Source organism: Trichosurus vulpecula, chromosome 2 (assembly GCF_011100635.1).
Source record: "Trichosurus vulpecula isolate mTriVul1 chromosome 2, mTriVul1.pri, whole genome shotgun sequence".
In the NCBI taxonomy this organism is placed as follows: Eukaryota; Metazoa; Chordata; class Mammalia; order Diprotodontia; family Phalangeridae; genus Trichosurus; species Trichosurus vulpecula.
In genome coordinates, this window is record NC_050574.1 from 442576585 (window position 1) to 442846840 (window position 270256).

At 39.6% G+C, this 270256-nt stretch overlaps 3 protein-coding genes across 3 annotated transcripts; 1 reads left to right on the forward strand and 2 right to left on the reverse strand.

Moving 5' to 3' along the window:
- Nucleotides 1-76424: 76424 nt before the first annotated feature.
- On the reverse strand, nucleotides 76425-89695 carry MIS18A (MIS18 kinetochore protein A). Its single transcript, XM_036746671.1, has 5 exons — nucleotides 89385-89695; nucleotides 85235-85301; nucleotides 84049-84171; nucleotides 80481-80577; nucleotides 76425-76988 (listed from the first exon to the last, which is right to left on the reverse strand). The coding sequence occupies exons 1-5, from the start codon at nucleotides 89650-89652 to the stop codon at nucleotides 76908-76910; spliced, it is 636 nt and encodes a 211-aa protein (XP_036602566.1). The 5' UTR covers nucleotides 89653-89695; the 3' UTR covers nucleotides 76425-76907.
- A 12339-nt stretch (nucleotides 89696-102034) lies between these two features.
- Nucleotides 102035-124016, forward strand: LOC118835796 (melanocortin 2 receptor accessory protein). Its single transcript, XM_036743064.1, has 3 exons — nucleotides 102035-102146; nucleotides 122755-122854; nucleotides 123767-124016. The coding sequence occupies exons 1-3, from the start codon at nucleotides 102035-102037 to the stop codon at nucleotides 124014-124016; spliced, it is 462 nt and encodes a 153-aa protein (XP_036598959.1).
- Nucleotides 124017-124835: 819 nt separating this feature from the next.
- On the reverse strand, nucleotides 124836-234786 carry URB1 (URB1 ribosome biogenesis homolog). The gene is made up of 39 exons (XM_036745302.1): nucleotides 234559-234786; nucleotides 229603-229742; nucleotides 228049-228200; nucleotides 226318-226450; nucleotides 216489-216585; nucleotides 215181-215266; nucleotides 213912-214037; nucleotides 212505-212626; nucleotides 205359-205554; nucleotides 204312-204449; nucleotides 202319-202492; nucleotides 196675-196813; nucleotides 195034-195150; nucleotides 193370-193482; nucleotides 188188-188295; nucleotides 186033-186149; nucleotides 185321-185459; nucleotides 183323-183493; nucleotides 182167-182360; nucleotides 180452-180673; nucleotides 178679-178858; nucleotides 175364-176216; nucleotides 174057-174255; nucleotides 168984-169167; nucleotides 159231-159289; nucleotides 157712-157902; nucleotides 156237-156347; nucleotides 156068-156131; nucleotides 151577-151748; nucleotides 149350-149449; nucleotides 142368-142528; nucleotides 141571-141682; nucleotides 139455-139561; nucleotides 137618-137761; nucleotides 136124-136233; nucleotides 132029-132226; nucleotides 130587-130828; nucleotides 128756-129364; nucleotides 124836-125088 (listed from the first exon to the last, which is right to left on the reverse strand). Exons 1-39 carry the CDS (start codon nucleotides 234695-234697, stop codon nucleotides 124898-124900), a joined length of 6810 nt encoding a protein of 2269 aa, XP_036601197.1. The 5' UTR covers nucleotides 234698-234786; the 3' UTR covers nucleotides 124836-124897.
- Between the last annotated feature and the right edge of the window lie 35470 nt (nucleotides 234787-270256).

Below are 270256 nucleotides of genomic sequence, written 5' to 3' on the forward strand. Positions count from 1 at the left end.
AAGAAAGTCAAATAAAAAAAAGTAAAAAAAAAAAAAGAATTGGCTGACAGCTCTTAGCTGTCTAAGATTAAGTCTCCACATTGCAAACCCTTTATCAGAGTAGGAAATCAAAGCTTTCCATTACATTTAACAATCTAATTTAGAGTTCTGACAATCTTATATATTCACAAAATCCTCTCAGGCTTTGTGGTAAAGAAATTTAAGCCAGAACAAAAGGTAAGCTAAGGAGACCCATTTAGTTCAAATTCCTGCCTTTATTATGCAAATCTTTCAGCAGAAAAGCCTAAGTGCTTTGAAGCTCTAAAACCTCTGTCTTCCTACTTATATTAGTATATCCTAAATCACATTAACTTTTGTTGGTTGCCATAACAAACTGTTGGTTTATATTGGAATTGTAGTCTAAGAAAAGCCCTATGTCTTTTTCCTCAAGAATTGTTCTCTAGTCACATTTCTTTTATCTTGTACTAGTGCACTATTTCTATTGAAACTCTTGAACTTTTGTTCCTCCAGATGAATTTTTTACATCGTTTTTTTTCTGGCTCTATAAAGTAATCTTTTAGTAGTTTACTTTTTGGCCTAAAAAAGAAAACTAATTTGGGTTGTATTGTTGTCTTTACTATATGTGCATGGCTCAAATAATGAATTATTAGTATCTTCCATTTATTTAGGAATAGTTTGTTCAGTTTGGCCATATCCAACTCATCATGACCCCATTTGGGGTTTTCTTGGCAGAGATAACTGTTGAGACCAGAGCTGGGAGAGCAGGTTCAGATGTGAAAGAATTCACTTAGACCTTCACTTTTAGCCAATGGGAAATTTTTATTTTATGTGAAAAAGTACCATGGGCCTCCTTACCAAGAAAGCTAAATGAGGCCCTGATATTTGGGGGAGTTATGCTTCTATAGAGGTGCTCAAGATGATGATGTACTTTTTAGGGTTTCTTATGGGGGTTGGAGATTTAGGGACAGGATAAAAGTATAAACAAGGTGAGGTAGGTGGTTGCTTGCAACATAAGGAAAAGTTGTCATGACACAAGATGAGGAAGATAAATGACAGGATAGGGAACATAGGATAAGGGGGACAAAAGCAATTCTTTTGGTACAAGTTGTATGGTATTTCAAGATAAGGGGGAAAGGGCATTAAGACACCTTCAAGTTACAGGACAGGCTACAGAATGAGCCTCAAACCATCTCAGGGGGCCTGAGAAAGTAACCTGTACTATTAATACCCTTAGGGCATGGTTTGTATCCACATAAATACCGCTTATTTTACAGATGAGGAAACTGATACAAACAGATTAGGTGACTTGGCCAGAGTCACACAGCTAGAGTCTGAGGTCAGATTTGAACGCAGGATGTTGAGTCTTCCTGACTCCAGGCCCTATCCACGGTACCACCTAGCTGCCCTGGAAGAGTTTATAGTTGCATTTACATTCCTTTGTATGTCATGGATTTCCAAATGTTTTAGACGTTCTGTAGTTCTTTTGAATGGAATTTCTCTCTTTGAATGTTTCTGTAATAGTTAGAATAACTTTGCTAACATAGCCTAAATAACTCTATTTTGTTTTTAAACTTACATTTTGTGATTGAGTGAGTTACACAAGGTTTTTTTTTCATTGCTAAAATACTTGTGTGGTATAACTTGGTAAATAACATGGACCCATAATCATCAGTGTATGGAATTTCTGGATGAGGAAGCTGCCTCCACCAGTGCAGGTCGGCACCTCTTTATAATTTATAGTCTTACATGGTAGCCTTAGCTTAATCTCCGCACTATAAGGTTCTGCACAGTAGACCCTGTTCCCAGTGTCCAGAGACCTAGTCTATCTCATTAAGCCAATGTGGACTGAAAAAAAATGATCCACTGTGATTTTTGGGCGGGCCGCCGATTTCTTTATCAGGTTTCAGTCTAACGCATTTTATAGGTCTTTTTGGAGTAATTGTATATGTGAATGTGAGGAAAGGGAGAAACAGCAGCTGTACTGCTCTCTCCTACTCCACCATCTTGGCTGAAAATGTAGACTTTTTGATGACAATGTCTCTATCCCTAGCACCCAGCACAGAGCAATGTACATAGTAGATTTTTAATAAATTCTTCTTAATTTGAGTTGAATGAATTCTTTGTAGGATTTTACAAATAAGTTTATATTCTAAGCTGATGCTGCCTTTGGCTTCTGTATTTCTCCATTTGGCAAAGAGATTGTGCATTGGTCATCCAAGGTGGTTTCCAGATTTATTTACAGGAATTGAACTGTCATGGGAAGTGTTGGTCATCTATGACGTGTCAATATCTTTAGCCACTTCCTGTTTTTCATTATCAACATTTTATTCACATAGGACAGGTTGGAATCACTAATTTTATACTTGTTTATTTCTCATGTGAATTTCCTATGCTATAATAAATTCACGATCAGATTGTACACAGACATCTAATTTAGAAGTGACTCCCAGTCTTTTCCTATTTATTCATACATGACCCATTGTTTGTGTGTGTGTGTGTGTGTGTGTGTGTGTGTGCACATGTGTGGTGGGGGCTGGGAGGAAAGACAGAGACAGAGATTCTATTTGATGCTTGGGGCTTGTGTCAAGGATCTTCCTTCTTGAAAACAGTATTCATGATTCATAGATGTGATGATGTGTTATTTTTCTTTTAGTCTTTGACATCTTTTATTTATAATTCCTGAACCATATTTTTTGAAATGTTTTTCATAGTCCTTCTCTCTGCCCACTTTTGCATCAAAGTCATTGAGTATTAGTTAATTTAATTTGAGATATATAATTGAATTCTTTGGAGAATTTCTCTACCATCTCATGCAGTAGAGGGTCGTGTATAAACTATAATTACTTTCATGGCAGTCTTTTTATAAATGCTTATCATGAGTATTTCAATATAAAGTGACTAAATATCCAATTAAGTGGTCTCTTCGTAACTTAGAAAGGTGACTTGTTTCTCCAAGGAGAGCCTATGAATCATCTTTCCATTAATTGCAACTTTTTATCATCTAGTTTCATTTATAGCAAAAATGTAAATAATTATAAATCTCAATTCCTCCAACAGCACCCTCTGTCTCTTCTCCCTCCATTCTGCCACTACCACTGAAGAAGCCAAAAATAGGACTGAGGCACATTTTGTATTTTTCCTTGTTTTGTGTGTTGCAAGGACCAAAGAATTCATCATTTAGTGCTCAGCCTGCTGGGGACTTCAACAAATGTTTTCAAACTGAAGCCTTAGTTTATATTCTGGGCTCCACGCAAACATTGTAATAAGTATTCTCTTACCTTTTGCTAATTGTAAAATAAATACATCTCTAACAGAAGGTGATTTGTTTCTTTCCTGAGAGCCCTACATTGCTACGACTGCTTAGGTCCTCTTTACATCCGTATGTTTTATGAAATAGAATGAATAATTTCAAATTAAAAGTAAGTGAAAAAAATTCTTTGGAAACAAATCCCACATTTTGCAGAAATAATGCAATGTGTTTGTAATATATTAAGTTTTAATTTTTAAAAGCAAAGTAGTAACCATATCTCTTTTTAAATTTTTTTTTGTTCTCTTTCAGAAGAAGCTCAATTACGGAAATTTGGAATTCTCTCACATCTTTGGAGAATATCTTAGGGTCTTTGATTGCAGGGTATCTTTTGCAGTATGTGGTATTGATGAGGGTTTGGGGTGAGAGGTGCTCGACACCCCAAACTACCGACACACCGGGTCCTGCCGAAAGAATTCGACTCAAGCTTTCTCAGCCAAGGGAAAAGATAAAGTTTATTAAGTTAGCCACATTGGCCTGCCCCAAGAGATCCCACCCCTTGCAATGCCTGTAAGGAAAGCGGGCCAGACCAATCTGAGCTACATTGGAACTCACCAACTTCATGGAGGCAAAATGGAGATTATATACACAAAGATTGTGGGAGGGATTGAGGGGTGGTCTGGGGTGGCCAGAGGAGGGGTCTAGGGAAGGACTTAAGGAGGAGTCTAAGGAGGAGCTTGAAGGGACTGGGATGAGGTCAGACTCCAGGGTGGGGGAAATAGCTGAAGGATATATGGAAATGACAGACCATAAAGGGCTGGGGTAACAGAGCTAGGGTATAGATATTTTGATCAGGATTAAGGATGGGAAACAGGATTAAGGGTGGGAAACGGCTGGACAATAGAGGACTGGGCAAGGTAGGCATTTGGACTTAATGGTTATAGCCTCAGGCCAAGGCCAGATCAAGTGGGAAGATTCAAGGAGAGTTCAAGGGTTCAAGGGGTTCCCAGAGACTGTGCCATCATCAGTATCATCATTACTTCATTTGAGATAGTATTGTTGTACCAGAAGCGAGCGAGACACACCACAGAGTATAAGTTTTAAGTGGAGAATTTATTAGCCGGCGGCCATCGGGGTACGGCACCACAAATCAATGGCAAATGTGTTGGGGTGATGGCTTGGTTTATATAGGATATGGGGGTACAGAGTAGGGGGAAGAGGAACAAAGGTCCTGGCTGATCAAAAGATTCAGTCAGGTTATCGTACTAGTGGGATAATCTCATTTACATTCCTTGGTGGAGTCACAGAGTCCCAGGGATATCTCCCAGGAAGGGTCTATCAAGTTATCTCTCAGTGGGATGGTCCTATCTATTGACATTCCAGGAAGGAACCAAGGAGTCTCAGGGATATCTGCTAGACAGGATCTGCCAGGTTATCTCTCAGTGGGATGGTCCTATCTATTGACATTCCAGGAAGGAGTCACCGGATCCTAGGGGGCTCATCAGTAGCTAGGGGTTACTCAGGGGTTCCTAATTTTCCTTGTATTACATTCCCCACTTTTTTTTTTCTTCATGGGGGGTTTCAAATCCTTGAAAAAGGAACAACCTGATGGAGCATAGCAATAAAATTAGGAGGGCAACCAAAACGCTAAGCAGGGGTGACAATAAAAGGAACGCTAGGTCGTTGGCCCCAGGGGAAGCCAGACCTAGTTGGAAGACTCAAGGAGAGTCCAAGGAGCCTCCCCAGGTACTGCACTCCAGAAATTTTTTTTTTTTTTAAAAATGGTATAAAACATCCCACATTTCCCAAAACATCCCACATTTCCCCCTTTTTGGTCAAAGGCAAACTGAAAGTTTCGCCTAAAGACCAATTAAAAGTATGGAAAAAAACTCTATTTTCCACAAAGTGAAGTTTTAAAATCCCTATCTAGGTGGAGTCAGGTTTTCCCTTTTCTGTATTTGGACATCCCCAGGGACGGGCAGAAATTGTAAACTAATTGTAAGTAAGCAGAGGGAACATAATAAAAGTTCAGGAAAAACAGTCTTGGGAACACAAGGACGCAGAAGGGAAAAAAAGCAGGTTTTTTTGCTCAGGTTCTGGTTCCGGATCCCGTGAGAAAGCTGTCCGCGTCTGGTGCTGTCCCTCTCAGGCTCTTGGAACCACAGGGCGAGGTCTTCTATAGGCCCAGATGTCCACTCCTCACAATGTTCATTTAAAGCAGTATTTTAAAATCCCAGATGCCTAATTGTAGTTATCTGGTCCCTTGATAGTAAAAGAGAGTTCTGCTTCTCTGGTTCAGATCTAGAAATTCTCAGACAATTTTAACTTACTATAACTTACAGATACTTTACAAAGGGAATATATTTTCACCTGTACCACTATCTTATACAGTTTTCTTGTATTAGCATCCAAATTTAAGATCTTATTACCAAAACACACTTAACAGCTCGAATTTCCAGAATTGATAAATTTTTAGAGCCAATCATACACATCTGTACATAATTCTTAGGGGAATCAATCAATTGCCTTTTTTCAAAATTCGCTATCCCTTCCTTTTATTAGACATCTATCACATTACATCTTTGCCTTATTTGCTTTGCCTAATCATTTTCCCCTTTTGGAGGATGTTATCCCTATATTATTTCAATGTCTTATTGGTCATGAACCTAAGTTAAAATTGTAAGCTATTCATACCTGTATCCTATTATAATAACTCAGAGATATTTCAATGTTCATCTATTACCTAACAGATTTAGCATAGTGCTTACAAAACTTCTTGATAATTTAAATTTGCTATGAAAGAAACGAGGGACTATGTCATATATCTTAACAGAAGGAAAGAACTTACTTCCTTAGCTCTGTTTGATTCCAGGCACGAGTCATATCTGATAGCCAATCTTATAGTCACCAGGTACTGAAAGCAGGGCTTAGGTGTAACCAGGTGGGGACTTTCCTTTTCAGAAAGGAAATAGCAGAGTTGGGAAATAAAGTCAGGAAGATCCTACCTAGGCTATGTCCAAGGTCGTCTTCACGACTGCTCCCAGGCAGACCCACCTAAAAAATTCTCAGCTTGTAATGCCTGGTGTGCCATTACCGGCTTCATGTGACCTAGTCCTGTAATCAGAGCTTAAGACAATATTAAATTGTAGTCCCATAAAATCTTAAATAGCAAATAAATATCCTTCAGATAAGACTGCCCAAATTTTATTGAGCTAACAATTATCAAATCAAGCTACATAACTTTTCCATCTTCTAAATACTTCCTCACACTCATCTCCAACTTACTTTGACCTTCTGAAACTATCATTCTCGGGACAGGAGAGGCTTAGCTAACTCCCATTTGTCCCCAAACCTTCTTATCTGCCTTTCCTATTTTCCTTCAACCTTAATTCACCTTTCCAAATCTTTCAAACCTAGTACTAAGTCTTCTTTACATTTCAACCATAAGACAAAACAACTCATAAGTTAGTACTTTCATTGTCATAACTGTGTATACTGGAATCCCATTCCAGCTTCTTAAACACACAAAGACACAAAAAAAGGGGATTTGTTTTTCGTGATAACTCATTCTAAAAGAAGGAACACTTATTAAAAAGATCTGCCATCTCACCTCCCCCCTGAGGGTGGGTTCTTCTCCATCAGATGGCAGACTTCACTAATTAACTACTAGGCCAAACCCATCTCAAGTCTTAGTCTAATCTTATCAGTTTTTTTTAAGAAGCCAGGTTGGAGGCTTCTTGACCCCTACTGTCCTCTTATTGCTGCCCCTCTCCTTTCCTTCCCTTCAGACAGGTGGGCTAAGGTGAAATTCTTTTCTCCTTATCTAAACTAAGGGCAGGGAGGAGTAAGGAATTCAGACGTCGTTTGGAACCTCCTTACTCAAAAAAAAACTTGAATAAGACATCAAATGGGCCTTCAACATCCCTCTCAAGGCTTCTATAGATAAGCATTAATTCTAATAATTCTAATAAGGTTCTCACCCAGAAACTCTGAGAACTCACAATAGGTTTGAACTGCAACCAATTGGCTTACAGGTGGAAATTCAGCAGGCCTTCTAAAATTATACAAAAAGATTTTACAGAACATTTTTTTTCAAAAGTATTTTCCCTTCTTAAAGCAAAATAACCTTTAAATGCTGGAATTCATTAACTAAGTTGGTGCCAAATGTCCTCATTCTCAATATTGCACAGAATTCCTAGACATTACAAAGTTCCTTAATCAAAAAGTGTTATAATGGGAGGACACTTAATTTCTATAAATTACATACTCAATTAATTAGCCTTATCACAATAATAAGGTTTACCAGGACTTAAAAAAAAGCTTTTTCCATAAGAATTCCTCTACACAGAAAACTCACACAAGATTGATAAGAATTCATGACTAGATGGTTTCAAAAGTTCTTGTTTCAGTTAATAACCTCAATTTCTTAATTAACTACGATTCTTAATCTAACAACATCCAGATTATAAGAGAAATTATTCTCTAACAGCACAGGTAATGTGATATTAACCAATTTGTATATAATAACTAACTTAGAAATAAGTACACCACAAGCAATTATCATGTATCTAAGACTTGAAACAGATTCCAATTAATTACCAATCTAGTGATCATAACTGAGTTGGATAAGCAAATCAAATGATTCATAACCACTAGTGGTAACATTTTAATTTCTAAGGCCCAATACTCTCTGCATTATAAAAGATTACCACATTTTTCAATATTGCTGATACATCTGTTTGTCAAATTACACAATTTAGAAATGTACCAGTGCCCTAAACATAACTATGCATTTTAAAACTTGAAACAACCCTTTTATCAATTTAGGTGAACACATTTCTAGATCTCCTTGCACAGAGAATCTTTCATATCATTATTTGAAACTATAACTTTAAATCACCAGATATATTCTCATAATAGAAAACTTTTTCACACAGAAAGTCTGTTCTCACAGTTAAATATTAGTATTATTAATTATTTACTTGTTATAACCACCTATAACAGTTCCAAATTTTATCACATCCCTTTAAAAACCCAATTCACATATATCAAAATCAGATTAAAATTGCTATAATATCATTTCTTACCACACAATGGTCTTCTCAAATTTCACAATCTAAGAGAATTTTGGGAACACAATGCAAGTTTAGAGATACAGAAACAATAATTTTCAGATGACGTCTATTGCATTTCCAGATACACATATAAAAATTATTCAGCTTATTACTTTTGGCATTATATATTAATGTATTAATATAAATACATGTATCACATATATTAATACATTAACATCTCAAATACACTTTATTTAGCTGTATATTCTTCAGCACCACTACCTCTGGCCCAGGTATAGGAACTTTTGCCTGGCCATGAATGAACTTATGAAAGAAAGAGAAACTTAATTTTGCACCCACTTTTCCAAGCTTCATCTTATACAAAAATGCCTAAAAGGATTTTTTTGAACTCCCAAGGAAGATAAGAGCAGGAAAAAATCCCTTTAGTTTTCTAAAGGGGCTCCTCCCTATGTGGGGCCTGGCAGCCCCTTGAGGGCAAGGAGCCTACCCTTCCAAGCACTAACTAACCAGCCCTATTTCTTTACAAGTTTCCTTTAGCTTCAGCTCTGATAACCTTTCAATGTGGAGGGTGGGGGAAGGGTGAGACCAGCAGCAGCACATGGCAGCCAAGAGGAGCACATGGACTCCTGACTAGACAGGTAATCTCAAGCTGCTATTCTATAACCCCCTAAATTCCTTATACAGGTTTTCTATCTCTCTCTTTCACAAATTCACCTTTTAAACTTTACCACAAGGACGGGCTACAAAGGTACTCAGGAGCACAGGACTGACTGTCAGTCTGTGAATTTCTATCCCTCTCCTCATTGCCCGGTGGGGAGGGCGATTTAAGTTTTTCCTACAGTTCTCCTGCATTCTCTTCTAATCTGATCCAGGACTAGAGGAGTTTGATTTAACTGCTCTAACTTTTACTGCAGCCCTACTGAAAAGATCTCAATGATTGTAATTCAAGTAAAACTTCACTCCTTGCTCACCCCCAAAAACCTCTTTTGTACTAGAATCTAAGGGAATCTGGGACTGAGACAAATGCGAGAGTCCCACTGAAGACTTTAACTGAGGTTTTAGCCAGAAGGCATTCATTGGGAGGAGATGTTTTTTAGCAAGAGTGAGCTCCTGGAATGACTTTACAATTTCAGGAGTTCTTTCTTCCCAAATTCAACTAACCAATTTCCAAACTTTTTAACAATTTAAAAACCAGAATTTGCCAGATTTTAACCTATTCCCCGTAGTTCCACGCTGGCCAAACGGGAGCCACAAGGAAGGGAGTCTGTTTCCCTATTGACAGCCTGATCTCTCTGGCTGCCTATGTTTCAGATTTTTTTTCTTTTTTTTTTTTCAACAAAACATAGACATTTCACAATTAACACAGACACGCGAACAGAGACGAACTCAAAACACAACAAAGTTCACGGTGTGGATCGAATTGAAGGCTAAGCAGGTCCCCTCAGAGGAAAGATTTCCTCCTCAAAGATACGACCCCCAATCTTTCTCACACCTCAACACAAAACAGAGAACCACACAGTGTGGGTGAAATCGAAGGCTAAACAAGTCCTCTCAGAGGAAAGATTTCCTCCTCAAGGATACGACCCCCAATCTCTCTCACACTCCAACACAAAACAGAGAACCACACAGTGTGGGTGAAATCGAAGGCTAAACAAGTCCTCTCAGAGGAAAGATTTCCTCCTCAAGGATACGACCCCCAATCTCTCTCACACTCCAACACAAAACAGAGAACCACACAGTGTGGGTGAAATCGAAGGCTAAACAAGTCCTCTCAGAGGAAAGATTTCCTTCTCAAGGATACGACCCCCAATCTCTCTCACACTCCAACACAAAACAGAGAACCACACAGTGTGGGTGAAATCGAAGGCTAAACAAGTCCTCTCAGAGGAAAGATTTCCTTCTCAAGGATACGACCCCCAATCTCTCTCACACTCCAACACAAAACAGAGAACCACACAGTGTGGGTGAAATCGAAGGCTAAACAAGTCCTCTCAGAGGAAAGATTTCCTCCTCAAGGATACGACCCCCAATCTCCCCACACCCAAAACACAAAACAGAAAACCAAATGGCATGAGCTGATTGAAGGCTAAACAAGTCCTCTCAGGGGAAAGATTTCCTCCTCAAGGATACGACCCCCAATCTTCCCACACCCCAGTAGGAAGGGTGGCGTCCCAGCTTCCTAGCTCTGTACCACAGCCTCGTCAGGGTTTAGCATGGTATCAGAGATCCAAATGGCTAGCCCCAAACCAGAAAAACCTTACCAGAAAACCTTACCTCTAGAGGTCTACAAAACCAGAATTCTCCGTAGGCCGAAAAGGGACAGGTCAGCAAAGAGCCCATTCTCCGAGACCATCACTCCACATCAGAGTCCTAGGAAAAGAAATCCCCAGGAGCCGGCCCTCTGAAGTGAGAGAAGGTGGATCGGGGGCAGAGACTCTCTGTTGAGGTCCGGAATTCTGTGTGTGTCTCCAGGGCGGTAACACGAAATACCGCCTCATCTCGCTGGGGCCTCCAAAATGTTGTACCAGAAGCGAGCGAGACACACCACAGAGTATAAGTTTTAAGTGGAGAATTTATTAGCCGGCGGCCATCGGGGTACGGCACCACAAATCAATGGCAAATGTGTTGGGGTGATGGCTTGGTTTATATAGGATATGGGGGTACAGAGTAGGGGGAAGAGGAACAAAGGTCCTGGCTGATCAAAAGATTCAGTCAGGTTATCGTACTAGTGGGATAATCTCATTTACATTCCTTGGTGGAGTCACAGAGTCCCAGGGATATCTCCCAGGAAGGGTCTATCAAGTTATCTCTCAGTGGGATGGTCCTATCTATTGACATTCCAGGAAGGAGTCACCGGATCCTAGGGGGCTCATCAGTAGCTAGGGGTTACTCAGGGGTTCCTAATTTTCCTTGTATTACAGTATGTTTTCTCTTTCCTGTTGGACATAAATACAGAGTTCCATGAAATATAAATGGCCAGGGTAACACTTTGTAAGCCTTGTTATTGTTTATTTAATTTCACCATTAAGATTCCCTTTTATGATTCTTGATTCAGTTCATACCTATTAACCACCAGTTGCCCTTAAGTCTCTGTCCTGAGTCTTTTTCTCTTTTCCTTCCATGATGTGATATTCTCTCCTTGATGATATCTTAGCTCCCAAGCATTCAATTATTACCTCTATGCATATAATTCTGTTTGCCCCCATGCTTTTTTTTATATTTAATTTAATTTATTTAATATATTTAGTTTTCAGTATTGATTTTCACAAGAGTTTGAATTACAAATTTTCTCCCCATTTCTACCCTCCCCCCTACTCCAAGATGGTGTATATTCTGGTTGCCCCATTCCCCAGTCAGCCCTCCCTTCTGTCATCCCACTCCCCTCCCATCCCCTTTTCCCTTCCTTTCTTGTAGGGCAAGATAAATTTCTATGCCCCACTGCCTGTGTATCTTATTTTCTAGTTGCATGCAAAAACTTTTGTTTTTGTTTTTTGAACATCTGTTTTCAAAACTTTGAGTTCCAAATTCTCTTCCCTTTTCCCTCCCCACCCACCCTCCCTAAGAAGTCAAGCAATTCAACATAGGCCACATGCATATCATTACGTATAACCCTTCCACAATATTCATGTTGTGAAAGACTAACTATATTTTGCTCCTTTCTAACCTATCCCCCTTTATCCAATTTTCTCCCTTCACCCTGTCCCTTTTTGAAAGTGTTTGTTTTTGATTACCTCCTCCCCCATCGGCCTCCCTTCTATCATCCTCCCTTTTTTGTCTTCTTCCTCTTTCTTTCCTGTGGGGTAAGATACTCAATTGAGCGTGTATGGTATTCCCTCCTCAGGTCAAATCTGATGAGAGTAAGATTCACTCATTCCCCCTCACCTGCCTTCTCTTCTCTTCCGTGTTGGTAAGCAAAATGGGCCCTTAGCCCTTAGTTCAACCAAGTGCCCTTTAAGAGTTTGGCTTTTCCATTCCCCAATTGAGAAATGGTCAAAGGATATGAACAGGCAGTTTTCAGAGGGAGAAATTAAAGCTATCTACAGGCATATGAAAAAATGCTCTGGATCGCTGCTGATTAGAGAAATGCAAATCAAAACAACTCTTAGATACCACATCTCTCCTGTCAGATTGGCTAAAATAACAAATCAGGAGAATGATAAATGCTGGAAAGGATGTGGGGAAATTGGAACATTGTTGCATTGCTGGTGGAGTTGCAAGCTGATCCAGCCATTCTGGAGGGCGGTGTGGTACTATGCCCAAAGGGCTATAGAAATGTTCATACCCTTTGACCCAGTAACACCACTTCTAGGGTTGTATCCCAAAGAAATCACGCAAGCGGGAAAAGGACCCATATGTACAAGAATATTTATACCAGCTCTCTTTGTGGTAGCCAAGAATTGGAAAGCAAAGGGATGCCCATCAATTGGGGAATGGCTGAACAAGCTGTGGTATATGAAGGTGATGGAATACTATTGTGCCATAAGAAATGGGGATGATGCAGACTTCATAACAACCTGGAAAAACCTACACGACATAATGCTGAGTGAGCGGAGCAGAGCCAGGAGAACGTTGTGCACAGCCACAGATATATGGATTCCGTGAGAACCAACCCTGACATACTGCGCTTCTGTCAGCAACCTAAAGGGGCAAGGACAACTCCAGGGGACTCAGAATGGAGAATGCTATCTTCATTCAGAGAAAGAACTGCAAAGTTTGAATACAGACTGAGGTACACTACATGCTCGCTTTTTCTGCTTCTCTTTTGTTTTTGTTTTTGGGGTTTTTTTTTTTTTTTTGGTTCTGTTTCTTCTTTCTCATGATTCATTCCATTGGTCAAAATTCTTCTCCACGACTTGACTAGAGCATAAATTAATTCAATGCGAAGTTATACATGACAGTTATATGAGACTTCATGCCGTCTTGGGGAGGGAGGGGGGAGGGAGGGGAGAAAAACTGGAACTCAAAACTATGTAGAACCGTGTGTGGTAAACTAAAAATAAATAAAAATAAATAAATAAAATAAAAAAAAAAAAGAGTTTGGCTTTTGTTCCCTTTGAGTAATTCAGTGTATTTCATTGAGCCTTACTAGGTGCTAAGCCCCAGGCCCAAACTCCTATTAGGTGTAAAACCTATGTGGGTGTGGATTGGCAACTAAGGTGGGGCCTAAGGTGGGGCTAACGCCAGGGAGGGCCTAGTTTACATGTCTGGGACAGCAGAGGCTTTTAGACCACTGGGTTTAAGTCGCCTCTTTGTGAAGATTCTAGGTCATGTGGGTGAATCGCATCTGTGACTCACCCCTGACCCTGAAAAAGATATAAAACCAGGGGTTGGCTTTCTCTTTATCTGGTCTGTCTGTCGATGTTTGTAGTTTGTTTAGGGCTGTCACTCGTGGTGGTGCTGAGGCGGAGACTCGGACAGATGTAGCTAGGAGCCCTCCAGCTTATAACCCGGATGCTGAGACTTTGTTAAACTCTGGTAACTATGTATTGGGATTTGAATCAGACAAGGTCTGTCTGTCGATTTTTGTAATTTGTTTGTATTTTCTTCTGAAGTTCAGGGTGCTGGTTTTTCCCCCTGAACTAAGTGAATGATATTTGTATGCTGAATTAAAGTAAGCTTGTCAGTCGCTTCATGTAGCTTTCCTTAGTTAAGCAGAACAAAAGAACCTGTGCTTTTGCAGCGTGCTGGTAGCATTCTTGTTGTTGGGGTTGTGTTGGTCTTTCACCCCCACAGCAGCTGCTAGCCAGATTGTTGAAACATCTTCCTACAGAACTACTTTTTCTTGCCACTTTTATGCGAGATAATTTACCCCATTCTATCTCTCCCTTTCTCTCTCTCTCAATATATTCCTCTCTCATCTCTTAATTCAATTTTATTTCTTTTAGATATCATCCCTTCATCTTCAACTCACCCTATGCCCTCTCTCTCTCTCTATATATATATATGTATACATACATACATGTATACATACACACACATATACATATATATACATACTCATATATATATGCATATTCCCTTCAGCTACCCTAATACTGAGGTCTCATGAATCATACACATCATCTTTCCATGTAAGAATGTAAACAAAACAGTTCAACTTTAGTAAGTCCCTTGCAATTTCTTTTCCTTGACTACTTTTTCATGCTTCTCTTGATTCTTGTGTTTGCAAGTCAAATTTTCTATTCAGCTCTGGTCTTTTCACTGAGAAAGCTTGAAAGTCCTCTATTTTATTGAAAATCCATATTTTGCCTTGGAGCATGATACTCAGTTTTGCTGCATAGGTGATTCTTGGTTTTAATTCTAGCTCCATTGACCTCCAGAATATCATATTCTAAGCCCTTCAATCTCTTAATGTAGAAGCTGCTAGATCTTGCATTATTCTGATTGTGTTTCCACAGTACTCAAATTGTTTCTTTCTGGCTGCTTGTAGTATTTTCTCCTTTATCTGGGAGCTCTGGAATTTGGTGACAATATTCCTAGGAGATTTCTTTTTGGGATCTATTTGAGGAGGCGATCGGTGGATTCTTTCAATTTCCATTTTACCCTCTGGCTCTAGAATATCAGGGCAGTTCTCCTTGATAATTTCTTGAAAGATGATGTCTAGGCCCCTATTTTGATCATGGCTTTCAGGTAGTCCAGGAATTTTTAAATTATCTCTCCTGGATCTATTTTCCAGGTCAGTGGTTTTTCCAATGAGATATTTTACATTGTCTTCCACTTTTTCATTCCTTTGGTTCTGTTTTATAATATCTTGATTTCTTGTAAAGTCACTAGCTTCCACCTGCTCCAATCTAATTTTTAAGGTAGTGTTTTCTTCAGTGGTCTTTTGGACCTTCTTTTCCATTTGGCTAATTCTGCCTTTCAAGGCATTCTTCTCCTCATTGGCTTCTCGGAGCTCTTTTACCATTTGAGTTAGTCTATTTTTTAAGGTGTTGTTTTCTTCAGTATATTTTTCAGTATGTTTTTGGGTCTCCTTTAGCAAGTCATTGACTTGTTTTTCATGGTTTTCTCGCATCCTTCTCATTTCTCTTCCCAATTTTTCCTCTACTTCTCTAACTTGCTTTTCCAAATCCTTTTTGAGCTCTTCCATGGCCTAAGACCAGTTCATGTTTTTCTTGGAGGCTTTTGTTGTGGTCTCTTTGACTTTGTTGACTTCTTCTGGCTGTACATTTTGGTCTTCTTTGTCACCAAAGAAAGATTCCAAAGTCTGAGACTGAACCTGGGTGAGTTTTCACTGCCTAGCCATGTTCCCAGCCAACTTACTTGACCCTTGAGTTTTTCAGTGGGGTATGACTCCTTGTAGAGTAAAGAGTACTATGTTCGAAGCTTGGGGGATATGCTGCTGATTTCAGAGCTATTACAGCCAGCTCTGCCACACCAGCACTCCTCCTTCCCCAAGAACCCCCAACCTGGACTGGACTTAGATCTTCAGCAGGCTCTGCCCTCCTGCTCTGATCCACCACTTAATTCTTCCCACCAGGTGGGCCTGGGGCCAGAAGCAACTGCAGCTGTAGTTCTGTAGCTGCCCCACCTCCACTACCACTGCCCCTCCCCCACCCCTGGGCTGTGGCTGAACTACGAACTCTATCACCCTATCCCCAGCAGCTTTTCCCTCTAACCTTCTCTGTTGTCTTTGGTGTTTGTGGGTTGAGAAGTCTGGTAACTGCTGTAGCTCACTGATTCAGGGTGCTAGGGCCTGTGCCACCTGACTCCTGGTCTGGTTGGTCCACGCCACCCACGCTGGGCTCTGCTCTGCCCCGATCCCAGCTCCATGCACAAAAGACCTCTCCCAGCAACCATCCAGGCTATCCTGGGCTGGAGACCTGCTTCCCTCTGCTATTTTGTGGGTTCTGCAGTTCTAGAATTGGTTGAGAGCCATTTTTTATAGGTTTTTGGAGGGACTTGGCGGGGAGCTCATGCTAGTCCCTGCTTTCCAGCCATCATCTTGGCTACGCCCTGCCCCCATGCTTTTTAGCATGATGTTTTCAATGATGTTGTCAGATGCCTTCAATGAAAACAAAAATGACAAGATAAGCTACCACACCGACAGTAAATTCAACTTGGAAAGGCTACAAGCCAAGACTAAAGTGGAGGGAGAGTTAGTTGGTGTGTGACTTTTTTTTCACAGATGATTGTGCACTCAATGCAGCCTCTGAAGCTGAGATGCAACAAAGTATGGATCAATTCTCTGCTGCTTGTGTTAATTTTAGCCTAACAATTAACACCAAGAAAACACAGGTGCTCTATCAGCCAACACCACATCACCCATACATGGAACCGTCAGTTGCAGCAAATTAAGGTTTTGAATGCTTTGGATAAGTTCACTTACTTTTCTAGGGATGTACACATTAATAATGAGGTTGAGGCATGCATGCCGGAACTAGCTCAGTGTTTGTGAGATTCCAAAGGAAAGTATGTGAGAGAGAGGAGATATTAGACTGACTACCAAACTGAAAGTCTATACAGCTGTTGTCCTGACCTCATTGTTGTATGACTATGAAACCTGGACACTATACCAGTGCCATGCCAGGAAACTGAATCTCTTCCATTTGAATTATCTTAGGAAGATTCTGAAGATCACCTGGCAGAATAAGGTACCAAACTCTGAGGTCCTTTCTTGAACTAAACTGCCAAGCATTCAAACTCTACTGCAGAGAGCACAACTCTAATGAGTTGGCCACATTGTTTGAATGCTAAACATAGGCTTACCAAAAAGACTATTTTATGGAGAACTCACACAGGGCAAGTGCTCACTTAGTGGTCAGAAGAGTAACACAAGGACACTCTCAAGGTCTCTCTTAAGAACTTTGAAATGGATTGTGTGACATAGCAGGCACTGACACAGGACGGCTCAGCATGGCATGCCCTCATCAGAAAAGGTGTAGTGCTGTATGAGCAAAGCAGAATGGAAGTAGCTCAAAAGAAACACAAGATGTGTAAATTTAGAGAATCTACCCCAAATGTTCACATGGACTATTTGTGCCCAACCTGCAGTAGAGCACTCCAAGCTCATACTGGTCTGATTAGCCTTCGTCAGACAGATTGTAACTTGACTCTAACAGAGTGATGTCATTTTCGTCCTCTTCCATAATGAAGCACAACAACCACCATCAACCTTCTTCCCTTTTCAGTCTTCTTATCCTTCCAAAGACTAGCTACACTGACCTGCTTACATTACTTAAATATAATACTCCGTCTCCTTACACCATGTCTTTTCCTTGGCTGGTCCCCCAGGCCTGTAATGCTCTCTTTCCTCACCTCCATTTCTGGGCTCCATTGGTTTCCTTCAGCTCAAATCCCACCTTCTGCAAGACATCTTTCCTGTTTTATTTTACATAATTATAACTTTGAATATTATGAATCTGATTATATTTGACTTCTTCAGGGGATTAATTATTTGCACTAAATGGGACCTAGCTGTACTTCCCATCTATACTATATATATCTCATATATACGTATTTGTTCACATGCTCATCCATTAAAATATGAGCTCCTTGAGAGCTGGAATCAAGTTTTTGCCTTTCTTTATCTAGCCAACACTTAGCACAGTACCTAGCACATAATAAGTGATTAATAAATATTGATTAATAGTGTTTTCCATAGCATTATACACACAGCACATATTGCTTTCCTTCATTCACTTGCAGACTTCTCAAGATGTCCTCCAAAAGCAAGTAGAAGTATTTTAAACAGGTGAGCGATAGAACTTCAGTAAGTGTCTTTATCACTGGAAATGAGGAAAACAACTAGAAACAAATCTGCTTCCTGTGTTATGACTGGCCTTCAACCCCTAGGTCTTTTGGTTTTTCTTTTCTTTAATCATCAACATTAGGTCATTATCTGGCAGGCAAATCTAGGAACATGTGGAGAGGGCATATATGTAAAGCATAACCAAATATTTATTGTGTTGATTACTATTGTGGTAAAGATGTTAAGGATGGCCAAACCTATATTCCTTGATTTACTAAAAAGTGATTTTCCAGTCTCCCCTCCTTGCCCATGGGCCCCAGGTGTATAGCATTTCTCACATCCAGTGAACCTCCCATTGTTCTAGTAGTCTTACTACTAAGTGAAAATTATATTATCCATCTGCTTCTGTCTAAGAAGATATACAGTGGCATGGACTTCAGGGCATAACAAATGCCATGATTACAAGTTCTTTGAGGTCAGGGATTGCCTAATTATTCTTTATGTTTCTCACAGAAATAGGAAGGAGTCAGGAGCAACTAGGTGGGGCAGTGGATAGAGTACTGGCCTGGAGTCAGGAGGTCCTGAGTTCAAAGCTTGCTTCAGACACTTATTAGCTACATGACCCTGGGCAAGTCAGTTTACCCCAATTGCCTTGCAAGAAGAAAAAAAAAAAGAAATAGGGAGGAGCTGAGAACTCTTAATCCGTCTCCTCATTAAAATGTCTACCAATCAGGATTGCTTTATGTTTGCCAGAGAAAGTCCAAATGGTACAGTGTCAAGCCAATCAGAAGGAAGACACACATAGGTTTAAAAAGCTCTGTTTGTTTAGAGTCTTGGTCATTGAGAGAGGCCACTGATCCAATTTATTAATTACTGCTAGGCTAACTAATCTGGTAGGGTGCTTTCTTTCTCAATTTTTGATAATAATTTGTATTCTATGGGTACTAATGGTTCTTTAAATATTTCAAAATTCTCTTGTGAAACCATAAGGAATAGTTTTTTTCTTTACTTTTAGAGCTAGTTGATGTAATGGTCCTTTTCAAAAATGAAGGACAAACACAATCTGTGAGTAGTCTGAGCTGCCTGAATGAGTACCCAGCCATTAGGGTAACTCAACCCGTCCTCTCCCTCTCCCTCTCCCTCTCCCTCTCCCTCTCCCTCTCCTTCTCCTTCTCCTCTCCAAAGGAAGGTAAATTTTGATGACTGGAAGCTCCCCAGTTAACTTGGGGTTTGCTGGCTATATTCCTGCCTTCCTGTCTTCTGTCCTTCCTGTCCTTCTTTCTTTCCTACTTCCTTCCTTTCCTCCTTCCCTCCTTTCTTTCCTTCTTTCTTCCTTTCTTCCTTTTTTTCTTCCTTCCTTTTTTCTTTCTTTCTTTCTTTCTTTCTTTCTTTCTTTCTTTCTTTCTTTCTTTCTTCCTTTTTTTCTTTCTTTTGCAGTCAAAGTGAAACAGCCACGGTCTCCCACTGCATCCTGGACCATCTCCAGTCATCTTGATGAATAAATATCTCCCCACTGGACCCAGCTGACCCTGGAGGAGAAAGTGAGGCTGGTGACCTTGCACAGCCCTCCCTCACTCAAATCAAAGTCAACTGAAAGTCACATCATCATTTCCCTGATGTCATGGTCCTCTTTGAAAACAAAGGACAAACACAACAAGAGTTAATTCTATTACCTTTTCTGAGAATGAATTATTTAATATCTCTTTTTGGTCTTCTGTCAGTATTGGCATTTTATATTTTTGAAGGTATTCCTCTATTTCTTTCATATTCTCAGTTTTGTTAGCATGTAATAGCATATAATAGATTCTGATTTTTTTGTATGTTCTATTTTTGCTGTGATTTCACCTTAATCATTTGTAATATTTGATTTCCTGATCTCTTCTCTTTAATCAGAGTGGCTAAGGGTTTATCAATTTTATTATTCTTTTCAAAGAACCAGATTTCAGTTTTTTTTATCATTTCTATAGTTTTTCTAGTTTATTTATTTCTTCTCTAATTTTTAATATCTCCTCATTTATGCTTATTTTAGCTTTACTTATTGATGTTCTAATTTTTAAAGTCACATCCATGTCATTAATACTCTCTTCTTCTATTTTGTTAATGGATGAATATAGAGACATGATTTTCCCCTGAGTTCGGCTTTAGCTGTAATCCCAGAAACTTGGATCAATTGTTTCACCATTATCACTTTCTGTCACATAATTATTCATTGTTTCTATGATTTGTTCTTTGACCTACTCATTATTTAAGATTTCATTGTGAAGTCTCCATTTGGCTCTGTGTCTTTTGACCATGGTTCCTGAACCAATTACTATTTTTACTGTATTATAGTATGTAAAGGGTGTATTTACTACTTTTGCCTTTTTACATTTGTTTGCAATTTTTCTGTGCTTTAATACATGGTCAGTTTTTTTTTTAAGTTCCATGCAGCTTGATACATAGTAAATTTATTTCTAGCCTCTAATTTTTACTATGTGTATGACTTCAGTTTTTATTTTTTATTTGTCTTTGTCATTCAATTTTGTTCTATTTTCAATTCCAAATTCTTTCCCTCCCTTCTCTCCTTACTCCACTCATTGACAAGACAAGAAAAATAAAAACCATTAAGAATACATTTACACATGCAAAACAAATGTACTCTTAGCCATATTCCAATGGACAAAAGCAAGAAATCGAAGAAAATATATTTCAGTCTGTACTCTGTGTCAATCTGTTCTCTTTCTAGATGTGGATAGAATGTTTCTTTATGAGTCCTTCTGTCCTGTGCTTCATCATTGTGTTTATGAAAGATACTAGGTCTTTCAGGGTTGACTATCTTTACAATATTGTTGTTACTGTATAAATTTTTTCCTGATTCTACTCCATTTTTCATCAGTTCACACAAGCCTTCCTATGACTTTAAAAATCATCTCCTTCATCATTTTTATAGCACCATAATATTGCATCATATTTTCACATTGTAACTTATTCTGCCATTCCTCAAAAGATGAACATCCTCTCAGTTTCCAATGCTTTGCTACCACAAAAAAAAAAAAGCTGTTATAAATATGTGTATATATGGGCATTTTCCCTCTTTCCTTGTTCTCTTTGGGGTATAGACCTATCACTGGCTCAAAGGGTATAAACAATTTAATAGTTTTTTGGTTATACTTTCAAATTGCTTTTCAGAGCAGTTTGACTAGTTTGCAGCTCCACCAACAGTGAATTAGTGTACCTGGGGCCATCATGAGTCATCCTGATTTATATCTTGCCACTGGACCTAGATAGCTCTGGAGGAGAAAGTGAGGCTGGTGACTTTGCATGGCCCTTCCTCACTTAAATCCAATTCACTTACAAATCATGCATCGTTTTCCTGATGCCATGGTCGTCTTCAAGAACAAAGGACAAAAAACAACAATGTACCTCTTTTCCCTCATCCTCTCCAGCATTTGTCATCTTCCTTTTTTGTCATCTTAGCCAAACTGGTGGATATGAGGAGGTTACTCAGAGTTGATTTATCGGCATTTCTCTAATTATTAATAATTTAGTGCACTTTTAAAGTGTGGATACCGATAGCTTTGATTTCTTCCTGAAAATTGCCAATTCATATCTTTTAACCATTTATCAATTGGAAAGTGGCTCTTATTTTTGTAAATTTGATTCAATACTTTAGAAATGAGACCTTTATGGAGGTTTGCTGCAAATATTTTCCTCTGTTTCCTACTTTTCTTTTATTTTTAGCTGCATTAGTTTTGTTTGTGCCCTGACAAAATTTATTTTTATCTAATCAAAATTATCCATTTTGCCTTCTATAAACCTCTTTGTCTCTTAAGAGGTTTTGTCACGAATTCTTCCTCTATCTACAGATATGACAATTAATTTCTTCACACACTCCCTTAATTTGCTTATAATATTTCCCTTTATATCTAAATCAGTGGTAGGGAATTTGCAGCCATGAGGCCACATATGGCCCTCAAGGTCCTCAAGTGTGGCCCTTTGACTGAATTCAAACTTCACAGAAAAAAAAATCCCCTTAATAAAAGGGGAAGTTTGGATTCAGTCAAAGGGCTGCACTTAAGAAAGCCACATGTGGCCTTGAGACCACAAGTTTCCCACCTCTGATCTAAAGCATCCACCCATTTTGATTTTCTCTTGGTTTACAGTGGTTTGTGCAAGACCAGACTGCTTTCCAGTTTTCCCAATACTTTTTGTCAAATAGTGTGTTCTTACCCCTATAGATGGGATCTTTGAGTATATCAAACACTAGGTTACTGTGCTTCTTTGCTTATGTATATTTTGTACCTAATATGCTCTACTAATCAACCTCTCTATTCTAACCTCATACCATGTTCTTTTACTCATTACAGCTTTGTAGTGTAGCTTGAGATCAGGTATGACTAGCCCCTTTCATTCCCTCTCTTTGTTTTTTAAATATATTTCTTATAAGCAATGGATTGTTGGGTTTTATTTTATTATCCCACCTCCCACTCTTTTTCATTTTATTGGATTATTTAATCCATTCATATTTAAAGGTATGTTGAGTTTATATTTTTTTGAAATTGAAAATTGACTTTTAATTCCACTTTGGTTAAGACTTAATCAAGCTAGATTTAATATTCCCCCTTGCTAATCCTTACCCTTTCAAGTTTACTCAGGTAACCTCAGATCACTTGGGTCATAATTCTATTCTTATGACTCAGGTAACCTCAGGTCATTTGGGCCATAGTTTTATTCTTGTGACTTGTATTTTCACTCTTATCTTTTGACTTGTACCTCCACACTTATGCCAAGTAATCTTGGTCTACATCTTGCTACTGGTCCCAGATAGCTTCAGACTAGAAAATGAGGCTGGTGAGTTTGCACAGCCCTCTCTCACTTAAATCCAATTCACTTACGTCTCATTGCATCCCTGACATCAAGGAGAATGAAGGACAAACAATAGCCTCTGTGAGTAGAAAATAAGAGCTGCCCCACTGGGGACCCAACTGGACCTGGCTAGCTAGCTGGGCAATGCAGCTACAGGGACAATGTCATATATCTTAACAGAAGGAAAGAACTTCTGTTTGATTCCAGGCATGAGTCATACCTGATAGCCAATCATATAGCCATTAGATGCTGAGAGCAGGGCTTAGGAGTAGTCAGGTAGGGATTTTTTCCTTTTCAGAAAGGAAATAGCAGAATTGGGAAATAGAGTCAGGAAGATCCTACCTAGGCTGTGTCCAAGGTCGTCTTCAAAACTTTTTCGCAGGCACAGACATCCACCTTTAAAAATTCTCAGCCTGTAATACCTGCCATTCTACTACTGGCTGCATGTGACCTATCCCTGTAATCAGGGCTTAAAACAATATTAAATTGTAGTCCCATAAAATCTTAAATTGCAAATAAATATCCTTAAGATAGGACTGTCCCAAATTTCATTGAGCTAATAATTGTCAAATCAAGCTACATAACTTTTCTGTCTTCTAAAATACTTTCTCACACTCTTTCTCAACTTACTTAAACCATCTGAAACTAGTATTCTCTCAGGACAGGAGAGGCTTAGCTAACTCCCATTTGTCCCCAAACCTTCTTATGTGCCTTTCATATTTCCAATCAAACCTTTATTTACCTTTCCAAATCTCTCAAACCCATTATTCAGTCTTCCTTTATGTTTCAACCATAAGACAAGACAACTCATAAGTTAATACTTTTTACTGACATGACTGTGTATATTGGAATCCATTCCAGCTTAAACAAAGCAAAGAGGTTAATGACCTACCTCACAGGTTGATGGATTTATGTCCCCTGTTTACTCATTCTAGAGGAAAGGGACACTTTAGGAATTAAATCTTATACACATTGATAAGCTCTAACTCTTGCTCAGAATCACAAAAACATTTTTCAAAACATTTCTAGAATTATTTCCCTTCCTTAAAAACAGTTTAAAATTTATCCTGATGTTAAAAGGAATACTCACTAAACTTTTCTGAAGACAATTATTTAGAAGGCTTTAAAATTATAGACATCTCCTTATTTTTCCTTACAGCAAATTAACCCTTAAACGCTGGAATTCACTAACTAAGTTGGTGCCAAATGTCCTCATTCTCAAATATTGCACAGAATTCCTAGATACTACAAAGTTCCTTAGTCAAAAAGGTGTTGTAATGGGGAGGACACTTAGTTTCTATAAATTACACACCCAATTAAATTAACCTTATCACAACAACAAAGTTTACCAGGACTTTAAAAACTTACTTCATAGGAATTCCTCTACACAGAAAACCACACAAGATTGATAAGAATTCATGACTAGATGGTTTCAAAAGTCCTTGTTTCAGTTACCAACCTCAATTTCTTAATTAAGTACAATTCTTAATCTAATAACATCTGGATTATAAGAGGAATTATTTTTCTAACAGCATAGGTAATGCAATGTTAACCAAGTTGCGTAACATAACAAATTTAGAAATATAAGTACACCACAAGCAATTATCATGTAATTAACTTGAAACAGACTATAACTTAGTTGGATGAGCAAATCAAATCTGGATTCATAATCACTAGTGGTAACATTTTAATTTCTAAGGCCCAATACTCTTAGCATTGTAAAAGATTATTATTTATAAAATCACATTGTTTTCTTCAATATTGCTGATACACCTGTTTGCCAAATTACACAATTTAGAAATGTAACAATGCCCTAAACATAATTATGCATTTTAATACTTGAAACAACCCATTTATCAATTTAGGTGAACGCATTTCTAAATCTCCATGCACAGAGAATCTTTCATCTCATCATTTGAAACTATAACTTTAGATCACCAGATATATTCTCGTAATAGAAAACTTTTTCACATGGAAAGTCTGTTCTCATGGTTAAATATCAGTATTATTAATTATTTCTTGTTATAACCAAATATAATAGCTCCAAATTGTCAAATTTTATCACATCCCTTTAAAAACCCAATTCACATATATCAAAATCTCATTAAAATTGCTATAACATCATTTCTTACCACACAATGGTCTTCTCAAATTTCACAATCTAAAAGAATTTTAGAAATACAGAAACAATTTTCAGATGACAGCAATTGCATTTCCAGATTACCACATATAGAAATTATTCAGCTTATTGCTTTTGGTATTTAAAAACCACTTCAAATTAACAATTACATTAATTTAAAGAGAGATAATAATAATGTTGTATCTAACATATACCAGACTTAATGTTAAGCATTTTACAATCATTATCATTTTGATCCCATAACAACCATCATTATTATTTTACCTTTACAAATGAGGAAACAGGTCAGAGATTAAAATACAGTTTTGCAATTGGAACAAAGAAGTGTGAAGTTATCTAGAGCAGAAGATGGTATCCCAGTGGTGACAATTCTGGGAGGCAGAAAGTCCAAATCCATCTACCTCGCCCTTCCCCCACAACTGCAGAAGTTACTGAGCCTAGGGCAGTTTGCAGCTGCTGGGGACAGAGTGGGCAGAATGCATAGGACCTGGGTGACATTTCCAAGCTTTGCCAAAAAGGATGGGCTACAAAGGTACCCAGGGGCACAGGACTGTCAGGATACTGTCAGTCTGTGAATTTCTGTCCTTCTCCTCCTTTTGCCAGATGGGGAAGGGTAATTTAAGTTTTCCCTACAGTTCTCCTGTATTCTCTTCTCCTAATCTGATCTGGGATGAGAGGAGTTTGTTTTAGCTGCTCTAACTTTTACTGCAGCCGTGGCTCAGTCAGAGAGAGGACAACAATGGTGAAAGATCTCAATGATTGTAACTCTAGTAAACTTCACCTTTTGCTCACCCCTTAAAAAATTTTTGCACTTAAATCTAAGGGAAAAGATTCCCTCTTAACTCTGGGGAGGGAGTGGGGAATGATAAGTGATCAGCATTGGGAGGAGGTGTTTCAGCAACAGTGAGTTCCTAGAGTGATTTTACAGTCTCAGGAGTTCTCTCTCCCAAAATCCAACTAATCAATTTCCAAATCTTTAATGAATAATCAATCCCAGAATCTGCTAAAATGTTTCAGCTCTATTTTTTTTCTGTAATTCCAGTTGGCCAGACCAGACATTACCAAAAAAAAAAGAGTCTCTGTTTCCCTAACTGCAGCCTTAGAATTCTCTGGCTACCTGCATTTCAGATTTTACACTGTATAGACATAGAGCACATGCTCTCACACAGACAATTAACGAACAAATACAGAACAAATACAGACTGAGCTCAGAGTTTAAACAACAGGGAATTAGAAGCTTTCATGAGTTGGCTATTAGCACCCCTATGGTCTTTGGGGAAGCCTTGGCGTTCCTGAGTTTTCTGACTCTCCATATCCTATCCCTTAGGAAGAGGGAAAGGGGAGATGGAGGAGGACCAGGGCAGGCAAGGGAAGGCTAGTAGTAAGGATAAAATGCAATTATCCTCCCCATAATCAGAGCCTTTAAGGGAAGGAAGCAGGAATAGGGCAGAAGGCAAAAACAGAGCCCTTAAGGGAAAGGGGGAAAGGGGGAGGGAAGGAAGAGAGAAGGCAATGGTAGCAGAAGAGAGTTACCTCTGTCAGGATCAAAGCCTTTACTGGGAGGCAGAGGGGGAGAGGGTAACAGCAAAGTGCAGTTTTTCTCCCCCGGATCCAGGCCTCCAAGGGAAGGAAGGGAGGGAGGGGGTGAGGAATAGGGTGGAGGGAGTGGAGAAACGGTTGGACTTCTAATTCTAGTTTTTGATTGATCCACAGCTAATTTTCTAGATCAATCAGTGTTTCCAGGGGATCTATGTGTGTTTGACCGCAGACCTGTGTTTTACCATAGATTTGATCCCTGCCCCCAGAACTAGCTTAAAGGGAATTTTCAGACTTCAATCAATTTTGTGGGAGTCCTTTTTGGAAGCTGGGAAGAGAGACAACTTACCCCCACCTTGTCAAGGCCAAAATTCCAGGAAAAATTAATCCTGCGGCACCCAAAGCGTTGGCAAGGTTGGGCTACTTTGTCCCGTTTCCATCATTTCCATCAGAAGTTCATGGCACCATAACTGTTAAACCTGAAAATTTGGTTGAAGGAGGCAAACCAGCTAGGTGATAGAAAAATCCATGTTGTTTATTATTTTCCCTTAAAGCATAGCTAAGCTAGCTTACTTGTACGTACAAGGAGTCAGAGCATAAGCTCTGGCTGTCTGAACAAAGGAATAAGAAAACTTATATACATTATTTTAGCAGACCCAGCAAGCCTGTGTTACCTCACTTTTATGACCCCCATGTATGTTTAACCATGATACAAGAAGAGGATTTTCCTTAATGGAATAGGTTTGTAAAGACAAGAGTGTAGACAAAGGTCAGTTAAAGTATATACCCATAGAATATTAAGTGAGGTTGTCCTCTTAATGGCTAACAGGGGAAAGAATTGTTCTTAGGTCAGTCTGATCTGGCCTTGTTGACAGAGGTAAGGGCATTTCCTGAGCAAACTCTAGAGAACAAAGAAGCCCAGGCCCTGGATCTTCTTCCAGTTACTCATTAATTCAGGCTCTGGGTCTGGTTGAAATTAAAAATGATATAAAATAGTATAAAATGTTCCACACTACTAACCCCCTTAATCTGAGTTTGTTTCTGACTGTGTCCAATCTGAATTTCAGGGGATTCACCATCAAACAATACTGTTATTACTGTGTACAATATTCTCCTAGTTTTGTTCACTTCACTATTCATAAGTTCATGTAAATCTTTACAGGTTTTTCTGAAATCATTCTGCTTGTCATTTCTTATAACTCAATGATATTCTGTTACAATCATATACTATAACATGTTTAGCTCTTCCCCAATTATTAATTGGGGCATGCCTTTGATTTCCAATTCTTATCCATCCCAAAAAGAGCTGCTATAAATATTTTTGTACAAATAGGTCCTTTTCTCTTTTTTTGGATGTCTTTGGGATATAGATCTAGCAGTGGTACTGCTGGATCAAAAGGTATGCACAGTTTTATAGGTCTTTGGGCATGGTTCCAAATTGGTTTCTAGAATGGTTGGGTCAGTTTACAATTCTACCAACAATATACTAGTATCCGAGCTCTCCCATATCCCCTCCAACATCTAACGTTTTCGTTTTTTGTCACCATATTGACATATATAAACCCGCATGAACAGCATGTATCTTCTCTCCTATCCCCAAATTTTTTAATCTAGGAGAAAAAAAGACACATTTCTTTTATTGTTCAGGGCTCTTGCTACAAAGTTTTCTTTAACCCCCTAGTCGTAAGTATTCTCTTTTTTTCCCCTTATATTATCATGTACATACTCATCTGATGATATGTTATATGTAAACTCTGTAAGGACAGGGATTGTTTTTCCACTTTGGTTTTGTATACCCAATGCCTAACACAATGCCTTGAAAATAGCAAGTAGTTGATAAATTGTGTTTAATGGATTGGATTGGATAAGAGGAGTATAAAAGTACCTTTCACAACTATGGTTAGGGGAAAATTAGTAGCCAAACAAAATAAAGATTATCATAGTAAGATGAAATAGACAATTCCATTTATATAAAATTAAAAATTTTTTGAATAAACAAAATTGATTTGACCAAAACAAGGAATGAAAACACTAGCTAGATTGTGTCAAATATATCTATGAAAAATCTGAAATCCAAAATGTCCTTTTTTAAATTTAATTGATTTAATATATTTAGTTTTCAGCATTGATTTTTACAAGAGCTTGAATTACAAATTTTCTCCCCATTTCTACCCTCCCCCTTACTCCAAGATGGTGTATATTCTGGTTGCCCCGTTCCCCAGTCAGCCCTCCCTTCTGTCATCCCACTCCCCTCCCATCCCCTTTTCCCTTCCTTTCTTGTAGGACAAGATAAATTTCTATGACCCATTGCCTGTGTATCTTATTTTCTAGTTACATGCAAAAACTTTTTTTTGAACATCTGTTTTTAAAACTTTGAGTTCCAAATTCCCTCCCCTCTTCTCTTCCCACCCATCCTCCCTAAGAAGTCAAGCAATTCAACATAGGCCACATGCGTATCATTATGTATAACCCTTCCACAATATTCATGTTGTGAAAGACTAACCATATTTTGCTCCTTCCTAACATATCCCCCTTTATTGAATTTTCTCCCTTGACCCTGTCCCTTTTCGAAAGTGTTTGTTTTTGATTACCTCCTCCCCCATCTGCCCTCCCTTGTATCATTCCCCCTTTTTATCTTCTTCCTCCTTCTTTCCTGTGGGGTAAGATACTCAATTGAGTGTGTATGGTATTCCCTCCTCAGGTCAAATCTGATGAGAGCAAGATTCACTCATTCTCCCTCACCTGCCTTCTCTTCTCTTCCTACAGAACTGCTTTTTCTTGCCACTTTTATGCAAGATAATTTACCCCATTCTATCTCTCCCTTTCTCCCTCTCTCAATATATTCCTCTCTCATCTCTTAATTCAATTTTATTTCTTTTAGATATCATCCCTTCATCTTCAACTCACCCTGTGCCCTCTCTCTCTATATACATATATACATACATACATATATACATACATACACACACATATACATATATATACATATATATATATATATGCATATTCCCTTCAGCTACCCTAATGCTGAGGTCTCATGAATCATACACATCATCTTTCCATGTAGGAATGTAAACAAAACAGTTCAACTTTAGTAAGTCCCTTGCGATTTCTTTTTCTTTTTCTTGATTACCTTTTCATGCTTCTCTTGATTCTTGTGTTTGAAAGTCAAATTTTCTATTCAGTTCTGGTCTTTTCACTGAGAAAGCTTGAAAGTCCTCTATTTTATTGAAAGTTTATATTTTGCCTTGGAGCATGATACTCAGTTTTGCTGGGTAGGTGATTCTTGGTTTTAATTCTAGCTCCATTGACCTCTGGAATATCGTATTCCAAGCCCTTCAATCTCTTAATGTAGAAGCTGCCAGATCTTGGGTTGTTCTGATTGTGTTTCCACAATACTCAAATTGTTTTTTTCTGGCTGCTTTCAATATTTTCTCCTTGATCTGGGAGCTCTGGAATTTGGTGACACTATTCCTAGGAGATTTCTTTTTGGGATCTATTTGAGGAGGCGATCGGTGGATTCTTTCAATTTCTATTTTGCCCTGTGGCTCTAGAATATCAGGGCAGTTCTCTTTGATAATTTCTCGAAAGATGATGTCTAGGCTCTTTTTTTGATCATGGCTTTCAGGTAGTCCAATAATTTTTAAATTATCTCTCCTGGATCTATTTTCCAGGTCGGTGGTTTTTCCAATGAGATACTTCACATTGTCTTCCACTTTTTCATTCCTTTGGTTCTGTTTTATAATATCTTGATTTCTCATCAAGTCACTAGCTTCCACTTGCTCCAATCTAATTTTTAAGGTAGTATTTTCTTCAGTGGTCTTTTGGACCTCCTTTTCCATTTGGCTAATTCTGCCTTTCAAGGCATCCTTCTCCTCATTGGCTTTTTGGAGCTCTTTTACCATTTGAGTTAGTCTATTTTTTAAGGTGTTGTTTTCTTCAGTATATTTTTCAGTATTTTTTTGGGTCTCCTTTAGCAAGTCATTGACTTGTTTTTCATGGTTTTCTCGCATCCTTCTCATTTCTCTTCCTAATTTTTCCTCTACTTCTCTAACTTGCTTTTCCAAATCCTTTTTGAACTCTTCCATGGCCTGAGACCAGTTCATGTTTTTCTTGGAGGCTTTTGTTGTGGTCTCTTTTACTTTGTTGACTTCTTCTGTCTGTATGTTTTGGTCTTTTTTGTCACCACAGAAAGATTCCAAAGTCTGAGACTGAATCTGGGTGCGTTTTTGCTGCCTGGCCATGTTCCCAGCCAACTTACTTGACCCTTGAGTTTTTCCTGAGCGTATGACTGCTTGTAGAGTAAAGAGCACTATCTTCCAATCTTGGCAGGATGCGCTGTTGATTTCAGAGCTATTACAAGCCAGTTCTGCCACACCAGCACTCCTCCTTCCCCAAGAACCCCCAACCTGGACTGGACTTAGGTCTTCAGCAGGCTCTGCATTCCTGCTCTGATCTGCCACTTAATTCCTCCCACCAGGTGGGCCTGGGGCCAGAAGCAACTGCAGCTGTAGTTCTGTAGATGCCCCACCTCTGCTGCCCGGGGGCGGTGGCTGAACTGCGAACTCTATCATCCTGTTCCCAGCAGCTTTTCCCACTAACCTTCTCTGTTGTCTTTGGTGTTTGTGGGTTGAGAAGTCTGGTAACTGCTGTAGCTCACTGATTCAGGGCACTAGGGCCTGTGCCACCTGGCTCCTGGTCTGGTTGGTCCTGCTGGCACCCATGCTGCTCCCCTCTGCTCCGTGTGCGATAGACCTCACCCAGCAACCATCCAGGCTGTCCTGGGCTGGACCCCTGCTTCCCTCTGCTATTTTGTGGGTTGTGCAATTCTAGAATTGGTTCAGAGCCATTTTTATAGGTTTTTGGAGGGATTTGGTGGCAAGCTCACGCTAGTCCCCGCTTTCCAGCCACCATCTTCCCAAAATGTCTTTCTAAGACTACAGGAGAGAAGGTGCCAACCTGCATCAGTAAAGGGATTTCCTCATCTGAGAGTTGTGAAATCACAGATCCAATCTATCCAAAACATATGGGGAATGAATACAAATATATAAAACCAAGAGACAGTCCCCAATAGATAAAAGGTCAAGAGATATGAACAGTTTCCAAAAGAATTTCAAACTATCAATAGCCGTAAAAGAATGCTCCAAATCACTAATGACAAAAGAAATACAAATGACAAAGATAGTTGAAGATGGAAATACTGAGTTATTATGAGAATTTTTTATTTCCTTTAATTATTTGAAAAATAGACTCAGGGCCGTTCCTCCTACAAATTTTGGTTAACTAAAAGTCTAACCTTACCTGACTAAAACCTGTCCCATGGGATAAGAAACTTTATTTAGGACCTCAAGCATTCCTTAGATAAACCTGAGGTTGAATCTCAACTGTCCCAGACTCCTTGATGACATGTGAAAATCCTCATAATTGTTCAAATTTTCTCTGAAGTGTGAGAAATAATTCATTTGGACCCCTACTCTATTCCAATCAGTATTAATCAATCTGATATTTTACATAAATCATACAGGGATAGGTTTTTTATAGTAGGCCTTAAACTTTGATGTAATGTTCACTATTTGTTTAAAAGTTATGAGGCTAACTTGCACAACCACAAGAATGCTGACAAAGATATCTCCATCCTGTTTTGCTCAAATTCCACATCCAAACCCAGCAAGAGTGGGATACCTTAATGCTTTGTAACATCCCCCAACTTATTTTTGTACCTCTGGACCATTCTCTCTTGCCCATCATGAGCAGATGACCATCTTATGACCACTAGGTCAATGAAGATGCCTCATGCTTTGCCCAACCGGAGACCCCCTGCTGACATACCATTTTGGGCAGATGCACCATTTTTTGGCCTGTGAAACAAGATCAATTAATCAATGAGATTCTGTACTTTGTATAGCCTCTTTAGAATGTTCAAGTATCAAATCTGGCATCAAGTTTATAAAAATAAAGCCCTGGAAGAAGGGGGCATCTCAGATTGTGAGGAAGAGCTGAGGTCCATTTCATTAGAGGGGACCATGAACCTTTTAATAAAGTGCTATTGGCTTGGAGCTCTGCCTTGGTGGTTTTTCTTGTAGGTTGGGCAATTTTAATACCCACAGAGCCCTGAACCTATGCTTGAGCATAGTAATAAAACCTGACATGTTTTCTTCCTCCATAATTTCTGCATTCTGGTAACTATATATTTGGCAATAATTACGTAGCACATGAACTCAGAGATGTTTCTCACATAACACAGTATTTGAAGGTTTGCACCCTTTGGTGGAATTATGACTTGGTCTTGCCATGATGGAAAGTAATTTGGAATTGTGCAAGAAAAATCAGTAAACTATTTTTACCTTTTGACCTGGAAACCTCCCTACTGAGCATATACCCTTAGGAACTCAGACAAAAAGTCCCCACCTTCTGCTATATATTCATAGTAACATTTTTTGTGGTAGAAAAAATCTGGAAACAAAGTGGTGGTGGCTGAACAAATCATGGTATACAAATGACTCAGAAAATTTCTGTGCTGTAAGAAATAATGAATATTGGGAATATAATATGGGAAGATTTTTGAAGTAAGCAGAATCAAGGAAATAATATTCACAATGACTAAAAATAATAATGTAAATGAAAATAACACTAAAATACAGCAAAATTCTGATTAATCATAATAACCAATTTTGGTCATGGGAAACAAGTGGTGAAATGTACATCCCTAATCTTGGAAAGGCAGCATAGGTGCAAATGTGGCACAGACTGTCAGAAGAGTCACTGTGTCCATTGGTTTTATTTAACCAGTTGTTGGCGTTACTGTTGTTGATTTTGTTGTCACAAGGGGATTGTAATGGGGGAGGGAGTCAGAAATTATTAGTGTTAGTAATGCTAACAATTATAGCTAGCAAAAAGTGGAAGAATGCCATTTCAATTTAGAACGTTGTTTCACAGATTTCTCAGTGAAAATCAGTCAGGGAAAGGGGCATTATTAGCCTGGAAGCCCAGAGACTTGGGTTCTATTGCCAGATCTCTTACTAAGGAGGAGCTTTATTACAAGACCAATAAGGCATCTTCCTGGTGTAAATTTCTATGGTTCCGTACCTTGAATTGTATAAAAATGGGGCATACTCATCGAGTTTAAATGTTGACTCCACCATTTATTTCATGCAAGCTCTCTGAGCCTTAGTTTTTAATCGAGCTTTAAGATCCTCATCTATAAAGTGAAAGCAACATCATGACCCAGTAGAGAGTGCTAGACTGAAAGTCAGGAGATCAGGGTTTGAATCCTACCTTTCCTGCTTCCTCAGTTGTGTGGCTTCATTTAACCTGGATAAGCTTTAGTTTCCTCATTGTCTACAAAAAGAGAAGAGTTGGGCTAATTGACCTATAAATCCCTTCTAGCACTAAATCTATTATCTGAAAATGGGGATAGCAATACTTAAACCATCTGCCTGGTAGAGGTGTCGTCAGGAAAATGCTATATAGAATGTGCCTACAGCAGGTCTGCACAACATTGTTAAATCACTACAAATACTAAATAGTAGCTGTCTCTCTTTTGGTCCTGGTAAATATCAGGCCATTGGATCCAGATGTCTCTGGAGGAGAAAGTGAGGCTGGTGACCTTGCACAGCCCTCCCTCGCTCAAATCAAAGTCAACTGCAAGTCATGTCATCATTTCCCAGACGTCATGGTCCTCTTTGAGAACAAAGGACAAACACAACAACAACATACAGCCTGCTTGTGGCCCGCCAAAGGATTTGGGGCAGCTTGAGAAGAATGTAAGAAATCAAAAGATGCAACCAGTGTTTTGGCTATGCCCCTCTTAACCCACCTTCCACTAGTCACTATTGTGTCCATCATGTAACTTGGTGCGTGGGTTGCCCCTGCGCTTGCTCGCTCGCTCTCTCTCTCTCTCTCTCTCTCTCTCTCTACCTCTCTCTTTCTCTCTCTCTCATTTGTCACATGACCCGAGGCAACCAGCCAGCGTCAGTCTGTCTCTAGTCTGAGAGGAGCAAGAGTCATATCTTTTCTCAGTGTTTTCAGTTGTTACTGGCGTTGAATGGGGACAAAGTGAGTGCAGCCATGTGCCAATGCAGCTGACGCCCTCTGTGCGATGATCATCAGCAACCCAAGGGCTTCTTCCCCTCCCTTACTGCATGGCCACCTTCCAAGTTACATGAGTGTCCAGTGCTCTCTCCAAGGCCAGACACTCAATTCAGTATTTCTTTGTATGTGAGCAGTTGCTGTGGAGATTTTTTGATTCTAACATTAAAGTTTTGGGGTTGACTTCGTAAAATAGGTGATAAAAAGAAACAGAAGACCGAATCGGAACATAGAATGTTTAATCCAGAGTGGACAAATAGAGGCTTGTTTACTTACATGAGAGACAAAATATTGTGCCTTGTTTGCCGAGAAGTAATAGCTGTTCCAAAGGAATATAATCTTCATTTCCATTTCAGATCAAAACATCCTGACTTAAGCAAATTGGACACCAATGAAAAACAAATTAAAGAATCCAAATTACTGAAAAATCTCAGTGGGGAACAACAGTTTTTCAGAAAATGAGGTGGCTACTAAAGTTAATTTTCAGATTTATAAATTGCTGCTGCTGGGAAGTCTTTTACTGGAGGTGACTTCACAAAGAAGTGTTTGCTGAATGCAGTTTCTGGATTATGTCCTGATTTTTTAAAAAAAGTGTTTTTCAGAATAGTTTAATCATTAATTATACTTTACTTAGAAAGTGAGCCATTAAAAACCTATCTGCAGCCCAAAGAAGTTTAGCCTGTTTTAATTTTGGCCCTTACCTACTGCCAAGTTGTGCAAGTCTGTCCTAAAGTCTCAATGTAGCTGTTAAGCTATTAAATAAGCTTAAAGCAATTATTTAAGCTATTAAAGTTAAAAATGTACTAAGACTTTTAGAACATTGTATAAATATGAGTTGTTAGCCCCAACAGTACTAATAAGATTTAAAGGAAACTATGACTTTGTATAATATAAAAAATATAGTGTGATTCCCCAGCTCTGTGTGTGGCTTTTAAAGTGTGTCTACCGTGTACAGGAGCATAGGCCTGCTAGCTCCCCCCAGTAATTCTGAATTTAAAACCTGGACTGTATTTTATTTTTTTTCTGAGTATAGAAATGAAAAAATAAAAGCATCTGGAACTCATTAGTATTCCTTATTTCCATTTTATGACTTTAAGAAGGCAAAATATAGTTACTTAAACTGTTCAGGAAAAGAGAGGAAGCAATGACTCTTAGACCGAGGTCTCATACCCTGAATCTTAATCCCAAGTGATGTAGTATAAACATGTGAAACAAGGGGTTCATGAGGGAAATGTTGACAGAAAGAACTTCCTGAATGGGGAGGGGCATAAACTCCAATTAGGCTTTCCGTCACTACAGGGTGATCACGTTGCATGCTTTATCGTCTAGTCATTTTGAGTATTTGACACGACCTTTGAATACAAGAAAATCAAACACCTGAAGTCAGATCTCTTAAAAACGTGTTTAGATTTTGTTGATCTTACTTGCTGGACTTAGGGAATTTCAGCTGAAGTCATGGAGAAACCCACTTGGAAATACAGTAAAAGTTAGTTTGACTAGACCTTAATAACCTATAAGAGAAGTAATGCCTGGAATAGGAGAACCTCCTGGGCTCTGAGTCGTGGACTAAGGTTGAGACTTTTAGGTGAATTTCTCACTAAGCAAATACAAGTAAGATCCTTTTATGGACAATCCCAAAGGACAGCCAAGGACCTTTGCCTTGTTGGTGTTTATAGCAGAATATGGTGCTAGACTTGTACCCATTGGAGAGAAACATCGGATACTCAGGCTCTGGGTAATTATAAACTCTGATGAAACACATACTGTGTGCTTCCATGCCAGGCATTCAAAGATGGAAAAAAAAGCCAAAGGAATACAATGAGGACCTTATCACAAAGTATTACAACAAAACCAAACAAAAATCCTAGAAAGAGGGAAACCAAAGATGGTCAGCATTTCACTGCTTCGTGTTGCTGTAGTTCAGTCATGTCTGACTCTTCATGACTCCTGTATGGGATTTTCTTAACAAAGATACTGGAGTGGTTTGCCATATCCCTCTCCAGATCATTTTACAGATGAGGAAACTGAGGCAAACAGGTGTTATGTTAATGCAATGGGAAGATCTCCCACCCAAGCCTATGTGGCCCACTTGAGTCACATGGAAGCCTGAGTCACATGAGCCTGTGGTGGGAGAAGCTTGCTGAAAGGGTGGAGAAGGAAGGGGTGGAACAGGAAGTTGGAGTAAGTTGGAGCTGGGACAGAGAGAGGGGACAGACAGAGCAGAGCAGCTAGCGTGAGTGAGAGAGGGAGTGATTTTGCTTACGGGAGTTTGTTTGTGGGAAGGACCGACGGAGGGAAGGCTTGGGGATGTTGGTGCTCCCTTCATTGCTAATATGTATAGACTTCTTTATTTCTATGATGGATTTGGTTTTCTGGTATTGGAATAATTATTTTGGTTTCATGTTCAATGAAGGGAGTCTGTTATATCTTGTGATTCAAACCTGGAAATATATGGGCATAGTCATAGCAACCACTGTGGGTACTGCATTGGCGATATAACAGGATTAAATGAGTTGCCCAGGATCACACAACTAGTAAATGTCTGAGGCTGGATTTGAACTCAAACAGATGACTCTTCCTGACTCCAGATCTGACACTCTATTTGCTGTGCCACCAAGCTGCCCTGTACTTAAACAAAGAAACAGTAAAAAGAGAAATGGTTAAAAGAGATAAATAGGAAAAGTCTCATTATGATTCTAATCATTGTAGACAATGAAATCATATCAAGATTTAATATCTATTCCCCAAATGGTATAACATCTAAGTATTCAAATGAAAATTTAATTGAATTACGGAGAAAAACCAATAATAAAACTATCATAGTTGGGGACCTAAAGGTACCCCTATCAAATTTATATAAACCTAACAAAGAGATTAACAATAAATAAGTTAAGGAACCAAAAAGAGTTTTAGAGTAGTTAGATATGAAAGCTCTAGTAACTAAAAAATGGAAATAGTAATGAATTTTTGTAATGAATAGTAATGAACATTTTTCAACTACACATGAGAGCTTTGCAAAAATTGACTACATATTACAGCATAAAAACATCATAAATGAATACAGAAAAACAGATATCAAAATAAAATTTAACATCCCATGAAACGCAACTTTTGTGGTAGCAAAGAATTGGAAATAAAGTAGATGTCCCTCAACCGAGAAATGGCTGAACAGATTGCAGCACACTACTATAGCGAAATATAAGCTTCTTGCTCTTGTCTTAGGGCTAGTGTTCAAGCGAGAAGTCATTGTACACCAGGTAGGGTCAACAGCAGCCCTGATACCTCAGTCACTTGTATCTTCAAGGTGGTAGTTTCAGTGCACTCAGAATTAAGTGGTGACTCAGACCCTTCCCTCATATACACTGCACGGGCCTCTCTTCAGCCAGTTTTCCTTTCAGTTCTTTCTCTATGTCTGATATCACCAGAATTCATATGCATTCTGAAAGGTTATAAAAGTGTCAGATTCATTGTCTCTCTTTGGCTATGACCCAGAAAACCCAGCTTTCACTGATGAGGAAAGATTCTACTCACCTTTTAAGGAATGAGTTTCCCCTTCCCACTCTCAGACTACATGCATTCAAAACCCAAGCAATTGCAAGTTAATAGCTGGCAAGTGTTTTTAGAATAACTTCACATAGAATAAAGAGCAAATATGAGCAATCAGGAAAACAATTCAACAGATTTCTGTTTAAATTGGCCTTTCTTCCCTCTCTTCTTTTTCCTGTCTCCCCTCACTGATGGGGTCGGGTGGTAGAGAAGGAAATTTATTTTAGACTAGTAAATAGAGGGTGAGTCACCCTTCTAAGAATAGAAATGTTGAAAAGAAAAGGTGTTAGTAAACAGATTTGTCCATTTTACCACCCCCTCTACAGTTTACTAGTTCCATTTATTGCTTGGTGTACATCTTTCCCTGCTTAATTCTTTCTGTATCTCTGCTCCATAACCTACCTTCAATAAGCTGGCCATGACTCAGCTTCTTGCTCAGACAATTCAGAATATAGTACAGGCCACAAATCCATCCAGACACTCTCCCTCACCTCACCTGTGCTCTCTAGCACATTAGATTTAAAGTTTGACACTTAGGGAAACCTGGGCTAATGTCTGTCCACCCATGAATAGTCATTTGTTGATGACTCAAATTTTCATGGTAATGCCTCTGGGAAAGGGAGAACCTAGGGATACAGGAATATTACCAAATTCAAAGAAGCATGGGAAGACATGTGAAATATATAATGAATTAAAATCATGAAAACAATACTCACACATATATAGATAGATAGATATATAGATAATAGTACAAATGTATGAAAAAACTGAAAAATACTGTCGTAATTGTGACCAAGACACTTAGCCGCAGAAGGAGAGTTGAGATAATGTATCTCCCTCCTTTCTCTTATGGGTGTGGAATATTGGATATACTGTGAAGCTCAGTTGTTTGGTTTGATGAGCTCCTTTCCCTCCCCCTCTTCTTAAATTTTTTGTTAACAAAGGATCTCTGGGTAGGGGAGGAGGGAGGAGGATATTTAGAAATGAACTGATAGGGGATTGGAATCGGACCTGTGATTTCATTGACATAGGAAATATCTGAATGAGAAAACATCCTGTACCAATGAATTTCAGCACCTTCTCTACAAATAGTCAAAAAAATTGCCTAGAGCAGAGGCATCATAGAAATAGCATCCCTATTGGCTTCATATCAACTCAGAAAACTGCAAACTGAATTTTTGTTTTGTTAAATATTTCCAAATTACATTTTAATGTGATCAGTTCTACTCAAGAGGGCATGCTAGCCTGATTGTGACATCTCTGGTCCAGAACACCAAGAAGTTAATGATTTGCCCAGGGCAAATGTAAGAAGCATAACTTGAACTCACATCTTCCAAGGCAAGTTCTCTCTCCATATCTCTTCAGAGGTATAAAAAATAAATTTAAGAATCATAAAAAATCATGTCATAAAAAAGTTTTCATCTTCTTATATCACCTCCACCATGGCACACCCAGGAAAATACAAATACATACAATCTTCTCCAGATCTAAATTAAATTAAATAATTAAATACAAAGTACTTACTCTTGGAGTAGATACAAAATTTATTTGAGATACAGATCTTGCCCTAAGAGATCTTACAATCTAGTAAGGGGACGCAACATATACCCAAAGAATACAGACAATAAGCATACATGATAAATGTATCAGAGAGATACAGGAAAACTACCATGTAAGGTTCTTGGGGGAGGATGGGAGAGGAGTTCATCTGTCTCTTTTCAGAACACACACATACCACAATCCTCCACTCTAGGGACTTCTGGTTAATTTTAAAAGATGTTGTTTGTGTTACAAAGATACATAGGCAATAATTTTATAAATGAAAGAGAGAAAAGCTAAAAATGAACTAAACCTTCCTACCGGAGTATGATTGTGGACTGCCTGCCTTTTTTCCCTTTCTTTATTTTTTTCTTTTATTTTAGACTTAAATACTAAAACTTAAATACACAATAGAGAAAAGGAAAAAAAGTTATAAACTTAAATATTGAAACTTAAATACGAAAGAAGATAAAAGCATATCATGTGCACAGCAGAACATATGAGAGGATTCAAAATATATAGCAATAAATTTCCATTTCAAGAAAGTCTATTTAATAAATACTATATGTTGTATTGAAAGCTGTCCATCTTTTCTATGCATCCTTGTAAGTTTTCTTTTGTTCTCTGCTGTGTACTTTTTACTTTGTTCTTTTTGACTCCTACCTCTCACCCCACCCCCCACAACTACAATTAAACTTGATATAGAGATATAGATATATACATACACACATATATATTCATATATACATACACATGTATATAGACATATTTTCCCTCACAAATTCTACTCCTGATCTTTATTTTTATGTTTGTGCGTATCTCTTATTTCCTATCCCTCCTGACTCCTCTGCTTTACTTCTACCCACTACTTTGCTTCCTATTAGTCAACCTACCCCCTACAAGATCCCTCCCTTATCCCCCCATTCCCATGAATCCAAACACCCTTCTATACTCCCCCTTTAACCTATTCCCTCACCCTCCCCTCTAGAGATCCCTCCTTTATCCTCTCTCCACTCTCTATCCCCTTAGCATTTTATTTCTTTCTGAATTTAGACTTTCATGCTCTTCTAGATTTATATGTATTGTTCCCTCTTGAACCCATTCCCAATGAAAGCAAGTTTACAGAACTACCAGCCCTACTCCCTCATCTAATTGCTCTGTGTCATTTCTTCATTTTGCACCTCATTTGTATAAGATACTTGCTCTTTTTAGCTATTCCTAAATGGCTTTACTTTTTAAAGTCATATCACACTCAGGTCAACCCCAATCTTTCTTACAAACTACCCAATAACTAATAACATTCTTAGACATACATTTTACATACATAAAAGGTAAACAATCTGTCCTTAGTGAATCCCTTGTAATTAGTCTTTGGTAGGTACCTTATGTTTCTCTTGGCTTGTGTATATAAAATCTTTTAAGTTCAGGTTTTTTTTTTTTGAGAAAGTCCTGAAAGTCTGACAGTTCACTAAATGTCCATTTTTTTCATTCAGGATTATGTTTAGCTTTGCTGGGTATGATATTTTCAGCTGGAACCCCAATTCTTTTGCTCTTTTATATATAGTGTTCTAAGACCTGCGGTCTATCAGTGTCACCGATGCTAGGTCTTGTGTGATCCTAATGGTGGCACTACCAAATTTAAATTGTTCTCATTACTCGTAATATTTTATCCTTGAGCTGGGGTTTTCAGAATTTGACTATGATATTCCTGTAGGTTTTTCTTGTAGGATCTCTTTCAGGTGGTAATCAACGGATTTTTTTCTATTTCTACTTTCCTCTCTTGTTCAAATGCTTCCGGACAATTTTTTAAAATTATATCAAGATTCTTTTTGATCATAGCTTTTAGGTAGTCTGATTATTCTTATGTTTTCTCTTCTGGATCTGTTCTCTAGGTCAGTTGTTTTTCTTATAAGATATTCTACTTTCTGTTCTAATTTTTCATTCTTTATATTTTGTTTTATTATTTCTTGATTTCTTATAACTTCGCTGGCTTCCCCTAGAAAATTAATTCTAATTTTCAAGGAGTCATTTTCTTCCTTGAAGTTCTGGATCTCCTTTTCTAATTGGTTGATTTTCTTTTCATAATCTTTTTGGTTTTTTTGGATTGTTCTTATTTTTTTTTTAGTTTTTCCTTAATCTCTCTCATTTGATTTTTAAAGTCTTTTTTAAGTTCTTCTATGAATTCTTTTGGGGCTGATGACCATTTGACATCACTCTCTGGAGAAGAGGGTTTCTTTGCCTCAGTATCCTCCTCCGAAGACAAATCCCAGTCTTGTGTATTCCCATAGTAGCTCTCAATGGTTGGTCTCTTTCTCCTTTGCCTGTGCATTTTTTTTGCAGTAGTAGTAACTTAATTTTGTAATCACAGTCCTGGGGTATGGGGAATGGTGCCTCTGACCTCAGATCTTCAGTTCTCCTCTCAGGCCTAGAACTGGAACTAAGACCTCCAGCCTCCTGTAAGTGCTCACTGCTTCTACACTTGCTGGGCATATGCTGGTTCTTTCTTGCTCCTTGGAGTCTCAACTGGGTCTGGCATTCTTTGTCAGCAGAGGTTCCTTCCATCTTCCCCAACTTAGACACCCAACTCCCCTCGCTATCCTAAGGGTAAAAGTTCCTGTGGCTGGGGCTGAGGCAGCTAACCCCTGGGGTTGCCACTTGTTTAAGCAGAGGAGCCTGGAGGTGTTTATTCTTCACAGGGACCAAACCACTTCCTGGGATTTTTCTTCAGATCTTCTACTGTCTCAGGAGGACCCCTGTTGTGCCCCTACTCTTATTTATTTTTACTGCTCTATGTGCAGCCTGAGGTGCTATTTTATGCCTTTTGTCGGGGAAAATCTTGAGAACTTGAAATATTCCTACTCTGCCATCTTCCCAGAATACTCTCGCCTGCCTTGTTTTATGAAGTAAGTATGTAAGACAGTCACAGGACAGTTAAGTCAAATCAAAAGGGGGGAGATGACGTCGCAGGGAAGTGGCAACTGGCTTAGTTAGCTCCCTGACTTCTATCAAGATGAGATTGCTATTTTGATTACTCAAGGAGGTCTGATAAGTGTCAGATGTCACATAACACGATGAGGGTTAGAATTCGATGCGCCCTGAAAGGGGAGTCATGCACTAACTACTCTACTTGTCAGTGTGGGAAAGTGGGAGTAGCCCCATTCATTCTGGTTGATTTGGCCGAGAGAGAAACTAAAGTTGACAGTTGGCCTATCTCTGTCTCATCTAGTTTCCCCACACCTTATCTGCTCCAGCTATGGAACCAGTCTCTTCCACTAGCACGATAACTGGTTTCTGCCTGTCAATTGATTCTCCAATTTGGTTTGGTGGTGATATAAATATATATATACACATACATACATACATATACATAGCATATGTGCATATGTATACATGTGTGTGTCATATATATGCATACATAAATACATATATAGTAAGAAAGAACAAAAAATAAGGAGACACAAAAGCCCAAAATTGGATTTTTGCTGTGCCAAATAACTCAAGTTGAACCGCAAAATGAAATCAATTGGTCCAGTTCAGAGATAATTGATCCCTAGTTCCTTCTCCTTACTTCACTCTATCTGGATGGATGCCAATCAAAGATATTCAAACTCCTAAGCAGATTTGGATACCTCCACCATTGGATGGGATAGAGGTCAACTTTTAAGGTTAGTGGGATCTGCAATCCTTCCACAAATCTATTTCTTTATTTTTACCCACACAGCCTACCCAGGCAATGATTCCTCTCACTTTTTTTTAAACCAAAGGACATACTATATGAATAATGGAAGATTGAGTGTGAGTGTTCAGTGTTGTAATCAAATAAAACTTACTTTGACACATAACAAGTCTAATGGGCTATTTGAGATGAGTTACATCTCCTATATTTGTTCTCAGATCTTGAATGTTTTGTGCAATTTCTACAATGGAAGAAATAAGTAGTTGTCCAGAACTTGATACCTATATCATGCGTAGTGTGTGTGTGTGTGTGTGTGTGTGTGTGTGTGTGTGTGTGTAAACCTGCTACCCATATTTTAGGGAAACTTTATATATGCGCTCTAAGTTTTGTTTTGGAGATTTCCCTGGAAATACTTCAGGGTAGGAGCAGAACCAGAGACACAGAAACCACTCCCATTAGGGGGTCGTATACTCCCACTCTAGGTAGAGCCAGCAAAATATGTCAATTCAGAGCTGCCTCTGAGAGGAGGCAGCCTGAGCCCTGGGATGCACAAGTCACAAGACATTAAGTGCCATGGAGTACTAAAATACTAGAACAAAACCTCCAGCCAAAGGGATGAGAAGTTCCTGCAGGGCATCGAGCACACTGTCTGTAGAGTTATGCCACCAATGATTCCATCAACCAAAAACCGGCAAAAAAGAAACAAACAAAAAAAACCCTCAGAGGAATGTTGTGTTTGTCCCTGATGCCATTTTGTCCACATTGATGAGCTGCACTCTGTCTGCCTATCATTATTGGGATATCGTTGTCCTGAGGGTCTGGCAAACTTCTCGGACAAAAAGGAGAAATTCTGACTTTGACCTCCTTCCTCTGAGTAACAAGTTTACAAACCCCCTCAAGATGAAGGCTATCCTTTGAACTCACCATGTAAGCCACTTACATCAACTCTAATTTCTCCCAGTAGTACCTGAGAATGGGAAAAGGAAAGATGTGTTTCCCAGTCCAAATCCATTTGTAGAAGCAAAATGGCCTTAGTGGGATGCTATTATTGAATGTAGAAACTGGAAATGACATCAACCTCTTTATCTGATGGAACGTGTTAAGGTGATGATAGTGGCCAACAGAGATGTGTCCTTTATCAACATAAAACTCTAAATGAGTAGGATTTAAGGCACTGGAATGGAGTGAACTGGCACCATAATCTGACCACTCAGCATGGTTGCCAGAAAGCCAAAGAGCAGCAACTGCTCTATTGGCTAGTTTATTGCTGGTCAGATCAAAGTATCTCAAACCTGGGGATGTGTCCCACCACATCTAAAATTCTGATCATCATGTCATCGGGGCATGTGGCAGTTCAGCCAAACCAAATAGAATGTGGAAAATACATAAGGCAAGAAGCTGAAGAAGGTTCTGCTTAAGGACCCCAATAAGCAAGTGGTCAAGGTCTATAGTTTGTCAGATGGCATCTTCATCTCTGATATAGATGAGGAGGAAAGAAATGAAGAAGAGTGAGGGGGGAGGCAGGAAGAAGAGAAGGAAAAGGGGAAGAGAAAAGGGAATATATAGAAGAAAAAGTAAAAATCCAAATTGGCTGTGCTACAAGACCTAACTGCACCTTGCCTGGAAGGGACCTGAGATTAACAGAGTATTTTCCTCATCCGTAAAAACTAAGGTTTAATAGGTGAAATAAAGGATAAACCTATTTAATCAGTTTTTTTGAAATAAAGCCAGTCATCAAATTGTGCCTTCCTTAGAAGACAGAGACCAGCAAATGTAAACTACACAATAATCAACTCAAAAAACTCACCTAGGCCAAAGAAACATACTTGTTTAGTTTTGCTTCCCATGAAATTCCCAGTAACTGGAGTAGCATGTTCTTAGAATGGAGTTTCAGTTTTTATTGCATGAACCATTCATACAAAAATGAGTTTTTAAGAATTTTACAGGAATTTCATGTTCTGTTCTGGCTGGATTTTCTCTCTGACACTTCCCACTACATTGAGCTTTTCCTAAAAACATCCAAGACAGGAAATTAAATACACTCCAGCATCTCATAACCTTTACTGTCAGGGAATCCTTCCAGTGGTCCACCTAATTTTTTCATGCTGCTATTCATAGCTACTTCCTCTAGTCTTAAGAGTGGAAATAGAGAAATGGTGTTTCGAACCACTCACACAATTCGCCTTCATAATCCTGAACACTGAAGAAGCTAATAGGGAATGCTCTACTCTGCTCTCCAGGCTCAGTTTTGCCTTCTTTGGGCAAATACCAGAAGCCATCTTTTACAAATCAATAATGATCCCTGGGATGTTCAGTTCTTTGGAACTCTGGGTTATTTGAGTTCAGTCAGACTCTGACTCTAATATGGTATAATGACTTGGTAACTGGACACTGGGATTCATATACCTGGGATTTACTAGCAGATTGACATTGGACAAATTAATTAAATTTCTCTAAGCCTAAGATTTCTCACCTGTAAAATGAGGATAAGAAACCCATGACATTTCAGTTGGAAGTGACTTCGGAGGACAACTAGTACAATCCAAATTCAAAAGGAATTTCCATTATAACGTGCCCAGCAAGTAGTCATCTGACCTCTTCTCAAAGACCCTCAAGGTGAGGAAACTCGCCATCTCCCAAGACATCCCATTCCAATTTTAGACCACTCTAAATGTCAGGAAGTTTTTTTTTTCTAGAAATCAAGCTGAAATTTGCTTCTTTGCAACTTCCATACTTTCTCCTTCTTCTGCCATCTGGGGTCAAACAGAACAAGTTGATCCTTTCTCCATATGATAGCCCTTAAAATACTCAGAAGACAGCCATCAAGCCCTGCCTCGAATTTTCTCTTCTCTAGGCTACACATGCTCAGTTCCTTCAAATAGTCTTCATGTGACATGGATTCAAGGTTCCTTACCATCCTCTTCTGTACACTCTCTAGCCTATCAACATCCTTCTTATATCTTGGTGCCCAGAAACTAATACTCCAGATGAGGCACGAGGAGGACAGAGTAGAGTGGAACCATCACGTCCTTATTCCTGGAAGCTCTGCCTCTCTTAAGGAGGCCCAAGTTTACATTAGCACTTTTAGCTGCTACATCACAGTGCTGAACCACATTGAGCTTCCGGTCCCCTAGATCTTTTGCAGAACAATTACTTTATAATCGTGCTTACACCATCTTATATTTGTGACCTTTACTTTTGTGCCCAAGCACAAACCTTTGACATTCAGCCCAATGCTCTGTCATCAGGCAAATCTTACTTTTCCTCCTAGTTGGAGTTGTTTCCCTCTGTGTCTTCAGAGTTTCATTCAGTGGTGGGATTCAGCTGGTTCGCATCGGTTTGGCAGAACCAGTACCTAATTTTAGGTTGAGTTCCTTGAACTTGTTAGCAGGGGTGGGGCTCGCATCAGCAGCATGGCGCCTTGGCTTGGTTCCGTGAAGAACCGGTTGTTAATTTATTTGAATCCCACCACTGATTTCATTCATATCTCCCACCCCTTCTAAGCTAATTCTCCTGAAGGATTTTACTCCATAAGATCGTACTTATCTTTTCTTCGAAACTTTTGAAATCTGCTTTCCTAAAATCTAGACTGCAGGTCCGACTATGTCTGGATTGTTTCTCCTTCTCTATGAGAAAATCTAGAATAAAGGAGTCACTTCCCCCAGAGTTCCCATCAATTCTCCCTCCAACCACCAGTTCTTCCGTTAGTGGTAATCATATCCTCAATAGAACTTTCCCTTGTTGGCTCCTTCACCTTTTGGAGGATGAAGTGATCCTTAGAACAAGTAAAGAAGTTATTGGTGCTCTACTTTTGGGGGAGAGAGACAAGAGAGAGAGAGAGAGAGAGAGAGAGAGAGAGAGAGAGAGAGAGAGAGAGAGAGAGTTCTAGGAGATGAATGGATGAATGAGTGAAAAATCACTCAAGCACTGTGCTAAGAACTGGGGATATAAGTACAAAAGTCAAGATTGTCTTTGCCCTCAAGGAGCTTATAGTCTAACAAGGGAAATGAGACACAAAGGGGAGTGATAGCTATAGAGGGGCACTTTGGTCCAGAAAGTTACAGGGATGGTACATGGAACAACAGGGAAATAGATGAACATACCCGATCCACGAATGGTGGAAGAGTGTTTCCATTATGATTCATGGTACCAGAATTGGGTGGGTGGGGTATATAAAGGGCGAACAGGAAATGGAGGGAGAGGAAAGAAAAAGTACAAGTGGAAGCTAGGCAGTTGGTGAGTAGGACTTAGCCAGAATGTAGGCTGTGAAGTGAAGTACAGTGGTTGGGGTTTTTCTGAAATAATGGTCTAGGACAGACAGCCATGAACCAGCACACCAGGTCCCAAGGCAGAAGTTTCTCCAAAGTGGCAAGATAGTTGTTGAGAAGATGGCCAAAGAGTAAAGATGATTGGATAATTGACTTCCTCCATCACTACTATGTCATGCTTCTGTGCCAGGCTTGTGATCTGTTTCTCAGATTCTTCTATTTCTCTTTTCTGCCCAAGGGGTGTGTACTTTGCTCCAATGACATCACTTCTATTTTTCTGTCCTTTTACTTTCATGGGCAGCTAGGTGGAGCAGTGGATAGAGTGCCAGGCCTGGGGTCAGGAAGACCTGAGTTCAGATCTGGCCTCAGACACTAGCTGCATGACCCTAGGCAACTCAGTCTCTTTGCCTCAGTTCTCTCATCTGTAAAACGAGCTCAAGAAGAAAACCATTCCAGTATCTTTTCCAAGAAAACCCCAAATGGGGTCACCAAGAATCAGACATGACTGAAATGACTGAACAATTTGACCTTCACCCAAATACTCTCTATTATGCTTCCTAGTCTTTGGTTCCTGGAAGCCTTCTTAATATACAATGCTATATACTTCCCCTTTTACCTACTCTGTTTCTTTTGGACAAGGTATACCAATCCAGAGCCATTGTCCAGTCATGAGTATTATGCAACCAAATCTCAGCATTAGGACTTCTGCTTCCTCCTACTTATTGCCTAAACTCTGGGCATTTGTGTATAGACCTATGAGGCCATGGGTTTTACTATTGTATCTTTTGGATTTTGTCTCCTGTGAATTTCTTCTTTTTTCTTCTTTCTTCTCTGCAGCTAACTTTGGAACTATGCATAAGAAACCTTTTCCCTCCCCTTTAAAGTCCTTCAGATTATATTTGCAATATGTGATAAATACATTCTTACCTACATTTGGCAACCATACTCCATCTCTGGCCAGAATTCTGGCATCCCTATGTTATAAGCCATCATCCAGACATGCAAATCCCACTGTCAAATAATATCTTCTTAACCAGTTATTCACTTTCCAAATTATTTTGTTTTCCTTCTTCATCTTTCCTTCAATGAGCAACAAGAAGGAAAACACGGGCTATACCCCGTGGTCTTCAGTCTATTGCCCAAGACTATATGTTATACCCTTTCATTGTCTATCAGTCTGATGAGGGTCAGGTCTTCCCTCTCCTACCTCAGATTCTCCCCCCCTCCTTTTTTTTCTCCTATTAAAGTCTATTTTCTGTTCCCTTTAGGAAACATTCTCCCTTACAACTGGAGTGTGGGAAGGGATTCTTCAAGTCCCTTCACTTTCTCCTCCAGGAAGAAGATCAGCCTACACTTGGAGCACAGATGACAGTTACTTGGCTATGGCAGAAATACAAATATCACACACTTGATGCAAGCCACTGCACAATTTCCCCTACTTTCCAAAATGGCTGAGACTTACAGCCTGGTTTTGTTGAACACGTAATAGGTGTTTAATCTCCGGTTAAAATTTCATAACCAATTATCACACTTGAATTCTTTTCTTTCATCTCAAAACTCAATAGCCACAACCATACCCACACTCCCTTTAACCTTGTACCATGTCCTCCATCTTTCACTAATTTGCTCCATCTATCTATCAGTTTGCTGATTCTCCTACCTGTTTGACCACTCCTCAGTCTCTTTTGCTGGATGTTTATCACTTCTGCTAACCTTGAATATTACACAAGGTTCTATCTTGGGCCCTCTTCTCTTTCTACAAAATTCCACTTTTTTATCTCATCAGTTCCCATGGATTCTATTATCATCTCTATACAGATGATTCTAAATCTATTTATCCAGGCCTAACCCCATTCCTGACTTCCAGTCTTGCATCTCCAGCTGCTTACTGGACATTTCAAACTACATATCTTGTAGACATCTTACATTCAACATGTCCAAAACTGAACTCATTATCTTCCCTTCAAACTCTCCCCTCTTCCCAGTTTTTATATTACTGTTAAGGATACCACTATCCTCCCAGTCACTCAGGCTTGCAACCTAGGTGCCATTCTTGACTCCTCACTCCCTCTCACCTTCCATATCCAATCTAATGTCAAGTCCTGTCAATTCTAATGATTCTACCTTTGCAAAACTGCTGTTATGCACTCCTCTCTGATACTACCACCAATCTGGTGTAGACCCCCATTTCCACACCTGAACTATTACAATAGCATTCTCATTGATTTCCCTATCTTAAGCCTCTCCCCATTCCAGTTCACTCAGCTATCAAGCTGATCTACCTAAAGCCTAGGTCTTCCCACACACCCCACTTTCCCCTCATTCAATAAACTCCACTGGCTCCCTATTACCTCTAGGATCAAATATATAGTCCTATGTTTGGATTTTAAAGCCCTTCAGAACTTTGCCTCTTCTTACATTTCCAGTCTTCTTATACATTCCTACCCTCCATACATTCTTCAATCCAGTGACATTGGCCTCCTAGCTGTCTGCCAGGCAAGACTGTCCAAATCCTGACTGTATTTTCACTAACTGTGCCTCCATGTCTGGAATGCTTTCCCTCCTCATCTCTGCCTCCTGGATTCTCTGGCTTCCTTCAAGTCTCAGCTAAAATCCTACCTTCTCCAAGAAGAGTTTTCTAATCTCCTTTAATTCTAGTGTTTTCCCTCTGGGATTATCTCCAGTTTATCCTGTTTATATCTTGTCTGCACATACCCCATTAGTTTATGAGCTCCTTGAGTTCAGGGAACATGTTTGCCTTTCTTTGTATCCCCAGGACTTTGCATACTGCCTGACACATAGGAGATGCATAATAAACGCTTACAGACTTAACTTGACTTAACTTCCCTGGTTGAAACCTCTCCAAATTGCCAACACAATTTCCTTTTCTTTATTTGGCTCAAGTCCCTTCTTTTCCTATTCCTCTTCCTGCAGGCTTCTTGCACAGAATCCAAAAACAGTAATACTCCCTAAAGAGAGTCAGAAAGATTGATGCCAGAAAGATCCAGGTTCAGGTCCTGTCTATGTGGGTGAACATAGACAGATCAATTTGCTTTTCAGTGCCCCAACTTGAATGACTTTAAGTTACAGAGTAAATACTGATCTGCACTGGTGAAAAGAAATGTCCACAAACTCCCTTGAGCTTCCCTTGCTGATGAAATAAATCACAGATTTGGACAAAAACAAAAACAAAAAAACCTCATAATGTTGGGTGGAAAGAATTTTCTAATCCTTTACAACAAGATTATGAAGTTATTATAAAGAGGGGGGTAGTCTTTTCTAGCCCTAAATACCATCCCCCAGCTAGCTGGGTTAGAGGGGACACCGGAAGGATTGCTTACCACCCCACCCTCAACACTCCCCCCATCCCCACCTCCACCTCCCTAAAGGGTCTGTCAGCTGTATTGGGAAGAGAGCTGGGAAGACTGAAGTGAATGGCTGACAGAAGGTAGCAGAAGTCTAAGGACTCAATTCAATGGGGGGTAGAGGAGAGGAAAGACGGCATTGCTTCAAGGGTACCAATGATTTGTCACAGGCTGCTGGGCACAACTGTCTAAACAGAAATGGCAGATATAACATAGCTAATCAAATCAGTGACAGCTGGAGCCTAATGTAATTTGAAGTCCTCAGAGTCATTGATTTCAAATGAGAGTGACAGAAAGTTTCATGCCATACATACCCTGATGGCTCAGATTTCCTCCATTGACCCATCCTTCATTCCCTTGCCTCTCCCCAGAATAGACATGGGATTGTCCTCAACATGTCTAAGGTTGAATTTCATTCAATCAGACTACCGAGAATGGAGAATGGAGGGAGGACAGAGAAGGGGGCTTTGGAGGCAACTCAAACTCCATCAACTTTCTTAGTTCAATTTCAGTGTTGGGTCCAAAGGAGACACTCAACCATCATTGATAAGTTACTTGAGGACAAAACATCAACCCTTCCCATGCCCCCTAGAATATAGTCAGCCTGATACTCAGTGAATGAATTCACATGCCTTACTGCTTAGTCATAATAATATAGTTCAGTTTTTTAAAAATAAATCTTTATTTTTATCTTTTGTTTTATATCATTTATGTTCCTCAATGTGTTCCTTTCCACTCCCCCTCCCTCCAGTAATCACTTATGACAGAAAATTTGAACGACAGGAAAAAGTTCAGCAAAACTTTACCAACATCTCAAAAAAAAGTCTTTTATATACTTATAGTCCCCCACCTCTGCAAAGAAGTGGGGGAGGTACATTCTTATATCTCTTCTTTGAGTCCAAGCTTGATCATTATAATTTTTCAACATTCCATTTAAATTGCTTTGTGTTGTGGATTTTTTTTAATTTACATTGTAGTAACCATTGTCTGTATTGTTTTCCTGGTTCTGCTTACTTTGCTTTTCAACTAAAGATGTGGAACATTGCATATGTTCTCAGATTTTGTTTTGATGAATTGAAAAGTTTTACTGATCGTTTTTTTTTTCTTCCTCACCCCCCAATTTTTGCCTTTAAAAAATATTCTTTGTCATATGGGATGGCTTTCTTTAGTGGTGAAATTTATGTGTCATAAAAACAAAATAAAGTTATTTTTAAATAATAATGATATGATTTGAAGTCTATAAATGCTATTTCTCCTTCATTCCTACCTTTTTTTTTCCTTGAAATGCTAAATCTTTTATCCCTCCAGATGAATTTTGTTGATGTTTTGTCTATAAAAATATCTCTTTAATAGTCTGACAATTCTAGTACTAAATCAGTAAACTAATTTTGGTAGAATTATCATTTTTATTATATTGGTATGGTCCAGCAATTACCACTGAATATTTATTCAGCTATTTAAGTTGTTCTTTCTGGAATATTTTAGAACTATATAGATAAAGATATAGATTTATACACATATATACATATAAACACACACACAAGTATTAAGTGTGCTTAATTGTCAACTCTTAAAAGCTTTTTCTCAATCCTAATCCTTTTTGACTTTTTCTCAATCCTAATCCTTCTTGACTTCCTGCAATCTTTGACACTAACAGTCACCCTCTTTTCCCTGATATTCTCTTCTTTCTAGGTTTTTATGACAATGTTCTCTCCTGGTTTTCCTCCTACATGTCTGACCAATCCTCCTCTATCTCCTGGTCATGCCCAGTAACCACGAGTGTCCCCTAAGGTTCTGTTCTGGGCCCCTTTTCTTCACCCTCTATACTATTTCACTTGGTGATCTCATCAGCTCCCAGGTCTAATGATCATTTCAATGCAAATTACTCTTAGGTCTACTTGTCCAGCCCTATCTATTTCCTGACTTCAGGTCTCTTATATCAACTGCCTTCATAATCTGGCCCCTACCTACCTTTCCAGTCTTTTTATACCTTACTCCCCTCCATGTACTATGCTAGGGTGGAGAACCTGCGACCTCAAGGCCACAGGTTGGCTCTCTTGGTCCTCAAGTGAGGCCCTTTAAAAAAGGATTTGTTCTGTAAAACTTGGACTCAGTCAAAAGGCTGAACCCAAGGACCTAGAAGGCCACATGTGACCTCAACACTGCTAGTTCCTCACCCCTGTACTATGCTTCCTTAAAGTTTCTTTCACACCACACTCCGTCTCCTAACTCTAGGCATTTTCACTGGGTATCCCTCATATCTGGAACTCTCTTTATCTTTTCCACCTCTGTTCCCTAACTTCCTTCAGAAGCCTTCTCAGTCTTCCTTAATCTTAGTAGCTTCCCTCTGTAGCTACTCCCTAATTTACCTTGCATATATCTTTTTTGGTATATTGTTATTTGCATGTTGTCTTTGCCCATTAGACTGCAAACTTCTTGAGAGCAGGGACTGGTTTTTCCCTTTCTTTGTATCCATGGCAGTTAGCACAGTGCCTGACACATAATAGACATTTCATAAATGCTAGTAGACTGACTGACTGCTTTGATATGTTGACTACCAGATATTTTATCCATTTTATAGTTAATTTGAATGGGACTTCCCTTTCTATTATTCCTTCCTGGATTTTCCTATTAATCATCTATAAATGCTGTTGATTGTTGCGTGCTAGTTTTGTAGCTAGCAATTTTAGTAAAGTTATTGTCTCAATTAGTTCTGGGTCTTAGGAGGAATGTTTTGCACATTCTCTAATATTTTCATTTTTGGTTTGGGGGGATTTTTTTGAGGGGGGAAGGCAGGGCAATTGGGGTTAGGTGACTTGCCCAAGGTCACACAGCTAGTAAGTGTGTCAAATGTCTGACACTAGATTTGAACTCAGATCCTTCTGACTCCAGGGCTGGTGCTCTACTCACTGTGACACCTAGCTGCCCCTCTAATATTTTCTAAGTAAACCATCATGCTATTCAGTAAAAGGGGATACTTTTGTCTCTGCTTTGCCTATCTTTATTCCTTTCTTTTGTTTTATTGATTTTGCTAGCATTTCTGGAATTAGATTAAACAGTAATGGGAAAGGGAGCATCTTTATTTTGCCCCTGTATTTATTGGGAAAGCTTATAGAGTTTCTTTATCACATTAGCTTTTTGTTTTAGGTATTTATTTAAAAAAAGTGTCACTCTATACCTATCCCTTGAAGGGTTTTTAATATAAATGAGTATTATACTTTTCAAAAGCTTCTTCTACCTCTGTTAAGACAATCATGTGATGGAGAATGTTTTTGATATGATTAATTATATCAGTAATTCCTAATTTTGAACCATCTTTCCATCTTTGGTACAAACACAACTTGATCATATTAAAAGATTTTTTTGGATAAATTGCTGCAGTGTTTTTGTCAAGATTCTACTTAAAATTCTTAAACCCCTATTTATCAACAATATTGGTATAAAGTTCTCTTTTGTTGCTTCATCCATATGTGGTTTAGGCATTGATTAGATATGTCTCATTTTTGTTGGAAGGGATGTGGGAAAATTGGGACTCTGATGTACTGTTATGAAGTTTTGAACTAACTATTGAACTAACTAACTATTCTGGAGAGCAATTTGGAATTATACCCAAAGAGCCATAAACCTGTGCTTACCCTTTGACCCAGTGACATCACTACTTGGTCTGTATCCCAAACAGATTTTTAAAAAAGGACCTATATGTATAAAATGTTTATAGCAGCTCTTTTTGTAGTGGCAAAGAATTGGAAATTGATGAGATGCTCCTCAATTGGAGAATGGCTGAACAAGTTGTGGTATATGATAGTGATAGAATACTATTGTGTTATAAGAAATGGTGAACAGAATACTTTCAGAAAAACCTGGAAAGATTTACATGAACTGATGTAAAGTGAAGTGAGCAGAACCGGGAGGACACTGTATACAGTAATAGCAATATTGTAAAATGATCAACTATGAATCACTTAGCTATTCTCAGCAATGCAATGAACCAAGACAATTACAAAGGATTTATGATGCAAAATATTATCCCCCTACAAAGAAAGAACTGTTGGAGTCTGAATGCAGATCAAAGAATAGGGTTTTTTTTACTTCTTTATTTTTTTCTTTTTTTTGGTCCATGTTTTCTATCACAACATGACAAACATGGGAATACATTCTGCGTGACTACCTATGCATATAACCAATATCAAATTGCTTGCTTTGTCAATGAGGGGGAAAAGGATAGAAGGGAGAGAATTTGGAACCCACAGTTTTAAAAAATGAATATCAAAAAGTGTTTTTACATGTAGTTGAAAAAAATTTTTTTTAAGTTATGTCTCATTTAAAAAAATTTGAGAATAATTTTTAGCGGCATTGTTTTATTTAATAGAATTATCTTATAAATCCATTTGGATAAGGAGGTATTCCCCACCCCTATCTATTTCCTTTACAGCTAGTTCACTTTCCTTTTTTGAGAATATTATTGTAGTATTTTGAAGTATTGAAGATCTCTGTTTGGTTGCATCATATTTTTATAGCTCATTCTCTTTCTTTAGAGTTCTAAGTTTTATTGGCATATAACTATGTGTAATGGGTTCTGATAATTCTTTTTATTTCTTCTGAATTTCTTATTATTTTGCCTTTTTTGTTGCTAATTTGATTTTCCACTCTTTAACCAGTGAGGCTAAAGATTTATCAATTTTATGAGGTTTTTCAAAGAACCAGCTTTTAGTTTGGTTTATCAGTTTCATAATCTTTTTGGTTTCCAATATAAGTAACTTTCCTTTGATTTTCAAAATTTCTTGTCTTGCAATTATCTTGAGTTTGTTTATTTTCCAATCTTCATTTACATATTTAGTTAATAAATTCTTTTTTTAAAATTTTACTCTTGTATTTTTAAAGGTATAAGGTTTTCTCTGAAAATAGTTTTAGCTATTTTCTCCAGCTGTTTTGTTGTTTTCTCATCATTTTTACTGTATTTCACACAATTATTAATCCTATCTGTTCTTTGGCAGCCATTATGTAGAATTTCATTATTGTCTTTATTTAATTCTGTGGCTTTTGCTTGTTATACATTAATTGTTTACTAGTTTTATTATATTGTGATCTGTAAATGATGTGTTTAGTATTTTTGCTTTTTTATACTTACTTGAAATTTTTCTGTGCTCTAACACATGGACTAATTTTCGTAAAAGTGTCTTGTGCTGATAAATATTTATATTCCTTATAGTGTCCATTCAGAAGGTACTAAAAATCTTTCTGTTCTAAATTGTCCAAGTTTGTTCAGTACCATATTTTCCCATTTGTTTATCTTTCTCTTAGATTTGTCCAACTCTGGCAGTGATAGTAAGAGGAATATGCAATAATGGAGGCTGGAGCCAACAACATCAGAAGAATCACTCCATACATAAATTTTAAAAAATGAAAGGTTAGACATAGTATCTCTAAGGCACCTTACATATCTAAAAGTCTGTGTTCTAGCTGTGTTAAATCTCTTAATCTCTCTGGCCTCAGTTTCCTCATTGATGCATTGTTGAATTATGGGAAGAGAATAACAAGTAACAAAATAATTCTGCCTGAAAGCAAGTTACCTTGCTTTACAATAACATACAATGGTGATTTCTGGATATGGATGAGAAGAACTGCAGATAAGAGGATATTCAAATACATGCAAAGCAGAGATTGGATTTTTGGAAGGACACTGGAGTGAAGAACCCAGTAGGTGATTCTAGATTATCAGATTGTAGAAAAATGTAATTCATCAGGTAATATATTTGTCACCTAGAAAAGGCTTGAATGAAACTGTTGCTTTACCTGCTAGAAACGGTTCCATCTTTCAAGTGAGGTGGGGTTGGCTACATTTAGTAGGAGAATCCTCTTTTCTGGGTAGATAATGATTTCAGAATTCTAGATTGGCACCAGCAGAGAAGGTAGTCTGATATAGAGAGCCCCTCACAACTTAGGAACTGAGAGGAAAACAACAGCATCACAATCATCTTAGTAGTAGGGTAGGACTTGACATTCTAAAAAGAAGGCAAATATTAGAGGAGGTGAACCTGAGGGAAAAGAATTCTACCGTAAAGGGGTCTGGTAAGTTTTAGAAATGGGAAACACTATCCTGAAAGATCTTGAAGGCCAGATAGCTTTCTCTTATGTTTGCTCAGAAAACAAGTCCCCCTATTCCTATACAGGAAGCTTCCTCTTCCTATTTATTTATTAAGTTGTTCCTTACACATGTTCATCTGATTTGACTTTTGTTTATACATTTTAATCATGATTTACTTGCTCCAGTTGATACCTAGTTTTCAGACTTCTATTTTTGTTTTCTTAAATGAACCACAAGAGGCAGCATCTGACCATCTGAATAATTCATCTTCTAAATATCTCCTTTGGCAACTAAAACTTTCACATTAAAATAGATGCCCTATGTCTCCTCTATCTTCTGGTAGTTAATCTGACCCCAACTATAGATATTAGATTATCCCTATACCCTAACAAAGTCCCTAAATTAAAATACATAAATGGCCTTTTTTTTTTCCTCCCTTTCCTCCCAACCTAGTCATATAAAATTGTTTATCCCTGTTTCATAAGGGCAGTCAGTTTGCACAGCGGACAGAGTACTGGACCTGGAGTCAGGAAAACTCATCTTCCTGAGTTCAAATCTGGCCTCAGACAGATGTGACTCTGGCAAGTTACTTAACCCTGTTTGCCTCAGTTTCCTCATCTGTAAAATGAACTGGACAAGGAAATGGCAAACCACTCTAGTATCTTTGCCAAGAAAACCCCAAATGGGGTCACCAAGAGTTGGACACGAATGAATAACAATAACAACAATGTTCCATAAAGGGTTTTCCACAAATCTTTTTCATTTCTGCATAAGAAAGTAAATTATAATATCCCTTTTAGTCATCTCTTTTGTGTTTCATGACTCAGGTTCATTTATGAATAGTGGAATTTTTTTTTTTGGTTCTCAATGATATTTTTTCCAGCTCTCTATGGTTACGTACCCTCCTTTGTATTGTAGTTAACGTACATTATTTGGGAACATGCATTTGTCTATTACAATGCTAATTATAAAAGGAAGACTCAAAAAAAATCTCATTTGACATTTGCTGATTGGCCCTTGGGCTAGTGACAATATGATCTCTTTTTGAGTTTAGGTGCCAAAGAGCGTTGCAGTTTGGATGAAACATTTTCAGATCTCTGAGGCAGTGTTAGATAATTATATTTCAAATCAGACTTCCATAAGTCATAGCAGTTGAGGTGGGGTTTTGGGTTTTTTTTTCAGGGGGGAAGGCCAGGCAATTGGGGTTAAGTGACTTGCCCAAGGTCACACAGCTAGTACTCATGTCAAGTGTCTGAGGCCAGATTTGAACTCAGGGCTGGTGCTCTACTCACTGCCCCAATGTTTTGTTTTTTAATAGCTATCATGTAAATGTAATCAATTAGTACATTTGAAGGATGGAACTAGAGACAAAGAGATGAGACAATGTAGTACAGTGGCAAGTGGCCTAGCCTTGGAATCAAGAAACCTGGGCTTTCAGTCTCTAACCATTTGTGTGAAAAGTGAAGTCAATTCACCTCACTAGGTCTCATTTTCTTCCTGTGTAAATAAAGGGGTAGGGCTAGGGCAGGAGTGGGGAACCTGTGGCCTTGAGACCACATGTGGCCTTCTAGGTCCTCAGGTGCAGCCCTTTGAATCCAAACTTCATAGAACAAATCCCCTTAATAAAAAGATTTGTTCAGTAAAACTTGGACTTAGCCAGAGGTTCCCCAACGCTGGTCTGGGGGGTCTCTAAAGTCCTACACTCTCTTTGACTTGACCACTCTAAGACCACAGGGCCATTGTTATTTAAATGGTGTAGGAGTTTAAGGTAGAAAACTTCATCAGTTATTTATTAAGGATCATGCAAATCATCTATAATCATATTCATTAACAATATTCTGCCATTTAGAAAACTGACAAAATGTAGACTGCCAGTCATTTCTTACAGCCAAGTTGTAGAGTTATTATGACAGATTTTGACAATATCATTGAATAGCTTTTTTGAATTATGTTAAAACACAAGGTATATTAACATTTTATTTTAAAATATCCAGGGACATTGAATTTTTATTAAGACATTTATTCAGGTTTTTCTAACAAATGAATGCTTTTTACTTTGTCAAAGACTTTTTCTGCAGTTATTAATATAATCAGTGGTTTGGGGTGTTTTTTTTTACTATGATTAATTATATTAGGGTAGCTAGGTGGCAGAGTGGATAGAGTACTTGGCCTAGAGTCAACAAGACCAACATTCCTGAGTTCAAATTTGGCCTCTGACACTTAATAGCTATGTGACCTTGGGCAAGTCACTTAACCCTATTTGCCTCAGTTTCCTCTTCTGTAAAATGAGCTGGAGAAGGAAATGGCAAAACACTACAGTAGCTTTGCTAAGAAAATCCCAAATAGAGCCATGAAGAGTCAGACACAACTGAAATGACTGAATGACAATTATATTGTTTTCTTGTTGCCAATCCATTCTTACATCCCTGTTGAAGTAGGCCAGACCTGACTCCGGCCAGTCTGATAGTTTAGACTCAAGTTTGGAACAAAATGAGACGTTTGGTTTATTTAGCCATAGCAAGAAAGAAAGATTCAGTGAGGATATAGCATTGATTTAGTGAAGAACATCTTTCCTGTGTTGGTGTTGATAATCCTCCTGGTCTTCAGGTCAGAAACCTGAGGAAGGAGCCAAGTGACTATCCAGGATCTGGCCTTTGACCATAGGGAACACAAGAATGGCTGGGCCAATTAGGGCTCCAGGACAATTTCTTTTTTTTTTTTTTTTTTAAAGGTGTTTTATTTATTTTTAGTTTACCACACACGGTTCTACATAGTTTTGAGTTCCAGTTTTTCTCCCCTCCCTCCCCCCTCCCTCCCCAAGACGGCATGAAGTCTCATATAACTGTCATGTATAACTTCGCATTGAATTAATTTATGCTCTAGTCAAGTCGTGGAGAAGAATTTTGACCAATGGAATGAATCACGAGAAAGAAGAAACAGAACCAAAAAAAAAAACAAAACAAAACAAACAAGAAAAAAAAAAAACCCAAAAACAAAAACAAAAGAGAAGCAGAAAAGGCGAGCATGTAGTGTGCCTCAGTCTGTATTCAAACTTCGCAGTTCTTTCTCTGAATGAAGATAGCATTCTCCATCGTGAGTCCCCTGGAATTGTCCTTGCCCCTTTAGGTTGCTGAAAGAAGCGCAGTATGTCAGGGTTGGTCCTCACGGAATCCACATATCTGTGGCTGTGCACAACGTTCTCCTGGCTCTGTTCCGCTCACTCAGCATTATGTCGTGTAGGTTTTTCCAGGTTGTTATGAAGTCTGCATCATCCCCATTTCTTATGGCACAATAGTATTCCATCACCTTCATATACCACAGCTTGTTCAGCCATTCCCCAATTGATGGGCATCCCTTTGCTTTCCAATTCTTGGCTACCACAAAGAGAGCTGCTATAAATATTCTTGTACATATGGGTCCTTTTCCCGCTTGCATGATTTCTTTGGGATACAACCCTAGAAGTGGTATTGCTGGATCAAAGGGTATGAACATTTCTATAGCCCTTTGGGCATAGTTCCACACCGCCCTCCAAAATGGCTGGATCAGCTCACAACTCCACCAGCAATGCAACAATGTTCCAATTTCCCCACATCCTTTCCAGCATTTATCATTCTCCTGATTTGTTATTTTAGCCAATCTGACAGGAGAGATGTGGTATCTAAGAGTTGTTTTGATTTGCATTTCTCTAATCAGCAGCGATCCAGAGCATTTTTTCATATGCCTGTAGATAGCTTTAATTTCTTCCTCTGAAAACTGCCTGTTCATATCCTTTGACCATTTCTCAACTGGGGAATCCAGGACAATTTCAATACCAAAAACTAGCCTCGTCCGTGTGAAGCAGGATCCTTGGATATTTCTTCCACTACGTATTGTAGAGAGATAACTTGATTCTATAAGCAATAGTTTTTTGGACATACTGCTGTAGTCTTTTTGCTAGAATTACTTTTGCAATCTTTATATTAACGTAACTCTAGGTGGCTCTACATTAAGCTTTTGTCTGATGAGATAGATTTTAAAAGGCCCAAAGTTCATATTAATTCTGCCCTTAGAAGTTAGAAAAAGAAGAAGTAAATATGAAACATACGAATGATTTGCAATTATGCCCTAGTTAGTGTGAAAATTCTCTAACAATGGGCTGGGAGGCTGGGATCCCAGTCCTGAGAAAGAAAACTCAAAAGCTTATGGAAGTGAATGTTGAAAACTAAAATTAAATAAATTAATTTAAATGGGAAAAAAAGGTCATTCTCCTGTGTGGCTCTCACACCCTCATGTCTCAAACAATAGAACGTGTTAGGACAGGGTCAACCTCAGATGGTCATGAAAAATGTAACCTGAACTTCAAAGTCAATTTACATGGGACTTTCCCTTTTTGTTGGAGATTGAGTACTCAATGCTTCACACCTGCATGAAGGGTGGAGTTGGTAAGAGCTTTTGAGAGGAGAGATTCTGGTCTTCTGTCTCTCAGCTTTAGAAGTCATGCCATTCCAGACTCTCTTTAGGTCCCTGAGACTCTCTCTAGTCTGAGCTGAGTTATCTCATTCCGTGTAGGAAAGCTCCTATCCTTATCTGGGATATTTTCTGCTAATATGTTCCCTCTGATTTCTGTTTGCTGTTTGGATAAATGGGTTTATCTGCTATATATTATTTGTATTCATTATGGAAATGGCGCCTGGTAGGAAAGGAGTCAAGCCGAGATTTATAGACTGGGATAGGACTTCCCCATTAAGGGGTAACTATCAGAAGGAAATAAATAATGAGTAGACATAGTTTGCCTAGATTTTGGCAACGCTTTGCATAAAACATCCCAATATTGTCTTGGAGAAGACAGAGAGATACCTACTAGATGATAACACAATAAATGGATTTGGAACTAACTAGATGACTGGACTCAAAGAGTAATTGTTAATGATCAATACCACACAGGGTCTTCAATGAAGGGGCATAGGGATCTGTGCTTACCCCTGTGATGTTTAATATTTTTATCAATGACTGGGATAAAGGCACAGTGGCATACTCATCAGATTTGCAGACGGCACCTCGCTTGGAGCTTGGGCACCTAACTGAATGACAGAGTATTAGGCTGAATCTAATAAGATGAAAAAACTATGAGGATAAAATGCAATTGCTTGGATACCCACCCCCCCCAAATCAACTTCACAAATATAAAATGTGTAGGTTATAAAGCGGTTGTTCTGAAAAAGATGTGAGAGTTTTAGTATACTGAAAGCTCAATATAAGTCAGTGTGGTGTGACAGTAAAAAAAAAATGTAATCTTGGGTTCCATGAAGAGGGGTGTAACCTCCTGTAATAGAGAAGTGATAGTCCCATTGTACTCTGCCCTCATCAGACCTCATCTGGAGTATAGTGTTCAATTCTGAATGCCATGGGCACTGACAAGTTGGAGATGGTTAAGGGGAGGGTAACTAGGATGGTGAAGAGCCCTCTTCATATGAGGATTCGCTGTAGGAGCTGAATGTGTTTATTTTGGGGAAGATAAGACTCTGGAGAGACATAACTGTTTTCAGGTATTTGGAGGGCTATCATATGTGGAAGGGATTATATTTGTTCTTTTTGGCCCCAGAGGGCAGACCCAGGAGAAAAAAAGTAAAAGTTGCAGAGATGAATTTAAGCATGTTATCAGAACTTCTTAACAATTGAAGCAGTCTAAAAGTGGGATGAACTGCTTCAAGCATAATGGCTTCTCTCTCTTTGGAGGTCTTCAAGCAGAGGCTGGATTGCCATCTGTCAGGCATGTTGTAATGGGAACTCCTTTCCAGGATGAGTTAGACTAGATGGCCACTGGGGTCTCTTTCAAATATCAAATTCTGTTATTTTGTTATTTTATTTAAAATGTTTATACTCATATTAATTAATGATATTGACCTATAATTCTTTGTTTTGTCTTCCCTGACTTAGGTATTTGGACTCTAGCTCAAACTATAGTCTCATAAAATTAATTTGATAGGGCATTTCCTTTCTCAATTTTTGAGAGGAATTTGTGTCTTCTAGGTAGGAGTTAAATAGTTCTTCAGAAATTTGATAGAATTCAGTTGTAAATCCAATTGGGCTAGGTTTATTTCCCCCCACCCCCACTTTAGTAATTCATTTACAACTAGCTAGTCCAGTTTCTTTTTTCTGCAATTGGATAGGGCTCTGTCCTGGGCTCTCTTGCCTTCTCCCTATATACCATTTCACTTGGTGATCACATCATTTCCCATAAATTTAATTATCACCTCTATGCCGATGGTTTTCAACTCTACTTATCCAGTCCTGACCTCTCTGCTGACCTTCAGTTTCACATCTCCAACTGCCAACTAGACATTCCTAAACCAAATGTCTTAAACTTAACATGTCCAAAACTGAACTTGTTATCTTTCCTCCCAAACACTGTCCATCCCCTTCCCTGCTTCCCTATTGAGGGTACCACCATCCTCCCAGTTCCCCAGACTTGCTTCCTCAGTATCAGCTTCCACTCCTCACCATCTCTCACCTACCATATCCAATCTGTTGCCAAAGCCTGTTAATTCTAGCTTTGCAACATCTCTAGAATATGTACCTTTCTCTCTTCTGATGCTGCCACCACCCTGGTGCAGGGCTTCATCTAGTCATGCCTATACTATTACAGTAGCCTTCTAATTGGTCTGCCTGCCACAATCTCTCCCTACTCCAGTCCACCCCCGCATTCAGTCACCAAAATGATTTACCTAAATTGCAGGTCTGATCGCTCCTTACTCGATAAACTCCAGTGGCTCCCTGTCACCTCCAAGATCAAATACAAAATCCTCTGTTTGGCATTCCTAGTTCCCACTCCACCCCTACCACCTTTCCAGTCTTCTTACATCTTAGTATCTCCATACTTACTACTTCAATCTAGTGACCCTGGGCTTCCTTGAAAATCCCCAAATGAGATACTCCATCTCTTGGCTCCAGGCATTTTTTTTTTACTGTCTCCCATGCGTGGAATGTTCTCTCTCCTCAGCTCTGCCTACTGACTTCCCCGGCTTCCTTTAAGTCCTAGCTAAAAGTCTAACATTTGCAGGAAGCCTTTCCCAAACCCTCTTAATGCTAGTGCCTTCTCTCTGTTGGTTATTTCCTATATATCCTGTATAGAGACTATTTGTACATAGTTGTTTGCATGTTGTATCCCCCATTAGATTGTGAGCTTCTCCCTGGCACAGACTTTCTTTTGTCTTTCTTTGTATCCTCAGTGTTTAGCCAGTGCCTGGCACCTAGCAGGTTACTTAACTTCTTCCTGCTTCATTTTTCTCGTCTGTAAAATGTGAATAAAAATAGCACCTACCTCCCAAGATTTTTTGTGAGGATAAAAGGAGATATTTTTAAAGTACTTAGCACAGAGCCTGGCACATAGTAGGTACTTAATATTTTTACTTTAGTTTATTTTTTTCTGCTCATTTATTTATTTCTCTCTTTTGGTTAGTTAGTTAGCTTGTTTGTTTGTTCTTTGATCCATGATTATTCAGAATGTAAAAAGTTTTTATTTAGGTCAGTATCTTTTATTTGTGTTCCTTATATTAATTGCTATTTTATAAAATCAAAGTCTATAGAGGCCACTAGGTGGTGCAGTGAATAGAGCACCAAGCCTGGAGTCAGAAAGACATGAGTTTATTTAAATCCATCCTCATTCTTTATGTATTTTCGATATGAGACTTTTGTCTGATAAACTCTATCAAAATTTTCCCCAATTTTATGCTTTCCTTCTGATCTTAGCTACATTTGTTTTAGTTGTACAAATTTTTTCTAATTTAATGTAGATGAAATTATCCATTTTACACCTAACTTTGCTCTCTATTTTGTTTATTCATAAATCGTTCATCTATCCATAAGTCTGACAAGTAATATGTTCCATGTTCTAATTTTTTTGTAAAATCTCTCTTTATATCTAGGTCATGTATCCATTTTTACCTTATCCTCATAAATGGTGTAAGATATTGGTCTATGACCAGTTTTCTGCCAAACCGCTTTCCAGTTTTTCCAACAATTTTTTCTAAATAATCAATTCCTATCCCAAAATCTTAAGTCGTTATATTTTTTCAATTACAAGGTTATTATGGTTATTTGCTGCTGTAAGTTGTATGTCTACTCTATTCCACTGATCTACCTTTCTATTTCTTAACCAGTACCAAATAGTTTTAATAATTACTGAAGTGCTTTTTTAATTTCATAAATTAAAAATAAAATATTTTTTTTCTAAAAAATCCATCCTTAGGCACTTGCTAGTTGTGTGACTCCATGCAAATCATTTAACCTCTCTGCCTTATTTCCTCATTGGCAATATGAAGATAACAATAGAACCTACCTCCCAAGGTTGCTGTGAAGGTCAAATGAGGTAATTATTATAAAGTACTTAGCATAGTGACTAGCACATGGTAAGTACTATATAAATAAAATATTAGTCATTAATATTATTATTATTTCTGTGCCCTAGCACATTGTCTTTTTGTAAAAGTATGCGTAGTACTGGACAATATGTACAGTTGTTAATGTTTCCATTTAAAAGCTAGCATAAGTCTTTCAGCTCTAAATTCTCCAATAGTTTGTTCAGTTCTATATTTTCCTTTGTATTTATCCTTTCGTTAGTTTTGTCTAGATTTGATAACGGAATATTAAAGTCACCTTCAATTATTGTCTATGTCTTTTTGCAATCCAATTAACTCTTTCTTTGTGAATTTAGATGGCAGGCCAGCTAATACATATGTATCTAGTATTAATAATGCTCTATTGTCTATAGTTCATATAAGCATACGTTCAAGGGACAGTGAAGAAATCAAATTAGTTGGGGTTAAGTTTTCCTATAAGCAGTACATACAAACAAAACTATACATAGGAATTTTTTCACCTCGGAAAAAAATAATTTGAAAAGAGAAGTGGGATAGGCAGTGAAGTAGGGCACAGAGAACAGTCTACCCACAAGTAGAATTGCTTTGGTAAAAGAGAAAGCCTGTTTGCCACAGAGTTCAGAAGGGCCTGTGGGCATGGTAGCCTGAGGGCAGTCTGAGAAGCAAGAGACGGAAACAAAAGGCATGTGAGGGAAATTCTCCATCCTCCTCCACTATGTGCCACATGTTCCACAGTGCCCTGTGGCAAAGCCCCTTGCTAGTTACAACTTTGTACACGGATAACTTTTTCTTGGTCCTGTTCTGTGCTTAGCTACAGATGTTGGCCTGGGGAATATTTCATGTTCTATTGCACCCTGAAGTGTTACCCACACTGTCTGAAAGCTAACAGAACATATTATTTCTCCTAGAATATTTTTGCAATTCTCCTCAATTAGATTGATGAAAAGGAGGGAAGTAGATTGGATTTCTTAGTGACAAAAACTGACTTTTCAGCTGTTATTCAATGCTAAAGAAAAGAATATAAGACAACTATAAGTTAGATGCTAAATTATGGCAAACAGGCAAAAAAAAGTTAAAGTTTAGGAGACTGATTAAAGCATTGTGTTCTTAGGGAAAGTTTTTTGCCTTTACTAAGGAGTCTAGCAAAAGCTTTTGTCTGGAAAAAAAAAAGTTTTTTTGGTTTGCTTTCAAATAACAGGATACTATATCCTGGATGATATGTTCATCTTCTCGATTGCTGTTAAATCATAAAAAGAGAGATGGTTTCATTTTCTGTTCTTATTACACCAGGACATGGAAACCTTAATTATTCAAAATGTATTTTGGAGTGGGAGAACAAAGGAATATGGGGGAAAATGGAGAAAAGGTAATCATTTGGGAGGGGAAGAGAAAATAGGCATTTATAGTACCTACTATGTGCTAAGAGCTTTTCACAAATATTATCTCATTTGATCCTCACAACATCCCTGTGAAGTAGGTTAATCCCTATTTTAGAGTTGAGGAGACTGAGGCAGAGACTAAGTGACTTGTCCAAGATTACACAGCTAGTAAGTGTCTAAGGCCGGATTTAAACTCGGGTCTTCCTCACTGCAAGCCCAGGGCTTCATCCTCTGTGCCACCGGCTGCCTCTAGGAGGGAACAAAAGGGTTAGATTTCTGAAGATTCTCCTGAGAAGTGACTAGATATCTGCTGGGGGGTGTTTAAGCCCTAGAGCAGCTTCCCAAGTAGAGGTGATAGATAGATAGATAGATAGATAGATAGATAGATAGATAGATAGATAGATAGATAAATAGATAGATAGATACATACATACATAAATACATAGATAAATAGATACATAGATACATAGATAGATGATAGATACATGATTATATATAGTGATATATATAGCTATACTATATGACTATATCTATCTATATATCACTATACATATATGTAGCGATATATACATATATATATATGTATATATATATAGTGACTAAAGGACTAAGTGTCTCTGTAAAGAAAGAGACAGGTTCCTCACATACGGACTTTTCTATTGTAGGAACAATTGAGATCACTATGAAATTAAAGGGCTTAATTCTAGGACTACTCAAGTAGCTGGGGCTAAGTGGTACGATAGAGAGGGCCTGGAATGAGGAAGATCTGTATTCAAATTTGGCAACAAATACTAACTTATAAGGTGTGTGGGCAAGTTATTTAACCTCAGTTTCCTCAACTGTGAAGGGGGGGGGGGATTAATAATAGCACCTACCTCCCAGCATTGTTGTGAGGACCAAATGATATGTTTGTAAAGCTGTGTGTCTGACACATAATAGGGGCTTTATAAATAAATGCTTCTTTCCTTCATACTCAAGTGGAGGAAATTTTGCCAAATTATCCTACATTTAAATGAGTGCCCCAAATGTGTAGCATGCCCTTCAGGATGGAGATGAAATGAAGTTGGAAGCATTTGAACCCCCTCGCATCTCCCCACTACTTCAATGTACCACAACCACTTAGTATCCAGGAGAGTTAGTTGGATTCTTATATGCACGTAGACACAAGTGATAGGCACATCTCAGAAGACTTTATATTAAAGAGATCACTCACCAGTAGTACAAAAGACCATCTGAACCAAAAAAGGGCTCAGAAAGTGAGGCTCCCAGTGAAGTGGATTTAGTTGTTCAGTCATGTCTGACTCTTTGTGACCCCATGTGGGGCTCTCTTTGCAAAAGATACTGGAGTGGTTTTCCATTTCCTTCTCCAGTTCCTTTTACAGATGAGGAAACTGTGGCAAACAGGGTTAAGTGACTTGGCCCAGAGTCACTTAGCTAGTAAGTGTCTGAAACCAGATTTGATTTCATAAGAAGGAGTCTGTCTGACTCTGGGTCTGGCACTCTATCCACTGCCCCCCTTAGCTGCCCTAGTGAAGAGGATCCCTCATACTGAAACCTAACAGATTTGGACAGGACCAGTTCCATCATAACCAGTAGACTGAACCTAGAGAATACACCTATCTGGCCATAATTTCCACCACAGAGGCTCTGAGGGTACATAAAAACCAACAGAAGCTAGAACCGCTGCGAACTAGCCTGGTACCTTCCACAAGTTCAGGTTTGATTATAGGCAAGCTGATGAGGACTGTAATGCCATCAACCAGTTGAAGTGAAGGAGCAGATAGACAAGCAAGTCACAAGAAAGCAGTCTATCTGACCTATGGTCAGTTTAATCTACAATATTGAAGCTGAGACTGGAGAAGCCAGATAAAAATAATCATCTACTCATGTGATGTGTGCTTTGCATGAAATTATACATGTGTATTAAGGCACATGTCAATTACTGCCTGTTCTGAATAAAGCCATTTTATGATGTTCATTGTGAAGAGGCTTGGCTAGGCATGGCCAGATGTCCTAATATGGAAGCTCCCTCTGCCCTTCCTGCTGTGACCGGAGGGTGAAGATCACAGTTCACTCATAGAGAAAGCCCCACGAACTGAACCAGTGAAGAGGGGAAGGATTTCTTTCCCTTGTTCTTTTACTCTGGCTCCCAGAAATGGACCTGGGCTTATTGTTTTTCAGGAGCTGAGCGGTGATTCTCATGAGGGTTCAAGCCATGACAAACCTGGGATGTTGCAACTTTCTGCCCAGGTAGAGAAGCCCTGAGAAGTCAGAGTGCCTGGGACTCAATCCCGATGGGGGTTTTGGACTTGGAAATGGGACTATGCTCCATAGGAACTGACCTAACCCAGGAGCCTGATCCCCTTTCCCTCCCCAGAGACTCAGGTAGTACACAGTGGGAAGGAAATTATACCTTTCACCTGTTGGGGAGAGTGAGTTTACATAATTGTGATCATACCTTTTGAAATAAATATCCCTTTGTAAAAACTAATCTTTTGGTGGCTAAATAGAATTGGAATGAAGGACTCCCTCCCCTGCAATTGGAGGAAACACCTTCTTTGGGGGCTGGAGCCATTGATAGAGAGCCTAGATACCCCACCCCTCCAAAACCCTTTTAGGGTACTGGCAAAACCCGGAGGAATGAGTGGCCTTCAGGCAATGGAAGGGGTTGGGGTGGAAAGTGGGGGAGATGGGCAGGACAGTCAATGTTACAAAACATATCTTTATTTATTTACCAGTGCTGTGCATATACTATGGTGCATATACAATGGCACAACATATTTCTATTTATTAATTTGCGTGCATACTAATGCTAACACGTTTTATTTAATGTAGCTCTGCAGGGAATGTGCAGATCCAGATTTGGATCTGGAAAGAACCTGAGAGGTGGGATCTAGCCCAGAAAGGTTAGGTCACTTGCCCAAGGTTACATGGGTAAAAGACAGAGACAGGATTAAAACTCAGGTCTTCTGACTCTAAATCTGAACTCTAAAATAGGCATTCTGACTGTACCAAACTGTACCTCTCTACCTCATGACCACCTATTACACTGGGATAATCCTCCTTGCTCTTTCACACATTGATGTTTCTGTTGATACTTGTGGGGCATATTTTTAGATTTCAAGTATCCCTCCGTTGATGTCGCAAAGGACTAACTACAAAAATTGTGTTCTGAGGACGAATGCAGCATACCTTCTGGGATAGAGATGGCACATCTGGAATTGAAGGAACGAGGAAACTAAGGGGGCATATGCTTCTAGATTCTTTTCTCCCCATTCTCAGTGTGAATTCTCAAAGGGAGAAGAGGAAAAAAAGATAAAGGAAGCGATAAGGGGCAGCATGATAACAATGGGGCTAGACTGCCACCTGGCTGGGGAAAAATAGCTGCTACAGAGAACTGAGTTTAAGACCGTTCTGGTGCAATGATGCCGGATATAGGATGCTAGTCCTGCTAGTTAAGGAAGAATCATAATTTGAACCATGTCAATCATTTTCTATAGTGGTAGACCTCAGCACCTTTCTAAGATAGGATAATTTAATGACAGCTTATTATTTAAATTATTTTCAAGAATTTTATTGTATGTTGAGCAAAGTTAGTAGAACCAGAACATTGTGCAATGACCAACTTTGATAGACTTAGCTCTTCTCAGCAAAACAAGGATCTAAGACAATTCCAATACTATCCACATTCAAAGAACTACGGAGTCTGAATGCAGATTGAAGCATACTGTTTTCTCTTTCTTTTTTTTTTTCTTTCTTGTGGTTTTTCCCTTTTGTATATGTCTAATATCATTGTACATGTATAGCCTATATCAGATTGCTTGCTGTCTTGGGGAGGGGGGAGGAAAGGGAAGGAGAAAAAAATTGGAACTCAAAATCTTATGAAAGTGAATGTTGAAAACTAAGTGATTTTTAGAATTTTATTATAAAGGGAATGTCATTTTATTATTCATCAATAGCAACTTTTCTCTCCTATTTCCAAACCTTAGAAATAAATCCCTCTAATAACCAGTTTTCTAGCTTCTTGTTCCCATACTTTCCTGATCCTAGTATAACACAATTTTGCTTTTTTAAAAAAATACAAAAGTGATTTCTATCTTCTCTGTGCAAGAGAATTGAGAGAGAGAAAAGAGAAAAGGATACACAAATTTCAGACCTTTCTATTTAGAAAATGAAAAGTTTCTTCTGGCTAAAGCAACTGCTTTCATTCATAAGGAAGTGTGTTTACTAACCATATACATTTGTATGCCTATCTTGCTCTTATTGGGCACTTTGCATTCTGAGAAGCATTTTTATGCACACATACATACTTATCTTCTTTTATTATAATAAATGCTTTACAAATGTAGTCAGTACCATAAAAATGTTTACTGCTCAACTTTAAGCATTTTCCATTCTTCTAGTACAGTATATCATCACTCTACATGAAACAAACTTATATTTTATTATCCTTGTGTACCCAGGTGTCTGTGAGGGTCAACCCTATGAGGGAAGGAGGCCAACTACTCCCTCCCTTGGCCTGGGTCTTTGGATTGCAGGCATAGTCCTGTCCAGCTACTCCCTCCTCTTCCCATGGGGCACAGTGGGGGGTAAGGAGAAGGGTAGAAAACCTTTTATTAATTTGCCTCATTTCTACACCTACAGAAAGAGTGTTCTAAGTATGTAAGAGTAGGAAAGCAATGGAGAAGGGAGCAACCATCTCTATCACATCAGACCACTATCAGCTATTTTTAGCTCCTAGGGAAGAAGACCCAGATTGAGATCTATTTTTGGAGGTTTATAAAAAAGGGAAGTCAATATAAATAAGAAACTCTCTCATTTAGTTCTTGAGTCTAATAGGTCTCAAGTAGAGAACCTCTATGCTATTTTGCTTGATGATCTCATCAGTTCCCATGGTTTCAATTATCATCTCTATGTAGGTGATTCTTAGATCCCTTTATCTAGCCCTGCTTTCCTGACCTCAGTGCATTTTGAACTAGATGTTCTATAAACATCCTACACTTGATGTGTCCAAAACATCTTTCTTGATGTCTCTGCATACTTTGACACAGTTGACCACCCTCTTCTTCTTGGTACTCTCTTCTCTCCAGGTTTTCATGGCACTGCTGATTTGGATAAGGGTTCTGGTATTAGAACAAATCTTCTGCCTCAATCCCTGCCTTCTGCTTCAGTCTCCTGCTGGTCCTCTTCTGATTATGGCCTCAGCTGGTCTCTTCTTTTTACATTCCTCAATCAGGGGTTCATTCTTTCTTCTGTGTCCCTAACAAGACCCAGGGAGATGTTGGAGATCACACTGATTTCAAGACTCCTACTCAAACATCTCAGCACTAGTCTCCAGATGCCATTTCCTTGTGCAGTGCCCTATAGGTGCTGGCTCTGGTTTTTTTTTTTTTGTTTGTTTGTTTGTTTTTTGGCAGGGCAATTGGGGTTCAGTGACTTGCCCAAGGTGACACAGCTAGCGTGTCAAGTGTCTGAGGCCGGATTTGAACTCAGGTCCTCCTGACTCCAGGGCCGGTGCTCTACTCACTGTGCCACCTAGCTGCCCCCTCATGGCATTATTTATGTGAATCCTCTCTACTCAAATGGCCAACTTTGTCAAGGTCCTAGTCATCTCTTGCCTAGACTGTGGCGACGGATGGCCTCCTAATTGGTCTCCTTGCCTCTTCTCTCCCACTCCAATATACCCTTTGCACAGTTGTCAAATTGAGATCAGACTATGACATTCCCCTACCCAATCAATTCCAACAGGTACCTATTTCCTCTAGGATAAATTCTTCTGTTTAACTCTTAAAATCCTACATAAATTGACCCCAATCTATTTTTCCAGACTTACATATGTAATTTCCCTTCCCAGTTTCTATGATCTAGCAGAGACCTCTGCCTCTGACACATGGCACTCCATATACTATTCTCTGTGCTTTTACATTGGCCTTCTTCACCTCTGCCTCACAGACTCCTTCTGTGCCTTAAGACAAGTGCTACCTTCTACATGAAGCTTTCCTAATTCTTACTTTCTATTTATTCTTTATTCTATATATAGTGACCTCATTTGATCACATCAACCCTGTGAGAAATGTGCTAGTATTATCACCATTTTATAGATGAGAACTGAAGCTGAGAAAGGCTAAGTGACTTGCCCAGGTTCACACACAGCTAATATTTGAGATAGGATTTGAATTCTTGACCCAGAGCTTACATATGTAAGATCTTTGAGAATAGGGATTGGTTCATTCTTTGTATTTGTATCCACATCATGTAGTAGAATGTGTATCTCTTGATATTTGATGCAAATATTTTCCCACTCTGTACTTTCCAATTCATTGACTTTGTCCATGCAAAAGGTTTTTAATGTCAAAAATGTCTTATTTCTCCCTTTTTTGCTTAATAATTCTATAGCATATATTCCATTAATCTGATGTTAGTTTTGCTGAAAAACTTTTTTCTTCTTTTTATACCATTATAAGGTAAGTCTCTCTGGGTAGAGGCGTGGGGAAGGTCACTTTTTAAAAGGAAGGCAATATAAAAAAAATTTTCCCCTATAGCAATAGTTCTGAAAGGTACCTCTTTTAAAAAAAATGACCTTTTCTATTCAGGTCATTATTCATTTTGAGTTTATTGTGTTATGTGGTGTAAGGTATAAGCCTAAACTTAATTCTTACCAAAACACTTCCCAGTTTTCCTAGCAGCTGTTAAAATTCATATTTCATGTCATTTTCTCACTATGCCCTTTGAGATTCTAAACCTTTTGTTCTTCCAGATAATTTTTTCCCAATTGTAGATCTGCTACATAATCTGATCAGTATGGTATCAAATCTATACATTCAGGTAGTGTTTTTGTTATAACGGAATTGATCGAGCCAGTCTATTTTTATAACTCTTAACTGTGGCCTGACAGCCTAATTCAGTTTATTCATTTTATAGTTACTTTGAATGGATTCTTATTCTTTCTGGGTTTCCGTTAATATTCTTTAGAAATAATTTTTTATGGATTTGGCTACTTTTATGAAGCTATTGAGTCTGTTTCCTCCGTGGTTACCTACAATTTTCTAAGTGTGTCATGTCATTTTCAAATAGAGATAATAGTTTCCCCTTTGATGTTCATAATTACCTTTAGAGGCACCAGATGTTGTCCTTTCTCTTAGCTTATTGAGAGGTAGACTGGTGTAGTGGGAAGAATACCAGACTTACCCTGGTCTTGCACCCCAGTCCTGAAATGTAATTGCTCTGTGACCTTATACATGCTACTTAGCTACTTACACATAGTAAAATGAAGTAATATGTGTGCTACTTATTTCACAGGATAGTTGTGAGGCTCAATGTGATAATAGATGTAAAGTGTGTAAAGTGGCTGGCAAAGTTTTAAACACCGTACATCTGTTACTACTCACCGCTCTGAAGGTTCTTACGGTGATCCAGTTTTGCTTCTGGATATTCTTGCTCTTTTCTTCTGGAGATGCTGATCTTTTTTTTTACCCCATATTTATTCATTATACTGGGACCTTTTTCCGAAATAACAGGCCCCTTCCTTAACAATTTCTTTCCTTCTTCCCTTTTATTCTGTGTATTTTATTTAGTGCATTTATTGCTATTTTGATGGAACAAGGAGGAACTGGACTTAGCCATGGCCACTCACTCAACCATCTTGTAAGAGCTCCCACCAACATTACGGCTTTTCGTAATCGTTTCCTTTGTTAGCATCCACCAGGGATGGGGAACCTGCAGCCTCGAGACCACACGTGGCCTTCTGGGTCCTTGGGCGCAGCATTGTGACCGAGTCCAAGTTTTACAGAACAAATCCTTTTATTAAGGAGATTGGTTCTGTGGAGTTTGGATTCAGTCAAAGGGCTGCCCCTGAGGACCTATGTGGCCTCAGAGGCCGCAGGTTCCCCACCCGATCTAGATGAATGAGGGTAGGGTGCGGTGAGTGGGACTTGGGTGTGAATGGGACATTAGGCCTCAAGTTATTTTATTTCTGTACAGTCTCTCTTGCATGTAGGTATTCACTTATTCACTCTCTAACATTTTCATTCTTTCCATGCTCCTGTAAAATCATTGTTCCAGCCTAGTTTTCAGCTCTTCATTTGACCCACTCCAGCTCTTAAACAAGATGTAGAATTGCAGATAACTATATCCCGAAAAGCTTCCTCCTTTTGCTCTTCCCCTCCCCACTGACACAAAGTAACCTAAGTAGAATGTAGCAGAACCAAGATGTGAAATTAGGTACTGACTCCAAATCCAGTGTTTCCTATCAAAATAGAAACAACCAAATCTGGTCACTTAATCCAGGGAGACATAGGGTTAATTGTCTGAATTTTTGAAGGGGGCAGGTTATGTGGGAAAAAAATAAGACTTGCTTTGGCTAGATCCGATGGGGATAGAACTAGGCACAATGGTTCAAAGCAACCTTTACTTGCATCACAGAATCATATATTTTTGAGAACCTTTACAGACCATCTAATCCAAAAACCTTCATTTTGCAGTTGAAGAAACTGAGGTCCAGGGCTTTCTTTGTGCCAGGGATGGTACCAAGTGGCAAAAAGAGGTAAAAGAACCTGCCCTGAAAGAGCTCATAATTTAATGGGGGAGACAACAAGCAAACAGTTATGTACAAACAAGCTACATACAAGATAAATAGGAAATAACTAAAAGAAGAAAGTCATTAAAATTAAGAGGTTGGAAAAAGCTTCCTGTACAAAGTCAGATTTTAGCTGTGACTTGCAGGAAGCCAGGGCAGTCAGTAGGTGGAGATGAGCATTCCAGGCATAGGGAACAGCCTGGAAAAATACCGACAGCCTAGATATGGAGTGTCATGTTCAGGAAACCTGATGGAAGCCAGCATCACTAGAGTGAAGAGTATGTGTAAGATGAAGGTAAAGTGTAAAGAGACTGAGAAGGTGTGTGGGGTGGAAGGGGTTAGGTTATGAGCAGCTTAGAAAGCCAGAGGATAGTATGTGATCCTGAAGGCAATAAGGAGCCACTGGAATTTATTAAGTAAGAAAAGAGAGTGATGTGGTCAGACCTTCACTTTAGGAAAATCACTTTGGTGGCTGAATGGAGGATGTCCTGGAGTAGAGAGACTTGTGGCAGGCAGACTAATTAACAGGCTATCACAATAGTCCGACTATGAAGTGAAAAGGGCATGGACCAGGGCAGTGGAGAGAATGACTCCAAGATCCATTCCAATTCTGAAATTCTGCAATTCTATGAAAAGCCATTCTCCTAGCAGGTAAGAACCAGAAAGAATACATAGTGTAGGCAGGGTTTCCCTCCTTTTGGACTTCCTTCAGGCAAAGAAGAATCTTTCATTAATCAGACACCTTAGGGGCCTTACTTTGGCAGCAACATCAGCTAGCACAGCACTCTGCACATGGAAAGTCATCATCAAATACTTTTTGACTAGGACTTCTGCTCGTACTCCTACACTTAAGTCTGCGAGCATAAGTTTCCAACTATTTTTAAATGGCAATGATACATAATCTTATCAATGTTTCTACATGAGACTAATGATTTTAAATTTTCATAATGTAAATTCCAGAGAACATTCTAACATATCGGAAGGAAAAAAAAAATCTAAGTTCCAACTAATCTTAAATTTTGACCAAAGTACTCAAAAGCTGTCATAAGGAATTTATTTGTTCATGATAATAGCCAGACTTGTTTTTTCTATCACATGCTTCCCCCCACCCCCAAACAAGCTAATAGGTAGCTGTTACGATGAATAGACAACAAAAAGTATAAGGAAGATGAGATCAATATAAAAATGATACAAGGGAGAAAAGAGGGTCAAGGTATCCATAATAAACTCTTAAATTCCACACTTTAGAGGTTTCTGGAAGCGACATTTTATAAACATAATTTTAGCATCGTACTTCAGAAAAGAGAAACTTTTATCCCATAATTAACAGTTATAACATCAATAGTTACAAAACGGATTAAGCTTTTTTCCAATCAAATATAACTTGGGGATAAAATTACCTTGAGCACTTTATAACTCCTGCTAAAATGGTACAACAAATTACAATACATACAAAGGGGAAAAAAGTGGTAGTAAAAAAAAAGTGAAATTTCTTTCATGTTGTGGAACAAAGACCTGACACAACTGATTCAACCAGGGACACTCTTAGCTCCAATCCATGCATGATAACTTGCAGCTGTTGGATAAATTACGAAAAAAAATTATTAAGAAAAATATGATAAAAGCATATCTGTAATTTCTGTGTCTATAATATCTGTAAGTCTAACTTTATTCTGTAATAGAGAAAAGATGCACTGAAGTAAAGCTATTTTCCCTAAATGTGAAGCTTCCATAAGACTCTGCTGAAGATATAGAAAAACTTTGTTTCTGGTTTTGTTTTTTTTTCCAGTTTATCTTCATGTACTTTTCTGTACAACCTTGTAATATTGCATAAGTTATACAGTAAAGCTTATTTATTCTTTTTTCGAGAACTTGAAACAAATGAAATATTGCTTTAGTTCAAAGTAGATATGGACATTTTGGTTCAATCATTTTTAAAAATGTGTGTTGGGTCCCAAAAAGAGAGGTCAGTGTTTGGTTTTTATAGTTTTTGCTGGTTTCTCATAGGATTATAGGACTTAGCATCAGACCTTAGATCCCAATGCTGATTTCACAGACGTGGAAACTGTGGCTCAGTTCAGCCAAGTGCCTTACCCAAGTTTGTCATTAAGAAGCATGCTGAGAATGTGAAACTAGGACTTTGAGCTCCAACGCTACTCCAGTAGTAAAAAGACAATTCTTTCTTTCTGCTCTCTCAAACTAAGCTATATACATTTGTAAATATAGATATTAATCTTCTTGTAAACTGTTTACTAAACTATATTGCCTAGTAGAAATCACAACCAAAACATAAGTCAGGAAAAGACTCATTTTTGCTAAGTGGTGGAAAAAGAATCTAACCAAGTTCAAGGTGTTGGTGTTACTGATCAGATAACCTAGAAACACAACCTGAAACTGAAGAATTTTGAATTACCTTCCTTTTTCCCTGTTCAACTTTCTAATGGAAATTTTATGACAGTGAAATAATGGAAAGCAGAGCAAATATGAGGAGAGGGAACAAGAGACAAGGAAGGGAGAGAGAGGAAAAATACAAAGAGAAAGAAAAAGAAGGAAGAAGAAGAGAGGGGAGAGGATAAAAAACAAGGGACTAGGCTATTTCACAAACAAGATCATACACTAAAACCTCAGGGATTATCTAGTCCATGGGTCTAAGACAAAACACATTACCTTTTCCCCTAAACCTACCCGTCCCCCAAATTTCTCTATTTCTGCCCGAATGAACTACCATCGCTTCAGTCTCCCAAGTTCTGAACTACAGTTACCTCTATTTCCTTCCTCTCATCACTCACACTGAATTTATTGTTAATTTGTTGATTCTCCCTCCAAAATCTCTCTTTTATCTCCTCTCTGGTCAAGTGGTCCTCATTACCTCTCACCAGAACTACCTGCTTCCAGTCTCTATCTTGTCTAATGTAGTCTTATTCACACCGCTGCCAAAAAAAAATCCTAGTAAGACACAGGTCTGACCATGTCATTTCCCTGCTGAAAAACTTTCGCTGGGATCCCTTCAATGCCTCTGCCTCTAGAATAAAATACTGACTTCAACTTAGCACTTGAGAGTAGCCAACTAAACTAATAAACTCTATGTTCTTGCCAAATTAGACTACCAGCTAGCTATTCCCCAAATCCGGCACACCTTCCTCCTCCATGCATTCAATATAGGTGCAGTTGACAGAACACTGAGCCTGGAGACAGGAAGACTTGAGTTCAAATCTGCCTCATTTACTAGCTGGGTGACCTCAAGCAAATCAGTTCATCTGTTTGCCTCAGTTTCCTCAACTGTAAATAATAATAAGAAATAATACCACTTGCCTCCCAGAGTTGTTGTAAGGATCAAATGAGATAAAATTTACAAAGTGCTTAGCACAACGTCTGACACATGTAGGTGCTATACAAGTGCTAGCTATTATTTACCCAGGCCATCCCCAAGGTCTGGAATTAATGCTCTCACTCTACACTTCAAAAGCCTCATCTTCCTCCACAGTTCAGCTCTGGCGTCACTTCTGTGAAGCCTTCCCTGACTACCCCCTCCTCTTCAAACTCCCTTGCATTTTCCTGTCTTTGTACAAGCAAGCTCAAGCCACCCCTAGAAGGTAAGCTCTTTGAAAGCAAGGACTACTTTGTTTGTAACTTTACAACCCCATGGACACAATGCTTCGTATACAATAGACCCTTCATGTCTATTGAAATAAATAGTCTCAGTTTCACAGATGAGGAAGCTAAGGCCAGGCAGGCTAAGTAATTTGTCCAAAACCACACAGTATGCGGTGGAGGCAGAATTAGAAGGCAGAGCCCAATTCAGACGTCCTCAGGACCCTCTCCCTGGGTCTCTCCTTTCCTCTGGCTGGAGACAATGAGGGGTCACCATCTAGGGGCTCCTTCCAGACCCTCTCTTTGAGGAGGCACTCAGGAAATCCACCTTATCCTTTCCTACCCCTGACCTCCTGGATTTCACAATCTCCAGAAACTCTATTTCCCACCCAGCTGTGCAGGGCTTCATCACGCCCCACCCCTTTTCAGCTTCTCTTATGTTCTGTTTTCTCCTATTAGCCTGAGAGCTCCTTGAGGGCAGAGGCTATCTTTTCCCTTTCTTTGGATCCCCAGTGATTTAGCACAGCACCCAGAACACAGTAGAAGCTTAATAAATGTTCATTGACTATTAGTGACTAATGACTCCAAATCCAGCATTCTTTCATTACATCACAATGCCTCTCATAATCTGACCCAAGTGACAGAGGTTTGGCTGTAGAACAAACCTACCTTCTGAAATAACAGCAGCAGTTCTAATGCTAAGACAAAAACTGCACAGACTCAATCCTATGTCTGTATGATTTTTAAAACAAAACTAAACTCCAAAGATTTATGAACTACAAAATCAATGAACCCCGAAATCTTCAAGTTACAGTGACAAAAAGGGCAGGAAATCTAGTACATAATTAATTTTTTTCCCCTGTCACATGGCAGTACATTGTAGGAGAATAAGTATCAACACTTTTACTCTTAACAGAGCTTCACAATAAACTGAAGTGAAACAATCCATACATCAGTTATGAAGGTGGGCTTATACTATATATTGCAACAGTGAAGGGAATAGCATCATTGTGAGACTTGAAGAAACCAGTTATTGCTGACAGAAGACCCCTGCCCCTGATAAAACCCCCAGAAAGAATGGACTCAGACCTTTTGGCATTTAGCAAATGTCCCTGGGGCTCCTCCAAGAAATGTCAATAGATAAGATTATCCCACGAAATGATAACCTGTCAGAATCTTTGATCTGTCAGGGCCTTTGTTCCTGTTTTCCCCGGAACCACCTTGTGACGTGGCCCGTAAATTTCAAGAGATAATTAACCACCACACCCTGTTTTTTCTGTATAAATATGGCTCTTTCAGCTCTACTCATGGCCATTATGATTTGGGTTGTGCCCCAAACAGTAACCGGCTAATAAATTCTCCAATTAAAACTTATACTCTGTGACGTGTCTTGCTCGCTCTTGGTATAACATCATGTTTTGGAGAATATGTGTTAGTTTAACATAAAGAGATAAAACTTGTCAATGAAAATGATTACCTTCTTTAAAACACTTTCCATTACTTCTTGCTTATCAAGGGTTACAGGCTCTTCAGGTTCAGGCACAGCTACATTTTCAGCAGACCCTATAATGTAACTGACATAGAGCATGGTTACAATGCACATAAAGTTAAAATGTAGACAAAATAGTGAATATTAATATTAAAGCTGAAAGCATAATGCTCTCTCTCTTGGCACTTTTCCACTGAAGGAAAACCAGGGACTAGTTTTGCTATCACAAGCATCCCAGACATTGAACCAGAAAATATTCTTCTTCTGGTTAATATAACTCTATTCAGGTTGGTTTATGTTTTAATTTTCTTAAGATATGAAAAACATATTACTGGAAATAAATAAAATCAATTAAAACAATTCAAAGTATCTAGGTCAAAGTAAAGGACTTTTCAAAGGCCATTTTTTAAAGTCTGAAGAAAGTCAACTTCAAGGGTACCTTGTGCTGCAGAAAACAGCTTCTTCTTAAAAAGGAATATAAAACTGAGCTTTAGTAGAGTATTAATTTTGTCTGAAAATTGTGGTCTCAAAGACATCTTAGGTCACATAGATATTCAAACCTTTGCACTGTAATGTAATCTCAATTTTTCAATTCTAAATTTTGTTTTCCAATCTATTTGATAACAGCAGCAGTTCTAATGCTGTTATCAAATAACATTTGATAAATGATGATCTATAAATAAAAACTTCCACACTGAGGGAGTGATAGTTGTCTTTTTCAGGAATGCAAACAAGAAAGCCTTAATTTCTGCTTTGTAAGGACACATGGACTATTTGTTAGGAGTCTGTCAGCTCAGGCAATACCTCAGGCAATAACCAAGTCAACAACTGATACCAAAGTATCTTCTAGCTCTTTGAATGGGGAAGGAGAGGAGACAGTGGTGGAAAATAGCATCCCTTCCCTCCTTCAATTCTAGCCAACATAATAGTTCTCAGGAAATGGTCTACAACAAGTCTAGGATTGAAGGAACAATTTTCCACTATGACTAGGGCAAGAAGAACTATGGGAAAGCACCTCATCTTATTTCTTTGCAGAGATGAGAGGCTATGGGTGGCTGAAATGTTTTTTTTCCTCTTTTTTATTATTTATTATGAGGGATTTTTCTCTGGCAGACGGAAGGGGAAGGAAAATATTGAGAAGGGTAGGTATTATAAAATAAGGATTAATACAATTTATTTTTAAAAAGTAAATCAGACAGAGTCCCTTGATTCAAAATGATGGTCTCCAGTAAGTCTTAACTGAGGAGTTTTCTATCCATTAACAGGGAAGAATTGCCTTGCTTCAAAACTGACCCTTTCCATAAAAAGGGGGGGTGGGGATAGGGCACCACGGCAACTGATCTTCAGAAGGGGTTAATTCATAAAAGGGGTACTGTACTACTTTTGAAGGAGAGATCAAGGGGTCAGACTGGATCCTAGCAAGAAAGATTATTATTAAGGTCATGTTCTGGTCTAAAGTATCAAGGCTTGTTGGAGACTTTTGACTTCATTCTTCCTCCTTGAATTGAGGAGAGAAGCTTTTTGGATATTCCTCCCCTTTCTCTTTTCTTTCTGCAGGCCAAGAAATATTCCTTGGCTCTTCTATGCTTCTCAAGTAACTCTGAGAGACCTTGCTGGGTCTAGGATAGTATCAGTGGTTAACCCACTGCCATACTCTTCTTCAAGAATAACTGTGTGTCTTATGCTAGTTAGGATCTTAGCTATAAATTCTATTTTGAATATATGGGAGTCATTTTTTATTATTGGTTAGGTTCTGGTGGAACTATCATAGCCTTGTATAGTCCTGGCCTGTCTTATCTGGTGGTCTGCAGTTACATTCTCTGGACATTTTGTGCTGGGTTCTTCAAGGATCAGAGGAGTTGCTAAAGCCATAAAACTGCAAACTTTCCGAGGACCATATAAGTGGTCTAGTCAAGGGCATGATCTGTGTCTTGTCCCCCTGGCTTTCCATTTTCCCAAACATGATTTGGCTCTAGGCAACACAATTGCAGATTTGCCCTTAAGTGGAGCTCCCGGAGGCAGTTGCTGGCCCCAATTCTTGTCAACTGGCAGGAAGGTTCTACTGGTTCAGAGTAACATATTTCTGTTTACTTATATTCTCCTTTCTCTGGAGTCAGAGTGATAGTGGTACAGCCTTGTTCTTCTCCTGAAGTCTAACTCTGAGAGATCCCCTCCGGATTAGTGACAGACAGTGCTGCAGTGCCAAGTTTCACCTAGGGTCTGAGTCCAAGGTCCCCCATATAGGGTTAGTGACAGGGCAGTATCTCCTGTACCCCAGTGCTGGAAGGAGATCTTAATCCCCTCTCTGGTGTCAAAGCTGTGGAACTGTTCCATTCCTGGGGTCAGGATCTGTTCCTCAGTTCCTACCCTCATCACTTGCTTATGGATCAAATCTTCGATCTTATACTAGAAAGATGACCCACTGTGGTTTCTCCTGAGCTCTCCAATCACAATGCCATCTGGTGTTTGTCTGAGATCTTTGCTGGAGTGGTTATCAGGGGAGCTGAGCTGTAGTGCTTCCTCCTACTCCACCATCTTGGCTGGTCTCCCATATTTTGTTCAGAAATATCTGGGTATCCTATACTGTTTAGGATCATTGTGACAAATTCCATTTTAATTATATTGGGAGTCTTTGTTTATATTGGTTCTCCATGTGCTTAACTGAGTTTGCATGGTCTAAAATGAATTAAAAATATCTCCCTTTTTGGTCACATGCCAGATCATTTCCATCAATTCTTCTCTCCTCTTCTCTCTCAACAAAAATTGGGTTTTTATTTTTTGAGGTTCAGCTTTCAATTGTCCTGTCAAAAAAAACCTAAAAAATTCTGAGTACCAGCTTAAGAGATTTGGGACACAAAACTTGAATTACCCAAACTTGAGAATTAATGGCCATATCAGTATTCACATGATTCTTTTGGTAGCAGGCTTACACTAATCATGTTTTGTTTATGCTAAGATTCCAATAAACTTGCCTCTCCAAGTATAGCTCATAGGGTTGTGGCCCTGAAAGTATTGTATTGCAAGTAGAAAGACAACAAAGGATTTAGATGTATGCCTCCAACAATGTACAAAGTTGAAAACCAAATTGACAACACATCTAAGTATATAAAAGTATGCAAATTACAATATTCCCCAAAGAAAAGAAAGCCTACATATCTCTAACTAAAGTCATTAACATTTGTTCAATTTAGTAACTGTCCCTTTTGACAAATCATGTATAGCTTCAACAGTCTAAAAGGAAAAAAGATTTGATTCAACTTAAATAATACATTACTTTTGGATTTGCAACAGGAATCAAATTACAACCAGTTCTCACTTACCTTTTCCCAGGTAGGCTTAATATGGTCCCACCCCATCCACACCTCTAAAGCCCCCACAACCAATGGGAAGCTGGAGGACCCTTGGTGAGGCTGCACCAGAAGCTACCCCTCCTACCAGTGGTGGGAGCACTCATAAGGCAAACTTTCATAAAGTAAGAACTGTGTGTAAATACTTACAAATTTATTTTACAGCCTTTCATCAATATTAAGTGTAACATGTAATAAAATAGACTTACCCATTAACTGACGAAACGTCGAAGCAAAACAAGTCTCGTTTATAATCAAGATGTCTGGGTGTACATCTGTATATTTGGCCAATATTCAGTGAACATCCATTACAACTCAAAGTCTCAATCATGCTAAGGAAAAATCATTGCTTTAGAAAAGACTCTACTTGTTTATGATCTTTAAGAAGATTTCAACTGTTATAAAACCATGAACTATTCTTCAAAACTAAAGTTCTTCAAACATGCTACGCTGATCACAACAGTGAATCAAACATCAACAAGCGTTCTTAAGCAACACATATACACATTAAGTAAATACAAATCAACACTTTTGGAACACCTTATGTGTATGTGTGTGTACATACATAATATATAATATGTATGTTATATGCAATATATTATATATATAAACATGTGGTAAATAAGAAGTTTCCAGGAGGAGGGGCACCAGCAACTAAGATGATCAGGAAAGGCCTCGTGTTGAAAATAGTACTTTAGTTAAGCTTGAAGGAATCTAGGCATTTTAATTATCTGCCCCACCTTATAGCCAAGGCACTCAAATGCTTGAATGAGCCTTCAGTCCCCCTTACTCTAACCAAATTTATGTTCACTTATTCCCTTCAAGCGTAGCATGTTTGAAGAACTTTAGTTACGTTGTAAGAAAAGAAGAAATAAGGGGAGGAGAGTTATGGGGGTTTGGAGTGATAGTATAGTAATGCCAAAAAAAGAAAGAAAATAACATACACAGAAAAGAGCAGAAGTTAAGAAGAGGACATACAAGGAGGCCAGCGGTGATATGACCACAGTAAAGTATTGTACTTTATTCATAGAAATTCAGTTTCATATACATTTCATATACATTTCCTTTTCTGTTCTTTGCATATGAAAACATGCACACATATCAAGTTACAATAAAGAAAAAAAGAAATTTTGTTTTTAAAATTAATTCAGGTATAACCTCTCCCATGAAACCTTTCCTCATCCTGGAAGTTGTCAATGCTCTCTCCCCTCCTCAGATTACCTTTTACGTGTGTAATTATTACATTGCTCCAGCAAAATGTCAAGTTCTTTTAGAGCAGAAACTTTTTCATTTTTTCTTTGAATGCCTAGTACCTATCACAGTGGCCTGCATATATTTAAAAAATTTTGTTGAATTAGGTATCATACATGGATAATTATTTAATTTTCATCTTACCAGCCGTATTCATTTTTTCTAGTGGATAGCTTCTGTTCCTTATCCACATAAACATTAGGTGAGACTGCTAGAATGAGAAAAAGGTAACTGCTGGTTACTGACGTTCTCATAGAATGTTTAGAGCTAGGCAAGATATAATAGTTCATCTAATCCAATGTCTTCATTTTACAAATAAGAAACTTGTTTAAAAATTAAATCTACAAGAATTGTTATTAGTATAATAGCACCAATCATAGCACAATCATTTTCTTAGACAACACTATTAAGTGAATTCCTATAAATGGCTGTAACATGGTGTACTTGGGTTAGAAGTACATGGCTCCCACTTGGTTTCATAATTTAATCTTCTGTCTTTTTTATCAAGATTTCACACAGTATTTTTAAAAACATTCTTTCCATAAATTTCAAAAAGTTGACAATTCCTGCAGAGAAAAATGTTTTGTATTTAAAAATACTTTGGGGGCCATTTATACCAGTTACAGCTAGATTTACTTTACAGTGTTGGCACACATCTAACAAAATATTTTAGCAACATCACAATATAGCTCAGTTAATGCTAAAGTAGTACTTTGGCTAGTACTAAAATTGAACTTGGAGCTCACATAGCACCTGGTCTAAAGTGACTATAATCTACTATATCATATGGCACCTGTATTAGTGTCTTATCCCTTTATTAGACTATAAATTCACAGAGGGTAGGCACCGCGTCTGTTCTAAACTTTGAATCTTGTCCAGCACAGTGATCTGCACAAAAGAGGCACTTAATTGTTCTGGGTTGGTTTGGTTTTTTTTTGGATTTTGTGATGCTTCTGAAATAAGTGACTAAATAGAATCCTTCGAAATAAATTATTCACCAAAAGTAATTTTTAAGTAATAGTACTGTCAGAGTAAAATACTATTAATGTAACTATTGATAATCATTTAATATCAATTTAGTAACTTCAATAAGGGCCAGAGCCTGAACTAATTAACCAGAGGAAAAGTTTGGACCTAACAACTTCTTTGTTCTCTGAGTAAACTCAGAGAATACCTCTTCTTATGTCAACAAGCCCAGATGGGACTGACTTAAGAGCATTCTTTCCTCTGTTCGTGGCCATTAAGGATGAGACCCTTAACTGGAAACACTATTTTGAATAATGAGACTTTTCCTTATCCCAGTATTTTATGGACATATATTCTGTTATGGTATGTTAATGGTAAAGAAAATACAGATGTCCTGGATCATAGTTTCAATTGACATTTTGTCAACTCTCTTGTTGTATTTACAATCTATCCAATTAAGAAATTCCTTTCTTGTACTATGATTAAACAGACAGGGGATCATAAATTTTGAGTGACACAGACATGCTGAGTTGGGACTGTTCTGAAATGCATTTAAGCCTTCTCATTCTTTTGTTCAGACAGTCAGAACTTATGCTCTGGCTCCTTGTATGCACAAGTAAGCTAGCTTCACTAGCTTTAAGGGAATAAACATTACGAATTTACATATCACCTAGCTCGTTTGCCTCCATTAACCGAACTTTCAGGTCGGCACTGTTAGTAGCCTTCAAATTAACTCAAAAATTTACAGTTTGTGAATAATAAATATCATATACAAATCATCCAGCATGGATCCTCTGAATTGTGTGAACCCAAGAGAATGATATGACAGCATAAAACACTGAAAAGTGCACTAGTGCTTGGAATACAATATTCCGGAGGTCAATGGAGCTAGGATTAAAACCACGAATCACCTACCCAGCAAAACTGAGTATCATGCTCCAAGGCAAAATATGGACTTTCAATAAAATAGAGGACTTTCAAGCTTTCTCAGTGAAAAGACCAGAGCTGAATAGAAAATCTGACTTTCAAACATAAGAATCAAGGGAAGCATGAAAAGGTAATCAAGAAAAAGAACAAGAAAAAGAAATTGCAAGGGACTTACTAAAGTTGAACTGTTTTGTTTACATTCCTACATGGAAAGATGATGTGTATGATTCATGAGACCTCAGCATTAGGGTAGCTGAAGGGAATGTGCATGTATGTATATATGTGTATGTATATATCTATATATATATATATATGTTTATGTATGTACAGGTATATGTGAGTGAGTGTGTATGTATGTATAGGTGTATAGGGAGAGGGAGAGAGAGAGAGAGAGAGAGAGGGAGAGAGAGATCGGGCACAGGGTGAGTTGAAGATGAATAAGGGATGAGAGAGGAATCTATTGAGAGAGGGAGAAAGGGAGAGATAGAATGGGGTAAATTATCTCACATAAAAGTGGCAAGAAAAAGCAGTTCTGTAGGAAGAGAAGAGAAGGCAGGTGAGGGGGAATGAGTGAATCTTGCTCTCATCAGATTTGAGCTGAGGAGGGAATACCATACATACTCAATTGGGTATCTTATCCCACAGGAAAGAAGGAGGAAGATAAAAAAAGAGGGGATGATAGAAGGGAGGGCAGACGGGGGGAGGAGGTAATCAAAAACACTTTCGAAAAAGGGACAGGGTCAAGGGAGAAAATTCAATAAAGGGGGATAGGTTAGGAAGGAGCAAAAAATATTTAGTCTTTCACAACATGAGTATTGTGGAAGGGTTATACGTAATGATATGCATGTGGCCTATGTTGAATTGCTTGACTTCTTAGGGAGGGTGGGTGGGAAGAGGGGAGAGAATTTGGAACCCAAAGTTTTAAAAAATAGATGTTCAAAAACAAAAACAAAAAAGTTTCTGCATGCAACTAGGAAATAAGATACACAGGCAATGGGGCATAGAAATTTATCTTGCCCTACAAGAAAGGAAGGGAAAAGGAGATAGGAGGGGAGTGGGGTGACAGAAGGGAGGGCTGACTGGGGAACAGGGCAACCAGAATATAGGCCATCTTGGAGTGGGGGAGGGGGTAGAAATAGGGAGAAAATTTGTAATTCAAACTCCTGTGAAAATCAATGCTGAAAACTAAATATATTAAATAAAAAAAAAAAGAATATAAAAAAAAAGAAAAGTGCACTAGTAAGAGGACCTAAGCTATTTATTAGCCAAGTACTTGTGGGAACAAGTCCACTCAGGTTTTTTCTTCATCTTTAAACTGAGGACAGCATATAAACTACTGGAAGGGATGTCATATATCTAGTCCATGAAGTTCTTAATCTGTGGTTGATGAACTTTTTTGCAACATTTTGATCAACTGTGTTTCAATATAACTGATATCCTTTACAATCCTATGTGTTTAGTTTTAGGCATTTAAAAAATTTATACTGAAGAGTCACATAGACTTCGTGATTGCAAAAAGTGTCCAGGACACAAAGAGTCAACCAATCCCGATCTAATCCAATCACCTAAGTTGAGAGGGGAAGTGACTGGCCAAAGATCAGATCATCAGATCTGCAAATGATCCTGACAGCAACCCTAACAGGTTAGCAGTTAGCCCCTGTTTTAATGATGATGAAAATGAGGCTGAGAGGTTACCTGACTTGCCCAGGTAAGTGTCTGAGGCTGACTTCCTCATCTTTAAAGAGGGGACAATCCTTATATAAACTACCTACCTCACGGGACTGTAGTGAAATAGGTTCCTAGGCAGACCTGGAAGAGACTTTGTAGATTACCTAGATTCCTAGCCTCAATTTATCGTTTACAGAAAACTGAGGTCCAGAGAGGGTAGTGACAAGCCAGAAGTCACACCGTCATCACCATCAGCACCACCACCATCAGCATCCTTAGCATTTAAGGTCTGCTCATTTTACACGGGTTAATAATAAGTATCACTTATATTGCGCTAAGCGCCAGGCACTGTGCTAAATGCCTTACAGTTATGCTCATTTGATCCTCAGAACAACCCAAAAAGCTCTAAGTATCCCCATTTTATAGCTAAGGAAGTCGAAACAGTGAAGCTGAGACGTGAGGGGTGAGAGGGGGTGCCCAAGCCATTGCACGTGTATAATAACCTATATCTGATTGCTTATCTTCTCGAGGAGGGAGGATGGGAGGTTGGGATAGAGTTTGGAACTCAAAACCTTTTTTTTAATTGTTTTAGCATGTAATTTGGGAAAAATAAAGTATTTCAAAGAGTCTTAAGCCCCTCCCCTCACTCCTTACCCCTCCCCCCGTCCCTCCGCCTCCATGCTGCCTCCCACTCCCCCGCCGTCCTCCTTTCCCCCTCCCCCTTCGTCCTCACCGTTCAGGAAGATGCAGTTGCCGTCAAAGTCCGTGCTCTCCCAGTTCGTCGAGTCCCCCAGGGGCCGCTGGCAGCGAGAGCACAGGAACACGCACGGCATCTCCCGCCCCTGCGCATCCAGGTCACTGCCAGTTCCGGGGCCATTAATGATCGAGGACTGCTTTTGCATACACCGTAGGACGTCCTCCTCCGTGACATCTCGGGCCTTTAGCTTCTGAATGTGTAAGGACCTTTGGAAGGTAGCCTCCAAGGGATCCGATTCCGCCATGGCTTTCAAACTGCCCGCCCGCTCGCAGCCAAGGAGGGGGCGGGGCGCCGAAGACGCGGGAGCGCATGCGTGCCTGGAGGAAGGCGGAGCCGGGAGGCGGGGAAAGGAGGAGCGCGGGGGCGGAACGGAGGGCGAAGAGCGGAAACTGCCCAGCGCTCGCTTCCCCGCCAAGCCCCTGCGGTTGGGAGAGTGGGAGGTTGCTCACTGCGCATGGCTCGGATCCCTACTCTTGGCTCGGAGCGTGGCGTTGCGTTCTCGGGCTTAACAGGGCAAAGGGCGGTTCAGTCTCTAGGGCCGGAACACTGATGTCCTAATTCTAAATTAGCCCCTCGGGCTTCCTCCCTTCTTGGAATTGTCACTAGAAATATTAAAAATCACATAATATGCTCTGGAATGTGCGTTTAGCACAGTGCCTGACATATAGCAAGCACTTAATTAATGTTGATTGATTGAAAGAACCTCAGTCACCAAGCCTTATTAAGCGCCTGCCCGGTGTTAGGCACTGCCCTAAGCTCCAGGCATACAAAGGAAGGCAAATAAACAGACCGCCCCTACACCCGAGAAGCTCCCAGTCTAATGCATGCAACGTGCAAACAGCCCCAGGGAAACGAGAGAACACAAATTCGGAGTAATCTCATAGGGAAGGCCCTGAGACTCAGGAGAACTGGAACAGGCTGCTTATAGTGTTGTACCCAGAGCGAGCAAGACACGTCACAGGTGTAAGTTTTAAATGGAGAATTTATTAGCCGGCAACCGTTGGGGGCACAACCCAAATCAGAACACCCCAGTAGAGCTGAAGGAGACATATTTATGCAGAAAAAAACAAGGTGCGGTGGTAAATTATCTCTTGAAATTTAAAGGCCAGGTCACAAGGTGGTCAGGGTACAGGATCAAAGACCCTGACAGATCAAAGACTCTGACAAGTTATCATTTGGTGGGATAATCTTATCTATTAACATTCCTTGGAGGAGTCACGGAGCCCCAGTGACATTTGCTAAATGCCAAAAGGTCTGAGTCCATTCTTAAACTGGGGGTTTTATCAGGGGCTGTGGGACAGGGGTCTTCTGTCAGCAATAACTGGTTTTCTCAAGTACCACAGTAGAAGGCAGGATTTTAGCTGAGACTGAAGGAAACCAACAAAGGAGATGAGGAATAAAATTCTAGGCATGGTGTAATACAAGGAAAATTAGGAACCCCTGAGAAACCCCTAGCTACGGACAAGCACCCCCAGAAAGAGTGGACTCAGATATCTTTGGTATTTAGCAAACCCCCTGGGACTCCATGGCTCCTCCCTGGAATCTCGATAGATAGGACCATCCCACTGAGAGATAACTTGACAGACCCTTCCTGGGAGATATCCCTGAGACTCTGTGACTCCACCAAGGAATGTAAATGAGATTATCCCATTAGTACAATAACCTGACTGAATCTTTTGATCAGCCAGGACCTTTGTTCCGGTTTTTCCCCTCATTCTGTACCCCCATATCCTATATAAGCCAAGCCATCACCCCAACACATTGGCCATTGATTTGTGGTGCCGTACCCCGATGGCCGCCAGCTAATAAATTCTCCACTTAAAACTTATACTCTGTGGTGTGTCTCGCTCGCTTCTGATATAACAATGGCAGACAGTGAAAATGCAGGAGTTAGGAGGAATGTCTGTTGGAAGAACAGCAAGGAGGCCAGTGTGTCTAGATCACAGGGTGCATGGTGGGGGTGTAAGATATAAGAAGATTGGAATGGTAGGAAGGGGTCAGGTTATGAAGACCTTTGAATCCCAAACAGTGGATTTTATATTTGATCCTGGAAGGGAGCCACTGGAGTTGAGGAAGAAAGATCACTTTGGCTTTTGAGTCCAAGATGGACTAGAAGGAGAGACTTGAGACAAGGAGACCAACCACTAGACTATTGCAGTAGTCCCAGTGAAGATGTTTAATCAAAATGATGATGGGCAGTGAATCACAGGTTTCTAGGGGTGCTTGTGACCCCAAAATACTGACACACTGGGTCCTGTCGAAAGAATTCGACTCAAGCCTTCTTAGCCAAGGAAAAAGACAAAGTTTACTACGGATTCACCATAAGGAGTTGTCTTAAGAAATCCCACCCTTTGTGATGCCTGTTTTCACGAGCGGGCCAGATTCAATCTAGACAAAGATTGTAGGAGGGATTGAGGGGTGGTCTGGGGGGACTAGAGGAGGGCTTTAGGGAGGGTCTTGAGGAGGAGTCTAAGGAGGATGAGATGAGGTCAGACTCCAGGAACCAAGAGAATGGGATTAAGGGTGGGAAGTAGCTGGACAATAAAGGGCTGAGGCTGGTTAGAGATTTGGACCTAATGATGATGTAAGGCTTATGGCCTTAGGGGAAGGCCAGATCTTGTTGGAAGATTAAAGAACAGTTCAAGGGGGGTCCCAGAGACTGTATTCCAGATTCCAGATTCAAGGGGGTTCCCAGAGACTGTGCCCTCATCATTAGGAAAAAAAGGGGGTACATATGAGAAATGTTGAGGAAGGAGAATAACAGACGTTGGCAATAGATTGGATATGGGGGTCACGGTGTCAAAGATGACACCTAGGTTGAGAACCTGGGCTGGGAAAATGTTGGTGCCCTTGATAGTAATAGGGAAATAGAGAAGAGGGGAGAATGTTGGAGGAAAGAATGAGTTCAGTTTTAGACACTTTTTGTTTAAAATATCTATTGGAATCCAGTTTGTGATGGCCATTGGAGATGCAAGGCTAGAGGTTAGGAGAAAGGTGAGAGAAGTAAATCTGAGAATCACCCGAATAGGGATGATAATTGAATCCTGGAGAGCTTGAACTATAACCAGAAATTCCTGGGTTTGGGGCATGCCTACAGGTTGGTTAGGGGTTGTTACTTAGGTCTTGGAAAAGCCTTACATATGCAGTCTATATCGTAGTCATTTAAAATATTTTATATTATTCTCTTTGATTCGGTGGTAATGAATACATCACTGCATATACCTAAACTATGCTCATATGATGAATCCCTTGAAATATAAGAGGGAAGAAAAGAGCTTTATGTGCAAGCTAAGACTTTAATTGGATTCATCTACATAGATCATTTCCCTAAACTAATGAGATGAGCATTGGCCACCTACAAAATGAGTGGAACTGGGAGATAAAGGTAGCAGTTCTCTGAGAACCATATTGAGCGTGGCATTTCCCCCAAGAATGGTGTGAATATGGGGATACCCAGTGTCTACTTTCCATTGTTCAACAGGATCAAACTGGAGCCCTGCCCTGCCTCAAATTTCTAGTAGCTCTGAGTAGCAGATAGGAGGCAAGTGAAAGTGAACTAAGAGTAGCCCAAAGCTGATGAAGGAGTCTTGGAAGAGGAAGAACAGGTAGCCAAACTAAGTATTAGCTTGTCAATACAAGTTCTTGGAAAAGGAGAGGTTTACCCCAAAACTGAATGAGCCCTTGGTGCATTTCTCTTTCTAAGGATTTATTGAATCAGAGTTATTCATGCCATCTCAATGCTGTACCTTAAATATGTGTGTGTGTGTGTGTGTGTGTGCATTTGTGTTTATGTATGTCCACATATATGGCTGTATATATGAAAGTATGTGTGTATACACACATATATGCAATCCCAGTCCTAAAGTCCTTTGGTATGAGGCTAGGGGAGAGAGAGAAGGGAAGAAATTTGTTCTCTTTGAGCTTGAGAGTCTCTTCAGTTTGCTGGGAATCTCTTCAGGACTCCTTGGTCTCTTCAGACTCTTTGGGTCCTGTAGGTGTATCAGGCATTTCTGGTTTTCAGCTTTTTTTTTTGAGTGAGATAGGAAGGATGATGCCAACCCCACTTCAGCTTGCTAAAGGAAAAGACTCTACAAGGATATGAGAGGAGCTGGTGGTCTCCATCATGTCCCTGTCATCCTAACTTGCTACGCTGGAGACTTCAAAGAGTTTCCACTTGTATAATTCCTCCCATGTATACTTTCTCTGATTTCTGTTTTGCTACCAAATTGGATAAATGGGTTTCTTTGGCAGTTGCTATGTGTGTTGATTGGAGAACTGGTATTTAGTGGGAAAGGGTCAAACCTTGGATGTAAAGCTTGAGGTCCTCCTCCTTTCCCCATAATGTAACAGCAATCAGAAGTTTAGCTTGAATCTGAAACAGTGTAGCAGAAAAGGAGTGGGCAGCTTTCAGAGATTTGGTGCACAGCACCTCATTTACTCATCTGGGCCAGAACACTTTCAAATATCAAAATTGTTTTGATTAAAATGATGGGGAAATTCAGAAGCAGATAAATGAAAAATGGGAACTCCACAGGGTTTATCAGCAGGATGGTTCATCCGTCTCTAAGAAGGCAATATTTAACTCCATCAAAAGGAAAGTGTAAGCAAAGCTTAGAGAGATGCAGGATCCTTGGCTCAGTAAGAAGGCAGATGAAATTCAGTTCTATGCTGATAGTAAATTCAAAGTGCTTTTATGATGCCCTGAAGGCTATGTATGGATTGTAGTGCATTTCAACTACTCTGTGCTGATGGAGCCACATTGATTAGTGATAAGGACATGATCCTGGATAGGTGGGCTGAATGACTACTCCCATAGTGTGCTCCTTTTCATTTGGTCAATTCCACTTTTTAAGGAGAATTTTGTACATCTTATTACATTGTTTTGTGCTTCCATCACCAAGCTATTGACTCATTTTTTCATGATTCTCTTGTATAATACTAATTTTTTTCCTCAATTTTTCTTCTATCTCTCCTGTTTTTTTTTTAATCCTTTTTGAGCTCTTCCAGGAGCTCTTATTCGGCCCAAGACCAATTCATATTTCTCTTTGAGGTTTCATGCGTAGGTGTTTTGACATTTGACATTGTTTTGACATTGTTTCACATTTGACTCCTCTTCTGGGTTTGTATTTTGATCTTTCCTGTCATCGTATTAGCTTTCTATGGTTGGAGTTTTTTTGTTTTTTTTTTCTCTCATCTTCCAGACTGTTTTGTGATTTTTAAAGTGAAGCTCTGCTCCTGGGGTACAGGGAGCGTTTTCCCAAGCTTCTTGTACTAGGCTCCACTAGCCTGCTGAATCAGGGCCTCTGGGCTTGGTGGCTCAATTACTGTGCCAGGGCCTCCAGGACTGGGAGCTCACCTGCTGTGTGGGGGCTGGAAACCTCATAGCTGGCCTTCTGTGCTGCTGGACTGCTGCACTGGGGCCCAAGGGGCCTCAGTTGCTGATCTTGGTAGGCATTTCACAGGCTTGCCTGTCCACTGCCTGTGCTGGGCTGGGTTCTCATTTTACTGGAGTGAGACAGACCTGTCCTACAGTCTTTCTAAGTTATCTTCTGTTGGAAAATTGTTTCGCTCTGTCCTTTTGTGAGCTCTGCCACTCCAGAATTCATGTTGAGGTGCAATTTATAATGTCTACAATAACTTTAAATGGAATTTGTTTTCCTATCTCTTGCTATTGGGCTTTGTTAGTAATGTATAGAAATGCTTATGATTTATGTGAGCTTATTTTATATCCTGAAACTTTGCTAAAGTTGCTTATTAATTCAAGTAGTTTTTTACTTGATTTTCTAGGATTCTCTAAGTATGTCATCATATCTACAAAGAGTGATAACTTAGTTTCTTCTTTGCCTATTCTAATTCCTTCGATTTCTTTTTCTTCTCTTATTGCTAAAGCTAATGTTTCTACTACCATAGTGAATAACAGTGGTGATAATGGACATCCTTATTTCACCCCTGATCTTATTAGAAATGCATCTAGCTTATCCCCGTTATATATAATGATTGCTGATTGTTTTAAATATATGCTACTTGTCATTTTAAGGAAGGCACCATTTCTTCCTATGCTTGCTAGTGTTTTTAATAAGAATGGTTGTATTTTGTCAAAAGCTTTTTCTGCATCTATTGAGATAATCATATGGTTTCTGTTAGTTTTGTTATTGATATGATCAATTATGCTGATAGTTTTCCTAACATTGAACCATCACTGCATTCCTGGTATAAATCCTACCTGATCAAAGTGTATTATTCTCATGATAAGTTGCTGTAATCTTTTTGGTAAAATTTCATTTAAAGTTTTTGCATCTATATTCATTAGGGAAATTGACCTATAATTTTCTTTCTCTGTTTTGACTCTTCCCGGTTTAGGTATCAGTACCACATTTGTACCATAAAAAGAATTTGGTAGGACTCCTTCTTAGCCAATTTGAGGTACAATTTAAAGTTGTTTGGGGGTGAATTTGGGAGAGGTCGAGCAAGTTCCTGACTTTTTTCCACCATCTTGACCCCACCTCCCTGTAAGTGTTCTCAATAGGCCATCATCAACTAATGCTGAAGCCACTGACCATATTATATATGTATATACCTCAGGTTGCAGTCAGTCCCTCTGTAGCTAAACTTCCAACTGAAGAAGAGGTTTTGGGGAGCCAAGATAGTGGCTGGAAAGCAAGGATATGCCTAGGGCTCTCCCCCAGGACCCACCAAACACCTATAAAAATGGCTCTGAACAAATTCTAGAACTGCAGAACCCATAAAATAGCAGAGGGAAGCAGGGCTCCAGCCAAGGATAGCCTGGATGGTCGCTGGGTAAGGTCTATCATGCACAGAGCTGGGAGCAGAGCTGAGCAGAGGTCAGGGTGGGCTGCTCCCCGATCAACCAGACCAGGGGCCAGGCAGAACAGGCCCTAGCGCCCTGAATCAGAGAAGCTAGTGGCAAAAAATTGCGGGGACAGAGTGAAAGGAGCTTGCGGTTCGGCCCCCACCCCAAGGGCAGTGGAGGTGGTGCAGCTACAGAAAAACAGCTGCAGTTGTTTCCAGCCCCAGGCCCACCTGGTGTGAGGAATTAAGTGGCAGATCAGAGTGGCAGTGCAGAGCCTGCTCAGATCTGAGTTGTGGTCCGGGTTGGCAGTTCTTGGGGGAGGAGGAACACTGGTGTGGCAGAGCTTGCTGTGCAGAAAAAGCTCTGAAAACAACGGCACAGCCACTAAACCTTGGGACAAAATACTCTATACTTTACAAGCAGTCATACCTCGATAAAAACTCAGGGGTCAAGTAGTTGGCTAAAAACATGGCCAGGCAGCAAAAAGGGACTCAGATTCAGACTCAGAATTTGGAATCTTTGTTTGGTGACAAAGAAGACCAAAACATACAGACAGAAGAAGTCAACAAAGTCAAAGAACCTACATCAAAAGCCTCCAAGAAAAACATGAACTGGTCTCAGGCCATGGAAGACCTCAAAAAGGATTTGGAAAAGCAAGTTAGAGAAGTAGAGGAAAAATTGGGAAGAGAAATGAGAGTGATGCGGGAAAACCATGAAAAACAAGTCAATGACTTGCTAAAGGAGACCCAAAAAAATATTGAAGAAAATAACACTTTAAAAATAGACTAACTCAAATGGCAAAAGAGCTTCAAAAAGCCAATGAGGAGAAGAATGCCTTGAATTAGCCAAATGGAAAACGAGGTCCAAAAGACCACTGAAGAAAATACTACGTTAAAAATTAGATTGGACCAAGTGGAAGCTAGTGACTTGATGAGAAATCAAGATATTATAAAACAGAACCAAAGGAATGAAAAAATGGAAGACAATGTGAAATATCTCATTGGAAAGACCACTGACCTGGAAAATAGATCCAGGAGAGATAATTTAAAAATTATTGGACTACCTGAAAGCCATGATCAAAAAAAAGAGCTAACGTTCTTTCTAAATATTGATGGGAATAATTTGGAAAAGGGAAAAGAAGTTTTGTGAGATAAGAATACAAATGTAAGGTTGAATCATTATCCCATAGACTAAGGCTGGGATTTAAAGTTACATTGTATCTATGTGGGATAAGGTCCTTAAGTGTTCTAAAGTGATACAAGAGCAATTAGGTATTAATATAAATAGTGTAATTAATTACTGGAACTAAATCAGAGACATCTTCAGTTTAGGGGAAAGAATTTCAATGTAAGTCTCTTTAAGAGAGATAAGTTGTAGAATTTTTTGCATTGATGGGAAAAGTAAAATGTGGCTGTTTGAATTTTAATTCATTCCATGGTCTAAAACGTAAAGATAAAGTTAATATTTGCACTTCTTGAGGAATATCTCATTCTTTCAGATAGTTAGAGGAGAATAGAAAAGCCTGGAAACAGCACAAAGCTAGAAAGCAGCAGGAGGCTAGAATGTAAAGTGTATCCAACAAAATTGAAGTGTATCAAATTGGTAAACTTTTGTATGTGGAGTCACTAAGAGAGGAACTTGATTAGCTGTGATTAATGAGACTTGCTGTTTAAGGCAAAAGGTATTCGGGACCATAACTAATTTTGTTTTGAATTTAAATTTGGATATAGTTGTCTACATTAAATCAGTATCTGAGAGAAATGCCACAAGATAAGCTACTCAGAGGGCATGTGATCCTGTACTGTTAACAGGTGGAGGTCTGTATTTGAGAAAAGCCAAGGGGACAATCTTAGCCTCAATCTAGTATGTGATCCTCCTGGCTCAGTTCTTCCCCTTTGGGTGCCTTTGGAAAGGAATATTTTCCCACCTGACTATTCCTGAGTTTAGCTATGGAGACAGATACTGCATAATTGAATAACTGTAACTATATCTAAATTTAAACAAAGCCAAGGATATTTTATCCTGCCATATTGGTACATCACATATCCCTGCTTTCTTTCCTTCTATAGCAAATTTCTGTGATCAGAGCAAGTAGTCAGTAAAAGATATGAGCTCTCTTGTGTTATCTTACTGGGCAGTCTAATATTATTTTTATCTAGAACTAGAGCATGTGCAGAGAACTATGCAAACTGCTTAAGACTCACACTAAGATGTTTCCCTTTATTTAAAAGGATTCTAAGAGCAGTAATATTTTTTTTTCTGTAATACCATAGGGCTAGGACTAGTGTTTCTGTGTGTGGTCCTGTATAAGTTAGGGTAGTTTATATTCCTGGTAGTGGATGGAGATAATTACTAGGTCAAGGGCTTGTGAGAATATTATTTTGCTATTTGGTTAATATCAAGCTTGTCTAGGGTTTTGTTACAATTAATAATATTAAAAGAACAATGTCATGTGGTTTATTCTGTAAATGTCATCAAAGAAACATAGCATGACTAAAAGGTTAAGATTTTATATGTACTGTGTTATTAAAAATTTGTTATTTAATGTATTTATGTATGTACTGGAGCCTGTTGTCAATTTCTTAATGAAATCTCATCCTCCTGGTGAGGAAATTAATAATGGGTTAATGTAAAATATAAGAAGCTGGGTTCTGATGTGAATTTCTTAAACATCGCAATTGGCCAAGGTTCCAATTTTGAATTTGTAAAAAAGTGATCAGGGTATAAGGATTAGAAACGGTAACTTAAAATTGTGCTAAGGTGACTTTTGTAGGAGGATGGACAGAAAGTTGGTTCCTACAAGAAGACAAGAGGAAGAAGATACTGAAGATGGCTGGAACAGATTCCAAGGACCAGAGTACCTCATTGACAATTGTATTGTTGTTTTTCCTTTAGGTCTCTGTATCTGTATTTACAAAGGGGACTGCCCCCTTTGATATGTCAATGTGTCAGAGATTTTGAGGGATGGAAACCTTATAAAAGGGTAATGGGGACGCAAGCATGATGGGTCAAAAAGGTGGTATAAAAGTATGATGAGTGAAGAAGATAAGTTGGTGGACAATTTATATCAGCCATGGTGTGTGAAGTCTTCAAAATAGTAAGACATCAGAGGGGGGATTGAGTGAGAAGGATATAATTTGTGAAGACTTCACAGGGCAAGAATATAGGGGCTATTCTCTTCTCATATTTCTGGAATGGGGAATGTCTGAGGGAGTAGGAGAGGCTTGGAATTTAACCTTGTAGTGACTTACCTAACTTCCGGAAAGTCAGGGCCTGAAGCTGTACATGTCCCTCCCTTCCCCCTCTCTTGGACTACCTGTGAGCTGTTTGTTCTCTGCTCCAGGAAGGTCCCCCTCTCCTTCCTCATTCCTTCTCTTTAGCCATATCATTGCCACATGAGGAAAGTATGTATGAATTGGCTCCGTATTTACATGCCTAGGTTGTAAGCCCGCCCCCCAGCCAATGGTGAGGAGGGATAGAGGCGGGTGGGAATCTCTGAGTTAAGAGTATATCTATTGATGCATTTCCTTTGAACCTTGCCTCCCTTCACTAGTTCATCCTGGTGGAGGCAATACCCAAATCTCATGAGGTTTGTGAAATAAATTCACTTTGCTTCTGCCTAAAGACGCCTTTCCAATTATTTGATTTTTCTGTCCCATACATGACATTAATTCCATGATCATTGGAATTCATCGAAGGAGCTATGGAATTATGCCTGTGGGGATGGATTCTCATTGACTTAAGAGAAATGGTGATATTATTTGTTCTCCCACTCCTCCAAGTGCCAGATGAAAGGACAAGTAGGCTTGCTTCTGAGACACCAAATCTTCCAGGTGTCCATCCGGCGTAAAGTCCTTATCTCCCTTTGCACATAAGAGCATTAATCAGTGAAACACCTCCCACCTCCAAAGGAAGGCCTACTTCCTTTCCCCCCTTTTTCAGTCTTTCTGTCCTCTTCCTCAACCTTCCTCATTCCACTATTAGTGAACTCCTCTGTTCTGTTTCTGAGACCAGAAAGATCACCTTCCCCTCATTGCCAACCCTTGATTTGACTCTGGTGCATCACTCATGCTTTTCTATCCCCCTACTCCCTTCTTCCTTTTTATGTACCCTCTCCTGTTGTAATGTAGACCCACAAAAGAAGCATTCCCTGTAGGTAGGGGGTCTCCAGGCTCTTTTCATAATGCCCCCATCCACCTCTTCACCATTACCTCTACCAGATTTCTACCTTCAATCCTGTCTCCTTGTGTACATTTAGAAAGAAGTCTCTTACTGGTCTTTGTGTTGTCCTTTCTTGCTGCATTTATTCACTCCTCTTGCATTTCTGTTGTTTGGAGTGTTTGAGAAGCAAATAATCTCTTCAGTTCTGGTTTTCTCTCTAAAAATGTTTCAGATGCTTTATTATTGAATATCCACCTTTTGTCCTGTGCAGTTAAGCTCAGGTTTGTAGGATAGGTCATCCTGGGCTACATCCTGAGCTCCAGTGTTCTGTGAAACACATTATTCTATTCCTTCCACCTTTTTCTAGTAGGTTATTTATTTGAATATCCTTTCCTTTGTATTTGAAGGTCTTTCTCCTGATGGTTTGCTGAACTTGTTTCTGAATTGAATTGTTAAATTTAACCACTTTGTGTCTTGGAGTTAGTAGCATTGGTTGGTTTTGTTTTTTTTTTTCCCTAGAGGCGATCTGTGAATTCTTTGAATTGGTATTTCATTGTCTCTGTTTAGATGCTTTGGACAATTCTCTTCTATTATGGTGTTAAAGGATTTTGTTTTTTGTTTTTATTTTTTTGTCCTGTCATGTTCTTCTGAGAATCCTTGAAAAACCCACTTTCAACAGTGCCTTGGGCATGTAGGTTCCCTACATGTGTACCTCTCTATTAATATATATTCTGTGTGTACACCTACTTTTTCCACTAACATAGGACATATGTGTTGGGTAATATCCCCCAGGTTTATAAGGATGTAAGAAATAGGGGGAGCAGTTTTGTTTCCACAGAGTTGAAAGTATCCCTCACCCCACCTCCAGATTTAGCAGAATGTAAGTCAGGTGACTGATTAGAACTAGTTTTAGTTCTAGAACTGTGATCTAGCAGAGACCAGGCTTCTGGTCGGGTGAAAGGTTAGAGGCTTGTACACATGCTTAAGCAGTTTTTCTTTTTTTTTTTTTCTTTTTTTTCTTTTTTTGTTTTTTTGGCAGGGCAATTGGGGTTAAGTGACTTGCCCAAGGTCACATAGCTAGTACATGTGTCAAGTGTCTGAGGCCGGATTTGAGCTCAGGTCCTCCTGACTCCAGGGCCGGTGCTCTACTCACTGCAGTCACCCGCCCCCAGATCAGCAGTTTTTTTGCAATTCATAGGCTTAGTTGCCTAAAGCCAAGGGTGTGTGTGTGTGTGTGTGTGTGTGTGTAAATATAATCATAGTTTTAGATCTGAGAAATTTCAGAATCTCTCTACCTCAATCTCTCATTTTACAGATGAATCAACTGAGACCCAGAGAAGTTAAGAGGCTTGCCCAGAGTCACACAGATAGCGTCAGACAGACCTAGGTTCTCCGACTCCAAGGTTTTTGGTTTTGGTTTGTTTGTTATTGCTGCACCATTTGAAAGGCATCGGTTCTACCCAGTCATTTGTTCTTGCTGAATTATTCTGCTGTGGAGTCAGTCCTTGAGTCTGCAGAGCCTAGAGACCCAAAGACATAGTTGGAATTATTTACCCAGAAATCAATTATGCAACGTCCAGGGCCAGTGAGCACAGCTAGCTCTGCATAAAAGGGCCCTGCTCCTCTCTCCCGGCACTCTGGAGGCATAACTGAAATGGCAAACAAAACGAACTCTACTAGCTCTAATGCTTACTATGGCTACGAGTACTATATGGACTATGTGGATCTTCCTCAAGTAGATGAAAGAAAGTTGAAAGCTAACAAATGTAAGTACCAAGCACTTAATTAAGCTGTTAAGGAAATATTAAGGCACAGAAGTTGGGAGGGCCGGCCCAAATACCCTTGCATTTTTTCTTATTGATGCTTTAAAAAAAAGCCTTTGAATATGTGCTGTATAATGCCAGCTCACACAACTGTTGGTTGATGTTGATACATTTTTTCTAAGAAAATGTATCAAAGTTAACTTCGAACTTTTGTATGTGTATGTGTGATTTTATTGGTGGTGGAAATTCCTCTCACTTATGCAGATCAGCAACTATCTATCCATCTCTCTATCTATCTATCTGTAAAGGTGTGTGTGTGTGTGTGTGTGTGTGTGTGTGTGATTTATATATTACGCTCCCCAACTCTATTAGAATGCATCCTCCTTGAGGGCAGAGACATATTTTTGCCTTTCTTTTTTTCCCCAAAGCACAGTCCTTATCACACGGGAAACACTTTATAAATGTTTGCTAACTGGCTGATTGACTGTATCTTATAGGCTTAGAGATCTTTCTGAGACACTGAGAGATGAAGCGGTTTGCCCATAGTCACACAGCCAGTATAGGTCAGAGACAAGATATGAACGTAGGTCTTCTCAGTTCCGAGACCAATCCTCTACCTCTATGCCGTGCTTTCTCTCTTCAAACTTGTTAAAATATATAATTTTAGAAACAAACACTTTAGCAGTGTTTTTTAAAGGTCCTATTTCCTAATAGAGTTAAGCTTAATTTTGCCATGAAGTAATTATATATTACTTCAAGTTGTATATTTAGCATTTTCCAGCAAAAAAACAATTACAATGTGTATGTATTTTCCCCAAGTTACTGTTTGCTACTTAATATGTAAAACCTGCATAATTTTCTAAAAATCAACCCAAATTATTCAATCATAACAGCTAGATAAAAACGGACTCACAATAAACTTAGCTCAGCATGCATTTTGTCAATCTTATTCCCAGTTCCTCCTTTGTTGACCTTCATCTCTTTTGCAAGTTTTCCTGTCATCATTTGCCCTGTGGTCTGAGCCAGCATAGCAGACAATGAATAGAGGTAATAGGCACAGAATATTGGGTGGCAGTTTCAGAAACCTGAACTTTACCTATGCACACAAGGAAGCCTGGTCACCTTGGATACTACACATTCAATGTAATCATACTGTTTCTGTCAGATCATAAATGTAGTCACTGAAAGGAACTGATCTTGTGTGTTTTTCTTGTACAAAGGGATAGTACACCTTAGAGTAATACTCTAATGTCTTGGGATGTTATATTTTTATAAAAAATGTGGCAGGCTGATGGAACACTGATGGTGGCCATTAAGGCCACATTATTTAGGAGCATTTAAATCAACTTTTGGTTTAATTTATTATTTCCAGAGCTTAATGTGTGTTTTTAAGGTATTATCAGTCAGTCAGGATATGCTATGTGTCTACCCCTATGGCAGGTGCTAATCACTCCCTTGTAGATCTTTTCTTCTTATATGCTTGGTAAATACAACAATCACATCACTATCTTGAGATATGACATTTTATCTAAAATAAAAAGTATAATGATGGCTATGAAGGGCAAGCAGGTATATATAAAGGTATCTACATGTTGCCAAAGGCACAGAGTTTTGGTGAGAGGATATTTGGTATAATACAAGTAGCGCTGACCTGGGAATCAGGAAACCAGGGTTCTAGTCACCACTCTGTTACTGCTCTATTTTGTGACCTTGGACAGAAATATCTCTGAGTTTCAATTTCCTAATCTGGAAAGATAGGGGGAAATTGGTTTAGAGGTCTCTAAGGTCTTTGCCAGCTCTAACGTTCTGTAATAACAGAAATGTGACCATATTCTATGATGTATCTGTCAATTTGTAGTTGGAATTTGTTTTGAATTTACCAACCTGAATTGATTAACTGAAATTTTTAACTTAACATTTCCCAATAGGAAAAACATATGTGACTACTATCTATACTCCAATTCTCCAATGTAAGATTTAGAAGACTATCTTGTCTTATTTGAGTGTGATAGACCTATAAGTATATAGCCCACTGAGCAATTTGATGGAATCGAGGAAGGAAACCCTTGGTTAACCTCATGCATTTTCCACTAACATTTCCAACCAAAGGCTATAGTTCCATTAAGAGTGAGGGACTTTATGAATGAAATGTCAACTCAGAAAGAGGCAAGATGTTGAGGTCTCACAGATGAAAATTAATTATTGGTGCTGTGATGCTTTGGTACATGAAAAGGCCCTTTCAGAACATGTCCCATTTGCTTATTACAATAGTCCAGAATAAACTGTAAGATTCCTAAATATTTATATTTCATCCAGAGTTTATTTCCTTCCCACCACCCTTTCTATCCAGAAAAAGGGAAATTTGACAAAAGAAAAATCCATTAAGCTGTTTTTAATTTCCACATATATTATTATTTCTTATTTGTTTTATTAATAACTTTTTATTGTGTAATAGACTTCAGTGAGGACATTATTGAAATAAGATTAATAGCAATCTGCTCTGATTGAGGAGTAGAAGATTAGAAAAGGAACAGATAGTTATGTTTAATCTAAAGGTAATTTCTTTTTGGCTTTGGAAAAGAGTCAGATACACTCTGATCCCAATCCAAAACTCCTTTCTACTTGTCAGCAGCCTTGGAACCATCAGGCTCCTAAAAGGGAGGTGACCTTAAGTCTTCATACATGAAATATCAAACCTCGTCATAGAAAGTGCTCTAGCCCTCTGCAGTATACCAGTTTCATTACCTGTCAGAGAAATGTACTAAATTCACCTTCTGCACTCAACTTACATATTTCCCACTGTTTCCATATTATGAGAATAACAATTAATGTTCCCCTAATGCTTTAAGGTTGACAAAGTAGTCTCTTCACCACAAACTTGTAGGGTCAGCAATGGAAGCATTATCCCATTTTGCAGATGAGGAAACTGACAAATGACTTGCCTGGTACCATAAGCAGTAACTGGCAGAGCCAGGAGCCCAACTCAAGTTTCCCCTTCCTCCAAATTCGGCATTCCTTCCACAAAATCACATCAGCAGTAATAACTGGAGGGGGTGGGGGAGCAGATATAAACTCTAAAGTAAATCTGTCACCCTAAATCATCTGGAGCAGGGTAATGTGCTCCCCAAGTGCTTTAGATTTTCAGCTGTTATCCATCAGTACAAGACTGCTATATCAGTAGCTTTTTGTGGTTTAGCCTGAATAACTTACCTATATTCAGTCCTTCATAAAATGTCCCCAAATAATGAAACACAGATCCAGTTCAAGTATGCTTTTTAAAGAAGTAATTGAATTCCGGGGCAGGGGGTGGGGTTGGCCAAAGATAACATTCTTTTCTTTGGGAACTAGTTATTTAATGATTGGCCTCTCTACTTTTCTTTAATAAGCAATGAGGATGTCATGGGAAATGATGTAGGTCAGAATACAGAACTGGTTGTAATGGATACTATATCACATTTCTGTAAATTAGTTGGGAAAAAGTCTTGAGGAAAAGTACAAAATGCTATTTTCTAGGTACCTTGCAATGACTTAGTCTTGCTAAGTAGTCCAAAAAATGCAGAATGAAGAAGACATTCACCTTCTTAAACTGATGGACACGGACCTCAAATGAGGAGAAGACTCCATGTATGCTGACTTTCTTAAGTGATTCCATATTCTTATCTTTTGAGAGCTTTAAAATTCTTAAAAATTTTGTCAGTTTTGGCCAGCCTCCACAAGAAAATGTATTCAAAAGGGAGCTGTTACCTTAACATGTTGTCCTTTGTTCTTGAAGAGGACCGTGACGTCAGGGAAATGATGACAAGATTTGCAGTTGACTTGGATTTGAGTGACTGAGGGCTGTGCAAAGTCACCAGCCTCACTTTCTCCTCCAGAGCCATCTGGATCCAGTGGCCTGATATTCACCAGGAAGACTGGAGATGGCCCAGGATGCATTGGGAGACCCTGGGCCTTTTAGGCTAAGGTCTTTCTAGGTGCTCACTGTGAGTGAGGTAACACCCATTCAGGGAATAGGCCTCTTTAAGAAGTTAATCAAGGGATGGCCCCTTTAATTAAAAAAAAAAAATCAAAGTGGGAGGGGAAGCCCCTCAGGGTTCCTCACCAAAGAGAACCAGTTACGATTTAGTGTTTACATTCACTTTGTGCTAGGCGGTCAGGGACCTATTATTCAATCTAGGAGCTCCAGAGTGAGGTGGGCTTAAGGCTTGGTTTTTGAGAAAGAAAACACTAGAACCATGTTGCTGATACCAAATTGGTATTAATTATTGTAGTAGGAGCAATATCTGCCAGACAGGCTACCCTAGTTTTTCCTTGGCTCAGAGTGTCCATTGGCTAAGCCACAACCATAGATTTCTTGTGGCTAAAGTATAAAAATTCAGAGAACAGAGAGAGAGGCGGGGGGAAGAGCCAAGATGGCGGCTGGAAAGGAAGGGACTAGCGTGAGCTCCCCGCTGAGTCCCTCCAAAAACCTATAAAAAATGGCTCTGAACCAATTCTAGAACTGCAGAACCCACAAAATAGCAGAGGGAAGCAGAGCTCCAGCCCAGGAAAGCCTGGATGGTCTCTGGGTGAGGTCTATCCCGCATAGAGCTGGGAGAAGAGCAGAGCCCAGCGTGAGTGGCGTGGACCAACCAGACCAGGAGCCGGGCAGAACATGCCCTAGCGCCCTGAATCAGTGAGCTGCAGCAGTTAGCAGACTTCTCAACCCACAAACACCAAAGACAACAGAGAAGGTTAGTGGGAAAAGCTGCAGGAGTGGAAGGAGTTCGCGGTTTGGCTACCGCCCCAGGGGCAGCGGAGGTGGGGCAGCTACAGAGCTACAGCTGCAGTTGCTTCCGGCCCCAGGCCCACCTGGTGGGAGGAATTAAATGGCAGATCAGAGCAGGAGTGAAGAGCCTGCTGAAGACCTAAGTCCAGTCTGGGTTGGGAGTTCTTGGGGAAGGAGGAGTGCTGGTGTGGCAGAGCTGGCGCATCCCCCCAAGCTTGGAACACAGTTCTCTAAACTCTACAAGCAGTCATATCCCACTGAAAAACTCAAGGTTCAAGTTAGTCGTCTGGGAATATGGCCAGGCAGCGAAAACGCACCCAGATTCAGTCTCAGACTTTGGATTCTTTCTTTGGTGACAAAGACCAAAACATACAGACAGAAGAAGTTGACAAAGTCAAAGAGCCTACAACAAAAGCCTCCAAGAAAAACATGAACTGGTCCCAGGCCATGGAAGAGCTCATAAAGGATTTGGAAAAGCAAGTTAGAGAAGTAGAGGAAAAATTGGGAAGAGAAATGAGAAGGATGCGAGAAAACCATGAAAAACAAGTCAATAACTTGCTAAAGGAGACCCAAAAAAATACTGAAAAATATACTGAAGAAAACACCACCTTAAAAAATAGACTAATTCAAATGGCAAAAGAGCTCGAAAAAGCCAATGAGGAGAAGAATGCCTTGAAAGGCAGAATTAGCCAAATGGAAAAGGAGGTCCAAAAGACCACTGAAGAAAATACTACCTTAAAAATTAGATTGGAGCAGGTGGAAGCTAGTGACTTGATGAGAAATCAAGATATTATAAAACAGAACCAAAGAAATGAAAAAATGGAAGACAATGTGAAATATCTCATTGGAAAGACCACTGACCTGGAAAATAGATCCAGGAGAGATAATTTAAAAATTCTTGGACTACCTGAAAGTCATGATCAAAAAAAGAGCCTAGATATCATCTTTCAAGAAATTATCAAGGAGAACTGCCCTGATATTCTAGAGCCACAGGGCAAAATAGAAATTGAAGGAATCCACTGATCGCCTCCTCAAATAGATCCCAAAAAGAAATCTCCTAGGAATATTGTCACCAAATTCCAGAGCTCCCAGATCAAGGAGAAAATACTGCAAGCAGCCAGAAAGAAACAATTTGAGTATTGTGGAAACACAATCAGAATAATCCAAGATCTAGCAGCTTCTACATTAAGAGATCAAAGGCTTGGAATACGATATTCCAGAGGTCAATGGAGCTAGGATTAAAACCAAGAATCACCTACCCAGCAAAACTGAGTATCATGCTCCAAGGCAAAATATAGACTTTCAATAAAATAGAGGACTTTCAAGCTTTCTCAGTGAAAAGACCAGAGCTGAATAGAAAATCTGACTTTCAAACACAAGAATCAAGAGAAGCATGAAAAGGTAATCAAGAAAAAGAACAAGAAAAAGAAATCACAAGGGACTTACTAAAGTTGAACTGTTTTGTTTACATTCCTACATGGAAAGATGATGTGTATGATTCATGAGACCTCAGTATTAGGGTAGCTGAAGGGAATACGCATATGTATGTGTGTGTGTTTGTGTGTGTGTGTGTGTGTGTGTGTATGTATGTATATGTATATAAATATATATGTATATGTATATAAATATGTATATAAGTGAATGTGTATGTATGTATATATGTGTGTGTGTATATATATACATATATATATATACAGAGAGAGAGAGAGAGAGCGGGCACAGGGTGAGTTGAAGATGAAGGGAAGATATCTAAAAGAAATAAAATCAAATTAAGAGATGAGAGAGGAATATATTGAGAGAGGGAGATAGGGAGAGATAGAATGGGATAAATTATCTCGCATAAAAGTGGCAAGAAAAAGCAGTTCCGTAGGAAGAGAAGAGAAGGCAGGTGAGGAGGAATGAGTGAATCTTGCTCTCATCAGATTTGACCTGAGGAGGGAATACCATACATACTCAATTGGGTATCTTACCCCACAGGAAAGAAGAAGGAAGAAGATTTAAAAAAGGGGGGATGATAGAAGGGAGGGCAGATGGGGGTGAGGTAATCAAAAACAAACACTTTCGAAAGGGGACAGGGTCAAGGGAGAAAATTCAATAAAGGGGGATAGGTTAGGAAGGAGCAAAATATAGTTAGTCTTTCACAACATGAGTATTGTGGAAGGGTTATACATAATGATGCACATGTGGCCTATGTTGAATTGCTTGACTTCATATGGAAGGTGAGTGGGAAGGGAAGAGGGGAGAGAATTTGGAACTTAAAGTTTTAAAAACAGATGTTCAAAAACAAACAAAAAAAAGTTTTTGTATGCAACTAGAAAATAAGATACACAGGCAATGGGGTGTAGAAATTTATCTTGTCCTACAAGAAAGGAAGGAAAAAGGGGATGGGAGGGAAGCAGGGTGACAGAAGGGAGGGCTGACTGGGGAACAGGGCAACCAGAATATAGGCCATCTTGGAGTGGGGGGGAGGGTAGAAATGGGGAGAAAATTTGTAATTTAAACTCTTGTGAAAATCAATGCTGAAAACTAAATATATTAAATAAAAAAAAAAGTAAAAAAAAAGCTAGGAGACATAAGAGGTAGAATCTGAACCCAGGTCTTTCGACACCAGATCCAGTTACTATATCCACCATGCCATGCTGCATCCTAGAGTTGATATTTTGAATTAACTGCTGGTTGTCATTTATCACTTTCTGTTAAAAAATAGGATGTATAAACAAATTCCACTGCTAATGAGGTCTCACTATGATTATTAGAAATTTTATTCCAACAAGTCTTTTGGTCTGAATTACCCCAGTTAATCCATCTCGTCACCTGTGCAGACACTGTTTTAGTCCATGACTTACCTCTGATTCTTTGACCAACTTTCAAGGACCTTGGTAATTCAGTGGCAAATTAGCTTACTCACCTGTCTTTAAATTAGCTTCATTTACTGAAGGGAAGTTCCTAAAGTCTACTCTGACCCTGTCACCGAATGCCAGAACATTTCATGAAAGGATGACTGATGAGCCATTCACAACTGCCAGCGAAATGTATTTCCTTTCCCAGGGTCAGAAAAAAAAAATTCAGAGAACAAGGAATCAGCAATTTCCTCTCTCAGGTTTCTAATTGACTGGCATAGCTAACACAGAGACAGGAAAGGCCCAACTTGCCCAGCAGGCCCAGCTGAATCAATGCAATCATTTTACCAAATATCCTTTCACTACTTTGGCTTTGTAAACTGATTTTGTTAACCCTTAACAGTTTACTAGCATTTCATTTAATTCCAAACTGAACCTGAAGCATCAGACCAGACTGAATCAGGACCAATCTACAACAATTCATAATATTTGGCAATATTCCGTTGGAATAAACTCATTGAAGTAGGTAAAGGGGGATGTGGAGGAAAATGAATCCTGTTGGCCTTTATGCTTCTGGTGGAGCTGACTGCATACTCTGAGATGGCCTCCATTACTCTGAGATTAGAAATCTGTGGAAAGTCAGCAAATAGATAAGACTGGGTGTTGTGTCTAAGAACCATGTTCTGATGATGATAAATGCTATAAACTGTTGTTTGTTTAATTTACATAATTTTTGTTTTGGGGAGACTATGGTTTTCATGCCAACCAGCTATAGTAGGCTTGGGCTAAAGGTGTGCTGGAGCCAGCTCCAACTGGTTCAGGAGAGCCAATTGCAAAATTTTCTGTGTGAGCATTTATACCTTGGAAGTTAGCAATCTAGAAATCAGGACTTGATTTGTTATTTTGTTGATTGCTTAGACTAAAGGAAGAGTTACTTTTTTTTCTTTTTGGAGATCCAGTTGTTAAACATTTGCCAGCACTCTTCCGGCTTGGTCCCTCACTAAAGAATGGAATTTGGAGATTGTCTTAAGACACTCTGAGGGTGAAGGATGTGCTTGGGACTCTGGCACTTGGGAGGCCATTGGGAACTATATGAACTTTGTTGGTACTCGTTAGTGCAATAAACTAGGGGAGGCACTTGAAAGGACAGTGCTTGAGCCTCCCCAGGACTTTTTGAGAATTGTGCCAAATGTACCCCCAGTTGATTTGTTGGGGATGGGGAAGGGTGGGGCTGCATCAATTTTAAAAGTTTAAAAGGAGAGACAGCTTACAATCTTGATCTATAACCAGTGGTGTCAAACTCAAACAGAAATGGATCCCTTCCTACATTATCTATTGTTAAACCTGAAAGTTTGATTGAAGGAGGCAAACAAGCCAGGTGATAGAAAAATCCATGTTGTTTATTATTTTCCCTTAAAGCATAGCTAAGCTAGCTTACTTGTACGTACAAGGAGTCAGAGCTTAAGCTCTGGCTCTCTGAACAAAGGAATGAGAAAACTTATATATGTTATTTTAGCAGACCCAGCAAGCCTGTGTAACCTCATGTTTATGACCCCCATGCATATTTAACCATGATACAAGAAGAGGATTTTCCTTAATGGAATAGGGTCGTAAAGAATGTTGACAAAGGTCAGTTAATATTAAGCGAGGTCGTCTCTCTTGGGGTTAGGGTCTCATCCTTGAATGGCTAACAGGGATAAGAATGTCCCTAGGTCAGTCTGATCTGGCCTTGTTGACAGAGGTAGGGGTATTTCCTGAGCAAACTCTAGAGAACAAAGAAGCCCAGGTCCTGGATCTTCTTCCAGTTACTCATTAATTCAGGCTCTGAGTCTGGTTAAAATTAAAAATGATATAAAATGGTATAAAATGTTCCACACTATGTTGTGTTGTATTTTTATTTATTTTGTTAAACATTTCCCAGTTACATCTGGTTCAGGGTGCTTGTGGTGGACAGTGGGGAGTCTGACACCTCAGCTATAAACAGTAACTGAATCTTGCGGAGAGGGTTAGATGAGGGCTTCCCTTGTGCAATCCCCAAAATAGAGAGGAAGCAGCAGTGCCCACTACAGTATAAAGAACGGAGTTTAGGCCCTAGCAATGGCAGCATCCAGCACAGGGAGGCAAAGCAGCACCTCTGGCAGTGTTATGTTTAGAATAGGAGCCTATCACTGGGCCCCGAACAGGTCACACACCACTAGGCCTCTTCACAAGGGGTCATTGCTAAGGCCCCAGCAGTAGCAGTGCTCAGTCAACACAGGGGGCAATTCTCAGGCCTCGGCATGTCATGGGGCAAAGGTGTGTCCACATAGCACTTTGTTTACTGTGATCTGGAACTGATCGGGCCTGTCCATATTGCTATTGGTACTGCACAGTACATAGTGATCATTGAATAGTTCATTCTCAAGGAGGGCTTGAAGGGCATTGGGAGGTGGCTTGCATTCTTGAAATAGGGAAGAAGTGAAACTGTCTACCTGTTCCCTGAAGAATAAGGGCAATATTGGCAGTAGAGGCCTATATATAGTCAGATAATTGGTATTATACCCACTCCATCCTACTCCCCACCATGGGGTGCCTAAGAAAGGGGAGGACCTGGGTGGTAAGCTGGAAAATAGGGCAATACTCAGTATCAATGAGACAGGCTGCATGCAAAAAAGCAAAGGAGTAAGCACACTTCTTCATGTGAGACATTAGCAGAAGGCATATGAGTGATAGGAGATAGGGAAGAGGGGAAAAGAGGAAGCTCACATCAAATGACCTCAAGTTTTTCTGTACAATATGAGACAAGGTTCTCAGTTGAAGGTAGGAGGAAGGGAAGTCATGGAGGTGGAGGGAGGATGAAAAGGTTTGGAAGAGCTACTGTGAGGAGTGTGATAGTGAGTTGATGGAGGAGGTATTGTAGGATTGCCTAGCAGAAGTGAGGGACTGGTTGAGGTTGTGTAACACAAATTTGTAGTGGACCCAGTCAGAGCCATTGTGTGACTTTTCTCCACCTTCATTCAGCAGCACGTATGTAGGAACAAAAAGATGATGGTGCAAGTAATCCAAGGCTGAGGCTTGGCAGGGTGTAACCAGCAGCAGAATAAGGGGGCTAAAGATTCAAGAAAGAACAGTATAGAGTTGAATTTGTTTACCAAGGGGTCAAGATGGGGGAAAGAGGAGAGAGCAACTAGTGCAGGGTAGATGACCTGGGAGAGAACTGAGGAGTCAAGAGATTAATGGGGATAAGGTTTTGTAAGGGAAAGCAGAAGAAGTGAAAAGCCAATGAATTATGGTCATATAAGGAGATTTTGGAATTCTTGAATGTGGAGGTGGTACATTTGTGGGTAACGGCAAGATTAAGCATATGACCATTTTTGTGTGTGGCTGAGGTAGGGTAGAGGAGTAGTTTATGGAACGTCAGTAGGTTGAGGAACTGAGTGATCAAGATGTTTGAGAGAGTAAATATGTATATTGAAGTTCTCTAGTATGAAGACAAGAGTTGGGGAGAAAGGAAAAATTGTGATCCATGTACCAGTCTCATCAAAGAAGGAAGAAGATCTAGAGGTCTGTAGATAATAACTACCAGGATTTTGATTGGGTGGTAGATATGAATGAGATGAGTCTTAAACGAAGAGGGATTACTGAGTTATGGAGGAAGAGGAGAGAACCTAGGAATAGCAATGGAGAGCAAGGAGTATTCCAATTTCCCCTCCTCAACAAGTGAGCTGAGGGAAATGAGTGAAGGTGCAGAAGTACTGGAAAAAGTGGCCAGGGAAGCTGTGTCATTAGGGGGAGACCCAGATTTTGGTATAGTTAGTAGATGGGAGGAGTGGGAGAGAAAAAAATTTAGGGTAAAGGAAATTTTGTTGCCTATGGAACAAGCATTTTTTTTTAATTTAATTTATTTATTTTCAGTTTTCAACATTCACTTCCATAAGTTTTTAATTTTCCCCCCTCCATCCCCACTCCCAAGATGGCATGCAATCTGCTATGGGCTCTACACATACATTCCTATTAAAAACATTTTCACATTAGTCATGTTCCATAGAAGAATTATAACAAATGGGAGAAACCATGAGAAAGAAAACAAAACAAAAAAGAGCCTTCTTCGCTCTGTATTCCAACTCTATAGTTCTTTCTCCGGATGTAGATGGCATTTTCCATCATGAGTCCTTTGGAAAAGTTTTAGGCCCTTGCATTGCTGAGAAGGGCTAAGTCTGTTACTGTGTACCATGTTCTCCTGGTTCTGCTCTCCTCACTCAGTATCAGTTCATATAAGTCTTTCCAGGTTTTCCCGAAGTCTGCCTGCTCATCATTTCTTATAGCACAATAGTATTCCATTACCTTCATATGCCACAACTTGTTCAGCTATTCTCCAATTAATAGGCATTCCCTTGATTTCCAGTTCTTGGTCACCACAAAAAGAGCTGCTATAAATATTTTTGTACATGTGGGTCCTTTTCCCATTTTTATGATCTCTTTGGGATACAGCCCTAGAAGCAATATTGCTGGGCCAAAGGGTATGCACATTTTTATAGCCCTTTGGGCACAGTTTAGGGAACAAGCAATTCACAGGACATAGTAGAAGGGCTGGTAGAGTTTGGTTGAAACACTGGGGTGGCAGGGTTGAGGGGGGTAGACATAAAGAATCAAATGGTGGGGGATGGAGTTTAGATGACCTACAAGGGATTCAGAATCATTGGGATATAAATGGTATAACCAGGTGTGAGCAAATTTTATCACTAAGTGGAGGGTGAAATTCCTCTTCCCAAAGGAATTTACATATCTAGTGTCTATGGCTATCTTTTAACTCAGATCTTCCTGATTCCAGACCTAGAGATCTAGTCACTCTGTCACCAGCTGCCAGAAGTAGAGGTCACTCTTTGCTAGGAAGATCAGGGAAGGCTTCATAATAGAGATTTTTTTTTAAAAAAATCTCAATCTTGAAGGATAGGATAATTGAAGGTGAAGCCATTATTGGTGCAGAAAATGACACCAATAAAGGCCCAGAACCAAGAGAATGTGAGGTGAGCTCAGTAGATGATAAGTCCTCCCATCTTGCTATGGTATATGGGAGAAGTGGTGATAAAGTTGGGAAGATAGATTAGGGTCAGCAGAACAAGTTTTTTGGGTTACTTACTGGTAGACTTAATCTCAAACCATGTTACTATAATAGATGCTCAAAAAGATATTAAACAGTCCATATCTTTTGACCTAGCAATACCACTTGTTACGTCTATACCCCAAAGAGAGCAAAGTAAGAGGAAAAGGACCCATACGTACAAAAATATTTATAGCAGCTCTGCTTATGGTGTCAAAGAATTGGAAATTTAGGGGATTACTCATCAATTGGGAAATGGCTGAACAATTATGTGATATGTGAATGTGATGGAAAAATGATGAAGGGAAAATCTTCAGAGAAACCCGGGAATACTTGTATGAACTGATGCAGAGTGAAGTGAGCAGAACCAAAAGAAGAATTTATACAAAAATATTGTAAACACAAATAACTTTGAAAGACTTAAAAATTCTGATCAATGCAAATGCAAACCATGATTCTAGAGGATTTGTGATAAAATATGCTACCCATTCTCCCCCCATTCCCTGTCATGAGCAATTTATAGAGGAATTTATTTTGCTTGACTTGTATGTCAGTACTCTTATGTAACAGGGATTTTACTTTTCTTCCTTTCTCAATCAGGGTGGGGAGGGGTGGATGCAAAAGCTAGAGAACACAAGCTTTCATTGATTGAAAAAAATTTAATTTTAAAAATTATCGTAGGGGGCAGCTAGGTGGCGCAGTGAGTAAAGCACCGGCCCTGGAGTCAGGAGTACCTAAGTTCAAATCTGGCCTTAGACACTTGACACATTTACTAGCTGTGTGACCTTGGGCAAGTCACTTAACCCCAATTGTCCTGCCTTCCCCCCTGCAAAAAAAAAAACTTAAAAAATTATTGTAAAAATTATTATAGTTGGCATGTCCAGATCAATAAAATCAGTGTATATTGTACCCCCATTCTATCTAGCCTCTTAGCTGCAGTGTATTTCATGGGTACATTATGGTAGGCATGGATTAAAGAAATGTAGATGCTTTGGTCTGAAGACAAAAAAATGAGCCACCATACTTAGATCTAATAATTAGACTGTCATCTTGGACAGCTTCATGAAAATTTGGCAGGTGTTTCAAATGCTGTAGATGAAATAGAAAGGAAAACATGCCAGATCTCATTTCTTTGAAAGCAGGGAGGATTTTAAGCATTTTGTAATTGTGTCACACATTAGAAACTTGCTGTATTTGTTGGGTAAATGGAAAAGCTTAGGCATTTTTATCTTTTTATTCTTTTTATTTAGAATAATGTTTGTCACTTGGAAGATTGTTTAGTGTCCTTCCCCAAAGCCCTCTATATGTTTGATGTGTAGTAGGGGCGATGAGTCTGTGATTGCACCGACTTGAGGAAGGGGCTGGGATTGTGTGGACTGAGTAACAGTCATTACTGGGGAGATGGCATCCTCCACTCTGTCCAGAACTTAATTAGCTGAGTTGGTGAGAAGCAGCAGCACAGAAGCAATGAGCAAAAAATAAGAGAGAAAGGACAGCTGAACTGTAGGAGAGGAGAAGAAAGAGATCAAGGTGGGATGTCAGGTCCTTGCAAGCATTTTGAAACAAAGAATTCAAGACTTTTGAAACTTGGCTCAGTCCTACAAGCCACCATTATAACCTGTAGGCAACTAAGTGGCACAGAGGATAGAGTACTAGGTTTGAAGTCAGGAAGGCCTCAGTTCAAATCCAGCCTTGGACACTTACCAGCTGTGTGACCCTGGGCAAATCACCCTGATTGCCTCAGTTTCCTCATCTGAAAACTGCAGTATAATAATAGTACCTACCTCCCAGAGTTGTTGTGAGGATCGAATGGGATAATAATTGTAAAGCACAGTTCCTGGTACATGCTAAGACCTATAGGAATGTTTGTTATTATCATTGGTTCAGTCTGCCCCAGTGCTACACCAGCATCACTAAGGATGCAGTCTCCCCCACTGCTGGTGCTACTCAGCTGGTACAGTCCTGATTTCTTCCTCAGTTTTCTTGCTGACTGTGCATCTTAAAAAAACAAACAAACAAACAAACAAAAAAACCTCTTGGGTGTAGCTAGAGCATGCTGGAGCAAGTACTTGTTCCAGAGAGCTGATTATAAAATTTTGAGTGTGAGCATTTACACCTTGGAAATCAGCAAACACTACAAATCAGGGCTTGATTTTTTGTTTCCTTGGTTATCTACACTTAAGAGTGATGTGGAAAATGTGCAGATTAAACTTAAAAGTGTCTCTCCTCTACATTAGTTTTTTGTTTGTTTTGGGAGGGTGTTATTTTTCTGAGAGCCAATTTTTAAATATTTACCAGCATACCCCAAGTTAACCCAAATATGCCCTCTGGTTTGAAGATCTTGACAGTCCAAATCATTCTTAGGGTTCGGAGGGAATGTTGGTCTCTCTGAAATCAAAATCCCAGAATGCCAGTCACTTTTTAACCCCCTAGTAGAGATGCAATTTACTGAACAAGGCCCTCTGGAGCAGAACACAATTGCTTTGTGGTAAATCAAGGTAATAATCAGAACCAAAAATTTATATATGTGTGTGTGCTTTATGTGTGTATATATGTGTATGTATGTGCTTTATATGTATGTGTATATACATATGTGCTTTCTATGCTGGTGTGTGTATATATGTGTATGTATGTGCTTTATATGTATGTGTATATACATATGTGCTTTCTGTGCTGGTGTGTGTATATATGTGTATGTATGTGCTTTATATGTATGTGTATATACATATGTGCTTTCTATGCTGGTGTGTGTATATATGTGTATGTATGTGCTTTATATGTATGTGTATATACATATGTGCTTTCTATGCTGGTGTGTGTATATGTATGTATCCTGAGATGATGACTGAATTTGGTTAGTTATCATTTTCTTGACCTCCCATTTGTCTCCCAGAGGAGCTTAGAAGGAATTTCTTGTTTCAAAGGTTTATTCAATAGCTACCTTTGCCATGAAGTCCCTCCCGGTGGAAGTGATATTTCTCTCTTCAAAGTTTATGGAGTACTTTGTTGAGACCTGTCCTTTTTACTTATCTCACTTTATTTATCGTATTTGTTTGTGTTAACTTTTCCTCTTAGCAGTCTGTGTCATAGCTATCCTGTATCCTCATCACCTATTATAGTGTTCTTCATGTAGCAGGAGCTTAATAAATTTCAAACTAGTAATAATCTATAAATTATCAATCTAGTAATAATACACCATCAGTCATTTGTCCTTCATTTCTAGTCCCCCTCCCCCAATACTGGATTATTTTGAATGTCTGCCTTCTCGGGTCTTATCCCTGGCTGCTGAATACCACTAGAGGAAGTCAGTCATACAACCATGCCAGTTAGCTCCATTACACATTTATGTTCGTAGATCTCAACTGGGTCTTCACTGCTGTGTACATCAATCCATTTACCTGATCAATTTTCTTTTTTTAAAAAAACACCTTAAATGAGGTATGTGACCTATTCCAATGCCCCACAATGTAATGCCACGTAATTGGTTATGGTGGAACAAAATCTGATGGAGTTTTAATGTCTATACCACTAGTGATTCAATACGAGATACTCCCAGACATAGACTATCAACTATCAGTACTGGTTTAAATTCCCTGTTGGTCTTGGGACCCATTTGAGGGGAAATACACTTCTCCTATTCACTACTTTAGCTCTTGAGCCCCCATCCAATGTGTTTTCTATACACACAACCAAGTCACTCACAATAATGACATTTTAAGGTCTTGAACATAACCATTTACTAACAATAAGGCAAAATAAATACTATTATAGTTCTATTATATTAGAACAAATACAGAATGAGAAAAATTCATCATAATACACATTTATAAACCCAGATTACCTCTTCTATCAACATACTCAACAGCTATGGTAAAGGTTCAGCTCGCGCTTTTAGGAACCTGGCAGGGAAAACACATAGGGAGAAAAAATCTCCTTACTCCAGCCTGTAGGTTTCAGTGTAATTGGTCCATTCAGGAACATCTGCACTACATGAAATTGCTTCTGTGGTCACCAATTGACTATTGATCTTCACTGTTCATTCTTCAGCTGGGGAAATTCTCATCTCTTGAACACAGAATAATAAATTGTTTCGATTAACCATTATTCTTAAAAGGGCATTTAGAAAGTGTTAGCTCTTGATGTGAATACTAGTTCTCTTTAAGCTAAAGAAAGGCAAAGCTCATCAAACTGCCATTCTCTGGGCTATTTAATATAGCCCATAGAGCTATTCAACTCACCTGGATGTCACACTGTCTAATTAGAATGGAGTTCAGGGCAGCACAGGTTCAGGTTTACTGGTTAAGGTGGCTCATCAGGATACTGAGCATTTGCAAAAACCCCTCTGCTCTCAAACCAGAGGCAGCAACAGAGAACAAACCCTTACAAAATGCTTCACCTTTCTCCAAATCTGGGTAGACAAAAGCCACCACTGCAGCTCTTGACCAAGAAGTCATTTCTCTCTCCAGCCAATTGGCAATTGCTCAGCTGAAGCCTCTCTCAGCTTACTGCTTCCACCACAGCTCTAAGGAAGCAGCCTTTTAGCTACGTCTTCAGCTCTTTTCAGGATCCTCTTCCTCCTCTGCTTACTTTGCATGATGCCTCTTGCCCTTCCTGTCATAGTCTTCAATGGCTAAAATGAGAGCCTCCAGACTCTCTGTGACTCAACCTTTTACTTAAAAAGTCCCCCAGCTTTCTCCTATCAAATCAACAAGTCTTTTGAAATCATGTCTGAGCTCTTAAACCTCTAACAAGGTAGTGTATCTCTTTGGTACCCTTGAAACTATGTTTCTTCAAACATTTCGCTACTTAGATACTATTACTCTACTATTTATAACATTAAATTGTTTCCACATGAGTGAGACACAGAGAATTGGAAATTGAGGGGATGCCCATCAATGGGAGAATGGCTGAACAAGCTGTGGCACATGAATGAAATAGAATATTATTGTGCTATAAGAAATGACAAGCCAGATGATTTCAGAAAAACCTTGAAAGGCTTACACGAACTGATATACAACCATTCTAGTCCAGGGCTTTATTACCACTTACTTGAAGTATTTCTATATCCTTTGTAACTGATCTCCCTGTATCCAGTCTCTCCCTGCTCCAATCCAGCCTCCACACAACTGTCAAATTAATATTCCTAAGAACAATTCTGTCATTCTCTTAAAAAGAACCTTTGGTGATTCATCACTGCTTCATTCAGTGATTCATCATTAGGATAAAATAGTAAGTGCTATTTGGCATTGTGATGAACGAAAAGCCCCAAGAGATAGAGTTTCTGGATAATTAATAATCAATTTATTAATTAGGCTAGCTAATAATCAACAAATTGCTATGTCAGTGGTTTCTCTCAGTAACCAAAGACAACTAATGGAGACTTTGAATGCCTTATATTTCTTTGAAAGAGAATGTTCCTGACAGGAGAAATCAACCCTGATTGGTGGACATTTAATGAGGAGGTGGACTAAAAGTCTTCAGCTCCTCCAGCTGAAACCATGGCTTGATTATGAGACTCAGCCACCTCCAGCAATCTGGACAGGGGCATCCGTTTCCATCCAGACCACTCTGGTTGGTTTTCTCCTTCATGAGTTGGGTCACTCCAGACTCCAATGGAGGGGAGGGGTGCAAGGACATGAGCTTATTCCCTAAGGGTAAGAATTCACCTAGATTAGATTCTGCTTATGAACAGAAGTAAGGTCTCATAGTTGGATGGGGTCCTGCCCAAGATCAAGGAGAATGTTCCCCAAGGATTAGGGCAATCTCATCCATCAGTCATGTCCTTCGGAGACTGACTTTCTACAGGGGCTGGGTCCTAAATAAGGAAATAAAAGCCTGGATCCTAATAATTGGTTTTTAATACAATAGAAAATAATCATTTCTCCCAGCATTTAAAGCCCCTCACAACCTGGCTCCAATTTTTTTCCAGGTTGATCACCTATCTCCCCTGCCTCAGCCTCAGGCCTTCTGTGTTCTAGCCAAACTGGTCTGCTTGCTCCTCCCCATAGAAAATGTTCCATCTCCTGGCCTCTTGGAAGAATTATTTTCCATGCCTGGATTGCTTATCCCTTGTAAGCTCTGCCTCCCAGAATCTGTCGCTGCCTTCAAGGCTCTCAAGTGCTACCTTCTTTGAGAGTTCTTTACTGATTCCTCCAGTTGTTGGTGTTGCCTACTCAAATCACTGTGTTCTTATTTTGTACATATCCTGAATCTCCTTATCTCTGAACGTAAGCTCTATGAGGGCAGGACTTTCACTTCTGCATTCATATCCCAATGCCTAGAATAATCCCCAGCACACATTAGGTGCTTAATAAGTGCTTGTTTACTTGTACTTAAAATCAATTAAAGAAAAACTCTGAATATCTTCCATGATTTCCTTTTTATGGGAGAAGGGGCATTTGGGGTCCACTAAGGAAGAGAGGTATCACAGTACAGCAGACAGAACAAAGACTAAGTGTTAGAAATGATTTCTAGAACAAGCGCTATCTATGTGAAACTAGGGAAGTCAAAACCTCTCAGGGTCTGTTCCTTTTTCACCTATAAAATAATGGGGGGGAAGTTCTCTTTCAATCCCATAATTGCCTTGAACTAATCTGCCAAATATTCCTGAGCAAAAATTACTTTTCTTGTGGCTTCTCTTCTTTAATTTTATTTTTGTTGCTCTTTTTTTGGGGGGTGGGGGATACATATTCCTTCCCTTCCCCTACCTAGTGAGCTATCCCTTGTAGCAAAGATTTAAAACAGAACACAATCATAGAATTTGAGAATTGGCAGCCAACTGATCCAAGCAATACACAAGGAATCTCCACTCTAGGTGTCAGACAAGTGGTCATCCAGCCTCTGCTTGAAGAGGGGGTAGGGGAGTAGGGAAGGGACTCACTACTTCCCAAGGTGGCCCACCCCATTTTTGGACAGCTCTCATTGTTACAAAGTTTTTCTTGACTTCAACCCTTTATTTACTTCTGCAATTTTTACCCACTGTTCCCTGGTTTGTCCCTAAATCTCTCCAACATGACAGCTTCAGACACTTGAACATATCCCCATAGTCTTCTCTTCTCCAGTGAAGTTTCTTTAGAGGAGGAAAGCATCTCAGCAAAAGTAACCCACCTGACTCAGAAAAGACACAGCTCAAGCAACACCCAGAGGAAGCATTTCCTGACTCTTTCCGTCCCTGTCCCAGGGATCCAAAGTTATCTTAGGACTATGCTGTAATCCTTTGACAAATATCTATATGTGTGCTGTCTCCAGCAGGGCTGCCAGCTTGAGGTAAAGACTATTTTTATATCTCTAGTACCTAGGATAGTGCCTGGTACCTTTGTTGTTTTTCAGCCGATTCTTCATGACCCTTTTGGAGTTTTCTCAGCAAAGATAATGTACTGCTTTGCCATTTCCTTCTCCAGCTAATTTTACAGATGAGGAACTGAAGCAAGCAGGGTTAAAGTAAACTTGCCCAGGGTCACACAGCTAGTAGTTCTCTGAGGTCAGATTTGAACTCAAGAAGATGAGTCTTCTTGACTCCAGGCCCGGCACTTATCCACACTGTACCACCTAGCTGTCCTGCCTGGTACATAGTAGGTATTTAATAAATGTCCCATGTGACAGTTTATCCAATATTCCACATCCAGTCTCTCACCTGTGCAATGGGAGGAAAGTGTTTTGCTTACTTTTCTGGGTCCAACCTTGGCCATTAGCAGTTTCCTTTACATTTCCATGATTTTAAACACTGTATGCCCGGTTCTGCTTATTTCACCATGACATTAGTTCATGTATTCTCACACTTCTACGAATTCGTTTCTTTCTTATTTTTTTGATTGGCAAAACTTTTACCTCTTCACAAAGCATCATTTTGGCTATCCTTGGCTCAACTTCATCTCCTTTTGGACAGCATCAATTTAACACTGAAATGCCTTCTATTCCTGCCAACAGATTCAATCGTCATTGCGTTTTGGGTTAGTCTTGCAGCTTTTGTGGTACTTCTCTTCCTAATTTTGCTCTACATGTCCTGGTCTGGCTCGGTTCCAATAAGGTAAGTCAGCTATGGTAAGTGAGCTCGGGCAGAGAAATTAATACCAGTAAAGTCACAGTCACTCTGAGTGGTAGCTGGCATGCCAGTAAGAATGAAGTTAACTTTGGCATCAGTATGGTTTTTAAAAAACCTATTGTGCATACAACACACTAGTAAGTACTGTATTTTATTTTTTTTGGCAAGGCAATTGGGTAATGACAAGTTGTTCATCCTGACCTTCCTTATGAGCCCCTAGCATAACTAATAAAAGCACTTAGCAAATACCAAATATTCACAATAAAATAGCTTATGTGAACTTACAAAAAGGGATGGTGACCTATTGTATCTCTGGATGTACCCTTAGATAAATGAGAACAGGCTCCTACTCAGCTGCCCTCTCCCTCCCCCTGCCCATTTACTTATTTTCTAAAAGGAACCCTTTTGATACCCTTTGGGGGATGGGTAAAATCAAAATAAAGAAAAAAAAAACTTGATATAAGGCTGAAATCATTTTAGAGGATACTTTGATCCCAAAGGAACTTCCATTCTTCCCCTAGAACTTGATACATGGATATAGAAAGGAGATTTCAAACACATCATGTGCTTTTGCCTTAGTTTCGTAGTAATAAAGTTGTTTTCCCCTTCATATCCACTCCGAATCTCCAAGGTCTACTTCAAGACAAAAGAATTTCCAGTATCCTAGAATTTTGATGTGGAGATGACTGTGGGACTGGGCAGAAAGCAAGGAATGGTACTTAGGAGGTCATTATTATCCTGAAGTTCTTGGGAGTTTTTCCTCAAGTAGTTTTTTCTTTCCGCCACTCCTCTTTCTTTACTTATAGTGCAGGAGTGAAATATGAAAAACTCCCTTGTGATAATGTGGGGCCTAGCCAATACCTTTGACCTTAGTTTCCTATTCTGACCTTTCCACAGGGGTGCCCGTTCACACTGTAAGTGCACATGGAATTACATCTTCAACTTATTCTTCTTCACCCAAAAGGCCAGAGGCTTTCAAATCAGCCCCACAAACACCTCACAGCCTCAGGGCCAGAGCCAAGAACTAGAAGATGGAAATGAGCAGCCACAGGGTAATAACTGCACCCCGGATTCTGTTCTAATCACTGCCCCTGATAATACTACTCCCGTACAAGAAAATGCACATCACAGAGGCCTGGTGGTCTGAGCTGATAGTACAATTGCCCTTTATTTAAAACCAAGCATGGTATTCCCCTCCACCTAGACTGAAGACTGAAGGTGGAAGTAAAGCAAGAATAACCTCATGGTATCAGCAAAAAGAACAGAACAAATCAACCAAACTGGCCATATACTTTTGTGGTAGCTAAAAAAAAAAAAATTTAAAAAAGAAAAAGGACATTTAGATATAGCAACAGGTCTAGCCAGGTCAAGATTGACCATGAGGAAGATGAGACCATGTTATTGCAGTTTTAGAAATAAAGAATGCTGCTGATTTTATGTAGGATCCTTAAGTAGGTTAGCTGATGTCCGTGTGTCTCTTGTGGGAGGAAGGGCCCATAATGAAAATTTTAAAGTGAGTTCATAAGGTTTTTGTGGACATTCACTAGGTTATTATTTGCATAATGTACAGAACTTTATCTAGTCTACAACACTCCTTTTGTAGATGAGTAAATGGAGGCACGAGGCTTTCTCTTTCCTCCACTTTGACTTTTATTGATGTTGGACCTACTTAGTGTGTACTCAGGCTCCTATTCATCCTTTCTGTCATATATCAGCAGACTTTTCCTCACAAGATGCACCTACCTCAGCACCACAAAGTTGAGTCAGTCTCTGCCTAAGTTAACAACTCTGCCTAAAAAACAACATTTTCCCCAAAGCCTCCCAAAAGAAGACTATCTAATGGTAGTATTAAAAACACCATGAGAAGATAAAGTTTGTTCTTAATAATCCTTACCTGGGATTCCAGAATTTCCACATTCTTTATCTTAAAATTAGGCTTCATCAGTTGAAATTAAATACAGTAAAATTGTATAAAAACCAAACTTTATTAATATACAAGGCACTATGCTCTACACAAAATTAATGGCCTCAGGAAGCAACAGTGATGTTCTCACACAGGGCTATGATTGCTTCTTCTTGTTCCCGAGTCTTCCCTTCATCCCCACTGAACAACTCTGTGGCATCACAGATCATTCGGATGTGAGCCAGGAACATATCCACAGGCTTTGCTCCTGGCCAGATATCTTTAATATAAAGAGACACCAGGAACACTGCAGCAGCTGAAAGATGAGAGGTCACACAGTCATCAGAACACAAAAACCACTCAGACTGAAAACAATTCAGTTTCGTAGCCCCCTAAGTTTCCTGCCTCTCTCCCTCCTTGCTTCAGTTTACCCTTTATCCTATGGCCAGAACAGTTTCTCTTACATATATCCCATGCATATCACTTGTGACAATCAACAATTCTGATAGGGTTTCATTTTGTGACAGCAATGGTGCTGCATGCTTGTTTCTACCGACGCGAAGCTGCCTGAATTGAACTGGATTCTCAACTTTGGTTCTCTCTGGTTGAGTGCTGGATTTCAGGGCACATAATTAACAATATATGATTCATTGTTTGGTTTACTGTGTTTTTATTCTGTGGTTTTTAAGGATGGATATTAGTAACTCCAAGGAAATGGTGAGGTTTCAATGACTATTAAGAGATATTTCAGTTGCTGTTGGCATGGGGAAGTCAAGAGTTCCCAGAACCATTCAAACCAATAAAGCTAAAAAGGATCAGTTGTACCAAAGCATAAAGGAGAGTACCATACAAAACAAAAACGTCAAGAGCTAGCAAACTAATGCTACAAAAAACTCCAATTCTCAGAAAACAAGCAAAGACGTTCAGAGGGAACTGGCAGCTGGAAGGCTAGTTAGTGATTCCTGGCATTAGGCTTCCTGAGGTTGGAATATGTGGAAGACAAAAAAACCTGATGTTCCTTAAAAATGTACATTAACTTAACACAACATGATAAAGGTGTGGTTTCATAATGAATTAAAAAATATATATATGTGAAAAGTTTGTGAACTCAATGCCAAGTTGTATAAAACAAGCGATTGTTGCCAAGAAAGCATTATATTTCACATAAAAAGTCAAATATTTAAAATGTGAATTGATTGTAGAAGTCAATAAATTTAATTGTTTTACTTTGTCCCCGTTCATTTGCACACCACTGTATTTGGTCATGTTTCTACTTAAGTCAATTCCTGTGCTAGAACAAGGGTGGACAGTCTAAAATAGGACAGTCTGGCACCTGCTTCTATTACTTGTGTTGCAGTGAAAAGAAAACTGGATTCAGAGTCAAAAGACCCAGGTTTGAATCCCAATTCTGCTATTTACTGTCTCTCTGATCTCGGACACATCACTCAGCTTCTCTGGTCTCAATTTCCTCACCTATAAAAGGAAAAGGTTGGACCAGAGCTTTAAGATTCCTTCCAGCTCTAAATTCTATAACCTATGAGCAATCTACAGAAACTACATGCCCAAAGGTTCTTAAGCACCTCCTTACTACCAAACCCAAACCCAAAGACCTGTTCTCAGTCCTTAACCTTGCTCAATTTTCTGCACTGACACTACTGACCAATCCTGAAATGCCTCTGCTTTGGTTTCCCTGATACTACCACCCTTCTTACTTCTGTCTGATTCATGGCTATTTTCTGCTTCCTATCCCCTAGATTCACATATTTCTCAAGGTTATTTGTATTTTAGTTCGTTGCCTATGTGTAATACCTCCTTACCAGATTGTAAACTCTATGATGACAGAGACTGATTAGTATCTTTTCCTCTTCTCCAACCGCCCCCCCTTCCCTCACTTCCCTTGACCCAATTCTCTTAGCTCAGGACCTTGACTCATACTTTAATGGGAAAAGAGCTTAACCCTGAGCTCCTCCTTCTCTCCTTCACTTTATCTTAAAACCCCTTGATATGATCCTTTCTTTACTCCTTTATTCTAGTCTGATAATGAGGTGGCCAACACCTCTACATGTGTCCTTTATTCTATCCTCTGTCTTCTCCAGCACACTATCCCCTCCATCACCACCTTTTCTCACTAATCTTTCATTTTCCCCTTCCCACTGGTTCTGATCCTGCTGCCTACAAACATTCCCAATTCTCCCCATCCTTAAAAATAATTACTACACCCTACCATCCCCCCTCAAGTTATGATCTTGTATCTCTTCTTCCTTTCTCAGCCAAACTCCTAGAAAAATCTGTCTACACTTTATCTTCACTTCCTCTCTTCACTCACTTCTCAATCCTTTTCAATCTGGCTTTCATCTTCTACACTTAGGTGAAACTGCTCTCCCTAAAGTTACTGATGATTACTCATTAAACTGCCAAATCTGATGGCCTTTTCTCAGTCTTCATCCTTCTTGATATCTGTGCAGTATTTAACACTGTTGACCAACCTACCCCCTGGATACTCTCTCCTCTGGGTTTTGTTTTTTTTTAAATCACCACCTTCTCTGGTTCTCCTTCTACCTGTTCGATGGCTTCTTCTCTGTCTCCTTTGCTGGCTCATTATCCATATCATCATCCCCTTAGCTAGGCTATGCCCAAGGCTCAGTCTTAGGCTCTTTTCTCTTTCTATACTCTCAGTGTGATCTGATCAGCTCCCAAGAGTTTATCTCCTCTATACAGATGATTCCCAGAACTATATATCCAGCCCCGGTCTCTCTCTTGAGCTCCCACATCGCCAATGGCCTATTGAACATTTAAAAATGGGTGTTCCCCAGCCACCTAAATGTAACATGTACAAAACAGAATTCATTATCTCCCCACAAAGCTCCCCTTTCCTGAACTTCTCTAATTTCCCTAGTTCAAAGGCATCATCATCATTTCCACCTAGATTTACCAAGTCAACCTTATCCTCACCTTTGCCTCATCCCCACCCCAGACCTGATATATCTGATCAGTAACCAGACCTCACCACTTCTGTCCTCATAACGTCTTGTATGTCTCCTCACTCCCTTCTCTCACACTCCTCTCGACTAACACAGTCACCACTTCAACCTGAACTCTCATTACCTCTTATGTGAATCACGGCAATGGCTTCCTCATTGGTATCTCTTCCTGCTCGCAGAGCTGCCAGATCTGACCTTGACACTCCCTTACTCAACTTTAGTGGCTCCCTATTGCCTCTAGGGCAAAATACAAACTCCTGCTTGGATTTTAAAGCCCTTTACAACTTGGCCCCACCCTTCCTTTCTAGTCTTATTATATATTACCCCTTTCCTGCACTCTTCCTAAACTCACTTCCTTGCTATTCTTCACAAGTGGCACCCCAACTCCCTTAGCACAGGCTATCCTCATGCATTCTCCTCCCCCTTCCTCCCCCCCACCCTGCCCCCACCTCTGTTGCATAAAATGCCTTTATTTCCTCTAAGCTCAGGCACCACATTCTTCTACATGAGGCCTTTGCTGATGCCTTCAAGTGGTACGGTGCCCTTCCTCCCTACACTATTCTGCGTTTAGGTGGCACAATGAATACAGCACTGGGCCTGGAATCAGGAAGATCCAAGTTCAAATCTGGCCTGACACTAGCTGTATGACCCTGGGTAAGTCATTTGGCCTCTGTCCCCCTCAGTTTCCTCAACTGTAAAACAGGGATAATTACAGCACCTACCTCCCAGGGCTGCTGTGAGGATCAAGTATGATAACTATAAAGCACTCAGCATAGTGGCACACAGTAGGCATTTAACCAAGGCTTGCTTGCTTCCTTCCTATTTGTTTTGCATGTGCTGTGTGTACATGTTGTCTTCCTCAGTGGAGTGTTAGCTCCTAAAGGCAGTCACTGTTTTGCTCTTGTCTGTGTACCCCCAGCCCTTTGCATAGTGCCTAGCACATAGCAGGTGCATTACTCAATGCTTGTTTGCTGATTGTTTAAATGAATGAATGTGTATTACCTTGTTTCATTTTGTCTTCTTCATCCATAGAAGAAAGAGCGATCATTTCTAGTACTTCGTGAAAAGAGTTCTCTATTGGGCCTTGGGATGCCATCAAGCGAAGCATGATTGCATTGAAGAGGCAGAGGACACTCTGAGTGGCTGCTTTCACTTCTCTGGCACTGGAAAGCTGGCTGTACAGCTTAAAAATGCTATTTCTCCATGCAACATCTCTGAGAAGTTCTGCGACAGCCATCTGGTGTGGCAAAATACTGCTTTTAAACCACCTGAGGACCTCCGGAACACCCTGGACATCCAGTGTTGGGTCAATCAGAGAACCGGTCCCCCATCTGGTCACGAGGACAGCAGTGGCAGCAACAAGACCCATAGCATCGCCCTCAGGGCAAGGAGCTAAGTGGACTTGCTCTTGCTTTGGCTCTGTCTCTGCTACGGGGAAGACAGGCTCCCAGTGGGTCAATATGGACCTCAGGAGATCCCTGCAGTTCTTCAGCCTGGAAGTCTTTAACTCTGGATCACTTGTTTCTTCTGGATCTACCTCCATCTTCTTTTTGTTACGCTGAGTTTTAGATCGAGCTGGTGCAGGGGGTTTGTTCCTATCTTTAATAATTTCTGTCACACAAAGAAAAAATATCTTAGGTCATATGAATGACTCCCAAGTACTTGTTCTCACTGAGACATATTTATTGAGCTCTCAGTAGTTGCAAGGTACTGTGTAGGATAAGTAAGACACAGTCTCTGCTTTTATGGAGCTTACAGTCCCATGAAGGAGACATAATACATACAAAAATAGGCAAGAAAGAATATTCAAGTTCAATGAAGGAAGTACATAATATTTTGGGAATTTAGACAGGATAACATATGACAAGGAGATGGGACCAGGGCAGACTTATGGGTGAGGTGGTACCTGAGATGGGCCACAGAAGAATGGGAAGGATTTGAAAGGAAAAATTTGGACAGGGGTAGGGCAAATAAGGGCTTTTCAGGAGTGGCAGAAAAACTCAGGTTGGTCTAACACGTGGTACAGAGAGCCACACATATGAAGAATAATTGTAGGAAAGTGTAGAAAAGTAACTACATTGATGGAGTGGTAGCCTTCCAATACTCTAAAAGCAGCCTAGGTCTGTATAACCTGTTTCCCCTCTGGCTCTAGAGGGTAACGAAACAAATTAGTATAGTAGAACACAAGATATAGAGTTACGGGACTTGGATTTGAATTTTAATCTGTCACTCCCTAGTTATGTGATCTCTGGCAAATCACTTCTCTCTGAGTGTCAGTTTCCTGATCCTATCAAGAAGTCTGGATTATATTAAGTCTAAGGTTCTACCTCACTTTAAATGAATGATCCTAAACGAAAAGGCATGGGAAGTATATATGCAAGACTTTATGTGCAATCTGTTTCTTCTGATTCAAAATTTATATGGTATTTAATACTAAGTTCAATTTTTTTAATTAAAAAAATTTAAAAGTTTATGGAAAATTAAAACAAAAGGATAAAGTATAGGAAAGAATACTGCTAACCATGGAGATTTTCCTCTGTCATGCTAAATGAAACCGAGACACCCTAAGTACTACCCCCTGAATAAGAAGAGCACAGTGCAGGGGGTTTTAGGTAACAGAGGACATAGGAAAAAAGCTGAAAAGAAAGAGCAAAAAAGAGTTTCACCTGGGGTACAGTCTGGTAACTTAAACCCTTTCCTGCTGCCTGATCTCCAGGGCATGGAAGATATTCACGTAAGTGTTTGTTTAGAAAAGACTGTAGTGGAATTAGTTTCTCTAGTAGGATGAAATAACAACACTGCAACATAAATAGACATCAATTTTAAAACTTACTCATTAATTCCTTGACTTGGTATTTTTCAATCACTATTTTCAGGTCTTCTTGGAGCTTAACATCTCCGATAATTACACTCCACTTATGCAAGAGCATGAGGACATCCTTGGTAGAAAATACATTTTCATTCACAGTCAGTCGGTCCATTTCCTTGAAAGCTTCTAAAACAGTTTCTCGGTACTTCAGCACAGAGCTTAAAGCACTAAAAAAGTGAGTAATCTGGACAGAATCCAAGGTGGGCCTATGAGGACCAAAAAATGACAGAAATTTACTCAAAAGATTCTCTTCTGTAGGTCTGGTTCCTAGTGGTACAAAAGAGATGCAAGCTCTGCCAAGGAATCTTGAAAGTAACTGGCAGAAAAAACCTTGCAGGCCAAACCTCTTGCAGCTTACATGGATTTCTATTCAAATGACATTAGTTATCTGTTGCCTACATGAGCTATCATAGATTCCTAAAGATGGGAAATTGAACAACAGATATGAACTTCATTTCTAAATAAAAAACAGTATCATAGTGGGCCTACTGCTGTACCCTCCCTGCTCTTTCTGGAAAGCCACCAAACTTTTCAATGTATCTCTAAACTTTTAAGTTATTATCAAACATGGCAGAAAATTGACAAAGCTCTGTTGATCATGGGTAAACATAGCTTTCTGAACTCTACCTGCAACCTCAAATATCCACGTAACACAAAAATTTTTGTTTTTAAAAGTAAAAAAAAAAATTACCCCAATATTTATAGAACTAAGTCAGTTTCTTGGCCGATGGTGCTTTTTCCAGTCTTTATCTTCCCTAAATAAGATGGCTACTTAGCAACTTAAATTCTGAACACATATACAAAAAAACTAAACCCCATTCCTAATTTTTTCAAGAGATTTGTCAGGGTATTGTGATCAACTTGCTATTATGATTTGTGTTACTTAGTTAAGTCACAAATTCTAGGTCTTAAGTTCTTTTGTCAACAAAACAGTGACTAAATAATAATTAATGTTTTTCAGCTCATCTTATGAGTGTCTAGTGAGGATGAACTATTTGAAACAAAACAAAAGCAAAAGTACTACTTCAGACTAAAAATACAGATGTATTTGAGGCTTTAAACAAAGCCATACATGATTAATCCCTAACTGGTTATTAAGGGATGAGGACAAAGTTTATGATACATCCTTAACCTTTTCTGACTGGAATTTTGGCAGACAACTCTGGCCGTTTACAAAATATTTCTTGGTCTCCCTGGCAAAGACAGCACCCTAAGCTGGATGGGTCATTGGTCTGACCTAAAACATTTTTAAAAGTACTTTAAGTTCTCACAGACCCAGTGTCTACTACATAAGGGAAAAAAAAAAAACAAAGGGAGGGAGATTTACCAGTGTTGCTGAGGTCTCAGGCTGAGGTGACACGTTTGTTAGTAGGACAGCCCCAAATATCCAGTATGGGTACACTTACCGAAGATATTTTACCAACACGACCAAAACATGAAGGAACTCATTGACAAACTGTAGAGGAAGCAGCTTTGGTGACTGTGGAGTCACAAGCTCACAGGGATGGTCATCCTGTATCTCCATTCTTTTGTTCCCCAAGTTGGATACCCACAGAGTATGCAGCAAGGATATAATGTTGGACAGGATCTGGTTTTCCAAAAACCTACAACAAAAGATACACACCTCTCAGAACTCTTTAAAAATTGCTGCCTTCCAACTAAATTGGGCAACCAAAATAGAGGACTACTGAACTAGAATTTTTTTTAATTTATTTTTATAACTTTTTATTGCATATTGCCAAACTACTCTCCAGAAAGAATCTACAGGTTTGTGAGTTTACTTTTTTTTTATCTTTAGTTTATAACACACGGTTCTACACAATTTTGAGTTCCAGATTTTCTCTCCTCCCTCCCCGCTCCCTTCCCAAGACAGCATGGAATCTCATATAACTACCATGTATAACTTCGCAATGAATTAATTTATACACTAGTCAAGCTGTGGAGAAGAATTATGACCAATGGGATGAATCATGAGAAAGAAGAAACAGAACAAAAAAAAAACCCAAAAACAAAAACAAAAGAGAAGAAAAAAAAGGCGAGCATGTAGTGTGCCTCAATCTGCATTCAAACTTCACAGTTCTTTCTCTGGATGTAGATAGCATTCTCCATCGTGAGTCCCCTGGAGTTGTCCCTGCACCTTTCATTGCTGAGAAGAGCGAAGTATGTCAGGGTTGGTCCTCACGGAATCCATATGTCTGTGGTTGTGTACAATGTTCTCCTGGCTCTGCTCCGCTTACTCAGCATTATGTCGTGTAGGTTTTTCCAGGTTGTTACGAAGTCCGTATCATCCCCATTTCTTATGGCACAATAGTATTCCACTACCTTCATATACCACAGCTTGTTCAGCCATTCCCCAATTGATGGGCATCCCTTTAATTTCCAATTCTTGGCCACCACAAAAAGAGCCGCTATAAATATTTTTGTACATATGGGTCCCTTTCCCTCTTGTGTGGTTTCTTTGGGATACAACCCTAGAAGTGGTATTGCTGGATCAAAGGGTACGAACATTCCTATGGCTCTTTGGGCGTAGTTCCAAATCACTCTCCAAAATGGCTGAATCATCTCACAACTCCACCAGCAATGTAACAATGTTCCAATTTTCCCACATCCTCTCCAGCATTTATCATCCTCCTGCTTTGTTATTTTAGCCAATCTGACAGGAGAGATGTGGTATCTAAGAGTTGTTTTGATTTGCATTTCTCTAATCAGTAGAGATCCAGAGCATTTTTTCATATGCCTATAGATAGCTTTAATTTCTTCCTCTGAAAACTGCCTGTTCATATCCTTTGACCATTTCTCCATTGGGGAATGGCTTGTATTCCTATATATTTGGCTCATGAACTAGAATTTTTTTTAAAAAAACCATGCTATTTTCTAATACACATAAGTGAAGCAGCTTAATTTATGCCTTCCACAAATCTAAAAGATCTCCCAGGATGATCTATAAAGTAACATATTAGACTTAGGACCACAGATTTAGAACTGGACATTTCTTTTTTAAAAATGATATGAAAAATACTTTTAAAAACTCTGAGAAGGTCTAGATAGAGGTTCTGTTACTGCCAAATACATGAAGAGTTTGTTTCTTATTTCTCATACAAGGTTTCTTATCAGATTGTCTCAATTAAAAGCTGAAAATTAAGAAAGCATCATTTAAGAGTAATCATAACAAATCAACTCTAGACCATTTACTATTAGTATTTTGTATTAGAAATACAAAACCCATGTAACAAATAAGCACAGAAAACAAATTCACACATTGGCGCTCCAGTAGTACAGGTCTTTGGGTTCATCCGATAGCAGGGGTTCATTTGCTTCTTTCAGTATGATACATACTTAATCTGTTGCACTGATGGGCCTGTTTATTCATTTATTTAGTTGTTTATTGCTCTTTTAACAACACCAAGAATATGATTTTAAACTAATTTTTAAATTAACCTTACAATATACATACACTGATATAGTAAAATGTTTCTTTTCAAAGAAACAAAACTGAAAAATTTGGAAAATATTAATATTATGCTGGGAATGTTTCATTATATGTCTATGAAGTTGAAAACACGACCGACATGGTACGTAAGCTTTAAAGACAGTTTCTGTTTTATTAAAGTGGTACGTCCTGAATAAATTCTCACCTTTCAGTTTCAGTATATTCTAAAGTTATTCTAAAGACATCTTTCCTGACAATTTACCTATCTCCCTAAAGCAGCCCCTTATGTTTTTGCCATTTATAATATCACATGCTGTTTATTATAAAAATGGCACAAATACCACCTTATATTTGTGTAGCAGAGTTTTCAGAAGACTTTCACAGACATTTGAGAAATGTGTACCACCAATGTATCTGCATAATGATTGAGCAACCCTGTTTTTCCCCTCTGAACATGTGGCAAGGTACAGTGGAAAGCAGTGAGGCAGAAGACTTCTGTTCAAATAGCAGCTTTGCCACTTACTACGTGTGACTCTGGACGAGTCCCATGACCTCTCTGGACCTGACATGATTATTATTCTTCTTTTTCTCCTCCTCCTCCTCTTCCTCCTCTTATTGCTATCACTGGCCCTTCTAGGACCTGATTTTATTGGAAAAGACTCTGGTTTATCTACATCACATGAAATGCTGGCTCATGGTATGTATACACACACACACACACACATATATACATATATGTATATAACACGTTGCATTAATGTGCTTTAGGGATGTTGGTCTATAATTTTCTTTCCTGCTTTTTGTTCCTCTCTGATACTTACCAAAACAAACTCATAGAAAGAATTTGGTAGGATCTCTTCTGCTATTTTTGCTAAGTTTGTGTAACACTGGACTTAAGAGGCAGCTGGGTGGAGCTGTGGACAGAGAACTGGGTCTGGAGTCAGGAAGACCAGAGCTCAAATTCAGCCTCAGATACTAAGTCATTTAACTTCTATTTGCCCCAGTTTACTCAACAGCAAAATGGGGATCACAACAATAACAACCACCTCCCAGGGTTGTTAAGAGTATCAAACTAGTGCTTTGCAAACCCTAGAGCAGTATATAAATGCTAGCAATATTAGTTTTTTGCTTATTCATTCCTGAAGAGTCAAGTGGTCGCACAAAAGACCTGCTCTTCATCTGGAGCAGCGTCAGATCCCCACTTCTCCAGTGACTGGATCTGAGTGAGAGAGCCGTGGCCTCTCCCCTCAGGGGTGGAGTCCTTTGACAGCTGGGGACTTAAGTCATGTAGTGGCAGAGAAGCACCATTTCCTCCTATTCTGCCATCCTGGTTGGTCTCCATTTACTATTAATTTAAAGATGGATTCTGGCTATCTCCTCACTGTGGGCTCCACTGGCCATTTTTATTCTGTATAGTTGTTAGTACATAACACTGACCAGGTATCATGTTTGAAGGCCAGTCTTGAAGTTAAATTTGAATGTAATTTCTTGAAAAAGTGATATGTGCTTCTTTCCTATTGTAATTAAGGAATGACTGTGTTGTTCCAAACCCAAACTTAATGCTTTTTGGTAACATAAAAGCTGACACTCGAGGACTACTATCTTGAAACTTAAAATTGGTAAACCATCTTTCAGAACAGGACTAATCCATTGCACACATAAAGGGAACTAAAGGGTCTCTTATGGAGCTGGCTGATGAGGCAAGGCTGACACTTGAGTCATTACATAGGCACAAATGGGAGACCCAAATAACATTTTAAAAATTAGAAAGACATCATTTCAGTAATATTAAGTGGTGTCATGGATTAAATGGAACTTGGTGTTTCAATGACTTTGCTCATTCATTTATTTATCTATTCATTCATTTATTTTTGTGTGAATGGCTGGTTTACCAGTGGGGAGAGATACTATATAAGGGATTTCCATTGAGGAATGGGGTGGACTTCCTCTGTGAGGTCACTCCAACTCTGAGAATCTGTGAAAATTCTACTCAACACTAATGAAAGTAGATGAGCCATCAATGTCTCCTCCCAATATGAACAAACACACAGAAAAGAGAACAGGCACTCACTTTTTCCCAAGGATATGCAAAATCCAAGTTAAAAGGCTATGTTCCTGCACAATTTCAAAGGCAGCTTTTGTAATATGGGCAGCATTCTGGAGGATTTCAAGAATCCAGTTCTGAAAACAAAAAAACCAAAAAGGTAAAAGTAACTCTTCAATAGAAAAAAAAAGACTTTATTTAACTAAATGATAACTTTTTTTAAGTGTGCTATAGGTGTTAGATGTTTATGGAAAACAAAGTATCTGTAACGAAAAATATCATATTGTACCACACAAGTTTTCACTTTAATCACTGGATCTCAGTTCTAAATCACCACTTAAATTGATACATTATAGTCCAATCCAATTCAACAACCATTTATTACATGTCTACTATGTGCAAGGCGCTGTGTGGGCACCAAAGACACAAAGACAAAATGAAAAACAGTCCACCATCAGGAATTAGCACATATAAAATGCAAAACCCAACAAAATCAAATCCCTGATTAATACAGAGTTCAGGATTATGTTTCTAGATCTGCTACTAAGTTAACTAGGAGGATCCATTTTCCTTCTCTATGTCTCAGTTTCTTAACCTGTACATACTACGTAAGAGTTTTAGAATCCCTAGATGTGAGCTCAGGAGCACTTACATAAAAATCTGAATGAACTGGATTCAAATAAAAACATTCTGTTCCTTCTGACTTCTGTTAATAATGCTCTTTCAGTCTCTACTCACTCTTACTAATCCAAACCTAATGCCACTTTAGAAACCAAAACAAAGGTCATGGGAACATATTTCAAGATGTTTACAAATTTATGCTAGAAGTGAACAAACACTATAGAGTACAAGAGTTCTGTCACATTTATTTCTTCCAACTGTCTGCTGCTGTTTAGAATACACATAAATCTGGATTGAATTCCAGGGGGGAAAGATGAAGATATACATTCTCTTGATGTCCATGTGTCAGTATGGCATTTGGGGATATACAAACTCTCTTTGTTTTCTAGGGTCTCACTTGGTAACACAGAACTTCCATATGCTAAATCAGAGTTAAGTGGCTTGAGAGTTCCTGAAGCAAGAGGCCTAATTATCTACTTACATGGCATAACTTATGTTTTCACTACTTAGTCTTAAAAAGAATAAGATGACTAAATATGTCTTCCCTCTTGGGGCAAATAAAAGGACCTTATTAACAAAAGGGTAACAGCATAAAGGGGCAGCAGTACAAAGTGTTTTTTGAGAATGCATTTTTAGAAGTGGGCAGGAGAAGGCAAATAACTGAATACTATGTCTCCTAAAGAGCTTGAATGTAATAAAGAAGCCTGTGTAATAAGGAACGCATTATAACTATCTTATTTTCCCCAGACTAAAAACCAAGTGAAAGGTCACAGTAGTAAACAAGGGAAGTATTCACATCCAGGTTGGGATTAGAAGTCACAGTCCTAGGTTTCAGATGATGAACACGAGAATGCACACATACTTTTCATTCTCAAATAAGCTTTTGGAAATACACCTTACCTGCATTGTTTCATCGCACAATGGGCTATTGAAGAAAGACAGGATGATATGGAAAATTCTCTGAGAGGAATACAAATCATAGCAGTGTGTGTCTCGAATTCCTTGCCTCAGAAGTTCAAATATCCACTCCTGTTCTATTCTATGCTACAATCCAAGCAAAAAAGGAACATGTTATCCACAGCAAAATTTTTATTAATTAGATTTTTAAAATGTCTTAGTTTTTTGGATGCCTTTTGTTTTTAAATCGCTGTCATTTTTTCCCTTCTCCAAAACACCAGAATTGAATCCTCCCTTGTGAAAAGCAAGTCCATAAAGCAAAAACAAGTGGAAGTGACATCTGACAATGGAGATAACACCCTGCCTCTCCTGGTGGTCCCTACTCTCTCTACTGAGAAGCGACAGCTTATGCCACGTTATCTATTTTCTGGGATGAATCCTGGCTATTCAGTTATTAGGTCTGCTTCCTCTTACTTATCTTTTTATTTACAATGGTATATAGCAGGTGATAGAGAGTTGGACTGAAGAGTCAAAAAGATTTGAGTTCCAGTGTCCCTTCTGACACATCCTGGCTGTGTGAGCCCTGGCCAAGTCACCTGATGCCTCAGTGCCCACCAGGACTCTGCAGATGACTGCCAATCTGTATATATTGTTCTTACTGTTTCCAACAAGTGACCAACACTATACCACAGACCTCAATAATGGCGCTGATTTCTGATTTTAGGTACTTATTTTCTTTCAGTGGGAGTCAGTATGGCACAGTGGATAGAGAGCCAACCACAAAGTCAGGAAGACTTAGTCACTTGGCATCTTAACTGCACTGGGCAACTTTCTAGAAAATCCCACAAATTGTAGACTAACTGCTGATAAGCTTTGGTAAAGAAAATTTCCTCCTTGGGAGTTTCCCCATACCAGTGAAACCAAAGGTTCATTCCTTATCTTTAAACCCAATGTAGGTTGAATTTTTGAGCCCAGTGGTGGGTGCTAGGATTAAAACAACAAAATGAAATACAGTTCAGCCCTTCTCCCATCTCATTTTAGATTCTGGTCCTTCAGGTCAAAACAAAGAACCAAGTTAAACTTTGACTGTGTTAAGTCAAAAGGCAAAATGGCAGCTACTGGTCAAGCCTAGTTTATATTTAACTCAGGAATTTTCATCAGATGCCTGGTAAAAATCTAAGCTTTGGGACGGTTTCAGGTCTTCAGAATTAAATAAAGAATTTTCAAGGCTTTTTGGCCCTACTTTATTTATTTATTGGGGGGGGGGGGAAGGGCAGGGCAATTGGGGTTAAGTGACTTGCCCAAGGTCACATAGCTAGTAAGTGTGTCAAGTGTCTGAGGCTGGATTTCAACTCAGGTCCTCCTGACTCCAGGGCCAGTGCTCTACTCACCGTACCACCTAGCTGCCTCTTGGTCTTACTTTAAAACTAAAAAGCAAAACAAAATTCCAGTATCAAAGTACTTGTAGATTTGAACATCCCTTAACTCTTACTTTCAACATTTCAATGACCAGAAGCTCAAGACAGTCCAGAAGCATTTAGTATCTCCATTGCTGTTGTTCAGTTGTGTCTGACTCTTCGTGACCCCATAGACTATACTATCCACGGAGTTTTCTTGGCAAAGATACTGGAGTGGTTTGCCATTTCCTTCTCCAGTGATTAAAGGCAAACAGAGGTTAACTGACTTGCCCAGGGTCACATACAGCCAGTAAGTATCTGAAGCCAGATTTGAATTCAGGTCTTCCTGACTCCAGGCCCAGATGCTCCATCCATTGAGCCATCTAGCTAGCTCTAGTATCCCCACAGTAGGTGCTTAAATATTATTTATGGACCTGAATTACCTCTAAGTCGGAGCTGTAGAAAAAGTTATAGAATCCCGGCACTTTGTTCAAGTATAAGTCCTGATGTGACAAAAGGAATTTGTTTATCTTCATGTACATGTGCTCCTCTGGAAACAGATTCAAGCAGTTATTTAAAATGTTAACACCAACAGCCACATGTGGCAAGGTTTTCTTGTTTTTTGCCATAATTAGGAAGTGGAATTTTCTGTATAACATAACATTATTACATTAATTACATTTCAAAGAATTAAACTGCAACAGAACACACTTAATGATAAATAGTATCTAATGTAATCCTCCTCTGATGATACAGATATTTCAGGGCATAAGGGTGCCTCTGTATCCTTCACATTCCTCAAATTTTCACTGTGCTTTTTATAATTTACGAAGACCTTAATACATTATCTCCTTTTCTCCCAAATTCAGAAATGTTGCACAAAGATCCTCAGTTAATAAAATGCCAGACAGATATAAGACAACTTAACTTTACATTCTCAACAGTCTCATCCATGAATCTCAAACCTGATCCTTCACCGTTACAGACAGAAAGGTTCTTAGCTAAGGAACTATCTTGTTTGCACACATGTATATTCTGAGCTCTTGATGCAGTACCAAGTGTCTAATAAATGCTCCCTCTCATTTATCTATCCTTTCTTCCAGAAGTTCCAAGAGGGGACCAAGTCTCTGAATCAATGCCTGAAGTAAATTAGGTAGTGTACTCAATCCACCTTGCCCTCCACTCCCCAAAAGGGGGGGGGGGGGATTTCCTTTGTTCATCAGACCAAGAAGAACTGTCCTTTTTGTTTACCAGGACCAGACTAAAGGAGGCAGAATTTTCAGGAATTCGGCTCTTCCCCCACCCCCAATAGTATTTCAACATCAATTGCTTCTTTTGGTGAATAAGTCAAACTTTTAAGTGAAAATTATGCACTTTTGTTGTATCTTGCTATAGAATCTCTTCACTTTTTATTTCAAGATTATAATTATTGTGAATTGGAAATTGCTCGGGGAGAGAGATTTTCTGATTAGCAGGAGGAAATAGTCAGACTCTCCAAAAGCAAAATCCTTATAAACTTAAAAATTATGCCTCATTGTTTTAGTTAAAACAGAGCGAAGAATGTTTTTTTTCTCCCACAAAGAGGCAGTAAGAAGATGCAGTGGATAGATCCTGGACTTGGAATTAACAAAGCTTGAGTTCAAATTCTGCCTCAAATGGTTACTAGCTGGTTACATAACCCTTCTCAGCCTTAGTTTCTTCATCTGTAAAAGGGGATAATAAGAGCATTTACCTCAGGGTTGTTAAGAGGATCAAGAAATAACATATGTAAACCTTAAAGCTCTATAGAAATGCTGGCTGTTATTACAGGCTTCGAGGTGTTCATTTAGAGGTCATTTTGCAATAATCAAACATTTTATGATATACTTTCCTCTACTATTCACAAAAAGTTAAAAATCTACCACATTTTTTTTTCCTTTCAGAAGTTCATCTGGTGGGACAGCATGTTCTCCTGGAGAGAATACTGGGGAATCAAAAGACTTGATTAAAAGTCTTAGCTTGGTCACCTTGGACAAGTAATTCTCCCTTTCTGGGGGACAGCTTCTTCACCTATAAAGTGAGAATTGACTTAAACAATCTCTCGGGTCAAATTCTAAAATATCACAAACATCTCCTATTATCTTCCCATAGCAGGGATGGGGAAACGTGGCCCCCTAGGTCCTCAAGTGCAGCCCTTTGACTGAATCCAAGCTTCGCTTTTGGATTTACTTGCACGTATGGCCTTGTGGCCACAGGTCCCCTATCCCTGTCCCACAGGTTCTTAAAGGGGGAAAATGGTCCAACGATGGGCCAAACACTCCACTCCCACAATCAAAGCGTGATACCACATGCTCTCAGTGATCACAAGGAGAGGGAAGTAGGGAAGTAATGCAGTATCCATCATGCCCATGAATTATATTTTCTTACTTAAAGCCCTACTGCTTTTCAGGCCTGGCACTGAGGACCTTTGCTAAGCAATTTTAATATTACAAATCTTAATACTAATTCACATCATCATGAGCCTTTGTGATCAGACTTCATTTTTAATTTATACTCCAAACACAAGTGAATTGGCAATACCTGGTTTCAGAATCTGCAAGGCAGTTTTGGCAATAAAGAGAGTCAAGGTGTAAGTGAATCTCTGGTTCTGTTTTCTGATTCCATTTTGCACGATGTCCAGGAGATAGAGCAGCTTGAAGGAAAAAAATATATACAAAGAGAAATGATTACCACGAGGAATGGGATCAAGTTGTGCACTACAATCAGAATATGAGCTCTTCTCTAAGGCGGAATAAGACAGAAACTGCCACTCCTTTGGCTACGGGAATAAAGTAAGAAATACTGCTGGGGATGGCCAGTTCTGTGCTCCAAGAACCCAATTGCTGCCATTTCATCAATAACAGTAATTTCAGAGCTTTGGTTTCCCCCATTATTCTCTCACCTCTCTTTCTTAACTTTCCCCTTTCTTTCTCCCCCCTTCCCTTCTCTTTTCCCCCACCAAGTCTTCCCTTAACATAATGATAAAAGAGTACAAAACAACACTATAACCTCACATACTCAATTTCTATTGGAGGCCGGTGTCCAGCTGGATGTCACAACTGGCAAGTTGGTGGTTGGCGGGGGGTGGGAGGTGGGGCACGGGCAAAGAGGAGAACAATTTGACTCTTAAAGTTTAGAGCAAAAATACCTTCCAAACCAAACAGTGATTTGTGGCTCGAAATCAGCTTTCCAAATCATTCTACAAAGGGGAGCTTTTGCCACTTATCTATAAATCATTCATTTCTATAAATCATATTCATCTATAATTGTTTTTTGGTGGCGATTCTGTGGAGAACCAATTCTCTAAAGATTACTCCTATCAGCATAGTTGATCTTACCTGTGGCTGTTCTCGAAATCGAGCCCCTTCCAAATGGGAGCGAAAGGAAGCCAGGACATAATAAGCTGCTGCTCGCATCTGAGGATCATAACTGCTAAGGGCAGAAACTGTGAGGCCCAGGGCATTGGAATCAACAAATTTGTGACAATCCACAACAAATTCTATAGGAAACAAACAATAAAAACAATGTTAGCAAAGCAGTATGGTATAACAGAAATCTGGTTTTAGAGTCAAGAAGATACGAGTTCAAGTTCTGCCCCTAACATATACTGGCTGTGTGACCCTGGGCAAGTCACTGAACTTCTCAGTATCCCAGGCAATTCAACTCTCTATAACACTCTAAGCTCAAGAAAAGTTGCCAATTTTCACTGACAGAGGGAGCGTTCTTGCAGAGAATCTCCTAAAACATAAAATCTCAAGTCCAGATCAAAAAGCAGGGCTACAATATCTATTACTGAAATTTGGTAAAGTTTTCTATCAAAAATATAAATCATCTAGTAGGAACAAAAGCTCCTCGAGGGCAGGATCATTGTCTTTGTAACCCCAATGACTAACAAGTACCTGACATAGAGTGCACACTTACCATAAATGTTTAGAGAAATTGAACTAAATTTAGGAAATAGAAAAATTTTGCTCAATAAAATCTCAGAATCGCAGCATTTAAGAGATGGAAGGAATCTCAGTCCATCTAGTCCAATTTACACCCAGAAAAGAATCCTCAATATAATTCACCTGACAAGTGGTTATCTGGCTTTTACTTGAAGACCTACAAAGATGGAAAACCCAATACATCCCAAGGTAGTTCAGTCTACTTTTGGCTAGCTCTAATTATTACAGTATTTTCCCTGACCTCAATTTACTTGATTTCAATTTTCACCCATTATTCATGGTTCTACCTCCTGTGGCCAAAAAGAATTAATCTCTTTTCTGTAAGCCAGATCTTCAAATACTTGCACTTACTCCTGAATACTCTTAAGCTTAACAATATTGTTCCTAAACTGTGGTGCCCAGAACTGAATGCAGTGCTCTAGATATGGTCTGACCAGGGTAGAGAATAGAGGAATGATCACCTCCTTTTTCCTAAAAACTATGACTCTAATTATGCCACTTGCATTGGTTTTCTTGGTCACCATACCATCCTCCTGACTGGCCAGTTCATCTTCAACTTCCAGTTCATTAAAACCATCAACCCATTTTTATACAAGCTGTTGCCTTAACATGACTTCCCCAACCTCATACTGGTGAAGTTGAGTTTTTGAACACAAATGTAAGATTACACATTTACCTCTGATGAATGTTTTATTATATTCATCCCAATGCTCCAGCCTAGAGGATCTTTTTGGATCCTGATTTACCATTCAGTGTGCTAGTTACTCCTCCCAGCTTTGTGTCATCAGGAAATCTGATTAGCATTCTGCTTATGCTTTTATCCATCATTGATAAAAACAGACCAAGCACATACCCTGGGAATTTCACTGTAAATCTCCTGGTAAGTTGAGACTGAACCATTAACAACTCTTAAGAGTCTGGTCATTCAACCAGTTCTAAATCTATTTCAATGCATTATCACTTAGTCCACAGCTATCTTTTTGCTAAGAATAGCATGAGAGGCTTTCTTAAAAAATTTGCTAAAATCTAGGCAAATTATATCCACAGTAATCCTCCATCCACTAGTTTAGTAATCCTTCAAAAAAAGAAAATAAAGTTAGTCTGTCATGACTTGTTCTGTCTCTTTGTAATTCTTTCTTTTTTAGTTCACTAACAATCTTTAATAATAAATTCTAGAATTTTCCCATGAATCAGTCAGGCTCCCAGCCCTATGATTTATACATTCTATTCTCTTTCCTTTTATAAAAACCAAGATATTTGCCCTTCTCCATTCTTGTGGCGCCATTCCCACCTGCCACAGTCTTTCATCTCCCTGCCAGTGGTTCAGCAATAATCAAATTCAGACTTTTCAGTAACTGAGGATATAGTTTGTCTAGGCGAAATGACCCGGATTCATAAATTCCAGTTAGGCGCTTTTTTAATTATCTCCTTTATTTATCTTGAGTATTTATTTGTTAGTCAAGTCTTCTAATTATTCTTATGAACTCTGAGGAAGTGAGTTATATCTTCCCAGGACTAGGAGCCTGACATAAGGTTAGCAGAAGAGAAAAGAAGGAAAACCTGAATTGAAAAGAAGACCTTTTACAGAGTTCAGGGATAGGATTAGCAATGCTCTTTAAAAAAAAAAAATTGAATTAAGTCTATTTCAGAATTATGATTAAATGTTATCATTTAAGAAACTGTTAATATTATATCTAAATAATAGTGTGACTATGCCATAACAGATACATTTTACATAAACACACACAGGAGGAAGCAGTGTGATAGTAGAGTATCACCAAAAGAGTAAGAAATTGCCTAGCAAGAGATAGGGGTTCAAATGCACATTCTGCCATTTACTAATTAAATTAGGTAACCTTAGGCAAGTAAATCATACTACCAAAGAGCTAGAAGATACATTCACATAAAACTCTTTCAGTCTTTGCTTCCTCATGGGTAAACTTGGATACCAATACTTGTATTATACAAGGATTGCTCTTTCAAATTTACTTTACAAAGTGTTGGACATGGTACAAGTAGTATTATCCCAATATTACAAATGAGGAAACTGAGGAACAAATACACTGACTGATATTAAATTTCAGAGTCAAACTCCAATCTCTGGACTCCCAAACTAGTGTTCTACACCACAATTTCTCTAATAAAGTAGCTCTCAAGTAATAAAAGCTCAAAGTGTGACCAAAGAGACTCTCCTACTCACTGATCTGAACTAACATCCTACTACTTTTAGAGAACCACCAAACAAGATAAGTTACATATACCCAAGGAACCTAGCAATGAGCTTCTCTGAAGTTAGCCAGGCCGGTCCTTAGATAATAGAGTAAAGACCTAGCAATTGATTACATGTTAAGATTTCATTTCCACACTTCCAGGGGTGGAGCAAAGATGGCGGCTGGAAAGCAGGGACTTGCGTGAGCTCCCCACCACGTCCCTCCAAAAACCCATAAAAAATGGCTCTGAACATAATTCTAGAACTGCAGAACCCACAAAATAGCAGAGGGAAGCAGGTGTCCAGCCCAGGACAGCCGGGATGGTCACTGAATGAGGTCTATCGGCACACGGAGTGGAGGGGAGCAGAGCTCAGCGTGGGAGGCAGCAGGACCAAACAGACCAGGAGCCGGGCAGGACAGGCCCTAGCACCCTGAATCGGTGAGCTGTGGCAGTTACCAGACTTCTCAACCCACAAACACCAAAGACAACAGAGAAGCTTAGTGGGAAAAGCTGCAGGGGCCACTGCCCCAGGGGCAGCAGGGGAGGAGCAGCTACAGAACTACAGCTGCAGTTACTTCCGGCCCCAGGCCCACGTGGTGGGAGGAATTAAGTAGCAGATCAGAGCAGGAGTGCAGAGCCTGCTGAAGATTTGCATCAGGTTCGGGTTGGTGGTTCTTGAGGAAGGATGAGAGCTGGCTATATAGAAATAGCTCTTAAATCAACGGCACATCAAGCTTGGAACAAAGTACTCTTTGCTCTACAAGCAGGCATATCCCCACGAAAAACTCAAGGGTCAAGTAAGTTGGCTGGGAACATGGCCAGGTAGCAAAAACACACCCAGATTCAGTCTCAGACTTTGGAATCCCTCTTTGGTGACAAAGAAGACCAAAACATACAGCCTGAAGAAGTCAACAAAGTCCAAGAGCCTACAGCAAAGAAAAGCATGAACTGGTCTCAGGCCATGGAAGAGCTCAAAAAGGAGTTGGAAAAGCAAGTTAGAAAAGTAGAGGAAAAATTGGGATGAGAAATGAGAATGATGCAAGAAAACCATGAAAAACAAGTCAATGACTTGCTAAAGGAGACCCAAAAAAATACTGAAAAAAATATTGAAGAAAACAACACTTAAACAATTTGAATATTGTGGAAAAACAATCAGGATAACACAGGATCTGGCAGCTTCCACATCAAGGGACCGAAGGGCTTGGAATATGATATTCTGGGGGTCAATGGAGCTAGGATTAAAACCAAGAATCACCTACGCAGCAAAACTGAGTATCATACTCCAAGGCAAAATATGGACTTTCAAGTTTTCTCAGTGAAAAGACCAGAGCTGAATAGAAAATCTGACTTTCAAACACAAGAATCAAGAGAAGCATGAAAAGGTAAACAAGAAAGAGACATCATAAGGGACTTACTAAAGTTGAACTGTTTTGTTTACATTCCTACATAGAAAGATGATGTGTATGATTCATGAGACCTCAATATCATAGTAGCTGAAAGGAATATTGCATATACATGTGTATACATATATATACATATGTGTGGGTCTATGTATGTATATATGTAGGTGTGTACACACACACACACACACACACACACACACACACACACAAAGGGCACAGGGTGAGTTGAATATGAAGGGATGATATCTAAAAAAGTAAAATCAATTTAAGGGATAAGAGAGGAATATATTGAGAGAGGGAGAAAGGGAGAGATAGAATGGGGTAAATTATCTCACACAAAAGTGGCAAGAAAAAGTGGTTCTGTAGGAAGGGGAGAGGGGGCAGGTGAGGGGGAATGAATAAATCTTGCTCTCATTGGATTTGACCTGAGGAGGGAATACCATACACACTCAATTGGGTATCTTACCCCACAGGAAAAAAGGAGGAAGAAGATAAAAAAGGGAAGATGACAGAAGGGAGGGCAGACGGGGGGAGGAGGTAATAAAAAACAAACACTTTCGAAAAGGGACAGGGTCAAGGGAGAAAATTCAATAAAGGGGGATAGGTTAGGAAGGAGCAAAACATAGTTAATCTTTCACAACATGAGTATTGTGGAAGCGTTTTACATAATGATACGCATGTGGCCTATGTTGAATTGCTTGCCTTCTTAGGGAGGATGGGTGGGGAGGGAAGAGGGGAGAGAATTTGGAACTCAAAGTTTTAAAAACAGACGTTGAAAAACAACAACAACAACAAAAAGTTTTTTCATGCAATTAGGAAATAAGATACACAGGCAATAGGGGCATAGAAATTTATCTTGCCCTACAAGAGAAGAAGGGAAAGGGGGATGGGAGGGGAGTGGGGTGACAGATGGGAAGGCTGACTGGGGAAGAGGGCAACCAGAATATACGCCATCTTGGAGTTGGGGGAGGGTAGAAACAGGGAAAAAATTTGTAATTCAAACTTTTGTGAAAATCAATGCTGAAAACTAAATATATTAAATAAATTAAAAAAAAAAAGCAAACAAACAAAAAAAAAGATTTCATTTCCAAGGGGAAAAAGAAAGATTTCTTTAACTGGCTGAGATTATTTTTAGTAATCAATGATACTTTCCTATGAACACATGTAAATTTTCCATGTGACCTAGAGGAAATTCTGATTCCTTATTTTATGGCCACCCTGACACTTCCTAAAAATCTCACTTTAGTAACATTTTTTCCCCTTGGAAACAACTGTCCTTGTGGTGTTCAAAACATGTAAAACACTTGCCAAATAATAAGCTATTTTGAAAAAAGTTAAACACAATCAATGACATCACATTTGTTTAAAGAACCTTGCAAAGTGCAACTGAAGACTTCTGCTGACAGGCTTATCAGCCTGAAGGTTGGATTTAGATGACTGTGACAAGGCCTTTGCTCAGTGAACTATCATGGGGTTATACTCACAATCATCAGAGGCAAATAAAGTTTGGGGGGTTGTAAGATTCCAGGAATATGCTATTTGATGTCTTTGCCACCCTTTTAACAAGATTACAGAAGCAATGAAATCTGCTACTGTGACCACTTCAATGAGGGAAGGTATAGAGTGTGAGGTTTGCCTCTGGCTGAGTATCAGCATCATGTCCATTCGATTTGTGAAAAATAACCTAGAAATTTCAGTACAGTTCTGTGGAAATAAGAATCCATCACAGAAAAAGCATCCCTCATTGTCACTAATGACAACCTTGGCTGAGCTGTTTCTGGGCCAAGGTTGCAGGGAGAAAAGACAAGAGCACGGCTATACATCTTCAACAAACTGAGTTTTCTCTGAAGATATGTGCCTATGCACACAGGGCCACAAGAACCAGAACCACAAGGAACTGAGCAAAATCCTTAGTGGGAGAAGCCAAACAAGGCTCCCTGGTGGGCAATGAAAGTACATAGTCCCATGCTCCCAAAATCAAACTCCAGAAATGGGAGAAGAGGAATAAACATTCTGCTACAGGGCTACTTAAGTCATCAGGATGAAGGCAGAAGCAAATGAAACATATTATTTCTAGCTTAAAAAATGAGACTGAGTTCTTGATACTTTTGACTTCTACAATACTGTTTTGTGACTTTTTGTGACAACTTTGGCACCATATATCTAAATGTTTTAAATCCCCAATTAAAATGTTAAAAGCGTACATCCATCACTGGTGTTGGCATCATTCTCAGCCCCCGAATCATCCCCTTGCCACCTTAGACTCCAGCCCAGAATCAGACCTCCATGCTACTTCCTGGCCATCTCCACCCTGGAAGAGGCTCTTTTTTATGTAGTGTTGTCTTCTCCTATTAGAATGAAAGCTCCTTGAAGACAGGGGCTATCTTGATTACTTGCATTTGTATCTCTAGCACTTTGCAAAATAAAATACGTGGCACAGAGTAGGCACTTAATAAATGCCTTCATAAACGCTCTCTCTCTCTTTTTAATTATTTTTAAAAGGGATTTCTATTTAACCATCAAGAATAGGGTGATAGAGTAGAAAGCGAATGAGACAGGGCTGGGACTGGAACTTGGGTTCTCTGATAATAGGGAGGCTGTAGAAGGACTTTCTGCTCAGGCATGCATCAGACTATGTGGTTGCTAATATTCCTTCCAATAAGAATGTTCTCTGATTCATGAATCAATGAAGTAAACCGGATTAGGCGTAAATAAATACAGGCATACAAAATGGCCTGTAAACAGAAAGCATTGTTTACCTGGTCTGGTAAGTTCACTGAAGAGGTGAAGTAGAAAACAGGGGTCATAAAGTTCATCAAAGTCTACTTTGCTTTTGTCTTTAAATATATCCTGTGCATCCTAAAATAGAAAAGGGGAAAACTAAAATAAAGGTCTTAAGCCGAAGTACCATCCCATCCCAGAAAACTCAATGACTTTATAATTTTAGAAACTCATGGCCACCATTTCTGGGGTTAAAACAGATAACAAGAAGGTAATGCTACCATTATTTTGCAAAAGTAATATTAATATGGTATATATTTCATGGTTGTTTCATAGGTTGCCAGCTGTCCAGACTGGGTACACAGATGAGTGGATAACTGATAGAGCTCATCCATTAGTATATATACTTTGGGCCAGAGTTGTGCTAATAAATGTTTAATAAGCAGCTCTACCAAAAAAAATGTACTCAAGACATACTTTTAAGTTTAACCTGCATTATTAGCATCTTCTCAGTCATTTTTCTTAAATCTAGATAAGTATCAAAATAATAAATTAACCCCTGATTTGTAGTATTTGTAAATTTCCAAGGTAAATGCTCACACAGAAAACTTAACAATTAGCTCTTGTGAGCCAGTTTGAGCTGGCTCCAGGACAACCCTGTTTTGGCCCAGCATTGTAAGTGGAAGGATGTCTAGACTTAAACAGAAGTGGGAGAATAGGCTGGAATGCCCATGGGAAATCACAGAGCTCCTTTAATTATGACACAAACCTCTCCCTGAAATGAAAGCTCATATTTTTAATACCAATATTTTACCGGTGGTGTTCTATGGCTGTAAGTCAAGAATATGATAGTCTCTAATTAAAATTTATTATGACTCAGAGGGCAATAGAGAGGTGCCTGGTGAATGTGAGCAGGAAATGTATAACAAAAAGAACTATGAAGGAGAACTGAAGGACAGAATCAAAAGAAATGTGGATTGATCATGTAGTGAGTGAACAGCTCGTGCATTCCGCTGACATACTCCTGGATGTCATTCAGTTATCACAGGACAGGGAGGCAAGGGTGGGTTGGAAGAGCACATCAATGAGACCACAGATCGCTAAGTATTCTAAAGTGACAAAAAAGAGCTTGAGGCTAGAACACAGAGCGGGAACCAAGTAAGATCAGATTTAATGGGGATAAATGAAGGTGAAGACTTATGCTTAGGTTCAACTGTGGCCAGAATGGCCTTTGTTTTCTTTGAGTGACTCAGCTTACCTCATTGAGCCTTGCTGGGCACTGGGGCTTCTCTTCCGGGGCAGGAAGCCCAGAGTCCATGCCAGGAAGAAGAGAACTTCCTGTGTGATGAGTCATTGGGCTGGCTGAGAGGAGGTGTTAACTCCAGAGCCATGGCCTATTGGGTGTTAACCTAGTCTACGCTAGGGGGAGGGGCCAACTCAAGAACCAATCGGCCCTGGTCATTCAGGTGGCACTTGATGATGTCAAAAACTCTATAAGAGAGGAGAGGACAGCTTGAAGAGCTCTCTTTCCTTTTCCGGCTGGTACGGCAGCGGTGGGGATAGTGACTCTGGGCCAGCCCTTGCTCTCGGGCCGAGCTCAGATGTTGGTAACTATGAATTGTATTGGGTCTGTCTGGTGATATTGGTAATTTGTTTGTATTTTCGTTTTGAGGTTCGGGGTGCTGGTTCGTTTCCCCCAAACTAACTGAATGTTCTGAACCCCAGGGTGCTGGCTTTTTCCCCTGAAGTAAGTGAATGAAACTGTATTTGGTCTGTCTCTTGATGCTTGTCTCTTTGTTCCCCTGAACTAACTGAATGCTAACTGAATGCTGGCGTTTTCCCCTGAACTAAATGAATGTTGTCTGTATGCTAAATGAATGCTGGATTAAAGTAAGCTGGTCAACCCCTTCACCGTGCTCTCCTTATTTAAGCAGATAAAAAGAACCTGTGCTTTCCCGGCGTGCCAGCAGCCTCCTGGGTGCTGGCTGTGGGTGGATCTTATGCCCCCACAGGAGCTGCTAGCTGGGTTGTTAAAACATCAACAAAACAGCTTCACAAATATAGAATAGTGGAGACAAGGTTAGACTGAAAATGATCCTAAACTTCAGTATGAGTTAGCACAGAAAACTTCTGCAAGGAGTACACTGATCTCTTCCAGCAATAAAAGAAATATGACCATTAGAAAATTTGTACCACTACTGACATGATCAAAAGAAGATGTCTTCCCTATCAAAAAGAGGCAGTAACAGCCCTTGAGAACTATACCTCCTTTAGCAGAAGCCTTCGATTCTGTGGGAAGTGAAGAATGGTCATCATCATCTTCTCTCGATCCAGGAGGCACAAGATTTCTCCCACGCTCGGTTGCTGCCATAATGACTTTCCCAGGCTCTTACATGTCTTGTGATGTTCCACAGCAGCATGGCCCCACAGCAGCATTCTAAAATTGGGTCATGGAACAGTTGATTCAGTGTAGGATCCTCCAGCAAAAGTAAAAAATGGCCGATCCTATCTATTGACTGGAGGAAAATGAAAAAGTCTAGGCATTTTTCTTTTGAAAGTTCTCCTTTTCCTAGCAGCTACTCATAATTATCCTTTCAGAACCTTCAGAAACAAACAAAAAATCCAAAACTTTTGTTCCCTACTACCAATTATCTGTACTAACTTGTTATTTTAGCAGGATGTATTCCTATGTTCAAACGTTTATACTGACTTTCTGGAATCAGCCAACTTATAATAAAACTGTGATTGACAATTCAACTGAAGGCAAAGTAATATCTGCAAAAGAACTCTGGTTTTTAGCTGATACTCTCCTAATGAAACAAATGTGACAACAAAACTTCGTAAATTCAATCCTACGAGCACTCAGTCTGCTGTCAATCTCTTTACCTGATAAAAGGGGAATTTATCAATTTCCAATAAATTAACACTAAGAAGGATTTCATTAAACTTTTGAAACAAAAATTTAGTTTTTGTTTAAGTATGTTTTTCTTTAACAACTAGTCTAGGAAAAAAACTACTATGGAAGGCAGCATATAAATATTCTCATAGACACTATCATAATGATTACTTGGCAGTACCAGGTTAACCTAATAATATATTCAGCCACGTAACTAGTACATAAAGTGATAATGTCTTTTTTCCTATTGTTTCAGGTTTGTTACTTTCAAAATAAATCCTCTTCCCCTATTACAGACAGGGTGAAGTCATTTTACATTTATTTGTTGTGACAGGAACAATGGAAGGACCTGTGATTTCAGGGGTATGGGGAACTCTTCTAATGAGGAAACTCCCTCTACCAATGTAGGTCGGTATCTTCTTTGCAACTTAAAGTCTTAGAGAATGGCCTATAGGCCTGAGAGGTTAAGTGATTTGCTCAGATCACATAGTACGTGTCAGAAATGGGATCTGAACCCAGGTCTAGGAAAGTTCTGGGGCCCGCTCCCTATGCACTATGCCAAGGCTGCCCTTCTCTTTACTCTTGTTTGTTGCTGCTGTTGTTCAGTCATTCCAGTAGTGTCCAACTCTTCGTGACCCCTTTTGGGGTTTTCTCGGCAAAGATATCAGAGTAGTTTTTTTTCTATTTCCTTCTCCAGTTCATTTACAGATGAGGTACTGAGACAAACAGGGTTAAGTGACTTGCTCAGAGTCACACTACCAATAAGTGTCTAAGGCAGGATTTGAACTCAGGAAGATCAGTCTTGCTGACTCCAGGCCCAGCATTCTATCCACTGTGCCACCTAGCTGCCCTTATTCTTGCTTAAGGTTCTTTAATCTTTATCTTGTCATCAAGTGTTCTAACCACAGAACAATTAAAATAGCTCTTTCTTAAATTCAATAAAAATAATTTCTAATTTGTTCTTTCTCTAATAAAATATTGAGCTCACCATTTTAGTACAGTAAATGTAGAAATGAAATGTTATCCATCCCAAAACAATGCAAGAGAGGCTGACTCATGGGGAAGGATTTTGGGGTTGTTGTTTTTTTTCTTTTTTAGCAGATCCTTGAACTGGACATAACTTTGTACACTGAAGATACAAACTTTTCCTCATGGAGAATTTTGAAATTACTTGTTAGTGTACAAGTAATAATCACCCCTCCTCATACCCCTAACCTCTCCCTACAATGTTCAATCTTCCCTTATCTACCAGTTCCTTCTCTGTCTACAAATATGCCCATCCTTAAAAAGTCTTCATTTGACTCTATTATTCCTTTGGGCTATTATCCTATACACCTTCATATTCCTAGAAAAAGTCTTCTATCCTCGTTGCCTCCGTTTTCCTGACTTCTGACACTTCTGAACTCACCACTCCAATGGAATGGCTATCTTTTAAATGCTAAGGCCAATGCCCTTTTCTCAGTGCTCATCCTTCTTAAGCTCCCTGTAGCATGTGACCCCACTGACCACCCTCCACCCTTCATACCCCCTTCCTGAATATGCTCTTGGACTGCTGGGGCATTGCTCTTTCCTGCTAATACTTCTAAGATTCTGATTATCTCATTAGCCACCTTCTACTACCTAAATACTGGTATTTCCCAAAGCTCTGCCCTGGGTCCTCACCTGTTCTTTCCTTACAACATCTTTCTTGGTAAACTCACAAGCTACTATAGATTCAATCATCATCTCTATGCAGATGACTCCCAAATCGACAAGTCTAGTCCTCATCCCTCTCCTGAATTCCAGTTCTTCATTAGCAACTGCCTGGCAGACACCTGCATCTTGAAGTCTACATGTCCAGAAGAGGTTATTATCTTTACCCCAAAACCCTGCCCCTCTTCCAAACTTACCTGTTCTTGTTGACCTCAACTTTCCTGTGACTTTCTAGTCATTGGGGTTCACAACCTCAGAGTCAACATTTACTTTTCTCTCCCTCATTCTCCATAGCCAATTAGTACCCAAATCTTGTCAATTCTACCTCCATAACATACCTTGCAGTCATTCTCTTCTTTTAATTCACACAGATTATAAGCTCCTTGAGGGCAAAGACCATCTTTTGCCTCTTTAAACCAGTGGCTATCTAAGTGCCTGACACAGAGTAGGCTCTTAGTAAATGTTTACTGAATGAATGGGCACCACCCTAGTCCACACCCATCATCTCTCACTGAGCCCCTAACTGAACTGCTTCTATTCTCTCCCTCTCCAATTTGTCCTACACATAGGTGCTAAAATCATTTTCTTGAAGCACAGGTTGGATTATGTCATTCTTCTGTTGAAGAACACTGGTTTCCTATTTGTGCCTAGGACAAACTATAAACTCCTCAACTGGGCATTTAAAGTCCTTCACAGGTTGGCTCCAACCTACCTTTTCAAATATTCCCTGCAACTCTCCTTCACACACTCTATTACAAAGTCGACTGCCATACCCTGAAATCAGCATTCCAACTCTAACTTCCATGTCTTTGGAGAGGGTGTCTCTCAGGCCCGCAATAATTCCCTATAACATCTCATAAAATTCTTTTCAAGGCTCTCCTCAAGTGCCCCTCCTAGAGAAAGCCATTCTAGATCCTTTCCAGTTTTGGTATTCTCTCCTATTTATCTATGTAAATAGTATACCCCAAGTAGAATGAGAGCTCCTTGGGGGTAGGGACTACTTTCATTTTGCTTTGATACTCCCAGATGTAGCACACTGCCTTACATACAGCATATAATTAATAAATTGCTTGTGGAATTGAATTGCAAAATTTCTAGTCTTACTATTGGCCGTACTTCCAGATCGGGTAAAAGAACAATCTAAAAATGCTTTGATCAATGCATTTATTCAGTCACTCTCATCTCTCGTAGGGCAGCTAAGTGGCACAGTGGACAGAGCACTGGGCCTGGAGTCAGGAAGACCTGAGTTCAAATCTGGCCTCAGATACTTAGCTGTGTGACCCTGGGCAAATCACTTAATCCTGTTTGCTTCAGCTTCCTCATCCGTAAAATGAGCCAGAGAAAGAAACAGCAAACCACTCCAGTATCTTTGCCAAGAAAACCCCAAATGGGGTCTTGAAGAGTCAGATACTACTGAAACGACTGAAGAACAACAAACTCATCCCTCATGATTCCAAGTCTGAATCATGACAAAGTTCATGTGGTTACTGGGTTTTGGAAAGCCCAGGCAACTGTCATTGAGCACGTGCCTCAGTAGCACACATGGGAAGGGCTGCCCTAATTACTGTCTGCTCTCACTATTCCTCACCCTACTTCCTCAGACACCAAGCTCAAAAGACAATTAAAAACTAAAGTGAGAGTGATGAACCTTTTCAATAATTCAGGTACTGCTGTCAAACTAAACAAAAGGTGAATTAGGTCAAGAAGTACAAGAACCATGGAAATACCCACAAACACAGGCTCTCTGACATAGCCTGACACTGATTCTAGACCCCAGAAAAGCTCCTCATAAAGTGATGGCATTCTTGGAGAATTTTTCCACTTGACATTCACTGCTTGACAAGTCCAACCTCCCACCTGTCACAAAGAATCAAATTTACCCCAAGAAATTTTTTTCTGAAAGTTTCATGTTAATTATAGTGAATTCTTCTAAAGGCCATGCATATTAAGCTCCTCGAACAAAAACTTCATTAAGCACTGAGGATATGTATACAAAAGTTAGAGATCCTGCCCTCCAAGAGCTTACAGTTTAATAGATAGCTCACATATGGGAATGATGACTAGGGAAGGAAATGTCTGATGAGTCACTGAGGGTGGTCGATGCACTCTTTTCAGAAATAATGGTATCTCTGATTTGAGACTCTGACCTACTTCATCCAAAAACTCACCTGAAGTTTATGAGGCTCAGATCATTCTTTTCATACAATCTGAGAAGAAGCAATATCTTCTGATCTAAAAAGTGAATGAAGTTCTATTTAGAATGTGGTAAGTACCATAAAAGAACATGACATTTATATATGAAAAAAAGCATAAGCTGCTATACTTTTATACACTTACCCAAGACACTGAGGGTTGCACCATAGCCTCCTAGCAGCACCGCAAAGTGGCTGCTTTCACAGACGGAAGGACAAAGTTTTACAATGGTTGCTATTAGGTCCACTAACACTTCTAGGGGAAAAGTAGGATGAAATTTGGCATTAAAGGTGATGACAAGTAATTAAACAGAGTGCTGGGCTTAAGAGTCGGGAGAACTCACGTTCAAATTTCATCTTAGACATTTAACTGCATGATCTTAGAAAAATCACTTAAGTGGCAGCTAGGTGGCACAGTGAGTAGAGCACCAGCTCTGGAGTCAGAAGGACCTGAGTTCATATCAGGCCTCAGACACTTGACACATGTACTAGCTGTGTGACCTTGGGCAAGTCACTTAACCCCAATTGCCCTCTCCCCCAACCCCCAAAAAAGTCACTTAACTCATCTTGGTCTGTCTGTTTCCCTCATCAGTAAAATGGGGTGGCAGAGGGGTAGTTGGATTTGACAGCCTCTCCCTTCAGTTCTAAATGCATAGACTTAGAACACTATATATTTGGGGGAAGGACAAGAAAGAAAAAGAAAACAAATCTGAAAAAATATTTAAATCCTTTTCAATTTCTTTCCTATTACAGTTTTGCTCTAATGCTCTTAATGTAACCATTTGGCTAGAAATTTCACAGCAAATATTTCCTTTCAGACCAACAAATCTTTTAGGAAAGAATTACTTTTCTCCCAATTTCAATTCTATTCAAGCCATAATAATAACTAACATTTCCATATCACTTTTAAGATTTTCAAAGCACTTTATATACAATCTCATCTGATCCTCAAGACAACTCCGGAAGGCAGATACTATTGTCATTCTCATTTTATAGATGAGGAAACTGAGGTTAAGAAATGCCCAGGGACACACTGAAAGGCCATCATTCTAGTCATTATGCCACCTGCCCTTATCTCACTTTAGCCAGGGAAATTCTGTTTGTGACTCAGATTCTGTTAGCATTATAATAAGAAAGGATTGTACTAATTAACAATTAGAGGTTGCTTGCCTAGAAATTATTTGTTGAAAAGTCAAGAAGGCTGCCATAAATAAAACTCTGATCAGGGAAGGTAACACACAGAACAAGCATGGCCTCAGAGACAAGAAGATACAGGTTTAAGTCCTCCTACTGACACCTACTGACTATATGACCTTGGGGCAAGTCACTTAACTTGTGAGGTCTCTAGGCAACCCTCTAAAGACAGTAAGTTACAGATAAGTTGCAATTCTGAATTGGTAAAGTTGCAACACACTACCAGTTTGGACCAAAAAACTCCAATCATTTCTAAATCAAAGAAAACAAGTGAAAGTTTGGACTCAATAGGAACATAACATTCTGATACTGTTTTAGGAATCACTCTAAAAACAAGTCAGAGATAAGAATGGGTAAGAAGCTAGTTTGCTGCAATCAGTGAACAAACATGTACAATAAAACACACAAATAAACACACAAGGAGACCTTTTACTTGGATGTTTGTGTCATCTTCTTTTGACTGCAAGATGGTTGGCAAAAACATAGAGTGCTGTGTGATCATCACATACATTAGGGGTAGCTGGACCAACTTTTTGCAAAGAGAATTTTCAGGCTTATATAAGAGCTGTACGCAGGCATGCAGAGTCTTTAAAAATGTGTAATCCTGATAGCAGAACCTAAAAAGGCAAGAATTTGTTTTTAAATGCCTGTACTAAACGCAGATACTATTAAACAAAGAGTAGCTTTTTATATTATACTTCATTCCCTGAACTTCTAACCAGCGATGTCGTTCACTCTAGAGACCAAGCACCCTGGTGGGCTTAATGCTTTCATTGCTGACCTCCTGCCACGGAGCCCTGCCATGCTGATTGGTGGTCACCTCACAACCTACTAGGCTCAGCTCCTGCCATGCTGCCTAGACGTTCTCAGGGACCGTCCTCTGTCTTTCTACCTTTTCACCTTTTCCTACTTCTGGAACCATAATGCAACTAACTCCGTCATTACTCCTACAAAGGGTTATGACAATTTATTCCCCCAAGGCTCCATTCCCCTAGATATGTTGCCTCCTCCTTTTATAATAGAAGCTTCTTGGGGACAGGGATTATCTTCAATTTTGTGTTTGCATCTCAAGGACTTAGCACAGTTCCTGGCAGATGCTAAGTGCTTAATATATACATATTAATGCATTCACAGAAGGTTAGAGAAGTAGAGGTATATTTATCTACCTAAGGCTACTACCACGTTGAACAATCACATCTAGTTTTCTAAAGTTTGAAGATTCACTAGAAGAGCAGAACCTGAAAGAAACATTTCTTTCAAAAAAGAAAAAGCTTTTCCCATTCTAAACTACCTTCTCAGCCAACACCTCTTTTATCCTCCCATTCTATTCTTAACACCACATTGGGCCTTCCTCATTTTCAACTATTCAGATCTCCAAATTATCTTGCAAACTCTTGTTCACTAAGACTTCATATTACACTGAGAAATCATGGCAGGCAAAAGCTGTGGTTTCCATGCTGTTTCCTCAATAAGGAAACAGTTTTTAAGCTATTCTTGAATTTCAGACCAACAATTTAGCAACAGGAAATTCTTTCCAGATACTGAATGCCCTCCAAATCACATAAAGGAATACGTGGCAAAGTGCTCAGGTGGTGGTGAAGCAAAAGTGGCTCCTGATCTAATAACTTTTAAATTAAGTAGAACAATGACTACCAATATGATAGGTGTTCAAAAAGGCTTAACAATACATGAGATTTGATGAATACATATCAATAAATACACATTAATCAACAATTAATTGATGGTTATAATTAGTAGTTATTATTACTAATAACTTCTTTATTTTATTAAGGCCTTTATATTACTAAACACATAAACAGAATGATCTATTTTTACTTTACGTTCTCCCTGTAATCATCAACTGGGTTAAAACAAGGGTTTTTTTCCACAGTCAATAAATTTCACAATTGAAGAAAATCTTTCCAGTAAAATAAAATCAGCTTACTTAAGCCCTGTCTTCACAAACTTCTGCCAATCAACAGGATCAACTTCATTAACTGAGTGCTGTATGGAAAGTAAACAAAGAGAAACAATAAACACGGTGGTAGACAAGGTACAAATTTTAATTGTACGCAGAGTTTTCTGTGTTTCACTCTTCCGGAAATACTTGCAGCTAGGTACAGAATGAAAAGTCAGAAAGACCTAAGTTTGAATCCTGACTCAGACACTTAACTAATTATAGGACCCCTGGCAAGTTATATAACCTCTCTGTGCCTCACTTTCCTCATCTATAAAGTGGGGATAATAATAGCATGTACTTTACTCAGCTAGCCAGAGGATCAACTGAGATCACATAGATAAAGCACTTTTCAAACCTCAAAGGGAATAGAAATACTACTATTACCTATCAGACTTTGAGCTCCTTCCGAGGACTGACTTTTGGCTTTCTTTGTATTTTCAGCCCTTAGTAACCCTTGGTACATGGTAAGCATCTGGAAAACAAATGCTTAACAATAGCTACTTGTTCACTGAAAGCTCTGTATACTGAATGGACTAAGATACAGAGTTACATGGGAAGAAAACTACGTGACTTGAACCACCATGGTTTTTGTTCTACCCTCTAAGATACTCACAAATAAACTGCCTCAATATTAAAGAGATATTAAATATGAGTAACTAATCTGGAAATCAATCACAGCTCCCTTCTGCCTTGTGAGACAAACCAGAGAAAGTCAATGATAAAGGTAGATTCTTAGAGTACATCCTGAGAACACATATGACAAAAATGTAAAGAAAAAAAAATATTCTTATGAAGAAGTGTTTTAGCAATGGAAAGGCCACAGGGCAGGGAGAAAGGGAGTCCTAGACCAAGTGAGAAAAAGTCATCTCACTTCTAAGGGATTGTCATCTCATGTGTAAACTGAGGGAGTTCCTACACTATGTTTCTATCCAGGGTCCCTTTTATAGTATCTATATAATTATTGATAAAAATGTGATAAACGAAAGTCATTTTGATATACTGAAGTATTCAGAAAAAGCAGAACTAAGTTTTAAAAAAATATAAGACATGGAACAAATGCAATAAATAAAATATTTGTTACAAATAATGGTGTAAAAATGCTACCACCTTTACATTCCTACATGGAAAGATGATGTGTATGATTCATGAGACCTCAATACTAGGGTAGCTGAAGGGAATATGCATGTATGTGTATGTGTGTGTGTATACACACACACACACACACACACATACACATACAGAGGGCACAGGGTCAGTTGAATATGAAGGGATGATATCTAAAATAAAATCAAATTAAGGGATGAGAGAGGAATATATTGAGAGAGGGAGAAAGGGAGAGATAGAATGGGGTAAATTATCTTGCATAGAAGTGGCAAGAAAAAGCAGTTCTGTAGGAAGGGAAGAGGAGGCAGGTGAGGGGGAATGAGTGACTCTTGCTCTCATCAGATTTGACCTGAGGAGGGAATACCATACACACTCAACTGGGTATCTTACCCCACAGGAAAGAAGGAGGAAGAAGATAAAAAAGGGGGGATGATAGAAGGGAGGGCATATAGGAGGAGGTAATAAAAAACAAACACTTTCGAAAAGGGACAGGGTCAAGGGAGAAAATTCAATAAAGGGGGATAGGTTTGGAAGGAGCAAAACATAGTCTTTCACAACATGAGTATCGTGGAAGGGTTTTACATAATGATACGCATGTGGCCTATGTTGAATTGCTTGACTTCTTAGGGAGGGTGGGTGGGAAGGGAAGAGGGGAGAGAATTTGGAATTCGAAGTTTTAAAAACAGATGTTCAAAAACAAAAAAAAAAGTTTTTGCATGCAACTAGAAAATAAGATACACAGGCAATGGGGCGTAGAGATTTATCTTGCCCTACAAGAAAGGAAGGGAAAAGGGGACGGGAGGGAAGTGGGGTGACAGAAGGGAGGGCTGACTGGGGAATGGGGCAACCAGAATATACGCCATCTTGGAGTGGGGGGGAGGGTAGATATGGGGAGCAAATTCGTAATTCAAACTCTTGTGAAAAATCAATGCTGAAAACTAAATATATTAACTAAATCAAATAAATAAATAATTTTTTAAAAAATGCTACCACTTTCCAAAGCTCTTAGCCCAAAGATGATAAGAGGGTTGGACAAGTGGCCAGAAGGAGATTATAGGGTTAGGAATTGAATCTGGATTGCAGTCTTAGGTCTCAGTCTCAGCACAAGGAAGAGCACTAGCATACTAGAGCTTGTGGCCACAGGGAGTTGGGACCCTGTTCACAATTCCAGAGAAGAAATAAGTGCTTGCGGTCACTCGCAGACCACAGTGCACCTTTCCCTAGAACACAACACTTTGGAAGAACCAAAAACTTATAGGTCCCCAGAATTATCTCTGAAAAGAGCTGCACAAAAAATCTGAAACTTAGGATGTTCCCCTTTCTACTTTGGAAGCAAAGCTCCCCTTTAGCATAGAGTTAAAAATCAAGAAGTAGGCTGAAAAAAATGAGAAAATAGCAGAAAAAGATCCTGACTATAGGAAGTTACTATGGTGACAGGGAAGCTCAAAACACAAACTTAGAGGACAACAAAGTCAAAACTGCTCTACCAAAGTCTCAAAGAAAAGTATTAATTGGTCTTAGGCCATGGAAGAGCTCAAAAAGGATTTCAAAAATCAAGTAAGAGAGGTAGGGGAAAAATTGGGAAGAGAAATGAGACTGATGTAAGAAAATCATGAAAAAAAAGTCAACATCTTGGTAAAGGAGTTACAAAAAAATTCTGGAGAAAATAATATCTTAAAAGACAGAATGGGCCAAATGGAAAAAGATATACGAAAATTCACTGAAGAGAAGGATTTCTTAAGAGGCAGAATTGTCCAAATGGAAAATGAGGTGCAAAAGGTCACTGGAGAAAATAATTCCTTAAATTAAAAGTGGGCAAGGACAAGTTAACAACTTTATGAGACATCAAGAAACAAAAAACAAAATCAAAAGAAGGAAAAATAGAAGAAAATGGGAAATATCTCATTGGAAAAACAATTGACCTAGAAAACAGATGCAAAAGAGATAATTTAAAAATTACTGAACTACTTTAAAGTTATGATAAAAAAGAGCCTAAACATCATCTTTCAAGAAATAATCAAGGAAAACTGCCCTGATATTCTAGAACCAGAGGGTAAAACAGAAATTGAAAGAATCCACCAATTTAAAGAGAACTCAAAATGAAAACTCCCAAGAGCTAATTTAACCAAATTCCAGACCTTCCAGTTCAAAGAGAAAATATACATGCAGCCAAAAAGAAACAACTCAAATATTGTGGAGCCATAGTCAGGGTAACATGAAATTTAGCATTAAAGGATCTACATTAAAGGATTGGAGGGCTTGGAATATGATATTTTGGAGGGCAAACGAGCTAGGATGACAACCAAGAATCACCTGTCCAGCAAAACTAAGTATAATCCTTCAGGGGAAAAAAATGGACAGTCAATGAAATAGAGAACTTTCAAGCATTCCCAATGAAAAGACCAGAGATGAACAGAAAATGTAACATTCAAACACAAGACTCAAGAGAAGCATAAAAAGGTAAACAAGAAAGAGAAATCATTAAGAGATTAATAATGTTATACTGTTTACATTCCTACAGGGCAAAATGATACTTGTAACTCCTAAAAACTTTCTCATTCTTAGGGCAGTTGGAAGGAGTATATATAGACCAAGGGCATGGGTGTGAATAGAATATGATGGTATGATTATCTAAAAAAAAAAAAATAAAATAAGATTGAAGATCGGCTGGTAAGCAGGGACTAGAGTGAGCTCCGTACCTGAGTCCCTCCAAAAACCTATAAAAAATGGCTCTGAACCAATTCTAGAACGGCAGAACCCACAGAACAGCAGAGGGAAGCAGGGCTCCAGCCCAGGACGGCCTGGATGGTCTCTGGGTGAGGTCTATTCCACACGGAGCTGGGAGCTGGAAGCTGGGAGCTGGGAACGGAGTGGAGCAGAGCCCAGCCTGAGCGGCGTGGACCATCCGGACCAGAAGCCGGGCGGAGGGGGCCCTAGCGCCCTGAATATGTGAGCTGCGGCAGTTACCAGACCCCTCGACCCACAAACACCAAAGACTGCGGAGAAGGTTAGTGGGAAAAGCTGCGGGAGTGGAAGGAGTTTGCGGTTCAGCTTCCAGCCCCGGGGGCAGCTGAGGTAGGGCAGCTACAGCTGTTGTTACTTCCGGCTCCAGGCCCACCTGGTGGGAGGAATTAAGTGGCGGATTAGAGCAGGAGTGCAACAGCCTGCTGAAGTTCTAAGCCCAGTCTGGATTGGGGGTTCTTGGGGAAGGAGTATTGCGGGTGTGACAGAGCTGGCACCTCCCCCCAAACGTGGAACATAGAACTTGTTAGTCTACAAGCAGTCATACCCCACTGAAAAACTCAAAGGTCAAGTTAGTTGGTTGGGAATATGGCCAGGCAGCGAAAAACGCACCCAGATTCAGTCTCAGACTTTGGATTCTTTCTTTGGTGACAAAGAAGACCAAAACATACAGCCTAAAGAAGACAACAAAGTCATAGAGCCTACAACAAAAGCCTCCAATAAAAACATGAATTGGCCCCAGGCCACAGAAGAACTCAAAAAGGAGTTGGAAAAGCAAGTTAGAGAAGTAGAGGAAAAATTGGGAAGAGAAATGAGAAGGATGCGAGAAAACCATGAAAAACAAGTCAATGACTTGCTAAAGGAGACCCAAAAGAATACTGAAAAATACACTGAAGAAAACAACACCTTAAAAAACAGACTAACTCAAATGGCAAAAGAGCTCCAAAAAGCCAATGAGGAGAAGAATGCCTTGAAAGGCAGAATTAGCCAAATGGAAAAGGAGGTCCAAAAGACCACTGAAGAAAATACTACCTTAAAAATTAGATTGGAGCAAGTAGAAGCTAGTGACTTGATGAGAAATCAAGATATTATAAAACAGAACCAAAGGAATGAAAAAATGGAAGACAATGTGAAATATCTCCTTGGAAAAACGACCGACCTGGAAAATAGATCCAGGAGAGATAATTTAAAAATTATTGGACTACCTGAAAGCCATGATCAAAAAAAGAGCCTAGATATCACCTTTCAAGAAATTATCAAAGAGAACTGCCCTGATATCGATCGCCTCCTCAAATAGATCCCAAAAAGAAATCTCCTAGGAATATTGTCGCCAAATTCCAGAGCTCCCAGATCAAGGAGAAAATACTGCAAGCAGCCAGAAAGAAACAATTTGAGTATTGTGGAAACCCAATCAGAATAACCCAAGATCTGGCAGCTTCTACATTAAGAGATCGAAAGGGCTTGGAATGCGATATTCTGGAGGTCAATGGAGCTAGGATTAAAACCTAGAATCACCTACCCAGCAAAACTGAGTATCATGCTCCAAGGCAAAATATGGATTTTCAATAAAATAGAGGACTTTCAAGCTTTCTCAGTGAAAAGACCAGAACTGAATAGAAAATTTGACTTTCACACACAAGAATCAAGAGAAGCATGAAAAGGTAATCAAGAAACGGAAATTGCAAGGGACTTACTAAAGTTGAACTGTTTTGTTTACATTCCTACATGGAAAGATGATGTGTGTGATTCATGAGACCTCAGTATTAGGGTAGTTGAAGGGAATATGCATATATATATATATATATATATATATATATATATATATATATAGTATATATATATATATGTTTATGTATATATATATATAAGTGAATGTGTATGTATGTATATATCTATGTGTATATGTATGTATGTGTATGTATGTGTATATGTATATATATGTGTTTATGTGTATATATACACATAATATATGTATATATATATGTAAAAGAGAGAGAGCAGACACAGGCTTATTTTTTAAAATTACATTAAACACACACACACACACACACACACACACACACACACACAAAAGCCCACCAATGATCATTTCCATATATTTCTATCACAATCTGCTTAAAAACCTTACAACAGAGATTCTGCTTGTTTATGTTTTGTCCCAAACTTCCTTCTGTTTTTCTCTGCAAAATTTCTTTTTAATGCTTCAATAACTTTTTTTTTGGGGGGGGGGGCAGGGGGAGATGGGCTGGGAGCAACAATAATGTTAGATTCCCGCCACTCCTCAGCCCCAATCTCCTTGGGAACTCACTGATAGGTTAGGATATATATGGATATTCCTTAACAGATGCTACATAAAAATACTAAATTGATGACTTAATTCTAGGAATAGTAATTAGAAGGAAAGATTACTGGTTGGAGAAACAGTAACAGGGATAATATACTGTATATAGCATTATCTAACTAAAGTTTGGGCTAAAATTTCATTTTTGGCAAGAATTCATAGATTGTTTATGATTTTACAGGTCAGCTTTTGCTTTAAGCATAATTTTATTCTTAAGTGCTCTGTCATGATACACAGAATTATCCCAGCAACATGAGATAAAAAAAAATTACATGTTGATGCCATGGTTTTCTGTGTTTGCAACAACAACAATGACAAAACCAACAGAAATCATATGATTATCTCAATAGATACAGAAAAATCTTTTGAAAAAATTCAACACCCCTTCCTATTGAAAACACTAGAGAGCATAGGAATAAATGGAACTTTCTTTTTTTTTAAAACTTGTTTCTGAGTTCCAAATTTTCTCCCTCTCCTTCCCCAAGATGGCATGTAATCCAATACAGGTTCTACATATACCTTCACATGAAACTTATTTACACAACAATCAAGTTGTAAAGAAGAATTAAAACCAATGGAATGAACCGTGAGAAAGAAGAAACAAAACCAAAATAAGGGAAAAAAAAGAGAGCAAATAGTTTGCCTCAATCTGCATTCAGACTCCATAATTCTTTCTCTGGATGTAGATTGCTTTATCCATCATTAGTCTTTTGGAGCTGTCTTAGCTTGTATTGCTGAGAAGAGCCAAGTCTATCACAGTTAGTCATCTCAGATATCGTGTGTCTGTAACAGTGTATAATATTCTTCTGGTTCTGCTCCCCTCACTCAGCATCTGGTCATGTAAGTCTTTCCAGGTTATTATGAAGTCTGTCTGCTCCTCATTTCTTATAACACAATAGTATTCCATTACATTCACATACCACAACTTGTTTAGCCATTCCCCAACTGATGGGCATCCCCTTGATTTCCAATTCTTTGCCATCACAAAAAGAGCTGTTATAAATATTTTTGTACATACGGGTCCCTTTCCCATGTGTATGATTTCTTTGGGATGTAGCCCTAGAAGTGGTATTACTGGGTCAAAGGGTATGCACATTTTTATAGCCTTCTGGGCATAGTGGAACTTTCCCTATAATGATAGTAGTTTCTATCTAAAACCATCAGCAAGTATTATCTATAATGAGGATAAACTAGAAGCTTTCCCAACAAGATTAAAGGTAAAGCAAGGGTGCCTATTATCATTACTATTATTCAATATTGTACTAGAAATGTTAGCTACAGCAATAAGAGTAAAAATGAAATTGAAGGAATTAGGACAGGCAATGATGAAACAAAATTATCACTCTTCTATATGATACATATGGTGGCACACTTGGAGAATTCTAGAGAACTAAAAAACTAATGGAAATAATTAACAATTTTAGCAAAGTTGCTGGATATAAAATAAACCCACATAAATCATCAGCATTTCTCGATGTTACCAACAAAGCCCAGCAGCAAGAGATAGAGAAATTCCATTTGAAGTAACTGTAGACAATATAAAATACTTAAGAGTCTACCTGCCAAGACAAACCCAGGAACTACATGAACATAATTACAAAACACTTTTCACACAAATAAAGTCAGATCTAAACAACTGGGAAAATTTTAACTGCTCATAGGTAGGCTGATAGAAATGACAATTCTACCTAAATTAATTTACTTATTCAGTGCCATACCAATCAAATTACCAAAAATCATTTTATAGAGCTAGAAAAAATAATAATAAAATTCATTTGGAAAAAACAAAAAATCAAGACTATCAAAGGAAATTAATGGAAAAAAAAAACGTGAAGGAAGGGGGCCTAGCCATACCAGATCTCAAACAGTATTATAAAGTGGTAATCATCAAAACAATTTGGTATTGGCTAAGAAACAGAATGATGGATCAGTGGAATAGATGAGGTACATAAGACACAATAGTAATGACCATAATAATCTAATATTTGATAAATCCATAGGCCCAAACTTTTGGGAGAAGAACTTACTATTTGATAAAAACTGCTGGGAAAACTGGAAAACAGTATGGCACAAACTATGTTAGACCAACTTTTCAAACCATATACTAAAATAAGATCAAAATAGGAACATGATTTAGACATAAAGGGTGATACCATAAAAGCAAATTAGGAATGTACCTATTAGATATATGGAGAAGGGAAAAATTTAAGACCAAACAAGAGATAGAGAGCACTACATAATGTAAAATGGATAATTTTGATTATTATTAAATTAAAAAGTATCTCTGATAAAGGCCTCATTTCTCAAACACATAGAGAATTGAGTCAAATTTATAAGAATACAAGCCATTCCCCAATTGATAAATGGTCAAAGCATATAACAGGCAGTTTTCAGATGAAAAAATCAAAGCTATCTATCTATAGTCATATAAAAATGCTCTAAATCATTACTGATTACAGAAAGGCAAATTAATACAACCTTGAGGTACCACCTCACACCTATCATATTGGCTAATATGACAGAAAAGGAAAATGATAAATGTTAGAGGAGATATGAGAAAATTTGAACACTAATGTTCTGTTGGTAAAGCTGTGAACTGATCCATTCATTCTGAAGAGCAATTTGGAACTATGCCCAAAGAGCTATCAAATTGCATACCTTTTAATCCAGCTACCAGAGCTGTATCCCAAGGAGATCAAAAAAAGGAAAAAGGGCCTATTTTTACAAAAATATTTCTAGCAGCTCTTTTCTGTGATGTCAAAGAATTGGAAATTGAGAGGATGCCCATCAATAGGGCAATGGCTGAACAAGTGGTGGTATACAATCATGATGGATATGATTTGTAGTATAAGAAATGACATAAACAGAATGCTTTTAGATAAACCTGGGAAGACATATATGAACTGATGCAAAGTGAAGTGAACAGAACCAAGAGAACATTGTACTTAGTAAGATCAATATTGTACGATGATCAGCGACAAATGACCTAGCTATTTTCAGCAATACAATAATTTAAGACAATTCCAAAGAACTCTTGATGAAAAATGCTATCCACTTCCAGAGAAAGGACTGATGGAGTCTGAACGCAGATCGAAACATACTACTTTTCAGTTAAGTCTGTGTTAAAAACATAACTAATATGGAAACATGTTCTGCATGATTGTCATCTCAGAAGAGGGGGTGGGAGAAGGGAGAGAGAAAATTTGGAACTCAAAATTTTAAAAAGTGAATGTTAAAAATTGTCTTTACATGTAATTGGGAAAAAAAAATAAAATATATTTTTTTTAAAAAGAAAAAAACAAGCAACAATAGCCACATATGTGCCAAAATGACTGAGGGTAGATGTCTGACTGACATTTCTTTTTCATACTAGAACACATGTCAAAGACTGCCTTCACTTGTTGACAGCAGTGGTTTTTTTGGGACACTGCTTCTTAGACTCCTGTCATTGTTTTTTCCTACTAGGTCACAGAAATGTCAGACTGTTTTAAGCGGTAATTCAGGATAATTATAAAATACTTCTTCTACCTGTGACAGTAAAAGGAACTCACCAATAACTTGTTAAGTCGTGACAACATAGACTTCTCTGCATCCTGGGTTTTTTCTTCTTTGTTACTACTGCTGTATGAGGCCGTTAGCCATTTTATACATGACCCCAACAATGTCTTTTTCCAACCATCCAGCTCTTCCACAGATTTTTCCAGTACTAATGATATGGAATCTGATACAATCCAGCTGCAACAGATGTGAAATGTCAAAAACTACAGGATTTCACCCTTATAATTTACAAAAGTTTAAAACAGGTTACAGAAGATACAAGCACACCTACAGTAACTACATATCATATGAAAGATACTCAGAGATAACATGTTCTTTTTTACTCTTTGTTAAAAACAAGAATATCACATTAAGGACAGGATTTGAGTAAGCAAAAGATAGAGGCAGCAGCATCACTGTATTCTTGAAGTCAAGTACAAAAACTTTGGCCAGTCCACAATATCTGGTGCATTGCAAACCCACCTAGCCCTCTGACTGTTTCTTCTCTTCTGGTAATATTTTTCATGGAAAAAAAAATGAACTTTAGGTGCAATAATTATAAGTAATTATTACAGAGGGCGGTAGCGTTGTATACTAGAGTTAGGAATCTCAGGACTATTTTTAAGAACTAACTCCATCATTTACTAATGTTTCTGGGCCTCAGTTTCCTATTCTGTAAAATGGAGAGAACACCTGCACTATCCATCTCACAGGACTGCTACAAGTATCCCAAGGCTCCCTCTCACCTTTTAGGATCCAATTTAAATCCCTTCTCCACAAAACTTAACCTGAACACGCTAACTTGAAAATGAAGACCTATATCAATGGTTGGTGCAACTTGGCTTAGCTAACTATGGCACCATCAATCAATAAGCATTTATTACATGTTGATGGTGATACAAAGACAAAAGTGAAAGTCCCTGTCCTCAAAGACAATACAGTGAGGAGACACACATACATATAGATACCCTGTTTCAACTGTCCATCATATAGAGACTATGGAGGCTGTTGCTGCCTCTTTAAGAGCCACAGGTGCTATTACTGTGGCTTTAAGAGCTTAGGTGGACAAAAGGGAGAGGGTAGTTGAGAAATGGACGAAAGAGAAGTATCTCTAATTATGGAGTCAGAAAGGAGGTGTAATTATCTACGAAAGATGAGCATCCATAGATAATTGGTACTATGTGTCTTTGAAGATCTGCTTCATAAACCATGGAGAGAGACGGCTGACAGCGTGAGCCTGAGAAAAACTGGCCGAGACACAGGGAGGGAAAAGAAGACGAGCTCGTTTCAACTTTGTCTGCTAAAGGAGAGTTAAGAGAGGGATTTTTCTTCATATCTTGAGAGACACCAAATGGATTAATAATAAATTTTCAGACAAGTGAAAAGAAGACAACTACTAACAGTTTGGGAGTTTAAGATGACTTCAGCAATGACAGCGGTCATCACCAATATATACATATAATAAATATACATACATACATCAAGGTACATATACTACATACATAATTTATGAAATATAACATGCTATATTATACTTACTGCTCTTGTTTGTTAATAAATTATATACAGAGGAACTTTAATGTTTATTTTTTTAATACATATATATGAGTAATTACTAATGGGGAAGGTTTCTTTGGTTCACTAAATATCTAATATTTAAAGAACTGTTGTGGGGGGATCTCAGGTACATTAATTAATGAGAAGAGTTTGCAAATTCAGCACATCCCTGGATGTCTATAAGAGCATGAAATTCATAAATTAAACATACAGCAAAGAGACAAGGGACAGGTTGAAATTCAGTGGCCTACAGGTGAGTGTGGTCAAATCCTAGGACCCGTTTACAACTGTTATCCAGTTTACCACTGGGGCAAGTACCTATAAACCTGTTACATATGTACTTACAAAAAGACATACAAAGTAATTTGGAGAGAAGGCCCTAGCAGCAGGCTTCCTGTGGGAGGTAGTGCTTGAGCTGTGTCTTGAGAGAAGCCAGGGACTCTGAGGTGGAAGTGAGGCAGGAGTGCATTCCAGGCATGGGATGGTGGGGGAGGGCAGCCAGCACCAAGGTTTAGAGATGGGAGACAGAGTACTGTGTATGTGGAATAGAGAGAAGGCCAGTTTGACTGGACTGTCAAGTGTGGAATGAAGAGTAATATATAATGAAGCCTAAAAATAAAGCAAGAGAGTTCAAATTTTATCCTAGAGGTGACTTTATACACTGGGAGTTTAGGGCAATGACATAGTTAAACCACTGGCTTGCTATGCGGACAAAGAGATATACTTGAAGAAGTACATCCAATTAAGAAGCAAGAGATGCTAAATCACTACTAACTAGAGAAATGCAAATTAGCTGAGGTGCCACCTCACACCTATCAGATTGGCAAATATGACAAAAAAAGAAAAAGATAAATGTTGGAGGGGATGTGGGAAAACTGGGACCCTAAAGTACTGTGAGTGAGTTATGGGCAGACCCAGCCATTCTGGAGAGCAATTTGGAACTATGCCCAAAGGGCTGGCTATAAAACTGTGCAGACACTTTGACTCAGCAATACCACTGCTAGGATTGTATCCCAAGGAGATCGAAAAAAGGGAAAAGGACCTATTTGTACAAAAACATTTAGAACAGCTTTTTGTGGTGGCCAAGAATTAGAAATCAAAGGGATGCCCATCAATTGGGGAATGGTTGAACAAGTTGTGGGACATGATTGTGATCTGTTGTGCTATAAGAAATGACAAGCAGGATGATTTCAGAAAAACCTACAAAGACTTACAATATTATATGATGAAGAACTGTGAATAACTTTACTATTCTCAGTAATACAATGATCCAAGACAATTCCAAAGGACTCATGATGAACCATGCTGTCTACCTCCAGAGAAAGGACTGGTCATTATCGGACTACAGGCTGAAGCATACTATTTTTTAATTTCTTTCTTCCTCCTTCCCTCCCTTCCTCTTTTGTTTTGAGTTTTCTTCTACAAAATGACTAACATGGAAACGTTTTACATGATTACACATGTCCAACTCTACATCAGATTGCTTACCATCTCAGGGAAGGGAGAGGGGAATAGAATCTGGAATTCAAAACTTTAAAAAAAATAAAGTTCCTGGCCCTAAGGAAAAAAAAGAGGCAAGAGGTGAAGGGGTACTAAGTGGTAGACATGTGAGTAGTGACAAAGGAATGGATCCAAGAGATGCTGTGGAGGTAGGTGTAACAGATATTGATCATTGAATGGCTATGTAAGAATGAAGGAGAATTAGAAGTTGAGAGGTTGCCAAACGGAGACTCAAAGGATAGTCATGCCCTCAAAAGAAATAAAATTCAGAAGAGGGGTGAGTCTAGGGAAAAGATACTGAGTTTCTGTTTTGGACATGTTAAATTTAATACCTTTGTGGGACATCCAGTAAGACATCACAGAATGTAGGAGGTGGAAGGGTTCCCTGTAGTCATCTAGTCAAACCCATAAATGAAAGGAATCCCACTATAAATGAGCACTAGGTAGTCCAAGACATACGACTAGACTAGAGTTCAGGAAAGAGACTAGGGCAAGATACATAGACATGACAAACAATAGCGAGAGATCATTAAATCAACAGAAAATGATGAGGTCACAGAGAATAAAGAGAGAAGAGGTTCCAGGACAGTTTTGGGTTATACACACAAGTTAGAGAGTGGCATAAAGGTAATATTCTAGTGAAGGGACAGTTGGACAGGTAGGAGGAAAAGATAACGCGCTGTCACAAAAACCCAGAAAAGAGAGCATATCCAGGAAGAGATGGTGGTCAGTGCATGAAATAATGCAGAGAAGTTTGGAAGAAAATTGAGAAAAGGACATCAAATTGATGTATTCATTTGAATAAAGAAATGGGGAAACAGACTGCAAAGGACTGAGAAGTGAGTGAGCAGACAGAAAGTGGTGACAATCAGTGAAGACAATTTTTTCAAGGAGTTTAGCCAACATAAGGGGATAGCAGGGACTAGTAATGGCTTTTTAATGAACAGAAAATTAGTCATGTTTGTAGACAGCATAATTAGAACCAGTAGCTAGAGAGAGATTGAAGGTGGCAGCGGTGAGGGGGTGGGGGTGGGGTGGAGAGAAGAGATGACTGTGAGAATAATCTACAGAAGAAAATGGGAAAGATGGGTTGGTCTTACTGAGGAGAAAGGTCACCTCTTCAACAGAGACTACAGTAAAGGAGAAGAAATGGAGGACAGCTTCCAGGGACTGAGTTTTAGAGAAGAGGACCTCATTCACTGTGAATGGCTTCTTTTTTCAGTAAGGTAGGAAGTGAAATCTTCAGGTACTCATACCTGGGAGGGGGTGGTATGAGAGACTTAAGGAGAGAAAAGATTGAATGAAAAGCATTTATTAAGTGCTTATATGTGTCAAGCTCTCTGCTAAGCACTGGGGATACAAATACAAAAGTGACAGTCCCTGCTCTTATGGAGTTTACCTTCTAATGGGGGAGATGCACAAGGCAATGGTGGCCAAGGAAGGGAGTAGACAGTCTAAATGCTGTGGGAGGTAAATTGGGGAGGAGTAAAAAGACTGTCTTTTTCCAATGAGGGAGCATTTCTTCCTGAAATGGTGAATTGATACTTACCTTTTCATACTGTGTCTTACATATCCAACTAGATTTTAAGTTCCCTGAGTGCAGGAATCATTATAAGTCTCTAATGGCCTAAAAAGATTTCTTTCACATAGAAATATTCAATAAGCATCTACATATCTTGGGTTTTTTTTGTGAATTCTTAATAAATTCTACCTGGGCACAGGCATATAGCTACAGGCAGCAAGTCAACATTAAAGCGCTCAGGAATGAAGATGCTAACGTGAGTCCTCTCCATGGAAGTAACTCAGGACCATGGGAGCTAAGATACTGCAAATTTCTCCCTAGCCCATATAACATGGACATATGTAGCCTTAAAATTAAAGAATACCCCAAAATTCATTTTTAACTGTTCAACTCTCCCTCCCATTCTCTCCCTAAACCCCTCACTTGTGTTCCCTTTTCTGGGGCCCATTTTAGCTTTTACATACTGAAGGGTCTTTCTGATGGGCCATGACTCATCTGTTCATCTTACCTCCTGGATTTCTCTGGCCTTTGAAGAATGCTGGGCAGCTGGTCAATGAGGAGTTTAAGCTCATTTGCTCTTGAATATGGAACCAACTTAGAAAGGACCTCTTCTTCTATCCCAAGACCCTGACGATCATCTCCAACAAGACTGTTTTGAAGCTCTCTCCACAGGGCCTTTCTCAACACATTCATGACACCTCTAGTCACTGGGGCAGAGATAAACATGAAAAAAAAAAGAAAGTCAACTACAGCTTGCTAACCCAAGCCCCACAGCATGCCCTTTTAGAACAAAAAGATTTATTTCTGGGATTACTAACAGTAAAAATCTTATAAATGCTTACTAAGACCATCATGAATAACCTCTAAGTAACCTTCCAGTCCAAAATAATTTGATTTGTTCCTGAAAAGTATGGTGTGACAGAGGAATATAAAGTAAAAACAGACATGGGCCTTCTTGTTCTTTAAAAAGAAAAATACATCATAAATGCTCAACTGACAGGCATTTATTAGGTACTCATTAGCTGACCTGATGCTATACAGAAGCACGGTGACTCACACTACTCACCAAAAAGTTACAAAATGTCAAAGAGAGATTAAATTCTACCATAAAACACAACTTGCCTACTTAACTCGTTTTCAGAACCAAATGGAAGACAACAGGATAGTAAGGGAAAGGGACCTGGGAAGGACAAAAGATTAGTCTGTGGCACAGACATAATTTCCAGTTAACAGGAACAGTCATGATAAGGCATGACTCTTCCTGTTAACTGGAAATTGCCATAAAAGCTGGGATGGCTGGAGAACAGAAGCATGGACCTTCTATAAGGCTACCACAAAGGGTACAGGCCTTAAAGAAACATGGTGTCTCTGGCAACTGTGAACATGTATAGAACTCAAAAAGTCACAAGAACCTCCTGTAACTTCATGTTATGGCATCATATCACAGAAAGACAAGAGTTCTGTCTCTAAAGCAGGAGTTTTAAAAAGTTTTCTTGTGTCATAAACCCCTTTGGCAGTCTGGTGAGGTCTATGGAACCTTCTCAGGATAATGTTTTTAAATAATAAAAGGAAATGCTAAACTTTAGTTAGAACATATTGAACATAAACATGCATTCTTTTTCCACCAGAATTCATAGGTTTCCCTCACCCAATCCATCTGCAGGGAGTCAAGGGACTCCCGGGTTAAGAACTCCTACTTTATAGAGTTTGTTTAGAATAAGGATCATACTCAGCTATAATCTAGTAGCTCAAAGATCTGGGATTTTAAAAATAAAACATAAATTATTTCCTAACCAACCCTGGAACATGGTTTACCTTTGGATGGCCGTGTAAAATCTCCCTCCATACAAGATTGCAAATAGGTATGGATGAGTGGAAGAAAGAGGCTGATGTTTTCTGGAAGGCAGGGCCCTAGGCCCTGCAAGCACCACAACTCAAAGTGTAGCAGGTGGGTACTACTTTCCTGAATCAACAAAGCTACAATGGAAAGAGAAGTTTCTGTCTTGCGAGTAAGACAATAGGTCAATAAATCTAATTCAACCACATGAACCAGAACTGGGTCTTTCTGTAAGGCTTGGAAGAATATACTCTCCAGCTCTCCAATGCCCAATGCAGGCAACAGGGCACTCATTCCCTTCACATATTCCAGGGACAATAGCAATTCTCCTTGTTGGGTCTGTTCCTGGTAGCATCCAGTGATCAACTGTTTGAGGATCTCCCCTAGACAGCTCAGATGTTTTCCTTTTTGGGGAGATTTCTTAGATCCCAGACCCAAGAGGGTCAGTTTGGGAAGGGCCAGGAGGGCAAGTATAATGTCCCTAAGCTGGGCTCCATCCATGTAGGGATGTAGTTGGTACAAAGCTTCCAGCTGAGCTGAGGGTTTCCCATATGCAGTAGGAGGGCCTGTCCTCAGGGTCTGTAGTTCTTTCAAGACACTCTTAGTAATGGCTTCCAAATACTTGGAAAGGATGTCCAGGCGACGCATGTCCTGCAGAATCGGGGCACTCACTTTCAGCAGTGAGAGGACCCCAACATTCAAGTGAGTTGCTAGGAGCTTTACAAGGACTGGATTGAGGGCATGTGAGGGGAGAGTCTGCTGCTCCAAGGCCAAGTACCAGCTCTCCAAGGTAGGGTGTCTGAAGATCACGATCAATACGTCTTCAAGGGTCTGAAATACAGCACATATAACAATATACACCAATCTGATCAGTTAATTAAATAGTTATTTCTCTGTCCTGTTCAAAAACCTGCAATGGTCCCCATACTGCCTCCCAAATAACGTACAATTTTCTTAGCCAAGTCCTTGAAGCAATTCTCAATGAGCTCTTGTAGCCTTCATTCACTACCTCCCCTAATATACTGGCATATGCTCCATTCCACAAGTTTTGCTAACGCTGTTCACATCATAAGGAACTATGCCCAAATACTTTGCGAACTCTGTCTTCTGAAACCCTACTCATCCTTTTCTTCCTTGAAGACATTTTACTCCTGAACAACACTATAAGCAAGATCTGAGGACACTGACCAGGCTTTATTTACCTAGCACAGTGCACTGATGTACTTAATAAATATTTGTGCTAAATGCTACTGAATGAAAACAAAGTTTTTAATCCACAAACAGTAGGATTTAGGAGACTATTGGCCTATGTCCCTTCCACACTGCACAAATTCACTACAGTAGAACATAACAAACAGCATTGGCTCTGGAATCAGAAGACCTGGGCTTAAGTCCCCCATCTTTAAATCAAAGGGGTTGGTCTAGATGACCTCTGGGGTCACTTCCAGCTCTAGTCCCACTATAGTCACCACAACGACTGGAATGAAGCTGTAAAATATCTCGTCCAAAACAATGGATAAAACGGAATAATTTTATTTTCAGCCTATCTACTCTTTTACCTATACTAGTTCAGGACAATTAATAGAGAAGTAAGCTTGTATTTCCTGAACTCAGTTAACTGATAGCATGAAGTGACAAATAGTTTCAAGTGGTCTATGTCAGTGGGAAGTCATTTTTGGCTTAAAAATTTGTCACAGAGGCAACTGCAATAGATAAAATAGTAATTTTGATTATAAGAAACTGAAAAGCTTTTGTACAAATAAAATCAAAGAAAGCTAGGATGGAGAAAGGAGCAGACTGGGGGAAGACTACATTAACTATCTCTGAATATCTAGAAACCAAGCAGTAGAGGGAACTCTTCTCTCTATACTTCACTTGATGAGCTGAGGCCACCTCCTGAATTCCAGTTCTGTAACACCAGCTGAATACTGGACATTTCACATCGGATGAACCATAGGGATAGCAATCTCAACATGTCTAAAACAGAACTCACTATCTTTCCTCCATGATCCCGCCCCTTCTCCGAACTTCTGTTTCTGTTGAGAGCATGGACAATTCTTTCAGTATTCCAGGTCTGTATTATCCTCAGTTCCTCACCCCGATCAGTTGCCAATGTATGTCCTGTGTATGTGGACATCTCTGATGTCGACCTCCTCCTTCTCCTTTACTAGTGACACAGTCACCAGCTTAGTTCAGCCCCAATGCCCCTTGATTGGACTAGTGCGATAGTGTCCTGTCTGGACTCCCTTGCCTCACATCTACTCCAGTCTATCCTCCCCACAGCAGCCAGAGCTATTCTCCTTAAGCACAGGTCTGACCAATATGACTCAATAAATTCCAGTTAATTCCACTAACTCCACGTCGTCTTTAAGATACAAAATCCACTCTTCTTTTCTTTTGAAGGTTTTCTCAACCTGGCCCCAGCCTACCTTTCCAGCTTCATTTGCCATTACCTTCTATCCCTGAGCTGGCCTTCTCTCTTTGTTCTTCCTACCCATCTGAAGGCTCCTTGTCAGACTCCTTTGCTAGATCTTCCAGATCACACCCTCTAACTGTAGGCTTCCCTGGGGTTCTGTTTGAGAGTTCTTTTCTCTTCTCCCTCTATACTACTTTACTTGGTGATCTCATCAGCTGCCATGAATTTAATCATCATCTCTATGATGATGATTTTCAAACCTACTTCATGTGTATGGCTGAGTACACACTACAAAGTCAGAAACAAAAAATACGATGCTACTGTTTAAGCAGTCTTGCTAAAAGCTATTCCTATCTAATGGAGTGACACCGAGTTTCACAGACAGAAGCAACTTTCTTTCCTTCCTCATTTCCAAAGAAAGAGAGAAATTCAAATACTTAAAAAAATTTCTAGTTAGAAACAAAAGAATGATTATAGATTAGAATTTTTCTACACCTTGTTGGAGGTAGCAAATGTTATGTAACAAATACTTCCACAATGTCAGTTAAGTGATCTGCAGAAGGCCCAGATCTTATCAAATCGTGGAATGAGATCCAATTGGGCTTGCTTCTTAAACCCAATCAAACCGTAAATACTGAGCTGGAGTCTGTGCAGGACCAATTAAACATCCCACTTTACATAAATAACAAAGGGAAGAACAGCTCTATTTGTGTTCTCGGAGCAGCAGTTCTAGAAATATTTACAACCCAAAGGCTCCTCCAACTCTGAATCCTTTCTTTGATTCAGGCTCCTATAATTCAGGAAAAAAAAGGTGCTCATTTCACCTGTCATAAGAGAAAATTGCTTCCACGTGGTAAAATCTCAAGAGCATCACTACCTTATCATTGGCTAACTCCAGTGTAGCCAAGGACGCCTCATCCAAAAAGAGACCCGATTCCGCCTGAGCAGCCTCATGTTTCTGTTGGTTACATGTGTCCAAGTGAAAACAGCGCCTCAACAGGTGGCTGAGCAAATTCATGAAGAGCTGAAGCAGCGCAGGACCTGACCTTTTACCAAGCTGCGGAATAACAAACATAATTGCCTTTTAGATACAGTGGAAGAGGACAGGCAAGTAGGCTAAAATCCTTTCTTAATATCTAATACTGATTACAAAAACTTATTTTGCCTAAAAGGAGAAAGGAGACATAAGCTAAAACCCAAACTAAATAACCACATATGTAACAGAGTAATAAGACATGGAAAGACAAGGGACAGATCTCTGCTAGTGATCCACAATTAACTTAAGAACTTGATTTGTTTTCCTAGCCTGAGAAACTGGGTTCAATTATGTTTATCCTTCAGAGATCTACTGAGAGAACAGACCAGGAAAGCTTATAAGAGAGAAAGAGGCAATAAGAATTATTAAAAGCTTATTATTGGGGCAGCTAGGTAGCACAGTGAGTAGACCAACGGCCCTGGGGTCAGGAGGACCTGAGTTCAAATCCAGCCTCGGACACTTGACACACTTACTAGTGGTGTGACCTTGGGCAAGTCACTTAACCCCAACTGCCCTACCTTCCTCCCTCCAAAAACAAGACAAAACAAAAACAAAAAAGCTTATTATGTGCTAAGTACCAGGGATACAAAACTATACACACAAAAAATAACCAAAATGGAAGGTAATCTCAGAGGGGAAGGTAGTGGGCACTGGAAAGTGAAAAGGAAGACTAGGAAAGATTTCATGCCATATGTAGAATTTAAGCTGAGTCTTAATGGAAACCCGGGAAGCCAGGCGATAAAGAAGGGGAGGGAGAGCATTTGAGGCATGGTACAGCCACTGAAAAGATATAGAATGTCACCAGTTGAGTTTGTTCTTCCCAAATGTCAACTTTATGACCACAGTCCAATTTCAAGCATCTAGTAGAAGACAGTCAGGCAATGGGCACAAATTCTAAAGAAACACTTGGTAACCAATAAATCAGGACACCGGGAATAACCTGGCACTGACAGTTTCAACACTAGCACATCAGGCCTGGCAAAAGCTTGGCTTCTGAACCTGGCTCTCCTACATCTGGGGAGCCACCTAGCAATGCTAAGGAAGACGTACTCCTGAAAGGCAATCACCACCATCTTCCCTTCTCTAGTATCTGGCTTTGGCCTCTTGTTTATGATGTAGTACTCAGCAGTGTTCTACATACAATAGGCACTTAATATTTGTTGACTGATTATCAATAAGTAGGATGGGCATCTGGTATAGCAGTAAAACATACGTCTACGTGTCAAGAGACCTGATTTCAGTCAATCAGCATTTATTAAGCAATTACTGTGTGCCTGACTTAGGCACTGGGGCTACAAATAAAGAAGTGAGAATCCTTCTTCTCAAGAAGCTTACATACTATTGGGCAGGTGGAGGGGGAGGAAATATATGTTCACAGATAAACAGTATGTAATCTCCTTTGTAAAATCAGAAGGCTAGATTAGATGATCCTTAAACTCCACCACAGCTGTAAAATTCTGTGATTATATGAATTAACTCATTCTACCTGAACATGTCCTTGGAAAAATAAACTTTTTTTTTGAAGGTTACAGATTAGTATAATTCTAGTTTGCCCAAAACTTGATTCCCCAAAAAGTCAGAGGAAAAGAAGAGGGTAAAGAAAAGCAGCTTCACCTTGGCAAAGTTCTCCACAGCGGTTCTAAGATACAGCATCACCTGCTTCACAGAGAGTAGCATCTGCTGCGCTGGAAGTTGAGCAATCATTTCTCTCAGCTTCTCCTGGATATTCTCTTCTAACAGGAGAGTGCTCCCCTTCTCATAGGTACCTGTTAACAAGGCAGAAAATGCAGAGCCAACCACGAGTGATGCCTCAGCGGGTCTGGTAGCTTGAAATTCCTTTGGGAAAACAGCAAAAGCATAAAGAAAAAATCAAAAGGGAGACAAAGACACCGAATCCCAAACTTCAACTGATCGATGTGAATATCCAATTCTTTTTATAGTATAACTGTGATAATGTACTAACACATCAAGCTTTCATATTACTATAAATGCAGTAATGATATAAACACTACAGTAATTACTGTAAATATAGTAAATAATGAATAAAATTGATGTGATAACATATGATACTTACAGATTTAATTATACTTTGTACCAGGAATAGTTAAAATACTATAATTAGGAATAGTGGTAACAGAATTTATAACTAATATCCCTTTAAAAGAAATCAGTAATCCTTAACTTTAATATGCAGTATAAGAATAAGAGAAAAAATGGAATAAAGATGAATTCTGAAGCTGCTAAATCTAATGAACCTATTCTTTCCAATGTAATTAATAAATTTCCACCTTCACCTCACCAGGCTTTCCAAGACTACCCTATAAGGATATTCTGGATGTGACTTCCTGACTCTCATGAAAAGAAAGAACACAAATTTAGTGGAAATTTGACAGAAGTATTTAAAGAATGCCCTTGACAGTGTATGATACCCCCACTTATTTAGCTGTTTGCTTTTTACTGAGTAATTTAATCACTATGAATCTACAAAAGGGCTCACATCAATGTCCCAAATGCACAGATTTTGTTGAGTAACTTCACAATTTTAATAAAAAGTAAACGTCTATCTAAAAATTGATAATGAAGTAGGGCAAATGTTCTGAAAGACCCATGATCTGAGTTGATATTACAGTATCATGTTACAAAGAGGAGTTAATCCTCAACTAGAGAAGACAATTAATTCTTTCTTTTCAGTTCCTCAAGTTTAGCAGGCCTTGGCTGTTTGTATTTCGGCAGCGGTGTGGAACTATTAAACTCAGATAATCCAACAATGTGTTGGTCTCCTTTAAGAAGTTTAATCCAAACATATGTTTGTTAAAAAATCCTTTAAAATCCTGTCCCTCTAAACAAGGGCTTCTCAACCTTTTTTTTGTGTCATGGATGCCTTCGGCAGTCTGGTAAAGCTTATGGATCCCTTTTGAAAATGTTCTTAAATTACTGAAAGTAATGTTAACTTTCAGTTAGAGGTTAGTCAAAATAAAGATACAATTTTTTTACCCGTCCAAGTTCATGGACTCTTTGGGAGTTTCCGGACCCTGGGTTAAGAACCCCTGCTCTAAGTAGTAGTGGTGATAAAGCAACTACTATTATTAGGGAGTAATGGTGAATTTCATTTCATTTTATATTTTTGATGTATCTGTGCCTTTTTTTCACCATCTACAAAATGGGCACACTATTTGGTTCCCTATCAAGGTATATAACTTTTTTGTAACCATGTATAGCCTGCAAGAAAAAGAGTATCTACATACATTTTAAGATAGAACATAAATTTCACTACTAACCACATTTTTTTTTGTAAAATTATACACAAAATAATTGCAGGTATATCTCACCAAAGTTTCTCTGGCTTGCTCAGGTATCCACAGGCTGTAGTATTTGTTGAATTGGTAAAGTCGGGCACACAAAGATGTGTTTGAAAGCTGTAAATTGTCATAAGACTGAAGCATCAGACAAAGAGCCAACGGATCTCTCTGTGTATGCAGGAGGTCTGTCAGAACAGCTACCAGATATGCCACTATGCTTTCTCCTACAAAGGCAATTACACATTTAGGATATTTACCCAATAGAGCCTGAGACTAATCATTTCAATTTTCATCACATAAATATATAATCCAATTAACTTCAGGCTAAAACACAGCATGTTCAACATAGTTCAAATGTAGTTATGTGGCACACCCCTAAAAATGCCCCTTAATCAATCATTAATCAATGTATTTTAAAATGATTTGTTCAAATAACCTATGATCAAACCACCATTAACAAGACAGTGTGAAAGACTAGCGGAAATAAACTACCTACTAGATGCACCCAGAAAACCGGACGGCTGGATTCAGGAAGATAACAGTTTGAATCTTGCCTCATACGTTAGCTGAGTAAGTCACTTAACTTATCCTTCTCACACCACAGTTTCTTTTGTAAAATTAGGTAATGATGACAACTACCTTGCAGGGTTGCTATGAGGTTTATATGAGATAACACAAGCAGGTGCTTTGCAAATCTAAAAGTTTTTTTTTTTAAAATGCTGGCTACTATCATTATTATTTGTGACTTCCCAAACACATCAGTCAGCCTAACATAACTTAATCAAAAAAAGATGTGACTTATTTGGGGTAGAATCCAGCTCCTGGTGATCACTGCCTCTTTTCCTAAAGATTAGGTGCTAAACCACTCTCTTTAAATATTCACCATATTTACAGACCCCAGTTCCTTAGGGAACAGAAACTGAGCCCCGTTGACACATGAAGTGAAACAAAAGTCACATGTAGTCATCTTGTATATGTTATGTGCCTATGGAAATTTATAAAATGTAGGGAATATCAGCTGAAGAGAGTCAGAACTCTTATTGCTTCAAGCTTCCAATAAGTATTTCCAGAACTGAATCGTCCCTAACAATAAGTGCAGCGTACAATGGGTTTCCCTATCAAACTATTACCCCACAAAGACATAGCCACCGTTAGGCAGCTAAGATGCAGGGCATAAAAAAGGTACCTGAATCTTGTCCAGTCCCAAGAAGTGACCTATTCCTGCTGTCCAGAGCTGCAGGGACTATGGCACTGAATGGGAATGTCAGCAGGATCATATCTTCACTTAATGAGAACCCAATTTCCTCATCTAAGCCTTCGCTGTCCTCCGTGAGGATATCCACCATATCCAGGATATCTACAAGAGAAGGAAACAAGAAATTATGAAATTCAAATAAACAAAGCTACAGGACTGAAATCCAAATGGTTCCATGAGGAAGTATAAACAAGAGAATGCAAACAATAACTGTTTGGGAACAGGAAAGACGAAAAGCTTGATATGATACTTCATCCATTACAAAGAAGAATTTTGACTTTAGGATCTCAAGACCCTTTTCCAAATTAAAGCAACTCTGAGGTTCCACCTCACACCCATCAGACTGGCAAAGCTGACAAAAAAGGAAAATGACAAGCACTAGAGGAGTTACGGGAAAACAGACACATTAATAGGCTGCTGGTGAGGTTACACGTTGACTGGCCATTCAGGAAAGCAATATAGTACTACCTCGAAGACATCACTAAACTGTGCATATCCTTTGACCCATTGATAACACTAGGCCTATTTTCTAAAGAGACCAATGCAAGAGAAAAAGGAACCGTGTGTACAAAAATATTTATGGTGGATCTTTTCCTAACAGAAAAAAACTACAAACTAAGGGAGTGCCCATCAAGTGGAGAATGGATGAACACATTATGGCAGATGAATATAATGGGCTACTACTATATTGTGCCATATGAAATGATAAAGGGAACTGTTTCAGAGGAACCTGGGAAAACTTGTATGAACTCACGAAGAATGAATTGAGCAGAACCAAAATAGTTTATACAATAATAACAACAATGCAAGACACAAATCACTTTGAAACTCATAAGAACTTAGATCAAAACAATGACTAACCATGATTCTAGAGAACCAGAGATGAAACAATGTTACTCACTGCCTGACAAAGTAATGGTGGAAGAATAAGACATTTTTTCTGATGTGGCCAATGTAGGAGTTTGTTTTGCTTACCAAAAATATTTATTAAAAAGATTTTGTTTTTCTTTTCTAACGTTGGGGGTGGGTAGAATAGCAGAAGGGAGCGATAATTGCTTTTGGTTAACTGAAAAAATAAATTAAAAAAAAAAGACCCTTGCTTAATAAAATACATGATATTTAGTTGAACTGATAATATAAGCTTTCCCTAGTGTGAAATTCACAGAAGAGACTCTGGGGGAGAAAAAAGACAAAAAAACCCAAAACCCACCCTTAATAATTTTAAGTTGCGAATTAAAGTGAGAAAAAATAACAAACATGAAGTAATGACTAGAGTGTTGGCCTTGAGGACACAAAGAATTAGGTTCACATTCTGTTTCTGACACACTGTAACTTAACTTCCCAGCAACCAGATAACTGCCTAACACTCTAAGTTCCTGAAGCGTTGCCAATCTGCACTGACAGAGAGAGCATTCCCTTCATCATATCAACATTCCCCTCCAACAAATTAAGGTGACTAAGCTTGTCTCTATCAAATAACACAAGGCACTTGCATTTGCTATTAAATTTCATGATAAAATAATAAATGTAATATTTATTTCATTCCTACCACTGACTGACTCCACAACTGGAAAAGTTATGACTTTGGCAGATATGACACAGGATCACAGACTAAGAGCCAAAAGCAATCATCAAATTCTACAATCCCATAATTTTAGAGATGAGGAAACAGGAATCCAGAGAGGCTATGTGGCTTGCCTAACGTCATGCAGGTTTAAGCCAGTGAGCTGAGATTCAAACCCAGGACTCTTAACCACAAATTGAGCATATATATCGAGCATCATACCATTCTACAGTTAACATTCACCTTTAATGGAATTGCCAGGAAGGATTAAATTTCTCTTTTTTGCTCTACAACAGCCTTCTGTAATTTGATCTTTACAATCTTGGATTAAAGCCAGAGAACAACGGTGACACGTGAGTACATACCATCAATGTGGGATACAGGTATGCTAACATTATCAGCATCTTGCTTCATCATAGAGGCTTGCAGTGTGCTGGCTTCCTGAACAAAGTCAGCTGCCTTGTCTGTGTATGAAGAGGGATTTGTTACCAATTGCAACAAAACCTGCACATCAAAGACAAACAACAAGACATTATCATTGGCTATATGGGCAAGTACAAAAAATGCTAATGTTCGAAAGCAAGAATAGATTCCTAGAGACGTTATCTTTCTACCAATAGAAACAACTTTATTAGCAGTTTTTTTTCCCTTTGTTGCTGGTTTTTCCTTTATTATCTGTGGATATTACTCTACAAGTACTATACCATTTTAAGGACTATAATACCATTAACTTGCTGAACGAATAGAGCTTTCAGATGGACATGCCTACAAGTCATTGACCCAGATAGGCCACCGCTGTTTTCCATTTGTGACACCACTGATCTTTTAAGCCATTCTGCCAAATCCTCTAGGAGGTTTTCAGCAAGCTTTAACAGCAGCTTCATGATATTGGAATAATCAAGTAGCACCATGAAAGGAATCTAAATTTTTTGTTACACTGCGGAAATTTTCTAAACCAAAATTTAGTCTTCATTTAAAAGCTACTTTAAAAAATTAAGGTTCTAATTGTCAAGAGGAAAACAAACCAAAACTTGATCCATCTCCTTTTACATTTAGGGATATGAAAGAAGACCTTACACATTCCAAAAATTGAATCACTGCTTCTTTTCCCTCTTCCACTGTGTTATCTAACTGTTCTAACCACAGTTCTAGTTCCTTCCACGTGTACTCAAATACTCCAGTGTCACGCAAAATCTGTCAGAAAGAAAAGATTCAAGTGAACAAAAGGAAACTAAATTCTAGCAAGACAAACACATCTCAAACATGTTTTGCCTTAATGATGCTCCCACAAAATAAGCAAACTAAAATAGTATCCAGTGGATAGAGTGCTGGACCTGGAGTTAGGAAGACCTAAGTGTAAATCTGGCCTTAGATACTTATTAGCTGTGTGACCCTGGTTGAGTAACCGAACGAGTCTGCCTCAGTTTCCTCATCTGTAAAATGGGGATAATAACAACACACTCTAGATAGTATCAGATGAGAAAATATCTGTCAAATGCTTTGCAAATCTTTAAGCGCTAAATAAACACTAGCTTCTATGATAGTCATTATTGCAATTATGATTGTTAAGCGGATAAGAACAAGATTTTTTGAATCTAGAGAATTTTTTTAACCAAAAGTCATTTTATTTTAAAGATTAGTGCTTAAAAATAAATAAATACCTACACCAAGTGGGTTAATAACAAGACTATTTTGTTCTCTAGAATGGAAAACTCAGGCTCTCTCACTCTTGTTGCTCTTTTTTTTTGCTTAGCTCTCTCCAAAACGAAAAAAGAAAAGCCTTCTGCTTCCACTAAGAACATTCTCTACATGGTTCTCTGCTAAGATCCAAGGATCCAGGTAAAGAAGTCTCCTTTCTAAGAGTAAATTTCTTTTGCTATTTCACCGTCGCTCATGCACATTATAAATTCTACTATACACAGATTATCCCTCTATTTATTCTTCCCCAGTCATGGCACCACAGTGCTGATTTATATTAGAACCCATTAAACTATGTATCATAGAAGAGAATCTAGGCGAGGTCAAGGCTATCTCAGAGCCCAGAGAAACCTCACCCCTAAAGTGGTACTATGGCATGGGCTCTTATAATAATAATAAAAAAGTAATAAATACTGTATGCAACATAGCAAAAACCTATTAATTCAGATTGAAATTTGTGCTATTTCACTCTGGATTGGTCTGAAACTCAACTCAGAAGCCGCTAGGTAGAGTAGTGGATACAGAGCTAGACTGGGGAGCCAGGGATTCCTGGGTTCAAATTCCACTTCAGATCCTCAGTAGCTTTGTGACCATGGGCAGGACAATTAACTTCTCTCTCAGCCTCAGTTTCTTCAACTATGAAATGGGGATAATAACAGATGTACCATTATCTTATAGGCAGTTGTAAAGATTAAATGAGATAATAAAAATGAAGTATTCTGTAAACCTTAAAGTCAGGGGTGTGTAAGAAGCGCTTTAACCTGTTCCTGAAAACCATTCGTTGAATTTTCAGAACAAGCATTTACACCTCAGAAATCAGCCAATGCTACTAATACATGCTAATACATCCAAGGTTGACTGATTGCTTTGAGTGCCTTAAAAAAGTGATGGAAAAAATGTCAGCAATAGAGATTAAATATAGAAGTGTATCATGTGCACACTTTTTTCAGAGAACTTGTTGTTAAACATTTACAAACATACTTCTGCTTGCTACATAAACATCAATTATGATGATGATTTATAGAGAATCAGTCACAGAAAATAAGGCATATGGGAAGGACCTGCAAATCTGTAAGCATAAGAAAGTTCCAGTTTTACAATTTCCTCTAACAGTGCAAACTGCAATCTATCTATGTCTTAGTAGATAAGTTCTAGGGAGTTGTCTGAGCCATAGAGATAAAATGAGTTGCCCAGGGTCACACAGCTCTTAAAGTCAAAGGCAGAATTTGAACCCAGATCTTTATGACCCCAAGGCCAGAATCCTATCCAGTATTCCACGCTACCTTTCATAAAAGATGGAAGCACCTTAATTTATTGCCTTGATCGAAGACCTGGGGGTTCCTGGGACATAGAAGAGTGTTCCTATGAATCATTAAAGAGTTCCTACCAAGAGCATCTTATCTAAAATTGAAACATGTAGCAGAAAAACTTATTTTTAAGCTTAGCTTTAAAGGCAACAGGAGCTTTAATACTCAGCAGCCAATACATGATGAAATACAAATATCTCAAATATAAAACAGTGGGAAATGCTTACCTTCATAATCAATAGTTTTGTTGATGCTTTGAGTTGTGAATGTTTACTGGTCACAAACATTTTCATCAGCAAATAAAACACAGATCTTTCTCCACCACTTAGACTTTCCTAAAGGAAGAGGGGATATAACATTTTAGGCACAATTTACTCCTTCTGAAACAACCTAGAGGCTGAGGCCACTCATGAAAGAGAAGCACTGTACATTCCTGACAAAAAAACAAACAAACCCTGTTAAGCTTGCATTTTTAACTCAAGATTCACCGTAGTTTTTAATTAACGAGGAAGCAACACTTCACAATGTAAAGCTGAAGAGAGTTCTGCCAACCAAAGTGAGGAGGTAAATAACATTAGATATGCAGAGGGTGAGGAAATTAATTGACAGTGCCAAGGGTTCCTCCCGATGTATTGATTTGTGATTGATTCATTATAACTCCAACTTCCACGGAAATAACTAGAAGGACTGATCTGAAAAAAACTGTGAAGGTGATTTGGAGAGCTCTGGAACAGGGAAAGACAGAGGCTGAAGTTGAAGGGAAATGTCAAATTTGTAAGGATTTTGGAATTTAAAAGAGAAGGACGAGGCAGAGAAAAGCAAGAGCTAAAGGACAAAAAGAACCAGAGAGGAAGAAGGTACAGAGGGACCTGAGATGAAGAGGACTCGACAAGAAGAGTGGTAAGAGATCAAGCCTGAGTAATAATAATGACAATACCAACTAAACTGATTTTTATTCAGGGCCATATGAATAAAAATATAAAAGGATTATTTTACGGAACTAGAAAAGAAAGAAATTCATTTGGAAGCATAACAAGTCAAGAATCTCAAGAAGAATAATGAAAAAAAAATAATGAAAAAAATGAAAGAAGAGGGTTTAACACTACCATATCTCAAACTATAAACTACAACAAAAACGGATCCATTTATCCCCACTATCATACTGTATCTATCCTCCCTTTCACAGCTAAACATCTTGAGAAGACTGTCTGCAATTAGTGCCTCAACTTCCTTTCCTGCCGTTATCTCCTTCATTCTCTGTGATCTAGCTTCTGACCTTATCATTCAATTAAAACTGCTCTTTCCAAAGTTACCAGTGATCTCTCGATTGCCAAACTGGCCTCTTCTCAATCCTCACCTTTCCTGACCTCTCTGTGGACACTGACATGATCCATCACTCTCTTCCCCCTAGGTTTCATGCTGTTCTCTCCTGCTGCTCGTACCGGTTTGACCGCTCCTTCTCAGTCTCCTGCGCTGGATCTTCACTGAGGTCATGTCTACTGAAGGTGGGTGAATGACGAGGCTCTGCCCCAGGCCATTTTCTCCCTCTATACAATTTCACTCGGCGGTTTCATCAGCTCCTATGGATGAATCATCACCTCTATGTAGGTGATTTTAAGATCTACTTGTCCAGCTCTAACATCTATTCTAACCCCCAATCTTATATTTCCAAATGTCTAGTGTACATTTAAACCGAATGTCGCACAGCCAGATTTTAAACTCAACATATCCTCCTCTCCACGCTGTTACTCACACAAGACCCTGCATTTCCAGAGGCTCTTCTCCTTGCCTGGAATGTTCTCCCTCCTCATTTCTGCCTTTTTGTTTCCTGCAAGTCTCAGCCTTTCTTAGCCCCTGCTAACGCTGGTGCCTTATTGATACAAGGCCGATTGTCTCAAATACATCCCACACGGATCTTATCTGTACACAGTTGTCTGCATGCTGTCTCCACCAGCAAGTTTTGAATGCCTTGAGGACAGAGACTTTCTTTGTTTCCCCAGGGCTTAGTATAGTGCCTGGCGTATAAATAAGCGCTTAATAAACGTCCATTCATTTGATTCGAAATAATTAATAAATTAGAGAAATGACAATTAAAGCGACTCTGAGGCTCCATCTAACACCCATCAATCAGATTGGCAAAGTCGATAAAAAAGGAAAATAAAAATGCTTGATGAGTTGTGGAACAACATACGCATTAGGACAGCCAGGTGGTACGGCGGATAGTGTACTGGCTCTGGAGGTAGGAGCACCTGAGTTCAAATCTGGGCTCAGACACTTACTGGCTGTGACCCTGCTCAAGTCACTTAACCCCAAATGAAGGAAGGAAGGAAGGAAAAAAACACATACGTTAATGAACAAATGGAAGAGCTGTAAATTGGCCTGGCCATTCCGGAAAGCAATTTGAAACTATGCTCAAAAAGTCACTAAACTATGCAAATCCGCTGAACTCAGTGATATCAATACTAATTGACCCCAAAGTGATCCAAGCAAGAGAAAGAAGACTCATTTGTACAAAAATATATATATATATATATATAAACATAAAAAATATATAACACTGCATATTATAATATGTGTATTATACAAAGCCTACCTAAAACATGTTACATATGTGTATATGTGTGTATGCATACGGATATGTAGATATCTATATATGTATGTATATACCCGCACACACGTGTGTGTGTGTATAACACACAGAGCTCTTTCCTAGTAGCTGCAAACTAAGAGGGTGCCCATCAACTGGGGAATGGCTGAATAAATTATGGAATATCAGAAACCATAAAGGGGACAGATTCAGAGAAAACTGTGAAGACTGGTATGAACTAATAAAAAGTGAAGTGAGCCAAACCAAGAGAACAATTTATACAACAACATCGTAAAGAGAAAGAACTTGGAAAGACTTAAGATTTCTGATCAAAGCAATAGCTAACCAGTATTCTGGAGGACTCATTATAAAATATGCTACCCATTTATGGTCAGAGAGGAGAAGGAATTTGTGCATGTTTATTGCCAAGGCTTTATTTTTCTTTATTTCTCAAGGGGGAGGGACAGAAGGAAGGGAAGAGAGAATAAACAAATTTGTTAATTGAAAAAGAAAATGTAATTTTTCAAAAGAAATACTAGCACTCAACTAGGATCTTGATGTAGGATGGACCGATGACTGAAGTGAGCAGAACTAGGAGAACATTATACACAGTAACAACACTGTGCGATGATCAACTTTGATAGACTTAGCTCTTCTCAGCAATGCAATGATCTGAGACAATTCTAAAGGACTCATGATGGAAAATGCTATCCACAACCAGAGAAAGAATTATGGAGTCTGAATGTAGATTGAAGCATACTATTCTCTCTCTTTTTTCTTTCTCATGGTTTTTCCCTTTTGTTCTGATTCTTCTTTCACAATATGAATAACGTGAAAGTATGTTTAATATGACTGTACATGTACAGCCTATATCAGATTGCATGTTGTCTTGGGGTGGGGGAGGAGAGAGAGAGAGTGAAAAAAATTTGGTACTTAAGATCTTGTAAAAGTGAACGTTGAAAACTATCTCTGTACGTAATTGGAAAAAATAAAATACTATTAAGTGGGGGAAAAAAAGAAAAAGTAGAATCCTGATGTAGGTCCTTATTAGAGAAGATACATTATACATTCAACGCCACAAAGCATGCTTTGCCAATCAAAGTAAGCAGTTCAGTATGAACTGTGAACAAATGATTCCATCAGAAGTAGGGAAGAGAAAGTAATAGAAATCATCCCTAAGTACATGGGAGTCTTCCTAATTATGAAAATTCTTCTAAGGAAATCATCAAGCATATCATTTTCCCAGGTCTAGCAACTTCGTACGGCTTGATATCCTTGTTGTGTGAGTTCTCCAATAATGAAAGTCAGCCTCAGGAAGTTAAACCCAAGTATCAGTATACTTAGCAGTAAAATGCCACACTATTCTCAAGTATTTCTTGAGATTACTTAAAAATAATCTATCTTAAAAAAAAAAATCTATCTAATATCACTTCCATGCTGTCAATTCTGATGGATAAACATTACCACATTACTATGTTAAAACTGAATTTGGTTTTTACAGGCATTCTAAGGGACTTCTTATTGCCTACTAAATAAGCATAAACTTGTAATTTTGGCATTCAATGACCTCCACATGGTACAGTGGAAAAAGTAGTAAATTTGGAGTCAGAGGACCTGGGTTAGAATCCTGGGTCTGCTACTTATTACCCATGTGACCCCAGCAAGTCATAATCTCAGGGTCTTCAACTATAAAACAAAGCAGTTGAACTAGAAAAAGTCTACCTCTACATCCAAAAGCCTATGATCTTACTGACACTATGGCTCCAACCTACCATTCTAGCCTTCTGTCATGGGATGCCCTTTCACGTACATCTCTGTACAACTCATTTATCTGTCCTCAATTTGCCTTCTCTCCCTCTCTACACCTTTGCTCCTGCTAGTCTCCATGGCCAGAAGGGGCTCATTTCTTCCTCGTCATCTCTACCTGTTGAAATCTTCTTTCAAGTTCCAATGGAAGTGAACCCATCCCCATAAAGGTTTTCCTGATCCTCAAGCCTGAAGTGAACTGTCTCTTCTCAGACTTCTTAAAGAATTTTGCACAGCCCTTTCCTTTGTACTTATCAAGTCCTACTTTATATCATATTTGGTTACGGAGATGTCATGAAATACTAGTCTCTGAAGAATTAAATTACAGATCAAACACAGGAAAAAGGAGAGGTGCATAGTAGCTGTGAGCAAGCTGGGCCACATTACCAAAGAAGAATTACGCAAAAAGATCATAAAAGATAATATCAAAGATGTGTAAGGCTGCAAAAGGTGGTGTTGTGGTCCTGCAGTGAGATTGACGGTTAAATAAATGACAGATAGCCTATATGTTGCACTACTCCATATATGTCACAAGATCTAGAGGAAGATCCTCCCTCAACAGAAACTGTATGGGAGAGCAAGTACAAGAGTCATACTGGATGACCGAGCATGAATGAGCTGCCATCTGAGTCACTGGAGAGTACACATACCAATGAGATTACAGATCAATAAAAATATGGAAGAAATGTACATGTCCAATTTCTTGTTCAGTTATATTGCAAACCCCTTGAACTTACAGGCAAAAGGCCTGAAGACAAATTTCATAGTTTATATTGTCATTAAGCACACAAATTGGTTCTTCTTTTTCACAGATCTGGACACGAACCTCTAAAAGACATGCTGACCCAATTTTCTTCAACCTCAACCAACATTTTTCTTCAACCTCCTATTCCTGTAATAATTCATGATTCTGCTAGAAATCCAACATCCAGTTGGGCCCTACATAAGATTTTTAGTACACCATATCAATCTCAGGCCCTGAAGTTATATGACTGACAAAAAATTAGTGGTCCCACCTGTCCTTTTAACCAGGCAAATTTGCCAGCAGGCAATTCCAGGGTGACCTTCAGAATATAGTACTGGAGGACAGGAGGAACTTCCTCTTGAAATCCCTCTTCTGAAATGATACCTAGAGTTTAAAGAGAAAAAAATGAATGAGTCTTAGAAGAATAGCTGTAAGTTACAAATTTCCTATGGTAGTTAATTGTTACTACTGGGTCAAATTCCCACAATTAGATAAACCAGACGAAAAGACTTGGTTTTCAGAATAGAAAAGGAAGCTAAGGAAACAGTATCATATGATAGCATCTTTGATTCCTACAGCAATTCTATTCCACTCCCTACATTCAATCACTCACCAAGTCCCATAGACTCTTCTTTACAAGTGTCTCTTGTCTTTGCCCTTTGCGGACCATTCCCCAAACTACCACTACTGTAGTACCTTATCACCTCATGCCTGGACTACTCTAATTAGTCTGCCTGATCTCAGCCTTTTTTTCAATTAGCTACTTTTCAATTAACCCTGAATACTTGATAATCATTTCATGATACATCTAGAAATATTTTGGAGTGGGATATCCTTGACCACCCTGGTGCATGCTCTCGGCACCTCATCACCAGATGCTGGCTGGTCTCACTGCCACAGATCTACTCTAGACCATCCTCTACTCTGTGGTCAAAGCAATCCTCCTAAAGCCACCAGCCTTCACAGTGAACCATGTTTTCCAACCTAGCTTTTTCCCATCCTCCCCTGCAACTTTCATAATTAAATCATCAAATATCAAAGTATGTGTTGACTGTAGGGAATCTTGTCAAGGTTTTCTAAAAGCTCTCTACTTCATCCATTACAATGAATGGTTGTATATAAGTCACCTTTGTAGTGTTCTTGTTGCTTAAATCATGAATGCTATAAAGCAAAAAGAGGATCTAGTATACAATGATAGTATCTGTTTGATATACATCTGCTTCCCAGTACGTGAAGGAATCAAGTCCTCTAACCTTGAGGAGAAACCTGAAAGCCATAAATCGTTTACTTGACACTTCTTTAGGTCTACCGGTTCATTCAGAGTATAAACAGAGCATATAGTTCAGTTCCTCCAATATTTTGCCAACTTGGTCATTAGAAAAAGATCACGGGTTAAATGCATCAGAAGTTAAATTAATCCTTGAAAATGGCTTAAGATTCTGATGACCATTCACTCCCTTTCTGCCACTATCATGACAAAAGAGGAATGCGGTTTCATGGGACTGAAACAAATCTGCATTTTCTGGTCCATTTTATGAGTTGCTATGACTGAAAAGAACAAAATATATCAGCAGGTAGCCAATCTTCTTATAATGAAATGTATTGAGCAAGCTAGAATGGTCTTCAGAGGGCTTTCAGTCCATTTTTGTAGATCTAGTCTGTGTACCATCCACGGCAAATATCTCGACCACTCCCAGGAACATTTCTATGATACCAATAACTGACTGTCAATTGTCATATGGAAAGGAAGATACACTCATTTTAATATTGAGCAAGGCAAATACAGTCAGGAAGATAAATTTGTTAGAGAAAAGGAACATAATTCACACCAAAGCATCTCAAGAACATTTGCCTATTCTTTTGGAATATTTGCAGTACTGCTCAATGCCAGTGGAAGAGATAACTGAGGAATGACTGTAATCATCTCAGACATACCTTTTAGAAGTTTGCTGAAGTCAAATGTACATTGAATGACAACATGCGGAACCACCATCTGGTAAAGACAAATGACCTGAAGTAAAATAGCCTTCAAAAGAGTTGTTTCTGCATCATCTAAACCAAATGAGACCAAGATAAATTAGAGAATATAGCCATTTTTTTCTTTTAATCAGTTACACCTTAGCAATCATGTCAGTTCTAATGCCAAGAAAATATTTAAATTCACTTCTATAATGTTGCTAAGAAGACCTAGAGAGAAAAAAAAAAGTTTTCAAATATTAATTCTCGCTAATTGCTTGATCAACTAAGTAAAACTATGCTATGTTTAAAAAAAAAAAAGACATAAAGCAACAACCAAGCACTGAATTTCACTCAGAATGCAACTGTGGACAGCCACATTATGGTGTGCTGTTCAGGGAGCAGACTTGTGGGGTAGCAGATGGGTCAAGAAAGCCATCATGTTATATCGATCAAAAAGCACTTGTTAAATGCTTAACTACTATAGGCCAGGTACTCTGCTGAGGATACAGAGACAGAAGTGAAACAGACTGTATCCTCAAAGAACTTGCTTTCTAACGAGGGAAATAACACACACATATAAAATTATATAAACAATGAATTGTGGTAGTTTTGAGGGGGGAAAGACAACAGCAATTGAGGGGAATCAGGAAAGGCTTCATGAAGGAGGTAGAGCTGGAAATGAGTCTTAAAGGAAGGCATAATAAATAGGGGAGAGGGGAGTGCATTCCAGGGACTGGGGAAAGACAGTAAAAATGCATGGAAATGGGAACGGAATACACTGCATACGGAAGTGAGTAGACCATATAGCTGAACTGCAGAGTTTATGGAAGAGAAATAATGTGTAAGAACACTGGAAAGGTAACAAGGGCCCAGGTAGTGAAGACATTTCAATGCCAAAGAAAAGAATTATATTTTAACCTAGAGATAATAGGGAGTCACTGTAGTTTAATGTGTGTGCTTGTGGGCAGGAAGGAATAGAGGAAAGAGAAAGGGTTCACATAATCAAACATGAGCTTTAGAAAAACCGTTTTAGTGATTAGGTGGAATAGAGACTGGAATGGAGAAAAGTTTAAGGTATAAAGACCCACTACGAGGTAACTGAAATAGTCCAGATGAGAAGTCATGAGGGCCTGAATTAAGGTGGTAGCTACTGAATATTAAGAAAAGGATCTATATACGAGAAATACTATAAAGATAAAAATGGCAAGATTTGGAAAATGACTAGATGTGTGAGTTGAGTGAGGATGGGTTGATGATGAATACATGTTAAACATGAGACCCATCAAATTTTGCAAGAAGAAAAAAGCTAATCTAATTTATCAAATCTTTGAAAATATAAATAACTTAGGAAAACTGATGTTTCAATGTGGATGATTCAAGATAAAATCGTCATGTAATCTATTCCATACTTTTTCTCCCAAAAGAATTTAAGTTTAAAAAAAAAGTACAGTATACATTTTCAAAAAACCAGAAATACCCCAGAACTTGGACCTACTCTAAGAGTCTTTTAATAAGAATATTTTCAATGCTATGCTATACTATTCTTTCCAGATTTTTTTCCAGAGGGCAAAAACTAGGTCCTTTGCATGTATGTATAGGATCCACATATATACTCGCCATGTTTGTGATTTACTTCTGTAGCTTCAGTCATTTCATCCTCAGGAGAACTTTTCTTTTTTAACCCATCATCTTCATCTGTTTTTTCCTTTCCAAGTGACTGCCACACACATACAATATTGTTCAGATCTGGTAAAAGCTACACAGGGAAAGGAAAACAGGTCAGCACAAATGGTGTATTCCTTAAACAAACATATTCCCTTCTCACCGCAGCTAGGGTGGTGAGAGAAATGATTGAACTAGCCCTTAGGAAGTAAGTCCCTGTCCTTGGGACTTTCCATTAGAATTTAAGGTGACCCAGCTTATAAAGAGGAAAACCAGCCAGAGCAGTCTGGGCAGAAATGGATTCTTTTCTCCAGATTGCTGGAGGTGGCTGGGTCTTGTGATCTGGCCATGTTCTCAGCAGGAGCTGAAGACATTTTACCCACCTCCTCAGTAATATGTCCACCCCCCTCATTGACTGTTAAACAATCAGAGCTGATTTCTACCCTCAGGTATAGCCCCTTTTCCAAAGGCTTTTTAAGCACTGAATGTTCTCTGGGGGGGAGGGGTTTCTTTGCTTTATGAGAGAAAGCCAATGATGATCATTTTATTAATTATTTGCTAGCCATAATTAATAAAATTGATTATTACTTGCCCAGAAAGTATGTGTTTCAGACTTTTCATTCATCACAATGGAGAAAAGATCAGAACAAAAATTCAAAGACCCAACAAGGAGCCCGTTGCCGCCATGTCCCAGGGAATCCATGTTCTCCTGGTGAGCTAATCCATCTCCACTATGCCTAGTTTTCCATTGGGCCATTTTATGGTCCTCTATAAGGCTTATCCTGAACCACCTTTTATAATACTGTTTCTCAGAGCCAAGATGGCAGATGGAAAGCACTTGCGTGAGCTCCCCCCAAGATCCCTCCAAACACCTATAGAAATGGCTCTGAACAAATTCTGGAACTGCAGAACCCACAAAATAGCAGAGAGAAGCAGGACTCCAGCCCTGGACAGCCTGGATGGTTGCTGGGTGAGGTCTATGGCACACAGAGCTGGGAGCAGAGAGGAGCAGAGCCCAGTGTGGGCTGCACCTGGAACAACTAGACCAGGAGCTGGACGGAACAGACCCTAGGGCCCTGAATCAGTGAGCTGTGGCCAAAGATAACAGAGAAGGTTAGTGGGAAAAACTGTGGGGGACAGAGCAAAAGGAGTTAGTGGTTTGGCCACCGCCCCAGGGGCAGAGGAGGAGGTGCAGCTACAGAACTACAGCTGAAGTTGCTTCTGGCGGCCCCAGGCCCACCTGGTGGGAGGATATAAGTGGCAGATCAGAGCAGGAGTGCAGAGCAACCTTAGATCTGAGTCTGGTCTGGGTTGGCGGTTCTTGGGAGAGGATGAGTGCTGCTGTGGCAGAGCTTGCTGTGTAGAAATAGCTCTGAAAAGAACAGCGCAGACCCTCAAGCTTGGGACACAATACTCTATACTCTACAAGCAGTCAAACCCTGCTGAAAAACTCAAGGGTCAAGTAAGTTGGCTGGGAAAATGGCCAGGCGGCGAAAACAGACTCAGATTCAGACTCAGACTTTGGAATCTTTGTTTGGTGACAAAGAAGACCAAAACATACAGCCAGAAGAAGTCAGCAAAGGCAAAGAGTCTACATCAAAAGCCTCCAAGAAAAACATGAACTGGTCTCAGGCCATGGAAGAGCTCAAAAAGGATTTGGAAAAGCAAGTTAGAGAAGTAGAGGAAAAATTGGGTAGAGAAATGAGAGTAATGTGAGAAAATCATGAAAAACAAGTCAATGACTTGCTAAAGGAGACCCAAAAAAAATGCTGAAGAAAATAACACCTTAAAAAATAGACTAACTCAAATGTCAAAAGAGCTCCAAAAAGCCAATAAGGAGAAGAATGCCTTGAAAGGCAGAATTAACCAAATGGAAAAGGAGGTCCAAAAGACCACTGAAGAAAATACTACTTTAAAAATTAGATTGCAGCAAGTGGAAGCTAGTGACTTTATGAGAAATCAAGATATTGTAAAACAGAACCAAAGCAATGAAAAAATGGAAGACAATGTAAAATATCTCATTGGAAAAACCACTGACCTGGAAAATAGATCCAGGAGAGATAATTTAAAAATTACTGGACTACCTGAAAGCCATGATCAAAAAAAGAGCCTAGACATCACCTTTCAAGAAATTATCAAGGAGAACTGTCCTGATATTCTAGAGCCAGAGAGTAAAATAGAAATTGAAAGAATCCACAGATTGCCTCCTGAAAAAGATCCTGAAAAGAAAACTCCTAGGAATATTGTTGCCAAATTCTAGACCTCCCAGATTAAGGAGAAAATACTGCAAGCAGCAAGAAACAATTTGAGTAATGTGGAAACACAATCAGGATAACACAATACCTAGCAGCTTCTACATTAAGGGATCGAAGGGCTTGGAATATGATATTTCGGAGGTCAACGGACCTAGGATTAAAACCAAAAATCACCTACCCAGCAAAACTAAGTATCATGCTCCAAGGCAAAATATGGATTTTCAATAAAATTGAGGACTTCCAAGCTTTCTCAGTGAAAAGACCAGAGCTGAATAGAAAATTTGACTTGCGAACACAAGAATCAAGAGAAGCATGAAAAGGTAAATAAGAAAGAGAAATCATAAGGGATTTACTAAAGTTTAAGTGTTTTGTTTACATTCCTACATGGAAAGATGATGTGTATAATTCATGAGACCCCTGCATTAGGGTAGCTGAGGGGAATATACATACATATATATATATATAGACAGGGCACAGGGTGAGTTGAATATGAAGGGACGATATCTAAAAAAATAAAATCAAATTAAGGGATGAGAGAGGAATATATTGAGAGAGGGAGAAAGGGAGAAATAGAATGGGGTAAATTATCTCACATAAAAGTGGCAAGAAAAAGCAGTTCTGTAGGAAGGGAAGAGGAGGCAGGTGAGGAGGAATGAGTGAATCTTGCTCTCATTGGATTTGACCTGAGGGACAAATAACATACACACTCAATTGGGTATCTTACCCCACAGGAAAGAAGGAGGAAGGAGATAAAAAAAGGGGGGGATGATAGAAGGGAGGGCAGATGGGGGTGGAGCAAACACTTTTGAAAAGGGTCAGGGTCAAGGGAGAAAACTGAACAAAGCGGGATAGGATAGGAAGCAGCAAAATATAGTTAGTCTTTCACAACATGAGTATTGTGGAAGGGTTTTACATAATGATACGCATGTGGCCTATGTTGAATTGCTTGCCTTCTTAGGGAGGGTGGATGGGGAGGGAAGAGGGGAGAGAATTTGGAACTCGAAGTTTTAAAAACAGATGTTCAAAAAAAAAAAAGTTTTTGCACGCAACTAGGAAATAAGATATACAGGCAATGGGACATAGAAATTTATCTTGCCCTATAAGAAAGTAAGGGAAAAGCGGATGGGGGGGAGTGGGGTGACAGAAGAGAGGGCAGACTGGGGAAAAGGGCAATCAGAATATATGCCATCTTGGAGCGGGGGGAGGGTAGAAATGGGTAGAAAATTTGCGATTCAAACTCTTGTGGAAATCAATGCTGAAAACTAAAAAGTAAATATAATATTAAATATTAAATACAATATTGTTTCTCCAGGAAAATACTTTGAAGTCCCTTAAAGAAAATGGGCTATGAAGTTTTTAAAAACTGACTTAAAAATGAACTTCTAGCACAAAACTTGTTGATAATCTGAGGAAAGACCAGCTGTGCTCCTAAACTGTACATGAAAAAAGCTGATCCTGATGTTCACACCACTTTCTCACACTTTAGTATAGACAGCACAATCCCTGAGTAAAGGATACCAACAGCTCACACTTCTATGGCACTTTTAAGTGTCTACAAAGCACTTTTCCCACAATATTCACAACTCCTCTTCAAGGCAGGTGGCCTGGCTATTCCTGGCTCCAAGCAATAGAGCAGGTCCACTCTGAAGAAGTATGGCTCAGGGGGATAGAGTGCTGGACAGCAAAACCAGGTTCCCATTCTGCTTCTGACACTTATTAGCTATGTGAGCACAAGAAAGTCTAGGTGGCACAGTGGACAGAGACCCAGGAGTGGAATCATAAAGATTCATCTTCCTGAGTTCAAATCCAGCCTCAGACACCTACTTAGCTGTGTGACCCTGGGCAAGTCACTTAACTCTGTTCGTCTCAGTTTCCTTATCTGTAAAATGAGCTGGAGAAGGAGATGGCAAGTTTTTGCCAAGAAAACCCCAAAGCGGGTCATGAAGAGTCAGACACAAAAGCAAAAGTAATAACAAAGGAGTAGTGAAGCTCAAATGAGATAATGTATAAAACTTTAAAGCATGATACAAATTATACTGCTAGTAGAGTTATGAATTGATGCGATCTTACTGGAAAACAATATAGAATTATTTCATGAGAGCTACAAAATCGTTCCTATTCGTTCCTAGGCGTTTGCCTTCATTATTACTGACCCACTTGAAAAGACATTTGAATATATTTTAGCAGCACAATTTATATTTAAAAACTGGAAACAAGTTGTGGCAAATTACTGGAGAATAGTAGAAGAAACAGATATCTGAATGCAATGGAATATCATTATGCTGGAGGAAATGACAAATATATGAAGAATACAAAAAACTGGCAAGACACACCAAGTGATGCAAAGTGAAAAAAGTAAAGCCAAAATAATCTATTTACTGACTACAACTACATAAGTGAGGGTAGCAGAGATAAGACAGATAAATATACAGAAAATAAGTTCAGAAGGAAACAAAACAAGATGGGAGAGGAGGGAGATGTGAAGAACAGATGTGGGATATCACTGGTGTAAGGAATTCCCAGTCAGAACATTCCCTCTACCAATGCAGATCAGGAGTTGCTCTGTACCTTAGTCTTAGGGAATTTCAGAGGCACTGAAGGTCATAACCAGTATATGTTGGCAGTGGGATTTGAAGCCAGGTCTTCCTGACCCTGAGAGTGGCTCTTTATCCATTACACCATTATGTTACTTAATAATTAATATATACTTTTAAAATACAAACTGTAATGAGTAGAAATTTGTGGTTTCCTATATAGGGTGTTCCTAAAGTCTGAATACATAGGCAAAAATGCTTCTTTTCAAGAAATGAAATGAATGAAATTTTCAATATTTTATTTAATTGGAATATTAACAAATAACATCTTCAATATGATTTCCATCATTTGTGATGCAAAGGTTGATGTGCCTTGCAAGATTCACATGAACTTGATGTAATGACTCCACATTGCCATCAACTGCCTATGTGTCCAGACTTTAGGAACACCCTGTATAATCCATCAATTTTTTTCTTTCTACCCTTTGTTCTTTGGAAGTGTCTGGACACTTGGATCCACTGGTACAAGGTAAAAGAAACTGAAGAAGTTGCAGCTGCTCCCATGACTTGCCTATAATCACAAAGCTGGGAGCTCAAATCCAAACAATGGGACTCTTTGTGTCTTGCACTTCCTACTGTGCTGGGCTATGGACCTTCCATCCCTGGGCTTTTCCACCTTCTGGTTTTCTAAGTCCTTCATTCAAGACCACATGGTGCCTTCCTGTAGCAGCTGCTGCAGCACAGCTACCTGCTATTCACTTCCAGGCTTTAAAAACACTTTCAAAAGGAGCACACGGTTTCCTTTCTTACCTTGCTCACAGCTTCTCTGTACAGATGCACAAATTCTTCCATCATGACAGGAGTATAGATGCTTGACTCCTGCCACACATCCTTATTGAGACAGTGATCAATGTTTTTTAATGCTCTCTTCAAAATGGTGGAAATAAGTGATAAAACTGTGTGATTTACTGATTTGTTTTCCAACTGGGAGGAAGGAAGGAAGAGAAAAAGGTCAATCAACAACAGTTCTTTATGATACATTGTTGGATAGACTGTAAATTCAGAAGGTAGGATGTAACTAGTAGAACCCAGGTGAGAATGTAAGACTATTAGAGAACTCAGGGCCCCTTTAGAGGCCTATCCTGTGGTCATCAATCAGAAATTTCTTTCTCCCTTGGAGGGCAAACTACTGAAAAAGTTCAGGGTACAAGACAGACTTTTTTTGGAGTCATCGAGCATGGATTAACCACGTGCCAATGATGTTCTTGATATAATGTGTTTTGTCATAGAGTAATAAAGCTTTATTAACTAGAACCCTACCAACTAGAAATATTTTTTGCCACTTATAGATAAATACACGAATCTCAAAACATCAAGTTCACATTACGATTTATTTTTAAAAACCACTTCATAGGCATGTCCTGGGATCAGTAATTATTTATCCTACTATGCTACGTTTTCTTTATCAATAGTCCTGTACAACAATCACAGGTATTCAAAGTGATGGTCCTAGAACACTGCAAGGCTCTCATTTCCTTAAAACATACTATATTTACCAAAGCAGGAAAACAGAAATTAGAAATACTTTCAACAAAAGTTTAAAGAAAAATCTAGTTCCATTAACAAGAAGATTCCATTTTCTGAGCATTACAGTTAACTAAGGTTTTATTATATCATATATAAGGTATACACTATATATTACATTAACTAATCACAAGACTTTTGCCTTGTAATTATATCAAAAGCAGAAAGGTCAAGGGACCTAATAAAACTTTAAACTCATAACCCAAATACTTGAAGCAAGGCGCTGCACCAACTGCTACACATCTTGCTTCCAAAAACGAAATGACAAATATATGATGTATCCAAAAATTTTTTTTAAGCCCAGTCAGGAAAAAACAGGTACAAGAAGCCCAAAGCAGAATGCCCATTTGTTGCCTATGGATCAGGCTTCCTCCCTAAACTGCATGTTGCAAGAGCTACCAGAAAACAGAAAAGTAAAAAAATACCCATAGCCACTGACATTTCCCTTGAAAGATGATTTTGCAAGAATCCTGAGAAATGGGTCATCCATACATGGAAGGCTACCATCTACACTTCTGTTTCCAATTTTAGCAGGAGATATTTAGGGTATAAAATTCATCTTAACTATCTGAGGCAGTCAGAATTAAGATCTTAAAAGAGAGTAAACACTGCCAGCAAGATCAAACTTTTTCAAAAACTTCAAATCCTCTTCCAAGTCCTGCCCATAAAAGAGGTATCTGACAAATTCCTTACAAACATATTTTCATGCCAGGCCCCCAGGATAAAATACTGTCTCCCACAAAGAACAGGGCAAATTATCTGGGTCCTAACTTCACTTATTTGGCAAACAGAAGAAAAGTCCCTTTTGATTGGTGCAGCTGGAAAGGTACCACAAGAAATTTTAAACCCACAATCTCAATCAAAGGAGCCAACATGATTATTCAGCAACTGTTACCTCACTGAATGATTTGTCCTCCAAAGACCAACCTTACTAAATTTGGAAAGGCTCATGATTAGAGAGCTGGACGTAGCAACTCATCAAACACTACTGAAATGGGAAGAAACTGCAACCTGCATGTGCAGGAATGCCCACACAGATGAAATCACGGTTTGATGTAATAAAGTATAGCATTCGAAGTAAGATTTCCTTCTGAAGAAACTAACAATGAAACCGACAGATATAAACAAATACAGCCAGCATATTGCTTTCCAAATAGTTACACAACAATCTATTTAGAGGAAAACAAGAACTAAAATGACAGCAATAAAATTGTCTTACTTTTAATCCTTGCGTAAACATGATTTTGTTGCACACGTTGGGAACTGTTGTCACCATGACCATGGAAAGCAATCTAGACAAGGGTATAAACTCTTTGGTTTTAAATGCTGGGGAAATCTCTGGCTGAGCCTCAAAAATCTGTAGAAGAAGAAATAACATTCAGGTAATGTCTGAGCTAAGAATAAATGCTGAGGCCAATTCTACACACCATTAGAGAATGATGGCACCATCATGATTAAATAATGATTACAATATTAAAGGTCAAGGAATTGATTTTTTTCTGTGCTGCACTGCAGGACCAAACAAAGTCCAAACAACGGAAGACAGAGAGACAGATTTGGGTCCACAGAAGGAACAACAAAGAGAACTCTGAGCTACCGTTATTGGAGAGTTACTGGAAGTGTTGAAGCAGAGCTAATTCACCTACCTCCCTGTCTGAGATACATGTACTACAGTGGGGTTTGATTTTGGCCGAGAGGTTGAACGCACAAAAAAAAAAATCGCATCCTACACTGCCTTCCTGTGTCACTCATCATGGACACCAGCACTGGAGACCCTGAGGCAAACTTCTCTTGGCAAGCTGGTCCTTCTTAAAAATAAAATAAAGAACATCAGCATAAAGTTCCTGCTAATCGAGGCACATTACATTAATCCTGTGATTGATTCCCCATGGCACTCACTACTGACTGCCTGTAAATCATTTCAGAGTCTCCAATTCTCAAGGACTATACATGGTGTCCCAGAAGGCTTGGTGTAGTTTTAAGCTATTAAAGTTTAAAGAAGGAAGAAAAATACCCATGGTCACTGAAATTTTTTTAAGTTATCACAGGCCCCTAGGCCTGATGGGGCACCCTGTACATTCTCTGGGCTGATAGGTTGCATCTGCTTGGTAAGCAAGGCTGAGGGACAGCGGAAGGGCACTCTGGATTATGTGAACACACAAGAATTGTATATGTACAAACAGCAATTCTTGGTGTTCCATGCCACAGGTGAAGTAAAAAATGAAAATTTTAACTGTTCATCTTCAACTAGAGTCATTTTCCTTACCTTCCTTAGTAGCCTGACATTGTTTAACCAAGCTGATTTCATCCTTGGAACGAAGGAATAGGTCACCTCCTTAAAGTACTTAGTGAGTAAGTCTGGGCATACTTTTAGGATGTTCACTACAAGCTCAGCCACCATGTCATCATCCGCTGCTGTCTTCAAACCCAGTAGGAAGTTCAAGAGAGTCAAGTTCCCTCCTCTGAAGAAAAAAAACAAAAACCAGGTCTGGGTAAAACTTTTCAAAAACTCCAAAAGCCAGTGGTTACTACAATAAATGTCAATTTCTCTAGAGGAGTGAGGAAAAGGTAATTCTGAACTAACACTACACTATGTCATGGAGGAATTAAATTTAGACTATTGGGTTTTCCCCAGGTTTCAGGTTGAGATGCTTCAATTCTTTTGGAAGGTTTTAAAATCTTACTTTACTGCACCTGAGTAGATGAAAACTGATCTCTTCCATTGTTTTCCTCCTTATCTTTCCCCCTACCCCCACCAAAGGCACATTAAAAAACTGCTCCTGTTTCTTTTTTATCTCTTCCACATCTGGTTTGTTCTAAATAAAAACTCAAGAGAGAAATGAGAAAAGGTTAGGGAAGAAAAAGCCCACACTAAGCCCACAATAAAGTTTTTAGAGGAATAAGTAAAATGTCTAAGATACCTCATTTCCCCAAAATGATTTCTAAAAAGTTTGTACCACTATACAACCTAGCTTTTCTGACTTCTCTTCCTTGCTTCTGAGTGTTCTGTCTTTAGCAACACATGAAAGAAATTTCTTGGTCTAGGTTTGGAAATACTGAGACTAAATCAAGAGATAAATATTTCAAGAAACAGATCTTATTCTAAACAAAGCAAACTTTTAATTAAAAAAAAATCTTAATGTGATCAAAATTAGAAGTAATAAAAGGACTAACGATAATAGTGTAGAAAATGAGATGTAGAAAAAGTCGTAGCCAACACATTTTAGGAATTTTCTATTTCCCCCACTCTATCACTGAAAATTAGCGTTTTATATGCACTATGTGTTTAATATGTTCAAATGTGTCTATACACACATATTACATATACTTATATATGTAGTATGTGCCTATATACATGCTAATAATATATACATACATATACGACATCTTTATTTTATGACATTTACTGACAATTTTTAATGCACTTCTCATAAATCAGCAAAAGCTAAGAGATGTCAGCTTCCTTAAAGTTCAGCACCTTGTAGCTCACATGTAATGAGTATTTTGAAAAGAATGTAAATTACATGGTGTAATCATCATAATAGAAAAGTACTTTCAAAGTTAATGTGCCTCAGGGGGCGGAGACAAGATGGCAGCCGGAAAGCAGGGACTTGCATGAGCTCCCAGCCAAGTCCCTCCAAAAACCTATAAAAAATGGCTCTGAACAAATTCTAGAACTGCAGAACCCACAAAATAGCGGAGGGAAGCAAGGCACCAGCCCAGGACAGCCTGGATGGCCTCTGGGTAAGGTCCATCGCACATGGAGCTGGGAGCAGAGAGGAGCATAGCACAGCGTGGGCGGTGGCAGGACCAACCAGACCAGGAGCCGGGTGGAGCGGGCCCTAGCGCCCTGAATCAGTGAGCTGTGGCAGTTACCAGACTTCTCAACCCACAAACACCAAAGACAACAGAGAAGGTTAGTGGGAAAAGCTGTGGAGGACAGAGTGATAGGAGTTGGCAGTTGAGCCACCGGCCCGGGGGCAGAGGAGGAGGTGCAGGCACAGAACTACAGCTAAAGTTGCTTCTGGCCCCAGGCCCACCTGGTGCGAGGATACAAGTGGCAGATCAGAGCAGGAGTGCAGAGCTTGCTGAAGATCTAAGTCCAGTCCAGGCTGGGGGTTCTTGGGGAAGGAGGAGTGCTGGTGTGGCAGAGCTGGCTGTAATAAGTCTGAAAACAACAGCACATCCCCTCAAGCTTGGAACAAAGTACTCGTTACTCTACAAGCAATCATACCCCGCTGAAAAACTCAAGGGTCAAGTAAGTTGGCTGGGAACATGGCCAGGCGGCGAAAACAGACTCAGATTCAGACTCAGACTTTGGAATCTTTGTTTGGTGACAAAGAAGACCAAAACATACAGACAGAAGAAGTCAACAAAGTCAAAGAGCCTACAGCAAAAGCCTCCAAGAAAAACATGAACTGGTCTCAGGCCATGGAAGACCTCAAAAAGGATTTGGAAAAGCAAGTTAGAAAAGTAGAGGAAAAATTGGGAAGAGAAATGACAATGATGCAAGAAAACCATGAAAAACATGTCAATGACTTGATAAAGGAGACCCAAAAAAATACTGAAGAAAAGAAGACCTTAAAAAATAGACTAACTCAAATGGCAAAAGAACTCCAAGAAGCCAATGAGGAGAAGAATGCCTTGAATTAGCCAAATGGAAAAGGAGGTCCAAAAGACCACTGAAGAAAATACTACCTTAAAAATTAGATTGGAGCCATACCAATCGAACTATCAAAAAATTATTTTACTGAGCTGGACAAAATAATAACAAAATTCATCTGGAAAAACAAGAGGTCTAGAATATCTAGGGTATTAATGAAAAGACATGCTAGAGAAGGTGGCTTAGCCATACCAGATATTAAACTGTACTACACAGCAGCAGTCATCAAAACTGCCTGGTACTGGTTAAGAAACAGGGATGTGGATCAGTGGAATAGGATAGGTACACAAGAAGGAGAAATCAACAAGTTTAGCAATCTACTCTTTGATAAACCCAAAGAGGCCAGCTTCTGGGCTAATAATTCACTATTTCACAAAAACTGTTGGGAAAATTGGAAAATGGTAGGACAGAAACTGGGCATAGACCAATATCTTACACCATATACCAGAATAAAGTCAAAATGGGTTCATGATTTAGGAGTAAAAGCTGATACTATAAGTAATTTGGGAGAGCAAGGAATAGTTTACTTATCAGATTTATGGAAAAGAAAAGAATTCATGATCCAATAAGAGATAGAGAGCATTACAAAATGCAAAATGGATAATTTTGATTATGTTAAATTGAAATGTTTTTGTACAAAAAAAGCCAATGCAACAAAAATTAGGAGGGAAGCAGAAAATTGGGAGAAAATCTTTGCAACTAGTATCTCTGATAAAGGCCTCATTTCTAAAATATACAGGGAACTGAGCCAAATATATAGGAATACAAGCCATTCCCCAATTGAGAAATGGTCAAAGGTTTTGAACAGGTAGTTTTCAGAGGAAGAAATTAAAGCTATCTATAGGCATATGAAAAAATGCTCTGGATCTCTACTGATTAGAGAAATGCAAATCAAAACAACTCTTAGATACCACATCTCTCCTGTCAGATTGGCTAAAACAACAAAGCAGGAGGATGATAAATGCTGGAGAGGATGTGGGAAAATTGGAACATTGTTACATTGCTGGTGGAGTTGTGAGATGATCCAGCCATTTTGGAGAGTGATTTGGAACTACGCCCAAAGAGCCATAGGAATGTTGATACCCTTTGACCCAGCAATACCACTTCTAGGGTTGTATCCCAAAGAAATCACACAAGAGGGAAAGGGACCCATATATACCAAGATATTTATAATGGCTCTTTTTGTGGTAGCCAAGAATTGGAAATTAAAGGGATGCCCATCAATTGGGGAATGGCTGAACAAGCTGTGGTATATGAAGGTAATAGAATACTATTGTGCCATAAGAAATAGGGATGATACGGACTTCATAACAACCTGGAAAAACCTACACGACATAATGCTGAGTGAGCGGAGCAGAGCCAGGAGATCACTGTACACAACCACAGATATGTGGATTCCGTGAGGACCAACCCTGACATACTTCGCTCTTCTCAGCAATGAAAGGTGCAAGGACAACTCCAAGGGATTCATGATGGAGAATGCTATCTACATCCAGAGAAAGAACTGTGAAGTTTGAATGCAGATTGAGGCACACCACATGCTCGCCTTTTTTCTTCTCTTTTGTTTTTGGGTTGGTTTTTTTTTGGTTCTGTTTCTTCTTTCTCATGATTCATTCCATTGGTCATAATTCTTCTCCACAACTTGACTAGTGTATAAATTAATTCAATGCGAAGTTATACATGGTAGTTATATGAGATTCCATGCCGTCTTGGGGAGGGAGCGGGGAGGGAGGGGAGAAAATCTGGAACTCAAAATTGTGTAGAACCGTGTGTTGTAAACTAAAAATTTAAAAAAAAAAAATTAAAAAAAAAAAAAAAAGAAAGGCAGAATTAGCCAAATGGAAAAGGAGGTCCAAAAGACCACTGAAGGAAATACTACCTTAAAAATTAGATTGGAGCAAGTGGAAGCTAGTGACTTGATGAGAAATCAAGATATTATAAAACAGAACCAAAGGAATGAAAAAATGGAAGACAATGTGAAATATCTGATTAGAAAAACCACTGACCCGGAAAACAGATTCAGGAGAGATAATTTAAAAATTACTGGACTACCTGAAAGCCATGATCAAAAAAAGAGCCTAGACATCGTCTTTCAAGAAATTATCAAGGAGAACTGCCCTGATATTCTACAGCTAGAGGGTAAAATAGAAATTGAAAGAATCCACAGATCGCCTCCTCAAATAGATCCCCCCAAAGAAAACTCCTAGGAATATAGTTGTCAAATTCTAGAGCTCCCAGATCAAGGAGAAAATACTACAAGCAGCCAGGAAGAAACAATTTGAGTATCAATGAGAATAACACAAGATCTAGCAGCTTCTCCATTAAGAGATCAAAGAGCTTAGAATACGATATTCTAGAGGTCAATGGAACTAGGATTAAAACCAAGAATCACCTACCTACCCAGCAAAACTGAGTATCATCCTCCAAGGCAAAATATGGACTTTCAATAAAATAGAGGACTTTCAAGCTTTCTCAGTGAAAAGACCAGAGCTGAATAAAAAATTTGACTTTCAAACACAAGAATTAAGATGCATGAAAACGTAATCAAGAAAAAGAACAAGAAAAAGAAATTGCAAGGGACTTACTAAAGTTGAACTGTTTTGTTTACATTCCTACATGGAGAGATGATGTGTATAATTCATGATACCTCAGTATTAGGGTAGCTGAGGGGAATATGCATACATACATACATATGTGTGTGTGTGTGTGTGTGTGTGTATGTATGTATGTGTGTGTGTGTGTATATATATATATATATATATAGACAGAGGGCACAGGGTCAGTTGAATATGAAGAGATGATATCTAAAAAAAATAAAATAAAATTAAGGGATGAGAGAGAAATATATTAAGAGAGGGAGAAAGGGAGAGATAGAATGGGGTAAATTATCTCGCATAAAAGTGGCAAGAAAAAGCAGTTCTGTAGGAAGGGAAGAGGAGGCAGGTGAGGGGGAATGAGTGACTCTTGCTCTCATCAGATTTGACCTGAAGAGAGAATACCACACACACTAAATTGGGTATCTTACCCCACAGGAAAGAAGGAGGAAGATGAAAAAGGGGGGATGATAGAAGGAAGGGCATATAGGGGAAGGAGGTAATCAAAAACAAACACTTTCGAAAAGGGACAGGGTCAAGGGAGAAAATTCAATAAAGGGGGATAGGTTAGGAAGGAGCAAAATATAGTGAGTCTTTCACAACATGAGTATTGTGGAAGGGTTACACATAACGATACGCATGTGGCCTATGTTGAATTGCTTGACTTCTTAGGGAGGGTGGGTGGGAAGAGGGGAGAGAATTTGGAAGCCAAAGTTTTAAAAAATAGATGTTCAAAAACAAAAACAAAAAAGTTTCTGCATGCAAGTAGGAAATAAGATACACAGGCAATGGGGTGTAGAAATTTATCTTGCCCACAAGAAAGGAAGGGAAAAGGGGATAGGAGGGGAGTGGGGTGACAGAAGGGAGGGTTGACTGGGGAATGGGGCAACCAGAATATATGCCATCTTGGAGTAGGGGGGAGGGTAGAAATGGGGAGAAAATTCATAATTCAAACTCTTGTGAAAATCAATGCTGAAAACTAAATATATTAAATAAATAAATAAAAGGAAAAAGAAGAAAAAAAAGTTAATGGGCCTCCTATGATGACTAAGTAAAATGATAAAGGGAGGTTAAGTCACTTCATTTGAGCTTTGTTTCTTTATCTAAGGGGTTGTGCTGGAGCCAGTTCATACAATCTTACAGGAGCCAATTTTTAACTTTTCAGTGTGAGCTTTAACACCTTGGAAATTAGCCAAGCTACAAATCACAAACTAATTTATTGAAGAATATGTTAATAATGCAGATTAAACTTGTCATGATACAACCACCTCTCACTCACCCACCCCCCCGACTTGGTTGTTAAACATTTACCAGCAAATTGCTGCTAATAGATGGCAATAATATTTTCTATTTTATTCATGAACAGTCTAGGCTGGAGAATCTGCTCTCAATCAAACTGGGGTTTATTCATAGACCCTTTGTGATCCTATGAACCTAAAGCACTGCTCTAGCTCCTACTCCAGATCTAGCACTGGAAGGGATCTTAGAAGCCATCTAGTACAACCCTTTATTTTAGAGATGAGGAATCTAAGGCCCAGGAGGTTAAGTGAAGTGTCCCCCAGGTCACACAGTGTAATAAACATTGGAGCAAGATTTGAATCCAGAGCCAGGGTTCTGTACCACCATTCTCTGGGTCTCAGGAAAAGTCGCTTAGGTCAGTTCCAAGGACTCAATGGGGTCTGAGTCATTTTATGGTATTTCTGAACTCTGGTTCCCTCCAGGTTAATCTCACTCTACTAAGAGGAGAATTAATCCCTAAAACCCAATCCAGGCTTTCTGGGATATCTGGTACCAAGAATGACCTAGGTTCCCAGGGAATATGCACACATCCCAAGTGTGCATCAAACCCACAAGATTCAGCTGACTGCAGCTAGGCCTCAGGCCTAGAGAAAATGAGATTCCAATTCAAGTTACTGCAGGTATTCTCTACCCTTGGACATTTTCCTCCATGGGAACTCAATAAATAAAACCTCTATAGGCAGTTTCCTGGTCTAGAAAAAAAAGTGAAAGGGGAAAAGACAAGATGATTTCTAAGGTCTCTGTGACTTCTAAAATTCTTCAATTAACTGAAGAGTAACTGAATTTGCTGACCTTCACATACATAATGGCTTATAAAAACACATACCACTGTACATACAACCATATTGTATTTTACCTGCCCAGAGTACCAAGAGATGCATCATAGAAGTTAATGCCATGCTTCAGAGAACAGCAAAGGTCCATTAAAAAGTTGTGAACCAGTTCCCTTACCATGGTCTTGGCTGCTTCTTCAGTAGGCTATTAGGGAGAAAGGAAAGGGAAGGAGGAAAAAAAAAACAACAACAAAACAAAACAGAAAAAAAGAGAAAGGAGAAAAAACAAAATGTTCAATGATTAGAGAGTAAAAACAGATAAAAGCAAGTTTTCTAAGTTATATAAATACTGGTATGTGGCATGATTAGGACAGAATTTTTGTTAAATGGCAAGTTCATACCTTTGTTCTAAAACAAGCTCAATACCTCTTTAATACATCAAATTTATTTTATTCTTATGAATAAAATTCCACATTTAAGAATGTTTTATTAAGTACCTGAAGCTTTCTGGCATGGAAGGGAGTCAAATAATCTTTTCAAACCAACAAAATATTTTTTTAAAATTTAATAGTATTTTGTTTTTTACAATTACATGTAAATACAATTTTCAATATTCAGTTTTTGAAAAATTTTGAGCTCCAAATTTTTCTCCCTCCCCCTAACCCAAAATGGCAAGCAATCTTATGTAGGTTATACATGTAAAACATATGTCCACATTAGTCATGTTGTAAAAGAAGGAACAGAACAAAAGGGAAACCCCCCCGCCCCCAAAAAAGTGAAAATAGTATGCTTCAATTTGCATTTAGACGCTGCCACTTCTTTCTCTGGATATGGATAGCGTTTTCTGTCCATCGTCTTTTGGAACAACAACGTGTTTTTAAAAGAGAACACATGCAAGTCATGACTGTAAAGGGAAGATAAGATTACTGAAAATCTTAAGATTTAAATTAAAAGTTCTACACAATAACTTGAAACCTGAAACTTTCACTTCTTTGGCTATGTTTAACTTCAAGATCATATAAGAAAAGTAAAAATTAACAAAATATTACATGTCTTTGGTCAATTTAGGTATAGAAATGTTAACAATCCTACCAATAAAGTATTAGGTAATAAATTGTATGTCCTACAACTTGAGAAGTTAGAAGTCGGGAGCAAGGAATCTCCAAAAAGCTGAATGAAAATCAGTCATATTAGAAAAGAACAGAGTGAAAGAAAAGGGAGCAGAGTAGGCTTCAAGTGATTCTGTAAGACTAAAATGCACTAGCAAGTCATTCTAGGGCAAGTATGAAATTATTTGCCAAAAGGAAAACTGTTTCTGCTGTGAAAAATACCCCATTATCCTATTACTATTCAACAGAAATTAACATAACCCACAAAAGCCATAAAAAATTTATTACATGCTGGAATTTTTTTTTGAAGTTAACACTCAATTCTGTTTTCCAGAACATAAAGATGACACTAACATTTTAATTCCAAAGTTACTACTGTACCTTGCCACTTTCTGTGCTGACATCAGCGATTCCATTCCAACGATAGAGAGAAGCCACATTATTTAACAAATATCCAGTAAAGAAACGAACTTTCTGAGTCTTTGTGATACCAATGTTGTGAACCACCTGAAAGGAATAAAACAAAATAATGCAAAGTATGTGGAATTTTACATTTTTTAATTGCTATTAAATATTGTTAAAAGACAAAACATTCAACAGGGTTCAAACTACTATTTTGTCAGGTACACTACGTCCATCTTATTATAAAATCAAAGCATGATTATATAATTTAGAGCTCACAGAGACTATTTGGGTTTTTTTTCCCCCTTCAACTCAATTGTCACCAATAATTTTGCCCCACTGGTAAGGACACAAAAGGTATAATACCTGCATGCCAGGGTATTAGGAAGGGTTGAGTTAGAACTTTTACAGCCCTACCACCCCAGAATTTGTATATGAACAAAAACCAAGTTCTCACTCAAAACTATAATCTAGACCAGTGGTTCTGAAAGTATAGTCCATAACATCAAAACTTTTCTCATAGCAATATTGAGATGTTTTTGTTGTTGTTTCTTGGTCATTTTTCCATCACGTCTGATTCTTTGCGACCCCACTTGAGATTGTCTAGGTAAAGACACTGGAGTGGGGGCAGCTAGGTGGCGCGGGGAGTAGAGCACCAGCCCTGGACTCAGGAGGACCTGAGTTCAAATCCGGCCTCAGACACTTGACACACATACTAGCTGTGTGACCTTGGGCAAATCACTTAACCCCAATTGCCCTACCGTCCCCCTCCAAGACAAAAAGGTAAAAACATAAATTTTTTAAAAAATCCAAAAAAAAGATACTGGAGTGATTTGCCATTTCCTTTTCCAAATCATTTTACAGATGAGGAAAATGAGGCAAACAGGGTTAAGTGACTCGTCCACAGCTAGTGTCTGAGGCCAGATCTGAACTCAACAAGATGAGTCTTCCTGACTCCAGGTCTGGCACTCTATCCACTGCTCCACCTAGCTGCCTCATTGAGATGTTATTTATATTTATATAACCTATATAAACAAAGCTCTTTGAGCTCCTCAAATTCTACAAGCATAAAAGGGTCCAGAGACCAAAGAGAAAAAGAAAAAAGTTTGAGAACTGCTGTTCTAGACAAAATAAAAATTCATGAATGAGGTCATCAAAGGAGTTATATTCTATAGAATGCTGACAACTCCATTATTCAGGAAAACACACTCTTTTTCTCACTTGGAAAATGTTTTCTTTAAGACATACCTTGGTCTTCAGGGTGGACAACAAAAGATTGATAGTAGAAATTCTGTCTTCCTTCAAGCCCGTGCCAAAAATGACAGGGAGAAATTCTGAAAATAAAACTTTCAAAGGTTAAACTCAGTTTAAAGACTCTCTGAAATATGGAAAGCTGAAAAAAGATTTTTCTTCTGGTACAGTGATGATCTAGACAAAGGCATTCAAGAAAACAGGAACAACCAGGACAGATAGTGCAATGTCTCCTAAGAAAAAAAATTTTGCTGGATTTGGGGGTGGGGAAAAAAACTCTGTGCTTGAGTTTCACAAACAGAGGAGCCTCTTGTTAGCAGCACGGCATCAGTGTTCTCCTTTCATACTCCATGATAACCCAATCAATCCCTCAGGCTTAACAACTCTCTGACCCACAGATCACCATCAAATTCCAGGTCTACCTCAAGGTCTCTTGTCTTGCAACCTCTGGTTCCTAGTGGAGAATGGGGAGGGCTAGAGATGCAAACAAATGTGGAGCCTGACAATAGGCTACCCGCTGCTCAGGCAGCATGGGCTGGGTCAAGGATGAAGCCTATCTCTGAGACAGAGAAAGCACAGGGCTACTACCAGGTTAAAACCTTCAGGTCAGGCCAGGCCAGGCCAGCCCAAGAAACTACAAAGGGAATGAGTCTCACATTGATTAAGTTTTGCTTTTTCTTAAAGGGAAAGAGTCAACCAGAAAGTATCCAATTCACATAAAACAGGTTTTTAAAAGGTTTATTTCTAGTTCTAATAAGCAGCACAATCATCTTAATAGCATGAAGAATGGCACAATAAAATTAAGTTTCAGTTTTTTAAACACCACCATGAAGGAAAGTCATGCATGTAGTATTTATGAAAACCACAAAGATACCTTTGCTTCCAACCTCTGGAAGGTATTTGTTTATTCTTTGTTAGGCCATCTCTCAGCATTCCAGATAGCAAGACTGTGATACCACTTTATTTTTGGTCAATGCTATTATAATAGCAAAAGCTTTAATACATACGTTCCCCCTATTCTTTTAGAAATAGTAGCTAGTTGAAACAGCTTGGTGGCGTGGTGAGTAGAGCACCGGCCCTGGAGTCAGGAGGACCTGAGTTCAAATCTGGCCTCAGACACTTGACACACTTACTAGCTGTGTGACCTTGGGCAAATCACTTACCCCCAATTGCCCTGCCTCCCCTCACTCAAAAGTACAAAAGAAATAGTAGCTAGTAATCCTAGTTTCCTATTCTACCCAAAACTATTCAAATTAGTTTTCCCCCCAAAGTATTTAACATTCTTCCCTAAGAAATAGTGAATACCTTTCAGTTCCAACACTCGTGCTATGGTATTATCATCACCAGCAATTAAGAAGGAAAGAGCAAACTGGATATATGCCAATCGAACATCTGGTAGCCCCTATTGGAAAAGGAAAGAGATATGTTACATATATAAATACACGGATATAATTAACACGTTGATAATACTCCCTCCAAAAAAAGTCACAATACCTCCAGGTATTCATATATTGCTATAGCTAAAAAAAAAAAATCATTACCAGATGGTGAAAGTTTTGGTGCTAACCCAAACTTAGCTGGCAAGCTTAGTTGGACTGGATCCTCAGGGCCCAAGTAGAGATCCATGGTTAGGACTTTACCAACAGCTTTTCTGGTTTAGCACCTGTCACAGTTTGTGCTCTATTGGTCCAGGGTCCATGGCATTTGAATAGGCCTTTAGCAAAGGACGTGTACATGCGTGTACATGCACATATGTGCACACACACACACACACACGCACACATCACGAACACAACAAATACTAGTAGATTTCTCTGCTCCTGAATGTTATCATGGCTCTGAAAAGATCCCTATTGTTACTCATCTTTTGATAGCCAATGGGTATTACATATATACACACGAGTAAATAGCATGTGAGATAAAAGAAGTTATAGCATTTAATCAGTCAAATTTAACATATAAATTTTCAGCAAGGAGACACCAGGCACATATGGGGATGCACTCATTTTTAGATACATAGGGCAATATTAAACTATCTGGTAAGCGATCACCCAGTATAGGCTAGAGGAAGAAAAGAACAGTGGTAGCAATCGGTAATTTTCTGACTCAGGGATACTGAAACAGTCACTTGCTAACATCATCTGTTGTCCTTCCAGGACATGTATTCAAGACTTACCAGAGAACTCACCAAAACAGATGCCAACTACCCACCTTTGGTGATTCTTGTGGGCACAAATGACACCGTCAAAAGAATGCTCTAATACATTGCCAATGATTACAAAGTCTTGTCCAAGAAATTAAAGATATGGATACACAGGAAACTTACACAAATTTTTAAAAGAAATGTAGAGGAGATTAAAACAAGGGCAGGTTACAGACCATGAATAAGAGAATCATCCTGTGAAAATAGAATCAGGAATGTTAAAGGACGACAGTGTGTTTGCTGGAAGAAAAGGAAGATAAAGACAGGATAGGACTTTTGCTTGGGGTGGATAAGAAAGGGAAAAAGGAGAACGAGAGGAAGGCAGAGCTTATCAACTTTTTACTTTTACTTGTATTTTCTCTGCCAAGGAGAATGACCACTGCCCTGAGAACAATAGAACAAAAATGACTCCCAGGGAACAGACAACTAAATAAATAAAGGGACAATAAGAACATCTAGCTACTTTTGATGAATTCAAGTCACCTAGCCCAGACGTATTAGACTGTTGGGCACTGGAAGGAAGTGGCAGATGTGTTTGTTGAACCACTAACAGTGAAAGTTGAAAGATCATGGAAAATGGGAGAAGTACCACAAGAATAAAGATGGGCAAATAAGGGAAAAGAAAAGCTGGTAAGGGAGTCAGATAATTGGTCAGAAAGAGATTACAGGGGACCCTTTGCTAACACTGAGTACATGGCAGAGAGGAGTACTTCTACTTCTCACTGGTCATAAGGGAGCAGGGGCCATGTTTAGTTATAAGGCCGAGAGGATCATTAATGACTGTGGCTATAGGGGAGTAGAGGACCTGGTCATAGCAGGGCCAAAAGGAGCACTAGCATTAGCAGCTGCAGGGGTGCAGGGGCCCTTCCTGGTTGAACACCAGAGCACAGGTCAGGAGAGCAGTGACTGTAGCTCTCCCTGGATCACACCACCTTGAAAATACTAAAAACCAGGAGTATTCCAGTACTAGCTCTGAAAACAGCAGCATGACAAAGCCCAATGCTTAGGACAGTGTCTCCCTACCGCTAGGTAAGCAGAACCCAACCTGAATATAAAATCCAAAGTCAGGAAATATGCTAGGAAACTGTGCAAACAAAGACAAAGAAATTGACCACATGGTAGCAGGGAAGATCAAGAAACAAACAGAAGAAAAGAACATGAAATAGCTACAGGGCCACAAAGAAAAATGCTACTTGGATCAAAACCCAACAAGAATTCCTGGAAGAGTTAAAGAAAGATAAAAGTGATAGGGGAAAAATTGGGAAAAGAAATAATAAGAGAGTGATGCAAGAAAATTATGAAAAGAGAATTAACAGGTTAGTAAAAAGTCACAAAAAAAACCTGAAGAAAATAACACCTTAAAAAACAGAACTAGTCTAATAGTAAAAGAGGCATAAAAATTCACTGAAGAACTCCCTAAAAAGAAGAATTGGCCAAATGGGAGAAGAGGTATAAAAGCTCACTGAAGAATATAATCTCTTAAAAATCAGAACTGGGCAAGTGGGGGGACAATGACTCCGTGAGACATCAAGAAACAACAAAACAAAAGTCAAAAGAATGAAAAAATAGAAGAAAATGCAAAATGTCTCACTGGAAAAACAACTGACCTGGAAAATAGATCAAGGAAAGATAATTTAAGAATTTTTGGACTGAAAGTCATGAACAAAGAAAGAACATAGACATTATATTTCAAAAAATGATCAAGGAAAAGTACCCTGATATCTTAGATCCAGAGGGTAAAGTAGAAACTGAAAGAATCCACCAATCACCTACTGAAAGAGATCTCAAAATGAAAACTCTCAGAAGCATCATAATATTCCAGAGCTCACAGGTAAAAGAGAAACTATTGCAAGCAGCTAGAAACAATTTAAATGTCGTGGAACCACAGTCAGGATCACACAAGATTTAGCAGCTTCCACATTAAAGGAGCAAAAGACTTAGAATATGATATTCCAGAAGGCAAAGGAGCTAGGATACAACCAAGAATAACCTACCCAACAAAACTGAGTATAATCCTTTAGGGGAAAAAATGGACATTTAATGATATAAAGGACTTTCAAGCATTCCTGATGAAAACACCAGCGCTGAATAGAAAATCTGACATGCAAACAGAAGACTAAAGAAAAGCATAAAAAGGTAAACATGAAAGAGAAATCTTAAAGGAATAATATGATTAAACTATTTATACTCCTACACGGGAAGATGATACTTGGAACTCCAGAAAGAGAATTGATGAACTCTGAGTGCAAATCAAAGTGTAATTTTCTCTTTATTTCTCTTGCTTTAAAAAAAATAGTGAATATGGAAATATATTTTGCATGATTTCACATGTATTACTGATATATTGCTTGCCCTCTCAGTGGGTGTGGGAGGGGATGAGATGGAAGAAGGGAGTTTGGAACTCAAAATTTAAAAAGAAAGGTGTTAAAAATAAATAATAATTTTTTTAAAAAATTTAAACTGCAATTGGAAAATGATTGACAAATAAAAATACAATACAACATGGTTATTTGTGGTTTTCTAATTCAATATGCTGTTGGTAGAGATCAGTTTCTATTTGAGTTTGGCACCACTGTGCTAGAGGATATGGGCCTTCTCAAGTCTTAAAATTTTGTGGCTACTCAGACTTGGGGTTGTTCACCTGTGATCCCTTGCTCTTCCAGTCATACATATAATGAATGTTACAGTGGAAAGGGTGTTGGATTCAGTCAGAAGGCCTGGATTAGAATCTTAGCTTTGCCAAATACTATATGTGACACTGGACAAGTGATTTGAGGAATACATATAAGGTGGTTTAGGTTTTGTCTTTGGTTTAGAGTTTTCTTTTTGGAGACAAGGTTAGCCTATCTTGCCCAGACTAGCTGCCACTCATGAATCCCTCTCACTGTTCAATGGCATGAAAGCTTTGAACTGCTGTGTTTTTTGACCCAAGCTGGTTTACCCTTCCTTAGGCAGCCTGCTGGCCCCCACTCCCAGGGGCTCACCATGTATTTGCCAAATAGTGCAAGCAGAGGATCAGCATTAGTCCTAAAACTGCAGCTCAGAACTTCCAAACTCACACAATCCACCAATCTCAGCATCCCAAAGGGCAGAGATTACCAGCACACACCACCATACCTGGCCCTCTAAAGGCTTTCATCCAGATGTAATCTCTGGTCCTATGAGACCACACCCACTCTGCTGAGTTCAATACCTCAGCACTGTTCTCTTAGTGTGATAGTAGCTGAAAAAAATGGACACTTTCTCCTTGTGATATGTATGTCTCATTTGTTTCTCATCATCTTAATCGTTTTTTCCTCTCTTGCTTAATTTCAATCCTCTTGAGAAATAAACAATTTCAAACTGAACTGTTACGAGCCGAGTTAGAGCTGAGCCCTGCTCTCCTCAGACCTCCAGGCCCAGGGGACTGCTGAGATAAACTCAGGGCTTTGGGATGTGGGTGGAGCCAGGAGGAGGGGTCTCGCCTTTGTTGCCTCCCTAGCGATTCCAGGTCGGACCTGCCTGACCACGTGGAACTTCTGGTCTTTGCCTAGACTGCCTGCCCGCAGGGAGCTTTGGGTAATGCGGAGTCAGGGCGGTCCTAAGACCCAGGTGTATTAGCTTTACCTGTCTTTCACCCACGTAACCAAAGAATGTACCTACGTCACTAAAGGTATAAATGTGCTGCTTGCTGGAATAATAAACGGAGTCATTTCACCATCTTGTTCGGCTCCCGCCCCGTTCATTGTCGGCGAGATCAGGTCCTTTGCTTAGGCAGAGGCCTGGGGCTTGGGGGGAACCCCGAGCATAGTTACGAGGCTTCGGAAGCCCGTGACAAACTTCTATGTACCTTTCTTTTTCAATAGCTCTCCTCAAATTTTTGAAGGCCACAAAACCACTTCAATGGTGCAAAAACCCCTAAGGGGTCCTACTATGCCACCTGCTACCGGAAAGTACTCTCAGCAGAACGCTTTTGATAATATAGTAAAGAGGTAATGTTTTGCTTTTATTAAATATGATAAATAATCAATGTCAGAATAAAGTACAGATTTTATCATATTAAACTTTAACAATAAATGAAAACTAGTCTGCCAATGAACAATGGCACCCAGGCCACACTTCTGAGACAGTGAAGGCTTCTTACATATATACTCTGAATAGAGAACTGAAGGATCTTGGTAGGACTATTAAGGCAATCATATTAGCAAGCTTTTTTGGTAAAGTATTTTTTCATAGTTGTTGTTGTTAAATTGTTCCCCTTCACAATAACATCATAATGAACAAACTCTGTTTGGCAGCTGAGGACTTCCAAACAAACATTTAAGGACTCTTTTATGGCCCACAATTCTGAGCATAACAACATAGTATCTATTGTGGAGGGTTAGGAGGAGAAAAAAAATGTTCCTTCTCTCTAAATTACTCATAGTCTACTTTATAACATATAAAACTATATGGCTTTTTAAAGATACACAAAGCAGTTTCCTCAAAAAAGCCTTGTAGATAGAGATAATAGTATCTGAATTTCCCTTTTAAAGAGAGGTGCAGAGGCCAGTGACTTACCCAGGGTCACAAAGCTAGTAAGTTTCTGAATTAGGCCTAAACCTCAGGTCTCCTCACTCTAAGCCTTATATACACTATATACAGTGCCTCCCAATAATTTTAAAACACAGGTATGTATGTATGTATATGTACACATGGGTTAAAAAAAATCATCTTCACAAACATATGCTGGAGGAAGTGTGACTAGAAAGCAACTCATCTCTAAAAAATTTGGGAGCTATAGTGGACTGCAAGCTAAATATCAATCAACACTATGGTATGGTGGCCAAAGCTAACTGGGTTATATTAAGAAAGGCACAATGTTCACAATTAGGGAGGATCCAGTCCTGCTCTGTCTGCCCTGACCAGAAGGAGGTTAGTTCCTTTTTTAGTTCACTTTTTAGGAAGGACACTGATAAGCAAAAGACCATCTAGACAAGGAGTGACTAGTTAAGGGTCTTGCAATCAATCCACATAAATATTAACTGCAGGAACTAGGGATATTTAACCTAGAGAAAAGAAGTCTTGGGTGATCACTGTCAAAGTATTCAAAGAATTATTCAAAGGTTATTATCAATAACTGATAATCCTCAGCATTGTTCTGTCAGTGGGATTGTAGCTGAAAAAAATGCATACTTTCTCCTTGTGATGCATATGTCTCATTTTTTCCAATCTTCTTTCTCTTTTCACATAGAGGAAACAGATTTGCTCTGCTTGACCCCAGAATGCAAAAGCTGGAGGACTGGGTAGAAGTTGCAAAGAGCCAGACCTAGGCTTTCTAGAAGGAAAAACATCATAACCATTAAGACTATCCTAACGAAGAAGGGGCTATCATCACTAGGGGTTCTTCAAGAAAAGGTTTCAATGTTATAAAGGAGACTCTTTTTCAGAAACTGTTAATTTCTTATAGAAAATTCTCATTTTTAATCTTTCTCATTCCAACTCTCCCCATTCTCCTTCTCCAGATTAGAATTAATTTAAATATCTCTGAGTCTCAGTTTCCTCACGTATAAAACGAAGGGGCTGGCCTAGCTGATCTCTTAAAGTCCCTTCTACTTCTAAATCCTATGATGTACGGGTAATATAATACAATAATACTTGAAAATTTTAAAATCTAAGAGAAATTTTATAAAGAGTAAAGTAATATTTGGTTAAATAAACTACAGATATGGTTTTTGTTTTTTTATAAACTGTTGTAAATCTTTACCAGCTCTCAATGCTCACTAGGAGGGATTTAGAGAGGGCTTGCTTAAAGCTTTCAGAGCACTTGGAAGATGGCAGAAGACGATTTGGCAAATGAAAAGAAGCACTTAAATAACCTGATGGATATTCTCACTAAATAATAAAAATGCTCAATTTCATGTTTTCTATTTAAAGAACAGAAATTCCATGGGGGGAGGGGGAGGAGGAATAGAGCCATCTGGAATAGTTTTAGAGCCTTCTTACAAACCCATCATTCACACTTCCATCTCCCTTGGGCAGAACCCATCAACCACAGTGATAACAACAGCTGCAAACAAGAAACATAAGCCTGTACACACTGAACAAAGTTATGACTTCCAAGGGTTTCATTCTACCTAGGTTTAGACAATATTAATAGGACTGATTTCCACAGGGAAGAAAAACTGCTCTAAAAATTAACTAGCTTACTTCAAGAAGAGAAATAATTTCTTCCCCCTAAATGAACGGTCACTCTCCATCACATGCCATGGCAAGGTCTCTGAGTTAGAAGGGTCACTGACAAGGGTCAGTGATTTTCCATGGAGATTTGCTTCCAAATTTGCCTTTCCTATAAAGGAACCCTTAGTCTTCAGTCATTCCATTGCAAAGAAAGCCTAAAATGTTTTGGCTAACATATAACCAAGAATAACCACCAATGCCATCCCCCATCTCCCCCACTGAGAGTGATAGTACTACAAAGCGGTAACAAGAATAAATCAATACTCACAAAGGAAAACAATGATGGAACTACAAAATATGTCATCTGTAAATAAAGCTATTTGAAGAGACCAACAAAAAGGGTGGAGCTGAAGAACCAATAGAGCCCACAATCCCTCCAACAAAAATTTAAGAGCCCCAGACCAAGTAGTGATTGGAGAAATCCAAGGAGAACTCACAGGAGGTCATTTTTCCAGGACAAGATCACACAATCAACTCATAGGCAATTAACCAGGGCAAGGACTGTGGAATGGCATAGGCCAGCGGGATCCCAGATTCAACTCCCAGGTGTAGACCACGGCTGGGACTGGAGCTTGGAAGCTTGGAAGCTCTGACTTATGAGCAGGATTCTGGTTTCAACTACCAGGCAAATGAAGACTAGAGGTAGGCCAGCAGCTTAGTAGTCAGAGCAGGATGTTGGGTTCAATCCATGGGCACAGACCAGGGAGGGCTGATAGCTCTGTGCTATCTAGGACTCAGCTCGGGGGTGAGTGTCCAGGGCAGGGTTTGAGGGACCCAGGTGGGCCTACAGCTCTATCACTCTAAATATGAAGATCCTACCAGCTAGTTAACAGAGCCAGCAACTGGACCCTCTATTACCACCCAGGAGCAAGTCTGCAAATGTGCTGCCTAGAACCAAAACCAAGGTCAAGAGTCTGGAAAGCTCAGTCCAGGAAAGAAATGATCAGACTACATAAGGGCTACTGAAAGTCTACACCTCCTTGAACTGAGCCACCCTGTGATCCTTGAAGAACACAGCACTCAATAACCAGAGAACAAAGCGGAAGGACGCCAGAAAATACAGACTAGGACAATACAAGGTCCTGACATTTCCTCCGTAAGTGAGAAAAGTATGGCTCTCAAAAAAAGTCCAAATTCAGTAAATAAGATTAGAAGAATTAGTATATCTACGTTTACACGTGTGCATATAAACGTTATTAATACCACATATGTTCATAGATATGAAGAGCAAATGTTTATAGTAACAGAAGTTTCTTCAGCTTGTTCAACACTAATATTTAATAATGATGTGTTTAATATTTAATAATCCTAGGTGGGGCTCCAAGCTAATTAATGAGAAGTGTTTCAATCTTAGTAATTAATAAGGAAATATGCAAACACGCCCTGGATAACCCTAGAACTCAAGATGGTAAGAATAAACATGGTAATGAGTGAAGCAGCAAGCTGAAGAGCGACCATCCCACATGAGTGTGTCCTTACTCTACCACATTATAAACTAAACCTTATAGATCTCTAATACACGATTTGAGATACTAAGCTGCTAATATTAAGCCAGCTTGACTCCCTGGATTCTAAGATCTGCTCCACAAGATCCCTGATTATATATCCTTTATCTCTGATACCACCTCCCCCGGGGCATCCCGACACCAGACCCAAACCTTCTTTTCCTTCTTCCCTTCTGCTTCCCATCTAGGCTGGATGTGTAGATGTTTTAAGTGGAATTATATATAAGCAAAGAGTGCATAAATTCAGAAATAATGTCTAAGGGCATGGAATTAATTCATTCAGCTTTAGGCCTCCATCTTAGGGCTGAGCTCTGACTGGTGGGAATGTGTGAAATCTCATCGAAATCATTCTACACAGTCATCCTAGGACTATGCTTCACATCCCATTCAGCCATTCACCAGGCTACCACAACCTGCCCAGAGAGAGGCATTTTTCCATCTGCTACACACAGAACATCAGCTTCCCAACATAACTTCAAATTCAAGCTGCCCTTCTTTCCTTGAATACCTCCCTTCTGTAAACTTGGGGTTGGCCAAATTGGACGGTATGGACAAAGTTCCTTCATCCATTCTACAATTCCTGGTCTAATCCTGGTTAGGAGTGAGTTTTCAGTTTAACAAGCAATCCCTACAATATTTAAGCAATTTCCCTGGTTCCTGACCAAGGAAGTAAGGGAAAAAGGAGGCCTCTAAACAAACAAAGTAACAAAACTTATTCTATAATTTTTTCTGTTACCTGGAAAAAAGGAATAATTCCACACAATTCGCTCCCTGGGTAGCAGCAATATCTTAACCCTTTCCCCATGTAAATTGGGCTACTTTTTCCTTCAAAGGTATAAAGATATTCAAGACTTGGTTACCTCAGGGGACTAAAGACTCAAACTGTTGCTATCACTTCTTTACTGCATCAGTACAAAATGGCCCTGAGGAGCTCGAGAGGCTCTGAGATGCTTGGCTGGTGGACTGAGATGGGAGATTTGCTCAGCTAAACCAATTCAAAGGATTCTCAATGCTTATCTTTTTTGACTATTCTCTGGATAAGACTAAGTAAATCTTTTTTTGTTCCAATATGAAACCTAAACTACCAGGAGACTAGCCAAGTCAAATCTAGTCCCAAACACTCCCAAAGTTCACAAAATACATCCTTTTCACATAACCATCATATCTCAAAGTAAACATTTTAAAACAAAATATGAAATATCCAAAAGGAACGTTAAATGTTCTTTACCTTCGGACTTCTTATTTTCACCAAACCATACAATGAGTTTTTATTGAAGTCAAAATGGCTATAGAAATCCCTGGCAGCATCTGGACCCTGTGCCACCATAGCTGACATGAGGTTCAAGCAGGTTTGACTCATTCTACGTGCATGACAAAGGAAAACATAAAGTTAATTCAAAATAGCAGAGGTACACATGATCTGAGAGTGAAACAAATTCTTTTGAGCAAAAGGTACATTAATATTGAAGTATGGTCAGCTAATCAGTCAGATAACAAGAATTTTCTAAGCACCTATTATGTATCAGGCACTATGCTAAATGCTGGAAAAGCAAAACAAGCAGTCTGTCCCTAGGAAAGGCAGAAAGTGGGATTTTAGCTGAGACTTGAAGAAGGCAAGGATGAGGAGGGAGAGAATTTCAGACACAGCCAGGATCACAGATTACATGGAGGGGTGTGAGGTGTAAGAAGACTGGAAAGGTAGGAAGGTGTCAAGTTATAAAGAGTTTTGAATGCCAGAGGATTTTTTATTTGATCCTGGAGAAAATGGAGAGTCACTGAAATTTACATGGTCCAACGTAAGCTTAAGGAAAATCACTTTGACAACAGAATGAAAGCTGGACTGGAAGAAAGAGATCTGAGGCAAGAAGACCAACCAGAAGGCCATTGCAATGGTCCAGATGTGAGGTGATAAGGGCCTGGACCAGGGTAGTAGCAGTGTCAGAAAGGAGAAAAAAGAAAAGAATCCATTATGTGCTCAGAGAAGAAAGGGAAAGGTGTGCATGGAAAGAGGTAAAATGGTATAACTGAAAGATCACTGTATTTGGCATCTGCCTAGTTTCAAATAATGGTTCAACTTACTAATTGTGTGACCTTGGTTAAGTCACTTCCCCTCCTCTAGGCCTAAATTTCCTCATTTATAAAATGATGCAGTTGGTCCAGACCTCTAAGATTCCTTCTGGCTCTAAAATGGCCTACAAACTCCTGCTTTTGAGGAAACTGAGGACAAAAGACATCAGATTATAATGATGTACTGCCCTGAGACTTCAAGAATGAGTATATGCACCTTATGTAAATAATGATATGAGTTTATTTCTGCCTTTGGGAAATAAAGAGGAAAAATATCCCTTGATAACATGCATTTCCATAAGAAGAAGATACTATGCTGTAAAAAATAATTACATGACTAGTAATGTAGGATCTTAAACTGTCAGAGTGAGGAGGAACTTCAAAAACTATTTAGTCTAACACTCACTTTGCAGATGAGGAAGTAAAGGCCCACAATGGTTAAAGATTCATTCAAAGTCAGAGAGAGCAAGCAGGAGAGTTGAAACTCAAATCCAGGTCTTCTAATGCCAAGTGCCATGTTCCTTCTACTCCCCTACTGCTCCAATCTTTAACTTCATATATGCTGTAAACTTTAGTTCCTTATTAGATACTGGTCTACTTCAGTAATAATTTCACATATACATGTTTCCCCAACCAAGATAAAAGCTTTTATTTGCTGTACCACCAAAGTACTTAACATAATGGTAGGCAAATAATAGGTGTTTGGTAAGTATTTCTCAATTAATTGGAAAAAGAAAAGGGGGATGGGAAAATAGTACTCAGTGCAGCCAACTAAAATGGCAAATAGATTTTAACTAGGAAAGTCTGAAGGCAAAAGATCCTCATTAACAGCAAAAACAAAAGTTAGAATAGTCCAGGTACTGGTTCTGCTAACACACGGCCAATGACTTACTTGTAGCTTGAAGCATTCAGTGATTCATAAATCAGCTTCATATGGTTATTCATAACTTTTTTCATGATGTTGGTTCCCACAACATGAAAATGAGAAAGATCACCTGCTGTTCGCAGTAATATGGCTTCTAAAGCTTTAAATATTAATATCCTCTGAAAAGACAAAATTAAGACTCATAAATTTCATTTTTTGCTTTCTGAACAAAAAACAACCCATCCTGATTATAGCTGTTTCTTATCTTCTAATAAATTAATAGCTAAAGATTTTTACAAATACTCAAGATTTCAAATGGTTTACCAAGGATCCCAAAGCCAAATTTTCAACTGTTTATAATCCTGAAGAGATCAAATTCCATTTATTTCTGAAATCTGTGAAATATTGCTGTTTTTTAAAATCTGTGTTTTCATCTTTAACTATCTTTTGTCCTCTGTATTTACAACTAATAATGTTCAAATCTACCTTCGGTAAAATGATATCCCACTAAACCACAATAATACCAAGAAATTACTATTCATCAGAAGAATCCTTTCAAAGAACATAAATATCCCTAAGACTTAAGTAACGGAAGAATATAAACAAATAGTTTATTCAATACAATTACAAACTATTAACAGCCATATAAAAGAGTGCTCCAAATCACTAAAAATAAATAGATATTTAAATTAAAACAACTCCAAGGTTTTACTTCACACTTAGCTAATTGACAAAGATGACAAAAGGTAAAAAGAGTCAATGTTTCAGAGTCTACAGGAAAATGGGCAGAATGAATGATACACTGCTGATTGTGCTATGAATTGGTCCAACTAGTCCAGGAAATAGTAGTCAATTGTGCTAAAAAAAAATTGATTAAAATGTTTATATGCTTTGGCCCAACGATCCCACTCCTAGGCATTAGGAATAAAAGTCCCATGGAGACCAACATATTAATAGCAGTTTTGTTTTTTTTTTGTCGTAGCAAAGGACTAAAAACAAAATGAGTGTCCATCTTCTGAAGAATGGGTAAACAAATTGTGGTATATGAGTATATTGGAATATTTCTGTCCAATAAGAAACAGTGAATATGAGGAATTCAGTGAAATATAGAAAGATTTATATGAACCAATGTAAGGTGAAGTAAGCACATCCAAAGAAACAATATTGCACAATAACTACGACAATGTAGATGGAAGGAATGATAAAATAAAAATTACCATTCTGTATTATAATGACCAAGAATGGTCCCAGAGAAGAGAAAAGAAAATGTACTACCCTCCTTTCATCAAAGAGGGTACGGAATGGTCGGTGTGTTGGTTGTTTTTTGACTTTATCATTGTCACTGGGTAAAGCCTTCTGGGAGGAGAAGGGGGAGTGAAAATAGTTGTGATATAAAAGCAAAGAGCAACAATAAAACTTTTTAAAGGTCATAAATAAAATAAAACTATGGACCTAGGAAATACAATGATAAAGATAAAAATCAAGTCTTAGGATGTACATGCAGATGCCATTTCTCATATACAAACCCTGATGATAGGATAAATCATTTTTCCTTTGTAATGAATGGTCAGGTGAACTTACTTCATGTTCACTTCTTTTCTCTCCACTTAGAAGTTGGAAAATTTCTGAACACTCCACAGAAATTTTTATGTATCCTTCCACAACGTCATATAGTCCAGTTTGTGGTAACATTCTGGCAATGGAGACAAAAGTTTCCAAAGCTGAAACAAAAGTTACACATAGGCATTAACAGAAGTAACCTTTACAGAAATACACTACTTACTATACAACACAATGCTTCTTCCTTCCCCCTGCCACCAGTTCCAGAGCTACTTCTACCAGGGGGAGCCACCATGTGGAAAAAAATGAAGAGCTTTTAGGGAATCTGTGGACTTAAAGAGTAAAGGGAGAAAGGTATAAAAATTAGGCACAGTTTAGAGGTGTTAAGCAGGCGAGTTAAAAGTCTGGCAACCCTAGTGTTTCCTCCTATTTAACTTGAAATTTTCCCTTTCATTTTGTAACACTATCTTAAATGTTGCCAATTAAGAGGTATGTGAATTAACAGGAATCTTCCGTTTAAAAATACAAATACTTCAGAGTAAGCCATTTAACCTCCCTGGCCTGTTCACCCGCAAAAAGAAACTGTACTATATTAGTTGACTTTCTAAGGTGACTACAAAGCGTAACTAAGACTACACAAGAGTGCTTTCCCCGATTGAGAAATTATAACAAGTGAATGAAAATTCCACCTGGAAGCAAAGAGAGGAAAGGCAGATAATACTGAATTATGGAGAACTTTGAGGGATAAGTAAGGCCAGAAAGAATACCAAAGCTGGGGCTCAGAAAAACCGGAGACTACTGGGTACCTTGGGAATGGGGAATAATGATAAGATTAAGAATGACACGTATAACATTTTAAGGTTGGGAAATCACTTTATGCAGATTATCACATTTGACTTTCAAGACAACCTTGTGAAGTAAGAACTATTATCATTCCCAGTTTAAAGATGAAAAAATTGAGGCCAAGAGAGGTTAAGTGACTTGTTCTGGGTCACAAAACTAGTATGTGTCTAGACAAGATTTGAACTTGGGTTTTCACGATTCCAAGTCCAGAATTCTATCTATTGTTCCATCTAGCCATAAAAAGGGAGACTGATGAAGTTTACTTTTAGCATTCTTGAATCTAAAAAATTCTGTCTGTTGGTGGACGTGTGAATTGAATTCTAGAGAACAATTTGAAACTATGCCCAAAAGGCTTTAAAGCTGTGAACACCCTTTGAACCAGCAATACCTCTACTAGGTCTGTATCCCAAAGAGATCATAAAAAAGGGAAAAGACCTTTATGTACAAAAATATTTATAGCAGTTCTTTTTGTGGTGGCCAAGATTTGGAAATTGAGGGGATGCCCATCAATTGGGGAATGGCTGAACAAGTTGTTGCACATGATTGCCATGGAATACTATTGTGCTTTAAGAAATGACGAGCAGGATGGGTTCAGAAAAACCTGGGGAAACTTACATGAACTGATAATGAATAAAACGAGCAGAACCAGGACAACATTGTGCACAGTAACAGCAATATTTTATGATGATCAACTGTCAAAGACTTAGCTACTCTGATAAGTTAAGGACCAACAATGAAAAATGTTATCACCTCCAGAGAGAACTGATAAACTCTAAATGCAGACTGAAGCATACTTTTAAAACTTATTTATTTACCTTCTCTTTGTGTATGTTTTGTGACATGGCCAATATGGAAATATGTTTTGCATGACTTCACATGTATAAGCAATATATTGTACGCCTTCTCAAGGGGCTGGGGAGGAAGGAAAAAATTTAGAACTTAAAATTTCAAAAAATGGGGAGCAGCTAGGTGGCACAGTCAGTAGAGCACCGGCCCTGGAGTCAGGAGGACCTGAGTTCAAATCCGGCCTCAGACACTTGACACATGTACTAGCTGTGTGACCTTGGGCAAGTCACTTAACCCCAACTGCCCTGCCAAAAAAGCAAAAAAAAATGTTTTTTTTTTTTCAAAAAATGAATATTAAAAATTTTTACATGACACTTAACAAAATAAATATTTTTTTTTTTGTCTAGGATTGACCTTGCATCTAGGAAAGGAGAAGAGCCTTTATTTTTCTGTTCTTCAAGTCACTTCCACAAACATTTGTTAAGCACCTACTATACAGAAGGTACTGTGTTGTACTGGAGATAAAAACAAACAAACAAACAAAACCAGTTGCAGCTCAAGAGGCTTAGAGTCTACTAGAAGACACAACACAGACACTTAAAGAGTTCGAAGGCATGTCAGTGAAGGCTTCTGAGAGGAGGCAGCATCTAAGAGAGGCTTTTAAGAAAGATTAGGATTTCAAAAGACAAAGTTGAGACGAGAGCACATTCACATTAAGTGCCATAAACTATGCTAAGTGCTGGGGATACAAAAAGAGGCAAAAGCCAGGTCCTGCTCTCAAAGACATTACAATCTAATAATGTTGGATCATATTCCCTGTACCAATTCAAGTTTCAACTTGTCTGCAACTAAAAGTCTTAGAGAATGGTGCAGGGCACTGAGAGGTTAAGTGACTTGACCAGGGTCACACAGTCAGTAATTTGCAGAGGTAGAATTTGAACCCAGGTCTTCCTGGGCCAACTCTCCATCCACTACACCACACTGATAATTAAAACAAATTTTAATAAATAAAGCTCATAATGGAAAATTTTCGAACACTACTAAGAAGATGCAGCATGGTAAAGTAGAAAGAGCACTAGACTTCAGTCAAGACATGGGTTCAAGTTCTACCTCTGCCACTTCACATCACCTCCGAGTCTCAAACTCATTATCTGCTATTCAATATAGGGAATAATACAGGCACTACCCAATTTGCAGTTACAATGTGTAAGCTCTGCAAGGGCAAGGGCTATTTCCTTTTTATCTTTGTAGCCCCAGAACCTAGAACAATGCCTGGCACCATCGTGAGTGCTTAATAAAAGCTTCTGATTGACTGAATCAACTGAGATAATGCTTGCAGATAATTGTTTTATAAGTGACAGGCACATAGTAAGTGCTAGTGTTTCCTTGACTGTTCTAAAATCATAAAGGGCTATATAAATGTCAGCTACTATTATAATTATTATCATTGTCGACTATTTCACAGAATTATTTTGAAACATAGTAGGTGTCATATAAAGGCTAGCTGCTGCTGCTGCTGTTATGGCTACTACCACCACAATTATTATTATTCATTTAAGCTTTTTATGTCCTACCAAACTGGAGTGGCTTCAAGTAGGGGCCTAATGACTATGTCTGTCATCCAAGAACAAGCTGAGCTGTTTGGAGACCATGGACCAATGCAATTTTTGGCCACAGAAATTCTCAAAGTCTTTCTACGAAGTCCACACAACAGGGTTATTATTTCCATTGATGGCCATGGTACAGGCACCAACGAAATCACAGATCCTTGAAGTACTGAAATACATCATAACCTGAAACACTAGATATTGTATAATGTTAAATATGTAAGTTATAATATGTAAATATGTTAAATATATTACTTTAAAATTGCATTTCTAAATGTAAAAACCATAAAATGTAAAATTCGTATGTATTTCCTGCATTACTAATTGTAAGAGGACTACAAGTAAACACTTCCTAACAATTAGACCTGTCCAAAAACCAAACAGACTTGCCTCATGACATAAAATGGCTCATTTAAAGGTTTTACAAAACCGGTTCTCCAAAACTTTTTGAGGTAGTTGGTACACATGTTCCCCCTTTTACAAATGAGGAAACAGGCAAAAAGAGAGGTAAAGTGAATTGGCCAGGATTACGAAGATAGTTAAGTGTTCATCATAATCTTAACCTAGATTCAGTATGTGAATTCCTTAGTGTGGTATAGTGAAAAGAACACCAGACTGGAAGAGAGAAGCTGGGCCTGAATCACAGCTCGGACTTAACTCTGGGCCACAGCTGAGTGAATTTCTGTACAGAATGGGTTCTGGGACCAGGCAACAGGTCTATAATTTTAATTTGTATGAATCTATTTAAATAAACTACTCAGACACAGGCCTCCTGTTCTAAAATACTGATCATAAAACTGAATGGCACACTTTTTTTTTTAACCATAACAATGTATTTTAATCAAGACCCCAGCTTTTGCTGTAGTATGCTAATAAGCCACAAACTACTAGGAGTTGTCAAGTCAACGAGAATGAATCAAGCACCAGCAAAGGCACAGTGCTAAGCACTGGGGATACAAAGGAAGGCAAAAACATGCAAAGGATTATTATGCATACAGGATAAACTGGAGAGGGAAGGGATTAAGGTTAAGGAGGACTGGGAAAGGCTTCTTGAAGAAGGTGGGACTTTAGAAGAGACTTGAAAAAGACAAGAGAAGCCGGGAGCAGAGGGTTCAATGCATGGGGGGGGGGGGGGGGGGGGTGGGGGGGAAGCCAGGGGAAATGCCCAAAGGCAAAAGATGGAGGGTCCAGCACGAGGAGGGGCAGAGAGGCCGGGGTCACTGCTCTGCAGAGTACATGGAGGGGGTTAAAGTGTGTGAAGACTAGAAAGGTAGGAAGACACCAGGTTATGCAGCCCTTTGAATCTCAAACGGAGGATTCCGTATTTATTTTGGAGGTGACCGGGTGCCACCGGAGGCTACTGAATAGGGGGAGCGATACGATCAGATCTGGGTTTTACAAAGATCCACGTGACGGCTGAATGCAGGACGGACGGACGGACAGACAGGGAACCCTGAAACCGAGAGTCCTTGGAGATAATCTAACTTGGACCCCCGCCCCCCCAATTTCACAGATGAGGAAACAGCGCCCTCCAGATGCGTCGGTGCAGCCCCCGGGGACAACTTGGGTGCTTCGCGACGCTCAGAGCGGTCTCAAAACTGCCCCAGGAGAGTCGGGAGACGACTCCAGGGGAGACGTTCCTTAGGCCGGCGGCTGCACGTACCAAGTGCGTGCGGGAGCCCCGCCCCCTCCCGCGCCCTTTAATCCCTGACCCCTGACCCCCGCAGCCCATGATGCTTACCTGACACCGTAGTTTGAGGGTTCTTGAGCTCAGCCTTAAACCGCTGCCCGGTGAAGTCTTCCCCGCGAGGCCTCTTCGCAGGGCCAGCCGAGACGGCCTCGCCATCTTCTGTCAGGGCCTTCCTCTTTGGGTTTCCCATGGCCGGAGAGTCGTGACGAGCCCACGCGAATAGCTTCGGAAGGGCAGCTTGCGGGGAGCAGACAGCGGGTGTATTCGCGGGCCGCACCACGTGGGGCGGAAGGAGGAGGAGATGGACCCAGCGAACGAGGGAAGCCGGAAGGAGCCGAGCTCCTCCCCAGCGGCGCTCCGCGTGCACGCGAGCTCAGGGGAGGCGGGGCTACTCCGCGAGGAGGCTGGGCTTCTGTTTGCCTGAGGACTGTGAGCTGGGAATGCGCAGACGCAGAAAGCGGTCCTGTGCTTGCTTCCGAGGTCTGTGCACCTGGTCATCCTTCAGAGCCAGCTGTGCTCCTAGGAGACGAGCTTAGCCGTTAAAGGCACCGGAACCTGGTCAGAGCGCAGATCTGGAGGCAGGAAAATCTGAGTTCAGGCCCAGACCCCATGATGCTTACCAGCAGTATGACCAGGGCAAAGTCGCTTCATCTCTGCCTACTTCATTTTCCGCATCTGCAAAATGGGGTGATAACGGCACCGACCTCCCGGGCTTGTTGTGAGGATCAGATGAGAAGCGCTCTGCAAACTTTAAAGCACTATATAAATGCTTATTATTAGTGTTATTAATTATTACTACCTGTGTTGTGGGACTTTAGGCAAGACTGCTAGGCTACATAGAGTGTCGAATTGTAGATTTCAGGAAGTTCATATTTTGGTCCTGCTGGTCATGATTAGACACTTCCAAAAATAGGTTGTGCTTTAAATTCTTGCTCATTGCTGGAAGGCAGGGACCTTGGGGGAATTACTCAGAGATAATGAGAAGTTGATGTGAAATGGATCACAAATGACTTCGCTCTTCTCAGAAATACAAGATCATTCTGAAGGAAGAAAGGATGAAGGATAGAGGATAAAAAAATGCTGTCTACTTCCAGAGAGAGAACTGATGGAACCTGAGTACAACGCAAAGCAGATTTTTTTACTTTATTCATCTTAGTTTTTTGTCTGTGTTCTCTTTCACAACATGACTAACACAGAAATCTGTTTGGCATGACTCTACTTTTATCAAATTGCTTACATTCTTAATAAAGGGGGAGGGAAAGAAGGGTGGGAGAGCATTAGGAACTTAAAATTTTAAAAAATGAAGATTAAGATTGCTTTTACAAGAAATTGGAAAAAGAAACTATTAAAGAGAGAAGGAGAAAAGTGATATCTGAGTTACAAAACTGTCCTGGAATAGTAAGGCAATACTTCTCTGAGATTCTAAGGATCTCTTCCCTGTAGCAGGAGTGGGGAACCTACGGACTCAAGGCTGATCCTTTGACTGATCCAAACTTCGCAGAACAAATCCCCTTAATCGAAGGATTTGTTCTGTAAAACTTGGACTCAGAAGGCCACACTTGAGGACCAAGAGGGCCGCATGTGGCTTCAAGGCCACAGGTTCCCCACCCCTGCTCTAGAGAGTCAGTATTCCCACAAAACTAAGGAGAACATGATGGAAGTACTTAGATAAATATTCTGTACTCTTTCCATGGTTAGAGACTATCTGGAGAGCGGTGTTCAGCTCTCAGATCCACGTTTTAGGACAGACATTGACAAAGGAGAATGAAGGCAGAGGAGGACAGCCAGGATAGGGATGGTATTCAAAATCACATGATGGAAAGTTCAACAGAAGAATGTGGAGATGTTTAGCCAGAAGATAAGACTTAGGAAAGATATGGCCTCTTTCTTCAGCTATCTGAAGGATTGTGACATGGAGGGCAGATTAATCTTGATCTCCTGAGTCCCAGAGAGGAGACCTGGAATAAAGTGGCAAGAGTCCAGAAGAGGTAGATTTTAGCTCATGATAAGGTAAAATATCCTAATAATCAAAACAGCCCCCACTAAGGTAGTGAGCTCACCATTTCTGGAGGCTTTCAAATAAAGAGGACCTCTAGTCAGGAACTTTGCAAAGATTATTTCTAATCTGTATAATAGTTATGGGCAAGTAGATGGCTCAGTGGATAGAGCATTGGGCCTAGAGTCAGAAAGACTCTTCTTCCTGATTTCAAATCTGGCCTCAGAAACTTACTAGCTGTGTGACCCTGGGCAAGTCACTTAACCCTGTTTTCCTCTGTTTCAACAATCCGGCTAGCAGCTGCTGTGGGGGTGTAAAACCAACAACAACCAGCTCACAGAATGCTGCAAGCTCAGGTTCTTTTAATCTGCTTTTCCAAGGGAAGCTGAAGAAAGAGGCCATATCTTTCCTAAGTCTTATCTTCTGGCTAAACATCTCCACATTCTTCTGTTGACAAAGTTACTTTAATCCAGCATACAAATACCATTCATTTAGTCCAGGGGGAAAAACCAGCACCCTGAACTTCAGAGAAAATACAAACAAGTTGCGAACATCAACAGACAGACCAAATACAATTCACATCTACCAACGTCTGAGTTCAGCCAGGGAGCTCATAACAACGGCTGGCCCAGAGTCACACACACCACTACTGCTGTGGGTCAGAGCTCTGAAGAAAGAAAGCCAACCCCTGGTTTTATATCTTTTTCAGGGTCAAGGGTGAGTCACACATGCGACTCACCCACTTGACCTAAAATTGCCACAAAAATGCGACTTAAACCCACGTGGTCTAAAAGCCTCTGATATCACAAACATGTCACTCAAACCCATGTAAACTAAGCTTTCCCTTGAGTCAAGGAGGTCATCAAGGACTCCTAATTTAATCAAGGAAATAAAGGCCAAACTCTTCAAGGGCACTTAGTTCAATTAAGTGCTAAGAGCCCATTTTGATTGCCAATACAGCCTCAGTTTCCTTTTCTGTAAAACGAGCTAGAGAAGAAAATGGCAAACCACTCCAGTATCTTTGCCAGGAAAACCCCAAGTGGAGTGAAACAAGCGAACAACAACAAATGGAGCAGCAAGATTAGATAAGCCATCTAGGATGACCCCCATGTGAGGGCAGGAAAAATGAGGAGCACGCTGTTTGAGGTATACTCCTCAGTTCACTGAATCTTGTCTCTGCTTTCCCCATCCCACTATTGTCCTCCATGTGATCCATACTACCCCCTGCACTCTCTCAAAACCCTCAGGTCACCCTAATCTTTTAGGAGAGAATCTATAAGCATACAAAGCCCTCCATTACCTGAGGAGCAAAGGGGTTCAATTCTGGACCCACCCCAGGGTATATTGGTTTCTCTTCATGGACTCAGGTTCTGTAGACCCATCTGGGTCCTCTGGATGGTACAGAAGCCCAGGTGGAGGCTCTGCCAGTCATCTCCCTCCTCTTTCCCTCTCCTCCCCTCCGGTTCATCCATTCTCCCAATGCCAAGTTCATCTTCCTTAGGCCCATCCCAGGGGTATTCTAAGAGAGGCTGGATGACCACTCATTGGGAATGGTGCAGAGAGGATTCCTATTCACTCAAGTATGAGCTAGCCAAGATGATTCTAGGATTCTTTCTAACTCCTAAGCATTCTGTGATGCTTCCCTATTCAAAACCCTTCAGCTGCCCACCAAGTCACATTTGAACTCCTCTACCTAGTCTTAGGTGGCTAGGTGGCCCGCTCCATAGAGAGCCCAGCCTGGAGTCAGAAGGACCTGACTTCAAATCCAGCCTCTGATACTTCCTAGTTGGGTGACCCTTAAGCCTGTTTGCCTCAGTTTCCTCATCTGGAAAATAAGCTGGAGAAGGAAATGGCAAACCATTCTAGTATTCCTGCCAAGAAAACACCAAATGGAGTTAGGAACAATAAGACATGACTGAAATGACAGAACAACAATAAAACCTATTCCTAAGTCTCCTCACAACGTAGTGCCACCATACTTTTGCAGTATTTTCCACTCTTCCTATCCTCTATCTCCATGTCCATCCCAAACACTGTCTCTGCTCTCCTGTTTCCTGAACTTCTGTTTAGGGAATTCCTTATGCCTAGACATGTGGCTCATCCTTCAAGGGCCACAGATGTCACCTCCTCCAGGAAGGCTTTCCTTATCTTCCCACTTGCCGATGTCCTTTCTGCCTCTGAACCTCATCTGATTCTTTATTTGTGCTCCTCTAATGCAAGTAGAACATTAGATTTAGTGTCATAGGACCTGGGTTCGAATCCTGGCTCTGACACTTCCTTCCTGGGCAAAATCACCTCACCACTCTGGTCCTTAGCTTCCTCATCTGTAAAATGGGGGTAATAATTGACACTCAAAGAACCTCAAAGAACAATAAAACAGGAGTGCGGGAGGGAGGAGAGAAGGAAGGAAGGAAACTACCATTTATTGAGCGTCTATTTTGTGCCAGGCACTATTCTACAAATACTATCTCATCTGATGTTCACACTAACCCTCAAGGTTATGTACACCGAAATCATTCCCATTTCATAATTGTGGAAAGTGAGTAAGAGTGTAAATGACTTGGCCAGGGCCATACAGCCAGTAAGTGTCTGAGGCTGAATTTGAATTCGGACCTTCCTGACTCCAGGCCCAGCCCTCTCTCCACTTGTGTTAACACACCCCAGAAATGGTCATTAGTGTTAACGTCTATCTTGCTCATCTGTGTTGTCGCTCACTGCCTTATAAGGCGGTAAGCTCCCGGGGGAAGAAATGGAGCTAAACTTTGTATTCCTTCCCGTACCCACAAAAGTGCCTAGATCCGCGCTCTGCCCTCAGCACATGTTTAATTAGTATTTGTGAAATTGAATTTAAAACCATTGTTGTGAACCTACTAAGTGTAAAGCAGAGCCCCCAGCCAGTCAATCCCTCAGACTAGTGTCCATTTGTGGACACTCAGAGCATACAAGGGGCGGTGGGGACCCTCCCTCCCTGTCCCTGCTCCATTTCTTGCCCTGGACTCTGTTCTCTTGTGCTTATAGTGGACAGACTACAATGAGACCACAAGCAGGAGCTCCTAAGTAAATGGGAAAGGCCTGGGCATCACGAGTCAATTTGCTCCCTTCCCGGGCTGGCTGGACTTTATGGGGCAGTCTTCCTGTGCCTACCTGGACCACTTCTATGTGTCTGCTGCCCTCGTGCATCAGTCTGAGGGACTGAAGCCTCTAAGAAAGTAGTGGGATGGTTCAAGCAGTTAGAAGCAAGCCTAGGAAGAGAGGAGAAAGAGAGACAGAGAGACGAAGACAGAGAGAGACAGAGAAAGACACAGACAGAGATGGAAACAGACAAAGAGACAGATAGAAAGACAGAGATAGAGAGGCAGAGAGACAGAGGCAGAGACAGAGAGAGAGACAGACAGACAGACAAAGAGAGACAGAGACAGAAACAGACAGAGAAAGAGAGAGACAGAGATGGAAACAAACAGAGAAAGATACAGACAGACAGAGAGATAGCATCATGTGTGTGTTGGGGGTAGGAGGAAGGAAGGGAGGGAGGAGATGATGCTACTCTCTCCTGGTTCTCCTCTTAGCTGTATAACCATTCCTTTTCAGTCTCTTTTGTTGGATTTGCCCACTAACTTGTGTGCCCCCTCTACGCACTCAGGTTCCATCCTGGGCTCTCTTCTCCCCCTGTATTATTTTATTTCGTAATTGCACGAGTTCCCATGGATTCAATAATCCTCTTCATGGAGATGGATCTATTGTCCAGCCCTAACCTCTCTTTTGACCACATCTCCACCATTCATATCTCCAATTACCTAGTGGACATCTTGAGTTTAAGATGTCTATGAGACATCCATTTCAAGATGTCCAACAGGCAATTGGTAATTATCTTTTCTTGCCAAGTCCTCCCTTCTTCCTAACTTCCTTATTACTGTCTAGGGCATCACCCTCTTCACATTCACCCAGGTTCAATCTCTCTCACCCCCATTTAGTTGCCAAGTCCAGCCATGCCATTTCTAAATCCAAAACATCCTTCATAGATGCTCCCTTCTTTCTTCTGACACCACCACCACCCTGGTGCAAGGCCTCATCACCATGTGCTTGGACTATTACAATATGTTGCTGATGGGTCTGCCTCCCTCAAGTCTCTCCCCACTCTTGCCCATCCTCCAGCTCAGGTGCCAAAACAATCTTCCTAAAGGGAGGTCTGACTATGTCACTGCTCGCCATCATCCAATTAGGTCAAGTGTCTCTGTAATCTCCAGAATCAAATAGAAAATCCTCTATTTTATTTTTAAGGCTCTTCCTAATGAGGCCCCTTCCTACCTTTGCAGTCTTCTTAAGTAAAGGACTCACCCCCCATACTCTGCATTCCAGTGACATTGTCCATCTTGCTGTTTCTCTCACAAGAGACTCCATGTCCTGACTGAGCATCTTCACTGGCTGTCTCCCATGCCTGCAATGATCTCTCTCCTTATCTATGCCTCCTGGCCTCTGTGGCTTCCTTCAAGTCTCAGCTAAAGTTCCTCCTTCTCTATGAAGCCATTTTTAGTCCTCCTTAACCTCAGTGCCTTCCCTCTGAGACCACCCTCAATTTATCCTCCATATAGCTTTTTTGTATCTACTTGTTTTATGTTATCTCCCCTATCAGACTATGAGCTCCTTGAGACAGAGACTGTTTTTTGCGTTCTTGTATCCCCAGAACTTAGCCTAGCACCTGGCACATAGTAGGTGTTTAATAAATATTGTTGACTTAATAAATGTTTGCCGAGTTGATCCTATGATCCAATGAGGAAATTGGGTGAGAAACTTGGGCAAGGGGAAGAGATGTTCCAATCCCAGGGCTACGTATTGACTTCTCCCACAGATCCTCAGAGTGGTCCCAGAAGGTTCTAACATTTGTTTAATCCCCTAAACATCTGGGGCCCATCTTCAGAGTGACTAATATGCCCAGGCCAGGGAATGACTATTCATCAGTCTCTTCATCTGACATCTCACTCCTGGGAAAGAAACATTTCCACCTACCCATTGCTGCTTCTGCTCCTGGGGCAGCTCAGGTAAATCTGACCCTGCTGAGAAGTCTGTGATGGTTTGTTCCCTCCAAAGAGATGTGCTGCTTTAGGTTGGGCCCTATTCTCAACACACACACACACACACACATACACACACACACACACACACACACACACACAGCTGGTTGGGTGGTATGGAGATCCTACCTCCTCACTGCTGTCCCTTATCATCCTGTCTCCTCCATTTAATCCCATTCATCTTTCTCTTACTTCTTATCTCCTTTTAATTGTTTTTTTTTTCCTGTGTTTACGCTATTTGTATCTTAAAGTGTCTACATTTGATTTATAGTTGGCCAGTTCAAAAATTCATTCCAAAAAGCATGTATGTACTTTGCTCCAAGCCCTACAATACAAATAATACAAAAGCAAAACAAAAAATGTATAGTCCCTGTTCTTGAGATGCTTCTATTTGGGAGTGAGATGGAACGTGTTTAGGACATTTACACAGATAAGAAGACCAAGCCAGTGTGAGGAGGTGGAGAGTTCTAATGACCAAGAAGATGAGGTTAGGCTTCTTGTAGGAAGTGACACCTAATCAGAGACTTAAATGATGTTTAGGACTCTAAAGGGGTGGAGATGATGAAGGAGTATGTTCCAGATATGGAAAACATTCTTTGTCAAGGCTCAGAAGTGAGAGATGGAGCAACCACAGGTCAGTTTGACTGAAATGCCAAGTGCGTGAGGCCAGGTCATGGAAATAAGTCTGAGAAGGAAGACTGGAGCCAGATCAACCACCATTTTAAATAAAGTGTCCAAGCATTTGTATGTTACCCTCGAGGTAATAGGAAGCCACAGGAAGTTACCCAGTCAGACATGTGCTTCAGCTGTGTGGATAATGGATTGGTAGAAGGGAAATAAGCCAGGAGGTAATTGCAAGAATACAGCCAAGAGGTGATGAGGGCCTAGACTCCTGTGGTGGCCTTGTAAGTGAAAAGAAAAATAAGAATGGGAGAAATGTTGTGGAGGCAGAATCGTTCAGACTTGACAGCTGATTGGATAGCAGAGTAAGGGGTGGGGGGATTAAGAATGGCTCCAAGGTTGTAAACCTGATGAAATGGAAGGTTTAGTGGTACCCTTGACAAAAATAAGGAAGTTTGGGAGAGTGGGTAAGGGCATATTGGGGAGAAGATCATGAGTTCCATTTTGGTTTCATTGAGCTTGAGATGCTTATCAGGCATATAAGTCAAGGTCAATAAATAATATATTAATCTCCTAATATATGCCAGGCACTGGAGATACAAAGACAAAGGGAAAACAGGCCCTGTCTTCCGTTTGATATGTGTAACTGAAGTTCAGGAGAGAGACAAACATCTGATATATTGACCTCAGAGTCATTTGCAAAGAGGCAACAAAGTCACGAGAGATGACAAACGTTAAAGCCCAGCCGTGATCATGTCTAATTGGTCAGGTTGTAGTATTTGATCTCTATTGGGCCACTCTTTGGGGGTTTCCCTTGACTGGTTCAGAGTTTGTGTTGACTCATACTGCTCACTCTTTGAAAAGCCAATGCCTGTGTAATTTGAAATAAACCTCAGTCCTCTTGGGCTGCTCCGGCTAGAGCTCCCTCTGTGGAATGCCAAGCCTATGACCTGACCACATCTGAGGAAACATGTGGCTTAACACCGTGTGTGTTGTGGGGCATGCTAGCAAACATTGAACAACCAGCTTCCCCAAAATAAACATATGAGCATGACACACTTTTAAGTTTATTCTACTTTATTATTTTCTCCATCACTTTCTTATGTCTCAACACTCAACAAATCAATACATCAAGCCCCATTTCCAAGTGTTTACTTATGTCTAAGACATAAATTTATTGAAAATTTAACAATCAGCTCTCATGAGTTGGACACACCGGCTCCAGCCTACCACTGCTCAACATTAAAAGGATTTGTCATTTCTATTCCCTTCCCACCTTCATCCATGAAAGCAGCAGAGGAGTAGGGTTCTACATTCATTTCAAAGCAGAGATGGTTTCTGAGCATTCTCCCCATTCATCTTTCAGAATGTGAAACAAGTATCACTCGTTACCTGAACTTTTCCTGAGGGACTGGCAGAGGGTGTGCCCTTCCCCAGCCTGAGAAATATGGCACCTGCAACACAGATCTGGAATCAGGTGAGCCTGAGCCTGGGCCTTGGACCCTTAGCCACATCTTCCATTTTGTGTTCTTTCTCTGAGCTATAGGTAACAGAATAGCAACCCTGAGATGGGGATGTCTAACCTTGGAGGAAACCTTGTAAGTATGAAAGGTCCAAAACTCCTGGGCCTTCAGTCATTGCTGACTGATCCCAGCAATGTTGTGAAACTCTCCCCTTCTTGTCAAAGACTATTGTAGAAAGAAGAATAGCCCCAGGCCCTACACAAGTACCAGATGGGGATGATAGATCAGAAAACATGGATCTTGGGGGAGTTACTCAGAGAGCAGCCCAAGAGGACCGAGGTTTATTTCCTATTAGACAGGAATTGGCAACCTAATGGAAAAGGAGATAGAGAAGCTAAAGGAAGAAAACAATACATTCAAAATTAGAATTGGGAAAGTAGAAGCTTATGACTCTATTAGACATCAAGAATCAGCCAAACAAAATCTGAAGAATGAAAAATAGAAGAAAATGTGAAATATCTGATTGGAAAAGCAACTGACCTGGAAAATAGATCCAGGAGAGACAATCTAAGAATTATTGGTCTACTGGAAAGCCACGATGAAAAAATGAGCTTGGGCACTATCTTCCAAGAAATCAGTAAGGATACCTGTCCCAGGTCCTAGAACGTGAGGGTAAGATAATCATCAAAAGAATCCACCGATCACCCCGTGAAAGAGATTCCAAATTGAAAACTCCAAGAAATATTATATCCAAATTCCAGAATTATCAGGTCAAGGAGAAAATACTGCAAACAGCCAGAAACAATTCAAATATTGTGGAACTGCAGTCAGGATAATGCAGGATCTTTCAGCTTCTACATTAAATGACAGGATAATTCAAATGGCAAAGGAGATGGGACTATAACCAAGCATTAACTACCCAGCAAAATTAAGCATAATTTTTCAGTCAAGAAGATTGACTTTCAATGAAATAAGAAAATTCCAGACCTTCCTGATGAAAATGCCAGAGCTCAATGGAAAATTTGATCTTCAAATACAAAGCTCAAGAGGGACATAAAAAGGTAAACATGGGGAAAAAACCCTTGTTTATCAGTAAGGCAAATTATTTACATCCTCATATAGGATTATATTGTTTTATGTATGTTATATATATATATATATGTCAATCTTGAGAATATTACAGTTATTATGACAATTGAAAGGGATATACATAGACTTTGGGTGTCAGTATAAAATAACTGATATAATGATGAAAACATAATTAACAAATATGAAGGAGTGGTTCTGGGAGAAGAGGTAAGGAGGTATTAGAAAAGGGCAAATTACATCACCTGAAGAGGCACAAGAATATATTATAGTAGAGGGAAAGAAGGGATGGAGAAGAGCAGTGTTTGAAATTTATTCTCATCGGATTTAGTTCAAGAAGGGAATAACATACTCTGGTAAGTATAGAAATCAAATGTGTCCTCTAGGCAGTAGGAGGGGAAAGGGGAAAGAAAAGGGAGGGGGGTGGATAGAAGGGAGGGAAGAAGTAGCAACGGGAAAAAGGTAAGATAAGGGAGGGAAATCAAGAGGGAGGGTAAACTGAGGAAAGTGGTAGACAAAAGCAAAACTCTTTTGAGGAGTGGAAGGGAGAGGGGAGAAATAAAAGCAAAAACGGGGGAAATAGGATGAAGAAAAAGACATAGTTAATCATAATTGTGAATGAGAATGGGATGAACTCTTCCATAAAATGGAAGCAGATAGCAGAATGGATTAAAAACCATAATCCTACAATAACACATTTGAAACAGGGGGATACACACAGGGTAAAGGTAAAAGGCTGGAGGAGAATATATTGTGCTTCACCTAAAGTAAAAAAGCAAAAGCCAAGATAGACATAATTAAAAGAGATAAGGAAGGACACTATATCCTGCTAAAAGGCACCATAGACAATGAAGCAATATCATTATTCAACATATATGCACCAAGTGGTATAGCATTCAAATTCTTAGAGGACTTACAGGAAGAAATAGACAGCAAAACTATACTAGTGGGGGACCTCAACCTCCCCTTCTCTAAACTTGATAAATCTAACCTCAAAATAAACAAGAAATAAGATAAGGAGGTGAATAGAATTTTAGAAAAGGCTGATATGATAGACCACTGGAGAAAAATGAATGGGGATAAAAAGGAATATACTTTTTTCCTCAGAGGTACATGGCACATACTCAAAAACTGACCATGTATTAGGGCATAAAAACCTCACAATTCAGTGCAAAAAGACAGAGGTAGTCAAAGCATCCTTTTCAGAACATGATGCAATAAAAATTATTTGTAACAAAGAACCATGGAAAAATAAGCTAAAAATTAATTGGAAACTAAATAATCTAATTCTAAAAAATGAGTGGGCCAAAGAACAAATCATAGAAACAATTAATAACTTCATTCAAGAGAATGACAATAATGACACAACATACCAAAACTTATGGGATGCAGCAAAAGCAGTTAAGGGAAGTTTTATATTGCTGAATGTTTACATGAATAAAATAGAGAAAAAGGAGATCAACAAATTGGGCATGCAACTGAAAAAGCCAGAAAAAGAACCAAATGAAAATCCCCAATTATATACCAAATTAGAAATACTAAAAATCAAAGGAGAGATTAATAAAATTGAAATCAAGAAAACTATTAAATTAATAAATAAAACCAAGGGCTCGTTTTATGAAAAAGCCAATAAAATTGATAAACCTTTGGTCAATTTGATTAAAAAAAAAGAAAGAAGAAAATCAAATCACCAGTATTGAAAATGAAAAGGGTAAATTCGCCTCCAATGAAGAAGAAATTAAAACAATAATTAGGAGTTATTGTGCACAATTGTATGCCCATAAATTTGACAACCTTAGGGATATGGATGAATACATACATAAATATAAATTGCCCAGGTTAACAGAAGAGGAAATAAAATACCTTAATAAATCCATCTCAGAAAAGAAATCGAGCAAGCCATCAATGAACTCCCTAGGAAAAAATCTCCAGGGCCAGATGGTTTTACATGTGAATTTTATCAAACATTCAAAGAACGATTAATTCTTATACTTTATAGACTGGGAAAATGGGTGGAGTCCTACCAAATTCTTTTATTATGCAAATATGGTACTAATACCTAAACCAAGAAGAGTCAAAATGGAGAAATAAAATTATACCAATTTCCCTAATGAACATTGATGCAAAAATTTTAAATAAAATATTAGCAAAAAGATTGCAGCAATTTATCACAAGAATAATACACTACGACCAGGTAGGATTTATTCCAGGAATGCAAGGCTGGTTCAATATTAGGAAAACTATCAGCATAATTGGTCATATCAACAGCAAAACTAGCAGAAACCATATGATCATCTCAATAGATGCAGAAAAAGTCTTTCACAAAATACAACACCCATTCCTACTAAAAACTCTAGAAAGCATAGGAATAAATGGAGCCTTCCTTACAATTATAAATAGCATCTACCTAAAACTATCAGCAAGTGTTATATGTAATGGGGATAAACTCAATGCATTCCCAATAAGATCAGGGGTGAAACAAAGATGTCCATTATCACCCTTATTATTTGTGGCACTAGAAATGTTAGCTTTAGCATTAAGAGAAGAAAAAGAAATTGAAGGAATTAGAATATGCAAAGAAGAAACTAAATTATCATTTTTGCAGATGATATGATGATTTACTTAGAAAATCAAATTAAAAAACTGCTTGAAATGATAAACAACTTTAGCAAAGTTGCAGGATATAAAATAAACCCACATAAATCCTTGACATTCCTATGCATTACTAACAAAGTCCAAGAGCAAGAGATAGAAAGAGAAATTCCATTTAAAGTTACTGTAGACACTATAAAATATGTGGGAGTCTACCTGCTGAGACAAACCTAGGGCCTATATAAACATAATTACAAAACACTTTTCACACAAATAAAGTCAGATCTAAATAAATGGACAAACATTAGTTGCTCGTGGTTAGGCCAAGCTAATACAATAAAAATAACAATTTTACCTAAATTAATTTACTTATTCAGTGCCATACCAATTGAACTACCAAAAAAATTATTTTACAGAGCTGGATAAAATAATAACAAAATATATCTGGAAGAACAAGACGTCCAGAATATCTAGGGAATTAGTGAAAAGAAATGCTAGGGAGGGTGGCCTAGCCATACCAGATATTAAACAGTGCTATAAAGCAGCTGTCATCAAAACTACTTGGTAGTGGCTAAGAAACAGAGTGGTTAATCACTGGAATAAGACACAGTAGTCAATGACTATAGCAATCTACTTTTTGATAAACACAAAGAAGTCAGCTTCTGGGCTAAGAATTCACTATTTCACAAAAACTGCTGGGAAAATTGGAAAATAGTAAGGCAGAAACTGAGCATAGACCAATATCTTACACTGTATACCAAAATAAAGTCAAAATGGGTTCATGATTCAGGAATAAAGTCTGATACTATAAGCAATTTGGGAGAGCAAGGAATAGTTTACCTATCAGATTAATGGGAAAGGAAAGAATTCATGACACAACAAGAGATAGAGAGGATTACAAAATGCAAAATGGATAATTTTGATTATGTTAAATTGAAAAGTTTTTGTATTAAAAAGTCAATGCAACAAAGATTAGAAGGGATGCAGAAAATTGGGAAAAAATCTTTACAACCAGTGTCTCTGATAAAGGCCTTATCTCTAAAATATATGGGGAATTGAGCCAAATTTATAGGAATACAAGTCATTCGACAGTTGAGAAAAATCAAAGGATACGAACAGGTACTTTTCAGATATTTTTCCTTTTATTTAGATCTCAAGGTTTTACATGTGAATTTAATCAAATATTTAAAGAACAATTAATGCCTTTACTTTATAGACTATTTGGGAAAATAGGTGAAGAAGGAATCCTACCAAATTCTTTTTACGACACAAATATGGTACTAATAGCTAAATTAGGAAGAGTCAAAACAGAGAAAGAAAATTGTAGACCAATTTCCCTAATGAATATTGATGGAAAAATTTTAAATACAATATTAGTGAACAGGCAGTTTTCAGAGGAAGAAATTAAAGATATCTATAGGTATATGAAAAAATGCTCTAAATCCCTATTGAATAGAGAAATGCAAATCAAAACACTCTTAGATACCACATCTTTCCTGTCAGATTGGCTAAGAATGCAAAACAGGAAAATGATAAATGCTAGAGAGAATGTGGGAAAATTGGAACACTGTTACATTGTGGGTGGAGTTGTGAACAGATTCAGCCATTCTGGAGAGCAATTTGGAACTATGCCCAAAGGGCTATAAAAATTGACCCAGCAATATCACTTCTAGGGCTGTATCTCAAAGAGATCACACAAGTGAGAAAGGGACCTGTATGTACAAAAAATATTTATAGCAACTCTTTTTGTGGTAGCAAAGAACTGGAAATCAAGGGGATGCCCATCAACTGGCGAATGGCTAAACAAGTTGTGGTATACGAATGTAATGGAATACTATTGTGCTAAAAGAAGTGGGGAAGATACCGACTTGATAATAACCTGGAAAGGCCTACAACATATGATGCTGAGTGAGCAGAACAGAACCAGGAGAATATTGTACACAAGCACAGAATTATTGATTCTGTGATGACTAACTTTGATAGACTTGGCCCTTCTGAGCAATATAAGGCTCAGACACAACTCCTAAGGACTCATGATGGAAAGAGGTATCTACATCCAGAGAAAGAATTATGGAGTCTGAATGCAGATTGAAGCAAACTATTTGCTCTCTTTTTTTTTCTTTTTTTTTGGATTTGTTTCTTCTTATTCATGATTCCTTCCATTGGTCATCATTCTTCTTTACAACGTGACTATCGTGTAAATAAGTTTAATGCAAAGGTACATGAGGAAGATATGTAGGATTCCATGCCGTCTTGGTGAGAGGGTGCAGGGAGGCAGGGAGGAAAATCTAGAACTCAACAACATGCAGAACTGAGTGTTGTAAGATAAAAATAAAAAATCTTGATTAAAAAAACATTTTTTGAATTAAAAAATGTTTCATATGCAATTGAGAAAAAAAAATACTAAATGAATATTTTTAAACTAGTATTTTTAACAAGGCTTTGAAAAAGGAATGATCTTTGTGTATATGACCTTGTGTCTCAGTTTGGAATTGGGGAAATATGGTCCTTGTGAGCCAATAGAGCAGGAGCTTTGATAGTGGAGCTGCCTTTTACTGAATATATGGTAGTCAAATCCATAGTTATTTGGGAGGACATACTTACTCCTGCTTTTCTGACAAGAAGAGGCTGTCTAAACTTGGCCACTATGAGTGAAGAAGCAGCTGGGTGGTTCAGTGCATACAGTGTAGGGCCTCGAGTCAGAAGGACATCTTCCTGAGTTCAAACCTGGTCTCAGACACTTATTGGCTGTGTGAAACTGGGCAACTAACTTTATTCTGTTTGCCTCACTTTCCTCACCTGTAAAATGAACTGGAGAAGGAAATGGCAAATCACTTTAGTATCTTTGCTGAGAAAACCCTAAATGGGGTCACGAAGAGTAGAACATGAAAATGACTGAATAACAGCGAATGAGTAAAGCAGCGTCTTTCCCAAACAAGAAACAATGGTCCTAGGCACATCTTCTAAACAGAATCTTATGGCAAATTTCGAGGGGACTCAAAATCAAACTCATACCCACAAATTAAATGTTCTGGACAAGATCTCAAATGTAACCTGAAGTCTTGGTACAGAAAATTAGCTCTGGGTTTACATGGACTGAGTTCAATTGTGAGGGCTTCTCATACAACAGCTTATGTGGGGGAATCTCTTGCTGTAGCCCAGGGTTCCTCACAGAATATTAGAATTTGACTTGTTATGCCGCCACCTAGTGGTTTTTATTTTGTTATTACTTTTCCCCAGGAACATAGGGATTTGACATCCTAAGCCTCCACCAAAAAGAAAAAGGGCTTTCAGCTGCAGTGTAAACTAATGTTGAATATAGGACAGGATTTTTTTAATTGCAAAAAAAGTTGCAGAGAAATCATCTCTGAGTCTATAAACCACCAAGGCACCTACCATTTTCCCTTCACTCAATTTCTACCTTCTTCAGAAACCCATACAACCCTGCAGACTTAGAAGGCTACTCTGGGTAGCCACTATACCCCACGACACGGGGACGGACAGGTCTCCAATTAGCCAAAACATCAAGTAATTCTCTCCTCTGGGGACTCCTATTACCTCTAGGTATTCCGATGCAATTCTTCAGACTTATGATAGCAGCCTGGATGGGGCCCTTTCACAAAGGAGAAAGCACTCAGGGTTGCAAGCGTTATACAAAACACTTTTTGGTGGCTTCCTCTTTCCCCAGGGATCTACATACTCCTTCTCTCCTCTGCCTCCCACACATACAGTTCATCCAGACTTACAATACTACACTGGGCAGTAACTCACTTCACAACTACCATGAGTAAGGCTTTCAAAAATCGTCATCTGTAAACCCATGATCTCTGCAGAAAAGCAGCTCTGGGCTTGCGCAGACCCCCATCTTGGGTGTTGCTCATACGATCTGTCTGATCTGTGTGATGATGATTCGTGACTCCCCTACTAATTCACTGACCAAGGTGACCTGATGTAAGGTTAAGCCGACATGAACAACAGAGAGGTCATCTAAGGGCATGCGACTAGGATGCAACAGATAGCTTCCTAAGACTTGTCAGACCTAATGACTACTACCTATCTACCTTTGACAGCTCTGGTGGGAACAAATGGCCCTGCCAGGAGGAATTCATGATGTGCTGAGCATCTGAATGACCTCCCTTGTTGTGGGGAAAATGCACTGGGCACTCAAAGGCATCATACGAATGGCTTCTTAATGTCATTATTGCTATGATGTCGTGGGGTTCTGGGGAGCATCAGATGAGAAATTGATGTCGGCATAGCCAGAAAATGTTGGAGGAACGCAGTGCAGTAAAAAGAATTCTGGGGTTGTAGTCGGAGGATCTGAGTTCAATTTTTCTCTGACTCTAAATCCAACGCTTCTTAACTTTCCTTCTATAACTTCAGCTTCTCATCTTTCCTGCCTAGGTGTTTGGCAGCTTTATGGGTGTTTAGAGACGCTCTCCCTTAAGTATGTCCTGTGACAAGAGCCCTTTGTCCACCTTAGTTGCCTTCTCTCTGTGCCTAGCTAGCTTCCTAGCAGAGGGACTGGGACAAGAGACAACTTCTAACTTGCCTGTAACTAAGTACAGCTATTTAGCTGCAGAAATACCTCTCTCTGTCTCATTCCATGGATTAGACTCTGGCCCATGAGAACTGAAACCATGTCTTACCCAGAGGTTCTTAACCTGGTCCGTTGGAGTTAAAGGAGTCGATTGGCCCACAAATAGATTTTCAAGGAGGTCCATCAACTTGAATGGGAGAAAGGCATCTTTTTTTTAAATGATCTTATATAATGCTTTTTTGGTAATTATTTTCAATCCTACATAATTTATTTTGCGCATTTAAAAACATTATTATGGAATGGGGTACACAGGTTTCACTGGACTGTCAGAGGAACCCACAACATAAAAAAGTTAAGAACCCTAATGAATATTGTCTTCCCTCTACCCCCAAGCATACTCAACATAGAACTGTGCAAGCAGTAAGTTTTTAACAAATGCTTGTTGAATGAATAAGTGAGCCAGCTAGAGCATTCTCCCCTCTCCAGCAGTGATACAGTTCCCTGACTTGCCTAAGAGTTAGGCTAGATGCCTTCTGATGGCCCTTTCAGGTTTATGATTCCCGTGTGAGCGTGGGATTTGGAGTCAGAGGACTTGGCTTCATTTTCTATTTCTGACACTTAACTAGCTGTGCAATCTTGAGGACAGGTCCCTTCCTCTCTTTAGCCCTCATTTTTTTCCTCTGAGGGGGTAATAGGTCCCTTCCTAAGATCCCTTCCAATTCCTAGAATCCTAGGTTACTACTTAGGATTTTCCAGAGAAGACCTATAATCTATATAAAATTACTTGCTGTCTCTGGGAGGAGGGAGGCAAGGAAGGGAGAAAGAACATTTGGAACTCAAAATTTTTAAAAAGAAATTGAAAAATTGTCTTTACATGCAATTGAGAAAAAATAAAATATTATCTTTTAAAAAAGAAATTGCAATAAAGGCACCAAGTGCTAAGATTCTAGAAGTCCCTATCCTGACAGCCCTGGAACTGTATTAGCCACATATTGGAGGGCTTGTGGTTTTCTAAATGGTGTCTCCCTCTGGGTGTGTGTGTTTGTGTGTGTGTGTGTGTGTGTGTGTGTGTGTGTGTGTGTGTATTTATGTGAGCAGAGTCATAAGCAGAAATTCTGACATGGAGGGCAAATTCTGGAGGAAATTATGGCCTGGAAGGATTCCTATGAAGTCAAATTGGGGTTGGATCCCCCTTTATTCAATTTTCTCTCTTGACCCTGTCCCTTTTCGAAAGTGTTTGCTTTTGATTACCTATACCCCCTATCTGCCCTCCCTTCTATCATTACCCCCTTTTTATCTCCTTCCTCCTTCTTTCCTTTAGGGTAAGATACCCAATTGAGTGGGTATGTCATTCCCTCCTAAAGTCAAATCCGATGACAGAAATATTCACTCATTCCTCCTCACCTGCCCCCTCTTCCGTTTCTATAGAACTGTTTTTTCTTGCCACTTTTATGTGAAATAATTTACTCCATTCTATCTCTCCCTTTCTCCCTCTCTCAATATATTCCCCTCTTGTCCCTTAATTTGATTTTATTTTTTTTAGATATCATCACTTCATATTCAACTCACCCTGTGCCCTGTCTATATATATATAATATATAAATATATATATATGCATATGTGTGTGCGTGTGTGTGTGTGTGTGTGTGTGTGTGTGTGTGTGTATTCCCTTCAGCTACCCTAATACTGAAGTCTCATGAATTATACACATCATTTTCCGTGTAGGAATGTAAACAGAACAGTTCAACTTTAGTAAGTCCCTTATGATTTCTCTTTCTTGTTTATCTTTTCATGCTTCTCTTGATTCTTGTGTTTGAAAGTCAAATTTTCTATTCAGCTCTGGTCTTTTCACTGAGGAAGCTTGAAAGTACTCTATTGAAAGCCCATATTTTGCCTTGGAGCATGATACTTAGTTTTGCTGGGTAGGTGCTTCTTGGTTTTATTCCTAGCTCCATTGACCTCCAGAATATCATATTCCAAACCCTTCGATCCCGTAATGTAGAAGCTGCTAGATCTTGTATTATCCTGATTGTGTTTCCACAATACTCACATTATTTCTTTCTTACTGCTTGCAGTATTTTCTCCTTGATATAGGAGGTCTGGAATTTGGCAACAATATTCCTAGGAGTTTTCTTTTTGGGATCTTTTTCAGGAGGTGATCTGTGGATTCTTTCAATTTCTATTTTACCCTCTGGCTCTAGACTATCAGGGCAGTTCTCCTTGATAATTTCTTGAAAGATGAGATCTAGTCTCTTTTTTTAAACATGGATTTGAGGTAGTCCGATAATTTTTTAAATTATCCCTCCTGGATCTATTTTCCAGGTCAGTGTTTTTTCTAATGAGATATTTTACATTGTCTTCCATTTTTTCATTCCTTTGGTTCTATTTTATAATTTCTTGATTTCTCATTAAGTCACTAGCTTCCACTTGCTCCAGTCTAATTTTTAAGGTAGTATTTTCTTCAGTGGTCTTTTGGACCTCCTTTTCCATTTGACGAATTCTGCCTTTCAAGGCATTCTTCTCCTCATTGGCTTTTTGGAGCTCGTTTGTCATTTGAGTTAGTCTATTTTTTTTTCCAGTGGGACACAGATTTTAAAGACATAGGTCCCCAAACAGTTGAGGGGCAGTTGTAGTTTTTTTTTATTATTATTTAATACATTTAGTTTTCAGCATTGATTTTCACAAGAGTTTGAATTACAAATTTTCTCCCCATTTCTACCCCCCCACTCCAAGATGGCGTGTATGCTGGTTGCCCTGTTCCCCAGTCAGCCCTCCTTTCTGTCACCCCACTCCCCTCCCATCCCCTTTTCCCTTTCTTTCTTGTAGGGCAAGATAAATTTCTACACCTCATTGCCTGTGTATCTTATTTTCTAGATGCATGCACAAACTATTTTTTCATGTTTTTGAACATCTGTTTTTAAAACTTTGAGTTCCAAATTCTCTCCGCTCTTCCCTTCCCACTCACCCTCCCTAAGAAGTCAAGCAATTCAACATAGGCCACATGCATATCATTATGTATAACCCTTCCACCATACTCATGTTGTGAAAGACTCACTATATTTTGCTCCTTCCTAACCTATCCCCCTTTATTGGATTTTCTCCCTTGACCCTGTCCCCTTTCGAAACTGTTTGTTTTTGATTACCTCCACCCCCATCTGCCCTCCCTTCTATCATCCCCCCATTTTTTTAAATCATCTTCTTCCTCCTTTTTTCCTGTGGGGTAAGTTACCCAATTGAGTATGTATGGTATTCCCTCCTCAGGTCAAATCTGATGAGAGCAAGATTCACTCATTCCCCCTCACCTGACTTCTCTACCCTTCCTACAGAACTGCTCTTTCTTGCCAGTTTTATGTGAGATAATTTACCCCATTCTATCTCTCCCTATCTCCCTCTCTCAATATATTCCTCTCTCATCCCTTAATTTTATTTTATTTCTTTCAGATGTCTTTCCTTCATCTTCAACTCATCCTGTGCCTGCTCTCTCTCTCTATGTATATATACACATACATATATATATACACATACATAAACACTCACATATACATATATATACACAAACATATTATATATATATATATATGTATATGTATATTTCCTTCAGCTACCCTAATACTGAGGTCTCATGAATCTTACACATCATCTTTCTATGTAGGAATGTAAACAAAACAGTTCAACTTTAGTAAGTCCCTTGTGATTTCTTTTTCTTGTTCTTTTTCTTGATTACCTTTTCATGCTTCTCTTGATTCTTGTGTGTGAAAGTCAAATTTTCTGTTCAGCTCTGGTCTTTTCACTGAGAAAGCTGGAAAAGTCCTCTATTTTATTGAAAGTCCATATTTTGCCTTGGAATATGATACTCAGTTTTGCTGGGTAGGTGATTCTAGGTTTTAATCCTAGCTCCATTGACCTCCGGAATATCGTATTCCAAGCCCTTTGATCTCTTAATGTAGAAGCTCCTAGATCTTGGGTTATTCTGATTGTGTTTCCACAATACTCAAATCATTTCTTTCTGGCTGCTTGCAATATTTTGTCCTTGATCTGGGAGCTCTGGAATTTGGCAACAATATTCCTAGGAGATTTCTTTTGGGGATCTATTTGAGGAGGTGATCGGTGGATTCTTTCAATTTCTATTTTGCCCTCTGGTTCCAGAATATCAGGGCAGTTCTCCTTGATAATTTCTTGAAAGGTGATATCTAGGCTCTTTTTTTGATCATGACTTTCAGGTAGTCGAATAATTTTTAAATTATCTCTCCTGGATCTATTTTCCAGGTCAGTGGTTTTTCCAACGAGATATTTTACATTGTCTTCCATTTTTTCATTCCTTTGGTTCTGTTTTATAATATCTTGATTTCTCAGAAAGTCACTAGCTTCCACTTGCTTCAGTCTAAATTTTAAGGTAGTATTTCCTTCAGTGGTCTTTTGGAGCTCCTTTTCCATTTGGCTAATTCTGCCTTTCAAGGCATTCTTCTCCTCATTGGCTTTTTGGAGCTCTTTTTCCATTTGAGTTAATCTATTTTTAAGATGTTGTTTTCTTCAGTGAATTTTTCAGCATTTTTTTGGGTCTCCTTTAGCAAGTCATTGACTTGTTTTTCATGGTTTTCTTGCATCCTTCTCATTTCTCTTCCCAATTTTTCCTCTACTTCTCTAACTTGCTTTTCCAAATCCTTTTTGAGCTCTTCCATGGCCTGAGACCAGTTCATGTTTTTCTTGGAGGCTTTTGTTGTGGTCTCTTTGACTTTGTTGACTTCTTCTGTCTGTATGTTTTGGTCTTCTTTGTCACCAAAGTAAGATTCCAAAGTCTGAGACTGAATCTGGGTGTGTTTTCAGTGCCTGGCCATATTCCCAACCAACTAACTTGATCCTTCAGTTTTTCGTCGGGGTATGACTGCTTGTAGACTAGAGAGTTCTATGTTCCACGCTTGGGGGGATGTGCCAGCTCTGCCACACCAGCATTCCTCCTTCCCCAAGAACCCCCAACCCAGACTGGACTTAGATCTTCAGCAGGCTCTTCACTCCTGCTCTGATCCACCACTTAATTCCTCCCACCAGGTTGGCCTCGGGCCGCAAGCAAATGCAGCTGTAGTTCTGTAGCTGCCCCACCTCCGCTGCCCCTGGGGCAATAGCCAAACCTCGAACTCCTTCCACTCCTGCAGCTTTTCCCACTTACCTTCTCTGTTGTCTTTGGTGTTTGTGGGTTGAGAAGTCTGGTAACTTCTGCAGCTCACTGATTCAGGGCGCTAGGGCATGCTCCACCCCGGCTCCTGGTGTGGTTGGTCCACACCGCCCATGCTGGGCTCTGCTCCGCTCTGCTCTGCTCCCAGCTCAGTGTGCAATAGACCTCACCCAGAGACCATCCAGGCTTTCCTGGGCTGGAGCCCTGCTTCCCTCTGCTGTTTTGTGGGTTCTGCAGTTCTAGAATGGTTCAGAGCCATTTTTTATAGGTTTTTGGAGGGACTCGGTGGGGAGTTCATGCTAGTCCCTCCTTTTCAGCTGCCATCTTGGCTTCGCCCCCGAGTTAGTCTATTTTTTAAGGTTTTCTTTTCCTCAGTATTTTTTTTTGGGTCTCCTTTAGCAAATCATTGACTTGTTTTTAATGGTTTTCTCACATCATTGTCATTTCTCTTCCCAATTTTTCCTCTACTTTTCTAACTTGCTTTTCCAAATCCTTTTTGAGGTCTTCCATGGCCTGAGACCAGTTCATGTTTTTCTTGGAGGCTTTTGCTGTAGGCTCTTTGACTTTGTTGACTTCTTCTGTCTGTATGTTTTGGTCTTCTTTGTCACCAAAGAAAGATTCCAAAGTTTGAGTCTGAATCTGAGTCCGTTTTCGCTACCTGGCCATGTTCCCAGCCGACTTACTTGACCCTTGATTTTTTTCATCGGGGTATGGACTGCTTGTAGAGTATAGAGTACTCTTCCCCAAGCTTAAGGGGCTGTTGTTTAAAGAGCTATTTCTACACAGCATGCTCTGCCACAGCAGCACTACTCCTTCCCCAAGAACTGCCAACCCGGACCAGACTCAGATCTAAGGTGGCTCTGTACTCCCGCTCAGATCCGCCACTTAATCCCTCCCACCAGGTGGGCCTGGAGCCAGAAGCAACTGCAGCTGTAGTTCTGTAGCTGCACCTCCTCCATCGCCCCCGGGGAGGTGGCTGAACCACCAACTCCTTTCACTCTGTCCCTGCAGTTTTTTCCCACTAACCTTCTCTGTTGCCTTTGGTGTTTGTGGGTTGAGAAGTCTGGTAACTGCCACAGTTCAGTGATTCAGGGCACAAGGTTCTGTTTCATTGAGTCTTACTAGGTGCTAAGCCCCAGGCCCAAACCCCTATTAGGTGCTAAGCCTGTGTGGGTGTGAAACTCCCAGGGTACTAAGGGGAGGTGCTAACTCAAGACCCAATCATAGCAGCCTAAGTTCTGGTCATTCAGATGACGTTTGATGATGTCTGAAATGGTTTAAGAAGAGAAGACAGCTATTTGTTCAGGGCTCTCACTCTTGGTGGCCCCCTGATGCGGAGACTCTGGGCAGCCGTGGCTAAGATCCCTCCAGCTCGTAAACCCGGATGCTGGAACTTTGTTACACTCTGGTAACTATGGGATTTGAATCAGACATGGTTTGTCTGTCGATGTTTGTAATTTGTTTGTATTTGCTCTGAAGTTCAGGGTGCTGGCTTTTTCCCCTGAACTAAGTGAATGGTATTTGTATGCTGAATTAAAGTAAACTTGTCAACCCCTTAACATTGCTTTCCTTACTAAAGCAGATCAAAAGAACTTGGGCTTTTGCAGCATGCTGGTAGCATGCTTGTTGTTGGGCTTGTGTTGGGCTTGTGTTGGTCTTTCACCTCCAAAACAGCTGCTAGCCAGATTGTTGAAACACCTGGGTTGGAGCCCTGTTTCCCTCTGCTATTTTGTGGGTTTTGCAGTTCTAGAATTTGTTCTGAGCCATCTTGAGGAGAGCCATCTTGGCTCCACCCCCCTCTCTAGCTCATTTGACAGTTCAGAAAATTGAGTCAAACTGGGTTAAGTGACTTGCCTAGGGTTACACAGATAGTAGGCAGGATTTGAACTCAAGTCTTCCTAACTCCAGGTTCAGTAGACTATCCACTGTTCATAGCTGGCCATAGATGATGATATAGGTAGCCAGATTCAAAAGTAACCAGGCTCAAAGAGGGTTAATGGTTCTATGTCAACTTGGAAGCAGATCTCCAGTGGAATTGGCAGGAATCTGTGCTTGGCCCTGTGCTATTTAACATTTTCATTAGCTTCTTAAAGTCATGGAGAAAATTTCTCATCCACTTTTCAAAAGGTACAAAGCTGGAAATAGGTAGCCAACCCATTGGGTGATGGATGACAGAGACAGGATGAGTTGAACTGATTAAGAGAATATTTGATGGAGATAAATGTAAAGCCATCCATTCTAGTATTTTTAATTAATTTGAAAAAAGTAGCAATATCTGAAAAGACCTTGTAATTTCATTTGGATTACAAATTCCTCATGCAGGAACAATGGGAATATCTAAAAAAGCATATATGATTTAGGCTGAAATAAGAGATACATCACAACCAAAGATTAAAGGGATGATAAATCTTCTGGACTTCGCCTTGCTTAGACCACTTTGGGAGCATTGTGTTCAGTGCTAGGCCCCACGTTTTAGGAAGCTGGCAAACCAAGGAATATCCAGAGAAAGGTGACTGGGAGGTGATGGGCAAGGAGGTCATGTCATATCATGATTGGTTGAAAAACTAGTGATCTTTACCCTGGATAAGAGAAACCTGGTGTGGGAGGAGGCAGGAAGCTTGCAGTTCAAATAGGATTATATTTTTTCTGCCTAACCCCCATGGGTTGGTTAAAGAGCAATTAGTGGATCTAAGGGAAAGCTTTGTGGCAATTAGATAAAAAGTGGTTGTGGGTTCCCTTCCTCTCACCAGAGGTCTTCAAGAAAAGGCTGTTGGGAATGTTGGAAAGAGGATTTTTGCTCATGTTGAATTTGGTCTAGATGACCTCTAAGATCCTTTCAAGTCATGAGATACTGTGATTTTTCCTCGGTGGGCATTAGTCAAAGGTTTCACATATACAGAAGTTTGCCCCACTCATGAAGAACTAGGTTCAAGATGTACCCTAGCCCAGTCTCTTCCACTTCCACAGACCAAGGATGTAGAAGATATTTTACTTATCCCTTGTTTGACCTTGAGACAATGACTTCAACTTCCAAGTCTATTTCCTCATCTGTACAATTAGAGGGTTGGACTAGATGGCCTCTGAGGACATCCAACCTATGATCTATGGTCCTTCCTGAGGCCTCCAGGTTTGGAAGCCTCTCCCCATCGCCTTTCACTCCTTGCATCCTCTGGCAGCATCAGCATCCTTAAGGGCACGTAGTGACCTCTTCACACAAGGAAGGCTGAGAGACCAGACTTGCCCAGGATCTGTAGGAAATCTTGGCTGTGTCTTGTTTGTTAAGCAAGTCTCACTCAGAGAGTCCTCAGACCCCTACTCACTGTCCAGCCCCTTGCCAACCTGAAAAGCCTTCAGGGTCTCTCCAAAAGTCTTGTTTTCTTCTGCCTCTCCTGGGTCCAACCAAGCAAGAGCTTTTCCTGAGTCTCTTGGTCCTAAGGAAGCAGGTCTCTTTTTTGTCTTTCCTCCACCTGTGTCTCATTTCTGGGGACTCACTCATCCATGTCCTCCCAAACATGTGGCATCCTGCACCACACACCATACTCCAGATGAGGGATGCAAAAGAATGGAAAGAAAACTGACTTGGGAGTCAGAGTTTACATTGCACTTTGGATGCTTACTACCTAGGTGACCTTGGGCACTTTATAGTTCTGGGCCTCAGTTCTGCAAAATGAAAAGGATGAACTAGATGACCTCTGAGGTCTCTTTCAACTCTGGACCTATGTGTCTGTGAGACAGGATCTGAACAAACCACGTCCCTTGGAATGGTTGTGATTCCTGTCTTCCTGGAAGGGATCTGGTGCTCCTAAGACACTGGAACACTGACATTCCCTTATAACACAAGGCTTTGACAACAAACATATAATGCTTCCAGGTCCACACTTTCCATCAATGCCTTCCTTCTATGTCCGGTACTCTTATTCTCTCCCCAGCCCTTCTTGCTGCATGTAAAGCTCAGACATTTCTACCATACCAACCCTTGGCCCACATCAGTAAGATCCCTATCAGCTCATCCTACCCCCTTATTTACTCTGATCACTATCTCTCTTCCTTCAAACATTCATTCATCCCTCCTTCCTTCCATCCATCCCTCCATCACTTCCATCTATCCCTCCATCCTTCCATCCATCCATCCATCCATCCATCCATCCATCCCTCTGTCAGTTTGTAGGTCCATGCATATTTCTCTCTCTCTCTCTCTCTCTCTCTCTCTCTCTCTCTCTCTCTCTCTTTCTCTCTCTCTCTGTATGTATCCATCTACGCATCCATTCAACTAACAAATATTTATTAAGCATATACCATATGGGACTATGAGAAAGATAGAAAGATAAATGGCACACAGACCTTGCTTTCAAGGTTGTTTTCATTCTAATAGCAGAGCGAGACATACCACAACCAACTATTGTATGAGAGAGAAATAAGTGAAAATGAGTCAACTGAGTGACATACTAGACATGGGACCTGAAATCAAAAAGACCCGGATTAAATTCTGTCTTAGAGACTTTCTAGCTCTGTGTCCCTGGACAAGTCACTTGAGCTCTCTCAGCTTTAGCCTTCTCATTTGTAAAGGAGGGATAATAATAGCAGCTACCTCACAAGGTAGTTCTCAAGATGTCCTTAAAAGGGCTATGGAAATATTAGCTATGATTTGAGAAGACTGGAGAAAGTGTTGTCAGAGATTTTAAGAGAGACGATCACCTTTATTTGGGATGGGGAGGAAAGGACTGGGAAAAATTCTTGGAGGAAACTGGCTCCTGAGCAAAACCACTGCTAGCAATTTTAGTGTCTGAGGCAAATGGTGGCATTTTGGAGGGGGTCGGTGGGGGAACAAAAGGGGTGGAAACACTAGGGGAAGGAAGCACTTTCTGGCACAATGCTAGCACACATGTGTGAGTGTGAACTTATGCCTTTGCAGCGGATGGGAGCAGGCAAAGGAGAAGGGGGCTCACAGCACTGTCACTTGCACCATCTAAATTCTCTAGCTGTAGGGAGGGGGAGATATACCCCAAGTGGAAACTGCCACTAGGGGGCAGGATCAAGCCACTGAGGCCATGGAGGAGGGATTGTGCTGGACAAGGCTAGGGTGCCCCTAGAGGGCAAAGCTCTGCTGCTGCCTCCCTAGTTATATTTGTGGACCACAATTGGGGCTCCAGGGAAGGGAGAGATTTTGACAGGAAGAAAACATTTCAGACATGGAGTAAGTATGAGAGCAAAAGCATGGAGATGAGAGGGCAGGATAGGAATGGGGTATAGGTAATGGGTCGGGGGAAGACCGGTTCAGTCTGGCTGGAGTATAGAGCGCGGGAAGGAAATGTGGAGCAATGGAAAGAACTGAAGGATTTAGAGTCAAAGGACCTAGGTTCAGATCCTAGCTCTTTTACTTGCTACCCATGTGACCTAAGGGAAGTCAGTCTCTCTAGGTCTCAGTTTTCTTAATTGTAAGATGATGTCTGTGTGTGTCTGTGCTTGTGTGTGTGTGTGTGTGTGTGTGTGTCGGGGGTGGGGTAGGGTGGATTGGATGACCTCAGAGGTCCCTTCCATACCGAAATTTATGATTCCAAAAAGTCTAAGATAAAAGCTAGAAAGGTCAATTGGTCCCACATTGTGGAGGGCCTTGAACACCAGATTTAGAGCTTGATACTTTAATAAGGAATGAAGAGGCACAGGGTCGTTTGAGTAGAAGGATGTGATTGGAGAGAAGGCATTAGGAAGATGACTCGGGGAAGTTTGCAAAAGATGGACTAACAGAGTTAAGGGCAAAAGGATGCTGGGAAGGCGATGAAGACTTCCTTCCTGGTCTAGCAATTACACATCCCAGAGAAGGCATTTATGGGAACTTTACAGAAGGATCCTCTCTGAGAGCCGTACCGAGGGTGTGTCAAAAGGAGTTTTGTCCCAGGGAGCAGAAGAGGGATGGCAGCCTGTGCAGTCCTCTGTGCCCCACCCCTGCAGACTCCCCTCCCACCAGTGTCCTGGGGTTTCTACCCCGCCCCCTGACAATCTCAAGCCCACCCCCAAATGCTAATACTTTTGATGTCACTTATTCTGAAAGAGATTTGTGGCACTTTCTCCCGCACTAACATTCATTCCCAGCTATGGCTCTGCATGTCCAGTGGAGGATCAGAGGATTCCTCCTCCTGCCCTGTTTATTCTGTGGGTTTGTATAGCTCAGCATCAGAAAGACCTGAAGTCAAATCCTGCCTCTCATAAATACTGGCTATGTGACCCCAGGCAAAGCACTTAACCTCTAGGGGCCCCAGGTAGTTCTCTTAAGACAATTAGATTACAGGACAAGTGTGATCTGCATTAGTGGGAGGAATGGATGGAAAGGGAAGGGGAGAAAGAAAGAAAGAGAGAGAGAGACAGAGAGACAGAGATGGAGACAGAGAGAGAGAGACAGAGAGAAAGAGAGAGACAGAGACAGAGAGACAGACAGACAGAGAGACAGAGACAGAGCCCCAGTGCCTGGGCCTGTCCTCACAGCAATTTTTGTGCTCCCTGAATGGATCCCCTAGAGCTTTCCCAAACTTTCCTTGGGTGCCTGGGGTTGGCGGAAGAAAGGGGCCAGGGGCACACCTTGGTCTACCATGTTGCTCTTTATTTCAGATAACACAGCTGTACTCTGGCAGCCAGCTCCAGGACAGATTCTGCCACTGCCTCATCACAGGTCTCAGGTAGGTGTAGCTCTGGCCAGGTAAACCACAACCCCAACTATCCCTCCCTATCTCACCCCTCTTCCCTCCACTGCCTTAGTGCTGGCACTTAATGGATAATTGAGTGCTCTTCCCGATTCCTGCCAACCCCATCATGGGCTGCATCTAGGCCAGCCTGCCTGCTGGCTTCTGACAGCATATGGAGATCTATGATCTAAGACTCCTTGGAGACACTCAGGGCAAGGCTAGCTCTAGACAGGCCAGATTTATCGCCAGTGCCCTTGTGAAGAGACAAGAAGAGGGACTGGGCACAGCCAATCCTACCTTGGGCCTCATCCCTCCCCAGTGGGGCCTTGTGGCAGGGCCCAAACAGATTGTGGAATCCAATATTGCAATAAACCAGAGTAGATGTTTAGTGACCTTAGACCTGAACAAGGTAGAGACATACAACATGGCTGACAAATGGTTATCCATGTCCTATCTACCTCTAATAAGAGAGAACTCATCTCTTCCCCACGTGGCCCCTTCCACTTTGGGGCACCTCTAACAGTTTTTCCTTTCATCAAAATAAAATTGTCTCTTGGCACAGTATAACCCTGGATGCCTGGGGTCCCACCTCCTTGTGGTCCTCTCTTTAATCACCCCCCAGTGACTTCAATTAGGCCTGCGCTCTCCCCTTCGCTAGGTCTCCCCAGTATGTTCAACCAACTTTGGACTTTGTTCCCCACCTCGTCTCCCTCTCCATCCTCCCCCACCCCATGTCCATGCTTTGTGTCCCCTCTAGTCAGGGCTTGATTTTACTTTTCCAGTCAAGCTCATAAAGTATTGTGGGCTCATGAATTAATAAGTACTGATGGTTTAATGTTACACAACCCTCTCAAAAATACCTCAAACACCCACAGATAACACATTTTTTGCTTCAGCTTCTCAATTTAAGGCCTTCAGATTCTGATTGGAGGATCAAGGTTGAATTACAGTTCCACTCAGGGAGGAGATACACACACACACACACACACACACACACACACACACACACACGCATGCACGCACGCACACGCACACACACATACACACACACACACGTGCGCGCGCACACAGTGTGACAAAGAGAGACAGAGAAACAGAGTAATGGAGAGAGAAGGGGAGAGATAGAGAGATAGAGACAGAGACAGAGAGAGACATATAGGGAGAGAGTGAGAGAAAGAGAGAGAAAGAGAGACAGAGATGGACAGAGAGACAGAGAGAGACAGACACACAGAGACACAGAGATAGAGAGAGAAACAGAGAGAGAAATAGAGAGAGAGAGAGAGGGAGAGAGAGAAGGGGGAGAGAATCAAAGACAGAGAGAAAAGGGGGGACAGAAACAGAGACAGAGAGAGAAGGAAAGAGACAGAAGAGGGAGAGACAGGGAAAGAGACAGAGATACAGAGAGAGAATTGTAGAGCTGGAAGAAACCCAGAAAGCCCACAAACTGTCTAGTCCAGACTCCTCATTTTACCAGTAAGGAAAGTGAGGCTGATCCAGGGAGTTGTGAGTATCAGAGGCACGATTTGAACCCAGATTCTCTGTCATCAGATCCAGAGCCAGTGGTCTCTCTTCTGTGCCATCATGGGACTAGATAATCAGTGGGGTCCCTTTCAAATCTCAATCCTGGCTCCTAAAATCTGAAGTGTTTCTAACCATCAGAATTTCAGAGTAAACATTCAGGGGAGAGAGGAGACCTGGTTTGTGTAAATACTTAGATTATATGCCATAGATAACTGCATCCTGGCCCAGACTTGGGGCCTGTCCTGACTGCAATCACTTCCTCTCCGGTGATTTCCACCTGTCCTGTGCCTCTGGACAGTCCTGGAGGAAAGAAAGTGTAGCCAGGACAGCTGACAGGATCTTCTCAGGCCTTATGAATAGTAAAATAGTGGCCCAGACAAAAGAGATGGAGGTTACTGTGCCCTCTGTCCCAAGTGGATGCCATCAGGAAGGTTGGGTCCAGTTCTGGTGTGCACATTTCAGGAGGGACAGAGGAGAGTGAGTCGGAAGGGGAAGGGGATGCTGAACCTCCTTCTATGAGGATAAGTGGAAGCGACTCACTTGGTGATTTTCCTCACTGAATCACAGGCATATTTCAAGGTCTTCAGACAGAGGCTGGGTGCCTGCTGATCAGGGATGTTGTTGAGGGGTACAGGTCTACATGGCCACCGAGTTCCCTCACAAGGCTTAGATTTTGTAGCCTCAGGATACAGGAGAAAAATCATCCAGTGCTGGAATGCCCTCATGGGGCAAAGCAAACAGACTTGAGCTATGGGATTCCATTGGGGAAAACCAGGATAAGTGGGAGCGGTTGTACAGGAGATAGATTTCCGTAACGGGGCGAGTTAGAGCCGACCCCTGCCCTCGTTGGACCACTGCACCCAGATAAACTCAGGGCTCTGAGGCAAGGGTGGAAAAAGATGGCGACAGGAGGAAGGGTCTCGCTCTTGTTGACAACATGGCAATTCCGGGTCTTTGTCTGGACTTGCCCGATTGTGAGGGAATCATGGGGAGAACACGGGGAGGAAAGGGGAGGAGAGTAACTAAGGCTATAAAGGCTTTGCTGCTAGCTTGAATAAATGGAGTTGCTCACTATCTTGCCTCCCGCCTCATTCATTACTCACGAGACCAAGGCCTTTGCTGGACAAAGGCCTTGGGTCCAGGGTCTTAGGGACCCCAACAGATTTCCACTTAATGTGAGAACATCTTTGAAATCAGAACTGCTGGTGGTTGAACAGAAGAGAGAAAAAGCAACCAGTCAGGGACACTATTGAAGAGTTCATTCCCTGCCAGAGAAATTAAATGAGGTGTACATGGATCCCCAGTGCCTAGCCCAGTACCTTGCATATAGTATGTATTCTATGAATGCTGGTTGATTGATCACTTGAGCTCTGAGGTTTGTGGAGTCCTCTCATCCTGCCTCCCTGGGCTATAGGAAAGAAAATCACCTCAAGTTGCCCCAGGTGTGTTGACTTTGTAGACCAAGGCCATAGTGGGATGGGCAATTGGGTCCCCATCTGTGCCAGGCCCCTGGCCAAACATCCTGTAATCTTGGTCCATAGGATGGGCTCTGTGTTGGTCACCTGCAAGTGCAGGTTCTCCTCCTACTTGGATCCTGAAACCATTGGACAAGTGTTTCTGGACAGCACCTGGAATGCCACAGGTCACTGACTTGGGGACTTCTACAAGCTGGATAACGTCCAAGTGACAGGTAGGGGGGATACCAAGGCTTGAATGTCCAGGTTAGGGCATGGGTGGGGGAGGAAGCAGGGGAAGCTACAAAGGGGATGAAAGATGGGAAGGGGGCTTGAAGTGAGCCGAAGCAGAAGGACGCACTTGGGAATCTTGTACCCCAAGAAATGGCAGTGAAATTAAGACTCATGGGATTGAAAGTGTTGAGCTAGGAAGTTCCTTAGTATATAAGGAATAACATGGCTAAAACAAGAAGGTTCTCAGAACCTAGGAAGTCAAAGCTGGGAGAGTCTTTGGAACAGAGATTGTCAGGGCTTTGGGGGGCCTTTAAAACCCAGAATGTCAGAGCTGGGGAGCCTTTAGAACCCAGGATGTCAGAGCTGCAGGGACTTTAGAACCCTCCTGGATATCAGAGACTCCCTGTCATTTTTTGATTGAGCAAACAGAGATCCAGTGAGCAGATGTGACATTGTCCAAAGTCACAGAGAGTTAGGGTCAGAGCTTGGAAAAAAAGAATTAGACTTCCAGACCATCCCTACAGCACCCCCCAGCTCCAAACAAGGAGCTGGCCCTGGTCTCTGTTCAGGGCAGAACATGGTCACCTTTCAATGTGCCTTTTAAGAGTCCCAGTGAGGAAGGCTTCCCTGAAGCTAAAGTCGAGGCCCCAAAGGGCCTTAGATCACACATACCTTGTCCTCATATCCCCATTCAGGCTCCTCCTTCTCTTTGTTCCTTTGTGCATGTTCAAACTTTTTGCATTTAGAAAACATTGATATAGCATCTCAAATGAAGTAATATTTCTAAAGCACTTAGCAGGTAGCAGGTGCTTAATAAATGCTTGTCCCTTTCCTTTCTTTTTTAAAATTTAATTTAATGTATTTTTTGTTGCATTTTAAGTTTCAAACTGTCTCCTTCCCTCCCTCCCCACCACCCACTAGAGAAAGCCAGAGATAGATCGATATAAATATGCAAAAACATACTATGCATTCTTCTCTTCCCTCCCTCTCCTCTTTTCCCCTCCCTTCTCCTCCCCTCCCTTTCACTCCTCTGCCCTCATCTCCCCTCCTCCCTTTTCCCCTCCCCTCTTTCCCCCTCCCCTGTCCTTTCCCCTCTCCCCTCATCTCCTCTCTCCCATGCCCTCCCTTCTTCCTTCCCCTCCCCTCTGCCCCTTCTCTCCACTTCTCCCCTCCCCTCCCCTCCTCTCCAGAGGTCCATGCCTCAGATTTCATAGGCACAGAGATCTCCAGATAGAGAACTCCCTTTACCAGTGCACATCAATACATACTTTGTACCTTAAAGTCTTCGAGAGTGACATTGAGAGGGAAAGGGATTTGCCCAGGGTCAAACAAACATTATATGCCAAAAGCAGCTGGACTTGAACCCAGGTCTTCCTTGCTCTGAAATCAGTTCTCTACCTGCTTTGCCACATTGCCTCTCAAGGGGAAAAAGGAAGAGATAAGAGGGGAGCCTGGATCTGTGATTTCATGCATGAACAGCATACTTGGAGGCAAAGCTTCCTCTCCCAATGCAGATTTTCAACCCTCTTGAGACTTAGGAGATTTGGAGAGTTAGCTGTGGATAATACAGACTATTGCAATAAATGCAATAGATCGGACCTTAACCAAGAGCTCTGTGAGGTCCTAGGGGACTGGATATTCCTGGTCTGCGAAATTGAGGGACATGTCCCAGAGGACATGACATTGGAGCTGGGCTTCCTAACCTTCTGTGCATCTTACATCTGAAGGCTAATCCTGCTGGGAAATTCTGGAGTACACACAAATGTAGAAAGAAGGTGTCCTGGGAAAGGCCCTCGTAAGAGACGGCTTAAAAGGAGGTACCAGGGAGATCTCTAGACCTGACCAACAAACCTCACTGCACCTCCTCTTTTCCACATGTAAAATGAGATGCAAACTCTTTTTTTCTTTCATTCAACCTTTTCTTTTTTAATTTACTTTTTATTTTTAGTTTACAACACACATTTCCATAAGATTTTGGGTTCCCAATTTTCTCTCCCTCCCTCTCCTCCCCCCTCCCCCCCAGTAGGCATGTAACCCCATATAGATTCTACATATACCTTCACATTAAACTTATTGACACAATAGTCAAGTAGTAAAGAAGAATTATAACCAATGGAATGAATCGTGAGAAAGAAGAAACAAAACCAAAAAAGAAGGAAAAAAAGAAAAAGAGAGAGCAAACAGTTTGCCTAGATGTGCATTCAGACTCTGTAATTCTTTGTCTGGATGTGGATAGCTTTTAGAATCATGAGTCTTTTGGAGCTGTGTTAGAACCTTGTATTGCTGAGAAGAGCCAAGTCTATCAAAGTTAGTCCTCACAGATACCGCGTGTCTGTAATCATGTATAATGTTCTCCTGGTTCTCCTCCCCTCACTGAGCACCGGATCACTTCATTCTTTCCAGATCATTATGAAGTCCCTCTGCTTTTCAATTCTTATAGCACAATAGTATTCCATGATATTCATATGTCACTATTTGTTTAACCATTCCACAATTCATGGGCATCCCCTTGATTTCTAGTATTTTGCCACCACAAAAAGAGCTGCTATAAACATTTTTGTACATACGGGTCCCTTTCCTACTTCTGTGATCTCTTTGGGACACAGCCCTAGAAGGGGTATTGCTGGGTCAAAGGGCATGCACATTTTTATAGTCCTTTGGGCATAGGGGAACCAAACTCTTGAATGACCCTCTAGCTCTGGCCATCTATGGTTCTAACTCACCAGACTTTTCCTGGGATCCATTGGGGGCTTCCTGGCCTCCTGAAATGGACGCTGGTTTCATCTATCTTCGATGGTCATGGCATGAGTCAGAGAAAGAGCCAGTCATCTTTCTATCCCTAGAGGAAGGGGGCCTCTGGACTATATGACCTCTCTTTGACCTCTCCCAACTTGTGCCACCACCACCACCACCATCATCATCTTCATAATCATCATTTTCTTTGTTCTTTCCCCATGTGTGGGATACAAGATTGTTTGTGAAAGCTTCCCATGAATAAATCAAGCAAGGTAATACTCAGATAGTACAAATTTAGTTAGGATGTAGACCTCACTAGGCCTAAGTTTCGTTTTCCTGTAAATCATATGATTTCGGGGAAATCAGGTGGTCTCCCCCTCTCCCCCTCCCCTAACCTACTCGCATGCCGTCATCTTAACATTGAGATTTCCCTATAAGGTAATTCTGTAGTTTCTGCGCTAGTATTGGATAAACTTATTCTGGGATAGATTGTGAGGCCCCCAGCAAATAGGGACAGGGGTCCAGCCTCTAGGGGTGGAATTTCTTAGAATTGTTTGTACAAGGTTATATATCCCCTTGCTTGCCTTCTC

Excerpts from the sequence above, each read along its gene's own strand:
- MIS18A (XM_036746671.1), bottom strand. The coding sequence starts at position 89,652 with ATGGCGGAATCGGATCCCTTGGAGGCTACCTTCCAAAGGTCCTTACAC. Across the intron at positions 84,172-85,234 it reads AGAAAAAATGAATACGGCTG|CATGATTGAGACTTTGAGTT; the intron begins GTAAGATGAAAA and ends ATTTTTCCTTAG. Across the intron at positions 76,989-80,480 it reads TGGAAAGTGTTTTAAAGAAG|CTGCAAGTTATCATGCATGG; the intron begins GTAATCATTTTC and ends TTTATCCAACAG.
- LOC118835796 (XM_036743064.1), top strand. The coding sequence starts at position 102,035 with ATGGCAAACAAAACGAACTCTACTAGCTCTAATGCTTACTATGGCTAC. Across the intron at positions 102,147-122,754 it reads AAAGTTGAAAGCTAACAAAT|ATTCAATCGTCATTGCGTTT; the intron begins GTAAGTACCAAG and ends TCCTGCCAACAG. Across the intron at positions 122,855-123,766 it reads TCTGGCTCGGTTCCAATAAG|GGGTGCCCGTTCACACTGTA; the intron begins GTAAGTCAGCTA and ends ACCTTTCCACAG.
- URB1 (XM_036745302.1), bottom strand. The coding sequence starts at position 234,697 with ATGGGAAACCCAAAGAGGAAGGCCCTGACAGAAGATGGCGAGGCCGTC. Across the intron at positions 226,451-228,048 it reads CTGAATGCTTCAAGCTACAA|AATGAGTCAAACCTGCTTGA; the intron begins GTAAGTCATTGG and ends TCATGCACGTAG. Across the intron at positions 212,627-213,911 it reads TCAGCACAGAAAGTGGCAAG|CCTACTGAAGAAGCAGCCAA; the intron begins GTACAGTAGTAA and ends TCTCCCTAATAG.